The 288,358-nt window shown below is 41.7% G+C and overlaps 1 pseudogene; it reads right to left on the bottom strand.

Annotated features, from left to right (window-relative positions):
- Positions 1–143,239: 143,239 nt before the first annotated feature.
- Positions 143,240–145,060, bottom strand: LOC129402290 (uncharacterized; annotated as a pseudogene).
- Between the last annotated feature and the right edge of the window lie 143,298 nt (positions 145,061–288,358).

Here is a 288,358-nt window from a genome sequence, read left to right as displayed (position 1 = left end):
TGAGTTCCTGGGAGCCCCAAAAGTAAAAACCGAATACCTGTGAGTTTGGAGTCGCAGAAGATGGCGCCTGCCACATGGGTGCCGCCAGCCCGCCGCTTTCCGTGCAGGAAGACAGGGTGGGGAGGAAAAAAAAATCCACCCCCGGTAGCACAGAGTTGTAGCCCAGTTCGGTGTCCCAGTGCATCGCTATCGGATGCTGCGCTGGATGCCCGAATGTGTTACATCTCTGGAGTCAAAGTCTTTAGGCGCAGAGGGTCCCATGACAGTACTTGTTATAATTAGTATTGCAAAGCAGAATTGCTCTTATATGTTCATCAAATTTTTCATTTTTGAGTCAACTATTGACATAAATCATATTAGAAACTGTTTCTCCTGAAAATTTCAATATTACTTCAGCTTTTTATTATGAGGACTTCAACACAGAGTAATGTTGAATTTTTGCAATGGGTATCTACCACAAAGATCCTATGATTTGCATTTTACTCTGTTATTACATTTCATTCTTCTATCAATTCATTTTCATTTTTTGATGTATTTCAAAATATAAATTGCAAATATCAGGACACTTCTCCCTGAATACTTTAGCAGGGGCTTAAAGATAGCTCAGCTGAGCACATGTTTGCAAGAGGCAGTTCTAGGTTTGATTCCTGGGACTGCATAGTCCCTTGAGTACCACTGGGAGTGACTCCCCCCAACAGAGCTGGGATTAATCTCGAAAACACAGGTGGGTATGGCCCCAAATCCAAAAAAATTAAAGAAAAACTTTCTTATAAATATCTATATTTTTGGAAGTGTTCTCCCAATTGGTCCAGGGTCCGCTCTGGTGATTCTCAGCCAACCACTGAGATAACAATGTTGCTTAGATCTGTGGCACTGGAGATTTTCTGGCAGTACTGGGGCCTTCCAGGAATGCATCTAATGATGCTCCAACTGCTGAAGACTGTGTGTTTCCAGAAATTAAACCCGAGTGGGGCATATGATGGTCATGCACCCTAACAGCTGTATATTCTCCAGCCTTCGCACTTAGATTTTTTAGCTAGTTTCAACATTTCTTTTTACCTCTAGTTTACAGTGGCACATTGTTTTTTTCAGCAATCAAGGCATTTCTTGACTGACAAAGAAAAATGAATGTCAAGAGAATCTGACACTAACGTCATGAAAAGAATATGTTTTTAAAGATGTTCCACCAAAAAGGGAGCAGAGCATTTCAGGAGCACCGTACACAGGGAGCAGCAAGCTCCATCATCAGAGGCAAACACCTGCCTTTTACTGATGCTCCAGAGAACCACCGTTCAGATGCAGAAGGGCTGACTGTCAAAAGGCAAACACAAAGCTGCCTGCTCTGAGCAGCCCCATGCAGTTTACACGGACTCTGCCTACACTGGGCACCCGGCCAGCCTTTCTGCAGCTCTGCTCTTCAGCTTTGGTTCTGAATGGTTCAGTGAAATCCTCCAGGGAGAAACCCAAACACAAGACTCTTGCAAACCAACATGACAGATTTTGTTAAGGCTTTTATTTTTTAGGGGGGGAAGGGGGAGGAGTGGAGAATCCTATCTAATGTTGTTCAGGACACTTGGGGGTCCCTCTTGGTGATTTTCAGCAACCAGTGTCCAAGAATTCTGGACTGCTTAGGTCTGTGGTGCCAGAAATTGGCCTGCAGGGCCACACGTGATGGTGCTTGGGGGACCATGTGGTACTGGGGATCAATCTGAGGGCATCTACTTGCAACTTAATTGCTGGACTATCTCTATGGCCCCAGGAAGTCATATTTACCCTAATACAGCATTTTGATATCTGACAAAAGAACAGGGTTACTTTCTATACTCTTGAAGACTAGTACCCTTTTAGACTAAATATATATTTATACATAAATATATATGTATATAAGTCCTTTCCACTGCACTCTTTCTAAATATATATACATATATACATATATATATATATATATATATATAGTGAGAGAGAGAAGCAGAGAGAGAGAGATGGAAATGAAGCATGCCTGAATAGAGGCAGGGAGGTGGGAAGAAAACTGGGGACAGTGGTGTTGGGAAATGTACCTGGTGAAGGGATGAGTGATGGATTGTTATATTACTGAAACCCAATCATGAACAACTTTGTAACTATCTCACTGTGATTCAATTTAAAAAGTAGTATGCATTCCTGGGGCCAAAGAAATGAAATAATATATAGGGCATTTGCCTTGCTTGTGATAAACCCCATTCCCACCCCCCTCCACGCCCCCCAACACTCTGAACCATAAATGATACCCTGAGAATTACCAGGAGTGATCCCTGAGAACAGATCAAGGATAATCCCCGAGTACTGCTGGGTGAGGTACTGGGATGGAATTTAGGCCTCATACAAGCCAAGCATGGATTCTGTCACTGTGCTACATCCCAGACCCTAGAATAAATTTTTGTTTTATTTATTTATTTATTTATTGGCCAGAGAGACAAACCTGGCACGTGTTTAGGATCTATTCCTGCTCTGTGCTCAGGGATCACTCCTGGCAGTGCTCAGGGGATCATAGGTGCTGGAGATGGAACTGGTGTCAGCTGTGTGCAAGGCACATGCTTACCCTCTGTGCTATCTCTCTGAATCTCAGACTGAAATTTTATGTGTGAAGTTGTTCCCTTCTCCCATGTGGCCTTCATCCTCCTGAGCATGGCTAACTGTACCCCTATCTTAAGAGCATTTTCAGAAGTCCTTTCCATTGCACTCTTTCTTCATGCTGTTCCAGGCTGATAGAAGTGGCTGCTTCTCCCATGCTTCCTTGACACTTAGCTGATAGAGTAAGGTTGTGAGTTCTAGTCTCTCTTCCCACAGTAGTAAGTTCTTTGTCCTCTTTGCATGCTGGATGCCCACAGTGGAGGAGACATAGAATAAGGTCTTAGAAAGTAAAGCTACCTCTCATCAAATACCAGGGTCTTAAAATGATGGTGAAATTTTCTCTTGCACAAGAACAAGTAAATTATGAAGTAGAAGATTCCTTCAACTATAAGTATTGATTAAGCACAATGTACTTATATGTACATCATAGTCTGTTCTGGTGGCACAAAGCTGAATGCAATATCATATCTGGCCTCCAGTGCATTGCAGTTTGGTGTGGAGATTTGAACTTTTAATTGGAGGTAAGTTGAGCTACTTTAAAGAAGGAGCAAAGCAACATGGTTATGAAGAAGACTTTTCCTCCCCTGACTACTCCAAGAAAGATGTCTGGCGAGAACGCAGGTGTAAAGATTTATGCCAAGTCCTAGCAGTGAGTTTGTTCTTGTGTGTGTGAGTGTAGCGTGTAGAGAGAAAGTGGTGAGGGCAAGTAGGAGGAGAGGTTGTAATTTTATAGTGCTTCAATCTACAATCCTGGGAGAAAAAGAAGACAAAAATTCTCACTCGGTTGGTTACTATGAGGGGCTCCCACTCTTTGTAGTTGGTTATAATGAGGGGCGCCCATGCCTGGACCATGGCCATTTTGAAGATGACCACTCCTAAGAGAACCAAGAGAAATGTGACACTTCTTCAGCCCACTAGCTTGACCTCGAGCTGGCCACCCTGATTTTTGGGGAACCATAAGCTAGAAAAAGCTTTTTCCTGCAAAATTAGTTAGATTTTGCCGCAGACAATAACAAGGCTCCCACATCATTTTGTCAGAGAGACCAGTAATTTGCGGGTGGGAACACAAAGAGAGAATTTCCCTCATGCGCAAAGTGTTCCATAGCAATTTGTGGCCTCCCAGGATGCCATTTATAGTTCCTGCAGTGGCAGGAAAATTAGGGGGGCGAATGATTATTCCTCTAATTGCAAAGCTGAAGGCTGCATTGGCCATGCTGGTTTACTTTACCTTATACCCCAGCAAAGAATAGCTCTACTTGGCTTTCAGCATCAAACAAGCAAAATGATAAAGCGTCTGTTGGTTCTTCATTTAGATATTATCTTTGAGCTCAAAAGTCCCCTAAGGGGTTGCTAACTCTAGCCTGGAGCCTAAAATCATTACCCTGAATAATAGTCCGTGTGGACTGGAGCAATAGCACAGCAGGTAGAGCGTTTGCTGTTCACTCAGCCAACTGGGTTTGATTCCTCCATCCCTCTTGGAGAGCCCGGCAAGCTACCGAGGGTATCCCACCTGCATGGCAGAGCCTGGCAAGCTCCCCATGGTGTATTTGATATGCCAAAAACAGTAACAACAAGTCTCACAATGGAGACGTTACTGGTGCCTGCTCGAGCAAATTGATAAACAATGGGATGACAGTGCATGACAGTGCTATTTCGATATATCAACTAATCAGCAACCACCTTAGTCCTCGTTCTTCCTTCTCCTGCCCATCGCCAACAGCCATCCAGATCCCGTCTATACACGGCAGCTTAAGAGCACAGAACTCTGGCGGCAAAAGAGACCCCCGGCAGCCGGCTCCATAACCCAACCGCTGCCACGCTCTAGGCTGCTTTCCATATGCTCAGGCCAAGACTCATGCATGAGTGAAGTCTCACCAAACCCAGGTAATGCAGAACTTTGTGACCTAGACTCTGGGCTCAACAGGACCCAGGAGCAGAGATCCTCTGTCTGCTTCCCCAGTCTCCAGTGACCCAGGGATCACACCCATAAGCCACCTCCTGCCGGTGACAGATAATCTCCTCATTGGCCACACTCCAGAACTCACAGATGCTTCTCCCGGGAGGGAGCATAAAATGAGGCCCCCATAACCATGCCACCAGACTCTGTGCCAGGCTGTTTTCACTCGGAGCGCCCCAGAGGGATGTGGGTGAGACCCCTGCCTGCCCTAAGGGACCGAGCTCCAGCAGCTGACCTCTATAACCTCAGCTGCCACTTGTTTCAGACTGCTTTTCCCATGCTTGGGCCAAGCCTCACATATGAGTGAACATATTCCTGGATTGTGCTGCCTCTTTTGCAGCTGTGAGACACATGATAGGACACTCCCTACTCATTTTCCATAATTACCACACCATATTTGATGGAGTTCAGGCAGTAGGCAACAAATCATAGAGGGAAATATATATATGTATGCCTGACTGGCAACACCTGTAAAGGCGATTAGAGGCCACCCCAAAAGCCTCCAACCCTCTCAGAGAGCCCGGCAAGCTACCGAGAGTATCCTACCTGCATGGGAGAGCCTGGCAAGCTACCCGTGGTGTACTTGATAAGCCAAAAGCAGTAACAATGACGGTCCTCATTCCCCTGACCCTGAAAGAGCCCCCAATACGCCATCGGGCTACACTAGCATGCGACAGGGACGTATGGAGATGTTACTGGCACCTGATCAAGCAAATAGATGAACAACGGGATGACAGTGATAAAATGAATATCTCCACTCCTTCTTAGGGGAAACCACTGAGGTTCAGGAACCTGGATCTAAAGGAAAATGAGATTCCCCAAAGAAGACCAGACAGTGTTCATAAAGCCTCCCCATCGTTATTGCTAAACAGCTCATTTAAATGGAGTACTTTATCCTTCAGCAGTGAAGCTGAAGTCCAGGAACAATAGCACAGCAGGCAGGGAGTTTGCCTTGCACGTGGCCCACCCATCCCTCTATCCCTCTTGGAGAGCCTGGCAAGCTACCGAGAGTATCCCGCCCGCACGGCAGAGCCTGGCAAGCTACTGTGGCATATTTGCTATGCCAAAAACAGTAACAAGAAGCATCACAATAGAGACATTACTGGTGCCCGTTAGAACAATTGATGAACAATGGGACGACAGTGCTACAGTGTAGTGCTCCACTGATTGCTAATTATGGAGTGATGTATGTAAATTGCACTGTTGGCATTTGAAGCTCACAGGCTCACTATTCATTTCTTCTACTTGAAGGAGAAATTCTGAACTACTGAGATTACTTACAAAATCTTGAAATTCATGTCTAAATGGATAATCATTATTTGTAAAAGAGCAAGAGAGGATCTGGGGATAAGAACAGATCTGGAGCCCACCCACGATCCATATTTGGTCTTCATTTTACAACAGAGGGTTAGGAAGAAAGTTTTGTGGGAATTGAATAGGGAAGGGAGAATGTATGTTCATGCTTACAAGAGAACCAATACCTCTAGTCTCCAGATGTCTCATTCAGATCTGAACTGGATGACAGTAATATAAAAAATTACAAAAGCGAGCGCGCGTGGAAGGGGGATGTGATGTGTGTGTTGTTCTCGGACTCTCGGGGCAGTGCTCTCTCTCTCTCTCTCTCTCTCTCTCTTTCTCTCTCTCTCTCTTAGCTCGCATTCGGTGCTCTGGAGCCACTGTGTATGGATTGGATTGGGAGATTGGGATGGCTCCTCCTTGTGCTCTGCTTCTGTGTGTGCTACTGTGCTCTCTTCTGTCTGACTCTCTATCTCTGACTCTGTCTCTATAGACTCTCCCTCTGGTCTCTTCCAATCTCTCTTCTTCTGATCTTTCTCTCTCTGGAGCCCTTCTGCTTCAGTCTCTGGAGCCCACTTGTTCTTATTTCTGACTCTGACTCTGACTCTGATTCTCACTTGCTTTGTGCTCTTTTTTTCCCCTGCTTCTGGCACCGATGACTCGGCTTCTCTTTCACTCTGTGCTCTGCTTCTGTGTCTTCTCCCTGCTTCTGTGTCTTCTCCTTTGTCTTCTTTGTCTTCTCTGTTGTTTCTGTGTCTTCTCTCTGCTTCTGTGTCTTCTCTCTCTGCTTCTGTGTCTCTCTACTTCTGTGTCTCTCTCTACTTCTGTGTCTTCTCTCGCTGATGTGTCTTCTCTCTTGCTTCTATATCTTCTCCCTTCTTTCTCCTACAGTCTTAGTTTATATAGCAATCACATAGGGTGGTGACAGAAAGGTGGGTTGAACATTAACAAATCAACAAAGAGGGGTAAGACCATTCCTCCAAGAGATTAAAAAAATCTCATATAAGGAGTCTACTCCAGATTACTAGGAAATCTGCTCTAGGGTGGGATCCCATCCAGGGTGTGTCACTTTCTTCTTTCCTCAGCTAGTAATACACTTAAATAGTTATAGTAAATTTACTTCTAATATTACTAGTAATGTCATTCTGTATGAGCACAGTAAAAGATATATCAGACTTAGAGTTTGGTTCTTTCGAGGACATTCACTATATAATCCAGACCACAGTCCTCAGGCCAGATTAGTCTTCCTAACCCCAGCAGGGTCCCAGTCTCGTCATTACTTTTGGATCATGACAGCATTTGCCTATGACCATGCTCTCAACTTATAGTTGAGTATTGTGGCACTTTGGCCTGGCCCATTTGATGCCAGGGTATCTCATAGCTTGGCCTGGGTCCATTCTGTCCCTTGTCGGCACCCTGCTTTTGGGGTGCTAGGAACTAAGGGCAACTGAGTTGAGAAAGCAGATGCCCAAGAGTAAATATCATTGGAGTCAATCAGTTCCCAAGTTACAAAGCATAATATTAACTGTCTTCCTGTGTCCATACAGAAAGAACATTGCTTTAAGGTAAACTAAGTTCCCTGCAGCAAAGCTAAAAGGACAAACCCAATGTTATCCTACACAGTAATATTAATATCGGGCCTCTGGAAGCCATATAAAACATTATTTCTTTTTCAGATATTACCTCCCTGAATATTGTCTAGTTAGATTGCCAAGTAGGTCATATTGCTAACTCTACTTAGTGCATGGTGAAATAAAGACCCAAGGAAATCTAATGATGAGCTAAACCACCCAGATAGTTAATATCCAAATAGACAGGGACTAATCAATATCCTGCAGCCATATCAGTCTCATGTCAATAAAGTCACAGTCAGTGACCTTCTTTCTCTGCATTATATTTTGTGATTTGAAATTTTGGTTTGTAGGCTCATTTTCAGAGGCATATACACATATACCTGCATGGCAGAGCCTGGCAAGCTCCCCGTGGCGTATTCTACATGCCAAAAAGAGTAACAAGTCTCACAATGAAGATGTTATTGGTGCCCACTCGAGAAAATTGATGAACAACGGGACGACAGTGCTACAGTGTTACATACACACACACACACACACACACACACACACACACTGCTTTTTTGGGTCACACAGGGCAATGCATAGGGGTTATTCCTGAGTCATGCACTCAGGAATTATTCCTGGCAGTGTTTGGGGGACCATATGTGATACTGTGAATTGAACCCGGGTTGGCCACATGCAAGGCAAATGCCCTACCCACTGTGCTATTGTTCCAGTCTTGGCAGTTGTATGTTTTATTATGACTTTATTTCTGTTGGATCCTTGAGGTTGAGAAAGGAAAAACTAGCTCAGAGGAAGAAAGAGAAATACATATATCTGCCCTGCTGTTTATCACTCTGAGATAATATCAGACATAGCCACGAGCAAAGTAAATATAAAATGGTGCAGCTACTGCAGGAAATACTTTAGTGGTTCCTCAAAATCCTAAGCATAGAATTTCAATATAGTCTAGCACTCTTACTTTCGAAGATAAACCCAAAAGCATTGAAATAAAGGTTCAAACATACATGTGTACAGTGATGTTAATAGAAGCTGTTGACTGTATAACCTATGGCTGAAAGTAGAAACAATGCAACTATCTTTTTGTCTATGAATGGATGAACAAAACGAGGTATAGAGACACAAAGGAATATTGCTCAGCCTTAAAAAGGATGGAAGTTCAGAAGCATGCTACAACTTAGTGGCTCTGGGTACATTATGTCAAGAGAAGCCAGGCAGGCATAAAAGAAGAGATACTGTAATACTGCACTGACATCTGGAGCATTCAAACTCAGACAAAAATAAGCTAGTGCCTGCAGGGACTGTGGGAGAGAACAATGCAGACTTCATGCTTAATGAATATCAAGTTTCAGGTGTGCAAAGGAAAAGCTCTGTGAATGGTAACAACAATGCCACTGAATTGTACACCTATAGATGATTAAGATGGTTTTAAGAGCCCCTGCCATTTAAACTTTACCCAAACCCTGCTCTTCTTCCAATCATATACATTTTCCTCCTTGATACACCCATTGTTGTGTAGAATGCTGTTTCTCTTATAACAACAAATCCATAAACCTGAGCTTGTTGGATTGTAGGTTTGCCCCTGGTGAACTTTGGTTCATTGAACTAAGAGATCATTCATTCATTCTCTGTTTAACAAACAAGATCTTATTAAAATGGAATTTTTAAAATAAAGGCTGAAGAGAAAATCTAGGTCAGACCTCAAAGGAGGATTAATTTATTCTATCTCCAAGATCTCTAGATTTCTATAAAGCCATAGTTCACAGGAGAGGGTGGGCAGCAATAACATTCAGCATCCTTTCAAGAATTAATGAGCTCATTCTGGCACCTGTCTCTGTTCTGGTTCTAGATCTGGGGACATGGTGGGGGGGTGGAGGTGGTGGAATATTATGCTAATCTTTGTCATTCCTAAGTGGTACCAAGTGGTAAATTCTTATTTTGGCCAGTGATTTCTGTTTATTTTACTATTCTGGGGTCTTGTTTGGTTTATGGAGACATTTTTCTTGTCTTTGGATAATGACCCAACTTATTTGGCCATTTGTTTGTCTACCATTACCATTGCTTTTGATGAGGGGTTGAGGGTAGGGAATAGAGCACGTGATTAAATATGAGGACAGAATCTTATTGTGGCTACAGTCTGGTTTAAAAACCATTAGTGACACAGAGTCCTATAAAGAGTATGGGGTTCTCTGATGAAATAAATTAAAAAAAATTATACTGTTGTAAAATAGGTGTAAAGCCATCTAATAACACTCTGATTTTCTTAAATAAAGACTATGGCTACCTTTGTTTCCCCTTCCTCTTGTTGCTGCTGTTACTATTGTTGCAATGGGAGTTGCACACTTGGTGCATGCAGTGTGCTGGGGTTGAACTCTCAGCCTTATGCGTGAAAGACAGGTGCTTACAACTAACTCACATCTCTGCATCCCTACTTGAATCTTATAAAACAAATTTCCAATTTCCCTTTACATTGTTGCTCCGTTTTGCTAGTTTCCCAAACATAAACCAGTTTAACTTTGGTGATTGCTCAAAATCATTAACTAGCATGATGATGTATCCACTAGTTAACTCAACACTTTGTCACCATAAGTGGAGAAATATAACTCTTTATATGTGAACCTTGTTTTATAATCTAATCTTGCAGACATAAGATGATCAAAATGAGTAAAGTTTAGATGAGGCAAACAAATAGTTATTATTTTTTGTTTACCCCACTAAGAACTTTAAGCTAAGGTCACCAACAACCAACATGATAAAAAGTTGCATAAGGTGACTTACATAAGTCAGGACCAAGCTTCCGTTCAGCCTACTTTTATCAACTCTGGAATTGATGGTGGGGAATCCAGCCAAACCTTAGTTCTCAGCAGAACCTTATGTAAGCAGAATTGTAATGGTAATAAAGTGACCTTGTGGTGTTTTCAATTTCTCATTCTGCACACAATTCCTCTTTCTTGCCCCAATTGCCTCTCCCATATCTCATTTTTGTAGAGTCTTAGTGAGAAACAAAGTGCATTAAACTGAGAGCAGGAACATTGGATTTCAGTCTCAATTTGGCCAACAGAAACCTAGGGTAACATTTTTTGGTATGATTGTACTCATAAATTTGGAGGAAAAAGACTGATTGTACTACTACTAACATACCTTTTGTCTGTAAATTCCAATAGCTTGATGATATATTAGTCTCACAAGTATATTAGCTGATAAGAAATCCTTTTTCCTCTAAGATTAACAGAGAAATATTGGAAGACAATTTTTATTATAACACTGTGATTTACCAAGTTGTTAATAACATAGTTGTTTTAGGCATTAAATATTCCACACCAATCCCACCCACTAATCTCACCACCAGTGTGACCATCCCTCCACCGATATCCACAGGTTCCACTCCACCACCTCTGACTGCCCCCTTGCAGACACAAGTAAATTTATTTCATATTGTTTGTTATAACACAAGGACAAATGAAACTACCAAAGCTAAGATCAATAGGAGTAAGTTCATGATAATTGCTATCTCTCACAATGATGTTACTAGAGTCATTGTGGATCCACTGGTCTGGTTGGTGCTTTTTGAGCCATTTGTGTTATAATTTTGGCTCATTGAGCTTGGGGGTCTTCTATGCAATTTTCCAATCTGATTTGCTGTGATCCTACTGGGCTGACAATACTATGAAACTTGGAGGTGTCACTCAGCAGGTATGCAGCCACATAGGAGCTATAGATCTGGAACAATCTGGTGGTTTGGCAGTGTGGTGCAGTACAGTACAGGAGCTGAACTGTTTCTATATTGAAGAGTGTTGAGTGTGACTGCTGGCTGCTGTGCCTTTGGGCAGAAAAGAAATCTTCCCATCCCCATCTGAGAAGGCCCCAGAGTTCTCAGCCTGGACCAGCCTATCTGGGAAGATTTGGTGGTATCATGTTCTTTTGGAGATGTGATGCTGGGTCTTTTTTCTGCCTGCAAGATGCCAAAAATCTTTTGAATTTTTAAAAATTGAATAACCATGAGATTTTTGGATCTTTAAAATTATAATGGTGGGTATATTTTGGCACTTACATATACTGATAGAGAAATTATTTTTCCAAGAATACTTAAACCTATGAATCTAGAGTGGGGCAAGAGGGAAAACCTGGCTTTTCATTTTCTGTTTAATTACTTTTACCAGCTTGAAATTGTTACTGCATATTAAATTCTATCACTATTTTTAAGACTTCTTTTTTGTGGGATTACACTTGGTTGTGCTCAGGGTCTACTCCTGTCTCTGTACTTAGGGCTCACTCCTGGCAATGCCTGGGGACCAAGTGGTGATGGGGATGGAAACCAGGTTGGCCACATACAAGGTGAGCACCCTACTTGCTGTACTATCTCTCTGGTCCTGTATCCAGTTCTAATATGATATCCGCCACTCTCTTTTCTTTGAACAAGCATATTCTATATAGGTCTCTATTTTCCATCATTTTCCTTCGGTGTTTATTTATAACTTCCACAACACAACATTGCTTACGGTGAAATTTATGTTACTAAATAATACTGTTGTAAATTAGGTATCACGATTCCCTGGTCCTGTTTAGATCTCATCAGAGGAGCTCTATTAACTCCTAGATATTTTCAGTCACAGATAAATTACTCTGTGCAATTTTCATTTCAGTAATTTTCTGATTTAGGCATGGAGTTGGTAATGGGCATAATAATTCAGACTGGGTGAATTGAGGCGAGGGAAAATCTTGAGAAGTCTGCATCTGCAGCAACATCTCCAGACAGTCACTGTCTTTCCATGATGCAGTATCGTCTTATATCTGAATAAATAAAAGTTAATTATCTTTATGAAGCAGGGTGGAAATGGTGTCAGATACTTCCCTCTTTTTCTGCTGCCTATTTGAATTCAAATTGGTTCAGTAAGGAGTTGAGCCCCAGGGGTCCATTATCTCAGCAGCATTTCTGATTTGTCATAATTTACTGGAGTACATGGTCTATTAAAATTGTGATTTCAAAGCCCTGCTTGTAAGAAAGGCATGGATCACTGGTGATATGGCTTGGTTTCCAATTGTAACCTTTTAAGTTTCCATTCCTCCAGGAAGTCTTTCATTCTTTCTCTTTCATTCCCGGAATCTTTGCAGAGTGTGAGATTCTTGAGGGATTGGATTGGTTTGTGTACATAGAAAACCCAATCCAGTGGTAGACAATTCAGTACAGCTTAAATAGACTCACCTGTTTAAATCCTGTAACCTGGTGCTCAAAAACAGACACACACATACACACACACACACACACACACACACACACGAATGACAAGTAGTTGATTGATTGGTTGCTTTGCCTTCAAAATGCCAAACTAATGGTCTGAATAATTACCCTCCCACCCCCATTATTGAATTTATGTTTGTGTAGGTGAGGGTGGGGAGCACTTAATCAACTATCCTGACAGTTTTTGCCTTGTGAAAACAGATATTTTAAATAACAACAACAATGACAACAACAAACTGAATTCATTAACTGATACAAAATTGTCCTAGCCTCATGCACTGTGTGCAGTGTGATGTATGTGAATCTGATCTCAGAGGATGCAGAAATTAAAAAAGGAAAAAATCAGTTGACCATGTTTTCCAAGGTGCTTTTATATCTTTTGAAAAAATGTAGTCAGACATGTCAAGAAAGCATATGTGTAGAAAATAATAAAACACACAAAAAATTCCCTTTTGCCAGGTCCCAGAAATACTCCCTATGAATAATAATTTATGTAGTCTTCGATGTTTAGCACATGTATCTACTTACCTCCACATCCACCTATAGACCATTTGTCAATTGCTAAAGTGTTGGCTATAAAGAATCTTTTAATATCAGCAAAAGTAAATCTAATCCTTATCTTAATAACCAAAAAGGAATTCCCTTTTGAGGCTGGAGAGAGAGTTCAACAGAGAAGCTGCATGTGGATTCTGTCCCCAGGACCACATTGATCCTCTGAGACATGCTGGAAGTGATTCCTGACAGAGGACCAGGAGCAAGCTCTGAGCACTCCAAGTGTGGCCCAAAAGCAGTGTATATGTATGTATGTGTGTGTGTATCCCTTATGTGAATATGTAATATTTATTTAAATAATCTAATAGGTTGGATTTAGCCACAGAAATTCAAGAAGACTAATATTTGCTTTTATAAATAAAGTTGCAAATGAACATTCTGGTAAAGATAAACCTTGGCACACTTATATCTTTTAAGTGTTAGTCAACAATTTTATAACAGGTAGTTCATAGTTCACTAATAGTATTAATATGTTAATAGCTTTCACACTCTTTTTTTTTTGCAATTGCAACCAGATATATTTATTGTGCAAAGTCACAAAGAAACAGCACTCAACTCATTTACAAGGTATAAGCATGGAACACAGATGTTTACAAAATTTGAGAACAAAGAATGACTAACACAATAACATATTAGTTTGGTTTTCTGGATTTTATTCAACTTTCTAAATCCATGAGAAGCTATGCTTTCCTTCTAGAACCAGTATCCTAAATGACTGTTTCTCTCTCTCTCTCTGTTTTTTTTTAAATCAAATTAGAAAATTTAGAGAGATACAAGAGGAGAGAGAAGGAGAGATGAGTTCACAAGAAAACCTGGGCTTCTGCAGAGGCCTTTCACACAGTCTAATACTAATTTTTATCAAGGTTAACATTTTTCAACAGTTTGATAGATGGAATTTTGTATCTATGATTTTAAGCTGTCCATTGTCTTTATTTTTTTATTATGAACACTGTTAAATATACCTTTATTTATTGGCTATGCATACTTCTTTGTATCTGGGTTTTCTGTTCATATTCCTTGTTATTTCAATGTTTGTTTCCTCTTTTTTGGCATGTGAACATTTTGTGAATTTTGACTTTTAAGAAATTTGGTTCACTGTAACATTTATTTCTTTATTATTTTTACAGAGAGTCTCTTGCCCCCGTGCCTGGCTGTCTTCACCAGGGCCCCTCGGAGTGGGTGGACTTCAGTTCCCCTTCACACTCCAAGCAGAGCCCCAGCAGCCAAAGACCTCTGGATCCCAGCCACAGCCATGCTCAAGGCCCCTCTCCACACATTCAGACAAGCCTCACGCATGAAGGAACTGGCAGAGGAACCCAGGTGTTTGGGACCGGGGCTGAAGTCTCCAAGGCTGCTTGGATCGGGACTGGGCCTCTTCCGCCCAGATCCCCCATTTTCAGTTGCTAGGAGGTCTCACCCAGGGACTGCCCCCCGCGCCATATAATCCTAATCCCACCGTGGCCAACATCCAGAGACTATAAAACCAAGCTCCTGGAAGTGCTTAGAGCCTAGTTCTCCCTCTGGGAGAACCTGGCAAGCTACTGAGAGGTATCCTGCGGACATGGGAGAGCCTCACAAGCTCCCTGCGGTGTATTCATATGCCAAAACCAGTAACAATGAGGGGTCTCATTCCCCTGACCCTGAAAGAGCCTCCAAAGAGGTACCATTGGAAAGGACGAGTAAAGAGAGGCTTCTAAAATCTCAGGGCTAGGACAAATGGAGAAATTACTTAGACTGCTTGAGAAATTCAACGATCAACGGGATGACAATGATGATGATGATGATGATGATGATGATGATGATGATTTTTACAAGTTTTGTTGAGTGGCTAGATATTGCAAGACTTGGAAGCAACAAGATAAAATAAAAAATAAAATAGATAAAATTCTGGCTTTCATGAAACTTAAATTTATTGGGAAGAGACAAAATAAACAAGACACATAAGCAAAATCGATTATATGTACCAGTTGGGGTGATGTTTAATATTAAGAAAATCTCTTCTGATTGCTTCTATTGTGCCGGCAAGACAGGAAATAACAACACACAGCAGGTGTGTCAGGGTGAGAAAACGGGAAGTTTGAGGAGGAAGGAAAAAGTCTGGTACAGTCTATATGTTTGAGTTAGGGAAATATAGAATAATTGGTCCCCCAAACACAAAGGACCCAGTTGGCATTATTACTTTTGATTTGATATGAGTTTAATATTAGACCAGTCATCGTGCTTGTATGTTTGTTATTGCAGCAAATTGAACTACATAGCTATACAAGGGGAACCAACAGAGAGGTTTAATGAAGGCTGAGTTTGGCCAGATTTAATTTTCTAGCACGGCCATAATACATTGGTGGCTTAACAACAGATATAAATTTTCTCATACTTCTGGAGGCTAGATCAAAGAACCAGCAGGGATGGCCTTTCTTGTTAGCTTGCACATGGTCATCTCTTTATATCTCCAAATGGTCTTTGCTCTGTGAAAGTACATCCCTGGGGTATCTTCCTTCTCTTATAATAGCACCAATCCTATTAGATTATGGACCCATTCTTATGCTTCACTTGGCCTTAGGTGCCTTCTAAAAGTCTTCATTTTTCAAATCTAGTTTGAAGCTAACTAGGCATGATGAGTTTAACTTGTGAATTTCACCAAGGTCACCATTTAGTTCATTAAATCAGATGAGTTTGAAGAAACAAACAAGGAGAGTGGAAGAGAGATGCTAGTCAGTGATTATAATGATGAATCATGAGATTCAAGGTAAGAAGAAAGTGAAACACTCAAGATGAGCCTAAGATGATTTAAATATCAACCATAATGAAGTATCAGCTCATCTCTGTTACAATGGTTGTCAGCAAAAAAGATAAGAGGTAACAAGTATTGGCAATTGAAGAAAAGGTAAGTCTTGTGTAATGTTGATATTGTTGATAGAAATGTGAACTTGTACAGTTACTATGCAAAACAATATGGAAGCTCCTCAAAAATAAAAAAAAAATTAAAAGTGCAGCTACTTGGGCCCAGAGGTGTGGCTTAGAGGCAGAACACATGCTTTGTAGGAGTAAGGCGATGAGTTTTGGATTCCAGTATTAGTCCACAGACTAAGTGCATACCCAAGGGCACTGCCACTGGAATCCACAGCACCACCACCACTATTACCATCACCACCACCACCACCAAACGGATGGCAAAGAGAAAACTTAAATGCTTAACAACATGAAAGGATACTTATTCAATTATTACAGTTTAGGAAACGTCTATAATAATGCTAACATCTGGGATTTTATGTACATGGTTATAACAGCTAATTACCACTTGTCAAAAACTCTCCACCACTCTCCTTATGTTACTGTCAGTGCTTTTCTTCATTCTCCCCTATCCGCTCCCCACTTGCTGGGCATTCTCAGTTTCTCAATCTTGGGACAAGGATTTGTTATCATTTGGTACTGTCTATTCCCTTGTTTAGTGTCTGTATATGCCACAGATAAATAGGATTATCTGCTACTTGTCCATCTTCCTCTGATTTACTTCTCTTAATCCTCCAGTTCCTTTCACCTTACAAAAACCTGCATGGTTTTATTTTTTATTATGACTGTTTAGAATTTCATTTTGTATGTGCATCAAAATTTCTTTATCCATTCCTCTCTTATTAGATATTTGGGTGGATTTTATATCATGGTTATTGAACTGAACACTTTCATGAACATGAACATTGGTGTGCATATTTCTTTTTAATTTAAAGTGGAATGGTTTTATAAGTGTAAGGCATAGGTAAGGAATAGATTATAAAATAACATGTATAGACCCGATGGGGGTGGTGGTCAGCTAATGAGGGCAACCTGGATTTCTTGATAAAATGGGATTAAAGTTCCAATGAATAGTAGTTTCAATAATCTCAAGAGGCTAATGGAAACAAGATGAAAAGAGTGGGTTAGGGCTGAGGAACTGAAGTTGGGAAAAGAGGGAGATTGGTCATTTTTTGTAGTTTTCAAATATCTTTGAACTCCTGCCCAGAAAGTGTGGCCAGATAGTCTGTGTTTCAAATACTACCCTGAGTACTGTTTCTCACTTTTTCTATATATGTTTATAGAACTTGAAATTTCTATGTTCTATAATGGATTAATATTTTTATCTTTATAGTTGTATGCTTAGGGATATGCTTCCTATTCCAAAATTTTAGCAACTTTTAACCAAAACATATGTAAAAATGTTTATTTTGGTATTTTTATTTTTCATCTGGAGCGTAGTTTGGACTAATGAGTAGGTGGGAATTTGGATTTTTTTCCTGCATAACCAGCTGAGGTTCTAACACCATTCTCAGGTGCCCCATCATTTCCCCATGTTTTGAAATAAACAAAGTTGCCCTTTGAATGTTTATGTGTTATAGCTGACTCTGTCATTAGAGCTAACACATGCTTTTTAAAATTTATTTCAATACCAGGCATTGATCCAAGTCCTCGCATGTACTAGGTTTGTGCTTTACCACTGATCCACATTGTGGGTGCTGAAGGTTTATTATGTATTAATAGCTTTCCCTTTCTGCCAGGCTTAGACTAATGTTTTCAATTCACCATCTTTTTAAAGTTTCTGTGCTATAAGCCTTCTGTCTTTCAGCATATAGTAAAAACAGAAAAACAGGCATCTGCAATCTTTGCAGAAGAACGTTATGGGTCTGTATGAATATGATATTCACAGTCTTTATTTACAGAATGCAATTAGAACAATTTTTATTTCAATACCTTAGTGGAGAGACCACATGAAGGTACCGGCAGAGGAACCCAGGAGTGTGTAATCCCATCAACGGCCAACATCCAGAGATTTAAAAGCAAGCGCCTGGAAGAGAGTGATGCAGAGAGTCTCTTGCCTGCTCACCTAGCTGTCTTCCCCGGGACCCCTCAGAGGGGATAGGCACCAGCTTCCCTCCCCACTCCCAGCAGAGCTCCCGGCGGCTGAAGACCTCCGGAACCTAGCCACAGCCATGCTCAAGGCCCCTCTCCACACGTTCGGACAAGTTTCATGCATGAAGGTACTGGCAGAGGAACCCAGGTATGTATAATCCTATCAATGGCCAACATCCAGAGACTTAAAAGCAAGCTCCCAGAAGCGTGAGGCAGCTTTGCATCCTACTTACAACCTACTTCTCTCTCTGGGAGAAACTGGCAAGCTACTGAGAGTTTCCTGCCCACATGGGAGAGCCTCGCAAGCTTCCCATGGTGTATTCATATGCCAAAGCCAGTAACAAGCTGGATCCCATTCCCCTGACTCTGAAAGAGCCTCCAATGAGGCATAGTTGGGAAGGCCGAGTAGACAGAGGCTTCTAAAATCTCAGGGATAGGACGAACGGAGAAGTTGCTGAGCCCACTCAAGAAATTCGATGATCCGGGCTGGAGAGATAGCACAGCGGGTAGGGCGTTTGCCTTGCATGCGGCCGACCCGGGTTCAAATCCCAGCATCCCATATGGTCCCCTGAGCATGGCCAGGGGTAATTCCTGAGTGCAGAGCCAGGAGTAACCCCTGTGCATCGCCAGGTGTGACCCAAAAAGCAAAAAAAAAAAAAAAAGAAATTCAATGATCAACGGGATGATGATGATGATGATGATGATGATCTTAGTGGAGACCTTTTTTTAACAAATTATTTAATGAGGATTAAATATGCAGCCAATATGACAGGGTACAGCAAATGAGTATCAGAAAGAAACTAAGTCGGAGGGAAAGTAGAGTAGCACAGTAGGCAAAAGAGGTAGGACCATGCCATGGCACCATAAACCAAGAGTCACAGGTTCTAGCTAATGGGCCAGCACATCATGTAACACAATGATCTGTAACATATGCAGAAAAGTTGGACTGGGAGCTTAGAGAAGTGCTTCATTTCAGAAGGATATGAGTTGGAACATTTGCCATTTTGTTTATGCATATTTGATCCAGCTATAGAAAATAAGAATATTAATGGAATGAATAAAACTCCTAAGATATTTTCTGCATAAAATAAGATATAGTATGATGTTATTCCTGGTACCATATATGGTTATCCCAGAACCACCAGGAGTGATCCCTGAGCATAAAGCCAGGAGTAATGACTGAGCACCACGGGGTAGGCCCCCGGGCCCCACCCCCTCAAACAAACAAAAAGAGAAAGTAGCACTCTATTATACTCATACAGCAGACTCTCAAAAGGCACCAAATATACAGGAGACATAGGAGGTCCTCAATAATCAAGCGGTATAATTAGCTATTCATTGGTGATGCTCATCACAACCCCAAGAAACACAAGTTAAACACAGATCTGCTCCTAGTCAGACTACATGGCACTCTGTGTTTACATGGGTTAATATGATTATAATCCCTAGTTTTGTCTCTTGCCTTTCTCTTTTTAGTTAGTACTATATCTCATTTTTTTCTTTTTCTTCTTTAACTTTCTTTCACTGTGATTTCAAAGTTCTTGATAACAGGGTTCCCTGGATTCAGTGTTCCCATTCCCAAGCTACTACTAGTGTCAGCATTCCTTGGATACTTTTGAGAGTAGACCAGAAAGCCAAGCCAGCCATGAAATGATTTCAGCCATGACATAGTCTTCCCTCACACCCCAACACACAAACATCTACCCCCTCTACACTACCCTTGTTTTTTTCAGTCTTATATTTAGAGTCTCCTAAAATTCTGAAGTTCTGCCTTAAAAGTGTCAGACTTTTGTTCTGTTCTGATTTTTGTTTGTGGGCCAAACCAAGCTGTGATCAGAATTACTCCGGGCAGTCTTGGGGATCACATGGGGGCACTAGGTATCTAACGTAGGTTGTTCGTATGCAAGGTAAGTGCCCTACCTGATGTACTGTCTCTCTGGCCCTGGTTTCAGACTTTTGATGCTGAAAAAGAATATAACACCAAGCAGCACTGCTACACAGGAGGAACAAACCTGTCTCACTGACACCTGTGATCCATCCTACTGACTGGCCGTGCCCCATTTGCTGTGCCCTTCCCACAGTGTTGTTCATCCCTTATGTTCTAGAAAGTCACTCAGATATTCCTGCTTCCAGCTCTCTCCCACATAATATGAGGTCCAGATGGTGATCTCACTTCTCTTTCCAATGGGCAAATGAGAACATGTGGCTCCCTGCTTCGGAAAGCCTCGTGGCTCTTCAGGCCTCCGGACTGAAGCCCAAACTCTAGATCCTGGCATGCCACATCCTTCCTACTCTGGCTCTATATCACAGGTCCAGCCACATCTCCTGCCACCCTCTCCACACATCTCCCAAGTATGAAGTGGCAGTTACCCATGCCTGCCATGCAATCCCTCACACACTCTTCTCCCTGGAATCAGTAGGGTTGTCAGGTCCTGTCAGCTTCACTCAAAAGTTTCCATTTAGGGGGAACTGTCTCTCCTCCTGTGGCCAAGTGCCTCCCTTCCTCATTAGTATTCCTTTAGGGCTGAGCTCGTATAATGATTCAGACCACGCTCCCTGTCTTCCTAGAGGGTTGATTACTACGCCATCTCGCCCGCTGATGGGGACTGCTTTGTCAATAGTAATGGATTTAAACCCGCTGTACGAATGAGTGTAGTTGCACTGCGTTAAGTACATACATTATTATCTCATTTCATCTGGCAAACAGTCCTATGAGACAGGCATTTTTATCAGCTTTGTGTCGCGATAAGAAACATGGAGTCTTCGAGAGATTTAGTAACTGGTGCAGTAGCGATGGCGTGCTTTCTGTGGATATTACAGGCATATTCCAGCCATTCCTGGGTCTGGGTCTCGAGCTCTGTGTGTGCTGCCCCAGCCTTGTAAATTAAGGAAAGAACTGGCCAGCCTGCTGAGAGGAATGCCATGACTTCTGAAGAGAAATTTCCTGAGTGAGAGGTCCAGATGGCACCGAGAACGTCTTAAAGGTTCAAAACACCTCTCAGTGAAACAATGTATGCAGGATACGTAAAGACTGACAGTGAAGCTAGGAATGGATCCTTTTGATATCTTTTACCTTGCTGCCTGTTTGAGGAAGACAACAGACTTTTCTGAGAGGCTGATTTGGTTGTCCTGACAAGGGAAGAAGCCAAGAGGGAGTAGAAGCAATGAGTAACCAATGGATGACAAGTTTAGCAGAATTAGCTATAGCTCATGTCCCCTCCATGAGAATCTGAAGTGAATAATGATATTAAATCTCTTATATAGTGCCTTTTACCGCTCGTGTTTATTTAAAGAAAGGAATGGTTGTCAAGAGTGCAACTGAAAGGGGAAAGCAACTGGGAATGATCTTTTGCTTTTCCTAAAGGAACTATCATTTCTTACCACAAGAGCTCAGTGTTTGGACATTGGCTTTAACATTCAATAGAAAAATAACGTCCTAGGAGATTCTTTTGCTTTGCTCTTTTGGCAGCTCTAACACCAGGATCAAATGACTTCAAAATGCTGTGCTTCAGTGATTAGATTGCAGATTTCAGGACAGGAAAGAAGGCAGGGAAAAGTGGCTCAACGTTTTGAGAATGTGTAGTTTTATTGAAAAGTGTGTGTTTTTATTTCAATCCACTTTGAGTTATCACTGTGCTTAACACCTAGGATGAGAGGGGGCAAGAGTATAGATCCCAGAGTCCTTTCAGACTCTCCTCTGAGGGCAGAGAAAAATAGTAAAAGACAACAAATAATGTGGATGTTTAAGGACTTGAGATAGGTAAACTCAAAGTGTGCGGAGTGTACAGAAAGGGACGTCTAACTTTTCTTTGACTCAGAGGGTGATTTCGATGTGGTGGAAACTGTTCAGAGAAGGTCTTCTAGGACCAACAGGAAGGAATTTGACAGAATATTGTAAGGGAAGAAATAGTCTCTCTTATTCTAAATTCAAACTTGCTACTAGAAATAGTAAAACATTTTTACAAAAAACTTAATCCACTCACAGGTTTTAGAAATAGCATTTAATTTAATGTGCACTTTGATAATGTAGAAAGGAGGAAATAAAGAGATTCTGAACAACTTTTCTAAGTTTCTACTGCTAGACAATGAAGATGCTAGGGTTTGAATTCAGGTTAGATTTCAGAATATTCAGTCTACTGCATTGATGTAGTTGTACACAGCTCCCAGGTTGACATTTCCTGCAATTGTACTCATCACCATGATTGTTACAGATTATAGGACTGGTTTGAAATATATGTTTATATGTTTGAAGACTTATTTTATTTACTTGGGCTACTCTGGACTGGAGCAATAGCATAGCATGTAGGGGGTTTGCCTTGCACGTGGCCAGCCCAGGTTAGATTCCTCTGTCCCTTTCGGAGAGCCCGGCAAGCTACTGAGAGTATCCCGCCACATGGAAGAGCCTGGCAAGCTACCTGTGGCGTATTCGATATGCCAAAAACAGTAACAACAAGTCTCAGAATGCAAACATTACTGGTGACCGCTCGAGCAAATCAATGAACAACTGAATGACAGTGCTACAGTGCTACAGTGGGCTACTCTAGCTCTTTTCTTGGAAGTTGCTTCTGATGGTGCTCAGGGAATCTGGGAGCACAGGAAATCAAACCCACATGGATTACATGCAAGGCAAGTGGCTTAACCCCTCCACTATCTCTTTGGTCATGGGAACTTGTAGGATAACATTGGTTTGTCCTTTCTGCCTTGCCACAGGGAGCTTAGGTTTATTGAGTTATTCCCATCACAGTGCTCCCATTCCTTGTGTTTATTTGTAAGCTCTTTCTTTGTGTTCTGCTTCCCAAACTAGTCAAATACCTTTACCTCCTAATCACTTTAATTGTGAATTTTGCTTTTCTCTTCTCCTTAAGTCCTTTGCACAGTTAATTCAGAGTAATGTTCTTTTTTGTATAGACATAGGAAGACAATTAATACTACGCTTTTGTAACTTGGGAGTTAATTAACTCCAAATAATATTCACTCCTGGGCATCTGTTCTCTCAATTTAAGCCTCAGTTGCCTTTACTTCCTACTACCCCGAAATCAGGGTCTGGATGGACCCAGGAAAGCTGTGAGCTACTCTGGCTTCGAAATGGGCCAGGCCAAAGTGACATAATAGTTAACTATAAGTTAAGAACATGGTCATGGATAAATTCTGTCATAATACAAAAGTAACAACTAGATTAGGACCCTGCTAGGGTTAGGAAAGATTAATCTGGCCTGAGCATTGTAGTCTGAGATTTATAGATATATGTCCCCAGGAGAGCCATCCTACAAGCTTAATGTATCTCTTACTGTGTCCATACAAAATAACTAATATCAAGAAGTATAATTAAGATGTTAATTAAGTTACTGAACTAAGGGAAGGATAAAAACCTTTAAATGGCATTTTGCTCTTGAGCCTGATCGGTGAACAGAGGGCTTTGATATTTGATTGTGCTACCAAACTTGGGTGTGTGGTTGTAACTGCCAAGGCTGGGAATTGGAGAGAGACTAGGGAGAGACCAGGGTGGGGAGTCAGAGCACTGAGTGATGAGCAAGGAGAGATGAACGAGGGAGACTGTAGGAGCCAGGAATGAGAGGCTTAGTGAGATTGGAATAGGCGCATGGGGAGAATAGAATAAACAGCAACTGATCAGTAACAAGCCTGGCCCTTGTTTCCTCCTTTGTCCACCCATGGCATTGGCCATCCTTGGTGGTGAAGTAGCCTGAGACCACCGAATACAGGTGGTGAGAGAGAGCTGTGGGATTTCCTACTCACCTGGTGATTACCCAGAGACTTATTTTTAAAAGAACAAGAAAGTAACATATGCCTCATCAGAGGTTGTAGTAATAGAAATGAGTTAATGAGAATATGTTTATTTTGACAAAAAGCATTCAGGATTTTTAAAAATTGAATACCATGAGATACAGTTAAAAGCTTTCATGTTTGAGTCTCAGTCATACACATCAAAAAAAAAAAAAAAAGAACAATCAGTACTGGCACAGATGAGGGGAGAAAGGAACTCTCTTTTATTGTTGGTTGGAATGCTGACTGGTCCAGTCTTTCTGGAAAATAATATGGGCATTCCTAAAAAAGCTAGAAATTGAGCTTCTGTAAGACTCAGCAATACCACTTTTGGGAATATATCCCAAGGGTGCAAAAAAGCTCAGTAGAAATAACATCTGCACCTGTATGTTCATTGAAGCACTGTTCACAATAGCCAGAATCAACCTGCGTGCCCAAAAACAGGTGACTGGTTAAAGAAACTTTGGTACATCTACATAATGGAATACTATGCAGCTGTTAGGAAAGATGAAGTCATGAATTTTTTTTAAATTAATGCAAAGCAGGGACAGAAAGTTCATTTATTTGTTTATTTATTTTGCTTTTTGGGTCACATCCAGCGATGCTCAGGGGTTACTTCTGGCTCTGCACTCAGGAATTACTCCTGGTGGTGCTTAAGGGATCATATAAGATGCCAGGGATTGAACTCCAGTCAGCCATATGCAAGACAAGTGTCCTACCCACTGTGCTATTGCTCCAGTCCAGGGCAGAAAGTTCAGAGGACTAAAGCACATGCTTCATCTGGCGCATTGAGCCATTGAGGTCCAGGTTTGATTCACAGCACCACATAATCCCCTAAGCATTGTGAGGCATGATCCTGAGCACCATGCATGGAAGTAGCTGTTGGTTTGGGGTCCATGTCTGTCAATGCATAGGGATTACTCATGGCTCTGCACTCAGAATCACTTCTGGTGATAAGGGTCCCATACAGGATGCAGGGTAATGAACCTGGGTTGGCCATGTGTAAGGAAGTGCCCTAGCTTCTCTGTCTAAAGGAAGACATTCTTAATGTATAAGATGGGAAAAGAAATCTATTGTCCTGAGTGAAGGTATTCAGTCTCAGTACTCAATTTTTAGGTTGCAGCACTGCTTGTATGACTATATGATTTGGGTTATTGGGGTTTCTACTTTGGATATCTGTAAATCAAAGAAACTCTTGGATCACAGTCTCTGGCCTAGCTGTATTCTTGTGTGGGAGTATGTGAAGTCGTGAAAATGAATGAGGAGAGCTACTAGCATTTAGTGCTCAGAGAATAGAGCTGATAAATGCCCTATAATGTTTGGTTCATCCTCCACCACAAGAAGGCCTTGTAAGTGCTCCTTTATTGAGAAATCCTGATTGAAAATCTCCCCAGATTTAGTATTATACCTGAGATAGTGACTGAGAACTAAACAACAGTTTAGTCATTTAAAGCTAAATGATACTGACAAAGTCAACAAATAATGACATTAAGTATAGATGAGCTACTGGCAAAATGCTTACTCAGAAGTAGAAACAAACAAATGAAACATGGAATTATTAAATACTGGTGATCTTAGCCACCAACACTGGCAAAGAAATCAGCAAGTAACATTCATTATTAGAGAACATTTTCTATTAGTTGTCTTAGATAATTTGTAAAGCAATATCTTGAATGCCACATGGATGATTGATTCTGCTAATGAATTCAGTGACTGTATTTTTCCTAGCTTCTCACCATAATCTTAGTGTCACCCTATTTTGGTGCCACCCTATTTTGGTTCGTAAAAAAGAGCCCTAAACTGAGTAAACTTGCTTTTCTAGCTCTAAATTTCTCTTGTAACAAAGAGCTATATGCTCCAGTCTGTTGCCTAATTATTTTATTTTGCCATTAAAACTAATTGTCAACAAGGATAATGAAAATGACTCTTTCTTTTCAGTTTGAATCATTGTGAGCCTGGTGATAGAGTGTTGCTGGCTGGTGGGGTCATTCCAGGCCAGCTCAATTGCTGTTCTGAATGCATCCCCTCCAGAACAGGCCTATTTGTAGCCTCACGCTTTGTGAGATTACAGGGTATCAAAGCATCTTTTGCAGACAATACAATTTATTTTTTAAAATATGGGCACACACAAATATGTTGTGAACAAATAAAACTTTCAAAATCTTTTTGCCATTACATTCAACTCAAGAATAAAACAACCCATTCAGCCTCATTTGGGAGTAGGACAAGATGTTCAAGTGCATTTTACCCTACTTACATTTTAAAAGCTTTCTGACTGTTGGATTACAGTTCTGAGCAAATGTAACATTGGTTTTTCCTTGGTCTTCTTGCAGGAAGCTTAGGTTTATTGAGTTACACACATCACAGTGCTCCTAAGGCACACCCAACTCCATCATGCACTCTCAAACCTCTGTGATTATCTTTAATCTCTCCTTTGTGCCCCCATTTGTTAATCACAAATATCCCAAACAGACCCTGTAAACTATAGGTCAAATCTTCTGAGGGCTCTGGATTTTGTATATGTAAGTGAAATATTGCTTTTCTCTATCCTTTATGTCCTTTGCATAGATATTTTAGAGCAATGTTCTTTTTGTATAGACAGAAGAAAACATTTAATGCTATGCTTTTGTAGCTTGGGAGTTAACTGACTTGGAATAATCTTAATTAGTCCTTGGCATCTGTCATATTAACTTAAGCCTCAGTTGTCCTTAGTTCCTGACACCCCAAAAAGGGGTTCCTGGTGAGAGACTTGGGTATACCCAGGCAAGCCATAAGCTACCCTGGCATCAAAAAAAAAAAAAGACAGGCTAAGCATCATAAAAAGTATAACAAGTTAAGAGCACTGTCATGAAACAAACTCTATCATGATCTAAAAAGAAGTAACTGAATAAAGGACTCTGTTGAGGTAAGAAAAGACTAACCTGGTCTGAGGACTGTAGTCTGGATATAAAGTGAAATAGCCCCCTAAAGAGCCACCCATTATGCTTAACATATATCTTACCACGTTCATACAAAGTGACAAGTAATATTAGTAAGAAGTAAATTTAATATTGTTGTTTAAATGGATTACAAGCTAAGGAAAGGAGAAGGCAATATGCCCTTAGATGGAATCCTCCCCTTGGGTGGATCTGCTAGTAATCTAGAGTGATGAGCCCTTAGATGAGATTTTGTCCTTGATTTATTCACTAGAAGAACTTCCCCTGAAGGAAGGCCTTTACATCTGTTTATTGTTATGATAATGTTCTATCATATAATGTGTAATTGTTACCCCTAATCCTTAATAAGTTCTATATAATAATGACTATATAACTAACTGTGAAATGAATAAACAGCAAAGATTACCAGCTGGCCTGGTGGCCCTCTTTCCTTCATTCATCCTTTGTCAACTGGCTGGGGGAATGATGATTTGACCCTGAAAGCATTAAGGGGACCCTTCAAACCTACCAAGGGGACCCACCGGTCACCATTGAATGGTGAACCTTCAAGATAGTGACATCTGAGCTCATTTATTTTCTCAGGATTTGGGAATTTCTATCAGCTTCATTCCGTAATGTCTGCTCGAAGCATGGCTGGCTCTTTTGCCACAAGTTAAGATTTTAAAAAATAATATTAATTTATTTGTGTCTTTAGATTACAGTTAGCAATATGCAGGGTACTGAGTGTGGTGCTGCTGATTCAAATCAGGGACACAGTAGATGCAACTACATGAAAAACAAGTAAGTGAATTACCTTCTGCACCATGTCTTTGGCCCAAACCAAGATTTTATTTGGAATAGTCATGGATCTGGCCTCAGGGAATGGATTGTTACTGGTTCTTCTCAGTCAAGACCAGCTTATTTCCCCTTCTCTCCAATATCTCTCCAATATCTGCCTCTCTTGCAGAGAGGAGTGGCCTGTTGGCTAAATTGATGACAAAATCTTGAAATGAAAGAATTGGCCTCCCCAGAATAGGTTTTCCCGAGATACATCACTATGGTATGTGGACTAGTTGAAGCAGCAGTCAACCAAAGCTCTGAAGTCCTAGGAGAAACTTTGGTCACTTTCTGTACTACTTAGAAAAGTGAAAAATTTAGGGTATTATTCTGAATTAGAATGTTTATCAGGCATCATTGTTGTCTCAGATAAAGTTATCTATAGGGTAGGCAAATGTAGATACAGACAGAGTATCTGTTATTCGTCTTACAAGTCTCTCCTTGAAACTCCCACTTCTATCCCATTCTTAGCTCAATACATACACCCTCCTTTTTAGCTACTAGTTTTAGGATCAACATTCCATGTATATTCTGTATGTGTCTAGGGCTTGGGAATATGCCTTTAAGAAAGAGGGTATAGAATGGATCAGCGCTTTAGGAACTCTGCTCTCCCTCTAGGGTTGGAGGGATCCAACCCTTAAATGAAAAATATTTGATAACAACCAAAAAAGAAGACCAAGAGAGAAAACAGGAAATTTCAAACCAGTGATAAGATGTAATTGCAAAGCCATGACAATTGAAACAGATTGACATGAGATGATGAATATGGCCTCTCCAGATCCAACAGCAATATGAGAGTGTATGGAAGCTGCCCCACCCCACAACCAATGCTTGGACAGCAGCAGCGTGTATGAGAATTCAATTCAACTCTGTCACTACCCAGAGACAACTTTAGATTCTGCAGGCTAAGGGCATCATCCTCTATGATTGTTCTCTCTCTCTTTCTCTTTCTCTTTCTCTTTCTGCCTCCCCCCGCCCGTGTGTGTTACCATAAATAGAATCCAGTGCTTCACACATGCAAGTCAAGAGTTCTCTACTTGAACTAAATCCCTCCATGCATGGTTGCCATCCTTCTCCCCTTTTATACTTACCTGTAGTCAAGTTATTATTGCTCTAACACTGGCTAAGATCAGCATTCCTATGATCTCCTCGTAACTTCAGGTGTCATCACAAGCATAATTGAACTTCTGTTTACTGACTGAAAATAAGAGGTTCTTAGATTCCCTCTTCAGGTTCCTTAGATTTGTACAGGAGTTCATAGAGCTCAGGAAAACTATGTTCTTACAAGACCACAGGGTTATCACAAAGGCTGTCACTCAGGAATAGCCAGATTACAAAGGATAAGAGAACATGAGCTTCCAGGCCTTCTCCAGGTATACTATTCTGTCCAAATCTCCCCAAATTCACCAGGCTATGACTTTTCCATAGCCCAACTATGATGGTTTCATTACTTACTCATCATTACTTACTCATCATTGATGAAGTTGTTGGCCATTGGCAATTGAATTCAATGCTCAACTACTTTCCATTCCTCAAATGTATTCATGTTCAACTAGAGGTTCCAAACTTCCAGTTGATGTAAGCAGGTAGATAGAATGTGTATTCTTTCTTTTTGGGGTGTATAGCCCTGTATAGGTCTATTAGCCCTGTCTCCTCCATTTATTCCTTCAGGGCCATCGTTTCCTTGCTGAGTGTTGTTCTTGTCGATCTATCCAGAGGTGATAAGGCCGTGTTGAAATCTCCAATTACTATCGTGGTGCTAGTTATGTCTTCCTTAAATTCTGTTAGGAGTTCTTTTAAGTATTTAGCTGGTCGTTCATTAGGTGCGTATACATTTAGGAGTGTGATTTCTTCCTGTTGTACATATCCCTTGATGAATATAAAATGACCTTTGCTGTCCCTTCTGATCTTTTTCAGCCTGAAATCAATGCTATCGGATACTAGTATGGCCACCCCCGCTTTTTTTTTTTTTTGAGGGAGCTGTTTGGGTGCATTTAGCCCGTTAACATTAAGAGAAATTATTGTCATTGGATTTTGTCCCATTTTTCTGTAGGGTTTGTTGTTTTTATAGTAGCCCTTTGAGTCCTTCTTTTAAATTTGGTCTTGAGTCTATGAAGTTCCTGAGCTGTTGCTTGTCCATGAAATAATGTATGGTTCCTTCAAGTTTAACTGAGAGTTTAGCCGGGTAGAGTATTCTTGGTGAGGCATTCATTTCATGAAGTTTTTTCACTATATCCCACCATTGTCTTTGGGCTTGGAGGGTTTCTTCTGATAGGTCTGCTGTGAATCTAAGGGGTGTGCCTTTGTATATGATCTCCTTCTTTGATCTTGCTACTTGTAGTATTGTGTCTCTATCCACGGCATCCATCATTCTGACTATGATATGCCTTGGGGATTTTCTATTTGGGTCCCTTTTAGCTGGTACCCTTAGGACTCCTTGGATCTGGATGTCCGCATTCTCTAGCTCTGGGAATTTTTTAGCAATGATGTCTTTAATGGTGTTTTTTTCATTGGGATTGGTTCCGTGTGGTTCCGGCACTCCCATGATTCTTATGTTGTTTCTCCTGAGGTCGTCCCCTAGGACTCTAACTCGCTGTAGAGCCATTTTGAGGTCTTTTGCCATTATTTGTTTTTGTCTATATGCTTTGTGCAGCTCATCTTCAAGCTCACTGATTCTGTCTTCGGCTGTAGTCATTCTACTATTGAGGGCTCCTACGGAGTTTTTAATTTCATCTACTGATTCTTTTAGTTGTGTGACTTCTGTTCATAGCTTTGACATTTCTGCTCTCATTTCTTCCTGGATTATCTTGGTGGAGCGTTCCAATGCTGCATCCATATCCTCCCTTAATTTATTGGATGTTCGTTTCATAGTTTCTTTGAGTTTGTGAACCATCCTCACAATTTCCTCTCTGAATTCTTTATCTGAGAGGAGGGTGTATTTCTGGGAGGTCGCTGCTGAGGTTAGTGAGACATTTTCTTGGCTCTCTCCTGGTGGTGGGGATTTTCTCAGTTTCTTCATGTTGTTATGGGCTTTAGTATCTGGAGCTCTCGTTAGCTTGGGAGGAACCTCAACTGAAGATTTTGGGCTATGCTCTTTAGACAAAGGACTTTTCTGTGCAAGTTGATGTGTTCATTGACAGTTTTCGTGAAGTTAGGATAGGCTAGGTTAGTTGAGTATTAACATACAGTAACTAAAATGATCAGGGAGTTCTTAGGAGGAATGGGTTCAATCGTGACCAAAGGACAATGCGTGGAATGGTAAGAAAAATATCTGTGGCCCCGTTAGCGGCCGCCGCTCTGGAATGAGGCCACGCCCACTTTGAGGCCACGCCCCCTAACGAGAGGACACGCCCCTAACCTGTTCGGACACGGGAGGGCGGGGTCAGGCACGGTGGGCGAATGACTGAGACCTGCCTGGCGGGGCTGGGGTGCTCTGAGCTGTCCTGCTGCCACGGGCGGGCACGGAACGTGGGGGGCCGTAAGCAGGTAGATAGGAAAGCTCCCAGGGCAATGAAATTCACATGAAAGCCATTATCCCGAGGCTGCAAAAAGCCTGTATTGCAGACACAGAAACTAACACCTGAAGACTTCACCTGGTGCCAACAGACTCAGAGAAGGCCAAACCCACTTTCAGAGAATCTCCAGCAGGAAGAGAGGCCAAGGAAAGGAATTTCAAAGAGGACCATGAACCAATTCCAACTCTACCTCCTTGGCAGCCACCCTAACAACAGACTCTTACCTAGATAGAAGCCCCACATGGTACAAGTTGGAAAAAATCCTATAAAAGCCACCTTGAACAAAAGTTAAGCATGCACATATACTGTCTGAACCCATGAGCTGCTTGTGTCCATATGGCCCAATATATGTGGTGCCCTAGCATATGTTTTCCCCTATTCTCCCCTTTGAGGTGTGAGAATTCCCATGCTCAGAAAACCAAGTGGCTTGAGGTCAGTTGTGGCTTGACAGCCACCTAGTGAGGCTGGTGGGGCTCTGGCCCATGCAAGGCCAGAGGCATATTTCAGAATATATCAATCCTAGCCTTACCAGCCAGTCCCAGGGTGGCAGAGGTGGATAGGGAGAAACTACCATATTTCTCTTCTCCACCTCACATAAGCCACCTAGGGGTCCACAAACTTTACAATCACATGGTTGGTTCTATCTATAGGCAACCAATGCTGACCCCAGATGCCAAGGAGTTTCTCCCATAGTCGTCTCAAAGCATGACCAGAGACACCTTTATTACTCTAAACACTTAAGAAATTCCAAAACTGGGGCTGGAGTGATAGCACAGCGGGTAGGGTGTTTGCCTTGCATGCGGCCAACCCGGGTTCAATTCCCAGCATTCCATATGGTTCCCTGAGCACCACCAGGAGTAATTCCTGAGTGAAAAGCCAGGAGTAACCCCTGAGCATCACGGAGTGTGACTCAAAAAGAAAAAAAAAGAAAAAAATTCCAAGGCTTTAAGAACCATACAGGCAGAAACGATGGAAGAAGACTTTGCAACCTTTGATACAAAAATGTTCAGATGGGGTGTTTCCAAGAAGTCTAGAGTAGTCTTTTTCCAATACATTTAATCTTGGTAGGTTAAGTTAAGGCCATTCCAGACCTGGTGGGTCTTGGAAAAAACTTGTCTCACCTAGCATGGTTCTGTCATACGAAGTCCTTCTCTTCTTAGCACTTCCAGACCTCTCCTCTGAACCTCCCAGGGCTTTCAGCACAAAATAGAAACTCCTGGCTTGTCTCATACTTGAGAGTTCATAATAATGTAAATTATCAATATATGTTATTAATTTGATTGTTTTTCATACTTGCTGATCCATTAAATTCCACAATTAAAAGGGGGAAATTTTTACTTGTGCCCTAAAGCCCGGCAAGCTACCAAGAGTTTCCCTCCCGCAGGGCAGAGCCTGAAAAGCTACCCATGGCATATTTGATATGCCAAAACTAGTAACAACAAGTCTCACAATGGAGATGTTACTGGTGCCCACTCGAGCAAATAAATGAACAATGGGACAGCAGTGTTACAGTGCTACAGTGCCCTGAAAAGACCAAGTTTATGATAGATACACGTTTTTTACCAATTAAAAATCACAGATGGAAAGATCAAATAAATTCAAAGAAGAGAAAAAAGAGTTTGCAAACACATCTATGTATACTAGAAAGTCAATTTATGGTAGAGGCAGTTTTATAAATCAGTGGAGGAAAGGATTCATGGTTTATACTACAGAACAAAACCCACAACTGCAGAGTTCTAATTGGTTTTACTAAATGATTCATGAATCCATAGCAGCCTGTCTAGCAAGCAGAAAGGCCAACAGAGGCTTGCTAAATTGGAGAGCTTTGTAGTTAAAAGAGTTTGGGACAAGGTTATTAGTAAAGGAATAGAAGAGAGTCTTAAGTGCAGCTCCAGAAACTGCAGATTGTTCAGTTTCAGAGTACATTTTAGGAAGAGATGACACTAGATAGTTTACATATTGAATCTTGGTGGGTAAGTGTGAATGACTCCATTTGAGGTCTGTTTTTAACATTTTGAGAGTAGCACAAAGATTATTGACTAATAAAATAAACAAAATTTTATCCAACTCAGAGAATTTCAGCTAGAATAAAATAAGAAGTAAGAAAAGTATAAACTTGACATTATTTTGAATTATTAAATTATTATTTTGAATTTGGTAACATCAACATTTATGGTGTGCTTTTTTTTTTTGCATCAGAGACATCTGAACAAAATGCAAGGTGAAACTAAAGTGAAAAAAAAATATGCTGAGGCACACGAACAGCTCCTCTGTTCCTGAACGCTCGTGATCCCAGAGGCCAACTAACTACTTTTGGCACCCAGAGGCTTCTTGCAGAAATGCCTCTAGACTGTGAACTAAGCTACAACCCCATGCCACCCCAGGAGGGGAAAGGTTTTTCTCTCTCGGCCTCTCCTTTCCCTGGTGGCGTGGTGACCATCATCTTATAAGGCCTACTAAACAGAGGTATGAGCTTGCAATGATGGGACTTCTGGCAGAAATTTCTCTAGACTTCATTACTAAAATACCAAAAATCCAAAACCGCGTAGCCATAATAGCGGCCGCATGACCTCACATGCTCTTCATTCTCAGCAATGGAAAACAAATTATCAAATGATGCCTTTGTGGCAGGTCTGATTGTTGGGGGGAAATTTCAAATAATAATAGTGAGTTTTCTGTTGAAATATTGAATGTAATCAAAGTAAAGAGAAAGAAAAGTGAAAATCATTAGCCACACAGGCGGGGGGTAGGGGTGGGATGGGAGGTATGCTGGGGTTCGTTCTTGGTGGTGGAATATGTGCACTGGTGAAGGGATGGGTGCTTGATCATTGCATGACTGAGACTTAAGCCTGAAAGCTTTGTAACTTTTCACATGGTGATTCAATAAAAAATTTAAAAAATTTTAAAAAAAGAAAAAACAGTTAGAAATTTCTAAAATAAAATGTAATAACTAAAAAAATGTGCTGAGTCAAAATATAGGTTTTAGCAGAGCACTATGAACACATAATTACAAACATTGTATGTATTTGGGGAGAAGAGTAGCCCTCCTATGTGGTGCTCATGAGGTCCAGAGACCCAACCAGCAATTCCTAGTCTCCTGGACCATGAGTTCAAAGCAAGAGCCTGAGGATGTAATGCTGCTTAAACACTGTAGTGCCGGAAGGTGCCCAGGCCACCCCAACAGCACTAGTGGCTTCCAGAGCCACATCCAGTGGTGCCTCAGGTCTTCAGGGTTTCAACCTGGGATGCTGAAGGATCCTGAGGTGCCAGAAAACAAATCCAGGTTGGGCGCATGCTGGGAATGTGCCCTAACTGTTCTGTTCCAGCCCCTGGTATGGTGTGTGTGTGCGTGCACGTGCGTGCGAGTGCACGCGCTCGCGTGTGTGTGTGTGTGATAAAAGAAAACAAGGAATGTAAGATATATTACCTTAATGTTTTGTTTTGAGGGGGTGCCCTTGGGCTAAGGGCTACTTGTAGCACTAGCACTGTGCTCAGTGTCTTTCTTGATGGTGTTTAGGGGAGGGAGGAGAGAATGTGCCATACCAGGGACAGAAAATGAACTTCTTGCATGCAAAGCTTTGGATGTACTTAGCCCATGCCCACTGAGCTCTCTAGCCACCTGCCTAACAAATCTTTAAGTGTGTAGTATTGGATAAAGGCACAGTGCTGCACAGTACCGAAGAGCTTTTCTGGATCTCTGGCTGAAATTCTGTCCAAGAACTCCAATAAGCACAACTTCGAGAACAGGCTGCCTGCAACATGCGGTTTGAAGGATGTGACTAAGCTTGTCACATAAGGACTCCCGACAAGGGTAGGATGGGGCTGGTTGGTCAGTGGAGTCTGCAGTGTTGCCCTAATTGACCACATCTCCTCTTTGCCACATTAAAACCACATCATCATAAAAACCACTCAACATAAAACCAAACTCCCAATATCTCTTTGAGAAACTGTCCTACAGCCTGTGCTGTGTAGACTTGCTTTTGAACTCACAACTTGTCTCTTTGTCAAAAAAGCCCCTTTAAAAATGCAGCAACACCTGTGATTTGGGGACAAAACATTCAGCAATTTCAGATTTTCCCTTACCCTCTTATAACCCTCTAGCAATCACCATTTTGCTTTTAGCTTCTGTAAGTTTAAGTGCTTCAGAGAGGAATGAAGCAGGACTTCTTTTTGTCCTCTGGAATTGATACCTGGTTTTGCTCATGGCTTCCTCCTTATTCTGTGCTCAGAAATAACCCCCAAGTGTTCAGGGGGCCCTATGCAGTACTGTAACAGGGATCAAACAGGGATCAATCTCATGAAAGGTAACTGCTTTAACCCTTGGCTCCAAGAGATTTTTAATTTTTTTATAATTCAGAAAGCTTGACATTAGATTTTTCTTCAAATTAATTTCTCTTCTGCAATCAATTTATTACTTCAATTAGCATGTATAACATGTAAGCAATTGTCCACAGGAATTAATCTTAGGAGGATTCTTCCTATAAGAAAGCCTTTAAACAAATGCCCTGGCAATCTGTTGACAGCTTTTATTTCTACAAAGAAAGTAGTTTTATACAGGAACTTACCTACAATAGGTAAAAACGTTTCAAGCTACCATTTAAGATCTGTCTATATACTGGTGTATGGTTAGTTTTAGCCCAGCAGAGCCAATTATGAGAACAAGAACTCTTTCCACAGTTCAATAAAAGAATCAGGGATTGCCCTTAAAATCAAGACAGAAAAAGAAAAAAAGAAAGATTTTATCCTGTGGGAACTGTTATTTGAGAAGAGCCCAGCACATAATAGCCACACTGAAGAATGGATGTCACTGAAACAAAAAATCTGGGCCAGACCAGCCAGGGGACCAAGGAATGATGTGACTGCTATGCTTCCAGCATTGCTTGAAAGGGCTTTGCCTGGTGCACACCTTAAAATGATGTTCATTATCATTGTTCTACCTTTCTCTCTCTTTGTCCATAAATCACAAAGGAAAGGGAGGAAACAGCCCAGCAGGAAGGCCTGTGGCTGGACTTGTTAGGGGAAGAAAGAGTGTGGATATGATTTTCATTTCATTCATTAGCTCTGCACATTTCACTCAGCCACCTACACATGGCTGGATGGCCAGCGGGTGAATGCATTGCCCTAAGAAACCAAGGAACAGCAAAATGGTATGATCATATCATCTAAATATCTCGATGAATAAGGGGTAGGAAAAGAAAGGAGGTTTTCACCTGTATACATTTAGTTCCCAGTACATGGACAGGGGAAGTGAAGTCAAAATGTGAATGGTGATGGCTACTGGGCTTTGGACTGAATCAATATCATAACAAAAGAGGTCCCTGGATATGTTATGGTATTTCTCGGTCTCTTATCCCTGAACACGAGAACACACACACACACACACACACACTGTTTTTAGCACCATAAACACCAGGAGAACTACAACACATAGTTTAAAATACAGTGACCCTGACCTTATGAAATTCGAATGTGGACAAGCTCAGGCAGAGCCACAGAGGAACATTTACCATATAAAGCAAATAGGATTCTTTCTCTGAGATCTCCCGGGGAAGAAAGAATGGGTGGTTTATCAGTACCACTTCCAAGAGATCCTAGAGAGAGGACTGCTCAGGCTAGTTGGGACTTGGAGGAAAAGTTCTGTCTTTTATAATTATAATACAAATTATAATTAATTGGTCAACATTTGTTTGTTTCAGTCAGTTAACACACGTCACCATCACTTTTTGGATCAGACTGCATCTTCTCTACTAGGGTTGCAAATCATGGTATGAAATTACTTACTGCAGTACTCCCGAGTGCTCTGGGCTTGCAAATATTTTTCACCAAGAATATTTGGTAGCCTGCAATAAAGATGTTCTTAGCCACTGCGTAAGCACTCCATCTGAGATCATGTGCCATCCATTCTGTCACACACTAATCTTGATAGAGCTACAGGAGGCCATTTTCAAAGATGCCAGATCATCTGGAAGGACCCAGAATTAGAATAGCTGCCTTAATTCCACTTATGTCCAGAATTCCTCAGATGAATCATGAGGACTGGGTAGTAGATGTCCTGATGCTAAAATATTTCTTCTCATTGCCCTAGAATCATTTTCACTTTTATTTAGAATGTGGTCTCTGGAACCTCAGCCTAAATTAATGACATAAACATGAGCCTAGATATTACTTTATTAGTGGGGTTTGGGAGAATAGACCACACCCAGTGGTGCTCAGGGGCTATTCCTGGCTCTGTGCTCATAATTAGAAGTGATCTCTCATTGGTGTTCAGGGACCTCATGTAGTGCTGGGACTAGGCCCAAGATTAGTGCCATGCAAGGTAAGCACCTTAACTCTTGTACTATCTCTGCGGCTCTGAAAATATCTCTTTTAACTGAAAACGAATAGCCTCTGAGAAATAATCTTTAAGAAGTGAGAAAGAAGCTACTCTGGTCGTTACGTATACCTTGCATTAATACTTGTGCAGCACTGAAGGCAATTACTTAACTTTCCTCTCTCATCTGTCCTGTGGTGGGGCCGTTACCTTATACCAACATCACAGAGGGAATTGTCACTGGGATCCGCCCACCTAACCATCACAGAGGGAATTGTCACTGGGATTCGCCCACCTAACCATCTGAGTTCTTCTTGGGCTATACAATACTCAAAACAACATTAGGAGTGGTAAGATTCATTTAAGTAAGTGCCTTGGGAATGACATGATTCTGCATGTTTTTCCCTCAGTAGGGAAGAAGGGGCTATAATAGCAAGTAAAGAGTATGGTACCAAGCAGAGATTCCACACAAGAAGGAGGAGATGAGAGTAAAGATGAGATTCTCATGGGGGTTTGGGGCAGAGGGAGAGAAAAGGCAGAAGGAGAGTGGGAGAGGAAGAGAGAGAGGAAGAAAGGATATCTTTCCCTCTTATTAATTTTATTATTAAAATTGAGCCACCCCAGAGATTTGGGGTGGCAGTTCCCCTCCCTGTGATTCTTGGTCTGGCTGTGGAAGTCTGAGAGATGGCTGCTCTGAACCCACAGTTCTGGGTCACCAAGGTTATTCCTAGCTGTACTTGGGTGACCATGAGGTTCTGGGGCTCAATCAGGGCAATATTTGGTATGTACACTACCAAAATATATCTTCCCCTTGATTCTAAAGAGTTTATGTTTACTGATCAATATGTACTTAGCTTATACCTCTTAAATTATATTCTTATAGGTTATAAAAAGGGAAAGAGAACCAAGAGCACCCCCTTTTCTACATTGCTCTCAATTCAAAATCATCTGCATTTCTTTGAGGGGGGCGGTGGATGCAAGGTGTTTGCCACACCCATTGGTGCTCAGGGCCTCTTCTTGGTCTGTGCTCATGGTGGTTAATAAACATTATGTAGTGCTTGAGATGGATCCAGGACCAACTGAAGAGGCCACAAGCAAGGTAAGTGCCTTATATCCTGTGCAATGGCTCCAGCTCCAGCAAGCTCTGCATTCTTTAACTAATGAAAATGGCGTCTTCCCAAGACCCAACCTTACTGGAAAAAAATCTACTTTGGACCAATTAAGGAGAGTCTATCTGACCTTTTTTTTTTTTTTTTTTGGAGAGACTGATCCCCAGGAATAATGAGTAAGTTCCAGGTTCTTAATGAGGCTTAGCATACTTGCTCTCAATTAGTATTATCATATGACAGGCACCCTTGGTGAGATGAGATCTCAAACAAAATTTGAGATCTATAGGTAGTTTGCCAGGTTCTCCAGAGGGAGAAGTAGGCTTCGCGGCCACTTGCTTCCGGGAGTTTGCTTTTAAGTCTCTGGATGCTGGTCATTGATGTGATTCAATGGTACTAGGGGAAGTCCCTGGGTGTGACCACCTAGCTACTGGGAAATGGGAAATCTGGGCGGAGGAGGCCCAGTTCTGATCTGAGCAGGCTTGGAGGTGTCAGCCCTCCAAGAGAGAAAAGCAAAAAGAATAAATTTTCTATGATGGATACCCTGTTATAGACTTGAAGTCCTTAAACATTTAATATATTAAAGTGGTAAAAATCATTCAATATTAACAAAAGGTACTAGGCTACTTTAGTTGTAGGATATTAGAAAAGATCCTCTTCCTTTCTTTAAAAACTTGATAATGGGTTGACCTGTTGCCCAAGTTTTCCCATGACTGCCCTGATTCGAGCACTGAAAGTCCTTATTTCCAAGATGCCTTAGTCTCAAACCAGAGAGCCTGGTTCCCTCTGGTTATTGGATTATTGTAGTTATTGGATTGATCTCCCAGTATATTGGGCTGAAATACCTCAGTGGTCTTCTTCGGGAGACAGAGTCTTAATTGGAGCCTAGGAACAGTCATGCTACTTTCAGAGGACTGAGGCACAGATCAAGAGCACTCCCTGATTATGTTAGCTTAGTCACTCAAATCTGAAAAACATGCTAGTATTTTCTGTTTCTAAAACTGACGCAGAGCCAAATGATCCCAAATGCTTCATATTTCCTCTAACTTAAGAGAGATCAGAGGAATTTCACAATCCACTTATTTTTTTTGTAAAGCACTTAGAATTGTACCCTCTTGTCTGTCACATTTTCTGACATGAATAAAAGCAGCAATGAAAAATATCCATTTCCCCCCAAGAATGTGGTGGTTTATATGCTGATTACATTTTACTTGAAAAATGACAGAAGGACTTGCTTTCTGATTTCCCCAAAAGAAGAGATTTAGCAGGGTGGGAAAAAAAAACAAGGAATTAGGTTTGATGTTGAAATGAAAACTTTTGCAGGGATACTCAATCAATTGTCCTAGACAACATAAAATATCATCTTGTGCCTGCACGTGAATGAATCTCCTCCAGAATAGGAGTGAGGAGTTATACTGAAATGGAGGAAATTACCTGCAGGAAATTGCCTTAATGGGAGGGTTAGATGAGGAGGGAAGGGCTTATTTAATAAAAGCACCATTTAATTATCTCTAGAACTTAAGGAATTGGAGTATCATAAAATCATTTGGGTGTAGGAGAGGTCTAGGCCTTGTTGGGTAAAATTTCAAATAATTTTAGGAGGTGGGGAGGCATGATTAAATACAGGAGCAGACTGATAAAGGAATTGTTAGGGGGGTGAATTTTTAGTGAAATGAGCATGAGTCTAAGGAGAATAGGGAAAAAAGTCATTGTAATTATAGTTGTGTGGAGTCTTTAGGAAGAAGGAGGAGATGGTCTCTCCGGGTTCAAATAAATACTGAAAGCCTGAACTATGGAGTCTGCCTCTTTAATGAGACCCCTGGTGTTCCTGGGTACAGTTCAGGAAGTATAAGTCCTCACAGCAGCAAGGCTGCCCACGAAGACCTGTAAGCCTCTTCTATCTCTAGGCCTCACATCCTTTCCCAAGCCACCACTTACAACCCTGCAGTCTCCAAGAAGCCATAAAATCCTGGCACAAATTTCTCCTCCTCCCTCCTTCCACTGCTGCTCAATTTATGGCAAAGAAGTTCTCTTCCTAGCAATTCTAGTTTTTTTCTCTTTCTTATTTTCATTTGTCAAGTAGGAAGAAAAATTCTCTATTCTTGCCCACCTCAGAATAAAATGGATGGATAAAATATAAAGTATCAGTGAGGGGAGAGATTTATCTAGTCAAAGATGAAGATGAGAATAGGAACATAAAATAATGTCCATCATTGAAGAGAATTGTGAAAAATGAAATAAAATGAAAAAGAGTGGAGAGAGATTTCTTGATCTATTCAGAAATAGACCTGCAGGCAAACAAAACAGAAATATCTCTATATGGATTTAATTTAACTTGCTATGCTAAATAATTCCAGATGTACTGAAAATTTCAACAATAGCTAAGAGTCCCATCTGTTCTTTACCTCAGTATATCCACTGTTATTGCAGGATTGTTTTTATTTTATAATAAACTGCCAAGTTCTTTCCCTGCTATACAATGGAAGTGATAAGGTCTGGGCAGGTAAGGCACCATTTTAATCCTAGGGATCCTGAAGCTCATATCAAATTGCTGGCAGGCTGCATATGTGTAGCAGCTCTATCTTTCCAGAATCCTTATATTCCTGGTGTCACAAGTAAGAATCTCTCCAGCAATAGAAACATTGGGCATTTTCATAGCTGTTTCTTATCTATCAGTATCACTGTTATACTGTTGTTTGTCGATTTACTTGAGCAGGCACCAGTAACGTCTCTATTCCTCCCAGCCCTGAGATCTTAACAGCCTCTCCTTACTCATATTTCCCAACAATTGGAGGCTCTTTCAGGGTCAGGGGAATCAACACTGTTTTTGGCAAATCGAGTACACCATGGGTAGCTTGCCAGGCTCTGCCTGTGCGGGCAGGATACTCTCAGTAGCTTGCTGGGCTCTCTGAGAGGTATGTATATGTATATGTATATATATGTATATATACATATATATATATACTCTCTATGATTTGTTGCCTACTGTCTGAACTCCATCAAATATGGTGTGGTAATTATGGAAAATGGGTAGGAACTGTCTTGTAATGTGTCACCACGTCCGCACGGTCCAGAATGCAGCCTGGAGCGTGGCAGTGGTTGGGTAGTGGAGGTCAACTGCCGGGGCTGGGTCCCTTGGGGCGGGGAGGGTTCTCACCTGCCCCCCTCTGGGGTCCCCAGGTGAAAACAGCTTGGAGCCTTGAAATAACATACTGAATGTAAAAGTATACATAAAAATACAGTTGTCTTTTTTTTCTTTTTGATCATTTCCAGCCATGTTGGGAGATCATGAAGTGCCACATTGAACCACATTTCCCCAGGCCCAGATGATTTCTTTTAAAACAGAAATTAAACATTTAGAAAGTACAAAATTAGAGCCAGAGAGACAATACACGGGTTAAGTAAAGGGCTGTGCCTTCCAGGACTTATTCCTGAGTGCAAAGTTAAAGAGTAACCCCTGAGTACCACTGGGCTTAGTCCAAAAACAAACCAAAACACCCAAAACCTTTTAATGAGAAAATAAGATTCTCACTAAAAGCTTTTATAAAGAATACCACTATAGAGAGACCTAAATAATCTCAAAAGAGATAAACTTGTTGGATCCACCCAGTCCCAGATGAGACCTCCTGGCCATCTCAGGAAAGGGTCAGGTCATGTTCTAAGTGCCCGCCCTACCAAAGCTGTGTCCCCTCCTTTTCTTTTATTACTATTAAAAAAAACATAATTTACAACATCATTGACAATTGAGCCTGGAGAGATGGTACAGCAGGTAAGGTGGCTGCCCCATATGTGGCTAATGTGGGTTTGATTCTCAGCATGCCATAGATCCCTGTGCACTGCCAGGAGTGATCCCTGAGTGAAGAACCAGAAGTAAGCCCTGAGCACAGCCAAGTGTGGCCCCAAAACAAAAACAAACAAACAAGCAAAAAAATAAAGAGGGCTGGAAAGATGGTTTGCCACTATGCAGTTGACACTGGTTAGATAGGTTAGCTGACACAGCACGTGGATCCAAAGCACCACAAGGAGTGATCCCTGAGCACAGTCAGGAGTAAGCCCTGAGAAACAATGGGTGGGGTACAGAAAACAAAAAGAAAAAAACAACAAAAAGAACCAAAATGCTTTAACAAACCACAAGAAGCAGTCAGGACTAGGGATGGAATGATAAAAAAGTTAATTTGTATAAGAATCATTGGAGTACCAGAAGCACAGGGAAGTAATCCCAATGAAAAAAACACAGTCAAAGACATCATTGCTAAGAAATTCCCAGAGCTGGAGGAGGCAGGCATCCAGATCCAAGGAGTCCGAAGAGTACCAGCAAAAAGAGACCCAAATAAAAAGACTCCAAGGTATATCATAGACAGAATGACGGATACTATGGATAGAGACACAATTCTGCAAGCAGCAAGGTCAAAGAAGGAAATCACATACAAAGGAGCACCCCTCAGATTTACAACAGACCTGTCAGAGGAAACCCTCCGAGCCCGAAAACAATAGTGGGACATAGTGAAAAAACTCAACAAAATGAATGCCTCACCAAGAATACTTTATCCGGCTAAACTCTCACTCAAACTCGAAGGAACCATACACTATTTCTCGGAAAAACAACAGCTCAGGAACTTCACAGACTCAAAACCAAACTTAAAAGAAGGTCTAAAGGGTCTACTGTAATACAAGGAGGAGCCCCAGAAGAACAACAAACCCCACAGAAAGATGACACAAAACCCCATCACAATAATGTCTCTCAATGTCAAGGGCCTAAATGCACCTATCAAGAGACACAGTGGCAAAATGGATCCGGAAATTAAACTCAACATTCTGCTGCCTGCAAGAAACACACCTGAACAAACAGAGTAAACATAGACTCAAAGTCAAAGGATGGAAAACAATCCTGCAAGCAAACAACTCCCTTAAAAAAGCTAGAGTGGCCATCCTAGTATCTGACAACATAGATTTCAGGTTGAAAAAGATTAAAAGGGACAGAGAAGGTCATTTTCTATTTATCAAGGGATATGTACAACAGGAAGAAATCACACTCTTAAACGTATACATTACTAATGAACGACCGGCTAAATATTTAAAACAACTCCTATCAGACTTCAAAGAGAACATCACTAACAGCACAATAGTAGTCAGAGACTTGAATACTGCCTTATCACCTCTGAATAGATCGAAAAGAACAAAACTCAACAAGGAAACACTGACTCTGAAAGAAGAAATTGAAGAGAGAGGCCTAGTAGACCTATACAGGGCTTTACACCCCAAAAAGAAAGAATACACATTCTTTTCCAGTGCACATGGAACATTTTCTAAAATAGACCATGTACTGGGCCCCAGAACATACCTCAATAGAATCAGAAAAATAGAAATTGTATCAACCATCTTTTCAGACCACGATGCGCTGAAGATAGAAGCTAACCACTCACCGACAGGGAGAACCAAATCAAACACCTGGAAATTAAACAACTCAATGTTGAACAATGAGTGGGTCAGGAAGGAAATCAAGGAAGAAATCAAAAGATACTTAGAAACAAATGAGAATGAAGACACGAGCTACCAAAACCTATGGGACACAGCTAAAGCCGTGTTAAGGGGAAAATTTATAGCTCTCCAAGCATTCCTCAGGAAGGAAGAAAGGGCCCACATAGATAGCTTGACTTCATAGCTCAAAACCTTAGAAAACGACCAGAAAAAGGAACCCAAACCAGACCGAAGGAAAGAAATAATAAAAATTAGAGCAGAAATTAATGACATTGAAACCAAAAAAAAAAATCTGAAAGATCAATGAAACAAAGAGCTGGTTCTTCGAGAAAATAAAAAAAGATTGATAAACCACTAGCAAGACTCACAAAGAAAGAGAGAGAACCCTAATAAATCGAATCAGAAATGAAAAGGGGGACATCTTAACAGAAACCAGTGAGATTGAAAAGATCATTAGAGGCTACTTTGAAGGTCTATACGCCACAAAGCAAGAGAACCTAAAAGAAATTGATTAATTCCTTGATTCCTACAATCTCCCAAGACTGAACAAAGAAGACTTGGAATACCTGAATAGACCCATTAATGTTAAGGAAATTGAAACTGTAATCAAAAATCTCCCCAAAAACAAAAGCCCAGGCCCAGATGGTTTCACTGGTGAATTCTTCCAAACATTTAAAGAAGGCTTGTTGCCAGTTCTCCTCATGCTTTTCCAGGAAATTGAAAAAATAGTAACTCTCCCAAACAGTTTCTATGAAGCACACATCTCCCTAATACCAAAAGCAAACAAAGACACCACTAAGAAAGAAAATTATAGACCAATATCCCTGATGAACACCGATGCAAAGATCCTCAACAAAATATTAGCAAATAGGATCCAACAACTCATCAAAAAGATCATATATCATGACCAAGTGGCATTCATCCCGGGGATGCAAGGATGGTTTAACATTCGGAAATCAATCAACATAATCCACCATATCAACAAAAGTAAAGATAAAAACCATATGATCATATCAATAGATGCAGAGAAAGCAGTTGACAAGATCCAACATTCATTCATGATAAAAATCCTCAAAAGTTCCTTGGAGGAACTTTCCTCAAGATAGTCAAAGCCATCTACCACAAGTCTATGGCAAGCATTATCCTCAACGGGAAAAAACTAAGGGCCTTTCCTCTAAGATCAGGCACAAGACAAGGATGCCCACTCTCACCACTTCTCTTCAATATAGTACTGGAAGTACTTGTGATAGCTATTAGACAAGAAAAAGAGATTAAGGGCATCCATATAGGAAAGGAAGAAATCAAACTCTCACTATTTGCAGACGATATGATACTATATCTAGAGAAGCCTAAAGCCTCTACTAAGAAACTCTTAGAAACAATAGACTTATACAGTAAAGTTGCAGGTTACAAAATCAATACCGAAAAATCCATGGCCTTCCTATACACAAAAAATGAGGCAAAGGAAAGGGACATGAAAAAAGCAATCCCATTCACAATCGTGCCCCAGAAAATCAAGTACCTTGGAATCAGCTTAACCAAGGAAGTAAAAGACCTCTACAAAGAAAACTATAAAACACTGCTTCATGAAATAAAAGAGGACATGAGGAAATGGAAACATATCCCCTGCTCATGGATAGGGAGAATCAATATTGTCAAAATGGCAATACTCCCCAAAGCATTATACAGATTCAACGCGATCCCTATAAGGATACCTATGACATTCTTCAAAGAAATGGATCAAGCAATCCTAAAATTCATATGGAGGGGCTGGAGAGATAGCACAGCAGGTAGGGCGTTTGTCTTGCACGCGGCTGACCCGGGTTCAAATCCCAGCATCCCATATGGTCCCCTGAGCACAGCCAGGGGTAATTCCTGAGTGCAGAGCTAGGAGTGACCCCTGTGCATCGCCAGGTGTGACCCAAAAAGCAAAAAAAAATTCATATGGAACAACAAATGCCCACGGATAGCTAAAACAATTTTTGGGAAAAAGATGATGGGAGGCATCACCCTCCCCAGCCTCAAACTTTATTACAAAGCAGTAATAATTAAAACAGCATGGTACTGGAACAAAGGCAGAGTCATAGACCAATGGAACAGGGTGGAATATCCCTATGCACAACCCCAAATGTATGATCATCTAATCTTTGATAAGGGAGCGAGAGATGTGAAGTGGAGGAAGGAAAGCCTCTTTAACAAATGGTGCTGGCACAACTGGACAACCACATGCAAAAGAATGGGCTTAGACCTCGACCTGACACCATGCACAAAAGTCAGATCAAAATGGATTAAAGACCTCAACATCAGACCACAAACCATAAGATACATTGAAGACAAGGTCGGCAAAACCCTTCACGATATTGAAGATAAAGATATCTTCAAAGATGACATGCAACTGTCCAACCCAGTGGAAACAGAGATCAACAAATGGGACTACATGAAACTAAAAAGCTTCTGCACCGCAAAAGATACAGTGACCAGAATACAAAGACTATCTACAGAATGGGAAAGGATTTACACAATACCCATCAGATAAGGGGTTGATATCAGTGATATATAAAACAATGGTTGAACTCTACAAGAAGAAAACATCCAACCCCATCAGAAAATGGGGCGAAGAAATGAACAGAAACTTTCCCAAGGAAGAGATACGAATGGCCAAAAGGCACATGAAAAAGTGCTCTACATCACTAATCATCAGGGAGATGCAGATCAAAACAGGAAGATGCAGGTCAAAACAGCCATGAGATACCACCTCACACCACAGAGACTAGCACACATCCAAAAGAACAAAAGCAACCGCTGTTGGAGATGATGTGGGAGGAAAGGGACCCTTCTACACTGCTGGTGGGAATGCCGACTGGTTCAGCCCTTTTGGAAAACAATATGGATGATTCTCAAAAAATTAGAAATTTAGCTCCTATTTGACCCAGCAATACCACTGCTGTAAATATATCCCAGAGAAGCGAAAAACTATAGTCGAAATGACATCTGCACTTATATGTTCATCGCAGCACTGTTTACAATAGCCAGAATCTGGAAAAAACCCGAGTGCCATAGAACAGATGACTGGTTGAAGAAACTTTGGTACATCTATACAATGGAATACTATGCAGCTGTTAGAAAAAAGGAGGTCATGAATTTTGCATATTAGTGGATCAGCATGGAAAGTAACATGCTAAGTGAAATGAGTCAGAAAGAGAGAGACAGACATAGAAAGATTGCACTCATGTGTGGAATATAGAATGACAGAGTAGGAAACTAACACCCAAGAATAGTAGAAATAAGTACCAGGAGGTTGACTCCATGGCTTGGAGGCTGGCCTCACATTCTGGGCAACTCAGAGAAGGGAACACCAAGGTCGGAGGCCATTCGGGGGAAGGGTGATGCGTGCTGAATGTAGACTAGAGACTGAACACAATGGCCACTCAACACCTTTATTGCAAACCACAACACCTAATTAGAGAGAGAGAACAAAAGGGAATACCCTGCCACAGTGGTGGGGGGGTGGGGGGGTGGGGGAGATGGGATTGGGGGGGTGGGAGGGATGCTGGGTTTATTTGTGGTGGAGAATGGGCACTGGTGAAGGGATGAGTTCTCGAACTTTGTATCAGGGAAACATAAGCACGAAAATGTATAAATCTGTAACTGTACCCTCACTGTGACTCACTAATAAATAAATTAAAAAAAAACAATTTGCCTCCCACACAGCCAGAACTGATTCCTAAGTGCAGCCAAAACTGATTCCTGTCCCTTGCACAGTCACCAAACTGGATTTGATCCTAGGTACTCCATATGGTCCCCCAAGCCTTCCAGGAATGATCCCTCAGCACAGACCCAGGATTAAGCCCTGAGCATCTCTGGGTGTGGCCTCTCAACAAAAGTAAATAAAAAAAGAAATTATCCCCTACATTTCCTTTCAAGAATACATTCTAATCATAGGCATAACTCATCTGAAATTTTCTAAGGATGTAATTTTTGATACGTTTGATTATTTTGCAGAAAAAATAAAGCAGGCTGCTGTGGCACATAGTTCTTGAGCAGGTGGCTTATACCCGTAGTGTGTTAGTTTGTCCAAATAAAGAAATGGAGCAGCACACACTGAATAGGATGTAAGATAGAAGGCAACCAATCTCAATTAAAAGAATATAAGCACACAAGGCTCAACCTATAACAACATGTTAGTAATCTTTCATACAAGGGCTTAGTGGCTCAGACTGAGATACAACAATCTTCACACACTATCTTTTAAGGAAATCTTTTTTGATCATTTTTAGCGAATTACTTATAACAAGCAATACAAAATAAATCATTTTGGGCCTGCTATTGGGGCAGGTTTGGGTAGTGGTTGGGAAAATTAGAAATAATGGTGATCAGAAGGTGTAACGATTGTGGGATTGGTGTTGGAATATTGAATGTAATCAAGTATTAGAAACAATATTTTTTTTTAAAAATGAGAACAGTGCCTAACTGGATGATCTTGGGAGACAGTAAAATTGCAGAAATTTATTTCCCTACTTTTAGACTTGACTGTGATAGATTGTCTCCTTTTTTGGAGTTCTTGCTTGCTCAAATTATTCATTTTTAAGATCCTTCTTCTTCAGGGACATGATTACTGATAAGCAGTCACCTTTGTCTTCCAGAACACCCTTAACCTTCCATTGCTCCTTGAGAACACTTACTAAGGAAGTCAGTTTTACGTTTGTTGTCAGATTTTCCTTTTCATAAAGCTTCGTAGGCTGTTACCAAATTTGGGAGAGAGAAGACGCTGACCTGGATTTGTGAATGACCTCAGTAGAAGTGTCAGTTTTCTAATAGGAAAATTGCTGCCAGTGATCCACCTACTTGCAGGTAAACCAAGTCTGGATCTTGTCAGAACAGCCAGGCAGACACTTAGGGAAAGGTCCCTGCCTCATCTCCACAGTCAGTCTGGCCACAGTTCAGCCTACTGAAAAAATCTACTGTGAATAGTGAACTTCTGTTATATGGTGAATTACTAATAGAAACAACTTGATTATAAATCACGTTGTAAGTTTTGCATCAGGGTAATAATAAGATCAATTACTACACAAACTAAGCATGCATTTAATTGCATCCTGCAGGATTATGTTTGGATATGTATGTTTTCTTTATTTTTAAATTTGACATAAAGGATGATCCACAAGTCAGAAGATTGTAAACTGTTTACATCTGAGGTAATGTTACATGTGTTGTAGTGGTGCCAAGCATGTGTGTTTGCGAACTAAAATGTACATGTACACATAAAGTTAAATTGCATGATATGAAGTACAAAGTAGAATTCAAATCTGGTCCCATATTATATTTCCATTAAAAGGTTTGGGTATTTTGGTTTGTGTTTGGACCCACCTGGTGGTGCTCAGGGGATACTCCTGACATCTATCAGTAGGGATATGAATACTTAAAACTTATATGAATACTTAAATCCTGAAAAGAGATCACAGTTGTGACAGTTGAGAGGTGACGCTGTGATATAAAATTGTCTTGTCTGGCTTGAAAAGGAAAAATGCATATTTTCTATTGATTGGATTGGCTTCCAAAAGTCCCCTTCAATCCTTTAGTTTAGTGTTAAAAAAAGTAAGAGAAGCTGGCTCCAAACAGAGCTGTTGTATTGGGTTGTGAACCCATTTTCCAGCCTGGTGCCAGTACCTCACTATGGAGACAGTCACAAGTTCAACATAAGAGCTACTTGAAATGAGTCTCCAGAGCAAGTCCTGGAAAGTTTTGTGTTACTCATGTTACCAAAAGTGCCACTTCTGATTTTGCAAATGTATCCATAATGACAAAGACTCATCTAAGGTGGATCTTTCCCTGTTTGTTAGGTGAGATTATTCCCCGTGGTCTCTGAGATGGCACTGCTCTCTTGAAAGGTGGCAGCTCCTTCTAATACTTGACAAAATGGTCATCTGCCAAGGAGTTAGCGTCACTCAGTTTTTGAAATACTCATGATACATCTGATGGAATTCATTGCGAGGTCTGGAGCTACATAGGACTCTAAGTTTTTGCATTTGGATGTCCAGAGTTTTTTTTCCCTTTTGGTCACACCTCATGATGCTCAGGAATTACTCCTGGCATTGCTTGGGGGACCATATGGGATTCCTGGAATTGAACCCTGGACAGCCACGTGCAAGGCAAATGCCTTCCCCTAGCACTCTGACCCCTTGGATGTACAGTTTTAACAGCACAATTAAAAAAAATTTAAATTTTATTGAATCACCGTGAGATAGTTACAAGCTTTCATGTTTGGTTACAATATCACAATGATCAAACACCCATCACTCTACCAGTGCACATTCCCCACCACCAATATCCTGGGTATACCCCCCCTTTCCCACACTCCCCCTGCCTCCATGGCAGACAATATTCCCCATACTCTCTCTCTACTTTTGGGCATTATAGCTTAGCTTGCAACACAGACACTGAGAGGTCATCATGTTTGGTCCATTATCTACTTTTGGCATGCATCTCCCATCCCAACTAGTTCCTCCAGCCATCATTTTCTTAGTGATCCCTTCTCTATTCCATCTGCCTTTTCCCCTACATTCATGAGGCAGTCTTCCAGCTATGGGGCAATCCCCCTGGCCCTTGTATCTATTGTCCTTGGGTGTCAGCCTCATGCGATGTTATTTTATAATCCACAAATGAGTGCAGTCCTTCTATGTCTGTCCCTCTCTTTCTAACTCATTTCACTTAGCATGATACTCTCCATGTTTATCCATTTATAAGCAAATTTCATGACTTCATCTCTCCTAACAGCTGCATAGTATACCATTGTGTAGATGTACCAAAGTTTCTTTAACCAGTCATCTGTTTTAGGGCACTCGGGTTGTTTCCAGATTTTGGCTATTGTGAACAGGGCTGCAATAAATATATAGGTACAGATGTTATTTCTACTCTGCTCTTTTGAATCCTCAGGATATATTCCCAGAAGTTGTATTGCAGGGTCATATGGAAGCTCAATTTTTAGTTTTTGAAGGACTGTCCATGTTGTTTTCCAGAAAGAACAGCACAATTTATTAAAGAGACTTTTCTGACTCTGTTGTACACATTTGGCATCTTTATTGTTAATAGGTTGTCTGTGCTTGAATTTGTTTCAGGGATCTCAGTTCTCTTCTCATTATCAATGTAACTGCTTTTATTCTATCAGTGTCAGTGACTATTAAATACCATAGGCTTGCTTTCTCTGCAACTCATTTTCCAGCATTAAGCATCCCGCAAGCTAATGTAGACTGAGATTCTTTCGCAGTACAAGTGATAGCTGGAGAAGATCAGAATCTAGTCCTGGTCACTTTTGGAGAAGCTAGGAAGCTAGATCTTCTGCCAGTCTTGACCAATATAATACATTTCCTATTGATAAACTGATCATCATGTCCTTTGCAAAAACTACTTTATTTCTGACTTGTCAGTGGACTTCTTATATTACTAATGTTCTCAAAATTTCTTCAGCTAGATGATGCCTAGAACACGAATATTGCAATATTCTCCTTTACATTCCTTCTCCTGTTTTTGATGTTCGTTCTCTAAGTCCGTAAACTAAAGAGAGACCCTGTCACAAGATTAGCTGCCTCCTTCCTCTGCCCCACCAGAGGACCCAGTCATCAAGGCTATCAGGATTACCCCGACCCCCACAGTGAGTTGTGAATTTGTTACCTGTTTCCTGGGCAAGTGCTTTTAGTCATGATAGTTATATCCATCTCCTGAGTCCCGATATAACACTGGATGGGGGCTCCCAAGCAATGTTCAGGAGCTCCAGGGGCCATTCTCATAAATACTTGACAGAGCTGCTCAAGCTGGGCAGTGTTATGGTGCCTAGGGGCTACCATGGCTATACCCATTGCTAGCCAGGGGCCCTGGGGTTTCCACATGCAAAGGATAAGCTCCAATATTTTAAGCTATCTCCACAACTTGTGTCCACCCCTCCACCCAATTTCTATACTCTTAATAGGTTGTTGTTGGGATACAGAGATGATTTTAGGAAATTTTATGCTGTGTGAAATTTGGGGGTGCCAAAGAGCAGCCTTGGAGATGCCTAGAGATGGGTTCCTTAATTGCTGCAATCCCAAAGTACGGTAGCTGGCAAATGCCAGGCTCTCCTGAAAAGGACTGTTGCGCAGCCCTCTTTTAACAGCCGGCCAAGCCAAGAATACAAAAACTTTATCTGTCAGGATATGTGCAAATCTCTATGCATTGTTGCATTATTTAATATCCTTGCTATGATAAAACCCATGTCCAACAACAGATGAGTCGGTGAGGAAGTTGTGGTATCTGTACATCATGGATTGCAATTTAGCTGTGATAAAAAATGACATTCTGCAGCTTGGATAATATTATAGAGTATCATACTAAGTGAAGTGAGTTCAAAAATAGGGGCACATAACATTAACTCACTCATGTATAAAATATGAACAAAGATTGGACAATAACCAATGGAAAGAGAGATTTTGTCAATAAAACTGCAATCTCAGGGTGCTGAAGGGTGTGGGGTAGAAGGAGAAGCGTTCTTAGTATGAAGGTGAAGATCACATGGAACTCTGGGGTTGGACTGACAACATGTATATTGGTGTTATTATAAAAAATACATATATAACTAAATAATCCAAAATAATGACATAAGAGCAGATCAGCTTGTTGGGGGAAATAACACAAAGGGCAGGTGAGTTATTTGCATGTGAAAGCCCATTCTTGATCACTAGTACTGCGTGATTTTCCCAAACACTGAGCTGGGAATCACCCCCAAATCCTTCTGGGTATGGTCAGAAAAACAAAACAAAATGAGGCCAGAGATGAGAAAGTGAGTGAGGAGGGTGGCATTTATCAGCGCAAAGGAGACACACACAGGGAGATTGTTAATGGTGCACATCTGAAGTTTGTATGGTGTTTAAATACAGAGATACTGCAATTAGAGAAAGGTAGAAAAGTGGCTAGAAGAGAGGACCCATGAGTGAGTGTGAACCCCAGATGGTAGGAGGTGTGGTGCAGGTTCAAGACTTACCTCTCTGCAGATGGGCTACCCAGCTAGTGCTATTGCTTTTTTTTCCATCTGTGCTGTGAACCACATCCTTGGTCCCCAGAGTTCTACTTCGTTAAAAAAAATGTTCTGGCTTGGAGTTAAACACTGGCTTCATGCATGCAAGGCGGGTACTTTATGGCAAACTACATCCCTGGCTCTCATCACACTGATGATAACAGAACCAAATCTATATGTTCAGGAAATCATAAGTGAATAACCATTTGAAAAGATGATATGCAAAATGTTAGAGAGCACTTGCTCACTAGAATGATGTTTGGTAAGTACACTTGAAGGTATGTCCAAGTTTGGATGGGTGGCCATATAGAAGCAACCCACTTTCCACTTGCCACTGTGATACCAGTCATGAAACCTGGGTATAAAACCCAGAACATTCACTTTCTAAAACTCTTGGTGGGTAAAAGGGGGCTTGCAAAGTGCAGAGGGGAGTCTGGTTGGTGCCATAGACTTCAAAGTGGAGTGTACCTGGGTTGTTTGGTCACAGCCCAGGGGCTGGTCCTGAATTTCTCAGATTGCTGCAGTGAGGAAAATGGTTAGTACACTGAGGAAATTTTGTCAGTACATTAAGGTAAGTAAGATTAGCTTATTGGGCCTTGATCATCCTTAGCAATTTCACAGGAGGAAGCTGTGTACATCAAAATGCCATCTTATTAATTCACAGTGACAAGTAATAGCAGCCGGGAGATCAGATGCAGGTTCTGTGTGGAGTGTGTGCTAGCCCTGTGGGAAAATCGACAGGTAACTCAAATTATCAGCAGCAGACAGCTGGCCATCCTGGAGTCCGTAGGATGCTGGATGGAATGAGAAATAAAACCCAGACTTCCCTCCTGTACATGGCAGCAAGTGGAGGTAGGAGGGAAGCAGGTGCCCATCACCTGCTCCAACCCACACTTTGGAGTTCCTGGCTCGCTCTTCCTTCTGGACACAGAAGGGACCTGGGCTCATCAGGTGTCCACGAGCTCTTTCTCTAGTATATTCACTTAGGATCTGGCTTCTGGACCCCCTTCCCAACTTCTTTGATCTGGCTTTCCAATGTGTTTATACAGTGTGTCATGAAACAGACTGGGTTCCAGAGTGATGATCAATGATGCCTGCTATGCTCATACGTGTTGTTTGTGTGCGTGTGTGTTGTGTGTCCCCATCACAGCTTCAGGCATTGCCTGGAGGGTGTCCTGCTAGGCAGCTAAAAGTGATGAATTGAAAATGCTGGGAAAAACAATGCCTTTATCTCGGAGCTGGGGCTGTCTCTTCTCTGCAAACCAGGGCTGCCTTTCTTTTCTTATTTTTTTTTATTTTTGGGTCACACCCAGTGATGCACAAGGGTTACTTCTGGCTCATGCATTCAGGAATTACTCCTGGCAGTGCTCGGGGGCCATATAGGATGCTGAGAATTGGACCTGGGTTGGCTGCGTGCAAGGCAAACGCCCTACCAGCTGTACTATTGCTCCAGTCCCCAGGGGTGCCTTTCAAGGAGATGAGGCTAGGTTCAGGAAGGAATGATGTGGAAGTCGATGTGGAGGTCTCGTTCTGTTCAGCAGGGAGAACCCTTCGTAGGGCAGCCGAATGAACAGACGCAGAGCCTGGAGGAGGGAGAAAAGGTATTTATTCTATGGCAGTTACAGTATTTATACCTCCCTGCTGGGAGGAGGTGGTGCCGGGACCCCCAATAGAAATGCAGGGTGTGGCACGGGATTTAGCTAGTAATAAACAAATGCTGATAGGATAAGATCAGTAAGATTAGGAGTGGCAACCTTTGCTAGGTGTGGCATGGGGTTAGCTAGTGATTAAACAAATAGTGACAGGATAAGATCAGTAAGGTAAAATGGCTCCCTACAGAATGAGAAGACAACAATGATATTTGATGACCTCATAAGGGCATTGGTTGAAAGTATTAGACATTTTGGTGGTGAAGCAGTTAGGTAACTAAGTACATCCAAGCCATGAGTACTTGACTTCAGTTCCATCCCTGTCACATCACAACATACGGTTCCTTAAGCATTGCCGGGAGAGATTCTTAACCACAGAGCCAGGAGTAAGCCCTGAGCTCTACCTAATGTGCCCCCCAAAGCAAATGAACAAAAACCCTTAAGAGCCAACAATAGTAAAAGAGTGTAATCCAGTATTTTATCCATAAATTAAAAAAAAAAGATGTTGCGAAGGCAGTTTGGTAGGGAGAGGATGAACCATGGTGGTGGGATGCTGGCACTGGTGGTGGGTTTGGAGGTGAAAAATTTAATGCTTCAAACTGTTGAAAGCTTTGAAAGTTATCATGCCAAAACAAAGCCAAGAAACCAACATCTTCCTCTTCAAAATACCTCGGTCTGCCTTCATTGATCCTACTGTCAGCTATAGTTGCAAGCCTAGTGCTAAGAGAGTATGTCTGTGGGCCTAGAATGACATTGGTATTGATCCTTACATAGGATATCTCAGAGACTAAGCTAGTCAGCTGATACTTTCATAAAAGATGAGATATTGCGTATCTGAAAGTGATGCTTCTGGTTTGGTTTCTTCACTGTCACTGCTTGGAGCACTGCTATCTGGTTGAATATGTGGCTTCCTCTTCATCCTGTCTTCAGGAACCTCCTGTGCAGACAGTGACCAGGGACACCATCCATGTCCCTGGATCACAGTCACTGATCACAGCTGTTGAGATTACCCCATGACCAGCCCTGTGCTAAGCCTTCTCCAAATCTCCATATGAATACTTTATCTGCAACACAATGCTGAGGAGCACTGTTTTTATCTCCATAATACAAATAAGAAAAGGGGAGTCAGGTTTAGTGACCTTTCAGGGATATCTAAGCAGCGAAAGAACAAGTATACCAATCCATAGGTCTGGTCCTGTGTCTATATGCCATGCTAACTGGAGCCAGTTTTCTCTATGTGCCTTCATCTGGCCCCATAGAATTATTTAAATATTAGCCCAACAAATGATCTCTTAGTACCTGGGTTTCCAAGAATCTTGCTTAAAATGGGAAACTAGTCACAGGGAATAGTTGATTCTACAAGGATTCTAAAATCCTTGAACAAGTCTCTCTTGAACACAATTGGTTTAGTATGAAAGAACAAAACCACAGAATTTTTGAGCTCCCTTCCAATTTTTGACCTTTGAATTTTCTACCATGCTACTACTACCACCATTTACACTATTACCACCACTGCTACTATTAATACTATCACAACTACCACTATTACTATTACCATGCTACTACTACCACTGCTTAAACCACTACCACCACTGTTACTATTAATACCACCACCACCACTATTATTACTATTTGCACGCTGCTATTATTACTCCTTAAACCATCATCATCCATGTTACTGTTACTACTACTACCATTATTATTACAACTACAACCATGACTATTACTGCTACTACTACTGCCACCATAACCACCATCACTGCTGCTGCCCCCACCACTATGACTATAACTACCATCGCCATAATTATCACTAGAACACTTTGTATAGATTTTCACAATTGGCACAAGATATTTTTTAATACTATTAAATTACTTTTGAGTCAAGAAACAGTTCTCAGAGTCTTGAAGTTGGCTCAGTGGCTGAGGCACTGTTGTTGCAAGTGTGAGGCTGCAAGTTGCACCTTTGTCCCACTTCATGCACTTAACAACATTTGAACAACTCCACTGTCTGAGGTCCCCAATAGTGCAAGTGATTTCTTGCTGCAACACAGTCTGGTGTGTGTGGGGATCACACATGAAAAGGTTTGAGCTCCAGAGATCATGGTAACTTAAAAAATAAGTGTGAGGAGTTGGGTCAACAGTGTGAGCCCTGGGAGCTGGAGCAATAGCACAGCAGGTAGGGCGTTTGCCTTGCACGCGGCCAACCTGGGTTCAATTCCCAGCATCCCATATGGTCCCCTGAGCACAGCCAAGGGTAATTCCTGAGTGCAGAGCCAGAAATAACCCCTATGCATCGCCGGGTGTGACCCAAAAAGAAAAAAAAAAGAGTGTGAGCCCTACTGTGCAAGCACCACAACTCAAAGAGTTTGACTCCTCCTGAGCACCATGGACAAATGTCCAAGCACTATACCCTGATGTGTGACCCCCAGTGGACTGCCATGGCTAATGTTCTTAGATTCTGCTCATTGAAAGTGCAAGAGAAAAATAGAGAGAAACAGGAGAAGAACAGTAATAAAATCAAGAAAGTTGGAGTGATTGTACAGCAGACAGGGCACTTGTCTTGCACATAGGTGGTCCCCTGAGCACCATCAAGAGTAATTTCTGAGCACAGAGCCAGGAATAATATGCATTGTTATGAGTTACCTAAACACCAAAATTTTTTTAATTAAAAAAATTAGAAGAAAGCAATAATTCTAATTTTCATTATATTTTCAGGATTAGCTATTTGAATGTTGGACAAAGAAGCTATTGATTACATTTTATTAACCTGTACTGTCCCCATAATAATCACACAATATGAACAGGCAACTCTCATCTCCATTTTTTTTTTTTTGTTGCTGTTGTTTTTGCGCCACTCCTATTTCTGCTCTCAGTGATTACTCTTGCCGGCTGATAGAACTGCATGGGGTGCTGGGGATCAAACTCAGGTCAATTTATGCAAGGCACGCACCCTACCTACTATACTATCTCTCTAGAGGGAATCTCATATTTATTACAGAGATGAAGAAACTTGTTCTTAGAAGAATCTTAAGAGATGAACTAAAATCCATCCAAAAATTCACTTCTTTGCCCTCTTGTCTCCAACTATCCCTCAGAGGTGCTGTAAAGTGCATCTGTCCTCCCAAAGCTGCAAGTTATTGTTATGAGCAATGGATACAGAGTGCATTTCCCACGAAGCTGTCTTCCAGAGAAACAGTAAGATTGTGCCTGGCCTAATGTACTTTGCTAGCAGCTCATTTAAGAGAACAGATTGTTCTAAGGTGGGGTTTGTTGAGCCATGTATCAACTGAATGCTGTGCTTAGATGTCATTTCCAAATTGAATAGTTGGTAGTGAAAAACAAACATTCTGAGACTTTTGCTAATGGAATTAGAAATTCTCAGCATTGGACAATGACTCATGCATGAGGAGCTTGACTTAATCAGAAAGTAGCTCAAGGGACTTAGCCTTTCATCTGGTACAGACTGACTCCGTTTTATTAGAGAGGAAAGGAGTCTGAGAGGTGTGACAAGGATGAAAGCAGCTAATCACAAATTGGGTGCCTGCTTTGAGTAATTAGGGATTTATAGTGTTCGAGACTGATATCTGCCACCAAAGATTTTCCAAAGAGATATGCTGTATACAGAGGGGAAAGAGTGCTGCCCATCTCAAGGTGCTTCTGCAGTTTTGTTCCTCGAGGCTCTGTTCTTTGCACTGATCTGCTCCTCCAGGCTGAAGAATTCTCCAGCCTTCAAAAGGAATCTTGGTCTCAGATGAGAAAATACATACATATATATATATACATACATACATACATATATATCATCTCTAATTATCATTGTGAAAAATCTCCCTGAAGGTGCTTGGATTGATCAGGCCAGAGAAACCACTGATAAGAGGAAAGGCGTGAGTGAAATGAGCAAGTCAGGATGCTGTTAGGTGGAAAACACCCCTAGAAAGAGCTCCTGTGATCCCTTCTTCAACGCCTCATCAATATGGGTTTGACTCCCTATGGATGTGCTTGCTTTCTTTGATTTTCAAGCTAAGAGGTAGATTATACAAGAAAAACTTTCCATGTCTCTCCCAGTCATTGCAGCAACATTTACTATCGCAAAGGGAATATTAGATAAATGAATCGAAATAAATACATTTTATAATAAAGAAAATTGCTCTTTTCTGGAGAAATTTGATTGTTAGATTGTCAGATTTACTGTCTGAGGAAAAGATGAAATACAAATATGCAGCTTCTCATGAAGAATTGGAATACAAATAATCTTAACAAATCTTATTGCTTGTTAATGTCCTTGCTTTAATCAACCAAGAGTAAAATAAACCACCTTACTCAATACTATCTCTCTGGCCTGATATGCATTTTTTCCTGCATTTGCTTCATGGATATTGTGTGGGGATTGAAAATAGTGAACTATTATTTCCAATATACACCAACATGGTTTCAAGAGCTACCCTTTCAGAAGTGAGATTACTTGAACTGATATCTCTTTTCATTACAAAATGTTTTCACTTAAAGATTAAATAAGAGATCTTAAAGTTTAAATAAGAGAACATACCATTTTCAGACATAAAAGATGTGTGTGTTTGTGTGTGTGCATGTATGTGTATTTCTGTGTGTGCATTTGCATGTGTGTGCGCACATGTGTGGCATATGTGTGTGTGTGTGTGTAGTTTGAATCATACCTGTCAGTTCTCAGGCCTTACTGCTATTTCTGTGCTCAGTGATCATTCTGGTGAAGCTCAGGGTATCAGATGTGATGCCAGGGATCAATCCAGGGCCATCCATGTTCAAGGCAAGTGCCTAAACTCCCATGCTATCTTGAGTGCCCTGGAATTGGAAGTTTTTTTTTAAATTCTTTTATTAATTCACCATATGCAAAGTTACAAAGAGTTCAGGTTAAAGTCTCAGTTATACAATGCTCAAACACCCATCCCTTCACCAGTGCACATATTCCACCACCAAGAATCACGATATACCTCCCCCCTTCCCCCCACCTCCCCAGCCCCCCACCCCGCATGTGTAACTGGTAAATTTCACTTTACTTTCACTTTACTTTGATTACATTCAATATTTCAACAAAAAAATTCACTATTATTGATTTGGAGTTTCTCCCCCCTAAAGTCAATCTGCTGAAAAGAAAGCATTTGGTAATTTGTTTTCCATTGCTGAGAATGAAGAGATATGAGGTCAGGAGGCCGCACTAGCAGCACAATAGTTTTGGATTTCTGTATTTTAGTAACTAAGTCCAGAGAAATGTCTGCCAGGAATTGCAACATTGTAAGCTTGTACCTCTCAGGTACTTTATATTCCACATATGAGTGCGATCTTTCTATGTCTGTCTCTTTCTTTCTGACTCATTTCACTCAGCATGATACTTTCCATGTTGATCCACTTATATGCAAATTTCATGACTTCATGTTTTCTGACAGCTACATAGTATTCCATTGTGTAAATATACCAGAGTTTCTTTAGCCAATCATCTGTTTTCGGGCACTCTGGTTTTTTCCATATTGTGGCTATTGTAAACAGAGCGGCAATGAACATGGAAATGCAGATGTCATCTCTACTATACCTTTTTGTCTCTCCAGGATATATTCCCAGGAGTGGTATTGCTGGGTCAAATAGGAGCTCAATTTCTAACTTTTTGAGAATAGTCCATATTGTTTTCCAAAAGGGATGAACCAGTCGGCATTCCCACCAGCAGTGAAGGAGAGTCCCTTTCTCCCCACATCCACGCCAACACCGGTTGCTTTTGTTTTTTGAGATGTGGGCCAGTCTCTGTGGTGTGAGATGATATCTCATGGTTGTTTTGATCTGCATCTCCCTGATGATTAGTGATATTGAACATTATCTCATGTGCCTCTCAGCGATTCGGATTTCTTCTTTGGGAAAGTTCTTTTCATTTCATCACCCCATTTTTTGATCGGGTTGGCAGTTTTCTTCTTGTGGAGTTCAACCAGTGCATTGTATACCCTTGTTATCAACCCTTTATCAGATGGGTACTGCATAAATATCCTTTCTCATTCTGTAGATTGTCTTTGTATTTTGGTCACTGTTTCTTTTGAGTTGCAGAAGCTTCTTAGTTTGAGATAGTCCCATTTATTTATCTTTGTTTTCACTAGCTTGGCCAGTGGCGTGTCAGCTTTGAAGATACCTTTGGCTTCAATGTCGTGGAGGGTTTTGCCGACCTTATCTTCAATGTACCTTAGGGATTCTGGTCTGATGTTGAGGTCTTTAATCCAGTTTGATCTGATTTTTGTACATGGTGATAGATGGAGGTCTAAGCCCATTTTTTTGCATGTAGCTGTCCAGTTTTGCCAGCACAATTTGTTAAACATGCTATCCTTGCTCCACTTCACATTTCTCGCTCCCTTATCAAAGATTAGATGATCATATATTTGGGGGTGTGTGTCAGAGTATTCAAACCTGTTCCATTGGTCTGCAGCTCTGCCTTTGTTCCAGTACCATGCTGTTTTAATGACTACCGCTTTGTAGTAGAGTTGGAAGTTGGGGAGGTTGATTCCTCCCATTTTCTTTTTCCCAAGGATTGCTTTAGCTATTCGTGGGGGCTTATTGTTCCAGATGAATTTCAGGAGCGCTTGCTCCATTTCTTTGAAGAATGTCAAGGGTATCCCTATAGGGATCGCATTGAATTTGTACAATGCTTTGGGGAGAATTGCCATTTTGACAATATTAATTCTTCCAATCCATGAGCAGGGGATGTCTTTCCATTTTCTTGTGTCCTCTTTTATTTCCTGAAGTAGTGTTTTATAGTTTTCATTATGCAAGTCCTTTACATCCTTTGTTAAGCTGATACCGAGGTACTTGATTTTTTGAGGTGCAAATGTGAACGGGATTGCTTTTCTCAGGTCACTTTCTTCTCTCTCATTATTTGCATATAGGAAAGCCATGGACTTTGGGGTATTGATTCTGTAGCCTGCAACTTTACTATACGACTCTATTGTTTCTAGGAGTTTCTTGGTAGAGGTTTTAGGGTTCTCTAGGTATAGTATCATATCATCTGCGAATAGTGAGAGCTTGATTTCTTCCTTTCCTACCTGAATGCCCTTAATATCTTTTTCTTGCCTAATCGCTATTGCAAGTACTTCCAGTACTATATTGAACAGAAGTGGAGAGAGTGGGCATCCTTGTCCCGTCCTGTTCTTAGAGGGAAGGCTCTTAGTTTTTCCCCATTGATGATGATGCTTGCTGTAGGCTTGTGATAAATGGCTTTGACTATATTGAGGAAAGTCCCTTCTATACCCATTTTGGCGAGAGTTTTCATCATAAACGGTTGCTGGATCTTGTCATATGCTTTCTCTGCATCTATTGATATGATTATATGATTTTATCTTTTCTTTTGATGTTGATGTGATGGATTATGTTGATTGATTTCTGAATGTTAAACCATCCTTGCATCCCCGGGATGAATCCCACTTGGTCGTGATGTATGATCTTTTTGATGAGTTGTTGGATCTATTTGCTAATATTTTGTTGAGGATCTTCGCATCGGTGTTCATCAAGGATATTGGTCTATAGTTTTCTTTGTTAGTGGTGTCATTGTTTGCTTTTGGTATTAGGAAGGTATGTGCCTCATAGAAACTGTTTGGGAGAGTTCCTGCTTCTTCAATTTCCTGGAAAAGCTTGAGAAAAACTGGTAACAGGTCCTCTTCAAATGTTTGGAAGAATTCACTGATGAATCCATCTGGACCTGGGCTTTTGTTTTTGGGAAGACTTTTGATTACAGTTTTAATTTCCTTGATATTAATGGGTCTATTCAGGTATTCCAGGTCTTCTTGGTTCAGTGTTGGGAGATTGTAGGAATCAAGGAATTTATCTTTTTCTTTTAGGTTCTCTTGTTTTGTGGCATACAGACTTTCAAAGTAGTCTCTGATGATATTTTGAATTTCATTGGCTTCTGTTGTGATGTCCCCCTTTTTCATTTCTGACTCGGTTTATTGGGGTTCTTCTCTGTCTTTGTGAGTCTTGCTAGTGGTTTATCAATCTTGCTTATTTTCTCAAAGAACAAACTCTTTGTTTCATTGATATTTTGGATTGAGCAAAACATGTCTTAAGAAAATAAAACAAAAATATATATGTAAAGTACATACGTTTTGCCACATGCTGGGTTTTTCTTCATGTAATCATGTCACTGTAAAGGATTAGCCTGCTCATTTGCATATTCATTCATTCAGTCTCACCTCTCCAGGAAATTTCTTCCCTCCAAGTGCAAACATACTTTCAATTTCGGGAACATGAGTACAAGATGAAGAAAATTAGATCACACCTTCATCACCTCTGAAGTTCTCCAGACACTTTATCTCTCTCTTCATGTCACCTCATGTCCACCTTTTCCTCCTGTTCTGTGACAACACCCTTAAACTTCTTACATTTGATGCTAAGTCTTATTCTGTTGAGATGCTACCTGAGTTCATCAATGACTTAGACATTTCTGAAGTTTAAGCTTCTCTTTGTCTAAGCCTAGCCTTTGCTTCATCTCTATGCTATGATTAATTGACAGTGCCCTGGATTTGATATCTCCCTGAAAGCAACATTGGAATTTTGCCATTGTTTGTCATTTGGAGATGCTGACAATTTTCAAATAATTATGTCCCATATATTTTTAAAAAATAGCCTGAACTCTTTATTCTCACATTTAATTGTAGGTCTCATATGTGTCACCTTCAGTATTTTTTAAGTCCCTAAGTGAGATTACATTACCTCTTTCTTTCTTTTTTTATTTTTCTTTTTGGGTCGCACCTGGCGATGCACAGGGATTACTCCTGGCTATGCACTCAGGAACCACCCCTGGCGGTGCTCAGGGGACCATATGGGATGCTGGGATTCAAACCCGGGTCGGCCGCATGCAAGGCAAATGCCCTACCCGCTGTGCTATTACTCCAGCCTGAGATTACATGACCTATTTCATTAGGTATAATTTCCACTTTCCATATTGCCATGGGTCACAGCATTGTTAATACCACTTCTGTAACCGGGTTCACCTTTTCTCCGTGTCAATAATATTTGTCTCACCCTTATTCATGATTTCTTCAGCAGCTTAAAGGACCATCAGCTTTTTTTCTAAGAAAATCTTTAAGATCCTTTCAGCTTTCCCTAACACTCTCTTCAAGCACCTTCTAGCTACTCACCACAAATCCACACCCACACTTTTAAATTCTGTATAACTGTACCCAGTTCTAGGTACTAAAATCTTCACTGTCTGTATTTATTCCAAAACATAGAATTTTAAGCCTGCAATGAGCTTTGAATTATCTTGCATGGTTTCAGGGAGGCAGGAATTCAGTATCTCAGTAAGTGGCTGTAGCTCAGAATTTCATTGGAAACCAGCTGTTGAAATGTTGAGTGAAGATGGTAGGCATGTGAAGAAGATGTGTGTGGCCTGGAGGATAGCTTCCAAGATGATTCCCTCATCTTTGAAATCATCTTAGGTTGGCAGCTTTGGCCAGCTCTGAAAAGTTCTTGGATATGCAGTTACCTGAGTGTTATCTGCCAGGAAATTGGCTTCCACTAAAGCAATTGATTAAAGAGCACAAATTTAAACAGCTTCAATTTTGATATCGTGGGTAAAGCCTACAATGGAGCCAGTCCTGTTTGATCTTAGGCACACATATAGTCACCTGAGCTCATGGAGCCAGAAAACTGCCAGTGTGCCCCCCACTCCACACACAAGAATAAAAGCAAGCCAAAATGTCTCTACAACTTAATTTTAAAACTCACATGCATTATTCTCACAAAACTCTCATTATTCCATGATCAGACTTATTAAATGTGACAGGGGATTATGTAAGCACAGGGAATGCCAGAAATAGGTACCCCCAGAAAGCAGGATATTACCGTTTCCTCATTATTTTTTCCTGAAATTGATATCTCCTATAACTACCCAGCGGGTAGGGCGTTTGCCTTGCATGCATCCAACCTGGGTTCGATTCCTCCGTCCTTCTCAGAGAGCCTGGCAATCTACCAAGAGTATCTCGCCTACATGGCAGGGCCTGGCAAGCTACTCGTGGGTATTCGATATGCCAAAAATAGCAACAACAACTTTCACTTAGAGACATTACTGGTGCCCACTTGAGCAAATCGATGAGCAACGGGATGACAGTGATACAGTGACAGTGATAACTACCCAATTTGTTTGTTTAGTTTTATGTATATCAACCCCTATTGCTCTCCTAAAGCTTAAAGCTACTTCACACAGCAAGGTAATATTTTTCCAGACATTGAAATATATCAGACTTTTTTCCATTGTTTTGTTTGGGACCAGACTTGTGGTGGTGCTCAGGGTTTAATCCTGGCTCTGTGCTCACAGATCACTCCTGCCAGGGCTCTTGGGAACATATGGAGTAATGGAAATCAAACCTGGGTTGATAACATGCAAGGCAAATGTCTGACCCACTGTCCTATCACTCAGGCACAGTATATTAGACTATATTAGTTTTTCTCCTATTAAGATTTTCCTTCCATAATCCTTCATTTTTTGTTCCATCCTTATTTTGGTACAAGTTTCTTTACTTTGGGAAAAATTTTGATGGATTTACTCTTATCTCTGTATTTATTGTAACCCTTGTTTTTTTTTGGGCCCTACATCTTTCTCTTTATGGGCTTCTTTCTTCTTTTTACGAGGCTGCAGACTTCAGGAGTTTGAGAAACCCTAAATGGAAGACTAATATTTTGAACTGTGTTGGAAAATGTATTGATTCTACCCTTCCTCTAATCCTTGGCGATCATTCATGTTCAAACAATGACTCTAAACTTGATGCTTGTGGGTGGAGCGGGTCAAGAAAGATGGTGTTTTGAAGAGTGCCCAAGAGCAGACACATTGCTAGACTTAATTTTTATTCCTTAGCTGCCATGTATCTGGAGCTGTACAGGCTTTCCAGAGAAGAATCCATTCTCCACAATGCTTTACCCAAACCAAAAAGCAACGTAGCCCTCATGGCTCCACTCTGGGAGATGGCCCAGGCAGAGGGTTAAGGGTCACACAATTCACTATGCAGACTTGCAATCACCTGCTTGCAGCACCCAGCATCCACTACCCTGAAACTACTTCAACTAGCTTAGAAAACCAAAGTCCTCCTTTCTCTTTATATTGGAGGGGCAGACAGGAAGAGGGTCTTCCTATGTGGTTCTCAGGAGGCCTGGGAAGAGAGGGGTCTTCTCAGATATTTTTGGCCAAGAAAACCTGTTCAGTGTAAGAGTCTGAGAATGTGGTTTTGCTCAGGATTGGTGATCCCAGTGCTGAGCATAACCTGTATCATGCTGGCAGTGCTGGGGATTTTTGAGACCCTTTTATGTTTCAGGATGCTGGGGGGAGAGGTGAACCATGTTTAGGATGCTTCGGGGGAGGTGAGCCATGTGGCATGGGGGATTAACTAGATGGGTATCACTGTCATCCGTTGTTCATCAATTTGCTCGGGTGGGTGCCAGTAACATCTTTATTTGACCCTGTCATGTGCTAGTGTAGCCCAATGGCATCTTCTTGCTCCAGGAACACAAAGAGCTCGTTGTTGTTACTGTTTTTGCTATATAAAATACATCACGGGTAGCTTGCCAGGCTCTGCTGTGAACTAGATGGGTAGTATGTATAAATGCCCATTTAGATTTCAATATTTGAATTTGGTTTGGAAAGGGAATAGAAGTAAATAAATATGTTTGATCAATTCTCTCTATATAAGTCTGATTTCAGGTAGAGGTTCCCAATATGGAAAACAAAATCCATAACCCCCCAAACTCAAAACCTTGCCGCAGTGATATCTTTAGTGAATCTTTACAACTTTAAGAGCAGGAGAACACAGTCACTCCACCAGCAGCTAGCTCACGCTAAAAAATCTGTAGGCAGTCCTGCTGGCTGGTAGTCCTCAGCCAGGCAAAGCAGATGGCTCTCCAGCACTGATTAATCACTGTGTTTCCTTCACTTTGGTTTCCAGCTGTGATTCATGTTCTTCTTTATGGAGTCCTGCAAGCAGCATTCCTGTCTTTGACAATGTCCCTAGTTTCACATTGCTGGTGGCGGGCATTGCTTTTTGGTCTGATAGAGGTTCATGTTTGTGATGCACATCTGTTAGGGCATGAAAAACATTCATCACATTTTGCTCTTCTTTGAAGGATGCAGAAAAACAGGTGAAAGGAAGTCTTTATAAGTCATAAAAGTCATTCTGTGTTGGTGAGAGAGTACAGGGGATAATGTGGTTGTCTCATATGTGGCCAACTCCTGCTCCATCCCTGGCACTACATATTGTCCTTTGAATCATACCAAGAATGATCCTTGAGCACAGCAACAAGAATAAGCCCTAAGCAGATCTGGGTGTACCCCTCTCCAAGAAATAACCTCCATCTCTCAAAAGAAATAGAATAGTTGCCTGATATTTCAGTTTTCTGGTAGCATTTTTTTAAAAGCTCATGGTACATCAAAAGCCAAAATAGGTCTGATGGTGTAGCTCAGAGGCAGGGAATCTGCCTGGAAAGTATGAGGTCCTGGGTCCGATCCCTGGAACCACAGAAACAAGAGAAAATATTGTCAACGAGGAAGTGCTGGAGACAAGCAAGTGGTTCACTTGATTTTTGACTGAGTTGGTACATTGTAGGAGTTGGGAACTGTATATTTAGCTCTTTTAGGCACTTCTCTCTCTAAGCAGTGTTTCCAAATTAAAAATGTTCATTAAGATTGTCTTGGGATCTTTATTGAGACAAATCCAGACTTCGTATGCAATTTGTTAGAACCACGCCTTTGTTTATGGAAATGATTCTCCTTGGATTTGGATGAGGAAGCTTTAGCCTAGAGAGATATCTCTAAAGTGAAAGGGAAGGTGAGTATCATAATTATTAAAAAGTTCCGGGGCTGGAGCAATAGCACAGTGGGTAGGGCGTTTGCCTTGCACGCGGCCTACCCGGGTTCGATTCCCAGCATCCCATATGGTCCCCTGAGCACCGCCAGGGGTAATTCCTGAGTGCAGAGCCAGGAGTAACCCCTGTGCATTGCCAGGTGTGACCCAAAAAGCAAAAAAAAAAAAAAATTAAAAAATTAATAAATAAATAAATAAATAAAAAGTTCTAAGCTCTGACTCTCTGGGTATAGGTTCTGGACCATTATTCAGTCCCACATTGAGGGACTTCTTATTAGCAGGAAGACCTTAAAATTTTTCCTCCACATGAGGGGACATTGGAGATTAAAAGAGAGAGTGACTAAATAATAACATCAGGACAAGGTGCATAAATATAAACTGTCAGACAAAGCAATCACCCCACTCATTAGCCAAATGAGAGATCGGAGGGCAATGTGGCAGTTACCTCGAAATTTATGGTTCTATAATTCATGACCACTGTGGTAAGTGCAAAAGACATTTTCATTCCCAGCACATTCAGTATAGAGGCATCCTTGGAACTCAGGAAAATGAAAATGGCAAACCAAGCAGCAATAGCCAAGCAACGGAGAGATCTGAAGGCATGAAGGTTGAGAGGGATGGAATATAGGCAAAAGGGTTGAATGCCCTACCCAGAGAAAAGTCTTCCAAATCAGGAGCAGGAGGATCAGTGTTGCAGTCGGGCTCTCACTGGCAGCTACTATTGCCATCAGAGCCCCAAGGAATGATATGAATATTATTGGAGGCTTCTGACATTTACCCACACTCTGGATCAGATTCCAATATGATACTTGCAGGCATTTACACACGTTCTGTATTATCTTCCAATATGATGTGTGGAGACATTTAGGAGTGAGTCTCCATTATATACCAATATGGTTAACAAGGAATTTGTACAGTTATTTCCTTGGGGCTTTAATGTCATGAGAGACAAATAGGGAGAAATATTTAGGTCAATCAAATATTCCGTATAATTAGAATTTAGTGTTGACATTATACCACACAAGATGGCTTTCTAAAAAAATCAACATGCAATAAAATATCAAGAGACCTCCTTGACTCTGATGATTTTCTCTTTCATATTTTAGAAAGTACGTGCAGGGCTCAGTGTTGTGACAAAAAACATTAGGTCCACTGCAGCTGTAAATGGTCTGCCAAAAAGAATTTAGAACATTAATATGTTTTATTAATCTTTAAAGAGGTCTTTATTGGCTGTGTTCTACTCTAGTTATTATTTCACTACCCCCCAAGCATATATTTAAATAATTTTTCAAAGGATCAGGGAAATAGGACAGGGGTTAAGTCACTTTCCTTGTGATAGCCAAACCTTCTTTGATCCCTTGGAATGTCAAATGGTCTCCTGAGCATCACCCATAGCTTCATCGAGGTGAAATGGCCTAGGTTGGGCCTGAGAATTGAACTGCTGAATTTCACGTGAAATATTGGTGGAAAGGGACTTACAGTCCTCATGAGCACTGCTTGGGAGAGTACCCCCTCAAATAAAGACATCTAAACCAAGATATTGGGCCATAGTGAAAAAAAGAGGTAAGTACATCATCTCAAATTCAATAGCTTTTAATTCTGAGAAATGGGATTGTCTTGTTTGTTTGCTTGACTTTAAGCATCAGGAAAAAACAACAGACAGGGGAACATAAAGATTAAGAGAAAAGACAGAGAAGGAAGTAGGGGACAAAGGAAGAGAGAGGGAGAAGGGAGTTAAGGAAATATGATGGATAGATAGGAAAGAGATTGGGGAGAGAGAGTGACAGAGAGAGTTAGAAAGGTGGAAGAAAGGAAGGAGACTCATTTATGAATAGGAAAGCAAATACAAACATGGAAAGAACTCTTCCTCAGAGATTTGGGGGAGAGTAGGAGGCATATGTGAGTGAAGTTAGACAAATGTGTGTTCACAGACTCGGACCACACACATGAGTGTATCTTGGAGGAGAAAATAAGTAAATTCTTGGTTAGAGTATAGTCAAAATTGAGTATGGAGAATCTTGCATTGGAACCTAAGAGATGGAAAGTCTCATGGCTGCTGAAGCTGTTGTGATGAAATCTGTTCAGTTCATTTCACATAGATTTAGGTTCCTGCTATTTGGAAGAAAATTGCACTCAACTGTGCTTCGGGGCCTGGCAGTGATGAAAAGCTGCTTGCTGTGCTGGAGGATGCAGTCTGTGGCTGTGGTGTTCGTCTGTCAGACTCTGTGCCCTGCATACTAGGGAATACCAACTTGCTTAGCCAGATCAGTGCTTTTAGCTTTTGATTCTTGAAGCAGCTCCAGAAGCAAAAAATATTGGTGTCTGGCTGAGTCCCTTTCTGAGAACCAGGGATCTATCCTCAGTGAAATTTTTTGGGGGCTTTTTGGGTCACACCCAGTGATGCACAGGGGTTACTCCTGGCTTATACACTCAGAAATTACTTCTGGCAGTGCTTGGGGGACCATATGGGATGCTGAGAATTGAACCCGGGTCAGCCGCGTGCAAGGCAAACGTTCCACCCGCTGTGCTATCGCTCCAGCCCCCTGTCCTCAGTGAATTAAAGAGCAGAGATAATCGTTTGCCTGTCTGGTGACATGGGATCATGTGGCTGAAATTGGCTGCATGCAGTTGTTGCATCCAGGTAGGTTCCAGAAGATTAGACAGAGGTACCTGTTTCCACTCAACAGTGCTCTATATATTACCTAACAAACTGGAGAGAAGCAAAAGATGGGCCTTGAGGAAAGGGAGATGGAAAAGTTTAGATATCAGTTCATTAAAAAGAGATGGCTCAAAACAAGATAAAAAGGATTTGGGTGGATGTTAAAACAAGAATCTGGGATAGCCAACCCTTGAAGGTTTAGAAAGGTCATTTTAGAGAAAAGCAAGCACATATTTAATTTTTGTAGTGAGCAGAAAGCTTAGGAAACTAGTGAGTAGTTTATAAAGCCCTGTAAATTCCACCTAAGACTCTTGTTAGATTTCAGCCTGAATGCTTCTGATTAAAACCAAATAGGTGGTTTATCATTTGTCAGTGTTGAGTTTGTATCCTTGGATCTACTGTAGGATCAAGGGAAAAATGCACAATAAAACTTGGATACATAGTGAAAGTGTCACACCACCTAGCAGGAGAGACAGAAAAAGGAAAGAGTAGGATTGTATTATGGCAATGAGATCAATAGATGCATGTACAGCAAGAGCTTCCTAGACTGGATTCAGGGGTGGGAGGGGAAGGGCCCATAGGGGACTTATTGGGTGCCATAGAGGATAGCATGACTTTCACCTCTGAACTAGGAGGAGGGTGTGCATATCAACACAATTAAAGGTCATTGAAAAATTCCTAAGAGTGGAAGATCATATAGCTCCTAATGCTCTTAGGTGCTGAAATTATTCAGGAAATAGATTGAAAAAAGCACTGTCAAAAACACAGTGCAGGGATGTGGGAAAAGACTCCTGCATACATGGAGTGTGCTTATCCCTTGTTCATTGCATAGTTCAACACCTATCCTTCATGAAAAGGTATGTTTCTTGCTCCGACTTTGCCATTAAAGCAAGTTTCCTACGGGCATGAAGCCAGACACCTCCGTGTCTTCGAAGGAAGAGACAGCTCAACCGGTTCTAGACTGGGTATGATTGTCAGTTTCTCCTCCATATGGTTTAGTGAGAATTTCTCCTCCATATGGTTTAGTGGGAATTATGGAGGGAGAAACATTCATAAAGGCCTTCCCACTAAGGTAAATGAAAATCCTTCTACTTCCTGGAAGACCATAAAGAAAGTAGGCTAGAGCACAGGTCAATATGATCTGTTGAGTCATCCAATCTTTAGTAGAAATGCCAAGTTTTTATTAATATTGGCTTGCCACTGATAAAGAGATTTAAAATATCACACAGATAATTCAAAAATCCAAATCTATTGTTGATGTACTTACAGATAGAACAATGCCAGAGGATGAACTTCATGATTGATTGCATTTGGAAAATCATGACCATACAAACAATAAAGAGCCTGGATCAATTTTTGATTTTATTATTGTCAAGTCCACTGATGTAGCTTTTATCTTGTTCACTAGCTCACTCAACAATGATGTTTTCTGTTCTTTTGTATATGTTTATGGGTGTTTGGGGCATTGGGGTGGACCATGCCCTGCAGTTCCTAAGGCTTACTCCTACTTCTGTACTCAGCCATCATTTTTGGTGTTTTTTAAGAAAGAACTTCCTACCAGGGATTAAATTAGAGTCAGCAATATCCAAGGTAAGTGCCTAACCCTTTGTACTATATTTCTATTCCCTTATATCCCTGCATTTATTTTTTTGTACCAAGCACATCTCAAAAATTTGAGACTAAATTTTAGGGGATGCTTTCCTTGTGAATTAACAACTCCTGTTTTACTTAGATTACTCCTCTAGGTAGGTAGAAAAGTGGCTGTTTCATAAAAGAGGAAACACAGTTTCAGAGAAACTTGATGAATCTCTCTGTTGCATCTCAAATGTTTCCACAGAACTATTAAAAGTTGATGTGTGAAGATTCTTCTCTCCTTGCAAGTCTTGAGAACAATCCCAAAGATCTACACTTTGTTAAATGGTCATTCTTTTTCATTTTTTGTCATTTAAAGATAACATATATATATTTTTACTTTTTCATTGAATCACTGTAAGATAGACCTTTACAAAGCTGTTTATGATTAGATTTCATAATGTAGCATTCTAACACCCAACCCTCCACCAGTGTACATTCCCAACACCAATCTCCCCAGGTTCCCTCCATCAAGAATCAAGAATATCCCTTTACTTACTTTTAACACTCAGATCTTGTCTAGTCCAACTTATATTGTCCTACTGGTCTCTTCTCTATCTTTCTTATTTACCATCAGCCCCCCACACACTTGTGGTTAGTTCCAATCATTGACCAGTCCCCCTAGCCCTTGTTTGCCCATGCCATAGATATTAGTCTTCTACTAAATATTATTTTTATATATCACTCGGGGAGCCCCAGAAGGGGGGTGAGTGAGAGCCCTCCCCTCCTTAAGGGATCCAGCCCTAGCAGCTGACCTCCACTACCCAACTGCCGCCATGCTCCAGGCTGCTTTCCACATGCTTAGGCTGAGCCTTACACATGTGTGAATATATTCCCTGACTGTGCGGCCACCTTGTGCTTTTCAGCTGTGCGACACATCATAAGACACTCTGTAGGATAACATTGGGTTTGTCCTTTCAGCCTTGCCACAGAGAACTTACCTTAAAGCAATGTCTTTTTTGTATTAAAATATTAAGACAGTTAATATTATGCTCTTATAACTTGGGAGTTCATTGACTTCAATAATATTTACTCCTGGGCATCTGCTTTCTTGACTCAGTTGCCCTTAGTTCCTAGCACCCCACAGGCAGGGTCCCAACGAGGGACTGAATGGATCCAGGGCAAGCTGTGAGCTACCCTGGCATCAAAATGGGCCAGGTGAAAGTGCCAAAATACTCAACTATTAAGTTGAGAGCATGGTCATAGACAAATGCTGTCATGATCCAAAAGTAACAATGAGACTAGAACCCTGCTGGGATTAGAAAGACTACCTGACCTGAGGATTGTGGTCTGGAATATATAGTGAATGTCCTCGGGAAGAACCAAACTTTAAGTTTGATATACTGTGCTCATACAGAATGACATTTCTAGAAATATTAGAAGTAGATTTACTACAACAATTTAAGTGTATTACTAGCTGAGGCAAGAAGAAAGCAACACACCCTGGATGGGATCCTGCCCTAGAGCAGATCTCCTAGTAATCTGGAGTAATCTCCTTAGATGAGATTTTGTCCTTGAGTTAATCTCCTGGAGGAGTGGTTTTACACCTCTTTGTTGATTTGTTAATGTTCAACCCACCTTTGTATCACCACTCTATGTGATTGCTATATAAAGGAAGACTCTAAGAGCAGAGGAGATCAGAGTCAGAAATAAGGAACAGAGTCAGAAGTGAGAACGAGTGAGAATCAGGGTCAGAGTCATAGTCAGAAGTGAAAGCAAGTGGGGATCCAGAGACTGCAGCAGAAAGGCTCTGGAGAGAGAATCAGAAGAAGAGAGATAGGATGACACTAGAGGAGAGATGACAGAGACAGAGAGAGATTGGAAGAGAACAGAGGAGAGACTACAGAGACAGAGACAGAGAGACAGACAGAAGAGAGCACAGCAGCACACACAGAAGCAGAGCACAAAGGAGGAGCCATCCTGATCCAGTCCATACACAGTGTCTTGAGAGCACTGAATGTGAGCGATGAGAGAGCCACCCCAAGAGCCACAAATACACATCACCTTTCCGCGTGCACGCATTTGTATTTTTTCAACACTCCGTACCCATTTTCCATAAGATCATAGAGGGATATACACACATACATATATATGTATATGCATATACATATACATATATATGTATATATGCCTCTCGGAGAGCCTGGAAAGCTACTGAGAGTATCCTGCCTGCACGGCAGAGCCTGTCAAGCTCCCCCAAAACAGTATCAATAACAGATCTTGTTCCCCTGACCCTGAAAAAGCCTCCAATAGTTGGGCAAAAGAGGCTGCTAAAATCTCAGTTCCCTGGATTCAATTACCAGCACTACCTGTCCCCCAGGACCACTGGGTGAGCTCTTACAGCCCTCAGAACTGTTGGGCCTGAGATACACCACACCAGATATGACCAGGAGTGGCCCTGCACACTCTGGGCATTTTTTAGATTAGGTGATCTAGAATAAAGAAAGAAATTGAGGGTTTTAATTCAGGTCTGCACATCTTCTGAATTCAGATGATATGAACAAATGTGTTGCTTTTTTATTTGGCTCTGGAAAGCAAGATTTTCAACCTTGGAAAGTAGCGTCCCAGATCAGTGAAAACAAGACACATTCTAAAAGGAAAAGGACACTTTCCTGCCTTTAGCAGAGCTAATCTTAAAGTCAGGACAGGTCCTGAAGAACTGGCACAGTTACCAGTCAGGAGTATTGGGTGCTCATTTTTTAGGTTCCATGGTACTATGCTTTCTGTCCTCAAGCTTAATTGACATTTTCTCTGAAGCCCCCAGATGGAAAGAAGCCCCTGTTACTGACCTAGAGGAACAAAGTGCCCTGACTTCCAATGTGATATCACAAGTTCTGTGCTGTGAAAGACACAGGAGAAGTGACCCTTGAAAAGAGAAAAAAAATCTGTCCTGCACAGAGGGGGCTGCCATGTTTTTCTTCCACATTATCATAGAGATTTTCACACAGAAACATATCCTGGTTGAGAATTATTTTTTTCCCACCCAGGAAGAGTCACCGCCCTTGTGGCAGCAGGAACATGCTGACCTGAGGTTGTTCTCCACCTTGGTTTCCTCCCAGTGAATTGAAGGACTAGATGCAGGGAGTCCACTGAACTTCCACCTCGGTAGGTGAAAGGCACACAAAGGAAAGGAAGCAACTGCGTGTACAGATGAGGCACAGATCTGGATTTGATAGCTCCAAATGCTGTGTGCCTGGTGGATTTGCTCTTTTCTTGTCTTTAAGAACTCATATATAAATGTTTTGGTACATCGATATTGTCACATCCATGAATCTCTTCCAACTCTCTTCTTTAGGGGGAATAAATAGCTATAGACGTCTCTTGCCTTAGTATTGCTCATCTTTTTTATGACATTTTGTGGAATAAATGGGCCATGTGTTTTTTCCACCTTTATTACTGAGATTTTCACACAGAAATACATTCTGGTTGAGGAATATTTTTCCCTCTGGCCTACTCTTAGAGGAATTTCTTCCCCAAAGGATGGATGCTTAGTTTCTTGTTTTTGCTTTTTCCCCCAGCAGGTGTGTATGTTTGTGGGTGGGGGGAACATGCAGCTATGGTTAGGACCTACTCCTGGCTTTGGGCTTATGAATCACTACATATATGGGGGCCATATATGGGTTACCAGGGATAGAACTAGCCAATGTCAACCATATGCAAGACAAGTTGCCTTAACCCCTGAACTATCTCTTCCGACATTGCACTCTTAACTTTGAAAAGCCTCATCTTTCCATTAACTGTACTCAAAGATATTCTTTTTTGTAAGTAACAAGGCTGGACATATAAAGAATTTTTTAATTTTGCTTAATTCTGGGCATATAATAGGCTATCAAGTTTTTAATGAATAGAGACACCCACTGTGGGAAAAACGTTTTTTTAGCCAGGGGCGGGGAGATATCTAATTCCCCAAGAGAGGAACCTTCACAATAATGTGTATTGGAGGTGAGAGAGAAGCAATCAGATGAGAGACCTTCAAGAGTGTACAATCACGCCATTGTTCCGAAGCAGAAATTCCTGAGTGCAAAGCCAGAGGTAACCTGTGACTACATTTGAATGTGACCCCAAAGCAACTAGACATGCCCTGTCAAAGACTCTGAGAATCCATGGAGCACAACATCCACTGCCTGGATGTAGAAAATGATAGCTGAGCACTTGTTATTGAGCTACTTCACATAGGATATCAACAGTGGCCTTACTCTCAGGACCATCTGGTGCTATCTTAGCTTAAAGCTGGGGAAACTGCATTTTTGTTGTTGTTACTATTTTTTTTGTACACACTGGCCACAGGTTGACCATGTGTGAGGACATCATCTTACCCTGGAAACGGAATTAGTGTTTCTGGGGAAGTAGCTGCACCTATCCCTAATTCCACTAATGGCTCATCCTTCTCCATGCTTCTTCTACAGCAATAGCATATCCCCCCCACTCTCTCAGAAGTAAACAGTCAAAGTTTGATGGGCTGTGTTGCTGTTTGATTCATGGAGGAAGACTCTTTTTATAGGAATTCTTAAAAAGCTTGAGGATGAGATGGAGAAAAGCTAATAGGAACATTTTCTGAGGAAAGCTGTCCAGCCAGCTTCGCTCGAGGAGAATGGACCATCTTTCTCTTTTGAAAAGCTTTCCATGAGGAGCCACAGATGAGCTGCGAAATAGCAGATTCATCACTTTGGCAGGATGGTTATCCAAGGACTTTCTAGCACTAACTGTAACCTTAAGTGGCAATTTTTACTTTTCAGGGACTATTTCACGGAGGAAAAAGGGCAACGAAACCACTGTTCATAGAGTTTCAGTTTCTGATTAAATGGGTATTGAGCTCTCTCGCCACATTTGAGGAATAAGATGAATAGAACATTTCAACTGTTTCAATGATGATTTCCTTCCATTGCCTTCCAATATAACCGTCATTTCAACTTAGGATAGATCCGCTCAGCACAATGATTTCCAGCTTCTCCCTTCTACCTCTAACATGTTTGTTTTTTATAGATTGACAGTTTGTGTACAGATTACTTATGATTTCCAACTTTGGTTTTTTGTTGTTATTGTCTTTATGATATAAAACTTGCATTACAGAATGGTGTTGTAGAACCTTTTCTCAAATAAGAGAACATTTTAATCAAACCCTTACTATGAGTCAGGCACTATGTGATAAGTGCTTTATACATATGTTTGATCAGTCCTCTGGAGTAGGACTGATCAAACATCTCTCCATTTTACAGATCAGGAAATTGATGGTAATGAGTTTAATGAAGTATTAATAAAGTCATGCTTTATTCAGAGTCACACAGCCAGTTGGGTGTTAATTCAAGAACATATTTCATTATCTGTACACTCATGTCACTTCAGTGCAGTGATTGAGGTTTCACCTGGATCTTGATTTTTGGATGAGTGATGATAATGTGTGTGTGCCTTTGCTCAGACTCATGTGGTCAGTGGTCAGTGGTAATAAGGAATGAATCCCAGTTTTCTGCTCTCCCTGGTCTCTGCACCTTCAACTACCTGCTTCACTGCTCCTACATCCACCTAGAATGGTCCTGTAAGCCTGTGTTTGGAAAATTCATACTGGGTACCGAAATGGAAACTGAAGTTTTCAGTGTGGGCCTTCAAGTCAGTACTCAGGGGGCTCGGGGCCCCACTAACAATTCTCAGGCACTGTGCTGGCAGTTTAGTGTAGGGGTCAGAGGATGTGGTGCTGCTCAAGCACTGTGGTGCCAGGGATTAAACTGGTCACCCCAGCAGTGTTCAGCAACTTCCAAGTCTGCAAATGGTAGTGCTTAGGGTAAAATCTAGGTTTGGTTAATATGAGATTTGTACCCTATTTGCTCTACTGTCTCCCATGCCCTTTATTTACTCAGGTTGGCAAGGTAAATACCCTTCCTGCTGTACTATCACTCTGGCCCTCCTATGCCCCTTAAATGAAAATTTTAAGTAACCGACTTTTAAACGTGACATCACTTATTTTTCCATTCCTCTTGCATTCTTGGCACAATCTCAATTTTCAGAATTTTTAAGATGGAGAAAGTTCACCTAGCTTGCAGCAGTTCTCCCTAAAATAATTCCCTGAGAACACTTCTGGAATCATCTCTGAACACAAGGTGCCTTAGCACTGGAAAGAGACCATTTCAATTCCTCAGGGGTTAGGTCTTTTTTCTTCTGAAAGTAGAGTCACTGGCTGAAATGTAACTTTGGGCTAGAAGGAGTATTCACACAATTGAGGTGCCGGGCTGTACCTGCCCCAATCTTCTCACCCCACAAACAAGAATATTTGAAAAACTAACTTTACTGTTACTTTTAAGCACATTTTATTACACAATGGAATGTAAATGAAGAAATATCAGATAAGAAATTGTAAGCTAGGAAAATAAAATTAACTTTTATTTCACTTCCTTTCTGCCTGTTCCTTCTGTTCTAGATATATTCCTGATAGAGCTTTCAACAAAAACTCTGAATATTTAATACGCACCCTTGTCAAATTCTTCCTAATGTCTTATCAGATTGGGATGGCTCTCTTTAGGTCCTAGAAAAGAAAAGATGAACTCATTGAGTACCTCAACAGTACACTGTGCTGGCAGTGTACACTGTGTTTATTTAATTTTTTGATGAATTTTTCTGACAGGGAGATTTGAGAAGGGTTGTTAGTTATCCTTGTTGTCTAATTCATCGCTTCAGGCACCTGTACTGTCATGTACTTTAGATAATGCTAATTTCATTCTTTTGTGAGCTGAGCCTGCTATTCAGAAAAGGCTATAAGCAGTAAATTATTTCTCTCCACAAGCCTTCTAAATATTTACTGTTTAAGTAACTGTACCTCACAGTGATACATTAAAAAATAAATATATAAACATTTAATATTTAAATGACTAAATATATTATTAAAATCAAGGTCATTGATGCATTTTAAAGGTTAATCCAGTCATCATGAAGGCAAAAGTTAATTTGAATTTATTCTCGAGAACTAATGCTCAGAAAGCATTAGTATAAGGGGTTACTCTTTTCTTGCTGTCACACTGTGTCTGGTTGTAATAAAATTTAGAAGGATAAGAATCTCCAAGCTTTTTCAGAATGCAAGTTCCTTAAAGCCACTGAAAGGTCATTGTACCATAGGATTAGTAATACGCTTTCTCCATAATGTTAGCTGAGAGGCTTGATCTCCTACTTTCTTAAGTGTCATTTTCTTTGCTGGGGAGTGAGGTCTAGTATGGCTTCAAGATTTCTATATTCTCCACGTTCTGAAATCTGCAGACCATATTGGAGGTTTTTATAGCTTCATTTTCCAGTTACCATATAGTTGAGACCAAACATCAGACACTGAAGAATGCTTCTGGTTTTCCCCATGGAGTGTCAGCCAATAGCCACGTTCATTTCCTTCTGAACTAAACAAGGACTTCAGATCACAGACAGACCCTTGTAAATCTCCTTCTGCAAATACCCCTTCTTAAATGTCTTCTTAGACTAAAAGCAGACAGGATGGGGTGGGGGAGTATAGACAGATAGAGCTAGAAGCTTCTCAATTTGAAGAAAATGAAAAGTTTCTTTATGAAAAGGAAGATAAAAGTATGAACTTGAAATCTGATAAATTTGTGTAGCATTGTAGCACTGTTGTTACATTGTTCATTGATTTGCTCGAGTGGACACCAGTAATGTCTCCATTGTGAGACTTGTTTTTACTGTTTTTGGCATATCGAATACTCCACGGATCGCTTGCCAAGCTTTGCCCTGTGGGCAGATACTTTCGGTAGCTTGCTGGGCTCTCCAAGAGGGATGGAGGAATCAAACCCGGGTTGGCTGCATGCTAGGCAGATGCCCTAGCCGCTGTGCTATCGCTCCATTCCATATAAATATATTCTTTTGGGTAACATAAGTGCCATGCCATTTGTAATAGATATAAAGGTGCGCGCACGGACGTGGAAGGCGTGATGTGTATGTGATGTGTATTCATGGGCTCTCGGAGCGGCTGTCTCTCTCTCGCCACTCACGTTCGGTGCTCTCGAGCCACTGTGATGGATTAGATAGGGATGGCTTCTCCTTTGTGTTCTGCTTCTGTGTGTGCCCCTGTGATCTCTTCTATCAGTCTCTATCTCTGACTCTGTTTCTGTAGTCTCTCTTCTGGTGTCTTCTGATCTCTGTCTCTGTCATCTTTCCTCTGGTCTCTTCCGATCTCCCTACCATGTCTCCTGCTTCTCTCTCTGAAAGGACATACCCAATGTTATCCTGCACACGTTATTATGCATTTTGTCAGTTCATGACTAGTTCTCCATTGGGGCTTTGGCGCTAGGGTATCGTTAGGGCAGGGGTTGAACTCAGGGCATCCTGCATGCTCTCTCATTTGATCCATATGCCTAGTCAGAAGTTGCCATTCATTTTATGAATATTTAGTATTTGAAAAAACATGTGAAATTTTATTTTATTTTAGAAATATCACCTGTGACTGGAGCAATAGCACAGCTGGTTGGCATTTGCCTTGCAAGCAGCCAACCCTTGCACGCAGTCATTCCTCTGTCCCTCTTGGAGAACCTGGCAAGCTACCCAGAGTATCCTGTCTGCATGGCAGAGCCTGGCAAGCTACCCGTGGTGTACTCAACATGCCAAATACTGTAACAACAAGTCTAACAATGGAGACATTACTGGTGCTTACTCGAGCAAATCAATGAACATGGGGATGACAGTGCTACAGTGCTATTATTTTAGAAATATATTTTAGAAGAAGGCCTTTGATTCTGTTGAGAATATATCAAAGAAGGCCTTTAAATCTGCTGAGACTAAAGCAGTCATGGAAGCCCTAGCCAAACAGGGCATTCAAACTCAGTACATCAGGATCCTCTGTGAGCTGTATTACGGATTCACCACCAGGATCTCACCATTCTACAAAGAAGTTATCATCGACGTAAAGATAGAGGTTCAAAAGGGTGACACCATTTCACCAAAACTCTTCAGTGCCACCCTCAAGAACATCATGCGATGACTGGAATGGGAAGGAATGGGAGTGAAGATAGATGGTAGGCAACTTCACCACCTCCGCTTCACTGATAACATCGTTCTAATAACACCAAATATCAACCAAGCAGCATGAATGCTGGCCGACTTCAACCATGCATGTGGAATGGTCGGACTACAGCTGAATCTCACGAAGAAAATGTTCATGAGAAACAGACCAGTTCCTGATGTTCCATTTGCCCTCAATGGAATGAACATCTCCAAATGCAGCAGCTATGTGTACTAGGTCGAAAACTCAACATGACAAATGACCTGGCACCTGAATTGCGCAGGAGGAAGAGATCAGTGTGGAACGCCTTCAAGAGCGTTGAAGAAGTGGTTAGAGGACAAAGAACCTCCAGCTCCGGGCACATCTTTTCAACTCCACTATTCTTCCTGGACTAACATATGGCTGAGAGACCTGGATCCTACAAAAACAGGATGAGAACGCTATTCGGGTCTCCCAAAGAGGATTCGAAAGAGCTATGCTTGGAGTATCATGTTTCACTCAAGTGAGAGAAGGAAATTGAAGTTCTGACCTCCATCAATGATCAATAATCAGGGACCCTGTCTCGTTTGCCAAGGCATCGAAAATCAGATGGGCTGGACACATAATATGATTTAGAGATGACCGCTAGACTAGAGCTGTTACCGACTGGATTCCACAGGACATCAAAATACCGCATGGCCACCCACCTACGAGATGGTCAGACTTCTTCATCAAGACCCTGAATGAATGGTTTGAGGCTGTTCATGTTCCTGGAGTGAGCAAATGCCATTGGGCTATACTAGCACACGACAGGGACTAATGGAGATGTTAATGGCGCCTGATCGAACAAATCGATGAACAATGGGATGACAAGTGATACAAGTGATATAGGTAGGTATGGGCACTATGTACATACATTTTCATAGAACTCCAAATATATGACATTTCTAAAGTTTGCTGCGGGTTGGTGAGATGGTTTAAAGCATCAGTACACATGTCTTGTGTGTGCTGGCTCCCACGTTCCACATTCAGAATCAGAAAGACACCGTGCCCCCTCACAGCTGGGGATGAACTTGGTAGCCCTTAAGTATCTCTGGGGCCCAGCACTGAACCTTCAGGTTGTCACTGCCAGCCACGTATTGTTAGAATCATTGTCAGGAACTTTAGTTCATCCTTTTTTTAGCTTAGGACCAGGTATGATCTTTTAAGTACTGCCAGGGCACACCCCTAAGCAGCGTTAGAAGTCCCTGAGCACAGATGGATGCAAGCTAACTCGTAAATGCTTTATAATTATTTCCCCAGCTTTGGGGAGCAAATTATTAGTTTCTTTTTCATTGCTTAATTATTTGGGGAAGGTATGTGTCCTGCCTTCTGATCTATAGTCCAGCCCCTGTCTATCTATTTATTAATAACTTCTTGATATGATAGCAATTTTACATTTTCTAGAGAAAAAGAGCAAATCCGTCTTTCATCTGACAAGGTTCATAAGAACTTATTGATTACTGTTGATGTTGAGTTGACTCTGGGTCACCTAAACATTAAAACCTCTTAGCTAAAAACTACCTATAAGGCATGTTTTAAAGCTATTCATATTGGTGAACCTCATAAAGTTCGAATCTGAGAAAATACATTACCTTCCTAGAAAGGGTTTGAGACCTTGCTAGCAGAACCAAGAGGCCTGAGATAATGGAGCCGATACTGTCTGAGCTTCAACGGAAAAACAGGCTTACCAACAGAGATTCTTTATTCGGCCAACTTATCTCAAAACCTTACTTCAAATCCTCGAACGCAAAACCTAGGCAAGATGTCGGCTCTCTGAGGCACGGGGTGGGGTCAGGTGGGGGTGGTGGGAGAGATACTGGAAATGTTGGTGGTGGAAAATGTGCACTGGTGAAGTGATGGGTATTCTATCATTTTTTGACTGAAACTCAATCATGAAAACTTTGCAACTTATCTTATGGTGACTCAATTTTAAAAAAACAAGTATTAGAGAAGCTTTGAGGTACCTTTAGCAATGACAGGAAGTGATTGTATATAATATTAGAAAGACATAAATTTTAGTTCTATGTGCATGTTAATTAAGTCAAATATTTAATTTGAAAAAGAAAGAGGACTTTTCCTGGTCTTTTGTTCAGAAAGTCAGTCAATAGGACACACAATCCCATGCTGCTTCCCTTGTGCACAAATTTGCAAACAGTAAACACAGACCAAATCACTCTTTCACTATTTATAGTAAAAGCCAAAGAACCTGGAGATATATAACATAGTAGACATATGGGAAATTGCATCAGCTGTATGTTCAGGTCTCACTGAATTTTCCCAGCATAGGCATAACTATCAAGTAAGAAATAGAATTTTATTTATTTTTATTTTTTTCTTTTTGCTTTTTGGGTCATACCTGGCGATGCACAGGGGTTACTCCTGGCTCTGCACTCAGGAATTACTCCTGACGGTGCTCAGGGGACCATATGGGATGCTGGGAATCAAACCCGGGTCGGCCGCGTGCAAGGCAAACGCCCTACCCGCTGTGCTATTGCTCCAGCCCCAAGAAATAGAATTTTAGAACATTAGTAGAATTTTAGAGCCCCCTCCTTGATAGTCTTGCTAGTCATATTCTCTTCTCCCAAGAACAATCACTATCTTGAACCCCTAGAGAATAAGAATGTCCAATACTGACAACACTAGACTAATCCAATCTGTACATTTTGCTGTCTTCATTCTTTTCAATAGAGATTTATTCACATTCTGCATGATAGCACTGCTGTGTGTGCTTCTGTTGTAAGAATATTGGTTTAACCAAGTAAAATGTGATTGGAGGTCATGTGGGGGAAAGATGATGCGGGCCCAATATAGACTAGAGACTGAACACACTGGCCACTCAACACCTTTATTGCAAACCGCAACACCTAATCAGAAAGAGAAAACAAAAGGGAATACCCTGCCATAGTGGCAGTGTGGGGTGGGGGGAGACAGGACTGGGGAGGGAGAGGAGGGATGTTGGGATTGCTGGTGGTGGAGAATGGGCACTGGTGAAGGGATGGGTTATCAAACTTTATAAGGGAGAAACATGAGCACAAAAATGTATAAATCTGTAACTGTACCCTCACGTTGACTCACTAATTAAAAATAAACTATTAAATTAAAAAAAAAGAATATGCAGGGAACTGGAGCCATAGGACAGTGGGCAGGGTGTTTGCTTTGCACGTGCCCAACATGGGCTGGATCACCAGTACACCCCATAGGGTCCCCTGAGTCTACCCAGAGTGACCCCTGAGCGAACAGTGTCTGTGGCCCAAAAATCAATATTAAAAATAAAAAATATGGGGACTCACTCACCTAGATTCTTTGAGCATGTTTAACATCATAAACTATGTACGTCTTCATGTGATGCTGTCAGATAAACATCTCATAGCAGGAGCTACTGCTAACATTTTAGTCAGTTTGATAATCGGGTTAATGTCTGTTTCTCCCACTAAATTGTGTGTCCCGTTAAGAAGAAAACCCTCGACGTTATCAATGATTACTTGTGTTCCCCCATGCAGTGTTCACTGTCTGGTGTAACAGTTTTGTTACAGAAACTTTGTAGGTGAATAAATGAATAGAATAAGTAAAAAAAAAAAAAGAATATTGGTTTACCATCTGCTGTAAATGTATGTTTGGAACTTACTGTAAATGCAAGTTTGGGACAGTTTTGTTTGGTTCGGGGGCCTCATCCGGCTGTGCTCAGGGCTTATGCAGGCTCAGAGATTACTTTTGGAGGGCTTGAAGAAACATAGAATGCCAGAGATCAAATACAGGTCTTTGGCATGTAATGCAAACACACTACCTGTAGTCCTTTTGTCTGGCCCCTCAGCATTCCTTCTTATGGCCTTTGATGAATACATGGACTCATTTCTGATGAATATATGCTGATAAGTAGTGGTGTTGTATGAGATAAAATATCTGGCTTTTCATAAGGATGTCTTGATAATCAGGAGATTTCTTAAATATAAATTTTAAAAATTTTAATTGAGATACACAGTTACAAAGTTATTAATGATTTGGTTTTCAATTGTATGATGTTCCAATACTCATCCCTTTACTAGTGCACATTTCCTACCATCAGTATCCCCAGATTCACTCTTGCCCACTCCGCTGCTCTGTATGCCTCTATGGCAGGCACTTTACTTCTCTCTCTTCCTGTCTCTCTGTCTCTCTGTCTCTGTCTCTCTCTCTTCTCTCTCTCTGAGAGATACTGTATTCAGTATCTGCAATACAGATACTGAAGATTATGAAGATTAACATCAGTTCTTGTCCAGAGTGATCATTTCTATTATCGTCATAATGGATTATTGTCATAATGGTCCCTTCTCTATCCTAACTGCCTTTTGCCCCATACACACTTGTGGCAAGATTATAACCATGAGTATTTTGAGGGAATCTGAAAAACCTAGGAAACTGGGTCAGTTGTGTGATGGCAATTTTACAACTTTCGGGACTAAAAACTCATATGTATCATTCAGAATACATTCATTGAAGTTCTGAGCCCAATGTGACTGTATTTGAAGATAGAGCTTTCTTAGGGGAAAACAAAATCATCTTTTTGTGGTCCTAACCTGACTATAGCCACAAAGATCCAGTTCTACAAACACTGGTGGTTAATTGAGCCCGTCCAGATCACCGATTGGATTTCCATGTGTGAGACGGAGAAGTCTGAATCATGTCTATGACTCAATGCCTATTCCTAGATATTTGTTCAGTAGTGACCCCTGGTGGTGCTTGGGCACCATATGTGGTTGGTAGGGTTGAGGCTCAGCCAACTTGCAAGGCAAAGCAAGCATCTTACCTTCTGTACTATTAACTCTCCAGCCCTGGTTGCTCTGGTTCTCTAGTTTCTCCTCCCTCTCTCTCTCTCTCTCTCTCTCTCTCTCTCTCTCTCTCTCTCTCTCTCTCTCTCTTTCTCTCTCACTCTCTCTCTGTCTCTCTGTCTCTCTCTGTCTCTCTGTCTCTGTTTCTGTCTCTCTCTCCCACTCTCCCCCCTCCCACCCATGTATCTCTTTCTGATAGTTGCTGAACTTTTTCACTGAATATGAAAAGATCTTGACTGTAATAACCTCAATAATTACTAATGTCACTGTCACTGTCATCCCGTTGCTCATCGATTTGTTCTAGCGGGCACCAGTAACGTCTCTCATTGTGAGACTTATTGTTACTGTCTTTGGCATATCCAATACACCATGGGTAGCTTGCCAGGCTCTGCCATGCGGGCAATTACTAATGTATATTGATAAAAGGGAGTAAGTTGTTTTTCTGTTAAAATTTTCAGGAAGAGAGTACTGATCTTTCACCTATTCTAGGAGCAAAAGCCCTCCTAAAGTTCATCCTTCTAGATCCCTATTGTGACAATTAAACTAGGTTTCCTTTGTCCTTTCCCCAAGGAATGTGCTCAATAGCCGGCATCTTCTTGAAGTAATACTTAAGTACATTTAGACTAAGAATGGGTTATCCGGAGACCAGTGTCATTCAGGCTAACAAGTCTATTTCAAATATTTTATTTCAACATAGTTTCCTGTGAATGCAGAATTTTGAGGCTGAGGGATATTGCAGAAACTTTATTGCAGGGGAAAAAATCACTCCAAGCATAAACTCTTTATTTTATTTTATGTTTTTATTTTTAATTTTTTTATTTTTTAAATTTTATTGATCACCGTGAGATAGTTACAATCTCATAATGATCAAAAAAACCCATCCCTCCACCAATGCACATTCCCCACCACCAATATCCCGGGTAAACCCCCTTTCCCACCCTCCCCCTGCCTCCATGGCAGACAATATTCCCTATACTCTCTCTCTACTTTTGGGCATTATAGCTTGCAACACAGACACTGAGAGGTCATCGTGTTTGGTCCATTATCTACTTCGGCATGCATCTCCCATCCAAAATGATTCCTCCAGCCATCATTTTCTTAGTGATCCCTTCTCTATTCCATCTGCCTTCTCCCCTCTGCTCATGAAGCAGTCTTCCAGATATGGGACAATCCCCCTAGCCCTTGTATCTACTGACCTTGGGTGTCAGCTTCATGTGATGTTATTTTATACTCCACAAATGAGTGCAGTCCTTCTATGTCTGTCCCTCTCTTTCTGACTCATTTCACTTAACAAGATACTCTCTATGTCTATCCATTGATAAACAAATTTCATGACTTCATCTTTCCTAACAGCTGCATAATATTCCATTGTGTAGATGTACCAAAGTTTCTTTAACCAGTCATCTGTTCTAGGGAACTTGGTTGTTTCCAGATTTTGGCTATTGTGAACAGTGCTGCAGTGAATCTATAGGTACAGATGTCATTTCTACTGTGCTTTTTTGCATCCTCAGGATATATTCCCAGAAGTGGTATTGTGAGGTCAAATGGAAGCTCAATTTCTAGTTATTGAAGGACTGTCCATATTGTTTTCCAGAAAGGCTGGACCAGTCGGCATTCCCACCAACAGTGAAAGAGTGTCCCTTTTTCCCCACATCCACACCAGCACTGGTTGCTTTTGTTCTTTTGAATGTGTACCAATCTCTGTGGTGTGAGATGATATCTCATTGTTGTTTTGATTTGTACCACACTGATGACTAGCGATGTGGAGCACTTTTTTATGTGCCTTTTGGCCATTTGTATTTCTTTTTTGAGGAAACTTCTGTTCATTTATTTTCCCCATCTTTTGATGGGGTTGGAGGTTTTTTTCCTTATACAATTCTACTAGTGCCTTGTATATCTTGGATATTAATCCCTTATCAGATGGGTATTGGGTTAATGTTCTTTCCCATTCTGTGGCCTCTTTCTGTATTTTGGTCACTGTTTCTTTTGAAGTGCAGAAGCTTCTTAGTTTGATGTAGTCCCATTTGTTTATGTTTGCTACCACTTGCATGTTCAGTGCTGTTCCGTCCTTAAAGATGCTTTTAGCTTCAACGTCATGGAGAGTTCTGCCTACATTTTCTTCTATGAACCTTATAGATTCATGTCTTATATTGAGGTCTTTAATCCCCTTTGATCTGAGTTTTGTGCCTGGCATTAGACAGAAGTCAGAGTTCATATTTTTGCAGGTAGCTATCCAGTTTTCCCAGCACCACTTGTTGAAGAGGCTTTCCCTGTTCCACTTTGCATTTCTTGTTCCTTTGTCAAAGATTAAGTGGCCACATATTTGGGAGTCTGTGACAGGATATCCAACTCTATTCCATTGGTCTGCAGGTATGCTTTTATTTCCAATACCATGCTGTTTGAATTACTACTGTTTTGTAGTAGAGTTTTAAGTTGGGGAAGGTGACGCCACCCATCTTCTTTTTTCCAAGCATTTCTATAGCTATTGGTGAGGGTCTATTGTTCCATATAAATTTCAGGAGTGTTTTGTCTATTAATTTTAAAAATGTCATGGGTATCCTGATAGGGACTGCATTAAATTTGTATAGTGCTTTGGGCAGTATTGCCATTTTGATAATGTTAATTCTCCCTATACATGAGCAGGGGATGTGTCTCCTTTTCCTAGTGTCTTCCTTTTTTTCTTGAAGTAGTGTTTTGTAATTTTCCTTGTATAGGGCCTTCACTTCTTTGGTTATGCTGATTCCAAGGTACTTGATTTTCTGAGGTACTATTGTAAACAGGATTTTTTTAAATGTCTCTTTCTTCTCTTTCATTATTTGTATATAAGAAAGCCATGGACTTTTGGGTGTTGATTTTGTAGCCTGCCACTTTACTATATTGACTTATTGTTTTAGGAGCTTTTCTGTAGTGTCTTTAGGGTTTTCCAAGTATAGTATCATATCATCTGCAAATAGTGATAACTTGAGCTCTGCCTTTCCTATCTGTATGCCCTTGATATATTTTTCTTGTCTAACTGCTATGGCCAGGACTTCCAGTACTATATTGAACAGAAGTGGCAAAAGCGGGCAAATTTGCCTTGTGCCCGATCTTAGAGGGAAGGCTTTCAGTTTTTTCCCGTTGAGCATGATACTTGCCATGGGCTTGTGGTAGATTGTTTTGACTATATTGAGGAAAGTTCCTTCGATACCCATTCTTCTGAGAGTTTCCATCATAAACGGGTACTGAATCTTATCAAATGCTTTCTCTTCATCTATTGATATGATCATATGGTTTTTATTATTTCTTTTATTGATATGAATTATGTTTATTGAGTTGTGGATGTTAAACCATCGTTGCATCCCTGGGATGAGTCTTACTTGGTCAAGGTGTATGATCTTCTTGATGAGTCGTTGGATTCTATTTGCTAATATTTTGTTGGGGATCTTTGCATTTGTGTTCATCAGGGATATCGGTCTGTAATTCTCTTTCTTTGTGGTATCTTTGTCTGATTTTGGTATCTGGGTGATATTTGCTTCATAGAAACTGTTTGGAAGTGTTTTTGATATTTCAATTTCCTGGAAAAGCTTGAAGGGGATTGGGAGTAAGTCCTCTTTAAAGGTTTGAAAGAATTCACTACTAAATCCACCGGGGCCAGGACTTTTGTGCTTGAGGAGACCTTTTATTACCATTTCAATTTCCTTGATGGTGATAGGTCTGTTCAGGTATTTAACCCATTGACGTTGAGAGAGATTATTGTTATGGGGTTTTGTCCCATTTTTCTGCTGAAGTTTGGTGTATTTGAGGGTCCTGTCTTGTCTTAAAGTAGCCAATTCTATTGTTCTTGTAACCATGGGTTTGAGTCTATGAAGTTCCTGAGCTGTTGTTTATCTGTGAAGCTGTGTGCTGTTCCTTCTGTTATGAATGAGAGTCTAGCCAGGTAAAGTATTTTTGATGAGGCATTTATTTCATTGAGTTTTTTCACTATATCCCACCACTGTTTTCGGGCCGTGAGGGTTTCATCAGACAAGTCGGCTGTGAATCTTAAGGATTCACCTTTATAGATAATTTCTTTCATTGATTGCTGCTTTCAGGATTTTGTCTCTATCTAAGGTTTTGGTCATTTTGATCAGGATGTGTCTTGGGGCATTTTTATTTGGATTTCTTCTAGCTTGTACCCTTCGGGCCTCCTGGATGTGGTTGCATGTTTTCTTCAGCTCTGGGAACATCGTAGCAATGATGTCTTTGACAGTTTCTTCTTCATCCGGGTTTTCTTCCTGTCCCTCTGAGGCTCCAATAATTCTTATATTACTCCTCTTGGCTTCATCACAATCTTCTCTTGCCAACTCTTGCCCGGATTGTCAGTCTCTTTTCCATTTTCTGTCCTTTTCTAGAGGGTCTCTGGACTTCATCTTCGAGCTCACTAATTCTGTCCTCAGCAGCTGTTACTCTGCTGCTGAGGCTGTCCAGTTTTTTAATTCTCCTACCAGGTTTTTCATGTTTGACATTTCCGTTTGTATTTTCCGCATCTCTTCCTTCAAGTCCTCTTTTATTTTGTTGGTATTGCTTTCCACTGTTTCTTTTAGCTCCTTATACATCCTCAGTAGCTCCTTTCTAAATTCCTTGTCAGAGAGGTTGTATAGCACTTCATTGCTGTTGGGGTCTTCTGGGCTAGCCTCTTCAACAAGTAAGCTTGATGGGGATCTGCACTGCTTTACCATTGTGACCTATGTGGCTCAGCCCTTCACACTCACTGTTACTATTCTGTTTATGATGCAATATTAATTTAGGTGGGCTTAATGAGATATTGGCTAATGTGTATTTGTTGGTTAAGCTAACCTGGTGAAAGTTCCAGCTAAGAGTATAACTTCTGGTTCTTGTGGGATATGGAACGGGGAGAATAACTCCTGGTCCGGCCAGGAGCCCCTACCCAGGCTGGTACCTGAAGAAGACCTAAAGGCTTTCATGAGATCATTGTCTTCTATATTTAATCCAAAAACTGGGCAAACAATTCTCTAAATAGAAAGAGAACGCGTTACATTTAAAATTAATGTCCTCTTGGTAAAATAATGTTGAGACTTTCATCTCACATTAATTACATGCATACATTTTCCACCACCAATAGGCAGGGAATCTTTGGGCTGCAAGGGAGTGTTTGTACTTTCTTCAAACACAATTTTGCATGCGTGTCCATGACCTGGCAATCCTCAGACCCAATCTGCTGTTCTTCTTCTTCCCCCATTTCTTCTCTTTATTAAATTCAGATATAATTCTTTCAGAGGTTTGAGTCATTTAACTAACTTCCTTAAAAAATGTGTCTATTCCTGATGAACCAAAGTATTTTAAAGACAATTGAACATTTCAAGAAGCAGTTTGTGCACTGTGTTCAAATTGGCATTACCTGGGAAGTTCTTTTTAGAAACACAAACCTCCTGCTTCTGTTGAATAGCAGCATGAAGGGAGGACAGTCACTCTTTTGGTTTTCTTTTCTCTTCAAAGATCCTTATGATTTAACTTGCAGACAAAGTCAGAATGCACTGACTTAGAGACTAAAAGAAAATGTAAAGGACTCAAAAGCAATTCACCAGAATGGCCTGGCTTCATGGCTTCGCAGGATTCAGAGTTGAGTCGTTGATTCTGCTTCAATTCTGCATTCATCATAGGGGCGGGCTTCTGTGTTTGGCCTGTCTGCTAATAGTGCCTAGTTTGCAGACTTACTTTGTAAAAACAAAGTAAAATCAGATAGTGCAGACACATATACTACAGACATATATATTAAAGGCTGTTTTATATCACACATGAACTCACCAAAAAATAGTTTCTCCTTTGTTCCTTGTTTCATTTTTTTTTGCCCCTCCTTCCTCCTCCTGTACCAACAAGAATCTATGGCCATGCCTTTCCTGGAGACCTTTAATTCCCTGAAGTGCACAGAAGGTCTGAAAAAGCAACACTGATACTTTGAGAATCTGTTAGATCTCTGCCTTGCAGAGAAGAGAGCCTGTGGAAGGAATCAGAAGCTCCATTCAGCTTTTATACCAAGTGCTATTGTGAGTTAGTCACTAAGTGTCTCTGGGGTCCTCTGATTCTGCATCTCTTACTTACTTCTTCCTCTCTCGCTTTCTCCCTCCCCTTAATTAATTTTATTGATAAATAATTGACATCTATCATTGTAAGTTTAAGGAGTACAACATGACATTTGATTTACACATATTATAAACTGACCTCTGCTCCTAAATAGTAAAGTGGGACTAGACTTGATTAGTAGGTTCCAAACGTATTCTTAAAAAAATATTTAGTGCCTCCTAGAAATCTACCTTTTTAAAGTGAATGAACAGAAAGTGCCCCCCTTAATTACACTTAAGGCTTCTACTGAATCTTGAACTGGTCCAGTACTCCCCAGTAGAAACACTGGGCTGGAGGTCTCTATTCTCTTCCAATAACATGAATCTATAAACCAAATACCTGCAAGACACAGAACACAAAAGTCTGCAAACATTTTTACCGTCTGAAGAAAAACCAATTCCAAAGTAGTATGTGCAATGAAGAGCTTCCACAAAGAAGTGGGTTTTCTTCTGAAGGCTGGTTTCTTTCACAGTAAATAGCAGAAAGGGTTTCTGCCAGAAATTCTGGCCTGGGGACAGAATGTGTAGGCCTTCCAGTCAGTCTCAATGTAGAACTAAGGTCTCAGGTTTGCCTTGGGATTTAATTTTTCTATGCCTGTAATGTGAAGAGTCTCCTAGATATTCATTCACTGAAAAAAATCTTGTTCCTAGAACCCTGTTGCTGAATCTGATTTGGTTGTTCTTATCACAGAACATGTGAAAACTATAGTGAACTGCATACATTGTGCCAGAATCCCTTAGGAGAACCTCTAAGATATGTTGGTCCTAGGGATACACCCAAATTCTACAGACTTGGAATTTGAAGAAGGAGCCTGAAAGAGGCTGCACCTATAAATGTTTTTAGGTGACCCAGATGTGCATCTGATGTGACCTTACAAGTAGACACGACAGTGTAGCTCTAGCATTGTGGCATTGGTCATGTTAGAACCTGTATGACTGAACTCTCTATACTTGGTCTATGCTGTCACATTCCTTCTTGGTTTATCATATCCCAGAGAATGGTTACTTTCTCTGCCACTGAATTTTGAAGGGAGATGCCAAATTATTAGATATTATGCCCTAATACCAAAATGAATATATTCAGACACTACCTGGTGTGAATGTCAGACATCACGAGTTGAACGTCAGGATAGACAATGCTGCCTCAGACTATAGCAACAGCTACTTCTCCAGGCACCCACATAGCTACCTGATTTGACTGGGAACTTGGACTTTCCCCCAAATCCCTTTGGGCTCATCAATTAATTGGAACAATTCACAGAACCTAAGAAAGTGCCATGCTCTCAAATACCATTTTTTTCTAAAGATTACCAGTGACTGGCAAGGTGAAGAATGTAGGGTCTACTTGGGCTTCAAGACCAAGAAATTCTATACCTGTGGAATCATATTTATCAGTTCTAAAATTGATATTCATCATCATCGTACTGATCATCATTCATCACTTTGTCTGATAATTATGAATCTCCTTTACCTTTGGTGCTCAAAGTTTTTATCATGGTTTCATTTTGTAGGGATGATTGATTAAATGATTGGCCAAATGTCTCAACTAATCTCCAGTCCCTCTCCCCTCTCTGGACATTGTGGGATAGGCAAATAGGACTTGACCTGATTAGCTCCTTCTTGAAACTATTAAGGCCCAACTACAAGTCATTTTACAAAGTTATTTTATGAATGCCAAATTATACTCCTATCAAGTTAAAAGAAAAAAATATTCAAGGACTTTTGAAGGTCTGTGTGAGAAAGTGAGGACAAAGCTCAAATATGTTCTTTATCACTGGGAGCAGGTCTTGCAAAACTCAGCCTCCCTTATAAACACAGTATTTTAGATTCTTATCTTGGGTGACAAACCATCTACAGGAGTACAGCAATTTGGTTCATTCAAATGCAGGTTACACCACCGTTCAGCTCATGAAAAGAAGTTTCTCCTTGGCTTTAGAAACAGCCTCCAGATTCCAATACTCCCTAGCCCCCAAGCAACATTTTCCTCTCTCTGCTTGTATATGGGAGAGTTGTCTTCTGGTCAATCAATTCTCAATTGAAACTTGCTCATTTCAGAGAGACATGCTTAAGGCTCACTTTAATGCCTCACTCTTATTTGCTGAATTGCAATCTTCAAAATAATTTTACCTCTTTTAGTCTCTTTGTAATAAATAAAATAACCTTATAAGATAGTCAAAGAAAGGTAATTGAAACTCATGTTATTCCTGCCACAGATATCGGGGCTGACTATGGCTGTAATCATATTCTAGGCACCAAGGGACTGAAAGACTAAATTTGGTCCCTGCTCTTGTCAGATTGGTGAAAGATTGTCCAGATAAATATAGTGACTTCTCTGATCACGGATGCAGATCAGTTGTAGATCATAGCCTTACATGTATGAGGCTCTGGCCTCCATTCCTAGCTCCTAGTGTTCCCTGATTAATGCTGGTGACTGAACTTTAGGCAGCAAGTGAACTCTTCTGGGATTGACCCAAGTTAAAAAATATATGAATGATGTTGATCCTCTGATTTTTCTCACTGCTTTTGCTATGTCAGGGAACTGGGTGAAGGAGGAATCTTTTGGCAGAAGAGTCTAAGACTACGCTGATAAAAAGCAGGGGCAAGATGATAAATACTCCAGAGTCTGTAACCTTGTATGCTTGTCCTGTGCTTTCTGTTATGAGTAGACACAAGCTTAGCAATTTCAAACAATAGAAATGTGGACTGGAGTGATCGTACAGCCCATAAGGTGTTTGATTTGCACACGGCCGACCCGGGTTCAACCCCTAGCATCCCATTGGTCCCATGTACACTGCCAGCAGTGATTCTGAGTCCAGAGTCAAGAGTAACTCCTGAGCATCATTGGGTGTAGGATAACATTGGTTTGCCCTTCCTCCCTTGCTGCTTGGAGCTTGTGTTTGTTGGCTGCTTCCTCAACCTGTCAATTACCTTTATCTCCTGATCAGATCTGACTTGTAAATATTGTCTTTCTCTTCTCCTTACTGTTCTTTGCATGGTTAGTTATTTCAGAGCAATTAATTTTTGTATGGATACAGGAAGAGAGTTAAAAAGACAAGCTTGTGGCTTGGGAGTTGACTGATTCCAGATAGTATTACCTCCTGGACATCTGCTCTCTCCACTTAAGCTCAATTGCCCTTACTTCCTAAATCCCCAAAAGCAAGATCCCAACGAGGGACTGGATGGACCCAGAGCAAGCGGTGAGCTACCCTGACATCGAAATAGGTCTGGCCAAAGTGCTATAATGCTTAACTATAAGTTAAGAGCTTGGTCATGGACAAATTTTATCATGATCCAAAAAGTAGTAACTGGATTTGGACCCTACTAGGGTTAGGAATGATTGATCAGGCCTGAGCACTGTAGTCTGAGTCTATGGTATGATGTCTCCAGGAGTCATTCTACAAGCCTAAAAGTGTTTGTTACTGTGTCCATACAGAATGGTAAATATTATGAAGTAGAATTAAAGATGTTAATTAAGTTGCTGGTCTAAGGAGAGGAGAAACACACCTTAAGGCTGTTTTGCCCTTGTGGGCTACAGATGGTCGGGAAGACTGGAAGTCAAGGCTGGATAAGGAAGCCCAGCAAGGCAAGCCAAGTGGACCTGTTGATCCATCCATACTCACGGCAGAGATTTATGGAAATCTCCTAAATAGATAAAACCAGTCAAGCATTAAATGCCTGGCCAGTGAAAGAGTTACAAAGTAGTCTTTTTTTAGCCTTAACACTATTTTTTTATTTATAAGAGTAATCATTTATTGTCACTGTCATTTCTACTGTTTAAGTCATAAACTGAAGCTAATACAATGTAGAGATACAAAAATAAACAAGAGAACCTTGATTATAGTCATATCAAAGGCAATTCTTTTAAAAAAATTTTTTTAAATTCTTTAATTAGTGAGTCATCGTGAGGGAACAGATACAGATTTACACATTTTTGAACTTGTTTTTCCCTCATACAATGTTCGCGAACCCATCCCTCCACCAGTGCCCATTCTCCACCACCAATAAAGCCAGTATCCCTCCCACCCCCTAATCCCACCTTCCCCTCACCCCACCCTGCCTCTGTGGAAGGGTATTCCCTTTTGATCTCTCTCTCCAATTGGGTGTTGTGGTTTGCAATAGGGGTATTAAGTGGCCATTGAGTTCAAATTCTAGTCTACTTTCAGCATGTATCTCCCTTCCTGCACGGGATCTCCAATCACATTTTACGTGGTGTTCACTTCTCTATCTGAGCTGCCTTTTCCCCCAGTATGTGGGACTGGCTTCCAAGCCATGGAGCCAACCTACTGGTACTTATTTCTACTATTCTTGGATATTAGTCTCCTACTCTGTTATTTTATATTCCAGAGATGAGTGCAATCTTTCTATGTCTGTCTCTCTCTTTCTGACTCATTTCACTTAGCATGATACTTTCCATGTTGATCCACTTATGTGTAAAGTTCATGACTTCATTTTTCCTAACACCTGCATAGAATTCCATTGTATAGATATACCAGAGTTTCTTCAACCAGTCATCTGTTCTCTGGCACTTGGATTTTTTCCAGATTCTGGCTATTGTAAACAGTGCTGCGATGAACATATAAGTGCAGATGTCATTTCGACTTTACTTTTTTGCTTCTCCGGGGTATATTCCCAGAAGTGGTATTGCTGGGTCAAATGGGAGCACAATTTTTAATTTTTTTGAGAGGTGTCCATATTATTTTCCAAAGGGACTGAACCAGTCTGCATTCCCACCAGTAGTGTAGAAGGGTCCCTTTCTCCCCACATCCTCTCCAACAGCGGTTGCTTTTGTTCTTTTGGATGTGTGCCATTCTCTGTGGTGTGAGGTGGTATCTCATGGTTGTTTTGATCTGCATCTCCCTGATGATTAGTGATGTAGAGCACTTTTTCATGTGCCTTTTGGCCATTCATATCTCTTCCTTAGGAAAGTTTCTGTTCATTTCTTCGGCCCATTTTGTGATGGGGTTGGATGTTTTCTTCTCGCAGAGTTCAACCAGTGCCTTTTATACCCTTGATATCAACCTCTTATCTGATGGGTATTGGGTGAATATCCTTTCCCATTCTGTAGATTGTCTTTTTATTCTGATCACTGTATCTTTTGCGGCGCAGAGCTTCTTAGTTTAATATAGTCCCATTTGTTTATCCCTGTTTCCTCTTGGTTGGTCAGTTGCTTGTCATCTTTGAAGATACCTTTAGCTTCAATATCATGGAGGGTTTTTTCCAACCTTGTTTTCAATGTACCTTATGGTTTGAGGTCTGATGATTAACACTATTTTTTAAAGCTTGTGTCCATTATTATTAACCCCTAAGAGTCAGAGAAGGCAGCCCTACTTCATTATCTGATTATCTGCTTTACGGCATCATTAATATTAATTGAGCACATGTCTCAGAACATAGGAAACAGCCAGGCAGAGAAGGTGGTATTATCAGGAGATTTGTTGAGTGTATGAATATTTCCTCTTGCCTAACAGGGCCCAGGCCAGCCAGGGGACCTTATTCAGGACACATGTCCTGTCTGTGTGCTCATTGCCTCTCTCAGCACTGATGACCCTTGGTGGAAGGCACTGCATTGCCAATTTTATGCTTGGAGTCAGAGGAAAGGTAAGACGGGATTTTATTTTTTACTTTGCAGTTAAAGCACATGGAAGCATTTCTGTTTGGCATGATGACAATGTTTTGGAGCTTGGTGTCTGGCACGCTTGCCCAATATCAGAAATATAATCAGTGCCAGTTAATTATACACTTAAAAGCACATAAAAGTTTGTGGGTAAATTTTGTGGTATTTTTCCTCAATTTGTTTAATATTTTAAGGGTTGGCTTGTCCATAGACAAGTGGAATTCAAAGAAGGGAGAGAATGAACCAATCTTAGCCACATTGGTCCCTATTGATTTCAAATGAGAAACCAAACAACTGTCCCTTTGGTGGGGTTGACTTAGCTTAGGAATGGTGAGACAAGCTAACTCCTGTTGCAGAAAGTACACCGTTGCCTTTGAACGTTCGATGTCTGTAGTACTTGACAAAAAATAGAGCTTCACTTACATTTTTTGGCAGGGAGGATGGTGAAGGGGCTTTGGGCACACTCAACAGTGGTCAGGGATCATCCATGATGGTGCTCTGGGACCACATGTAGTGTCAGGTGTCTAACTGGAATCAGCCACATGCAAAAGAAGTGCCTTAACCCTTAACCTTAACTATCTCTCCATTCCTCTCTTACTCTTAACCCTCTGGTAAGTTTTAGGAAATAATGATGCTTTCAGTCCTCAAAACACTATCCAAAGAGGGGCTGGAGCAATAGCACAGCGGGTGGGGCGTTTGCCTTGCATGCAGCCGACCCGGGTTCAATTCCCAGCATCCCATATGGTCCCCCGAGCACCACCAGGAGTAACTTTTGTGTGCAAAGCCAGGAGGTAACCCCTGTGCATTGCTGGGTGTGACCCAAAAAGAAAAAAATAACATGATCCAAAGAGTTTGTCTTCTATTTGAAAAAACCGTTATAATTTTCTCAAGGAAAACATAAGCAGCTCATCTCATTTAATATAAGCCAATTGTTGAAAAAGAAATGTCCTCTATACCTGTCTTTTTCATTCCCGTGAGAACAAGATGTTTAAGTGGAGAGCTGGAATGAGCAAAGTCTTTGGCCATGGGCCAGGGTCTTTTCGCTTCCATATTTGAGTCAATTTATATCCATATCTTCTTTCCCAGAGTTGACTAATCATTAGAATCATAAAGTGGGGAGAAGCTTGACAAGTTCCTCTCACCGATGTCTTCAAGAGAGTGATTATTTTTGCTCAGACACATCTTTTCTGGCTCTTTTCTTAGGGAAATGGTTGAGCTTCTGACTGTGTCTCATTCCATTCTTCAAAGTTTCAGATAGAAGTACATTTCTCTGGGACTGGAGCAATAGCACAGTAGATAGGGCATTTGCCTTGCACGTGGCCAACCCGGATTGATTCCCAGCATCCCATATGGTACCCTGAGACCACCAGGTGTAATTCCTAAGTGCAGAGCCAGGAGTGACCCCTGTGCATCGCCAGATGTGACCCTGAAAGAAAAAAAGAAGAAATACATTAATACATTTCCCCCCTAAGGATCTTCCTCCAAGAGGGGAGGAGTGCTTTTATCTATGTATTGGGTCAGACTGGGATTTTTAAAATTTTATCTTGGTTTGGAGGCTCACCCAGTAGCTCTGGAGAAAATATAAACTTTTCCCTCTGTATAGCATGAGGTGGTGAGGGTTCGGATCCAGGCCTTCCACAAGCAAAGCATTGTTTTATATGATCAGCCTGTAGATTTCATCTCTGGTCCATGGTTTGAATTATTTTAATATTTTACATGCCAGAAGGCTTTCTCGGGTTGAGAAATTTGAGCTAAACTCATGTTTTCTACTTAGAAATATAAAAATCAATTCCAATAGGAAATTCCAAATGAAATTAGAGTCAACTTCTCTTCCTGGGATCTCCTGTCAGCACCCATGGCCTTCCTTATCATGCAGTCCCTCCTCATTCCAGGGAGTGCCAACAGCTGTGCTTTATGGCTATGGCACAGGTGCAACCTCCTGGTCATGAAACACTGTGGAACGTTATTTTTGTGGTGGTTTTTTTTTTTTTGCTTATTGCAAGTGCTAAGGATTTATGGCCAGTAATTGTCCTATTTCTAGCCACTAAATTCTGAGGCAAAGCCTGCTTCCTGAGGTAAGGACATCATCTTTATTCACATTAAACATGATAGCATAGAAAGGGCAAGCATAAGAAAAATATCCACTTCAGATATCTTCTGAGTAAAAGTCTTACTAAAATAAGACCTTTAAATTTCTTTTCACTGTTCATTTGGGAAGATATTTCAAAGATGCTACAGATATCCTGAAATGTTGCTGGGCTAAATCTTTTATCTGTAGCTTTGAAAGAGCAAGGGCTACAACATACAGCTAGAAAAAGCAGTTGTGGGAAGACAAAGGTAAAGACAAGGACAATAATATAAATTATACAGTGGATTGCTGCTTTTAAATACTTCTGATTGATATCTACCACAGAGCACAGGCCTGGAAACAATTTGGAGATGGCATGCAGAAAAGTTAAAACAAGATGGGATTCCTTGACAGTATGGCAGAATTGTAAGCTTTGCATGGCCCAGCTTTTGACCAAAGCCATACCTTTTTAAATGGAGGGAATGTATTTTAAAATTTATTTTTATAGTTATACCTGGTATGTCTTGAACTGTGTTCCGATCCCCCTTCTTCACTCCCCCCAATATGTTGTAATTCTAGTTCCCAGAATGTAATTTTTCTCAGAAGTAGAGTCTTTTAAAATGTAATTAGCTAAGATAAAGTCACACTGGAATAGAGTGGATCCCTGATCAATGTTACTGATGTCCTAATAGGAAGGGAATATCTGGATTCATATACATAGAGAGATGGAGTAGAGACAGATGGGGGTGGACAGAGAGAGAGAGAGGGTGATGACTTTATAGGGAGAAGATTGACAACTATAAAGGACACCTAAGATTGCCAACAAACCATCAGATCTAGGAGAGAATCATAAAAAAGATATGACCCTCTGTAAAACCAGGACAACAAGGCCCCAAATTGAGTCACTTGTGCTAAATCCTATACTATCATATGGAGACTTAACTTAATTTCAAAAATAGATTTTTAAGTCACTGAATTAAGAGTCAGGAATTGGTATGGATCGTGTAATTTGCCTGAAATATTCCTGCCAATCTCTAAAGAAAACTTGTTTTTGCTTGGTGGGTCTTCCTTGTTTCTGCTCCCCTTTGCCTAGAAATCTGTCCTCTTGTACAACTCCTTGAAGCTCCTTTCTGTGTGCTAGACGATGCTCTGGCTCTGTACTCAGGAATCACTTCTGTTTCTTCTCAAGATGTTGTGCTATGGATCAAACCAGGGTCAGTTGCATGCAAGGCAAGCCTACCCCTGTACTATCTCCTGGTCCTTAATCATGGGGTTTTAGCCACCAGAAACTGAGAGAAAATGCATTTATATTATTGTAAACTCCCAGTTTCTTGGCTTGGGTGTTGCAATCTGACCTGAGTAATACAATGGTCAGACTGAATTTGCAACAGAAAGTGGCACCTAATGGTGCAATTTTATTTTCAATTAGAAAGTTTTTGTCCTAATTTGCCTACATTTGCCCTCAGGTCCTTCTCATACACAGACTTTTATATAACTCATAGTTTTTCTCTACATCTGGTTCCTTATGTTTGGAATTCTTATGCTCAGCCATAGAAAGCTTATCTTGGTACCTCAACTCTCCAACCTTAATATATTATATCTGAGATTTCTTATAACCACAACCACTCTTTGTTTTTTAAAAATTTTTATTGAATCACTTGCAATATACAGCTACAAAGTTGTTATTGATTAGGTTTCAAACATTCAATGTTTCAACACCCGTTCCTTCACCAATGTGCATTTCCGACTACCAATGTCTCTTCAGTTTCCCTCTCACCCACCATCCCCAACCCCAGCCTGCCTCTATGTCAGGTACTTATTTTTTTGCTTTTGGGTCACACCTGGCGATGCACAACGGTCACTCCTGGTTCTGCACTCAGGAACTACCGCTGGTGGTGCTCAGGGAACCATACAGGATGCTGGGAATCGAACCCAGGTTGGCTGTGTACAAGGCAAATGCCCTACCCGCTGTGCTATCGCTCCAGCCCCATGTCAGGTACTTTTTTCTCTCTGTCTCTGTCTCTGTCTCTCTCTCTCTTTTTTGGCATTATGGCTTGTACTACAGGTAAAAGGTTATCCTGTTTGTCCCTTTGCCTACTTTCAGTACTCAGTTCTTGTCTAGTGTGATCATTTCCAAATATCATGGTCATAGTGGTCCTTTTCTGTCCTAACCGCCCTCCTCATCCACAATTTGTGGCCTGGCCAAGGATCCATTCTCCTGGCCCTTGTTTCTACTGTCTATGTTATTAGACTCATACTAACACCACTCTTTTTATACTGAATTGTTTCAATATTAAGTCATAATGGTGCCAAGTAAAAATCCATTATGATATGGTGAGATTGTAGAAAAAGTATATTTGAAACTAAAATAATGGAAAGATTAGGGACGGGAGAGATAGTACAGGAGGTAGGGCACTTGCTTTACATGCAGTTGATTATGGTTCAATCCACGACACCGCTCAAAGTCTGCTTTTGTGCAAATCCTGAAGGACTCCTTGTACATATCTGTCATTTCTTTTTCTTTTGGGGGGTGCTGGGGGAGGGACACCTGACTGTGCTCAGGACTTACTCCTGGCTTTGCACTTAGGGATCATTCCTGGAGATCTCAGGATGGAGTGCTGAGGATGGAACTGGGTCCTGCTCGCTTAACTATCTCTCTGGCTTCAACTTCTGTCATTTCTGAAAGATTGTATGCTTCAAGTTTAAAACAGAATGACTTGTGGCTTTTTCTACGAGCAACTGGATGTGACCTCTTCACTTTGCATGTTACTGGAAGGGCCCTGGTACAATACTGGGGACTCCAAAGAAGTGCAGGGCCAAGATCTGCCCTGCACTGCAGCCTATTTACAGATATCACTTGTTCTCTTGTTCCCTTCTGCAGGCTTATTCCCAAGACTGTGGCTGCAGGTGCATTCTAAGTTTGGATGTTTTTGCATTTTCTTCCTCAAGTCTGGACCCATGCACCTTTCTGTGACCTTCTTTCCCAGGTTATTTTATCTTTGAAGAACTGAAAAGCTTTGTATTTATAAATTTCCATTTCTCTATTTATATATATTTATCTAATGGACCAGTTTTCACCTAACAGACCTGTCTGAGGAGCCAGCTCCTTGGAAATATGAGGATTTTAATTTATTTATTTTATTGAATCACCATGTGGAAAGTTACAAAGCTTTCAGGTATAAGTCTCAGTTATACAATGCTCGAACACCCATCCCTACACCACTGCACATATTGCACCACCAAGAATCACAGTATACCTCCCCCACACAATCACACCTCCCCAGCACCCCACCCCACCTGTGTAACTGATAAATTTCACTTTACTTTCACTTTACTTTGATTACATTCAATAGTTCAACAAAAAACTCACTATTATTATTTGGACTTTCGCCCCCTAAAGTCGGACCTGCTGAAAAGGAAGCATTTGACAATTTGTTTTCCATTGCTGAGAATGAGGAGATATGAGGTCGAGCGGCCATAATAGCGGCCACATGGTTTGGTATTACTGTATTTTAGTAACTAAGTCCAGAGAAATTTCTGCCAGAAATTGCATCATTGCAAGCTCATACCTCTCTGCTACTTTATATTCCACATATGAGTGCAATCTTTCTATGTCTCTCTCTTTCTTTCTGACTCATTTCACTCAACATGATACTTTCCATGTTGATCCACTTATATGCAAATTTCATGACTTCATCTTTTCTGACAGCTGCATAATATTCCCTTGCGTAGGTGTACCAAAGTTTCTTTAATCAGTCATCTGTTTTTGGGCACTCTGTTTTTTTCCAGATTGTGGCTATTGTAAACAGTGCTGCAATTAACATAGAAATGCATATGTCATTTATACTATACCTTTTTGCCTCTCTGGGATATATTCCCAGGAGTGGTATTGCTGGGTCAAATGGAAGCTCAATTTCTAATTTTTTAAGAATCGTCCATATTGTTTCCCAAAAGGGCTGAACCAGTCGGCATTCCAACCATCAGAGAGAGTCCCTTTCTCCCCACATCCACGCCAACACCAGTTGCTTTTGTTTTTTGGGATGTGTGTCAGTCTCTGTGGTGTGAGATGATATTTCATTGTTTTGATCTGCATCTCACTGATGATTAGTGATCTTGAGTATTTTATCATGTGCCTCTCAGCCATTCGGATTTCTTCTTTGGGAAAATTTCTGTTCATTTCATCACCCCATTTTTTGATCGGGTCGGCAGTTTTCTTCTTGTGGAGTTCAACCAGTGCATTTGTAGTAGAGTTTGAAGTTGGGGAGGTTGATTCCTCCAATTTCCTTTTCCCAAGAATTGCTTTAGCTATTCGTGGGGGCTTATTGTTCCATATGAATTTCAGGAGTGCTTGCTCCATTTCTTTGAAGAATGTCAAGGGTATCCTTATAGTAATCGCATTAAATTTGTACAATGCTTTGGGGAGTATTACCATTTTGATAATATTAATTCTTCCAAACCATGAGCAGGGGATATCTTTCCATTTCCTCATGTCCTCTTTTATTTCCAGAAGTAGCGTTTTGTATTTTTCATTATACAAGTCCTTTATCTTTTTAGTTAAGCTGATTCTGAGGTATTTGATTTTTTGAAGCACAATTGTGAACGGGATTGCTTTTATCATGTCACTTTCTTCTCTCTCATTATTTGCATATAGGAAAGCCGTGGACTTTTGGGTATTGATTTTATAGCCTGCAACTTTACTATGCAAGTCTATTGTTTCTAGGAGTTTCTTGGTAGAGATTCTAGGGTTCTCTAAGTATAGTATCATATCATCTGCGAATAGTGAGAGCTTGATTTCTTCCTTTCCTACCTGAAAGCCCTTAATACCGTTTTTTGCCAAATCGCTATTGCAAGTACTTCCAGTACTATATTGAACAGAAGTGGAGAGAGTGGGCATCCTTGTCCCGTCCTGTTCTTAGAGGGAAGGCTCTTAGTTTTTCCCCATTGATGATGATGCTTGCTGTAGGCTTGTGATAAATGGCTTTGACTATATTGAGGAAAGTCCCTTCTATACCCATTTTGGCGAGAGTTTTCATCATAAACGGTTGCTGGATCTTGTCAAATGCTTTCTCTGCATCTATTGATATGATTATATGATTTTATCTTTTTTTTGATGTTGATGTGATGGATTATGTTGATTGATTTCTGGATGTTAAACCATCCTTGCATACCCGGGATGAATCCCACTTGGTCGTGGTGTATAATCTTTTTGATGAGCTGTTGAATTCTATTTGCTAATATTTTGTTAAGAATCTTCACATCTGTGTTCATCAGGGATATTGGCCTGTAGTTTTCTTTTTTTTATGGTGTCTTTGTTTGCTTTTGGTATTAGGGAGATATGAGCCTCATAGAAACTGTTTGGGAGGGTTTCTGTTTCTTCAATTTCCTGGAAAAGCTTGGGAAGATCTGGCAACAGATCCTCTTTAAATGTTCAAAAGAATTCGCTAATGAATCCGTCTGGACCTGGGCTTTTGTTTTGGGGAAGACTTTTGATTGCAGTTTCAATTTCCTTGATATTAATAAGACTATTCAGGTACTTCAGGTCATCTTGGTTCAGCCTTGGAAGATTATAGGAATCCAGGAATTTATCCATTTCTTCTAGGTTCTCTTGTTTCATGGCATACAGATTTTCAAAATAGTCTCTGATGACCTTTTGAATTTCTTTGGTTTTTGTTGTGATGTCCCCCTTTTTATTTCTGATTCAGCTTATAAGGGTTCTCTCTCTCTCTTTTTTTGTAAGTCTTGCTAGTGGTTTATCAATCTTGTTTATTTTCTCGAAGAACCAGCTCTTGGTTTCATTGATCTTTTCGATTGTCTTTTGGGTTTCCATGTCGTTGATTTCTGCTCTAAGTTTTATTATCTCTTTCCTTCTGCCTGATTTGGGCTCCTTTTTTTGGTCCTTTTCTAAGATCTTGAGCTGTGAAGTCACGTTATTTATGTGAGCCCTTTTTTCCTTCCTGAGAAATGCTTGCAGAGCTATAAATTTTCTCCTTAATATGGCTTTAGCTGCGTCCCACAGGTTCTGATAGCTCGTATCTTCATTCTCATTTGTTTCCAGGTACCTTTTGATTTCTTCCTTGATTTCCTTCCTGACCTACTCATTGTTCAACTTTGAGTTGTTTAATTTCCAGGTGTTTGATTTGGTTTTCTGCATCTGTACATGATTAACTTCTATCTTCAGTGCATCATGGTCTGAAAAGATAGCTGGTACAATGTCTATCTTGCTGATTCTGTTGAGGTATGTTGTGTGGCCCAGGGCATGGTATATTCTGGAAAATATTCCATGTGCACTGGAAAATAATGTGCATCCCTTTTTTGGGGGGGATATAAAGCCCTGTATAGATCTATTAGTCCTCTCTCTTCTATTTTCTCCTTCAAATCCAGTATTTCCTTGGTGAGTTTTAATCTTCTTGATCTGTCCAGAGGTGATAGGGCGGTATTGAAGTCTCCAACTACTATTGTGTTGCTCGAAATGTCCTTCTTAAGGTCTCTTAGCAGCTGTTGTAGGTATTTAGCTGATCCCTCATTGGGTGCATACACGTTTAGGAGTGTGATTTCTTCCTGCGGTACATATCCCTTGATTAATAAAAAATGGCTTTCACTAGCCCTTCTAATCTTTTTCAACCTGAAGTCTATGTTGTCCGATACTAGTACGGCCACCCCAGCTTTTTTGAGGGAGTTGTTTGCTTACAGGATTGTTTTCCATCCTTGACTTTGAGTCTGTGTTTGTTCTGGCTGTTCAGATGTGTTTCTTACAGGCAGCAGAATGTTGGGTTCAGTCTCTGAATTCATTTTGCCACTCTGTGTCTCTTAATTGTGAATTAAGACCATTGACATTGAGAGAGATTATTGTCATTTTGTGCCATCTTTCTGTAAGGGTTTGTTGCGCTTGTAGGGCTTTTTCTTGTCTTACAATAGCCCATTTAGTCCTTCTTTTAGGTTTTGTTTTGAGTTTATAAAGTTCCTGAGTTGTTGTTTGTCTGAAAAATAGTGTATCATTCCTTTGAGTTTGAATGAGGATTTGGCCGGATAAAGTACTCTTGGTGAAATGTTCATTTCATTGAGTTTTTTTTTTACTATATTCCACCATTGCCTTCGGGCTTGGAGGGTTTCCTCCAATAGGTCTGCTGTGAACGTAAGGGGTGCTCCTTTGAATGTGATTTCCTTCTTCGAACTTGCTGCTTGCAGTATTCTGTCTCTATCCATGACGTCCATCATTGTAACTGTGATATGTCTCAGAGTTTTTCTGTTAGGGTCTCTTTTAGCTGGCACCCTTCTGGCTCCTTGAATCTGGATATCTGCATTCTACAGCTCTGGGAACTTTTCAGCAATGATTTTTTTGACTGTGTCTTTTTCACTGGGGTTGGTTCCCTGTCCTTCTGGTACTCCAATGATTCTAGTGTTGTTCCTCTTGAAATCATTCCCTAGTACTCCGATTCTCCCTAGAGCTATTTTGAGGTCTCTACCCATTGTTTGTTGCTGCCTGTAGGCTTCCTGCAGCTCATCTTCGAGCTCACTGATTCTGTCTTTGGCTGTACCCATTCTATTGTTGAGGGCACCCGCTGAGTTTTTTAATTCATCCACCGAATCTTTTATTTGGTTATATCATTTCTGTCAGGTCCTCCTTTAACTTGTCCATCTATCCATTGAGTTCATTGAACATCTTCAGGATTACAACTCTGAATTCTTTATCGGAGAGCTCAAGTTTTTAGGAAACATCTATTGAGGCTTCTGGACTGCTTTCATTGTCCTCTCCTTGTGGCAGGGATTTGCGCTGTTTCTTCATATTATTGTGGTATGAAAGAGGGACCTTCAAGTTCACCTCTGAGTTGCGAAAAAGGATTTTGAATGGGCTTAGTCAGTGGTGGTCAATTTCTTCTGTACCCCCTCTAGAACGTGTCCCTCTCTGATGTTCCTCTATTCTTTATGTGAGGCTTCAAGCGATGCTTTTTGAGAATGGCTCCTTTACCTTTGGCTTTGAAGAGCTGCTTATATTCATTGGTACTTTTAAGAAATTGGAATTAGCTAGCAACCTATTGGCAAACTATTTTTGGGATAGCTAAGATGATATGCAGGGACATAGGTGATGAACACTGAGATATAACAACAAATTGCTTGGCATTTGGAAAATATGTGGGGCCTCGTGAGTGTTGGCCAGCTCAAAGGGAGGCCACGCCCACTTTGTTGAGGCCATGCCCATGTTGTCAAGGCCACGCCCACTTTGTTTAGGTCGCGCCCACTTTATTGAGGCCACGCCCACTTTTGGTGAGTCCATGCCCACCACCGTAATGTGGCTGGGTGCCCGCAGGGAGGGAGCAAACTGGCTTGGCGGCACTGGAGGGTGGCGAATGGCTAGATGGGCAGTGCTCAGGCAGGGTGGGAATCAGGGTCTGATAGGAGATGGCGTGGGGGGGAGGTGCAAATGTGGAGGAGATGGCGTCCGTTTAGGTTCACTAACCTGCAAGAGGGAGCCACAATGAAGCTTTTCATGGTAAAGACAAGCACTTATGTTATCCATGTGTCTTTAGCATGATAGTCTTGGCTCAGTGTAACTTCATACTGAATCACAAATCAGCTATCCTAAAACATAGATGTTTAAGGACCGAAGTCACTTGAAGATATATCATGGTGGAAAAGGTGATACTCTTGTTTTGGGGCCTGTAATCCGTCTGTCCTCAAGGATTGCTCATGGTTCTGTGCTCAGACATTAGTCTTGGTGATGCTTGGGGATTTGGTGCTGAGGGTGAAAGGTGGGTCAGCCTCATGCAAGTCAAGTGACAACCCCTGTCCTATCTCTCTGGCCCCAAGAAAGGGCAACGTTCTGAGGATCATAGAGTCTGTCATTGTCCCCAGAGCTCTCCTCATTTCTCTGACTGAAAACAACCAATGGACAAGATGACAAGGAACAAGTCAAATTTGCAGTCTTCCAGGAACTCCCAGCATGTGGTCTAGTCTCGTTCAGGCTGACAACATAGTCATAGATTACAGCTTTGAATTTTCCCGGATGTTCTGTTAACTCTGTTTAGATCAGTGATCTGAGAGCTTCAATATTTTTCTTTCTTTAACTGTTTCACGAACCCATAAAAACTGCTAATGTGTGTATGTGTTTGTGTGTGTGTGTGTGTGTGTGTGTGAGAGAGAGAGAGAGAGAGAGAGAGAGAGAGAGAGAAGGAGAGAAATGGAGTGAGGGAAAGAGAAACAGAAACAGATTTTAAAGTGCTACAGTGCTACTTTACTATTAATGTGTATATATATTTTTCACTATAAAATGTCAAAGAGGAGATGCAGAGGAGTGCAGTTCATCCCTTGCATTTGAGAGTTCCAGGAATGAGCCAGGAAGTCCCAGGAATGAACCACTGTGTGGTTCCCCAAGTATCACAAAGCACCATGCACGAAGTAACCCTGATGATTGCCAGATGTGACACCCTGTATTATTATACAAAAATAAATAAATTAAATAGGCATAAGAGACTGTAGTCTGTATTCTCTGATTTGTGGGTTTTTTTGTTTGTTTGCTTTTGTGGGGGGGTAACCTCCCAGAAATGCTTGGGGCCTCCCAGAAGATTATGCAGGGTCTGGGATAGAAACTGGGACTTTTACCCTCCAGGACTTTGAACTATTTCCCTGTTCGCTGATTCCATAAAAGAGTCTTTAAAGTTTGAGATAAGGTATGTTTCAAACGATATAAACATGTTTAAAATAATATGCTATTTATTTATTTATTGCTTTTTGGGTTACACCTAGCGACACTCAGGGGTTACTCCTGGCTTTGCCCTCAGGAATTACTCCCAGTGGTGCTTGGGGGACTGTGGAGAGCCTCCACAGGATCGTGCTTTGTAAATAACACCTGTTTCTTGTTAATTGCACCGTGCTTGGAAAATAACTTGTAATAAGGAAACAGGATGTCCTGTCACGCCCACAAGGTGTAACTAGCCTATCAGCTGCAGACACTTGGGCGCAAACAAGCAGCCAGAGGTATATAAAGAGGGAAGCTGCCTAGCTAGTGGGTTCCCCCCTGGCTCCTCCTCGTTCATCCCTCGGTCCTGCTCCTCGTTTTTGCTCCTCGTTTTTGCTCCTCGTTTTTGCTCCTCGTTTCTCCTCTTGTCCGTTTGCATGAGAAGGTCTCTGAATAAATCGCTGCAAGAAGAATCTCCGGGTTGCATGTTATTTTTACAGGGGACCATATGGGATACTGGGGATCGAACCTGGGTTGGCCGTGTGCAAAGCAAACACCCTACCCGCTGTACTATCGCTCCAGCCCAAGTAATATGTTACTGACAAGTAAACAGAATGTTGTTCTTACTGTAAAACATGTAAAATCCTTTTTAGTGGGAGAGGTGTAATTCAATGTACTTCCTTGGTTTAATATTTGTGATACAGAAATTCTCATGTAAGTTGTATATTCAGTTCTGTCTCACCCTCTGCCCCTTTCTTCCCCTCCAAACTGTTTCTTCCTTGCCCCTTTACTGATTATTAAAACTGAAAAAGATCCCTCATGAAGAGACAACAGACCAAATATGTGTCCCTTCTTTTCTTAAGTGCTTTATTTCATTCCTCTCCACCGTCATAACACAATGGTTTTTCCTTAAATTCTGCTAGTAAATTTTGTTTTTTCCAATTGTAATCAGTAGCTGTCTTTCCTAAATAGTCATAAAGTACTTCATTTATGAAATAGGCTCAAATATCACTATATCCTATTTGAAAGACTATTCAACATAAGTTTGACAATTTATTTAAGACTACTGATAGTTTTAATAGGTAACATCATTTTCCCTCAGAAAAACCCTGAGCCACAGAAACATGGAAATATTTCCAAATATTCAGTTTCATATTGTTCTTTTCATAACATACAGAGCTTCAAATAGGACTTCTCACATATTGACTAACTTTTTTTCAAATACAACAAGTTATCATAAGCTTTTCGAATACTCCATGATGTGGGCAGAAGAAGAGCTCATTCAGGGAGGAGGAAAAATGTCAGCTCTCCCATCTCCTTAACATTCTCTTGATTTGCATGATTCTTATGGTCAACAGAAGTCCCTGTGGTAAAGATAGAAATAATTCCTCCAGTGTTAGCAATCTTTAAGCCACATTTTACGAGGATTTTTCTAGTCAAATCCACAGAACATGATTCATAAGTACCCCAACTAGAAATATAACTGAAAGGATATTGCCATAACATTCAGCAAGTGGCAGCTGCAATCAATTTCTGGATCTGAGTTTCTCCTCTTAAGAAGTGCAAAGGACAGAAGAGATACTACAGGGATTAATCTACATGTTTCCCAATCACCACAGCCCTATTTGATCGCAGGCACCACTATATGGACCCTTGAGCACTGAGCCAGGACTAATTCCTGAGCTCTACCAGATGTGGCCCCAAAACAAAAGCAAACAAAAAGGATAATGCAAAGACTGGGAGTACCGTGACATACTTGGGAATACAGAGCCTGAGTGAAGTTGCTTGTATATATACATATACACATACATATACATAAGCAACTTTTATACTGTGAGTTATGTTGAACTTAATTTTTTGCATAAGACTAAAATGGAGGCTCAAACATTATTTTTTGCTACTCAGAGAGAAAATCTTGGGAACTCCATTTGAAGATTGATGAGCTAAATCAACACCATAAAAATAGAAAAACAAACAAACAAAAAATAGAAACATTTAGCTCACAGAAGTTAGTTGGATGGACAATGGAATCTTTTCATGCTTTTGGCTTCTGCAATATTGATAGCTCTGGGAAATTCATGAATGATATGGATCCCAATTGTTCAGTCAAAGAAAACTCACCATGAGGCATCCAGGTCACAGGCAGTATTGTGCATTTCTGGAACTATCTCTGTCTACCGTATTTTAAACTCTCCTCCCCATCACTATGGGAAACTCTGTACCAGTTTCAGAAGGCCATACTGTTCTCTGATTACTTTTGTGGGTCTTATAAATACATAACAGCAAACAAGTTATTAACTCTCTAGACTCATGTTTTGATTTCTCTTATGCCAATTAAAAACAAAAACAGCTTTCACGAGTACCCATAAAGACTTTTCAGGGCTCATAATGGTGATGTCCATACAGTCCCTAATGGTTGTAATCCAGGATTAAGTAAAACAAATGAAATGAAACAATTGTCTCTCATTTCCAGAGATGAAGTTTCAAAATAAGTTGGAAAGAGAACAATATTCCTCTTTATTTTCAAAACTTACTTTTTTTTTCTTTTTGGGTCACACCCAGCGATGCACAGGGGTTACTCCTGGCTCTTCACTCAGGAATTACTACTGGTGGTGTTCAGGGGACCATATGGGATGCTGGGATTCGAGCCTGGGTTGGCAGCGTGCAAGGTAAACGCCCTACCCACTGTGCTATCACTCCAGCCCCTCAAAACTTACTTTTTTGGTTTGTTTTTAAGTGATGTGCAATGGATTAAAAACCATTTGGTAAATATATATGCTAGTGGAAATGGCCAGAGGTTATTAATATTAAGTTCTTTAGACAATGTGAATTAGAAATGACAAGGGATGTAGGATAACATAGGGTTTGTCCTTTTAGCCTTGCCACAGGGAACTTAGTTTACCTTAAAGCAATGTCCTTTCTGTATGGACACAGGAAGACAGTTAATGTTATGCTTTGTAACTTGGGAGCTGATTGACTCCAATAATATTTACTCATGGGCATTTGCTTTTTCAACTCAATTGCCCTTAATTCTTAGTTCCCAAAAAGAAGGTTCCCGACGAGGGATGGAATGGACCCAGGCCAAGCTGTGAGCCACCCTGGCATCGAAATGGGCCAGGCCAAAGTGCCACAATACTCAACTATAAGTTGAGAGCATGATCGTAGACAAATGCTGTCATGATCCAAAAGTAACGAAAAAACTAGGACCCTGCTGGGGTTAGGAAGACTAACCTGGCCTGAGGACTGTGGTCTGGAATATATAGTGAATGTCCTCAGGAAGAACGAAACTTTAAGTCTGATATATCTCTTACTGTGCTCATACAGAATGACATTGCTAGAAATATTAGAAGTAAATTTACTATAACTATTTAAGCGGATTACTAACTAAGGAAGGAAGAAAGGGACAAACCCTGACACACCCTTGCTTGGACCCCACCCTTGAATGGATCTCCTAGTAATCTCTTTAGATGAGATTTTGTTAATCTCCTTGAGAAATGGTCTTACTCTTATGTTACCGCCCTTTGTAGTTGCTATATAAACTAAGACTGTAACAGACAGGGCGGGGAGACAGAAGAAGAAGACAGAAGAGACAAAGAAGGAGATACATGAGAGGATACGGGAGAAGAACAAAGAAGACACAGAAGCAGAGAGAGAGAGAGGTCAGAAGAGACCAGAGGAGAGACTACAGAGACAGAGAAAGAGAGACAGACAGAAGAGAGCACAGCGGCACACACAAAAGCAGAGCACAAGGAGGAGCCATCCCAATCTGGTCCATACACAACAGCTCGAAAACACTGAACAGAGCTGCACGTGCGAGAGAGAACTGTCCCGAGTGCCCTCGAACAACAGAACAACAGGATACATCATTGCGTCTCCCCCTCCTGCGTGCTTCCTTTGTAATGTTTTTCAAAGGTTTTCATCTAAAATAATTTTGTTTTGTTTGTGTGGTTTCCAGCTTCTCAGAGCTTACCCCTGACTCTTCTGCTCTCAGGAATTATTCTTGGCTGTGCTTGGGGGCACCATATGTGATGCCAGAGATTGAATCCAGGTTTATTGCATGCAAGGTAAATGCCTACCTGCTGTACTATCACTCTGGTCCCTCACATAATTTTTTAGCAAATGATACCATGGAATCTCTTACATTAATATTATTTGGTGAGTTCCTTCCCCAGGATTATGCTATAGCAGGCATCATAGGTGATTCCAATGACGCCTGAGGCTTAAGAACATCAATATAAACTGGGTGTCATTAGTGATAAAGACATCCATCCACAGATACACACATGGCAGACTTGTGATGCCAGAAACAATTACTTGTTTCTTCCACATCCATTCATGCTTTCTGTCCTTGTCATAAATACCTTCAGAGCTCAGTTCCTGCAGTAATGAATCTGTTTCCTACATAGTCTTGGCTGTCACCACCCTGACCTGTCACCTACCCTTGTCACAACCCATAAGGTTCTCTGTATGAGGCACTTGTCACATACTGATACACCTGGGTGCAGAAGCTTAATAGGAAGATTGAGACCAATCAAAACACTGGAATGAATAGAAGACATTTTCTAGAAAATCTTCTCCAAAAGAAAAAAAAAGGAGCTCCTTGAGATAGGACTTAGTGGAAAGTTTGGTCACTCATGAAGGCAACGCCAGGCAAGTTAGGGACACCCCGAAAAGAATACTTTTTCTTGGCATTCTAAAATTTTTTAATGTTGTATTTTGAAATAATTATAGACTCACCCAATGCCATAAACAATTTCAATGATCATTCCCCCTACATCTTTTGTGGGGAACTATATCTAGCTGTGGTGCCATATCAAACAGTCCTTTGAAAATGGTGCACTGCTATGAACTGGACTAAATGCCTTTTTTTAAAGTTTTCCTAATCACCCTTTGGAACATGTAGACGTTTCTGTATAGATTTATCTAACCATAGTCACAATCGAGCAGAGAATTATGATTATGCAGCCACAAAGGGACTCCTTTGTGTTACCCTTTCCATTCACACTTCCTTCTCTCTGTCTCTGAGAAGCCACCACCTGCTCTTCACCTTTATAATATCATTTCATTTTTCCCTGTCTTATATTTATTTATTTATTTATATTTTTAACATTTTTTTAAAAATGTATTTATTTTTTAATTAGTGAGTCACAGTGAGGGTACAGTTACAGATTCACACAATTTCATGCTTGTTTCTCCCTCATGCAAAGTTTGAGAGCCATTCCCTCCACCAGTGTCCATTCTCCACCACCAATGAACCCAATATCCCTCCCACCCCCTCACCCATCCCCCCAACCCCATCCCGCCTCTGTGGTGGGGCATTCCAATTTGATATCTCTCTTTCCTTTTGGGTGTTGTGGTTTGCAATAGGGGTATTGAGTGGTCATCCTGTTCAGTCTCTAGTCTACTTTCAGCACGCATATCCTTTCCCGGGCAGGATATCCAATCACATATTGCTTGGTGTTCCCCTCTCTATCTGGGATGACTATCCCCAAGCGTGTGAGGCCAGCTTCCAAGCTATGGAGCCAACCTCCTGGTATTATATACTACTATTCTTAGGTATTAGTCTCCTACATGTTGTTCAATATTCCAAATATGAGTGCAATCTTTCTATGTCTGTCCCTCTCTTTCTGGCTCATTTCACTTAGCATGATACTTTCCATGTTGATCCACTTATATGCAAAGTTCATGACTTCATCCTTTCTAACAGCTGCATAGTATTCCATTGTATAGATGTACCAAAGTTTCTTTAACGAGTCATCTGTTCTCGAGCACTCGGGTTTTTTCCAGATTCTGGCTATTATAAACAGTGCTGCGATGAATATATAAGTGCAGATGTCAGTTCGACTATACTTTTTTGTTTCTCCAGGATATATTCACAGAAGTGGTATTGCTGGATCAAATGGAAGATCAATTTCTAATTTTTTGAGAAGCGTCCATATTGTTTTCCAAAGGGGCTGGACCAGTAGGCATTCCCACCAGCAGTGTAAAAGGGTCCCTTTCTCCCCACATCCTCTCCAACAGGGGTTGCTTTTGTTCTTTTGGATGTGTGCCATTCTCTCTGGTGTGAGGTGGTATCTCATGGTTGTTTTGATTTGCATCTCCCTGATGATTAGTGATGCAGAGCATTTTTTCATGTGCCTTTTGGCCATTCATATCTCTTCCTTGGAAAAGTTTCTGTTCAATTCTTCAGCCAATTTTCTGATGGGGTTGGATGTTTTCTTCTTGTATAGTTCAACCAGTGCTTTATATACCCTTGATATCAACCCTTTATCGGATGGGTATTGAGTAAATATCCTTTCCCATTCTGTGGATTGCCTTTGTATTCTGGTCATTGTGTCTTTTGTGGTGCAGAAGCTTTTTAGTTTAATATAGTCCCATTTGTATATCTCTGTTTCTACTTGATTGCTTAGTTTCGTGTCATCTTTGAAGATACCTTTAGCTTCAATATCATGCAGGGTTTTGCCCACCTTGTCTTCAATGTACTTTATGGATTGTGGTCTGTTGTTGAGGTCTTTAATCCATTTTTATCTGATTTTTGTGCATGGTGTCAGGTCAAGGTCTAAGTCAATTCTTTTGCATGTGGTTGTCCAGTTATGCCAGCACCATTTGTTGAAGAGACTATACTTGCTCCACTTCACATTTCTTGCCCCCTTATCAAAGATTAAATGATCATACATTTGGGGTTGTGTGTAGGTATATTCCGCTCTGTTCCATTGGTCTGCGGCTCTGCCTTTGTTCCAGTACCATGCTGTTTTAATTGTTACTGCTTCTTGTAAAGTTTAAGGTTGGGGAGGGTGATGCCTCCCATCATCTTTTACCAAGAATTGTTTTAGCTATCCGTGGGCGTTTATTGTTCCATATGAATTTCAGGATTGCTTGATCCATTTCTTTGAAGAATGTCATAGGTATCTTTATAGGGATCGCGTTAAATCTGTATAATACTTTGGGGAGTATTGCAATTTTGACAATGTTGATTCTCCTTATCCATGAGGAGTTGATATGTTTCCATTTCCAAATGTCCTCTTTTATTTCATGGAGTAGCGTTTTATAGTTTTCTTTGTAGAGGTCCTTTACTTCTTTAGTTAAGCTGATTCCAAGGTATTTGATTTTCTGGGGCACGGTTTTGAAAGGTATTGCTTTTTTCATGTCCCTTTCCTCTTTCTCATTGTTTGCATATAGGAAAGCTATGAATTTTTGGGTATTGATTTTATAACCTGCGACTTTACTCTACATGTCAATTGTTTCTAAGAGTTTCTTACTAGAGCTTTTAGGCTTCTCTAGATATAGTATCATATTGTCTGCGAATAGTGAGAGCTTGATTTCTTCCTTTCCTATCTGAATCCCCTTAATATCTTTCTCTTGCCTAATGGCTATTGCTAGTACTTCCAGTACTATATTAAAGTGAAGTGTTGAGAGTGGGCATCCTTGTCTTGTCCCCGATCTTAGAGGAAAGGCCCTTAGTTTTTCCCCATTGATTATAATGCTTGCCGTAGATTTGTGGTAGATGGTTTTTGCTATCTTGAGGAAAGTTCCTCCAAAACCCATTTTGGCGAGAGTTTTTATCATGAACGGATGTTGGATCTTGTCAAATGCTTTCTCTGCATCTATTGATATGATCATATGGTTTTTATCTTTACTTTTGTGGATATGATGGATTATGTTGATTGATTTCTGAATGTTAAACCACCCTTGCATCCCCAGGATAAATCCCACTTGGTCATGGTGTATGAACTTTTTGATGAGTTGTTGGATTCTATTTCCTAGTATTTTGTTGAGGATCTTCGCATCGGTGTACATCAGGGATATTGGTCTATAGTTTTCTTTGTTAGTGGTGTCTTTGTTTGCTTTTGGTATTAGGGAGATATGTGCCTCATAGAAACTGTTTGGGAGGGTTCCTGTCTTTTCAATTTCCTGGAGAAGCTTGAGGAGAACTGGCAACAAGTCTTCTTTAAATGTTTGGAAGAATTCGCCAGTGAATCCGTCTGGACCTGGGCTTTTGTTTTCGGGGAGACTTTTTATTACAGTTTTGATTTCCTTGATATTTATGGGCCTATTCAGATATTTCAAGTCTTCTTGGTTCAGTCTTGGCAGATTGTAGGAATCAAGGAATTCGTCCATTTCTTTTAGGTTCTCTTGTTTTGTGGCATACAGACTTTCAAAGCAGTCTCTGATGATCTTTTGAATCTGCTTGGTTTCTGTTGTGATGTCCCCATTTTCATTTCTGATTCGGTTTATTAGGGTTCTCTCTCTCTTTCTTTGTGAGTCTTGCTAGCGGTTTATCAATCTTATTTATTTTCTCGAAGAACCAGCTCTTTTTTCATTGATCTTTTCGATTGTTTTTTTGGTTTATATATCATTAATTTCTGCTCTAAGTTTTATTATTTCTTTCCTTAGATCTGGTTTGGGTTCCTTTTGCTGGTCCTCTTCTAAGACCTTGAGCTGCGAAGCCAAGCTATCTATATAGGCCATTTCTTCCTTCCTGAGGAAAGCTTGCAGAGCTATAAATTTTCCCCTTAACACAGCTTTAGCTGAATACCATAATTTCTGGTAGCTTGTGTCTTCATTCTCATTTGTTTCAATGAATTTTTTGATTTCTTCCTTGATTTCCTTCGTGACCCACTCATTGTTCAATAGTGAGTTGTTTTATTTCCAAGTGTTTGATTTGGTTCTCCGCGTCTGTGTGGGATTAACTTCCATCTTCCGTGCATCATGGTCTGAAAAGATAACTGATACAATTTCTATCTTCCTGATTCTATTAAGGTATAATTTGTGACCCCAAGCATGGCCTATTTTGGAAAACGTTCCTTGTGCGCTGGTAAAGAATGTGTATTCTTTCTTTTGGGGATGTATAGCCCAGTATAGGTCTATTAGCCCTGTCTCCTCCATTTCTTCCTTCAGAGCCATTGTTTCCTTGCTGAGTGTTGTTCTTGTCGATCTATCCAGAGGTGATAAGGCAGTGTTGAAATCTCCAACTACTATTGTGGTACTAGTTATGTCCTCCTTAAATTCTGCTAGTTCTTTTAAGTATTTATCTGGTTGTTCATTAGGTGTGTATACGTTAAAGAGTGTGATTTCTTCCTATTGTACATATCCCTTGATGAATAGAAAATGACCTTCGCTGTCGCTTCTGATCATTTTCAGCCTGAAATCTATGTTGTCGGATACTAGTATGGCCACTCCTGCTTTTTTGAGGGAGTTGTTTGCTTGCAGGACTGTTTTCCATCCTTTGATTTTGAGTCTGTGTTTGTTCTGACTATTCAGATGTGTTTCTTGTACGCAGTAGATATTTGGGTTTAGTTTCCGAATCCATTTTGCCACTCTATGCCTCTTGATTGGTGCATTTAGACCGTTAACATTAAGAGAAATTATTGTCATGGGATTTTGTGCCATTTTTCTGTAGGGTTTGTTGTTCTTGTAGGCTTTTTCCTTGTCTTATAGTAGCCCTTTGAGTCCTTCTTTTAAATTTGGTCTTGAGTCTATGAAGTTCTTGAGCTGTTGCTTCTCCGTGAAATCGTGTATGGTTCCTTCAAGTTTAACTGAGAGTTTAGCCGGGGAAAGTATTCTTGGTGAGGCATTCATTTCATTAAGTTTTTTCACTATATCCCACCATTGTCTTCGGGCTTGGAATATTTCTTCTGATAGGTTTGCTGTGAATCTAAAGGGTGCACCTTTGTATATGATTTCCTTCTTTGATCTTGTTGCTTGCATTATTGTGTCTCTATCCACTGCATCCATCATTCTGACTATGCTATGCCTTGGGGATTTTTATTTGTGTCTCTTTTAGCTGGCACCCTTCGGACTCCTTGGATCTGGATGCCTGCATTCTCTAGCTCTGGGAATTTTTAGCAATGATGTCTTTAATTGTGTTTTTTTCATTTGGATTGGTTCCCTGTGCTTCTGGTTCTCCAATGATTCTTATGTCGTTTCTCTTGAGGTCATCCCCTAGGATTCTAATTCGCTTTAGAACCATTTTTGGTCTTTTGCCATTATTTCTTGTTGCCTATATGCTTTCTGCAGCTCATCTTCAAGCTCACTGATTCTGTCTTTGGCTGTACTTAGTCAACTATTGAGGACTCCTTTTGAGTTCATTATTTCTTCTACTGATTCTTTTAATTGTGTTACTTCTGTTCATAGCTTTGAAATTTCTGCTCTCATTTCTTCTAGGATTATCTGGTTGGACCATTGCAATGCTGCATCCATATCCTCCCTTAATTTATTGGATGTTCGTTCCATAGTTGCTTTGAGTCTGTCAACCATCTTCATGATTTCCTCTCTGAATTCTTTATCTGAGAGGATTTGTATTTATGGGAAGTCCCTGCTGAGGTTTATGAGATCCTCTCTTCCATCTTTTCTGGTGGTGGGGATTTTCGTTTTTTCTTCATTTTGTTATGGGCTTTACTGTTAGGTGTTCTCCTTAGCTTGAGAGGGGCCTCAGTTTAGACATGGGGCTATGATCTTTTTACAAAGGACTTTATGTTCAACTTGATGTGTTCACTGACAGTTTTTGTGAAATTAGGATAGGATAGGCTAGTTGACTATTAACATATAGTGACTAAGATGACCAGGGTATTCTTCAGAGGAATAGATTGTATCTATTGTGGCCAAAGCACAATGCATGGGATGGGAGAAATAACTGTGGCCAAGGAAGCAGCCACTGCTCCAGAAGGTGGCCACGCCCCCTTTGAGGCCACGCCCCATGACGTGAGGAGATGCCCCTAAAAACCTAAGCAAGAGGAGGAGGGGGTCAGAGCAGGTGGGGAGGTGACTGAGAGGCGCAAGGCAGGTCTGGGGCTTCAGAGCCCCAGACCGGGGTGGGGGGCGATCGGAGAGCTCTTCGACACGGTGTGGGGCCTCAGAGGGAAAGTACCTGTTACCTGGCGAAGAGAGAGGGGTCAGGGCTAAGAAGAGGTGACTGAGAGGCTTGAGGCAGTTCTTGGGGCTTCAGAGCCCCAGATCCAGGCGGGGGGGGGCTATCAGAGAGGTCCTTGACATGGGCTATTTTTTTAATTTTTAAAATTTTTTATTAGTGAATCACCGTGAGGTACAGTTACAAACTTATGAACGTTCATGTTTGCATTTCAGTCATACAGTGGTTGTTTACCCATCACTCCACCAGTGCCCATTCTCCTTCACCAATGGTCCCAGTATCCCTCCCAGTACACCCACACCATCCCCCACCACCCCACCCTGCCTCTGCAGCAAGGTATTCTCTTTTATTCTCTCTCCTTTAGGGTGTTGTAGTTTGTAGTAGAGGTATTGAGTGGCCTTCATGTTCGGTCTATGTTCTGCTTTTGGCACACATCTTTGAACCTGAATGGGTCCTCCCAATATCTTCTAGTTGGTATTCCGTTCTCTGTCTGAGCTGGCTTTTCTCCCAGCATGTGAGGCCAGTTTCCAAGACTTGGGGCAGATCTCCTAGTTCTTATCTCTACTGCTCTTGGATGTTAGTTTCCCAATCCATTACTTTATATTCCAGAGATGAGTACGAACTTTCTATGTCTCTCTCTCTGTGTCTCATTTCACTTAAATGATACTTTCCATTTTGATCCACTTATACGCAAATTTCATGACTTCATCATTTCTAACAGCTGCATATTATTCCATGGTGTAGATGTACCAAAGTTTCTTTAACCAGTCTTCTGTTTGGGGGCACTCTGGTTTTTTTCCAGATTATGGCTATTGTAAAAGTGCTGCAATGAACACACAAAGGCAGATGTCATTTCTTTTTTAAAAAAATTATTTTTATTGAATCACTGTGAGATAGTTACAAGCTTTCATGTTTGGGTTACAATAACACAATGATCAAACAGGCATCCCTCAATCAGTGCACATTCCCCACCACCAATATCACCCGTATACACCCCCTTTCCAACCCACCCCCTGCCTCCATGGCAGACAATATTCCCAATACTCTCTCTCTCTCTACTTTTGGGCATTATAGCTTGCAACACAGACACTGAGAGGTCATCATGTTTGGTCCATTATCTACTTTTGGTATGCATCTCCCATCCCAACTGGTTCCTCCAGCCATCATTTTCTTAGTGATCCCTTCTCTATTCCATCTGCCTTTTCCCCTACACTCATGAGGCAGTCTTTCAGCTATGGGGCAATCCCCCTGGCCCTTGTATCTACTGTCCTTGGGTGTCAGCCTCATGTGATGTTATTCTATACTCCACAAGTGAGTGCAGTCCTTCTCTGTCTGTCCCTCTCTTTCTGACTCATTTCACTTAGCATGATACCCTCCATGTCTATCCATTTATAAAAAAATTTCATGACTTCATCTCTCCTAACAACTGCATAGTATTCCGTTGTGTAGATGTACTAAAGTTTCTTTAACCAGTCATCTGTCTAGTGAACTTGATTCTTTCTAGATTTTAGCTATTGTGAACAGTGCTACAATGAATATATAGGTACAGATGTCAATTTTACTGTGCTTTTTTGCATCCTTGGGATATATTCCCAGAAGTGGTATTGCGGGGTCAAATGCGAGCTCAATTTCTAGTTATTGAAGGACTGTCCATATTGTTTTCCAGAAAGGCTGGACCAGTCGGCATTCCCACCAACAGTGAAAGAGTGTCCCTTTTTCCCCACATCCACACCAGCACTGGTTGCTTTTGTTCTTCTGAATGTGTGCCAGCCTCTGTGGTGTGAGATGATATCTCATTGTTGTTTTGATTTGCATCTCCCTGATGACTAGCCATGTGGAGCATTTTTTTCATGTGCCTTTTGGCCATTTGTATTAAAAAAAATTTTTTTTTGCTTGTTTGGGTCACGCACGGCGATGATGCACAGGGGTTACTCCTGGCTCTGCACTCAGGAATTACTCCTGCCGGTGCTCAGGGGACCATATGGGATGCTGGAAATCGAACCCGGGTCGACCGCGTGTAAGGCAAACGCCCTACCCGCTGTGCTATTGCTCCAGCCCCAATTTTTAAAAATTTTTACTGAATCACTGTGAGATAGTTGCAAGCTTTCCTGTTTGGGTTACAATTTCACAATGATCAAACACCCATCCCTCCACCAGTGCACATTCCCCACCACCAATATCCTGGGTATACCCCCCCTTTCCAACCCTCCCCCTGCCTCTATAGCAGACAATATTCCCCATACTCTCTCTACTTTGGGGCATTATAACTTGCAACACAGACACTGAGGTAACTTCTGTTCATTTATTCTTCCCATTTTTTAACGAAGTTGGAGGTTTTTTCTTGTACAATTCTACTAGTGTCTTGTATATACTTGATATTAATCACTTATCAAATGGGTATTGGATAAGTACTCTTTCCCATTCTGTGGGCTCTTTCTGTATTTTGGTCACTGTTTCTTTTGAAGTACAGAAGCTTTTTTAGTTTGATGTATTCCCGTTTGTTTATATTTGCTTCCACTTTTCTGGTCAGTGCTGTTTAATCCTTTAAGATGCTTTTAGCTTCAATGTCATAGAGAATTCTGCCTACATTTTCTTCTATGTACCTTATAGATTCATGACTGACATTGAGATCTTTAATTCACTTTGATCTGACTTTTGTGCCTGGCATTAGACAGAGGTTAGAGTTAATTTTTTTGCAAGAAGCTATTCAGTTTTCCCAGCACCACTTGTTGAAGAGGCTTTTCTTGTTCCATTTGCATTTCTTGCTCCTTTGTCAAAGATTAAGTAGCTATATATTTGGGGGTCTGTGACAGGATATTCAACTCTCTTTCATTGGTCTGCTTTTATCCCAATACCATGCTGTTTTAATTACTACTGCTTTGTAGTAGAGTTTGAAGTTGGGGAAGGTGACTCCATCTTTTTCCCAAGGATTGCTTTAGCTATTCGTGGGGGTTTATTGTTCCATATGAATTTCAGGAGTGTTTTGTTTATTTATTTGAAAAGTGTCATGGGTATCCTGAGAGGGCCAGCATTCAATTTGTATAGTACTTTGGGCAGTATTCCCATTTTAATAATGTTAATTATCCCTATCCATGAGCAGGGAATGTGTCTCCATTTCCTAGTTCCTCCTTTATTTCTTGAAGTAGTGTTTTGTAATTTTCCTTGTATTGGTCCTTTACCTCTTTGGTTAAGCTGATTCCAAGGTACTTGATTTTCTGAGGTACTATTGTGAACAGGATCTTTTTAAGTGTCTCTTTCTTCTCTTTCATTATTTGTATATAAGAAAGCCATGGACTTTTGGGTATTGATTTTGTAGCCTGCCACTTTACTATAGTTATTTCTAGGAGCTTTTCTGTAGTGTCTTTAGGGTTTTCTAAGTATAGTATCATATCATCTGCAAATAATGATAACTTGAGCTCTGCCTTTCCTATCTGTATGCCCTTGATATCTTTTTCTTGTCTAACTGCGATGGCTAGGACTTCCAGTACTATATTGAATAGGAGTGGCGAAAGCGGGCAATCTTGTCTTGTGCCAGATCTTAGAGGGAAGGCGTTTATTTTTTCCCCATTGAGAATGATACTTGCCATGGGCTTGTGGTAGATGGCTTTGACTATATTGAGGAAAGTTCCTTCGACGCCCATATTGTTGAGAGTTTTCATCATAAATGGGTGCTGGATCTTGCCAAATGCTTTCTCTGAATCTATTGATATGATCATATGGTTTTTATTACTTCTTTTATTGATATGATGAATTATGTTGATTGAGTTGTGAATGTTAAACCATCCTTGCATCCCTGGGATGAATCCTACTTGGTCATGGTATATGATCTTCTTGATGAGTCGTTGGATTCTATTTGCTAATATTTTGTTGGGGATCTTTGCATCTGTGTTCATCAGGGATATCGGTCTGTAATTCTCTTTCTTTGTGGTATCTCTGTCTGCTGTTGGTATCAGGGTAATATTTGCTTCATAGAACCTATTTGGAAGAGTTTTTTATACTTCAATTTCCTGGAAAATCTTGAAAAGGATTGGGAGTAAGTTCTCTTTAAAGGTTTGGAAGAATTCATTAGTGAATCTATCTTGGCCAAGACTTTTGTGCTTGCGGAGACTTTTTATTACCGTTTCTATTTCCTTGATGGTGATATGTCTGTTCAGGTATTTCAGGTCTTCTTGGTTCAGCCTTATGAGGCTATAGGAGTCTAGGAATATATCCATTTCCATGAGGTTTTCGAGTTTCGTGGCATATGATTCTCAAAGTAATCTCTAAGGATCCTTTGAATTTCTGTAGTTACTGTTGTAATGTCTCCCTTTTCATTTCCAATTCGGTTTATTAGGGTTTTCTCTCTCTCCTTTTTTTTTTGTGAGTCTTGCTAGAAGTTTATCAATCCTGTTTATTTTCTCAAAGAACCAGCTCTTGGTTTCATTGATCTTTCAGATTGTTTTGTTTGGGTTTCCATCTCATTAATTTCTGCTCTGAGTTTTATTATTTCCTTCCTCCTGCTTGAATTGGGCTCCTTTTGTTGATCATTCTCCAAGCTTTTAGGCTGTGAGGTTAGGTTACTTATGTGGGCTCGCTCCTCCTTGCTGAAGAATGCTTGTAAAGCTCTAAAAGCTCTAAACTTTACTCTTAACACAGCTTTTGTTGTGTACCATAAGTTTTGGTAACTTGTGTCCTGATTTTCATTCGTTTCCATGAATCATTTGATTTCTTCTTTGATTTCCTTTCTAAGCCACTCATTGTCCAATGGTGAGATGTTTAATTTCCAGGGTTTTTATTTCATTTTCTATTTGTGTATTTAATTTATTTCTAATTTCAGCGCATTGTGGTCTGAGAAGATCGTTGATGTGATCTCTATCTTCTTAATTTTATGGAGGTATGTTTTGTGGCTCAGAATGAGGTCTGTCTTGGAGAATGTTGCATGCACACTTGAGAAGAATGTTTATTAATCTTTTTGAGAATGAAGTGTCCTATATATATCTACTAAGTCCCTTTCTTCCATTTCTTCCCTCAGATGAAGTATGTCCTTGTTAAGCTTGAGTCTTGTTGATCTATCAAGAACTGATAAAGCTGTGTTTAAGTTTCCCACTAGTATTGTGTTGCTATCGATGTCTTTTTTCGAGTCTGAGTAGTTGTTTTAAGTACTTTGCTGGTCCCTCCAACATCATCATCATCATCATCATCATCATCATCATCATCATCATCACCATCATCAACCCATTGATCATCAAATTTCTCGAGTGGTCTCAGTAATGTCTCCATTTGTCCTAGCCCTGAGATTTTTAAAAGCCTCTTTTTACTCATCCTTTCTAATGGTGCTGCATTGGAGGCTCTTTCAGGGTCAGGGGAATAAGACCCAGCATTGTTACTGGTTTTGGCATATGAATACACCATGGGGAGCTTTCAAGGCTCTCCCATGTGGGCAGGAAACTCTCTGTAGCTTGCCAGGTTCTCCCAGAGGGAGAACTAGGCTCTAAGCACTTCCAGGTGCTTGAGTTTATAGTCTCTGGATGTTGGCTGTTGGTGGGATTACACGGCGATGGGGTCAGCCCCTGGGTGTGACCGCCTAGTTACTGGAGGAAAATGGGGAATCTGGGCAGAAGAGGCCCAGTCTTGATCAGAGCAGGCTTGGAGGTCTCAGCCCCAGGTCCCACACACCTGGGTTCCTCTGCTGGTTCCTTCATGCGTGAGGCTCATCTGAACATGTGGAGAGGGTCCTTGTGCATGGCTGTGGCTAGGCTCCGGAGGTCCTTGACCACAGGAGCTCTGTTTGGGGCGGGGAGGGAAACAGAAGCCCACCCGCTCTGAGGGGCTCCAGGGAAGACAGCCGGGTGCGGGGGCAAGAGACTCTCTGTGTCCCTCATTATGTGCATATAAATTTAGTATTGTTAGTTCTTCCTGTTGTACAGATCCTTTTATCAATAAGAAATGAACTTCACTGTCTCTTGTGACGTTTTTAAGTCTGAAATCAATGTGGTCTGATACTAGGCTGGCTACTCCAGCTTTGCTATGGGTGTTGTTTGCCTGTAGGATTGTTTTCCAGCCTTTGATTTTGAGCCTGTTTGCTCTGACTGTTGAGATGTGTTTTTTTGCAGGTAGCAGAATGTTTGGTTTAATTTTCTAGTCCATTCTGCCACTCTGTGTCTTTAAATTGGTGCATTTAGCCCATTGACATTGAGAGATATTATTTTTGTGGGTTTTTATCCCATTTTTCTGCTGAAATTTGGTGTATTTGAGGGACCTGTCTTGTCTTAAAGTAGCCAATTCTGTTGTTCTTGTAACCATGGTTTTGAGTCTATGAATTTCCTGAGCTGTTGTTTATCTGTGAAACTGTGTGTTGTTCCTTCTGTTATGAATGAGAGTCTAGCACGTTAAAGTATTCTTAGTGAGGCATTTATTTCACTGAGTTTTTTCACTATCTCCCACCACTGTTTTCGGGCCATGAGGGTTTCATCAGACAAGTTGGCTGTGAATCTTAAGGATGCACCTTTATAGATAATTTCTTTCATTGATCTTGCTGCTTTCAGGATTTTGTCTCTAAGGTTTTGGTCATTTTGATCAGAATGTGTCTTGGGGTATTTTTATTTGGATTTCTTCTAGCTGGTACCCTTCAGGTCTCCTGGATGTGGTTGCATGTTTTCTTCAGCTCTGGGAACATCGTAGCAATGATGTCTTTGACAGTTTCTTCTTTATCAGGGTTTTCTTCCTGTCCCTCTGGGACTCCAATAATTCTTATATTACTCCTCTTGGCTTCATCACAATCTTCTCTTGCTAACTCTTGCCCGGATTGTCAGTCTCTTTTCCATTTTCTGTCCTTTTCTAGAGAGTCTCTAGACTTCATCTTTGAGCTCACTATTTCTGTCCTCAGCAGCTGTTACTCTGCTGCTGAGGTCTTCCACTGAGTTTTTTAATTTGCTTACCAGGTTTTTCAGGTCTGACATTTCCGTTTGTAATTTTGTTTGCATTTTTCACATCTCTACCTTCAAATCCTCTTGTATTTTATTGGCATTGCTTTTGTTGTTTCTTTTAGCTCCCTAGGCATCCTCAGTAGCTCCCTTCTAAATTCTTTGTCAGAGAGGTTACCTAGCACTTCATTTCTGTTGGGATCTTCTGGGCTAGCCTCTTTAATAAATAAGCTTTGTGGGGATCTGCATTGCTTTACCATTGTGACCTATGTGGCTTAGCCCTTCACACTCACTGTTACTATTCTGTTTATAATGCAGTATTAATTGAGGTGGGCTTAGGGATTTATTGGCTAATGTGTGGTTAAGCTAACCTGGTGAAAGTTCCAACTAAGAGGGTAACTTATGATTCTTATAGGATATGGAGGGGAGAGAATAACACAGCCGCGTTAGCTGCTCCAGCTGCGGGAAGGAGCCCTGACATGGGCACCCAGAACTTTGCAGCTTGGAGTGCGTGTGGTGTGCCTCAATTCCCATCCCCCACAGACCAAGGATGAAAACAGGCTTTCCTGGGGACTGGTTAGAATCGCGCTCCAGAAGGAGCCCTGGCATGGGCAGATACCAGAATGGGATGAGAGCAGATGTCATTTTTACTATACTTTTTTGCTTCTCTGGGATATATTCCCAGCAGTGGTATTGCTGGGCCAAATGGGAGCTCAATTTCTAAGTTTTTGAGAATCGGCCATCTTGTTTTCCAAAAGGGCTGAAGCAGTTGGCATTCCCACCAGTAGTAAAGGAGAGTCCCTTTCTCCCCACATCTGTGCCAACACCGGTTGCTTTTATTTTTTTGGATGTGGGCCAATCTCTGTGGTGTGAAATGATATCTCATTGTTTTAATCTGCATCTCCCTGATGATTAGTGATGTAGAGCATTTTCTCATATGTCTTTTAGCCATTCGAATTTCTTCTTTGAGAAAATTTCTGTTCATTTCCACCTTCCCCCCCATCCCATTTTCTGATGGGGTTGGATATTTTCTTCTTGTAGAGTTCAACCAGTGCCTTGCATATCCTTGATATCAACCCCTTATCAGATGGGTATTGGGTGAATATCCTTTCCCATTTTGTAGACTGTTGTCATATTTTGGTCACTGTATGTTTTGAGGTGCACAAGCTTCTTAGTTTAAGATAGTCCCATTTGTTTATCTCTGTTTTCACTTGCTTGGCCAGTGGCGTGTCATCTTTGAAAATACCTTTAGTATCAGTGTCGTAGAGGGTTTTGCCAACATTGTCTTCAATGTACTTTATGGATTCTGGTCTGATGTTGAGATCTTTAATCCACTTTGATCTGACTTTTATACATGGTATTAGGTAGAGATCTAAGCCCATTTTTTTGCATGTAGCTGTCCAGTTTTGCCAGCACCATTTGTTGAAGAGGCTTTCCTTGCTCCACTTCACATTTATTGCTTCATTATCAAAGATTAGATGATTATATATTTGAGGATGTATGTCAGGATATTCGACCCTGTTCCATTGGTCTGCAGCTCTGCCTTTGTTCTGGCACCATGCTGTTTTAATTATTACCACTTTGTAATAGAGGTTGAGTTTGGGGAGGGTGATTCTCCCATATTCGTTTCCCCAAGAGTTGCTTTAGCTATTAGTGGGGGCTTATTGTTCCATATGAATTGCAGGAGTGTTTGATCCATTTCAGAATTATATCAATGAAACTGTACAACATGTAACCTTTTGAGATAAACTTTTCCCACCTAACTTATTATCTTTAGTTTTGGTCAAGATTGTTTCAGGAATTAATAACTTATTTTTTTATGTTTCTGAATCATTATATTTCAAGATATGGATGTACCAGAGTTAACTTAACTATTCATTTTTTGAATAGCATTTGAGTTGTTTCCAGTTTGGGGCATAGGTAAAGATGGTATAAACTCGTGGGTATGTTTGTATGCACCAAAATGGTTGTTTCTTTAAAAATAATGCCCCCAAATTCAATTGCTTGGTTGAATGGTAGTTGCCTTTTTTGTCACATAAGAAACTCAATGTACCATTGCATATTCCTATCAGGGAAGTGGAAAAGAGCCAGTTTCTCTGTATCTCCTTCAACATTATCATTATTTTTATTTTAGCCGTTCTAATGGGTATGGAGTGATATCTCATTGTAATTTTAATGTGCAATTCCCTAATGGCTCATGATCTGGAATATATTTTCAGGTACTTATTATTCATCTATTGTTCCTCTTTGGTGAGATGTTTCTTCATGTCTTTTGCTCATTCTATAATTGGATTTTTTTGTTTTTATTATCATTGTATATTCTAGATTCTAGCTTTTGTCAGATGTGTGCTTGCACATATTTTCTCTCAGCCTGCTGTTTGTTTTTTCTTTCTCCTAACTGAATTGTTCATCACACAAAGCTTTTAATTTTGGTGAAATCCAATTTTACTTTTCAAAAAATTATTATAACAGATTGTGCTAGATGAAAGATTATTAGACATAACACCCAAAACATAATCCCGGTTCTGCACTCAAGAATCACTTCTAGCGGTTCTTCAGGGATGTATGGGGTGCAGGGGATAGAAACAGGGTCAGTCGTGTGCAAAACAAGAGCCCTGTGCACTGCACTGTACTCTCTCTTCAAACCAAAGCTCTGCATTTTAAATCCACAGACCCTTATATAGATGAGCTTATATAGATGAGCTTAAGGGTCTGTGGATTTAAAATATATAAGGCATACTAGAAAAGGTTCATTCCCAATGCTTAGTAACATATTAATGATATTCTAGAATCAGAGACATCTCTTAGCATGCTTAACCAGAGTCTTTCAAAATTGGACATTCATTCAAGCAGCAAGGATTTGAAAGGCTTCTGTGTACAGAGACAGGGCTGGGCACTTGAGTTTAGGCAGAGTCTTTGTTCTTTATGAACTGGTTGTCAACACCTAATGTAAACATTCCTCCTAGAGCTATATTACATAGTAATTCATTGGGAAACACAGATTGAGACAGAGAACTGACACCACAGGCCTAAGGTGTTTGCTAACCAGATTTCACTCCACATATAGTCCCTCTAGTATTACCAGGTGTGACCCCTGAATGCAGAGCCAGGAGTAAGCCCTGAGCACCTCTGGGTGTGGCCCCCAAATTTAAAACAAATTAATAAGGCAGAGACTGGATCGGATACCAGAGGAAGCTGTGATGTTTCAATTTCTTGCTGACCTTCCACTTAGAAATACCATTGCTTATCTGACCATAGTTTGAGTTTTGGCCTTTCATTCCATAGCTACCAAGTTATACCTAATAGTAAAGTTCCAGGCCAACCCCCAAAATCTTCCTAATCCAAATTGTTTGCAGAATTGAGGAAATAAATCCACATGCAGCCAATCATGTTAATCCTAGCCAGTGATTCCACAGAAACACGAATGTATACCAGCTGGGAAGTCATGAAATCTGAGGGAAATAAATATTGGCCTGAAATTTATCTTGTCATTGGGACTTTGTAGTCAGGTACCAGGAAAACAAGTCCCATATGGTAGAGAAATCTGAGCTATAAACGGTCATGGAGTCATTTACTAAAACCTTGGAGCTTGTTTGGGAAAGTGTAAAATTATCATTTAGTTTTATAGAAGCAGAGCCTCACTGTAATTCTAACTAGGAAAACACTGAATTTTCTGTCAACTTGGAATGAGAGGGAAGACTCTCAGTTGAGAGAGAATGAGAGTGTCAGCCTCATGTGATGTTATTCTATACTTCACAAATGAGTGCAGTCCTTCTATGTCTGTCCCTCTCTTTCTGACTCATTTCACTTAGCATGATACTCTCCATGCCTATCCATTTATAAGCAAATTTCATGCCTTCATCTCTCCTAACAGCTGCATTGTATTCTATTGTGTTGATGTACCAAAGTTTCTTTAACCAGTCATCTGTTCTAAGGCACTTGGGTTGTTTCCAAGGACAGTAGATACAAGGGCCAGGAGGATTTCCCCAGAGCTGGAAGCCTTCTTCATGAGCAGAGGGGAGAAGGCAGATGGAATAGGAAAAGGAATCACTAAGAAAATGATGGCTGGAGGAATCAGTCGGAATAGGAGATGTGTGCCGAAAATAGATAATGAAAAAAACATAATTACCTCTCAGTGTCTGTATTGCAAGCCATAATGCGCAAAAGTAGAGAGAGAGTATGGGGAATATTGTCTGCCATGGAGGCAGGGGGAGGCTGGGAAAGGGGTTGTATACCTGGTATGTTGGTGGTGGGTAATGTGCACTGATGGAGGGATGGGTGTTTGATCATTGTTTGATTGTAACCCAAACATGAAAGCTTGTGACTATCTCATGGTGATTTAATAAAATTTTAAAAAATAAATAAAGAAAAAAAAAGATAATGAGAGGGACCGGAGTGATAACACAGTGGTAGGGCATTTAATGTCCCCTATGGTCTCCCAAGCACCGCCAGGAGTAATTCCTGAGTGCAAAGCCAGGAGTAACCCTTGATCATCGCTGGATATAAGCCAGAAAGCAGAGGGAGAGAAAGAGAAAGAGAGAGAGAGAATCTCCTCCCTCCATTGGGACTGCATGGGGCCCCATGGTACCTCTTTTTTTTTTTTTTTTTTTTTTTTGCTTTTTGGGTCACACCCGGCGATGCACAGGGGTTGCTCCTGGCTCTGCACTCAGGAATTACCCCTGGCGGTGCTCAGGGGACCATGTGGGATGCTGGGAATCGAACCCGGGTCGGCCGCGTGCAAGGCAAACGCCCTACCCGCTGTGCTATTGCTCCAGCCCCACCCCCCATGGTACCTCTTATACGAACAACCTCCACCACCTTGAGCAGTAAGAAGGTAGAAGGCTCACCCAATCTTCAGCTGGGCCAGTAAACTTTTGGTTACATGGTTTGGGAAGCAATGTAAATCACTCTGATTGTAACTACATCTGATCTGCTCCCTAAAAATAAAATTTTAAAAAATAGCTTTTTCTTTTCTATTTGAATGCCCTGAATTTGTTTAGGCAAGAGTGCCTTATCTCATGCTATTAAATGGACTGGGACATTAAAAAATAGAATGGTATGTTGGTGCAGAGGGAGAGGAGCACTTAGAGAGACAGTCAACTGATTAGGGGTCTGAGAGATACCGAGGAAAGTAAGGATGATCACTTTGCACCAGGCAGAGTAGGGTTTGATCTTTGGCACTGCATGTCATCTGCTGAGTCCCATCAAGAGTAACCCCGGAACCCAGAGCCAGAAATAACCCTGAAGAACATCCAGGTGTGACCCAACAACACAAAAATAAAACAAAACTGACTTTTTTTTTTTTTTGCAAAATGTGTTCTTGAACTGAGCTCCCCTGAGGGTCAGACCAGGTGTCTCCTGGACTTTCTACCCTTTCTGTAAATTTGTCCACAGAAAAATAAAAATTCTTCCTATGTAGTTTGCAAAAACTGAAGTTCTGGGGTTAGGTTATACAGAGAACCTTGGAGCAATGGAAAGGGGTATAACAGGGTCACAGGGCAACTTCTGGCGACAGAGGGAGAGTCTTCCTAGTCCTTAGTGCCTCTTTTCTTGGGAACAGAGCTGTTGTGCCTAGAAATAAAATCATTTCACTCATTGTTTTCAACCCATTTTTGAAAGGAAAAAAACAGTTGTTCAAAAAACAGAGATGACTCAGATTCTTCTTATCTCTATATTAAATGTAGGGAAGATGATCAACACACACAGAGGATGGGGCATTAAAGAAATCTAAAGGTACATGGCTGATCTGACTTCATGGTCTCTGTCTCTCTGTCTCTCTGTCTCTCTCTTCCCTCCCCTCCCCTCCCTGTTATCAGAGCACCTCTACAGACTCTGGGTACTCGTGAAATTCACTCTGAGCTAGACAGTGAGCAGAGAACCAGTTACTCATTTGTATTGCACCCGTCTCAGCATCATGAAGGAGATAAGATTGTATGTATTAGTTTATAACAGAGGGGCAGGGAGAGAAACCTAGTTCAACAGGGAAAATGTTCACACGCTTTAAATTACAAAAATAAGAAAATATAAGAAAAATAGAGAGCTCTACCATCCACTCTGACAGCACCAAAATTAGATCTAAGCACCTTGTACAGAGAAGTTGTGTTTCCAGATCACTGTATCACTGTCATCCTGTTACTCATCGATTTGCTCGAGCAGGCACCAGTAACGTTTCTATTGTGAGACTTGTTGTTACTATTTTTGGCATATCGAATACACACGAGTAGCTCGCCAGGCTCTGCTGTGTGGACGAGATCTCGGTAGCTTGCCGGGCTCTCTGAGAGGGGAGGAGGAATCAAACCCAGGTCGGCTGCGTACAAGGCAAACACCCTACCTGTTGTGCTATCGCTCCTGTGTTTCCAGATAGAGAATATAAGCACCATGTACAGAGAAGTGTGTTTCCAGTTAGAAAATGAGAACACAAAAATTCAATGTCTTTCTAGTTCAGTCTCCTCAGTGACAACCTGTGGGATGCCTGAGCTGGGTTAGAATCTCCCCCTAGTGGTGAACTTTATGATCTGCTTTGAACAATAACCTCCATCTTTACATTTTAAAATGCTGCTTTCAGCTGGAAGTGAGCAAGAACTGATGCTAAAACCAACACATTTTTGTGATATGCAGGCAATATCACCCACCTGCCCAGCCCCAGGTGTACTCTCAGGAAATCCTCATAGAACACTCTGAAAAATACAGGTATAGCTTAACAATACTGTTTATTGCCTGGCAATAAACAGCCCTGTCTTTCAAGTCGTCACCTACAATGGGACCCAACAAGAAAATGCATCCACGGTGAGATAAACGCAATAGTGCAGACAATCCGATTATAAAGGTCAGACTGGTGCCTGACTTGGCTGGGTTGGGTTCCAGTTTAGCTTCTGCACTTAGAACCTGCCTGAAGGTGACTTTGCTTTACACTTGCTGTATGTTTGAAGACTAATCTTCAAAGATCTATCAGCAGACAGCTCCTTGTGGCTTATTCTTATTTTATTGATGGGGAAGCCACCAAACTGAAGAGGATAGCATACTAAATTGGCTCTAACAGCAGCACGTGGGACACCTGTCTGCTGTGGAGAGGGTCTTCTCATCTGGTCAGTTAGGCCACCAGAACAGCCACGGAGCAAGCCTCAATGACAACTAGCTAATTGTCCTTTCCTGTTTTGGAAGAAGGGGTACAGGTCACTCTGTTGGCCAAGCTCCAGTTCCCTTCTAGAGCTCTCCAAAGTGCTGCTAACTTGGATCCCTTCCAGGGCACCAGACCCTAAAGAGTTTGCTTTCCAGATTGTGTTATATCATATCCCAGGGTAAATAGGCCTTTTGGACAAAAGCAGTGGAACTTATGACATAGAAAACAGGAAGGTTAGTTGAGGAAAAAGGGGGAATCTGCATAAAAATCACAATTTCTGGGTAGCACTTCTGGTAACATATTGATACCAGGGCACAAGAATGACAGGGTATTAGTTGCAAAGAAATTTAACACACAGTGATCAAACAATATCTAGCTGCATGGCATGACCAATGTCTAGTTTGCATCTATTTGTGAACTATTAATATTGCAACAAAGGAGCAGAGAGAGTAAAGGGATAAAGCCCTTGCCTTGCATGTTGCCAACCTTGATTTGATTTCAAACACTGCAAATGGTCCTGCTAGCATCATCAGGAATGACCCCAGAACACCAAGTCCCCCCTATATGTATTTTTAAATATAGTTTTTAATTTAGGATTTTAGGCTCTGAGTTTTGAGAATTTGCCAAGATAGAGGCTGAATGTTCTGAAATTAGCACAGCAGTCTGGATGTTGAAGAGAAAATTAACTCAGGAAGACTGAAGTCTTGAGGGCCTGAGAGAAAAAGGGATGCTGCCATCATGGGGACCAACTCTGACACCCACACTTGGCCTTCCAGTGTGTTGTGACCAGAACTCTAGACAGGATAAGCCCTGGAGTTTGCTAAAGCAAGTGACTCTCCCTACCCCCATGGGCTGATATATAACCCTTGGGGCTGGAGATAGTATAGAAGTTTGGGCACAGGCCTAGGCAAAATTTGATTCCTGGTATCACACGACCTTCTTAGCATCACAGCCCTGGAGGCCACCAGCACAATTCCTGGGTGGTGTGAGTGATACCCAGCACCCTGGGGCCTAAGCAGCATGGCATCCTTGAGTTACCCAGAAGCATTGATGAGACCCTCAGGTCTTGCACACTGCTTGGAAACCTTCGTTCCCAACAAAAAAGTTACATTCCTAAGTTATAGATGTGACAGCTGAGCGATAGCGCAGCAGGTAGGGCGCTTGCCTTTCATGCGGCCGAGCCGGGTTCAATTCCTCCGTCCCTTTCAGAAAGCCCGGCAAGCTACTGAGACTGAGAGTATCTCGTCCACATGGCAGAGCCTGGCAAGCTACCTGTGGTGTATTCGATATGCCAAAAATGGTGACAAGTCTCACAATGGAGATGTTACTGGTGCCCGCTCGAGAAAATCAATGAGCAACAGGAGGACAGTTCTACAGTGCTACATGGTAGCATGGTAGCATGTGGCTGATCTCAATTTAATCCCAGGCACCACATATGGTCCTTGAGCACTGTCAGGAATGCTCCCTGAACATAGAGCCAGGAGTAAGTCCTGAGCACCCCTGAATGTGAATCCTCAAAAAGAAATTAAAACATAATAAAAGAGCAAATATTAAAGTGCCTTATATGCTCAAGGCCCTGCCCAGGTCACTGCAAAGTGAGGCTGGTTCAAGGGTATACGGTATTATCCTGTAGGAATGAGGGTCCCTTCTTTTGATAGCACTAAGTGGGGGGAAAAGACTCCAAAAAAGAAAGATCTTCACCTACTCTCTCAATTTTGTGGTTTGTTTGTTTCTGACCCAAACTGAACTAGGACAACCCAGTTGACTGTGGTTACTGAGTGAAGACAGGATGTAGCACAACTTGACTGATTCTGGCTCTGTCCTCCTTTGGGCTGTTTCCCTCTCCAATCCCACAGGTGAGGCCTCAGAATCTTACTCCCTCGTGGTCCTTGGGGCCTGACAGCTGAAGGAGTCAAGGGAAGGTAACAGGGCTGCCTGCTCCTCATTCTTGCCTCCAAGGAGGTCATACTGCATCCCTGTCTTGACAACACTGTTCCGACATCATTTTGTGTTCGGCTGCCCGTGTGTGGAAGGTGAACCATCAGCAGACTGACCTTCCAAACATCACCAGCTGACACAGGCACTGAGTTCCAGTCCTTATGGAACAATCTGTCTCTTCCAAAGCCAGTCAGCATTGCCATCTAGAATCGGCATGAGCCCGTCCAAGGCTTGGTGAGAAGGCCTGATTGCTCTCCTAAGCGGATTAAGCAGAGGTGGGCAAGCCACGCTTCCACGGAGACTGTAATGGCTTCAGCCCTGATCTCAAACTGATGTCAGCCTTGTCAGCAAGCACCCAGCATGACTTGGCATCTTTATGACTCATGTTATTAATTGGTGCAGCCTCCCAGAGCTCAGACAGAGTCTGTCCCTTCAGGCTCTTGAGACGGCTCAAAGGTTCAGAGCGCATGCTTTGTCTGGAGGGGGGGACACTGGGTTTGGTCCCACAGGCACCAATTGCCTGGGTGTCTCTCCTCAGCCTCCCTGAAAAAACAAAAAGAAAAAAAAGAAATTCCCTGCATAGTTTATCTCTTTGCTGATGTCCTTACTCACCCTCCACAGACTTCATTTAGATTCTCTGAAACTCCCAGTCATCTCTCTTCATCTCTCCTTCATCACATCTGCTTCTCTCAGCCTGTCCTAAATGGATCCCTTCCAGGCTGACTGGAATTTTGGACAGAAAATGGAACTGTATTCACAGGCTATTATCACACTTTGGAAGAGTCAGTCCAAGCTGGACATTCATTTTTTAAAAATCAAATAAACTTTCAATTGACAGGACAAAGAGTGGTCAAAGTTTGGGTTTTGACCCTAGGCAAAAATCTTTGTCCCTAGTTCTCCTATCCCTGAAGTCAACCTCTTGATTATGGTTTAATATTCCTCTCTTTTTCTTTTTCTTTTTTTTGTGTGTGTGGGGGGTGCACATACCTGATGATGCTCAAGGGTACTCTGGCTTTGCACTCAGGAATTACTCCTGGTGATGTTGGGGTACTATATGGGATGCCAGAGATCAAGCCCTGGTATTTCACATGCAAGTCAAGCACCCTACACATTGTACTTATCATTCCAGCTTTCCAGGTTTAATATTTTTTCAGGTGCTTCTAACACTGACCTTGACCCTAAGACCATGAGCCAAAGTGTCTCTCTGGTGCTTCTTTACCAGTGCATGGGACAAACTGAAGACAAGAGATTCTTTACCAGTGTGGTTAAAGAAGCTTTGGTACATCTACACAATGTAATAGTATGCAGATGTCAGGAGGGATGAAGTCATGAAATTTGCTTATAAACGGATAGACATGGAGAGTATCACACTAAGTGAAATGAGTCAGAAAGAGGGACAGACATAGAAGGACTGAACTCATTTGTGGAGTATAGAATAACATCATGTGTGGCTGACATCCAAGGAAAGTAGATAGATATAAGAGCCAGGAGGACTGCTCTATAGCTGGAAGCCTGCTTCATGAGCAGAGGGGAGAAGGCAGATGGAATAGAGAAGGGATCACTAAGAAAATGATGGCTGGAGGAATTAGTCCGGATGGGAGATGTGTGCTGAAAGTAGATAATGGACCAAACATGATGACCTCTCAGTGTCTGTGTTGCAAGCCATAATGCCCAAAAGGAGAGAGAGAGAGAGAGAGAGAGAGAGAGAGAGAGAGAGAGAGAGAGAGAGAGAGAGAGAGAGAGAGAGAGAGAGAGAGAGGAATATCGTCTGCCATGGAGGCAGGGGGAGGCTGGGAAAGGGGTTGTATACTGGGGATATTGGTGGTGGGGAATGTGCACTGATGGAGGGATGGGTGTTTGATCATTGTTTGATTGTAACCCAAATATGAAAGCTTGTAACTATCTCATGGTGATGATATAAAATTTAAAAAATAAAATAAAAAACAAAAACAACCAAAAAAGAGAGATTCTTTACCAGTGTGTGGGACAAACTGAAGATTAGAAAATTGGAGGTAGATGTGACCTTTCTGAGGCTTAGAAAAATAATTATAATGATTTTTTTACTTAAATTAGTCATTTGTCATAAGATGTCTTTCTATCATGTTGAAATATTTTCATTATTTACTTCTTTTATTGGGGCCAGAGTGATAGCACAGCAGGTAAAGCGTTTGCCTTGCACTCGGCTGACCCGGGTTCGATCCCCGGCATCCCATATGGTCCCCCAAGCACCACCAGGAGTAATTCCTGAGTGCAGAGCCAGGAGTGACCCCTGAGCATCGCTGGGTGTGACCCAAAAAGCAAAAAAAAAAAAAAAAATTTACTTCTTTTATTTCTCTCTTGACAAGAAACCGTGAGATTTCAAAAAATAAAATAAATTTAAAATATCTAGTGCTCAGACATTTTATTTTTGAGTTTTGCATTACATTTGTTAGGAAAATGGATCAGCTGTTTTGTGAGGTCAAGCTATTAACAAGAAATTTTATTTTCTTCTTTTTCTTTTTTTCTATTGAGTCACCATGAGATACACAGTCACAAGGTTGTTGATGATTGGCTTTCAGTCAAATAATATTCCAACACCCTTTCATTCACTGGTATACATTTCCTACCACCAATGTCCCCAGTTTTTTTCCCAGCACCCCCACAGTCTCCTAGCATGCTTCTAAGTTAGGAGGCACTTTTCTGTTAGTGCTCTGCCCCCCATCTCTCTCTCTCTCTCTCTCTCTCTCTCTCTCTCTCTCTCTCTGTTTTGTCTTTACCATCAAATTTTAGCATCAATGTTATGCTACCTTTACTACAAGTCATTGGAAACATTTGTTTCCCTTCCTCTAGAAAATGTTTAAAAGAAGTAGCATGATTTATTTATGTGAGGGTTTAAAAACAATTTGTTAAATTATCTGGGCCCAACATCTAGACAAGCTCTCACCTTCATCTATGATTATTCTGTAAGTTTTCACATGCGCTTGTTTAAAATAAAATATAAAGGTCTTATTTTGTTTGTTTTATTATCGTGTTATTTCATCCATTTCCTTTCTAATTTGACTTTCTTTTGTGTTTCACCTCTTCCCATGGGAGTTGGAGGGTGGTATGTAATGGTTTGTGCATTTTATTTAAAAAATTACCTTTGGGGCTGGAGATGTGGCTCTGTGGTGCTCAGGCTTTGTGTGTGTGAGGCCTTGGGGCTGAGAGTTCACAATGCCTATCCCCACCAGTATAGAGAAAAATGAGTTTTACGAGCAACAACAAAAATCAAGAAAAGAAAAGAAGGGCCAGGTTGTTTCATTCAGGGCAATCCAGGGCCACCCAGCAGCCGAAAACCTCCAGAACTCAACAGCCACCACGCTATGGCTGCTCTCCACATGCTCGGAAGAGCCTCACGCATGAATGAATCTATTCCCAGACACCTTATACTTTACACCACTGATATACCGAGAGTAGTGCACCACATTCGATGGGGTTTAAAATAGAAGGCAAAAAGTCCTGGGGGAAATATATTTATACAGATATATTTTTTAATTGATTAATTTTTAAATTAGTGAGTCAGTGAGGGTACAGTTACAAATTTACCCATCTTCGTGCTTGTGTTTCCCTTATACAGTGTTCGAAAATCCATCTTTGCACCAGTGTCCATTCTCCACCACCAATGAACCCAGTATCCCCCCACCCTCCAATCCCGTCCCACACCCCACCCCACCCCATCTCTGTGGCAGGGCATTCCATTTTGTTCTCTCTCTCCTTTTGGGTGTTGTGGTTTGAAATAGGGGTATTGAGTGGCCATCGTGTTCAGTCACTACTCTACTTTCAGCTGGCATCTCCCTTCCCGCGCAGGATCTCCAACCACATTTTAGTTGGTGTTCCCTTCTCTATCTGGGCTGCCTTTCCCCCAGCATGTGAGACCAGCTTCCAAGCCATGGAGTCAACCTCCTTGTATTATATACTACTAATCTTGGGTGATAGTCTCCTACTCTGTTATTTTATATTCCAGAGATGAGTGCAATCTTTCTATGTCTGTCCCTCTCTTTCTGACTTATTTCACTTAGTATGATACTTTCCATGTTGATCCACTTATATGCAAAGTTTATGACTTCATCTTTTCTAACAGCTGCATAGTATTCCATTGTATAGATGTACCAAGGTTTCTTTAACCAGTCATCTATTCTCAAGCACTTGGGTTTTTTTCCAGATTCTGGCTATTGTAAACAGTGCCGCAATGAGCATATAAGTGCAGATGTCATTTCGACTATGCTTTTTTGTTTCTCCGGAACATATTCCCAGAAGTGGTATTGCTGGGTCAAATGGGAGCTTAATTTCTAATTTTTTGAGAAGCGTCCATATTGTTTTCTATAAGGGCTGAACCAGTCGGCATTCCCACCAGTAGTGTAGAAGGGTCCCTTTCTCCCCACATCCTCTCCAATAGCAGTTGCTTTTGTTCTTTTGGATGTGTGCCATTCTCTGTGGTGTGAGGTGGTATCTCATAGTTGTTTTGATCTGCATCTCCCTGATGATTAGTGTTGAAGAGCATTTTTTCATGTGCCTTTTGGCCATTCATATCTCTTTCTTAGAAAAGTTTCTGTCCATTTCTTTGCCCCATTTTCAAGCACACAAGGCTCAACCTTTAACAACATGTTATTAATCTATTATAGAAGAGCTTAATGGCTCCTGGGTGAAATACAACAATCTTCACACACTTTCCTCTAAGAATCTTTTTTTGAATCATTTTTAGTGGATTGTTTATAACAGGCAATACAAAATAAATTATTTCAGTTCTGCTTAGGGGGCAGGGTTGGGGTTTGGGATGTAAACATCCAAAATATGGTGGTGGGAAGGTGCAATGGTGGTAGGATTTGTGTTCGAATATTAAATGTAATAAAATATTGTGAACATAAAAATAAAATAAAATTTAAAAAAGGAAGGGCCAAGAGATAGTATGGCAATTGGGGCAGATTCCATTTCTAGCATCATATAGTCTCCCAGACATTGCTGGGTACAGCCCCGGAGGCCCCCAATATCACAAGAGTAGTGTGAATAATCCTGGGTGCTACAAGGCCCACATCAACTGGTCTGGCTCCTAGCTCTCAACAGAATCTCCACTGACCTAGAATTGCTGGTGGGGCCCCTCGGCCTCCTGAACATCATTTGGAAGGGTTCTTGCTCCAAAAAAGAGAATTTTCTGCCAAGTATCTGTTCCTTTAATGTGCTCATTTCAATTCTCAACTATTGCTTTTTCTTTCTTTTTACTTTCTACAATAACTTTGTGTTCCCTCTCAAATTTCTTGAATTGCATAATTAGTGCATTATTTTGATTATTATAGAAGTTATTAATGCTAAACACATTGTCCCTAATAATTCCCCTCTAAGCACTGCTTTAATCAGATGCTTAGGTTATGAAACATCGCTTTCAAGTTCGTATTAGTTTTTTCCCCCAGAAATTTCTACACAGATGTGCTATGCTCTTGCTCTGAATATTTCTCAAATGTATGTTTCTTTTTTTCTCCTCTGAAGTGAGAAGGGCTGGAGGTGGGAATTGGGTCTAGAACATACAGGCTTACCCGGTTTTATCCTATGGCATCTACACCATATCTGCCAAACTAAAATGACAATCTTCAGAATAATGCTATAGAAATGGTCCTTCATCCTCCTGTATCCACTACAGGAATTGAGACTAAATTGTTCCTAGAATAGCCTTATGCTTAGGTTTTATAGAATTCCCTCACTGCCTTCCAGAGATGTTGGATCCTGGTTTTGATCTGTATTTCATCAGCGCATTTAGTCGACATTTATCAACTGCTTGATGCTCCATTAAGACATAGAGTTAACTGGGATCCTAGAGTCAAGCACTGGTTAGATTATGGTCATTCTTTGTCCTTGTTATTCTAATTCAATCAGCTTCAGCTTCAGAATGATTTGGGAGGGGATGCAGAAATTATTCTCTACGTGCAAAACAGCAAAGAGATAGCTAGCCTTTTATCCCATCTTCTGTTATCAGACAATAATTAATTTGTTGGAGAAGAGTACTTGCAAAGCATTTCTGACCTGTGGGACACCTAGTAAACTTAATTTAATTTCACAGTAACCCCTTTAACAAACAGAGAAGAAATTTCTCAGTTTACTAATTTCTTAAACAGCAACTGATCTTTTCACTCCAAAATAATATTGACCCGTTATGCCTCTTACCTTCTAACTTGAGTTTATGGGCTTGGTTTTATCCAATTGAAAGCCTGCAAAACTTAGTGTTGATAACCAAGAGAGGGTGGCCTTCAGCCCTCCCAAGGAGAGCCCCTACTTGGTTGACTTGACTTTGAATGTGAAAAGATGTTTACTTCTCTTGTTACTGCCTGAGGCTCTCTAAGGGAGCTGGGAAGCAACAGCTAAGGTTGATAAGTAAGTCAATAAATCCATTGGCTGGACTTTGCACATTTTTTTGACTCCACAGTTCTTTCTGCACTAACATATGCCTCAGAGCCCTGGGCCCTATGAAAGCAGGATAAGAACACTATTCGGATCTGCCAAAGAGAAATCGAAAGAGCTGTGCTTGGAATATCACATTTCATTCAAATGAGAGAAGGAATCTGGAGTTCCGACCTCCATAGACGATTGAGAATCAGGGAAGCTGATTGCCAAGGCATCGAAATTCAGATGGGCCGGACACGTAATGCAATTTGAAGATGACTGCTGGACTGACTGCTGTTACTGACTGGATTCCATGGGACATCAAAAGAATGCCTGGCCATCCACCTATGAGATGGTCATACTTCTTTGTCAAGACCCTGAACAAATGGTTTGAGGCTCTTCGTGTTCCTGAAGCAAGCAGACACCATTGGGCTACACTAGCACACAACAGGTACAAATGGGGACATTACTGGTGCCCGCTCGAGCAAATCAATGAGCAACTGGATGACAAGTGATACAAATGAATTTTTTAAAAAATATTTAAAATTTATTTATTTTTTCATCGTCTTGTTGAGATTCAGCTGCAATCCAACCTTTCCACACTCGTGGTCGAAGTCAGTCAGCATTTGTGCTTTTGGCTAATGTTTGCTGTTATGAGAATGATGTCATCAGCGAAGCAGAGGTGGTGTAATTGCCGACCGTCTATCTTCACTCCCATTCCTTCCTATTCCAGTCATCGCATGATGTTCACAAGGGTGGCACTGAAGAGTTTTGGTGAAATGGTATCACCCTGCCGCACCCCTCTCTTTACATCAATGATCACTTCCTTGTAGAATGGTGAAATCCTGCTGGTGAATCCACAATACAGCTCGCGGAGGATTTCAATATAACTGAGTTGGAATGCCCTGTTTGGCCAGGGCTTCGATGACCACCTCAGTCTCAACAGAATCGAAGGCCTTCTTTAAGTCGATTAATGTTAGACATAGCAGCATCCTGAACTCTCGCAAAACTTCAATGAGTTTCGTGACTGTGTGGATATGGTCTATCGTGCTGAATCCCCTTCGGAACCCGGCTTGCTCGCATGATTGTCCTTCGTCTAGTGTTCTGCCTATTCTATTCAGGATGACACAAGTGAACAACTTGTAGATGACAGACAGCAGGCAGATTGGGCGATAGTTGCTGATGTCGTGGAAGTCTCCCTTCTTGTACAACAGAACGGTCTTACTGGTTTTCCACTGGGACAGAACCTTGCATTCAGACAGGTAGTGTGTGAAGAGTCAGGCCAGTGTATTGATGAGTACTGGCGGCAGATTCTTCAGGTGTTCGGGTCTGACCTTGTCCGGACCAGGTGCTGTTCGCGTCTTTACCAGCGAAATGGAGTGTCGGATTTCAGAAGGGAGTACATTGGGAATGACATATCCATCCTGCGGAATTTGGTATGTGGGCAGGTGGACATGGCTGTCAAAGAGATCCGAGTAGAAGTCGAGAATAATTTTCTCCATTGCCTTTCTGGAAGATGTGATAAATCCATCAGGACATCGGAGGGCAGTCATCTTGGTTTTGTAGTTGGCAAAGGAAAGGCAAGCATTGTGAATACTTTTCCCTGCTTCTGCTGCACTGGCCAACACTACTGCTCTTCTCTCTTTGAGGTCTTCCTTTAGCGCATCTCTGCACAACTTTGTGAGCTCGGACGTTAGCTTGTGGTTGCCTGAGGCTCACGCCAAACCACGTTGACGAATGAGCTCGAGAGTTTCTGAAGACAGGTGTCTGTTTGTGGCTTTCTCACTCTCGGCATTCTTCACACAGACATGGAGGTGCTGAACCAGTTGATCGTATTCCTCGTCGATGTTGTCAAGGACGGCATCTTCCCACATTGCTGCAATAGTGCCAAAGAGCTCCCAGTTGGTGGTCATTCTGGGAGTTGTCCTCTTAGACTTAAATTTTGCAGACTTTTCTCTTTGCTCTGTGAAGTGGAATGTCGCACGAAGGAGACGGTGGTCCGATCCAGTTTGGAATTTTGGGACAACAGCGACATCGGTCAGGCAAAACCTTTGATTGAATATGATGTGGTCAATTTCATTGTGAAACTGTCCACCAGAAGACTCCCATGTCCAGCGTTTAGATTCGGCCTTCTGGAACTGTGAGTTACCATGGATGGTCTTGGTTGACATGATGAATTCAGACAGTCTCTCACTCTGATCATTCCATTCTAGGCCATGTGTCCCAATGTGGAGTTCTTCGGGAGACCTTCTCGGACCTATCTTGGCATTAAAATCACCAACAATGATCTTGTAGAATGTGTGGTCTTCTTTATAGAACTTCTCCAGTTCTATGTAGAACCTCTCAATTTCTTCTTCATCATAGTTGGAAGTTGGTGCGTAGACGATGAAGATAGAAACTGCAGGCAGTGAGCCACATCTATTCAAGCATAATCGTCCAATTCGAGTTGTTAGGCATTCAAATGAATTGATGCTCATGGCCAAGTTTGTGTTGACAAGGACACCAATGCCATCAATGCCTCTGTTGTGGCATGTTCCAAGGAACAATTCTTCTCCAGTGTTGAAAATGGTGTGATGTGATTAATGTCTCCTCGTTTCGGTCAGACCAATGATGTCATACTTGATCTTCTGCACTTGCACCATCAGGTCTTCGATGGATGCTTCTGATGCCAGTGTCCGTGCGTTGAAAGTACAGACAATCATTTTAGTCTTTCTTTGACTTCGACCACGAGTGTGGAAAGGTCAGATTGCAGCTGAATCTCAACAAGACAATGTTCATGAAAAACGAACTGGTCCCTGAAGCTCCATTTGCTCTCAATGGAACGGACATCTCTGAATGCAGCAGCTATGTGTACCTGGGTTGAGAAATCAACATGAGGAACGACTTGGTGCCAGAACTGCACAGGAGGAAGAGAGCAGCGTGGAATGCATTCAATAGCATCAAAGAGGTGGTTAAGAGAATGAAGAACCTCCGACTCCAGGCACATCTCTTCCATTCCACGGTTCTTCCTGCAATAACATATGCCTCAGAAACCTGGGCCCTACGCAAACAGGATGAGAATGCTATTAGGGTATCCCAGAGAGGAATTGAAAGAGCTATGCTGGGAATATCATGTCTCACTCAAGTGAGAGAAGGAATCCGGAGTTCTGACTTCCATCGGCAGTCAAAAATCAGGGATGCTGTCTCGTTTGCCAAGGCATCAAAAATCAGATGGGCCAGTTATGTAATGCGATTCAGAGATGACCGCTGGACAAGAGCTGTTACCGACTGGATTCCACGGGATGTCAGAAGACCTCGAGGCTGCCCACCAACTAGATGGTCAGATTTCTTCGTCAAATCTCTGAATGAATGATTTGAGGTTCTTCCTGTTCCTGGTGTGAGCAGGTATCATTGGGCTGAACTAGCTCGAGACAGGGACAAATGGAGACATTACTGGCGCCTGCTCGAGCAAATCGAAGATCAACAAGGCTACAAGTGGTACAAGTGATACAAGTGATTTATTTTTTCATTGCATCACCATGAGATAGTTACAAAGCTTTCAGAATCAGGTTTTAGTCATACAATGTCCCAACACCCATCCCTCCATCAGTGTGCATTTCCCACCACCAATATCTCATGTATCCCCCTTGCATTCCCCACCTCAAAAACATACTTTTCTACTGTTCTCTCTCTCTCTCTCTCTCTCTCTCTCTCTCTCTCTCTCTCTCTTTCTATTTCTCTTTCTCCCTGCCTCCCTCCCCTTCTGGGTATTATGGTTAGAAATACTGAGAGGCCATCATGTTTGGTCCTTTACCAACACTTTCAGAACATCCATCTCCCATCCAGAGTGGTTCCTTCCAACCATCATTGTCATAGTGGTCCCTTCTCTATTCCAGCTGTCCTCTGCCCCAGCCATAAGGCAGGTCTCCAACCCTGGACCAATCCTCCTAGTCCTTGTTTCTACTGTTCTTGTGTGTTAGTCTCACACAATGTTTTTTTATATTCCACAAATGAGTGCACTGACTTCTTTTTTTTAAAAACCTGAACAAATTTGCTTTGGTCAGAAGTGAGCCTCTGTAAATGGGGGTTCCTCAATCTTGGGAACAGGTGATTCCCATAGTTTCCCTGGGCAAGGCCATAGCAAAGAAATAGAATCCAAAGCTCATGTTGGAGGTTTTACAGAATTTCAGAAAATACTCGGATGGAGTTGAGTCTGTCACCTTTGGAGTTTTGCTTGGGGTTCATGAATTCAACAGTTTTTATGGCCTAAAGCTTCCCATGCTGGATGCTATGTATTGGGCTTCCAGAGAGCTTAGTTAGAGCTTGAAGCCAGGTCTGCATTCAGGAAGTGAAGATTATGCCAGGTGAGTGCATTTCAGCCACCTACTTTATGTTAAGATGCTTCAAAGTTCTCCAAGCCTGAGGTGCAGTTTACATCCTGGCTCAGGTTCTAAAAGATTAAAAAAAAGACTTCCTGAAACCCCAGTTGGCAGGTGCCCCTCTAGGAATGTGGCAGATGCAAAAACCTACCTCGTCTATACAGAGCTTTAAAAAATGCAGTGTTTTTGCATTTAGCAAAACAAAACAAAACTTTCTGAAAGAAAGTGCGACCAGGGCATCTTCCTTAATTTTTTTTAAATTATAGCACTGCAATTTTCCAATGATGCTAGTTGAGTCTTCTGTATTATTGTTTAGGTTCACTGAGCTTGGTGGTCTTCTATGTAACTTTCCTGTTAGATTTACTGTGACCCTACAGGGCTGACAGTACTGTGAAATTTAGAGGTGTCATGTGGTGTGATCCAGGAGGTACAGATCTGAAACAGCTTGGTGGTTTTGCAGTTTGATGAGGTTCAGTTGTGGAGCTGGGCTGTTCCTCTGTTGAATGGTGTTGGATTTGGCTGTTGGCTGCTGTGCCTTTAAGCAGAAAGGGGAATTTTCCCACTTACATTCAGAGAAGACCCCAGAATTCTTGGTGCAGACAAGTCTACCTGAGAAGGTTCAGTGGTATCATGTTCCTTTGGAGATGTACTGCTGGACTGTTTCTCTGCTGGGAAGATGGTAGTTGTGGTAAGGAGCTGCTGCTAGGTGTACTTCTACAGACAGAGGGCTCATCTATTTCCTTTTCTTCTTAAAGGAACAGTGTAGGAAAATGAAGAAATGATAATAAAGGATCTCTCTCTAAGGCACCTTCTGAATCAGTTATGGAACAGACTTTGCACACATTGATGGAAAGTCTAGAATTAGTTTCTACAAAACAATTGGTTTCTATTCTGGACCTAGGTGTGTTAGGGGCAGATCCATGTATCTGGTGAGGAATTTGAACAGGTGTATCAGGTTAGCAATGCTAAAAGTTTTCCAATTCTAGCTTAAAGTCTCCATTTTGGGGATGGGTGGGCACACCCGATAATGATCAGAGCTTACTCCTAGTTCTATACTTGGGATCACTCCTAGCAAACTCAAGGGACCATATGGGGGTGCAGAGAATATTACCTGGGTTGACCCTTGCAAGGCAAGTGTTCTATCCACAATATTATTACAAGATGTATTATCATCACAATGCCTTAGGCTCCAGCCCAGCCTAAGGCATCTTGACTTTCAGAATTGACAGAGGCCCTGGGCTGAAAATTACCTTTCATTCTAGCATTTCATTTGAAACACTAACCTGACTTTGATCCCTAACGCATTTCATTCCTAAATCAGACTGTAATGGTCAGGTTCCAGGAGAAAAAGTCTAGGAACTTCACTGAGTATAGTATCTGGTAGAAAACCATTACACAAGTACCTGATACCCCAATGATGATAGCTGTGGTATGAGCATGAGTTTTGTTGTTTCCCCTCCCCTGTCTTTGCCCCACCATCCTAGATAACTTTTCTCCAACAAAATACTTGAGTAAGAGGGTTTGAGTGGGAATCTCTTCTTGATTATTCCTGAACACATCTTTGAATAACTGTCCAACTTCAGTGTGCAGGGTCTGGGTAGTGCTCCTCACCCCATAACACCAGCTGTACCACTCAGTTAGCAATTCTGGACTTCCTGTAGCACGTGGCTGCCTTCATAGTAGTGCAACATCTTCAAACTCTACAACACTGGAATTCAGTAGTAGCACTTCAGATGGGATGGGACGTAACATAGAAGGCAACCAATCTCAACTAACCAGAGTAAAACAGAAGGCTTAACCTCTAACAACATCTTAGTAATCTCTCATACAAGGACTTAATGTCTCCATTGTGAGATAAAACAATTTACACTAATTTTCTTCTAAGGCAATATTTTTGATCTTCTATTAGCAATTTATTGATAACAAGAAATATAAATTATTGTAGGCCTGCTATGGGATTAGGCTTGAGGGATGGTTGGGAAAATTGGAAACAATGATGGAGGAAAAATGATAATGGTAGTGAGTTTGGTGTTGGGATATTGAATGACTATAGCAAACCATCATGAACATGTGTGCAAACCACAGTGTTTATGTAAAGTATAGGGAAAAAGTTCACATAAGTAGGCCTTACCTATTTCATATAAACCCCACAATATATTAATACAGAATATTTTAAAAGTTTTATTAATGATAGGTAAGTCATGATTATTACCATAATGAGATCCAAATCTAAAATAAAATTTAATGCAATATACTTTAGATTCCATAGTTGAAAAATTACTTATGTAAATTAAAATAAGTATTTTATTATATTGTACTAAGTCATTTAATTCCTTATTTATATAGATTAAAATAATATAGCAATCACAAATTGGGTCTTACTGAATTATTTTCTTATTGCTCTATTTGTTATTGAAACAAGTAATATCAAGTGAGAATGCTAAGACCTTTATCAAGAAACTCCTAGAAACAATAGACTTGTATAGTAAATTTGCAGGCTATAAAATCAATACCCCAAAGTCCATTCCTTTCCTATAAGCAAATAATCAGAGAGAAGAAAGTGACATGGAAAAAGCAATCCCCTTCACAATTATGCCTCAGAAAATCAAATACCTCGGAATCAGCTTAACTAAAGAGGTAAAGGACCGGTACAAAGAAAACTACAAAACTACAAAACTACAAAAGCTACTTCAAGAAGTTGGGGCTGGGGTGATAGTCCATTGGGTAGGGTGTTTGCCTTGCACGCAGCCTACCCAGGTTCAATTCCCAGCATCCCATATGGTCCCCTGAGCATTGCCAGAGGTAATTCCTGAGTGCAGAGCCAGGAGGAACCCCTGAGCTTTACCAGGTGTACCCAAAATAAAAGCAAAAAAAAAAAAAGGAAAAAAAAGAAGACACAAGGAAATGGAAAGATATCACCTGTTCATAGATTGGGAGAATTAACATCGTCAAAATGGCAATACTCCCCAGAGCATTGTACAAATTCAATGCGATTCCTATAGGGATACCCATGACATTCTCCAAAGAAAGGGAGCAAATACTCCTGAAAATCATACAGAACAATAAGCCCCCATGAATAGCTAAAGCAATTCTTGGGGAAAAAATATGGAAGGCATCACCTTCCCCAACCTCAAACTCTACTGTCATCCCGTTGCACATCGATTTGTTCGAGCGGGCACCAGTAACGTCTCTCATTGAGAGATTTTAATGTTATTGTTTTTGGCATATCCAATATGCCATGGGTAGCTTGCCAGGCTCTGCAGTTCAGGTGTGATACTCTCGGTAGCATGCTGGGCTCTCCGAGAGGGGCGGAGGAATCGAACAAGGGTTGGCCGCGTGAAAGGCAAACACCCTACCTCTGTGCTATCACTCCAGCCCTCAAACTCTACTACAAAGTGGTAATAATTAAAACAGCATGGTACTAGAACAAAGGCAGAGCCAAGACCAATGGAACAGGTTCGAATATCCTGACACACACACTCAAATATACGATCATCTAATCTTTGATAAGGGAGCAAGAAATGTGAAGTGGAGCGAGGAAGGCCTCTACAATAAATGGTGCTGGCAAAAGTGGACAGCTACATGCAAAAAAATGGGTCAGACCTCTACCTAACACCATGCACAAAAGTCGGATGAAAATGGATTAAAGATCTCAACATCAGACCAGAACCCATCAGGTACATTGAAGACAAGGCTGTCAAAACCCTCCACGACACTGAAGCTAAAGGTATCCTTAAAGGCGACACACCACTGGCCAAGCAAGTGGAAACAGAGGTAAACAAATGCGACTACCTTAAACTGTGAAGTTTCTGTACCTCAAAAGATACAGTGACCAGAATACAAAAACAGTTTACAGAATGAGAAAGGATATTCACCCAATACCCATCTGATAAGGGATTGATATCAAGATTTACAAGGAAGTGGTTGAACTCCACAAGAAGAAAACATCCAACCCCATCAGAAAATGGGGTGATGAAATGAACAGAAACTTTATCAAGGAAGAAATATGAATAGCCAAAAGGGACATAAAAAATGCTCTTCATCACTAATCATCAGGGAGCTGCAGATCAAAACAACTATGAGATATCATCTTATACCACAAAGACTGGCCCCCATCCAAAAGAACAAAAGCAACCAGTGTTGGCGCGGATGTGGGAGAAAAGGACTCTCCTTCACTGCTGGTGGGAATGTTGACTGGTTCAGTCCTTTTGGAAAACAGTATGAAGGCTTCTCAAAAACTTAGAAATTGAGCTCCCATTTGACCCAGCAATACCACTTCTGGGAATATATCTCATAGATGCAAAGAAGTAGAGTAGGAATGACACCTGCAATTATATTTTTTTCATTGCAGCACTGTTTATAATAGCCAGAATCTAGAAAAAACCTGAGTGCCTGAGAACAGATGACTGGTTAAAGAAACTTTGGTACATCTACACAATGGAATACTATGCAGCTGTTAGAATAGATGAAGTCATGAAATTTGCCTATAGGTGGATCAACATGGAAAGTATCATATTAAGTGAAATGAGTCAAAAAGAGAGGAGTAGACATAGAAAGATTGCTCTCATTTGTGGAATATAAAGTAACAGAATGGGAGACTAACACCCTAGAACAGCAGAGATAAGTACCGGGAGAATTACTCCACAGTTTAGAAGTTGGCCTCGCATGCTGGGGGAAAAGGCAGCTCAGATAGAGAAGGAACTACCATTAAAAGGTGCTAGGAGGGCCTGTTTGTGGTGGGAGATGTAGGCTGAAAGTAGACTATAGGCTGAACAAAATGTCCACTTAATACTTCTACTGCAAACCACAACACCCTGCCACAGAGGTGGGGTGGGTAGGAGGAGGATGGGGTGAGTGTGATGGGAGGAGTGCTGGGACCATTGGTGGTGGAAAATGGGCACTGGTGGAGGGATGGACACTCAACCATTGTATGACTGAAATGCAAGCATGAGAGTTTGTAAGTCTGTAACTGTACCTCACAGTGCTTCACTAATAAAAAAAAATTAAAAAACAAAAACAAAAAACCAAGTAATATCAAGTAAATTTTTTATGTGCCTAAGAAGGCAGATTGGAGATGGGAGGGAAAACAGGAACACTGGGAGAGGAAAGGTCACACTACTGGTGTTGAAACACTAAATGCCTGAAACAACTGTATAATGAATAACTTTGTATATCACAATGTCTTCAATAAAAATAGAATTTTAGGGGCTGCTTGTAAGTCCATTGGGTAGCACGCTTGCTTTGCATGCTGCTGATCCAGTTTAATCTGCAGTGTTCCATATGGTCCCTCTAAGCCTGCCAGAAGTGATCCCTGAGTACAGAGCCAGGAGTCAGTATTGACCCTGAGCATTACCTGGTGTGAACCCAAAACCAAAAATAAACTTTAAAAAATTAAATTAAAAAAAATCCTACAAGAAGAAAACATCCAACCCCATCAGAAAATGGGGCGAAGAAATGAACAGAAACTTTCCCAAGGAAGAGATACGAATGGCCAAAAGGCACATGAAAAAGTGCTCTACATCACTAATCATCAGGGAGATGCAGATCAAAACAACCATGAGATACCACCTCACACCACAGAGACTGGAAAACATCCAAAAGAATGAAAGCAACCGCTGTTGGAGAGGATGTGGGGAGAAAGGAATCCTTCTACACCGCTGGTGGGAATGCCAACTGGTTCATCCCTTCTGGAAAACAATATGGACGCTTCTCAGAAAATTAGAAATTGAGCTCCCATTTGACCCAGCAATACCACTTCTGGGAATATACCCCAGAGAAGCAAAAAAGTATAGTCGAAATGACATCTGCCCTTATATGTTCATCGCAGCACTGTTTACAATAGTCAGAATCTGGAAAAAAAAACATAGTCCCAGGTGAGGCAATACTTGTGACTGGGTGTGACTATACATGTGTGTGTGTGTGTGTGTATATATATATATATATATATATATATATATATACACACACGTGTGTGTGTGTTTGTAGCACTGTAGCACTGTCATCCTGTTGTTCATCGATTTGCTTGAGCGGGCACCAGCAACGTCTCCATTGTGAGACTTGAGACTTGTTGTTACTGTTTTTGGCATACCGAATACGCCACGGGTAGCTTGCCAGGCTCTCCAAGAGGGACGGAGGAATCAAACCCAGGTCGGCCGCATGCAAGGCAAATGCCCTACTCGCTGTGCTATCGCTCCAATCCCATATATATATATATATATATACACACACACATTTTCATTCATATATGTATAAATTATATAATTATATATTTTATATAAATTATATATTTATACATATAATTTCATTATATAGATCAGGACTGGGCCTTGTCCACCCAGATTTCCTATTTGCCAGTAGCTAGGCGGTCACACCCAGGGACTGCCCCTGGTGCCATGTAATCCCATCAACGGCCAGCATCCAGAGACTTAAAACTAAGCTCCCAGAAGCGCTTTGCGGCCGCACAATATCTTATAGCCTACTTCTCCCTCTGGGAGAACCTGGCAAGCTACTGAGAGTTTCCTGACCACATGGAAGAGCCTCGCAAACTCCCTATGGTGTATTCTTATGCCCAAATCAGTAACAATGCTGGGTGTCATTCCCCTGACCCTGAAAGAGCCTCCCTCATTGGGAAGGATGAGTAAATAGAGGCTTCTAAAATCTCAGAGTTAGGACGTATGGAGACATTACTGAGACCACTCGAGAAATCCAACGATCAACGGATGATGATGATGATGATGATGATGATGATGATGATGATGATGATGATGATGATGATGATGATATAATTTCATTACCCAAATGCTAATCCCTTAACCCTCATCTTTCCCACTTTATGACTTCATCAGAGTAAAGGGAAAATATTGGGACATTTTCAGAGTGACTCATTGATAAATCCTGGGATGGAGTCCTAGGAGCAGCATCAGTGAATCTTGTTATCCTCCTGAACTACCAGGGTTATAAAAGCCATGCTGCTTCATCAGAACAGAAACACAGTATAAAATTTACCATAAGAGAGTTTTCACTCATACAACAAATACTAACTGAACATTTGACATGAGATGGACATTCAGTTAGGTTAGGAAACTAGAAGTCAATAGGGCAGACAAGATTAGTATCACATGCTCTAATGGTGGGCTGATAAAACTAAAACAGAAGCAGGGGCTGGAGAGATTGGGAGGGATCAATGCAGATGGCTTACATGTGACTGACCCTGTTTCCATCCCTAGCATCACATGGTCTATTGAGTATAACTGGGTGCAGCCCTGAAGATCCCTGAGTTCCTCTGGGGCCTTAGAGGCCCTCCACTATCTTGAAGGGGATCGTGGAAATCCCCAGCACCAAGAGCCTAAACAGTACTGCATCCTTAGGCCCTGGCATTGAATTCCCCAGTCCAATAGACCAAGACTTGCCCAGAGGGCCCCTAGACCTGAGAATTCCTTGAGAGATGCCAAAATAATCAAATGAATAAATGAATGTATAAATAAATCTTATAAGTACACTATTTGGTGACTGGAAGGAAAACTAATGGTGTATAGCATAGAAAACAACCAGGATTTAGATCTGCTTTAAACTATAATCTGGAGAGATAGTAGAAGGTGTAAGGCACTTGCCTTGCATGTGACTGACCTTGGGTCAAATCCCTGGAATTGTGTATGGTGCCTCTAGCATCCCAAGGGTAATTTCTGAGCACAGAGCCAGGAATAGTCCCTGAAGCATGACCCCTCCCTTCAAAAAAATTAAACAAATAAATTGTGATCATGTGTATAGGGAAGTACACCAGAAGGCAAAGGACAGTGAAGGGATGGGGCAAGTAAGATTTACACAGGTAAAAGAGAGAGAAGCCTGGACATTAGAGAGGGAGATAAACATCTACAAACTGTACAGTAAACTATAACTCATAAACATCTAGAGTTTATATGCAATTATTCTATGCATTGCTAAAGAGCCCATATATTCAACTGTTAGTCCAATGTTGTGGTGACAGTGGATGGATAGATAAGGTGAAAGGAATATCTTTGTTCTGTTTTTCAGAGGAGTTCTTTTAAGTGCAATGTATATGCACTGTTAAGAGACAGGACTAATAAATATTTTGATGGTGCAGAAGGGTGAAGAAATCTCATTGCTCTTTAAAAGAAAAGTCAACCTGTGTCACCTGGAGAATCCTTCCTGACCACTACTTGTGTCTGAGTTGTGCCTGAGTGCTACCTTGGATGACACTCTTGAGATTTCATGTCTGAGAACAAAGGCCTACACAGGACTGGACAATGGGAATGTGGTCCCTAGCAGTTTGACAGCATGCCTTTCACACTCCTGTTGGCTGGAAAAATCCTCAGTTGGCATAGATAACCATTGAAGTGAGATGAGCTAGAGTTTCTGGAGGAATGGGAGGCACTGAGTGACTCACCACACATGTGGTCCCTTAAGGGGGCATCAAACACAGCCCAGTCTCCTAGGCATCCCCTCCTATCTCAAATGAGTGTTAATTCTGTGTCCCTAACCCAAAGAAAGCACAAACTGGGTGGGACTCTGGAGCCACTAGCCTATTCAAGTGTGGTTAGTTTCCTTTTGCCTTCATATTCAGTGGTCCTTCTCACCCTTAGCGATTCTACCCTTTAAGACTGTCTTTCCCTTGGACTCAGGGCTCAATGGGACCAGGACTGGAGATCCTCTGCCCGTTTCCCCCCAGTCTCCAGTGACCCAGAGATCACACCCATAAGCCACCTCCTGCCATCTCCAGATACCCTCATGGTCAGCCACCATCCAGATCACACGGCTTTTTCTCCCAGAAGGGAGCAACATGACAGCCACCATAGCCATGCCACCAGACTCCCCGCCAGGCTGTTTTATTTGGGGCATCCCAGGGGGTGGCAGGTGAGAGCCCTCCCCACCCCAAGGGACCCAGCCCCAGCAGCTGAAAACCTCCAGAACCCGACTGCTGTCACACTCAAGGCTGCTCCCCACACACTCCAGCTGAACCTCTTGTATGGGTGAACGTGTTCCTGGACTGTGTGGATACATCATAAGACACTCTCTACCTATTCTCCATAAGTACCACACCACATTTGATGGGGCTCAAATAGTAGGCAACAAATCATAGAGGAAAATATATATACATATTTTTAAAATATATACATATATTTTCATATTTTCAGATATATATGTGAAAGTTCACATCACTCAACCTTTTACAACATGTTAGTGATATCCTAAAGAATGTCCTAATGACCCCTGCCAAAATAGAACAATCCTCACATTGTTTCCTCTGTAGATACTTTTTTGTAGCATTTTCAGCAGTTTTTCATAACAGACAATGCAAAATACATTTATTTTGGTTGGGCTTTGGGACAGGGCTTGGGGCTTGGAATGGAAACATCCCAAATTTGGTGGTGGGAAGGTAAAACAATGGTGGGATTGATGTTTGAATATTAAATGTAACCAAATATTGTGTACTACCTTATAAAATAAAAATAATTTTTTAAAAGACTGTCTTTCTTTATAGAGTTGCCTGACTGTGACAGATTGAGAGGTGACATAGGGGTGGACACTGGGCTGGCCACTTTACAAATTGAACTGGATATATTACAGAGTCAGGCCTATGAGGGAATTTTCCTGAAAGGAGTAGACTGTTTCTGCTCACCGTCAGACCCCAAGGCACACGAGTTTTCATCAAGGGCTATGAGAGACTTGTAATTTTAGCCCACGATAATTCAAATTGTGATCCTTCAGATGGAGGCAAAAGACAGTAGGCAAGAATTGCCTGTGTAAATGTAGAGTTCAGTTTGTCAGGAAGTCACTATGCGGCCAGAGCGCCAAGAGCTGCTTTCTAAATGCTTTCAGGGGTTGTGTTTCCTAGAATCAACCACCTCAGCCTCATCAACAAAACCTCCAGTAATCCATGCTGGTGAGTATACATTCCCATAGTCTGATGCCCAGACGGAGAAAGTAGTGCCCCTCCACCCTTCTAGAACAACTTGTAGGGCCAGGGCACTCAAAGCCACTGGAGGTTAAAATAGATTTTGCTTGCCTGAAATAGCAGCGCTTTAGAGATTACTGTTTCCCTGGGAAGCCATTTGGGCAAATACTAAAAAGCTCAGCTGTGTGGCACCCTGCAGTGTAACTGCGGACTCTCTGAGCTTGTGTTTGCATGAGAGAGCTCCAGTGGTCTTTGGGGGACCATGGAATGAAAGATCACACATGGCCATGTAAGCAGTAAATAATAACAACTCTAAAAAATGCCATTGAGGCAAAAAGTCAAAGAAATGGCCCTATGCTGACAGATTCTGGACAGAATTCTCACTGAGCTTTTGTGTCTTTATAGTTTTGAGTCCCTGGGGAAAGAAAAGTATTATGCAGAACTGCAGAGCTGTTAGTGTAATAATTTATAATCAATATCAGTGGAAATGATGGTTTGCCCATGGTTGGCGACTAATAATGGAATAATAACATTGCAACTAGAACACTGATAGTTATGAGCAGGAAAGAAACCAATGAGGGCAGAGCATTGAAGTTTCAGTGAGCAAAAGGAGAGAAGCAGGTGGTGGTAGAAGAATGAAGGTTTCCTGTGTTTTTTCCAACCCAAATCACATCAACCTTTACGTTTAGAATTTAACTCCTGGAATGCAAGACTGCATAAACTCAGCTGACTGAGTGTAGCAAGAAAAGGCTCAGAAGAGTTAGAGTTCAATAGGTAGACATGGAATGAATTTGAAGTTGCATTCAGGGTAGGAAATAGGGGTCCCAGGTGCCTGGGAGCTCACTTACCTAATGCATTTAGCTTTCATGAGATTTCTACGGGACGCTGCTTGCAACAGCTCTAGCATATCCCAGGGTGGTACTAGGTGGTACTAGAGGTGAAAGAAATTATGAAGCTTGTCTTTAGCACCTCTCACCTGTGCCTTCCCTTTTCCATCCTGTCATTCAGGTGCCCACAAAGGTACCTAATTTCAGTGAGTCATAGGGACCCTTTGAAAAGACCTGGATCTTGGGCTTCCAGCTGGGCTCTGAATGAAGCATCATGAAGCATGAGACTCCACCCAACAGTTGTGTGCCCCTGAATGACTTTTCCCCCTTCTTTCTGCCTAGTTCTTCTTATTTTTGAGCTAAGGACTTAGTAGATACAATTTTTTAGGGTTGCCTGAAGTGAAAGAACCAAAGGCATACAAAATTCTGAGTTCTTAGGGTGGGACCTTTCAAACTATGGTAATTTGTACAAGTTGTATTGCATCAATCCAGAGCCACTAGAAAGTCAGTGCATTTTAGGGGTCTGGTGTTTCAAGAGTGAAATAGATTAATGGGCCAGAGCATTTGCATGGCACATGGAGGCTCCAGGCTTGATTCCTGAGCACTGTAGCAATGCTCTAGCACTGCTGAGCCCTGGTAACACCATATTGGGTATCTCCAGGAATGGCTCTGGACCTCCTCCTGAGAACTGCTTGGAAGGCCCCAGCCCCCACCAAAATTAGCCGATCTCTCAAAGGTACTTGTGTATTAGAACCAGGAGAATTTGGAAAGTCAGTGTTTATCTCTCCACAATTATTACCTAGTCCTGAACTTCCTGTGAGAAAACCTCTTAGCCAGAAACTCTCACACCAGAGACAAAATCTGTTGTACTTTGACTTGGGTCTCGCTTGGCCCAGCATCCTGGGTGTGTTTCCAGTGGCTTCTAGGGAAAAACCATTTTGTCCAATGCCCCTTGAGGAGTCACTAGGAATCCAAAAATTGGAGATTCTCTGAATCATTCAGGGTCACAGAAAGTGAAACCAGTTCCTCTTCAAGTCTTTGTCACTGACTCTGAGGGTCCCTCCAGCAAGTAGGGGCCATGTTCAAATATTTGCCCTTAGCAGAGGTGTTGTCTGGGCAGGCTCTGATCTCCACTGTCCTGCTTGCTGCTTCCCACCCAAAAGGTGCAAATCTTTCCCAGGATACCCCTCAGTGGAAACATGACTAATTAATATAATTCGACTTTGCATGGTCCTTCATGCTTCCTATTTTTCTAAGCGCTTCAGTTAACAACAAAGTGGGGAGGGAACTGAGATTAATGATTTGCGAAAGCCATATTTTCACAAATGCTTATGAGCAAGTTTGAGGGGATAGAAAGGTAAGTCATAAATTATCCTCAGATGTTTGAGTTCCCCAGGGCTGCCATACGAAATGACTACAAACTGGGTGACTTCAAATAACAGAAATGTACTCTTGTGGTTGTGGCTGCCTGAAGTCTGATATCAGGGGATCAGCAGGGACCTGCAAAGGTGGGATGGGAGACTCTCCTTGTTCCTTCTTATTTCAGCTAAGGGGGGACCCAGCCTTCCTGAGCTAAGGAAAATCCAATTTTTATTTCTGTCTCCACTTTCACTTGGCCACAATTCTTTCTTTGGGTCTATATATCCCTTTATTTCTCTTTTGAAGCTGTTAGTAATAGATTTAGGACCCAACCTAACTCCAAGATGAGCTCATCTCTCAATCTTAAATTAATTACATCTACAAAGAATCTACTTCCAATAAGGTCACAGTCTGAGGTGCCAGGTAGAAATGAATTTTTGGTGGGCACTATGCCATCTACCATGTCAGTGAGAGGCATAAAGTAAATTACTATTATAAGAAAATATGCAATCATGCAGTCTGCTGTAACCTGGATAGAACTGGAGGATATTATATTAAATGACATAAGTCAGAAGGAGAAGGAAATATACCAAATGTTCTCATTTATCTGTGGTCTACAGCACTACAAAACATGGTAATGGAAAGTATCAAATTGACGGCAATCCATTGGCCCTGGATTATTGAAATGAGAATGCCATGGAAGGATAAGAGTGATAGGGATAAGGAGGTGGACAGGAGATAATATAAGGATGTTGATCAAGGATTTTTATCATTTTGGCGATGCAGAGGTGAAGTAAGTATGGCTATCAAAACTGCAAGAGTTCGTGTAAGTAAGTATGGACCCAAAATATAATAAGTAAATTTTTATGAGTTTGCTGAAGAGGTGAAATGGGGAGAGAATGGCAACCCTGGACTTTGGTGGAGGGACACTGACTCAGGTAATGGGTTTGGAAATCAAACACTGAATGACAAGTCTCTGTTATTAAAATATTTGCAAATCATGGTGTCACCCCTACTCCAAGTTAAATGGCTATTAGATGTCTCAGTGGCTAAAGGTATCCACCTTGCAAGCAGGAGATCATGAGTTTGATCCCCCAAGATGCCTGCATGTGCCAGGTGTGGTCTTGGCAGTTTTGCTGTTGAGTACTCCTGTACCAAAATATAGTGCATTCTCTCTAGCACAAGCCAGGTGCAGTGTGTGGGCACTGCAGCTAAGGTGCAATAAATCTAGCCAGGAATGTGATAGCCAGAGAGCACATGCGTGAGTACCAGAGGCACCCCCTGGTGAGCACTACAATTGTATCACTGTATCACTGTATTAGCTACCGAGAGTATCCCGCTGGCACGGCAGAGCCTGGAAGCTACCCGTGGCGTATTCAATATGCCAAAAACAGTAACAACAAGTTTCACAGTGAAGGCATTGCTGGTGCCCGCTCAAGCAAATTGATGAGCAATGGGATGACAGTGACAGTAACATAGCACCACAATTAACTTTGGCAAACACTGAGGCTGAATGAGTATGTGAGAATCGTAACCAGATGTGTGACTACAGCAAGCAACCCAATCAAGTGTTTGTGACCCATCCATCATAGCCACAACAGAGACAAAGGGAAGTGGAAATATTTTTTTAGTTATTAAAAAAGAAGAAAGAAGAAAGATAGCATTTAGCTGGATTACATTCTGTGAAGAAATTGTGTCAAGTTCCAGGTTATATGCAGAGGAAGGTCTAATCCCATTCATTAGACCTGGTAGACTAAGTAATTTAGGACATGGACCTTATAGGATAAAAGTTATTTTGTAAGGTTGGCTGTACCTAGAAGACAAAAAGGCTGAGAACAGAAGCAGAGAGGAAATTGTGGTGGTTCCAGGAAATGAGTTTCCATTACTGTACTATTTTGAAGCTCCTTCAGTGTGATGTGCACCTCCTGATAAGCATCTAGTGCAGAGTTTGCGTGGATCAGAAAGTGGTTAATGTCTGTGGACTGTTAACACAGGAAGAAAGGCTTAACTCTGTCTCTTCAAGGCCTACAATTACCAAGTTACTGTCAGGTTACCTTTCACCAAGAGACAGGAAATAATACAACCAATGTAATAATGACCCCAAAACGAATTCAAATACACAGCTACTTAAAGTAAAATCTAAAAGGGAAAGATGGTCCTAATTGTGAAATTGGCTAATTGTTTTCCCTAATCCTGAAACAAATTGTTTCATCACTCATCTTTTACAGTCAAGACTAGGATGATCCACTGTTTCAGCAGTGAGTGAGGATGTAATGGCGAGTGGTGCAGACTGTGCCATGTCTATCCAGGCGGCATATGAACATGCAGTCCTCAAGCATCTGCAGGAGACCCCAACATGGTGCCTCTTTCTTTTCGTACCCAAATACTGCCTCTAGGCTTCTACCTGCCAAGAATCTCCTCCAACAACTGGGAAACGACTCACCTTGGCTTGAAAGTGGTTTTCTGTGCCTTCTCTAGCTGCAGACTCTGGAGCACAGACACTCAGGCCAGTCATTTTATTGGACTTCAAATTGTTTCTTCCAATTATGGCTTCTTGCTTATAGTATCTGCAGGAGGAAGGGGAAGTGGAAGAGGAAGAGGAAGAACCTGAGGCCACTGTCAACCAGGCCTTGGATTTCCCACTGCTTTTCACTATATAACAGTGTAGATTTTATGTGAAATTCTGAGCAAGAAAAACTAGAATACAACCATTACCTATTGTTATTCAAAACCAGGGTGCTGAAGAAATAGTACAAGGCTTAATGTGTTTACCTGGCATTCTGCTGACCAGGTTTGACCCCCGGCTTTACCGATGGTTCCCCTGAGGATGGTCTGAGGGCAATGGCAGGAGTAAGCCCTGAGCACCATTTCTGGATGTGGCTCACCAACCCTCCCACCTCCCGCCACCACCTACTCCTCCCCTACACAATAAAGAACAAAACAGCAGGGTGTTGTTGTGTCATCTGTAGCTTTTTGTAATAAATGCTCTCGGCCACCAAGCTCCCTCACAGACTCTGTCCAGTCTCTGCTTAACATCTGAGAGCCACACAGGGTTAAATTTCTTTGTTTTGGGACCATACCCAGCTATGCTCAGGGCTTAGCTCTGGCTGTGCTCAGGGATCAATTCTGGTGGGGCTCTAGAGAACATATGTGATGCTAGGAATTGAATCCAGCATGAGAGGGGGTTGAGCCTGGCTAGACCACATGCAAGGAAAGTGCCAGACCTGTTACACTATTTCTGCAGCCCCAGTGTCTAGATTTTGCCTGGTTTCTTAGTTATTGAAACTCGAACTCATCTTCTAGAGGACTTCTGGGCTCATTTCCCCTCGGAAGTGTCCTGCCACCAGGCCTCACCTGGTGTAGCTGCTGTATCTCAGCTCTTCCACGCATGGCATTAGGTTGAACAATCAACATTCTAGAATCTCAGAAGGTTCAATCCGTAATGGAATTCAGTAGCTACTTCTCCAACATTCTCGGTTTGTGGCAGTTCACCAATGTTTCTCCGCAGGCCTGACACAGATATTTTGCTTTTATGGGCAACTCATTTTATGATCATTCTGTGGGAGTGGTATCCTCTGACTGCTCTAACAGAACCCCACAAATGTAGAGTAACACATTGATGTTGGCTCAGACCACTGGGGGCTCATACTTAAATGTTATTTGATAAACATGAATTTGTAGGGTTTGTGCCAACAAGTTAAACAATAGGATTGTGTCATCTCAGAAATCTGAAACTAGAAGTCTGGATGAGGGTGTCAGCAGGCAGTTTGGGGACTTCCAATGTCTGTTGTCTGTCTCTTTGTGAGGGCTGACAAGCTGACTTTGCTCTTCCTTGGTTGATAGGTAGCACTCACATAAATGCCTGCCTTCATCTTCACATAGCGTCTCTCCCTGTGTGTGTGCCCAGAGCTGTTCTCTGAGCTGGACACTGGCCACCTGAGAGGAGGGGCACACCCTTCTCTAGCAGGGTTCCTCTGAAGAGATACATCTGCAGTGATCCTACTTCCGAAGAAGGTCACCTTCTGATGTGCTGGACTTTCGTACATCATATAGGGAGGGGTGTGTCTGTGTGGGGAGGCTCAATTGAACCTGTAACAACAGTTCTCACTCAGATCAAAGGTTGGAGTGGGTGGGGATTCATCTCAACACATGAGTGGGGTCTGTGAATGCAAAAAGATGGTTTCACAGAAACCAACACACTGGGAGTGGAGGTGATCTGCCTTTGTCTTTCAAAATGCATCAGTGTGGCCATCTCACTGGCAGAGAAACTGTCCAGGTCCACAGCTAATCTTAAAAAAGAGCATGATGCTGACGAATCTTCCAGGGTAGACTTGTCTGGGCTTAAAACTCAGAGATTCTTCTTAAAATGGGGGCGGGCAGTTGCCCCTTCCTGCCTGAAGGCACAGCCGACCACAGTCACACTTGACAACAGCCCCAACACAGAAATGACCCAACTCTACAACTGAACGTCATCAAGCTGTCAGCCACTAAATCATTCCAGCTCCATAGGTTCTGGACTGCACAGCTGCACGACACCTCCAAAGTTTATAGTAATGTCAGCCCAGTAGGACCACAACAAATCTGATGGAAAAGTTGCATAGGTGACCACCAAGCTCAATATGCAAAAATAGTAATACAGAAGGCTCAACTGGCACCAACCAGCCCAGTAAATCCTAAGACAATGACTTCAGTATCACCACTATGAGATATAACAATGACCACAAATTGATTTTATTGATCAAGCTTTGAAAATTCCATTTGCCTTTGTATTGTAATGAACAATATGAAGTAAATTTGTTTGTGCCTCTGAAGGGGGAAGACTGGGGTATGGGTGAGAAACTGGGAACATTGGTGGAGAGGAGGGGACACTGGTGGTGTGATTGGTGTTGGAACACTGAATGTCTGAAACAACTGTATTATAAACAACTTGGTAAATCATGTTGTTAATCATTAAAAATATTTTTTAATGCATCAATGTTTGGGGCCAGGGAGACAGTACAGTGGTTAGGGTGAATGCCTCCCATGCACAAGACCCAGGTTCCAGCCCGACACCACTTAGTCTTCCCAAAACAGCTAGTTGTTGTCCTGGTGGTACCAAATCCCTCAGAGCCTGAGTGAGTAGGACAAGATTCATTGGGAGGGGTCCCTCTGAGCACTGCCTGGAAGCTCCTCTCCCTCAAATAAATAGCATAAAGCATCACATTTTTTTAAATTTTTTATTGAGTCACCATGTGGAAAGTTACAAAGTTTTCAGGTTTAAATCTCAGTTATACAATGCTCGAATACCCATCCCTTCACCAGTGCTCATATTCCACCACCAAGAATCCCAGTATAGCTCCACCCCGCCCCCTCACACCCCAAACCCCCCCACACCCCTAGCCCCCCCCTAAGCCACCCCCGCCTGTGTAACTAATAAATTTCACTTTACTTTCACTTTGATTGCATACAATATTTCAACAAAACTCACTATTATTGTTTGGAGAGTCTCTCCCCTAAAGTCAGACCTGCTGAAAAGGAAGCATCAGATAATTTGTTTTCCATTGCTGAGGATGAAGAGGTATGAGGTCGAGTGACCACACTTAGCGGCCTCTCAGTTTTGGGTTTATGTAATTTAGTATTTTAGTAACTAAGTCCAGAGAGATATCTGCCAGAAGTTGCATCGTTGCAAACTTGTACTTCTCAGTTACATTATATTCCACATATGAGTGCAATCTTTCTATGTCTGTCTCTTTCTTTCTGACTCATTTCACTCAACATGATACTTTCCATGTTGATCCACTTGTATGCAAATTTCATCACTTCATGTTTCCTGACAGCTACATAGTATTCCATTGTGTAAATATACCAGAGTTTCTTTAGCCAATCATCTGTTTTGGGGCACTCTGGTTTTTTCCATATTGTGGCTATTGTGAACAGAGCGGCAATGAACATGGAAATGCAGATGTCATCTCTACTATACCTTTTTGCCTCTCCGGGATATATTCCCAGGAGTGGTATTGCTGGGTCGAATGGGAGCTCAATTTCTAACTTTTTGAGAATCGTCCATATTGTTTTCCAAAAGGGCTGAACCAGTCGGCATTCCCACCAGCAGTGAAGGAGAGTCCCTTTCTCCCCACATCCACGCCAACACCGGTTGCTTTTGTTTTTGGGGATGTGGGCCAGTCTCTGTGGTGTGAGATGATATCTCATTGTTGTTTTGATCTGAATCTCCCTGATGATTAGTGATGTTGAACATTTTCTCATGTGCCTCTTAGCCATTCGGATTTCTTCTTTGGAAAAGTTTCTGTTCGTTTCATCAGCCCATTTTTTGATCGGGTTGGCAGTTTTCTTCTTGTGGAGTTCAACCAGTGCATTGTATATCCTTGTTATCAACCCTTCATCGGATGGGTACTGCATAAATATCCTTTCCCATTCTGTAGACTGTCTTTGTATTTTGGTCACTGTTTCTTTTGAGTTGCAGAAGCTTCTTAGTTTGAGATAGTCCCATTTATTTATCTTTGTTTTCACTAGCTTAGCCAGTGGCATGTCAGCTTTGAAGATACCTTTGGCTTCAATGTCGTGGAGGGTTTTGCCGACCTTATCTTCAATGTACCTTAGGGATTCTGGTCTGATGTTGAGGTCTTTAATCCATTTTGATCTGATTTTTGTACATGGTGATAGATGGAGGTCTAAGCCCATTTTTTTGCATGTAGCCGTCGAGTTTTGCCAGCACAATTTGTTAAACATGCTTTCCTTGCTCCACTTCACATTTCTTGCTCCCTTATCAAAGATTAGATGATCATATATTTGGGGGTGTATGTCAGAGTATTCAACCCTGTTCCATTGGTCTGCCGCTCTGCCTTTGTTCCAGTACCATGCTGTTTTAATGACTACCGCTTTGTAGTAGAGTTGGAAGTTGGGGAGGTTGATTCCTCCCATTTTCTTTTTCCCAAGGATTGCTTTAGCTATTCGTGGGGGCTTATTGTTCCATATGAATTTCAGGAGCGCTTGCTCAATTTCTTTGAAGAATGTCAAGGGTATCCCTATAGGGATCGCATTGAATTTGTACAATGCTTTGGGGAGAATTGCCATTTTGACAATATTAATTCTTCCAATCCATGAGCAGGGGATGTCTTTCCATTTCCTCGTGTCCTCTTTTATTTCCTGAAGTAGTGTTTTATAGTTTTCATTATACAAGTCCTTTACCTCCTTTGTTAAGCTGATTCCGAGGTATTTGATTTTTTGAGGCGCAATTGTGAATGGGATTGCTTTTCTCAGGTCACTTTCTTCTCTCTCATTATTTGCATATAGGAAAGCCATGGACTTTTGGGTATTGATTCTATAGCCTGCAACTTTACTGTACGAGTCTATTGTTTCTAGGAGTTTCTTGGTAGAGGTTTTAGGGTTCTCTAAGTATAGTATCATATCATCTGCGAATAGTGAGAGCTTGATTTCTTCTTTTCCTACCTGAATGCCCTTAATGTCTTTTTCTTGCCTAATCGCTATTGCAAGTACTTCCAGTACTATATTGAACAGAAGTGGAGAGAGTGGGCATCCTTGTCTCGTCCCTGTTCTCAAAGGGAAGGCTCTTAGTTTTTCCCCATTGAGGACAATGCTTGCCATAGGCTTGTGATAAATGGCTTTGACTATATTGAGGAAGGTCCCTTCTATACCCATTTTGGCTAGCTTTCATCATAAACGGAAAAGCATCACTTTTTTAAACCAGTGCCATTTTCTTCCTGTCTCTTGAACAACTTTACATCAAAAATATTTGAGGAGGGCTCAATGGCATGGCTGCTTTTCAGGGACTAATGGTGTGTCCGGGTTCCATGAATACAATTTTCTTTTTTTTGGGGGGGGGGTCACAGCCAGCTATGCACAAGAGTTACTCCTGGATCTGCACTCAGGAATTACTCCTGGCAGCACTCAGGGGACCATATGGGATGCTAGGAATCGAACCCGGGTCGGCCGTGTGCAAGGCAAACACCTTACCTGCTGTGCTATCACTCTATCCCCCAAAGCCAGAACTTTTTTTTTTATTCTTTTATTTTTTTATTTTTTTATATAATTTATTTATTTTTAATTAGAGAATCACCGTGAGGGTACAGTTACAGATTTATACACTTTTGTGCTTATACTTCCCTCATACAAAGTTTGGGAACCCATCCCTTCACCAGTGCCCATTCTCCACCACCCGTAAACCCGGCGTCCCTCCCACCCTCCCCACTCCCATCTCCCCCCCACCCCACCCTGCCACTGTGGCAGGGCATTCCCTTCTGTTCTCTCTCTCTAATTAGCTGTTGTGGTTTGCAATAAAGGTGTTGAGTGGCCGCTGTGCTCAGTCTCTAGCCCTCATTCAGCCCGCAACTCCCTTCCCCCACATGGCCTTCAACTACAATGTAGTTGGTGATCGCTTCTCTGAGTTGCCCTTTCCCCGGAACGTGAGGCCAGCCTCGAAGCCATGGGGTCAACCTCCTGGTACTTATTTCTACGGTTCTTGGGTATTAGTCTCCCACTCTGATATTCTATATACCATAGATGAGTGCAGTCTTTCTATGTCTGTCTCTCTCTTTCTGACTCATTTCACTCAGCATGAAACTTTTCATGCCCATCCACTTAACTACAAAATTCTTGACTTCCTTTTTTCTAACAGCTGCATAGTATTCCATTGTAGAGATGTACCAAAGTTTCCTCAACCAGTCATCCGTTTTGGGGCATTCGGGTTTTTTCCAGATTCTGGCTATTGTAAACAGTTAAAGCCAGAACTTTTTGAGAGGGTTTTTATCTTTATAACAGTCATGGCACTTGGACAGCACCAGTCTCTCACTCTCTGTCCTACTGCCTGAAAACTCCTCCTTCCAGCCTTCCTTTCCCCAGAGTTAATTCCTGATACCCAAGAGTCACCTATTTAGACCCTTTTCTACTAAGAAAATTATGCTTCTTCTGTTCATTCTGGAAGGCTCCCCCAATCCCTCAAACTCCAAAATCTGGTGGCTTCTTTAACTATGTGCAAAACATTTCAGGACCCTTCTTTTTCCTGTGGAAATCATACCTAGGAGCATTCTAGAAATGCAGATGTTGGACTTTGTGCAGACCTCCTGAATCTGATTCTGCTTTGTAAGACCCTATGGGTGAGGCATGCACTGGCTGAATTCTACAATTTCTCAAGGATAGGGCAGGAGGCAGGTGCTATGGAATAAAGGTCAAACCACTGAGTGATTCTGGTATCTCTAGTCCAGTTTCTGTCTTTTCACAGACCACGAGTGGTCATAAAATGCAAAATACTATTAGCATCAATTATTAATCTTCTAAACCCGCTTAGTTCTCAGCAAAGCAAATCAATATGTTTGATGAAAAACCTAGGATGTTTTTGTCAAACATAAATGCTTTCTTGATTTCCTGCAATTTGGGATTTACTGTCATTTCTTTAAGACTCTCACATAATTGGGCCTGGAGAGATAGTACAGCAGGTAGGGTGCTTGTCTTGCATACTACCAACCTGGTTCAATCTTCACATCCCATATGGTCCCCCAAGTACCACCAGGAGTAATTCCTGAGTAACCTCTGAGCATGTTGGATGTGGTGGCTCCCAAAAGAAACAAGACAAAACAAAAAGACTAGCAGGATTATTGTTATCATCAGCTTACTCAAATCTTTGGTTGTTTTTAAATAGAGGCTTGGAGACTGTTAGCCTTGAAAGGGATGTTAAGCATTATTGAGATCAAGGTCTTTACTTACAATGAGGAAACCATGCCATAGACAGTTGGGGCTTTGACCAACTTTACCTGTGCCCTGGTCTGTCCCCAGGTTATCTGTTATGTACCCCAGCATTCCTGCTATCATCCTGGTTAGCTGATTGCACAAAGTGTTGGCCTGAGAGGAGTGGATTCTGAATGAAGTTTCTTTCCCTCGAACACACACCCTGAACTCTCTTCTGAGCCCACAGGTGAAATGGGAGAGGTGGGTGAGTGGTAGGAGATGCTGAGTCATCTGTTCTAGATACTGACACAGAATATGGCATAGGGTATTCCTGTGAGCTGGTGCAAGGGTCTGAATTGAGTGAGGGGAAGATTCTGTTTAGACCTTCAGAAGCATTGAGACCCCTGTGTACTCATTTCATTCAACATTTTGTTTGAAGTAGCAGTACTTCAAACAGGATTTTGCCTCTCCAGCTTCTGTTTTTTTTTGGGGGGGGTGGCGGGGGGGTTACAGTATACGTTTGGCATGATTGGGTTTGGTTTAGGTTTGGGGCCATACCTAGGTACTACTCCAAATTCTGTGCTCAAAATAACTCTTGGCAGTGCTTGAGAGGTAATGCAGTGTTGAGAGTCAAACCCAGGACTCCTTCATGCCAGTGTACACTCAGACTTTGAGCTATATTTTAAGCCCTTAAGACTTTAAGACTTTTTTTTAATTGAATCACCATGCAATACAGTTACAAAACTTTCATGTTTGAGTTTCAGTCATACAAAGATCCAACATCCATCCCTCCTCCAGTGCCACATTCTCTACCACCAATGTCCCCAGTATTACCGCCCCCCCTTCCAACCCTCCCCCTGCCTCTATAGCAGACAATTTCTTCCATACTCTCTCTCTACTTTTGGAGCCCTTAAGACTTCTTTTTAATTGCTTCCCTTCCGATTGTTGCTGATGAATACATGCCTGGCTGTGACGTGCCCACATTTTATTTTAGCTGTGATGGTTGTTGGGGGACCTATTTCAGGTCTCAGAACTCACATATTCAGCCATTCACTGTGATGCTTGCACACATGCCTGCAAAGACTCACATTCTTAGTGGATGCACATAAGTTATGGCTCACACACATGCTCACTGAAGGTTGTGCTTCCTGGCCACGATGCTCACACACCTTTCTCAGCTGCAGTGCACTCCTTTGTGTGTGCCTGGGGTGTTCCCACACAACAGTTTTTGGTGCAGCTGGAAATCATGTGCAGCACCAGGGATTGTAGATTATGCTAAAAGCTAGACTGTGCTCAGAGCATGTAAGACACCAGGGATTTGACCTGGTGACCTCTGCATGTAAGGCAAGCTCTCTCAGACCTCTTCTGAGTGTTTTTACAAAGACATCAGCAGTAGACATACCTTGGGATCTAGTTTCAAGGTTCTGATTAACCTATTTTTTCAACTAATAGCTGCACAAGAGGTCAGAGATATTAACCAAGTGGCTCCTGGGCAGCAGGATATTCCTGAATACCATTAATCTTGGAGATATCAAGTGTTCTACAAGTGTCTCTCAAGAGCAATTGCAGCTTCCTGAGTCACCAGCCTCAGAACCACCACCTATGCCATGGACTGAAAGGCTGAATGTTTCAAATTCTATGTCATCAATGCCCACCACCCACCTTTCTTTTTTCTGATAACATACTGAGGCCCAGTGACACTGAGGCCTATGACAGTGACAGTGCTACATACTGAGGCCCAGAGGCCAAATCATTTCCCCCTTTCCTTTCCCTGTTGTTATTATTGCATTTGCTGGAGGTCCCACACACTTGGTTTCTTGTCTGGAGTTGCATATTTCAGTTGTGGAGCTGGGGATCCCAAGAGCCTCCAGGATCGAGCACGCTCAGCATGTGAGGCCATTCCAGGGAATCAAACTCTCATCCTCACATCTGCAAGTCCAGTGCTCTATCTCTAGCTGTCTCCTGTCCAAGGTTAAATAATTGCCATACAAATCAAGTTGAACCCATCAGGGTGTAACTGGAGAAGTATGAGAAGGACAGGAAAGTGCATCTTAAAAGTGTTATCTAGATGTGGCTCTAGGAATAAATATATTACCTGTATACATTCAAGCAAATTTTTAAAAGTATTTGTTTAAAAATTTTATTCATTTGAAATAAATGAAGATAAATGTACTGTGTGAAGGTGAGCTGGAGCCACACACATATCTTACATGCATGTATAGAACTACAACTCAATTATATCACAAATCACATATATCAAATATATGAGCAACCAATGAAGACTTATACATACTGAGAACTGCTGGCAACAAGTATCCAAGCTGGACACAATTCCTGTGGATTATTGACTTTGGGATATTGTTCTTTCTTTGCATCCACATAGCTTAGAAGGTTGAAGGAGAGTTAATTTTTTCTGGAAAAGAGTATAACTTATTGAGAGAATATATCCATGTAGTCATGTATATATAAATATAGTTAATAGTGTTTTCTGTAGTGAGTAACTCTGTCCATGAGGTGGTGATATTAGTACAACTGAACCAGGAGGGAGCAAGGTCAGGGCATAGAGTGGTGCCAATCAAATTTGTGGTAGAAGAGCAAATCCATGGCACCTCCACAAAGTCTGATCAATGTCTAGCATTGATCTCCAGAATAGAAGGAATTTGCAAACAGATCTCCTTAGCAGCTTCTGGACCAGTCTAAAGGGAGGCTCAGAAACTGCCCAGCAAAGGGACACGAGGAGAGGCCCCAAGGGCTCTGACAAGGCATGCTGGCTAGAACAGAGAGCTTATGCAAAGAAAGAACCATATCCCAAAGTCAATAATCCACCTGGACCCCATTCTATTGCCTGGCTGCAGGGGCTGTTTCTCTGGTCGTGGATCCCAATGGAAAGCATTGCAGCCTACCTCCAAAGCCTGACAGTAAGGACACTGAGCCTGTGCTCCTAGGTGTGCAGCTGCTCCCCTTCCACCTATACCTGGAGGTCCCTGCTGGGTGGAGAGCATAGACTCACACAGGTCAAGAGAGGAGCACAGCCTGTTGAAAACTCAACCAGACCTCACTGTTTGCAAGTCATGGCAGCTGAACCACACTGAAATAGACATTCCCTGTCTTTCTGCTCTCTGCAGAGAGAAAAGATGCAATGAAAAAAAATTCACTGCTGCTTTCCCTGGGGGCACAGTCTTGTTTCATGAAGTTCCACTTCCCATCTTAAAAAGAAAATGAAAGGACTCTATGTCTTCACCAGAGAGAAGGAAAGGAAATTTTGGAGGACTTTGGGTTTTCACCTGGGTTCTCCTTTCCAATATTGTTACTGATGGTCACTTCCAAATCCTGTGCTCCTGGAACTTCCTGGAGGAAGTGCTCTCCGAAGCATGGAAGTTGCCCTGGTGCCGGCCACAGAGGTGGTGCCAACACAGACCTCTGGCTACTTTGCTCTGTTGCCTGCTCTGTAGATACTTACTGGCTGTTGAATGAAAGTATTACCAAAGAAATCACGAATCCCTTAACCTTTGGGGGATGTTTTATAGAATACAATGTTTTTTCAATGCTCTGGACTTGCTCAGACCAGCTCTAGCACTGGGGGTCCACTCCCTTCCACCCTAATTTTCTTCTTGGCTTTTGTACCTCCAGCCCAGCCCTGGGCTTCCCCAGCTGATGGGTCCTGGCTGCCCCTTGTCTGCAAGCATGTTGACTGACTAATGGAGGAAAACTGCTTCTCTGGCCTTGCCCTGGGGGTTTCTGGAGTCAGAGATCCTGGGTGGGCCTGGGATGTGGGTGCAGCTTGTGTAAGCAAATTAGGTTTGTGTTTGGGTGTTGCGTCAGCCTGGGCCGAGGAGAGTCAACGTGGGCAGTGAGGACTTTTCTCAACACAGCCTTACAGCTTCTACAGCCACCAACAAAGGTAATTTTCTTTAGCCAAAGCCCTTTAAATTAAAATATTTTGTCTGGTGTCATGTTCAAGTTCAATCGGACTCAAGAGTCAATTGTGTTCTCATGGATTAAGAATCAAAATCTGATAAGGTTGGGGGGACTCTGGGTTTGCTACATAGCGTAATATCCCTGACTGGCATTTATTGAGTTCTCTGGATGAAGCTCTGTTCTGAGTCCTTCATCCTATAACATCTCATTTCACAAACCTGCCAGGTACATGCTCTTTGTGTCCAGAAAAATGAAGCAACAAGAAATGAGGTAGCAAAAACACAAGAAAGGAAGAAAGGAAGGAAGGAAGGAAGGAAGGAAGGAAGGAAGGAAGGAAGGAAGGAAGGAAGGAAGGAAGGAAGGAAGGAAGGAAGGAAGGAAGGAAGGAAGGAAGGAAGGAAGGAAGGAGGGAGGGAGGGAGAGAAAGAGAGAGAGAGAAAGAAAGAGAGAGAGAAAGAAAGAAAGAAAGAAAGAAAGAAAGAAAGAAAGAAAGAAAGAAAGAAAGAAAGAAAGAAAGAAAGAAAGAAAGAAAGAAAGAAAGAAAGAATCTTGTCAGTAGTTCTCATCCACAGACTATATGACCCCCTTGTGGGCTCCCAGGATATACCAGGGTGGCCCCAGATGAAAATAGTATGAATGGAGTGTCCTGGCATGTGACTTGGGGTAAGAATGGTAGAACAGGGAGGACACAGGAAGGAAACAAGATCAGAAGGGGACCACAGTGGGAAAAGGCCTGAGATAAAACACTGTCTTAAGTCATGACTCCATGTTGTACAGGAGCCATGTTTGTTTTCAGCTCAGTTGTGAGAGTGGAGCAGTGTCCGCCATATCGAGGGATGCTCTTCGTCTTGCACTGTTAGAGGTTCTGTGACAAAATACCATAGAACAGCAGAAATGTATTGCTCCCGGTTCTGGGTGTAGGCAGTCTTAAGACTAGCCAAACGGGCAGAGGAGAATCCTCTTTCAGGTTATACATTCTTCCTTGTATTCTTCATGGTAGAAGGAGCCAGGGACCACTGTTGAGATCTTTCTAGGATCACTAACCAATTCCTGGGGGTTCCAACCTCATCTCTTAACCACTTAACCACATGTTTGGGGGTGAGGAATTTAATATATATGTATTCTTCTTCTCTCTCTCTCTCTCTCTCTCTCTCTTTCTCTCTGTGTGGTCAAACATTCAGACCATTGTTTTGGCTGGTGTTTGGGGCTGTACTGGGTGTTGCTTGGGTGGCTAAGGGTCTCAGGGAACCATATGCAGAACTGGAGATTGAACTGGGATCAGACACATGCAAGGCAAGCACTTTGCCCTCTGTCCTACCTCTGACTCAAACCATAGCACTCCTTCATCATAACACTCTGGCCCTGACTCAGAAGCCAGCGCACAGCCTATGCAAGTGGACTGTGTTATATCCACCCTTATCTTGGCAATATGGCCATGTGTTCACTTTAAAAACTGGGCTGTTGGGCATCAGCCCACAGGAAGTGGATTTAATTGAAGTTATCAAGTGAATTTGTGGGGAACACAGAAAGCACTCTAGTGCATATGCTCACTCTGACAGATGCTGTCAATCTAATTAGAGAGCTTGAATTGCCACAGCTTCCAGCTGCTTAGAGACCCAGGCAGCCAAGTCTTCTGTGCCTTAGGCGATCTCAGATTAGGTAGCAGAGAGCTAACCTCCCACAGTCCTGGTGGATCCCACCAAACGAATCATGATTTGTGCCTGTGGTTCTTTCCTGGGTCCTGAATTCTCATCCTGCCTCTGCAGTTGATACTTGGGGTCTTTGATTCACTCTTCTTCTCCGTGCTGCCATCTTCCCACCTGTACTGTGTGGCTACAAATATTTGCTTAGGATCATTTTAGCAGCTGTAAAGTGTCCTGGGATCTTTGAATGAAAGACACTCTATTAAAGCTTCTGAACCAAATATCGACTCTGGCCCCATCTGCACTGCAGAGCTCTGTGGGAGACAGACTAAAGCCATTCATCCTTCATAGAGTCCTAATTTTATTCCAGAGCTTCACTGCTGGCCCAGGCAGTGGAGCTTGTCAGAGAATGGAGCAGTCTTAGCACTTAAAGAAGTACCTTCTGTTTAGGAGAATTGCTCTCCCCTCCCGCCTTTTTTTTTTTTTACCTCAACCATTGCTTATTAGCAAAGTCTAAATTACCATGTAAGAAAATAGAACAATCATGAAAGGAGAAGGTCCTTCTCAAGGGAAATCTGCTTATTAGGCCATTTAAAAGGTCAAGGAAGCCATTTTGCCTGGAGTACACATTTACATGTTCACAGATTGGGCACTTCTGGGGCTTAACCTGCATAATTATCAGCCATTTTTGCAAGTATTTTTAAAGACTTCTGTGCAATGTTCCTCTGTGTGTGTGTGTGTGTGTGTGTGTGTGTGTGTGTGTGTGTGTTCGTTTTCACTGTGTAGGAGATCAGAGTTGAGAAGGAGGAGGTACATCCAAGGACTGCTAGCATTTGGTGTGAGTATTTTTACATCTCTAACACGGCTGCATTGTTGTAACCCACAACCTCTTGTTGCTTTGTCCTGAGGCTTCAGTCAGTGTCAGAACTCACACCTGCAGCTCCTGGAACCCTGGCATCTTATCGCACTTCCCTCAAGACTCTCCCTTCTAGAACCCCTTTCTTATAGATCATTGGGTATCTACTGGCCCACTTGGATCCACTTAGTCACCTTCTTTCTCACTAACTCAAGAAGCCATGAGTCACTCCTAGTTTGTGTGTATTTGAGAAACTCTACAATCGCTCATGCCCACCACGCTCATCTCCACGTGACCAGGAAATGCCTAAATAAATACTTTGTCACCTGGTCTTTAAAAGAAATTTATTAATTGAGTCATCCTGGTCTCCTTTTAAAAAAATACCCCCTTTATTTAAACACTATGATTTACAAAATTGTTCATGATGCATTTGTTATAGGCATTCAATATTTCAACACCAACCCCACCACCACTCTGACTCTCCCTCCACCATTTTCCCAACCACTCCCCAACCCCCAAGCCTGTCCCTTTAACAGGCAGAAAGTAATTTGTTTTATATTGCTTGTTACAACTAGCAATGAGATGGAATTATCGAAATGGCTAATGAAATTATTAAAAAAAATTCAGTAAAAGATAATCTGTGAAAATTGTTATATCTCACTATGGTCTCATTAAGTCCTTGTCTGAAGGTTTACTAAGCTATTGCTGCTAGCTGAAACTTCTGTGTTAATGCTTTTGTTTACTGAGCTCAGTTGGCTTCTACATTACTTTCCCATTTAATTTAGTGTACTCCTACTGTCACCTTGGTCTCTATCCTAGTGTGTACAATGCAGCTGCCCATGGATATCCAGGGGGAGTGACATTTTACACAAACTTTTCAAGGGTTACAGCACTCACTCCACCTCTTCATGTTTAAACTCATCTTATCTCATCTCTGTTCATCAAGATCATGTCATCCTCCTTTCTGTGTTCAGACTCATCCGAGTTATTTCCACTTGAGTGCTTTGTACTTTGCTTCCTCAATGTAGTCCACTCTGCCTGTCACAATTGGCACGTGCCTTCTTATGAATTAGATATTTGCTTTGGTGTTGAGAATGACCTTTCCCAGAGCAGTTGGACCCATTCGCTCACATACATATTTTACAGCTTAATTTTCTTCAGACCTGAAATACCTACAACCAATATTTGTGCCATGTTTAAATTGACATGCAACTCTGGAATAGAAAAGTGATAGAAAAGACTCAGTGATTGAAAAAAAGAGAAACTGACTCAAAGCAGAAGAATTAGAGACTTAAAAGACAATGACAGTGATTAGATCAGATTTGATGACTGGAATGGGGAAGAAAGAAGACACTTTAAAGCCCAGGAGGTCTGAACCTGTTCAACTATGAAGAAGCATCTTCACAAGATGTGAGGACAGGATAACTGGTGGTGGTGGTGGTGAGGGGAGGTATGCACTTGATCTCATTACAAGACCAATTGGTTAAGATCAAGAGTCCCCAGAAAGGTTTTCCATCAAGAGTGGAAGTACAGTCTTAGAGCACAAGCAAATAGAATAAATAGCACTATTTTCAGTAAAATGAGCCTCCCATCAACTGTTTGATACTTTTTTTCTCCTATTTTTATTGAGATGCCTTGACTTATAGTGCTATTATGATACAATATGAAAGCACCCACATCAGTCCAACAGTCCACCTCTACCATAGTGCTGCTTTCCTAGTCCAAGGTCCCAAAGACCCCATCCCATCCTTCACCTTCACTCCAGGAAAACTCGGTTCTGTAGACCAACATTCCAGTTCTGTTCCTTTTGGTCATTTGTTGCCCCCTTTACTATGTTTCTTCCACTACTTATTTTACTTTTCCAATATTCTGTTTCAAGAATTAATTTTACTCAGAAAATTCTTATTCATTTATTATTTAATTGTTAGATGCTAGAGATTCCCCCCATTTTTGTTTATGATTACTCTCCCTCTTCATAGCATCAAAGCATCATGATACAATTTCTATCATCTTGATTTTCTGGAGATATGTCTTATATCCCAGAATGTGGTCTATCTTGGAGAATGTCCCATGTGCACTGGAAAACAATGTGTACTCACCTTTTGGGCACATGAGGGCACATAAGTCTGTTAGGAAAATGAACCTCCTTAAAATAATCAAGAATTTTAGTGGAAAAAGAGGGACCAGGGCAAGGGGGAGGTGACTCAGTGATAAAGCACATACTTTGTGAGATAAGGCCTGAGCTCAGTCCCCAGCACAACAACAACAACAAATTTCCACCAAATAGAAAGGAGACCAGACCATAAAGAGCTCTTGAAGTAAAATACTAATGGAATAAAACTTGGAGCAGAAGGACAGTTAATTATTCAAATGGAGGACTTAGAATTTTTTCCCCTAATTATGTGATTTCAACCTCAGCTGTCTTTGTTTTACTACAAGAACTCAGTAATATCTATAGAGGGTCAGAGGTCTAGCCTATAAAGCCCAAAGGTTCCACAGGAGTGCTTTATTCAAGAAGTGCCCCCTCCCCATCTCCACTACCTGGGACAAACTGTCAATGATGAAATTCTGAAATGGTCCTTCTCCTTATTAATGCTAAAGGTCATTCATGCTAAAGGTCCAGTCACCTTCTTAATACTAAACATGGAAGCAAAACTGAGTTTAAAGACTCTTGTTTCCAAGCACAGAAAACCGAAGTCCTAGAGATAAAAACAAGCAAGACAATACACAAAGGTGGGGAAACAGATCAATTCTAGGGCCCAGAAGATAGCAAAGGGTTAGATATGCACAGGATTGGCTGGAAAGTCCGAGCATGGCGGGAGTGGGGTCATGAACATGCTAATAATCTATGCACTTGTAGTTCATCCTGGGTATCATAAAGCACTTGCACAGAAATCCTATTATTTCCCTCTCCTGTGATAGAGGAATGTAGAAGATTAGTTCTTATTAGGAGTTTAGCAGCACAAATTTGGGTTCCTGGAGGACTAAAGTCAGCTGTTTCTATTAAGCTGATGGTTTGGGATGATTTGAACCCACATTCAATAGCCGCTTTCACTGGACTAGAGTACGTGCACTGTCTGCTTTGAGGTCAGTTCTCTCATTGATTCCGTCTCAAATTTAACCTCTAAATTACGCTTAGAGGTTAAAAGTAATTTTAACCTAGGATGCTGCTGAAGAGGTGGTTTTAGATGGGAAGACCTAAGGGGTGTATCATTTTTCAGTTCCATGCTGAGCTATTTGATAATTATACTAATGTCCATAGGATCAGGACCAGAGGCTTTCCATCTGACAGTGACCTGATTGTCCTACACTATCCCCTTCACTTGCTAGCCCTGTGGATTGTGCTCCAGCTCCCGAGACCTGCCATTTCCTGTAGAGATCACACCCCTGGCCTCAACAGGCACTATCAGCCTTTGTCCTTCCCTGCCCCTGCCTCCAAACCCTTGTCCAGGTCACCTAGGTAGAACCAGTCACTTTCAGGGTTTTTCAGTACCCTTTTCCTGATTTCTTTTTCTGTTGTTTATGATAGGTTAGAGACCTCCCCTAGTGTAGACAGAGGGACAGAGGTCAATAAAATGAGGAAATAGAACTCTTTTGCACTCCCAGCTATGCCCTGGGAAAGACTAAGCCGGCTTTTAAGTTGTGTTGGATAGGAAAAGGGAACAGAGACCAGTGGGATCTGTGTTTGGCCTGGCCTTCTGTCATCTGTAAGGGTCAATGTGAGGAACATGGAATACAGTCTAGCACCTTCCTGGTGCCAGGTGGGCCATAAGCCCGTGCTGGGAGCAGGGTGATCTCTGCTTAATCATCTGACCGCCATTCAGTCCTGAGTGGTGCCATTTGGTCTGAGCAAACCTTACAATTTTTAGGACAAACCTAGTGGTGCTGAGAGGCTATTCCTGACTCTCTGCTTAGGAGTGACCCTTGGCTGTGTTCAAAATAATCATGTGGTGCAGGTAGTACCCCTTGTACTATCTCTCTAATCTCTGTACCTAGTTGTTTATTTGTTTGATTTTTTCCTGCTTAGATGTGTGTTTTGTTTCGGGGGTTATACCTAGTGATGCTCAGAGGGCTAATCCTGATTCTGTGCTCAGAGATCATTTCTGGAGGTGCTCAGGGGACCAAAATGCAGTGTCAAGGATTGACCCAGGGTGAAATGCATGCTCAGAAAACTCTATACACAGTCTCTATATCATCTATACTATCTCTCCAGAATTCTGTACCTAATTTTAAATGCACTGGCCATTCTGGAATTATCTATCTTTCCTGAAGCTTCCTGAAGAGGAGTCCTTTGTTCCATTAGTCCTTGAATCCCTGGGGTCTTAAAGTGCCTAATGGCTCATGGTTTATGTTTATGAAATATTTATTGCATGATTGACTCATTAGTTTTTTCTATTTTTGTGTATCTCTATTTGATTCTGAAACAGGGAGGCATACCAATATCCAATCACCAGCCGCTAGTGGAGGATGGTGAGTGAAAGCAGCTGGACTGGCACTGTCCACACCAAGCAGGCAAGACAGTTCTGGGCCCAATGGTTTCCTATCCCAGTCTCCAGGAGGAAGAGATATATGGGAAATTGAAGTATAGACTTCTCCTTTAACATAGGTTTCCCAAGTTGTATTATTTTGCCATATGGATAATTTCAAGCAGAGGCCATACAGGCTCATGAGATTTTACCATTACCTCAACTACCTAGAAAAATTAAAAGTAGGAGTATTGCCCAAAATTTAAGTTGTTTCCCCTTTTAAGCAGAAACTACTATCAGAGGAACCAATTTACATGGTGAGGCAAATAAGTTATTACTAGGAAGGAGTCCCCCATTCTTCATCATGTGAGCCCTGCTTTCTCTCCTCAAAATCTCAAACCTCTTTTGTGTTCTGTAGCTTAAGCCATTTAACACCCTCATTTTGTTCCCATGTACTTTATAATTACATCCATGACTTTTCTTCATATATAACAATGAAATTTCTACTTTTTTCTCACAAATGTGACATCAGCTGACCAGCAGGAAAGGAACCCAGGGGGTAGGAAGAAGTTTCCTCTCTACTCCTAGAAAAATAATTTTGCATTTCCAAAGAAGAATTAATTAAGAGAAGATAATAAACAAAGTTCCAAGAGGAAGGATGGATACAAGATGCACCAACTGGATGAGGCATGGGAGAAGAGACAGGCAAGGAGTGAACACAGTTGAGTCTTTTTGGCTCAGGAACTGCTGTGCTGAAGACAGGCTGAGAGGCACAGCAGGCCATCAGCTTCCTGGCAGCCACAGGGCTCCTGATCAGCTTTTCCCAAATGGAAGGGAAAGTCAACAAATTATTACTGTGATTTCACCTGCTTTTATGGTATTTCCTCTTAATATTTAACCTTCTCATTATTTGATTGCAATCTCTAAGAAGAGCACAGTTCATTTTACACTTGATCCACTTTTGTTATCTTTAAATTCCTGAACTCAAAGGAACCGGAGCCAAGTGACCCAAGATTTTAGCTCAGCCATACAAAGGGCTTTGAGTGACTCGAGAAGGCAGTGAGAACAAGGAGCAAATGGGTGAAGCAGAAGCTAGCTTCTCATCCTGAGACTGTCAGCAGTGGGGATTCAGATCTAGTCATTCAACTGTTTGTTACAAAAGTTAGTTTACCTTTGTATTTGTGGGGGGTGGGGGTGGGGGTTAACAATCCAACCACCCACAAAAGGAGATTAAAGATCATAACAACGAAGAGTCTTGCTTATTTAGCTCCTCCCATCTTGTTTCAAAAGGAAGAGTCAGAGGGAAACACTCAATGCAAACATTTATAACAGAGTCCAGAGAATTAGGCATCTATTTTCCTCTAGAGAACTCAGACTCAGTGTAAGGAACTCTTAATAACCACCATTTCCATTTCCAATGTTTTCCTTCAGAAAGAGGAGATCAAACCAGATGAAGAAAAGAGAAAGAAAAGTGCCCAGAGTAATAGGTACTAAGGAAGAGTCCAGTCCACAAGCCCTGGTGTGAGGGCTCTTGTCTTGCTTGCAGTCATTCTGGGTTCTATCCCTGACACTACACATAGTTCCCTGCAGCCTGCCAGGAGTGATCCCTGAGCACAAAGCTGGGAGTAGGCCCTGAGCACTGGTGGAGGTGGACCCCGAACCTAAAACAAAACAAAGAAAAAAGAAGAGGGATTGAGAAGAGTCTGTCTAGCTTGCTTAAATAATTACTCGCCAAACAGATCCTCTACAAACAAATACAATATTGATGTCTGATTGGCTATATTGAGTTGCCACTCCTTAAAACATACTAAGCATAGCTAGTGAGAAGGTCACATCTAGCTGTTAATTCAATAAATATCACAGAACATCTGCTCTACTCTAAATCCATGAGGTTAGGACCAAAGTAAGGACATATGAATAATGAGGCTGGCGTTTATTGAGGGCGCTGAGGGTTCAGGTGCGGGACCAAGCTCATTTAACCTTTACAGCAAGTATGATTGTTTGCTCATTTTATAGACAAGGGAAGTGAGACTTAGAGCTATGGAATATGTAACCCCAGGTCCCTGAGCTGCCAACTCAGATCAGCCGGATTTTCTAAGCACTATGCTTGGGTGACTCCCAAAAGACTAGATTCCGGGAATTCCTGGGCAACTGGGTTGGGCCCAACTGAACAGAGTTCACATGATGACTCCATGTAGGAAAGGGGATGGCTAAGAAAGAGCTCACAGTCAAGTAACACTAGAGCAGGAGCTGAAAGATGTAGGGAAATGTCCAATGGGAGAGAGGTGTGCGCATGATGCTGGCAGGAAAGAGGGGTATCAACATGATGCTGAAGAAGCAAATGGTCCCAGGGCCCGGTACACATACTCTTTCTATTTATGAATGGGGCAGAAACCCAGTTAAAGAAAAAAGAACCAGGCCAGAGAGATGGTACACAGCTCCTCCCAGCTTTGCCAGGAGTGATCCCTGAGAACCAGACATAAGCCCTGAGCACAGTTGGTATGGCTCCAACCTTCCCTTCTGAGCCCTCTCATGCCCCACTACTTGTATCACTTGTCATCCAGTCCTTCATCGATTTGCTTGAGCGGGTGCCAGTAATGTCTCCATTCGTCCCTGTAGTGTGTCAAGAATCAGGGATGCTGTCTCATTTACCAAGGCATCAAAAATCAGATGCCCCACTATCATTGTCTCTGTCACTGTCATCCTGTTGCTCATTGATTTGCTCGAGTGGGCACCAGTAATGTCTCCCATTGTGAGGCTTATTGTTACTATTTTTGGCATATCGAATATGCCACGGGTAGCTTGCCAGGCTCTGCCGTATAGGCGAGATACTCTCAGTAGCTTGCCAGGCTGTTCGAGAGGGGCGGAGGAATCGAACACGGGTTGGTCGCATGCAAGGCGAATGCCCTACCCCTGTGCTATCACTCCAGCCCATGCCCCACTATATCAAAATAAAATAAAATAAATAAAATAAAATAATAAAAACTCTTGAGGCACTCAAGATGAGGAATACTATCTGTGGACCTTGGTGGAAATTTTTTTTTCCAGATCAATATTATATTATATGAATATACAGAAAATAATTTTTGCTCTCAACCAAAATTATTTGTTGCTGATAACACTAGAAAATATTTTTAAAATATCTATAGTTGATAAAGACCATATATCAGAAATTTAAACTATTTTGTGATTGTTTTTTTTTAATTTTTTTTATTAGTTTATTTTTAATTAGAGAGTCATCGTGAGGGTACAGTTACAGATCCATACATCTTTGTGCTCATGCTTCCCCCATACAAAGTTCAATAACCCATCCCTTCACCAGTGCCCATTCTCCACCACCCGTAAACCCAACATCCCTCCCCCCCTCCCCAGTCCCATCTCCCCCCACCCCACCCTGCCACTATGGCAGGGAATTCCCTTTTGTTCTCTCTCTCTGATTAGGTGTTGTGGTTTGCAATAAAGGTGTTGAGTGGCCATTGTGTTCAGTCTCTAGTCTGTATTCGGCCCGCCTCACCCTTCCCCCACATGACCTCCAACCACATTTTACTTGGTGGTCCCTTCCCTTGGTGGAAATTTTTAAAGCCTCAGAGCTCTGCCTTCATGTGCAAACTTTGGGTTACATAGTTTTCTCCTATATCAGCTGACTGCTGTTCTGGAGAATTGTGCAGGATAGGGGGTGCAGCTACGCAGAGCAGCTAAGAACCAGCTAAGTTAAGCACAGAAAGCTTTGAGATAAAGAATCTTCTCTAGAACACCCCCCTTTCCTTAACTCCTGGCTTTAATTATCTTCACCTGAAGATAAGCAGGGTGTTATCTAGAAGACAGATGGAGGCATAACAAAGAAGACACAGGGTGCTATGGACGCCCAGGGCTCTTTCCTATCAGCTCCCTGTGCTGTGCTTGCTTTGGCAGCTCATCAAATTTATGCTAAACACCAGACCTCACCGCTAACACATGGACACCAGCCAGCTGAGCTCCACAGCCCCAGGGTCTCTGGCAATATTTGCTCACTTATTAGAAAGACAGTCCTCTACTCTCACTCCCACCTTAGTTGGGTTCCCCCATCCTTATTTTTCTCCCTTAATCATCTCTGGTATACCTTCCTCCTTTCTTGCCATCCTTCCGTCCAGTCCATCCCAGGTGGACCAGCGGCCTGGAGGCTTTCCTAGGTCCAGGCTTTTGCATTGGCAGGACAGCACCCCCTTGTGGTTATGTACCACCTAAAAGAATTAACTCATAGCCACAGGATGAAGGCAGCACCCTGAGCACACCTCTCCCAGTCCAGAGCTATTGAAACAGCAGAATTGCTGAATGGCAAACTATATTTTACACAACTCTTCCAAGACCCTTTATTGCGCACTCGAGTTTGGGAACCACTACTCTGGAAAGAAAGATTCTTCATTCTCATTTCTGTTCTCTTTTTTTCCCCAATTCTCCCGTGAAACTTTCCCTGGGAAATGGAGAGGTGCAGCAAAGGTGTGATAACAGGATTGGGGCTTCTTTTGCATTCCCTCGGCTGTTTTCTGTCTCTGCCTCTAGTCTGGCAATCTCTGGGCATGGAATGAAGGATCACTGGGTCTTGGAAGCTGAGCTGGTGGCCCTGGGTACTTCATACGCGCCTGCAGAGGGAATAGAGTCTTCACGTGGGAAACCCTCTCCTCCTCCTCTACTCTCCTCATTCCTCCTCCCCTTTGGCCTTGGGCACAAAACCCAAATGTTTTAAGAGTTGGTTAATGTTTAAAGGGAGGGAGTCAGGCATAGGCAGGGCAATGAGAGGTTGCTCAATCTGCAAACAAATCCACCTTCTGTTCTTTCCTAAACCAACAGGAAGCAGCCAGAAGTCGGTCACTCACCCAGTAGTAGCTCCCTGGCGTCCGCCCCGCCCCGCCCCGCGCTGCAGCTGCACAGCCTTGCTGAAACAATCAAGGGCTAAAAATAGTCTTTATGAAGAGGCCCCTGCTGCCATTGGACAAGACTGATGACTATTATTTGTTGTCTCATCAAGCAAATGGGGAAAAAAAAAAGTGTGCTCACTTATGGAACCTAAGAAAAAGGAAATAAAGAATCACAGTTACCTTTGAGTCTCAGCTGCTCTCCAGATGGTGGCTTATATCTGAGGCTCTCTGCAGGACTCTGGAGCTTTCTTCTTACTATTAACCAATATCAACCAGTACTACTGACATCTCATGATAATATGGTAACAAAGATAATTATAGTAAATCTTCAGTTTGGATTTCCTTACCTCCAACTTTCTCCCCTGTACTTCATCTACTCTTGTTTCTTGTGCAGGAGCTCTTACAGACCTACACTTTTCTTACCTAACTTCTTTCCCCTCCAGTTTGTAAGATTAATACGCTCCACCACCACCACCAACACACACACACACACACACACACACACACACACACACACACACACATGAAGTTTTTTTCCATGTTTTGTCCCTCATCAGAATTTTTCAAAAGCTTCTCTTTGGTCTTTTACAATAAATTTTTACATGCATACTGCCCTCTTAATATATATTCACTTTATAATGGTGCTGCTATTAATGTACCAATGTGTTGCTCTCCGTTGGTAAATTTATTAGAAGACCTTTTAATTGCTAAGTTTTGAGAAATGTAAATAGAGGCATTCTAATATTTTCACTCTGTATCCTAATGAATCATTCTGAATTCACCATGAAGATGTCACTAAAGATGGTTGAATTGGGCTGTTAAGGCCAGCTAAGGTATAGCTCTTGGTTATTCATTTGATCATCAACTCAACATTTCTTAGAGACTACAATGATAAGGTACTCCAAGATGCTCAGAAAATAATAATAAGTAGTTTTAGCCTCAACTGATTAGGAGCTCATTAGGTGGAAGGTGCAAGCAAATAAGAATCATCTGTAGCATCATAAGAGTATTCACAAGACCTAATAGAATAACAGAAAAAGGAAATAACTTTGCTTGTGTGAGTCAGGAAAGGCTACCCAGAGGGCTATTTTAATTGAATTTTGAAAGATGAATAAAAGATCACAGTCACAGAAAAATGTAAGGGCCAGAAAATAGAGTCAAAGACAAAATGGTTAAGAAGAATATGGCGCATTGGGGAACTAGTAGTTCACAGATGCTGGTAGAATGTGTTGTGAATGATAGGAGATGAGAACTAGAAAGGAAAGTTGAGTCCCAACCATGGGGAATCTTAACTGCAATTCAACTACATTTGAACTGAACCCAAAAAGACTGGGAGCCCTGGGCTGTTCTGACAAATGATATATATCCAGGTGTGTGGTCATCTTTCTTCTCTGTAGGATCAGGGAACCAGGAAGCAGAGAGTTTCGATAACTAACAACCTGGTCTCTCTGACCATGCGGCGCCTGGCTATTGCATTGCTCCTCCTCAAGGCACCAGAAGCAGAGGCCTCTCCAGCTCAGAACAACCTCCTCTAAGGATCAAGCTGAACAGACTTCAGGAAGTGACCTTCCCCCATTTTGTTTTATTTTATTTTATTTTTCTTCACCCTTCCCTCCAATTTATTTATTTATTATATATTAAATTATTTTTTAAAAATTTTAATGAATTACCATGAGGTACAGTTACAGACTCACAAACTTTTGTGATTACATTTCAGTCATACAATAATCGAGTACCCACCAGTGCCCATTCTCCACCACCAATGTTCCCAGTATCCCTCCCACCCTGCCCCCCCAGCCCTACCTCTGTGGCAGGCGCATTCCCTTTTACTCTCTGGCTCTCTCCTTATACGTGTTGTGGTTTGCAATGCAGGTATTAAGTGGCCATCGTGTTCGGTCTATAGTCTACTTTTAGCACACATATCCCATCCCAAGCAGGCCCTCCAACCACCCTTTACTTGGTGATACCTTCTCTATCTGAGCTGCCTTTTCCCCCAGCATGTGAAGCCGGCTTCCAAGCCATGGAGCAATCCTCCTGTTTCTTACTCTACTATCCTTTACTTCCCCCCATTTTAAAGACAGGTTTAAGAAAGTTCAATATCAGAACAATACTGAGGAAACACATCACCTCATATCTAGGTTCAATACTCACTGGATACACTACTCCAGGGCTACGGACTGGTGACTTTATGGTCAGATTAGGATGTATCTCTCAAAAACTATCACAAGTTTGTCAACCTAAACTTTAGTATGAAGCCAAAGTTTTGAATTACAACACAGTGACAGATGATGCAGTTCAATGAAACCAAAATTGGGGAATAAGAAATTCTCATTTCTTTATCTCTATAATCCTCAGGTAGGAGACACTGCCATCTATCTTCTCTCTTTATTACTCTTTTATTAAGAAGTTGATGTTTATATGGTGCTCCCAAATAAGTCATTCATCTTTTAGGCTTATTAGCCTGCCTGATTCTTCTCCTCAGATTTGTCCCTTAAAAACCTCCTAAGAGCAGTTATTCATTGAATCAACCCTTATGGCAAGTCTAATGATTTCTACGCTAGACTTTCCTTTCTAAAGAATTTTGCTCCAGACATGAAAATGATGCTAGCCTCTTCATTTGGCCAATAGGTAATTGGGGAGTTTTGTCCAAAATAGTGTGTAAGACTCATTGCTAAGTTGGTTCGTGTTTGAAGCATCACCTGCATTCAAAGACCAGAGCTTTTCTCTGCAGAAATGAGTTCTACCAGCTCATGCTGACCCAACCATCTTGAGCTTTGGAGTCCTACAGACTGAAAAGATGAAATTGTCACTTGGAGAGAAGACATTGCATTACATCAGAAGTGATAGAGACCCTAACCCAGCACCCCGTTCCCCTGCAGGAGTTGTACCCAGGTGGCCCTGGTGTGGCAGACAGGATTAACGATCCTAGTTCCACTTATGCAAGGTCCAGTGGACCTCTTAGACTGAGTTGTGACTCCAGTTTCAAGACTGCTAAGCAATTCAGAGCAGATGTTCTGGTTTTGACACTGATGAGCCCAATGATGGGATATAATGTAGGAGTACTTGAATAGGGTGGTCCAGGGCTGGAGTTCACCTAATTTTTCTGTATTGGCAGCTGTAAGTCAGAACATAACATGGGTGTGCATATTTTTTTACCTTTATAGTCTACCCACACATTGCTTACTTATTAAAATGTCTTTAGATTTTTAAATGCTGTTTATTTATTTTTAGTTTGGGGGCCCATGCCCAGTGGTGCTTAGGGCTTACTTTTGTCTCTGCATTTATGGATTACTTCTGATACTAATCGGGGGATCACAAGGGGAACTAGGGATCAAACCTGGGTCAACCGAGTGCAAACACTATACCTGCTCTGCTATCACTGTGGCCCTGGAAAAAAAGTCTCTAGATTTTTAAAGACTCACCATCACCACCACCCCCACTCCAGCTTATCTGTGGTTTCTCTCTAGTAGACAAACTGCCACCCAGGGGCGAATTCCAATCTAGAGCCTGACTCAGGGCTGCCCTTGAGCTGAGAATGACTCACATCTTTAAAGAGTTGCAAAAACACACAACAAACAAAGGGCAATAGAGACACACCAAACCTCCATACTTTTCTCCCTGACTCTTTCCTGATTTTTGTGGGAAATGAGATTTAGGTCTGTGTTCTCAACTCATCCCTACACTCACCAGGGGAAGCAGGAAGGACAGTGCCTAGGTCCATTGTAAGGATGAGGACACCCAATGCTGGAACAGTTATGCAACTGCTCCGAGGTCACGGCGCTGGCATCATTTTCATGTCTGGAGCCGGCATAGACCCCAGGTCTCCTGATTGATTCCCCACCTGACTCTTATCAGGGCATCACAGAAAATGACTAGCCCAGCTCATCTTCGGAGGGCGGGGGAATGAGTGGAACTGCGTCCAAATTCATTGGAGTGCATTGGATCTGCCCACCCTTACTTAGCCGACAGCTCATTGGGGGACACATCCCAGGGACGATGTGGAAATGCCAGCAATGTTTAACTAGCTTCCAGAAAGACTCGAGCAGGAGAGGCAACAAAAGTTCACACAGAAAGGCAGCCTCAGACCCCAGGGCTTGCTCATTCTGCCCTCAGCATCCCCATTTCATGCTCCCTTTGCATCAGCGTGCAGGCCCCGAGGTGCAGCCTGAGGAAATGAATGCCCACATTATCCACCCGGGGCCTTGGCAGCAGCGTCCCAGAGCCGCAGACCCTGGGCAGCTGGTGTGAGCGGCTCTGTCTCCGCGTAAACAGCCGCCTGGCTGAGTGCTGACTTGTTCTCCAGGCTTCTCTCTGCAAGGGCTCCCTGACATGGAACCCCCCTGCTCCCCCAGGGCTGAAGAGGGACTTTGTGCCTTTTCTTCAGACCTTAATCCTCTTGCAGACTCCCCAGGAGAGAACTGAAATAGAGATGTGCATAGCTGGATAGGTTTTTCTCTATCCATCAGGTTTGAATTAAGACCTTTTGGGTAGGTGGGGGTGGGTGAACTCCCAAGCAGTGCTCAAGGGACCTGGGGGATCATTCTTCACAGCATTTGATCTGGCTGTGTGGATCTTATGGTTCTTAGAACCCACAGGGTGGTGCTCAGGACAGGAGGTGACAGGGTCATAGGGACATACCTGGTGGTATTGGGGGGACATTGCAACACTGGGGGCCAAACTTTGGGTCAAGCATGTATTTCAGCCCTTTGGACCCTCTCTCTAGTTGCAGAGCAACAACCTTTGAAACAAATACTGGGGGTGGTGGAGTGGTGGTGGTGGTGTGTGTGGGGGGTGAGAGAGAGAGTGAGGGAGATATATATATATATATATACATATATATATATATATATATATATAGAGAGAGAGAGAGAGAGAGAGAGAGAGAGAGAAGGTTCTTCTAAGACTTATAATTCCAAATGATCAGACTTCCTCTGACAACCCCGCGCCCCCGCACCGCCCGACCTTAGGTAGGCATGGAGCACCCCTCTTAGAGGTGGGCTTTTGAGGAGTGAATGGGTTCAGGCATTTCATGATCTTCCTCAGACTAGCTGCTAGAAGGGAGCAGGGAGAAGACAAAGGAGGCAAGGAGGCAGGAGTGGGCCCTAGTGGCATAAAAATGATGGAGGGTGAGGACACCATGGATGTGGATGGAGATGCCAAGGTCAGGCTCAGAAGCAGGGGGTAGCACTGAAGCACTTACAGGATCTGGGGCTTCCTCTCCTTGTTCGGTTCCCCCAGGATTGCTTTGGTTTGGCTCCATTCTCAAGCCCATCATCTCTTCCCATCTCTGCTGTGAACAAGATAGATAATAGGAGAGGAGACAGGATGGCAGGGGATGTGTGCGACCCTTCAATACAGAATGCTGGCCCTGGAGTGGAATGTAGTGGGAGTCCTGTGTAAACTCTCTGTCCTCTGCCAGGAAGAACTTCCTCTGCTGGAAGCACTTTGCAAGGACAATGACTACCACAGAGAGGTAGACGTCTAAGATAGTCAGGCACTTGGCCAAAGAACGTTATTTTTTGTTTTGGTTTTACTGGATCTAAGCAATAAATAGTGTAAGTGGAGGACAGTGGAGGTTCTTAGTCCCCAAGAGGGCAAGCCCCCTGGTCTCACGTTTTTTTCTTTCTTATTTCTGTCTGTTTTCTCAATCCTCTAGACATCCCTACTTAGACTTATTCACCTGGGGCCAGTCCCTGGCACACTCCATCTGGGCACCTCCTCCTCCTCTTCTTCCTCCTTCTCCTCTCCCCCTCTTCCTCCTCCTCTCCTTCCTCCCTACCTCCTCCTTCCTCTCCTCCTCCTTTTAGGGTCTGGGTTCAGATCTGCAATTCTTTTCTGGATTTATTTAAGTCTTTGGACTGTACTTGGCCCTGCCTTGTACCTTGCACCTTAGAGTCCCTTGGCCCATGCAGTGCTCAGCACTGTCCTTTGTGCTGGACAGAGGAACCTTTCTATGTTTCTCCCAACCAATAGCTGAAAAGGACTTTTTTTAAAAAAAAAAAAACATCAAGATAAGGTTCAGCTCAAGGATTTAGCTTGAAAATTAAGAGAGATCACTTGTAGTCCAGAACATTGAAAAAAGAAATCCTGTTATCTGGGAGATCAGGTTGCATCAGACACTAACAGACATTTCCAAACTTTGGAGCATCCACCTGGTACTCCTGCCAGTACAAACATGTCTTGTGTGGTGGGTATGTGTCGGGTGGGGGGGGGGGGAGGGGAAGGGGGATGGTGGGGAGAAGCAAACACTTTCTTTTTTCTCTCTTTTTTTCTTAAAGGCCTTCACATGGAAGGGTCAGTGAAGAGTTATGCAAGACAAGTTTTGCAAAGGGGTTCATGATGCCTTAGACTACAAATCCATTTTCCTTTCTCAGTCATAGACTTTTTAGGTCTCTATTCCATCTGCCAGGAGAGGCAACCTGCTGTGTCTGTTTGCTGACTCATTGCTGATTTAAACTCAGTAAATAGTCCCAGAAAGCTATTTTAATGAGATTTTAAAGTTCAGCTGTGAAAATTGAAAGTCACCCAATACCAAACCACCCGGCCACCTGAGACAGATGCTCTGAAATGTTCTTGTCACTTACAGGGAGTCTATTTCTGACGAGGTGGCTTCAAGCAGGGCAGAAGAACTTAGGGAGGAAAGATGAGGAGCTATAGGCTGCTCTTACCTTGCCAGGGACACTTTCAGAAGGAGACAGATAATGTGTCAAAGAGGCCCAGCAGAGTACCTGGCAAGGAGCAGAGACTAAATAAATGTTGGTTGTCCTGTCTGCCCTCTCTTCTCTGCACCCTCCCTACAGGGAGGGCTCATTGGCAGGCTTGGTGAAACTGGGAGGAAAGCTCTGAATAACTCATGGCACTCATTCATCCAGACACTAAAAACAGACCATGCACAGGACAATGGTAAGTGCTGTAAATCAAGTGTTATAATTGATTCAATTTTATATACTTGAGATTTATTCAGAACATTGTAAATTAATCTATTTTTAATGAGAGCTTTCAATCACTTAAGCCCCAACTTGTCCTATTAATAACAAGTTAAGCATCTTCCTCTTGAATTCCTCTTTCTCATAAAAAAAAAAATCTGCCTGTCTCAAGGATGGTGTAGTCCAAAAGGGCTGCTGCTATTTTCACGACCAGGCCCAGGGAGCATTGAGAGCTGTCTGTAGTCACCTCTACGCCCTTCAGGACCATTGCCCCACAATGCATTTCTGTTGATTTTCCTTTTTAATTTTGGGTCATACTCAGGTGCTACTTGCTCTGTGCTTAAGAATGATCCACGATTGTGCTTGGGGGACCAAATACAGTGCAAATGATGGAACTGGAATCAGCTGTGTATAAGGCAAGTGTCTTATCTCTATGCCATCTCCCTGGCCCCGTGTCACACAATGCTGCAGATAAAGCTGTATGTGGCACAGTTCACAGATGGTTGGCCATGCTATGGTTGTGTCCAGAGTATTGTCCCAGAAGAAGCAGTGCTCTGGAGCTTGGGTATTTGACCACTTGCATCAGATCCACGCTGTGAAGGAACCAGCTCAAGGACTCCTTTCATCCCACTGAGAACTAAAAGACACAGCACTGTCAGACAACAGAAAAAAGTGAAGGGGCCTGGCTGGAAGTTATGCAACACAAAAGCTTTGATTCTGTTGAACAGATTAAAAAAAAAGTCATAAGCTGGTTTTATATCTAAATATATAGAATGCTGATTTCACTTTAGATTTATAAAAATTCAAACAGATCAAGAAATACTAAATTAATCAATATTTTCTTTTGATCACTAAAATTTTCTCTAGAATGAGCCTGGAAATATGTACCCATTCTTTAGCACAAAAATGTCAATATCTAGTCAGCTGTTTTTCATTCTGAACAAGAGTAGAAAAGCCTGATCTTTTCAGTGCTATAACTTCAGCATGATCAGCTAGGTTTTCTATAGTTGTTTCCTTATTCTATCAAGAGTAATTTAAAAGAGCAACTTTGACAGCGCTACTTCATTTTCATTAAGTTTGAAATACACTTCTTGGAGTCCAGTCTTAAAGTTTTTTATTTTCTTTAGGCTCTCACTTCTCATTTCTGGAACTCATTCAATTATTAAGTGAGTAAGATTATCCACCTGCCACACACTCACACACACACACACACACACACACACACACACAAGCTTCTTACAGGTAATTTATTTAGAAATGTGCTTTTAAAATTTTACATTAAAAATATAGTGTAGAGGTCAGGGAGATAGCTAAAAAATATTGCGTGTGGGAACCCAGAGTTCTATCCCTGGCACCACGTGAACCCCCATCACTGCCTATAGTGACATCTGTGCATTGCTGAGATGGCCCTAAACCAAGAAAAAAATAGTAAATATGTAAAATACCCAGTTTATGGAATGGAGTGATAGCACAGTGGCTAGGGCTTTTGCCTTGCATGCGGCTGACCTGGGTTCAATTCCTCCATCCCTCTCGAAGAGCTCAGCAAGCTACTGAGAGTATCTCGCCCGCACGGCAGAGCCTGGCAAGCTCCCATGGCGTATTCAATATGCCAAAAACAGTAACAAGTCTCACAATGGAGATGCTACTGGTGCCTGCTCGAGCAAATTGATGAGCAGCGGGATGACTGTATATATGACCTCAAGGACACCTTAGAGAAGAAAGATCCCAAATATTCATATGATCTACCTTTCAGGTAGCTGGTATGATCTACCTTAGATATATGATTCAGTGAATTTACTTCAAAATCTCTTTCTTCTCTAAGGGACCTAGAACAATGTCCTCCAGCTCTATGAAATGCACATTCTGATGCTTGTACTTGCAGAGGATTTTCCAAGTCAATGTACCACCACAGGACTTCACCCCCACTCCAGCTAATTACTGCTTTCCTGACATTTTCTAACCTTACCCAGCCTTTTGCTATTAAGCAGTTGTTGGTGAATAATGTGATTAAACTGATAAGACTCCTACATCTTTGTAAATATTGCCTTCTAAAGTTTCTTTCTGCTTTTTATTGTTATGAGGGCCACTTCCTGGTGGTGTGTGGGGGGCCATTTGGAGCTGGGGAATGAATCCAGTGCCTCATATATTCAGACATAGGCTTTTCATCTAAGCCACATCCCTGGTCCTAAACATTTTTTTTCCATAAACACATCATCTTTCTAGCAGTGGTCTTGATAGCCAGACAAAATTTTCCCTTAATGCATAGCGGCATTCAACATAAGTACCATTTAAAACATTTATGTTATAATATAAACCCTTTTGGGGAGGAGATAGATCAAAAATCTAGAGTCCATATTTGTCACACACAGGGCTCCAGGTTCTGTGCACAGCCTGGCACAGCCTCCCAAGAGTCACCAATTGTGGCCTGAGTAGACCCGAACATATCTGGGAAGGTCCCAAAACAATCAACTTTCTCAAACTTTAAAAACTGCCTGCCCTCCTCTTCATAAGGACAAATATCAAATGATCTCTCTCATCTGTGGTATCTAGAGAAAACAAGGGAAGAGACAATATCAAATGATAACAGACCTTTGGTCCTGGTGTACAGAACTGAGAATGCCAAGTCAAGGGTGGTGTGTGTGTGTGTTTGGGGAGGGACAGGGGGTGCGCAAGATAATGAGGTTGCCTGGAGGCAACTTCAGTATATTAGTGGAGAGTCTTGGGCAGTTTGGTGAGGTGAGGTCAGGTAACTGTAAGTCAAAAAGCATAAACATTAACACTGTTTTAAACCCGTGAAAAACTGTAATACTTAAATTGCAAAAAAAAGAAAGAAAGAAAGAAAGAAAGAAAGAAAGAAAGAAAGAAAGAAAGAAAGAAAGAAAGAAAGAAAGAAAGAAAGAAAGAAAGAAAGAAAGAAAGAAAGAAAGAAAAGAAAAACCTGCTTTTTAAAAAATATACTGAGTTATTTTGTTGTTGTTGTTTTGGGGAGCCATACCAGTGGTACTCAGGTTTATTCCAGCTCTGTGCTCAGGGATCACTCTTTGGTGGTACTCAACCAGATGGGATGCTGGGGATTGAACCTGGGTTTCTGTGTGCAAGACAATTAATTACCTTACTCACTGTTTGATCACTTCAGTCCCACTAATATAGTGCTTTTATAGAGCATTTTTTTCATACTACCATAGTCATGGCCATGATGTATTGCAAAACTTAAATTATTCTTGATACAGAATCATAGTAATGTTTTTTTATTCCTGGCTCATATGCAATGATACTCAGGGACCATATCTGACTGTGATCTGGGGTGACAGAATTCGAATCAGAATCGTGTCCGAAGCTGCATCCTAGGCTTAATCTCTGTACTTCCTCTAGTCCCTCACAATAATCTTCTTGAAGCATTTTTCATTTAATAGGAGAAGTAAATAGGAATTATGCAGGTCTGGTGTCTACATCAAACTAAGCAACAGCTTCTTTGGATCTTAATTTTCGTATGTCATTAATGACTGGGGAGTAAAAAAATTCTCACATAACTTTCTTGTATTGCTGTGTGTTTATGAGTGTGTGTATGTATGTTTGGGGATGAATGTCTTAGGGGCAAATGAGCCCATTTAATATCTACTCTCCTAGCAACTTTCAATTCTATAACACAACATTGTTATTTGTAGTTACCGTGCTTTCTCTTGGAGTCCCTGAACTTAACATTTATTTTAGACTGGAAGTGCGTACCCTTCAACCAATATTTTTTGCTCCCCCTAATTTCCGGTCTTGGATATCCACTATTTTACTTCGTCTTCTTATGTTTGGCTTTTTATCCTTCTTTAAAGGATTTCATATTAAATAAAAATCATGGTACTCTGATACTTTATTTAGCATATTGGCTTAAGCTTCTACTGTGTTGCTAAAAATGAAGGTAGCTCTTCTCTTTTTAATATTTCATTATATAGAATACATTATTTTTGTTTTTGTTTTGCCACATCCAGCAATGTTCAGGGGTTACTCCTGGCTTCGCACTCAGGGATCACTCTGGTGATGCTCAGTTGACCATATGGGGTGGTGGGGACTGAACCTAGGTCGGTTGTGTGCAAGGCAAATATCCTACACATTTCTCTTCAGACCCTAGAACACATTTTCCTTAGTTACTTTTCTGAAGATGCCTCAGTTGTTTCCTTGATGATTGTGAATAAGACTGCAGTGAACACAGGGGTTCAGAAATCTTTGCAAGATAATAAATCCATTTTCTCCTGATGGTTCCCAGGAACGGAATTGCTGGGCCATGTGACAGTTATCCTTTTAATTTTTTGAGAAACCTCCACAGGGCTGTACTGATGTACATAGAAAAGGTCTTTAGAGTCTTAACTAAATAGATGAAGCTATAAATGCTCCACCCTTCCCTCCGCATACTATTCTCATTGTTTAAGAGCAGAAATTTGTCTTTATACTTTCAAATTTAATCATCATTTTTCCAAGCCCATATATGTCTGTGTTTCATTAGATGGACCCTCAAGACTGAAAGCCATTGAATGTAATGTTAATATAATCTGAACTGGTGACTATACTATTTAATTCTTTCTGTCAACATGGGGGCTGCTACTCTGCTTGGGTTGTCCCATGAGCCCAATGTTCCAAACCACTGGCTGAATCGTGGGTTCCTCCATCCTGTCCTACGGCATAGTTGGCAGGTATGCCTCCTTGACAGGCTTCAGTTGGCTGCAAGTTGAAAGAGAAGCTGATTAGATTTCCATGTAAAAAGCAGGTGTGTGGAAACACAGGGGTCTAGAAACCCTGTTTCTCAATCGTGTTCAGCCTCTGTAGAGAAGACTGATATTTGTCCCCTTGGGGTAGGAGAAATGGGGAAGGGGGGTCGGCGTGGTCAAAGACTGGCTACTAAGAAGAGTTTGGGGTGCCACCAACTGGCCAGTCTATCTGATGACACTGGAACTATCTTCTGGGCCCTTCCTCTGGATTACCTTGGTCTGAACCTGCTAAGGGCATCTCTTTACTTCTGATAACATGTCAGTATGTCTTTTCTACTGTTTCCCTCCAATTGCCTTGACTTTGGAATTTACAATGTTTTAATTCTACTGATGGTTCAGGAAGGAGGAATAAGCTGGGTTTATGTCTATTTTATTTTTTATTTTTTCCTGCTGCACAGCGGGCAGGGCATTTGCCTTGCATGTGGTTGACCCAGGTTTGATTCCTCCATCCCTCTCGGAGAGCTTGGCAAGCTATCGAGAGTATCCTGCCCACGTGGCAGAGCCTGGCTAGCTCTCTGTGGCATATTCGATATGCCAAAAACAGTAACAACAGGTCTCACAATGGAGACGTTACTGGTGCCTGCTTGAACAAATTGATGAACAACGGGATGACAGTGCTACAGACAGTGCTATAATATAGTTAAGGTTTCTAAATTGTTTTCATAGCAGATTACATACAGATTATAACTGATTATAACTGGTTATATTTTACTACAAATTATAACAACTCATTTTTATGGACAAAAATTTGAAATCATCCAGAAAAAAATGCCCAAAGGAGAAGAAAATAGAAAATCCTTAACTTGGGGTGCTAAGACATAGGACAGCAGGTAAGGTGCTTGTTTTGCATGTGGCCAAACTAGGTTTATCCCAGTCTCCGCATATGGTCCCTGGAACACTGCCAGGAGTGATCCATCTGTAATTCCAGGAGAAAGCTCTGAGCACTGCTGGATGTGGCCCAAGTAACAGAACCTGCACCCCCCCCACCTCCCAAAATTCTGCAACATGAAGCTAACTACTGTTAACAAGTTGATGAAAATCCTTCCCTAATCTATCAGCCTTTCTGGCTCTGAGTGGAATTTCCAGAGGAACTTTACCTTTATCTTTATCTCTGACTCTTCATCTCTGGCTCCTCAAAGAAACACTAGCCCAAAGGTGGTAACAAAAAATTTAAGGGGAATAGTCCCCACTCATGCTCCACTCTGAGGAAAAAGGAAGTCCTCTTTGATACACCATACTTTTAAAAACCAGCATTGTTCCCTCCTTCTCTTGTTACACACTTAGGAGCATGTAATGAAGAAATTGCATCCTCTTAGCAGTACTCCGAGACTCTGCAAAGATTAACTTTCTATATCAGTCTTTAGGATACCTCTTCCTCTAAGCAAATAAAAAGATCAGATTGATTGGCTCATAAAATTCACATTTTATATTTAGGTCAGACTCCAGAGTATTTTATCAATATAAAACAAAACAATTGCTATCACTATTCATCTAGCATGCTTGGAATTCTGTTTTATAGTTAGTACAAGGATTTTTTGATGTTAGATACTTCCCAAGCTTGGCTTCTTTATATACCAGACATTAGTGAGGTCACCTAGTATTTGTCCTCTCTGACGCATTTGGCTTAACATGACACTCTCTAGTACTAAGCAAGTTGTAGCAAAAGGCAAGCATTCTTCTGCTATTATAGCAGAGTAGTATTCCTCTGTGTTTATAGATTACAACTTCTTTATTCATTTATCAGTCATTGACCATTTGGGTTGTTTCCAGATCTTGGCTATTGTAAACATCTATATGAATTTCTTTTTATTTATTTATTTATTTATTTATTTTTAAAATTTTATCACCATGTGGAAAGTTACAGAGTTCTCAGGTTTATGTCTCAGTTATACCGTATTCAAACACCATCCCTTCACCAGTGCCCACATTCCACCACCAAAATCCCCGGTATGCCCCCCGCCCCCACCCCAACTGTATAACTGATGAACCTCACTTCATTTTCTCTTCACCTTGATTACGTTCCATATTTCAACACAAAACTCACTATTGTTGTGGGAGTTATATCCCCAAACAAGATAGCCCTAATAAGGAGGCATTTGATAATTAGTTTTCCATTCAAAGATTGTATGTTTTCAGGTTTTAGAAAAGGTCGCGCGGCCGCACTAGCGGCCCCGCGGCTCAGATCTGTCCCAGTCCCGAATCCTGGAGCCGTGTTAGTTGCTGCTCAGTGGCGCCGGGGTTCCATCCGGAGAAGGTGTGCTGGCGGCACCTCCTCCCTCCGGCCCCCCGGTGTTGCTGGCTCCGAATCGGGTCCGGAGCATTGTCCGGGCCGCGTTGCTCACCAGAATGCCTGCCGCTTCTCTGTGGATTATGGCATCAAGATGGCGCCGAGGGTGGGTCGAGGGCGTGACTTCCGGCAGCCGGGACCACTCAGAGTTTAGGCTGGCGCCGCCCCACTCCAGTGGCCCCCGGGGCTCGGATCTGTCCCAGTCCCGAATCCTGGAGCCGTGTTAGTTGCTGCTCAGTGGCGCCGGGGTTCCATCCGGAGAAGGTGAATATGAATTTCTTTTTTTGAGTTAATGTTTTTGTGTTGAAACAGATGTCAAAGATTAGAGTCACTGGATCATGTGAGGGTTCTAATTTTGACTTTTTGATATGTAACTATACTCTTTTCCATAGACACTGAACCAGATAATATTATCCCCAAAAGTGAATGAAGGTTATTTTCCACCACATTCTTGCCAACCCTGGCTGTTTTTGGTCTTTCTAAAGTGGGCCATTCTCACAGGTATAAGTTGATACCTCATTGTCATTTTGATTTGCACTTCTCTTATAATAAGTGACAATGAACACTTTTTTGTCCATATGCCTACTGGCCATCTTTATGTCCATTTTAAGAGTTGTCTGTTCAACTCCTCCTAATTTGTTGATGGGTTTGGCAAACACCATTTTTTCTATTTGGACAGAGTTGCAATTTTTTCTTGTTTGCTCTGGATATGAGTTGGAAAAGAGATTAGTATGGCTCTTTTCCAATTGATTGCTTCACCAGCTGAGTTTCAAGGGACTAATTTTGCCTTCTGCTGTGTGGGGTGATCCACAAGGTTAGACACTAGAAAACCCTTAGAGACCTGAGTCTGGCCAGTCCAGTTATTTTGTTCTTCATGTGAGGGAACCAAATGCCTCTGTGCTTCTCTGGGCTGTCACTCAAATGATCCAGTCTGGGCTTTCCCTCTGATTTGGCCCAAGTTCCTGCAGAGAAGAAGCTGCAGAGAAGGAGGAAAGATCAGGATAAGAGAAGTGGGAACACTCAGTTTCAGTAAGAGGAAGCTTCTTCTTCTTCTTTTGAATCACTATGAGATATACAGTTACAAGATTGTTCATGAAGGGGTTTCGGTCATACAATGTTTTAATGCCCACTTTATTCTTTTTATTTATCCCTTTGCCTCATAACTTACTTCTCCCTCTGGGAGAAACTGGCAAACTACTGAGCATTTCCTGCCCACATGGGAGAGCCTCAAAAGCTTCCCATGGTGCATTCATATGCCAAAGTCAGTAACAAGCTGGGTCTCATTCCCCTGACCCTGAAAGAGCCTATAATGCAGCATCGTTGGGGAGGCCGAGTAGAGAGAGGCTTCTAAAATCTCAGGGATAGGATGAAATTCAACGATCAATGGGATGATGATGATGATGATGATGATGATGATGACGATTTATCCCTTCATCCTCATGGGAGGCACTTTGGACAAACTCCCACTACTGATATATTGAAGTTCTGTACTGGGAAGAGGACACAGAGGATAAGTTTGGGTGCTTAGATGACAGCTGGAAGATGGCGCATTATGAGGCCAGGCTTCCTTCTTTGATGGAAAGGTCAGGCATATCTCAGAAATTAGGAGCACAATAGTTCACTTTCTTGGATATACAGATCATTGAACTATTTTCTTTTAACTTTTATAGAGCCACCATGTTTTTTTGGAATCATGATCTTTGATTAGACCATTCCAGAGTGATTTTAGAAGTAATTTCTTCTATAAGAGATCCACCTGAATGCAGCGCCTTAGACCCCTCAGCTATTCTGATGCCCTCAACCCGCCCCTGGCACCATCTTGCCGCACTCAGCAGTGAAGAATACTGGCCGGCGGTCACCATGTGCCAGAGAATGCTCCGGACTCCAGACCGAGCCTATAACACCGGGGTTTCCCAGATGGAGAAGGTGCAGTCTCCCCGCCTCCTCCAGATGGAATTCTGGCGACACTGAACTTCTACTAACGTGGCTCTGGTATGTGGGGACCAGGACTCCAAACTGGCCATGTGATCTTTCCTGATATACAAAACAAAATGTTCAGGAACGGCTCCTTTGCCCCTGAATGGCCATGATCCCAGAGGCACACAAACCAATTTCAGAACGCAGTGGTTGCTGGCAGAAATGCTCCTGGACTGTGAACTAAGCTATGGCCCCATGTAGCCCCGGGAGGGGAAGGGTTTTTGTCCCTTGGCCTTTTCCCCTTTGTGGCAGCATGGCGACAGCCACCTTTCAGAGCCAACTGGACAGAGAGGTAGGAGATTGCAGTGATAGGGCACATGGGAAATCTCGGGATGGCACGGGGTGGGGGGTGTGCAGAACTGGCCCTGCTTCCCGCCCAAACTGGACCCCGTGGCCACTCATGAACAGCTCCTCTGCCCCTGAACAGCCATGATCCCTGAGGCACACAGACCAATCTTGGAACGCAGTGGCTACTGGCAGAAATACCTCTGGACTTAATTACTAAAATACCAGAATTCCAAAACCACGTGGCTGCTGTCGCAGCCGTGCGACATCATATGCTCTTCAATATCAGCAATAGAAAACAAATGATATAATGATGCCTTTTTGGCAGGTCTGACTGTTGGGGGAAAATTCCAAATAATAATAGTGGGTTTTCTTTTGAAAATTGAATATAATCAAAGTAAAGAGAGAGTAAGGTGAAAATCATCTGCCACACAGGCAGGGTGGGGAGTGGGATGGGGAGATATACTGGGGTTCTTGATGGTGGAACTTGATCATGGTATGACTGAGACTTAAACCTGAAAGCTTTGTGATTGTTCTCATGGTGATTCAATTTTTTAAAAAGTCCCTTAATTATGTGTGTGTGTGTGTGTGTGTGTGTGAGAGAGAGAGAGAGAGAGAGAGAGAGAGAGAGAGAGAGAGAGAGAGAGAGAGAGAAGGAGACAGACAGACAGACAGAGACAGAGATCACATATGGGAAGAGCTCAGCTATTTGTAAACCTATGAGTTTTTAATTTCTCATGCTTTTTTAAATTTTCTATTTTAAATTTTTATTATTATATTTTTTTGATGAATCACCGTGGAGTAGTGGAGTACAGTTACAGACTTACAAACTTTCGTGCTTTCGTGCTTGCCTTTCAGTCATACAATGATTGAGTACCTATCCCTCCACAAGTGCCCATCCTCCACCACCAATTGTCCCAGTATCCCTCCCATCACCACCACCCATCCCCTCCACCCCACCCCGCCTCTGTGGCAGGGCATTCCCTTTTGCTCTCTTTCTCCTTATGGGTGTTGTGGTTTGCAACATTCATTAGAGGTATTGAATGACCATCATTCTGTCTGTAGTCTACTTTCAGCAATCATCTCCCATCCCAAGCTGGCCCTCCAAGCACCCCATACTTTAAACCTATCAGTTTTTTACTGTTTTGGCAGAATACATCATGCAAGGCAATTTTTTTATAGGTGAAGAGAAAAGCAAATAATTTAAAGTGCCCTTTTCCTTTTCACTCATTTAAAAGAGTTGCTTCTGACCTACAGGTTTCTAGTTCATCTGATGTATTTTATAAAGGACTTCTTTGTGGCAGAATATTTCAGATATAAATGAGGATAACAGTTTCCATTCTCCCTCACTACCATATTTTAATCTCCTGCCATCCCATCAGCCACTGTCTCCTGTGCACTTGTCTTGCAATGAATCAGCTCTGGTGATAGGCTGTTTATGAAGATTTTAAACTAAACATCTAAGGGAAGTTTCAGTGGCTTGGGCATCAGCTCCTGAGTCACAGTGAGCCCCTGAGGAGGAGACTCAACTCTGTTGCCTTCCTGAATCCACCAAGGATGACAACAGAAGCACTCTGAGGAACAAACTCAGAGGAACTGAAATATCCTGAGGATGTCTTCAGATATGTTTATTTTTCATATTTAAAAAATATCTTGTACCTTCCTTTCACTTAAATTTTTATTTTGGTAATCCTTTTAGACTCAATAATTTATTCATCATTGAATATATTTTTAGTAAATGAAAAAAAATTCACCTCTTTGAATTTGTTCTAGTGACTAAACTTTTGTATTTATAGCTTGGCAATGAACTCTTTCCAACACTTTTGTTTTACAATGCATTGGGTGATTGAATTGCAAGATAAAATATGGAAAGTGGAACACAAAAATATCACCTTCTCAAGCTCTCTACCCCAAGAGGAGTCAGGTAACTAAAGTGACTAAACAAACAAGGTGACTAAACAAGGTTCTGTAAAACAACTTATTCTCCCTGACTCATCTTATTTCCTGAAAGGCAGAATTGAGCTTGTTGGTTGTTGTGCTACATGGTCTATCACATCTTATGCCACATTTCAATGATCTGACATGTCCTTCTCTGTTAACATGTGAGCTCTTTTTGTAGGTACTCATTCATTTTTTTTTATCTCTATCACTTAGTACTCTACCTGACATGCATAAGTTAGAAAAAGTATGTTAGCATAATGAAGTGAACTGCAAGCGGGTCGTAGACTTTCTAGTTCACAAGTTCTAAACGTTGTTGTCTCCTTGAAGCATCCTTTCTGACAATCACTAATAACCAAACTAGTAGCTCCCACTTACTGGACATGTGCTATGTGCCCAAAACTATGCTAAACACTTTAGGAACACAATATCTTGGTCCTTTCCCTAAATTTGCACATATTGGTCTTTACTCACACAATTTCTAGTACTTCCTCACTGTGCTGCCTGCCACAATAATAAATATTTGTCTTCTTTCTCTGTCTTTCCTGGGATTAAACATTTTACTTGGGTATAGTTGTTATCTTCTCTTAGATGAGGTAAAATGCTTAAGAATATAGTTTATAGAATAGATGTGATGTAATACTGAACTTTTTTAGTTTAATCCTTTCAGTTTCCTATTAATACAACCTTTAACAGTCATATATTAATACAACTATTAATACACAGATGTGTCAGCTTAATTATTGAGCCTTGAGTGTTTCTGTTCCTTTCTGTTCTTAACTAATGATAGAAGAAACTTTCAAGTTCTCCTTGTTGTAGCTGAAAACATGGGTCATCTTTACAGTCACCCTTATATTATTGGGTCCTTGGAAGAGACTCCTTTCTTTCCAACCCCTGGACCCTCAATGTTTATCCTTTTGGTCACCATCAACACACCTGTGTTGCAGTCTTTGCAGAGGTGACATTGCTCAGGCATTGCTTTGAGGTCTCGGGTACCCCCCAAAATCTAGAGGAATTGACAGGAGACGGTAGAGATGGGAGCAGAAAATGCAAGAACCCTGATGTTGGATCATCAGTTTCACATGGGGTATCAGCTTCAACAGCTCATGGCACCTGCTCCTCCCTAGAAGAGCTAAGGTGGAGGCCAACTTCCACTGGCCCATTTCCCATCTGATCACTAATCCAATGCTACCTCTAGCATGATTTTCTGCATTATGTCTAAGGTTTTCTCTGCTTCTCAGGGATTCATGCTCTCATAAGAGATTTCCATTTCTGCTCATGAACCTATTTCCCTGTCATACCATTGTGGTCTGTTTCTAAGGCCAGGAAATAGCTGAGCCTCCAGAAGGTAGGCCAGAGACATTCTCCTGAAATTTTGACATTGTCATAGGACTTATTCTCCCTTTCTCCTTCATCAGATCAGAAACACATATGCACAGATCCCTATCTCACACACTGCCCACTCCTAGGATCATTGGCACGTCAATTGTGGGCATAACGGATCTAACCATTTCTGAAATAAATGGACTGCGTGCGGTAGGAGTGTGGATACAGGTGCCTCCTGCTCTATCAGGTACCTTAAAATTGATGCTAGAATCTTGAAAAAGAACAAAAATGACTCAATTAAGATAATAATAAGCTTCAGGTACTTATGTGAATGCCCATGTAAAGCAGCAATCACTTCAACTCAAGGGAGACAGCACTGGGTGGTGGAAGCTAACTGTCCCAAGTGCTGAGAGTCTTGGTTTATCAATGTGTAATCATTCTTTGTGTGTGAAAATCCTCCTTCACAACGTGCAGGGACTGGAGACCATTGAGGTAGTATGTGACCCAAGAGCCTTGACATAACTGTTCAGGCCTGTGATGAGATGCCATTCTGGCTAGGGGTGCCAGGAGCTGCAGGGTTATATCCAGCAGTGTTGAAGGAATTTTTGTTTCTGAAAGACTTTTTAGTGCTGGGGATTGAACTTGGAATCTTGTGCATGTGAGAGCATGTAAGACATATACTCCACACAGTACACAGTGCTCTCCCGCTGGCCCTCACTGTGTGATCTTATCAGTGCATCTCTGTGTTCTCAGTTTCCTCTTCTGTAAGTGAAGGGATGGACTGGACATGGTGCTCTCTGGTACCAGAGCAGAAATTATTCTGAAATAAATAGATGAAGCCCATCAGCATTCTGCTCACCTTCAACTCACACCACATGATGTGTCGACTACATCAGAGCTGCTGAGATGGAGAGGAACTTCGCTACCTAGATGGACTTCACTAACCCGATCTCTGAGGTTTTACTCAGATAGCTGAAGGTCTTTTATTTCTCCAGTGAGACTCACCCAGTGTTAAAGTAAAATCCAGTCTGTGGCCTACTCCCTTCCCTGTCTGGCCTATCCCCGGGTAAAGTTTCCTTGGTCTTCATTCTTCAAAGTATACTATAAGATGATATCAACAGTTTTTCTCTGTAAGAAAGTCAAATTTATTTTAGTAAATAAAAATCTTCAGGCTTTCTGATATTTTTATTGAACCAACACTTACTTCTAAGGAAACTGCAGAAATGAAATATTTGTAAGCAACTGTCTACCAGCTTCAAAAACATCTGTCTAAAGCTGAAGAGATAGTCCAGTAGATGAGGCACTTGCTTTGCAAGCAGCTAACCCCAGTTCAATCTCTGGCACTGCATATAGCCCCCAAGAGATGCCATAAGTGATCTCTCAGCACAGAACTTGGAGTAAGCCCTGAGCACATGATAGCGTGCACTCACACACACATACACACACACACACACAAACACACACTCACACACATACAACCTGTATGACTCCAGGCCTCCAGGCTTCTACAGACCACTGAGGTTTTCAACATCATTATGAAATGTGACTTTCTAGAGGATGTCCAAAGAATTACTCTTGACTGTAAAGAAATAGATAACTAGTGAGTATAGATAATCCAAAACTGTGTTTATGAAACCCATTCACTGTGCTGTAAGTTAAACGCAGAAAAACAAAAGAGAACCTCTATTCCTAGGACAACCTGGATGAGTTAGTAAATTCCACACACATATTGGGCTTCAGTCTCTTCTGAAAATATAGAGTAAGACAAGTGATTTATAAGGCTTCTTTGGCCCTGCATCAGATACTACTGTATTATACCCCATGCACAGTGCAGATTATAAGGGGATATCCTATAGGTGTTTTAAAGCAATTTTGAGTTTGAGGTTTCCTTGAAATGGGTGTTGTTAGAAATGACTATTTGGAGGTGGTGGGTGTTGAAGTCTTGGTAGAGATAAAGAGTTTGGAATCAGAAGGTTAAGGTTTGACTGAAAGCTTTCAATGGATGATAATAAATAGCCTTGCATGTCCTTAGGCAGTTACTTAACAACTGGAGTCTCATTTCTTTAACTGTGGGAGGGCTGATAAGAGCCTATCTCAAGGAACTTTGGAGAACCAAAGACTGTTAAAGCCTCACTGGAAGTCAAAACTGTGAGAATCACTAAGTTTTGTATATAAAAATGAGCATTACTCCTAGTACACTGTGGGAGATTGAGTCTCAGAGTAGTTGCCTAAGTAAAAATTACACACTGGATTTTGCATGAAACCCCACATCTCCATGGTTTACTTGTACCAGCTGACTCCATCATCATCTAACTCAGGAGAGAGTGGATTGAAGCTTTCTAAAAGATGCTGGGTCCAAGGCATCACTGTTTTCCTAATCATAGTTCTTCTAAGCCATGATTCGATACCACTGCCTAGTTAGGATAAGGGCTGAGCTCCTTTATCTATTAGTCAACATCTCTAGTAGCTTGGCCTCAGTCTACCTTACCAAGCTTGGCTCTGGCACAGTCCCTTGTGGGTTTCAACCAAAATTTGCAGATCACTGTTTTCCCACCACAAGAATTGTACCAGACTCTGCTGGAACCGCTATCTCACTTTGAAGTCCTTAACCCTAGGCTTCTTGACCTACAAGGACCAGCCCAACCACCAGTCTTTTATGGGTAAAGACTTTTCCTCTTTGCTAGATACCTTTGATGCCCCTGGCACTAGATGAGTTACCAGAGCACCCATGTTTATCACCGCATTACATAATGTGACTGAAGTGATTTAGCTCTAGTACACATGGGAACAGGAGGTCCTTTGGCAACTCCAGTATAATCCAGAGAGGACAGACCTCCCCAGAGCAAGTGTCACTTCTATGAGGGCTTGGAAATCTCAACAGTCTGCAATTTGACACAAATTGTTTTGCTAAGAAGAACATTAGCACTAACACCCCTCTTTTTTTTTTTGCATGTGTTCAATTCATCAGCAAAAGCAAATTTAAAAAATTAATATTTTAGAGGGTCATGCCATAAACGTTATTTGAATTTTTCTCCTACTTTTAGCATAGAATCCACTTTTCTTCGTGTTGGAACCCACTTTCCTATAGAAGACATTTGCCTGGTGACTGCTCTGTGGGTCATTAAATTCTCCTATGGTGTCAGCTTACTGAATGGCATTTACGGTGTCTGGGAGCTGCTGGATGTGCTACAGACTGTGTGAGGCACACCTGCCTTCACAGCTTTACCCATGTTCAGCCACAACATTTAGCCTTTTCAAGCCCAGAGATTTCACAGGATGAAACTGCAGTGGAGTCTTTTGCACCTGCATTGTATCTTCTTTCCCCATTTATTTCCAGGTGAGCCCCTCCCTGTACCTTTCGCCTCTCTAAGCTCCATCCTTCACTGTGTTTAGCAGTGCCTTTCTTTTAGAAGTCTTCCTGCCACACATAACTCTAACACACAACCTACCAAATTTTCCTCTACCGGTTTAATGTTTGCATATTTTATCTTCTCTAGAAGACTAAAAGCTCTTGGAAAAATGGGTTCTCTTCATCTTTAAAACTCTGAGGGCCTGGAAGATAGCTAGGTACACAAGAGACACTTATTGGAGAATTCATGCATTGGTATGAACATTCTTCACATTCCAAGAAATGAAATTGGAATCCCCAAGTCTAGTTATTCAAAGTTTGGTCTGGGCTAGAGATATTAGCATTTTTTGGTAAAAATGCAAGAGCCCAAAACTACTCATCTTAAACCTTCATTTCACAAACTCCCTGTGAATTTTTTTTATTAAAACACTGTAAAATAGTTACAAGCTTTCATCTTGGGTTACAATCACACAGTGATCAAACACCCATCCCTCCACCAGTGCATATTTTCCACCACCAATATCCCCGGTATACCCACCTTTGCAAGCCATGGTACCCAAAAGTAGAGAGAGAGTTTGGGAATATTGTCTCCCTGTGAATTTTAATGTGAAAGAAGTACTGCATTAAGTGGCACCAATTGCCAAAATTTCCATAATTCTTTTTATCTATTAGGTCCATTGATTTGCTTCCCCCAGCTTTGGCTCTTTCACATTCCCTCCCTAGTGCATCACTTTAACCATTTTCTTTCTAATATTCTCAATTCTCTCACCCAATGTTTCTCTACTGGAGTCCATATGACTCCCCATGGGCTCCCAGAATAGTCCATGTAGGTCACAGGTTAAAATCAGGTCAATGGGTGGAGGGGAGTGGACTGTGGGAGAGGACAGCATGAGATTAGGATGCCAACCAGTAAGATAGGGGACCACAGGAAGAAAATAAGCCACAGCAAAAGAAACGGTTGAGAAACACTTCTCTGGATGCTCTATTTCTGTCTACAATATTCCAAGACTCCCTTTCTCCACTATTTCCTCCTTATGCTTTGAAATCCTAGCATCTGCCATGTTTTTGCCTCCAATTCTGTTGAATCAACACATGCCTTTCCTAACAATCAGCTATATGAAAAGCTATTCAGCAAGAAATCTGAACTGAATTTCCTTTTGAATGGAGTGTAACTCTTTGTGCTTTTTCTTTTAATCAGCTCAGTCCTAACTGAACAAAAGTTAATTCATGGGCCAAGCAAAATTGTGGGGTGGCATTTCAATTTGGTCTCTTCATTTTATAAATTCAGTTCTTAAAAAGAATATGAGATTGACTGGAGAGAGTACAGTGGACATTTGCCTTGCCAAAATGTGACCTGGGTTTGAACCCTGCATGCTACATGAACCCCCAAACACCACCAGGAGTGTTTCCTGAGTGCAGAGCCAGGAGTAACCCCTGAGCATTGCTGGGTGCACCCCCTCCTGAAAAAGAATCTGAGAACTGAACTGTCTTCCAACCTTTAATTGAAGGAAAGTTATCCCTCGGTTTAGGATAATCCCACAGAGAAAACCATACTTGGAAGAAGGAATGCCAGGGTATGCCTTAATATTTCCTTCCAACAAAAAAAAAAAAAAAAAGGAAAGGTCTTTAACCTTCTTTAAAGCAAGTTTAAAATTTTCACTGATACACATCTTGGTAAGAAAACATGCAGCTTGACATCCAGGATAAAGGGAAACTTATCCTCAGTTTGAGTTGGTGCATTTTATGCAGAATCCAGGCTTGAGGCTCGAATCACAGAAAAAAACACTCCAATTCCACATATTCTGTAGCTGGAGTGAAATAGTCAAGTCCTGCTACTGAAGATCATATAACCTTCCTACAGTGATAATTTTCTTTAGACATTTAAAAAAATAGTGTGTTCATAAAGAGATATCTTGGGCAGTCTTTTGTATGACCACAGGTTGACAATAATTCATTTGCTGATTTTTATTCATTTCTATTCATCTTTCTTAAATCTCTGATTACTTGAAAAATAACTTTTGTTCCCAATCAATTAGTCTCACAATACATATCATTACTTTACTTTTAATGGTTGACTACTCAGTTCATTAAAAATATAAGTTCTATGCAAAAGGATTCCATTCAGATCAGCTTATTTAAATATTCATGACATAAAATTAATAAATCTGAGCTCAGTGCTTGCATTTTAAAAAGTCAGGCTCTAGTCACTTGTATTTGGTTTTAGATGAGATTCACTTAATTAAAAGCCTTAAACATCATCTTTTTTATTGATTCTTCTTTACAATGAAACAATGCAACAGAAAAGCTATGCAAACACCATTACAACCATAATAACTCATTGCTTCTCTCAGCTTCATCTATTTATAATGAAATCTTCTGTATTTCTGTTTTTCACACTACCCTTCATTGCTGTTGCCTGGATTCTGGCCACAGTCCACCTTCTAAAATGAGGGAAATTAAATGCTGCACATGTGTAATATTTATTTCACTGTTATTTAATATTCCCCTTGCTTTCCCCACATCCACCAAATAAGGCCAATATATTATAATAGTATACAAAAAGGCATTAGAAAAACTGCTTCACCTAGGATTCCTCCCAGTTGGAAGGAAGCCTTTTACATTTCACAGAGGCTGTTTGTTGTCTTTCAGTTCATGGTTGAGACTATATAGTTTTTGAATAGGCAAATCTGACAGATCTATACTCTGAAATAGGAGGTGCAATAATGCAACTAATGCAGGACATCTCCATAAACTACCAAAGACTTGAAAATTGACGAAGTGACCATTTTGGTCATTCACAAAATTTAACTTGAAATGGGTTAAAGACTTATATGTAAAAACTTAAATTGGAGAATATAAAGAAGAATGTCCTTAAAATTAGTTTTGGTAGTTTTTGCTTTTGTTTGCTGTTTTTTGTATTGTTTTGTTTTGGGGGGCTTGTTGTGGGCGACAGGCAGAGATGTTCAGGAGCTATTTCTGCCTCTGTGCTCAGGAGTGTCCCCTAGTGGTGCTTGGGAGATCATATGTGATGCTGGGGATCCCAAAAAGGTTTGGTGGAATGTAAAGCAAGCACCTTACTCTCTGTACTATCTCTCTAAGCCCATCTTTTGTCTATTTTTCAAAAGAAATATGACACCTAAAACATAAGCAGCAAAAGAAAAACAAATGAAATTATATTAAATTATAAATCTTCTGCACAGAAAAAGACAAAATCAGCATAGAAAAATAACCTATAGAATTAGAGAAAACATTTATAATACAAATATACGATAAGGAATACATATAATTTACTGCAAAAGAATTTATTTTAGGGGCTGGAGTGATAGCACAGAGGGTAATTTGTTTGCCTTGCCTGTGGCCGACCCGGGTTTGATTCCCAACATCCCATATGGTCCCCTGAGCACACCAGGGGTAATTCCTGAGTGTAGAGCCAGGAGTGACCCCTGTGCACTGCCAGGTGTGACTTAAGAAGGAAAAAAAAAGTTTCTTTTAAAATAAGCAACAATGATGACAGTGATACTTGAGTAGTCATTTTCTTTCAAAGAAAATATATAAATGGCCAACAGGCACATGAAAAGGTGTCTGAATGTCATTTATTATCAGGAACCTGTGAGTCAAAATCAGAAGAAAATATCAGGATAACTGTTACCGGTAACCTCTTCTGATTTGTTTTTTAACCCACACCAGGAAGTGCTCAGGTGCTACTCCTGGGCTAAATGCTTGGACTGCTCTCAGCAGAGGCCGGGCATCCTGTGGGCTGAGACTTAAACCCAGGCCTGCTACATGCAAAGAATGTGCTCCAGCCTGAGCTATCTCTCCAGCTCTGTAGGACTATTACCAAAACTTCGAGAACTAAAACATAATGGTTAGATATAGAGAAAAGGAAACTCCTGGGCAATGTTGGTGTGAACACAAATTGGTATCATCATTATGAAAAACAGCGTGAAGATTTCTCAAAAAATTAAAAGTAAAACTTTTAAATGGTTCAACTGTTCTACTTTACTTCCACATTTGGGCATTTATCCAAAGAAAATGAAGCTACTGTCTTCATAAGGTACTTTTCATGGTTTTATCCATAGTAACCAAGATATAACAGCAAGCTTAGTATCCTTCTTTGGATCAATAGATAAAGAAAATGGGGTATTTTCTGGAATACTGTTTAATTAATAAAGTGAGGGAAATTCTACCACTTGGAACAGTATGGATGTACCTTGAAGGTATTTTCTTAAGTAACATGTTTGACAAAGAAAGGCAAATGCTTATTGTAGATGTTTCTAAAAGTTGAATTCATAGAAGCACAAGAAGAGTAATGGTTTTCAGGGATCAGTGCATGGGAAGTTGTTGATCAAAGGGCACCAGATTCTAGTTATAAGATTAATAGCTTCTAAGAATCTAATGTATAGACTCTAATAACTATAAGTAATACTATATGAATATATATTGGAAGTTTCCTAATGAGAGTTGACCTTATTTTATCTCTAACTTTTATTTAGGTACTTTGATTTATCCACTGTTAAGCAATATATAAGTTTCATATACAAAATGTTCCAACGACATATGCACCATAAATATCAGCTTCCCAAGTTTCCCTGCCATTAATACAATTCATTTTCTCTCTTTCTTTCTTTCTTTCTTTCTTTCTTTCTTTCTTTCTTTCTTTCTTTCTTTCTTTCTTTCTTTCTTTCTTTCTTTCTTTCTTTCTTTCTATCTTTCTTTCTTTCTTTTTCTTTCTCTCTCTTTCTCTCTTTCCTTCTTCCTTTCTTTCTTTCTTTCTTTCTTTCTTTCTTGCTTTCTTTCTCTCTCTCTCTCTTTCTTTCTTTCTTTCTTTCTTTCTTTCTTTCTTTCTTTCTTTCTTCCTTCCTTCCTTCCTTCCTTCTTCCTTCCTTCCTTCCTTCCTTCCTTCCTTCCTTCCTTCCTTCCTTCCTTCCTTCCTTCCTTTCTTTCTTTCTTTCTTTCTTTCTTTCTTTCTTTCTTTCTTTCTTTCTTTCTTTCTTTCTTTCTTTCTTTCTTTTCACTGTGACATACACAGATATGCATAAACGAAGTTGTTTATGATCAGGTTTCACTCATACAACATTCCAACACTCATCTTTCCACCAGTGTTCATTTCTTACCACCAATGACGCCAGTTTCTTTCCCTCTTTCCCCTCCCCTAGCTTACCTCTACAGCAGGCACTTTTCTTCAATATAGTTATTCTTAAGTGGCTTCATCATACAGCAAAAGAGATACATATGGGAAGGGACAAACATACACACAAATACGCACATTTGGTTTCTTTTTTAATTTTTTATTAGTGAATCACTGTGGGGTACAATTACATAGTTACAAACTTTTGTCCTTGCGTTTCAGTCATACAATGATGGAGTACCCATCCCTCTACCAGTGCTCATTCTCTACCACCAACGATCCCAATATCCCTCCCACCACCCCCAACCCCTCCACCCCCACCTCACCCCAACTCTGTGGCAGGGCATTCCCTTTTGTTCTCTCTCTCTTTCCTTTTGGGTGTGGTAATTTGCACTAGAGGCATTGAGTGGCCATTGTGTTTGATCTATAGTCTACTTTCGCTCGCATCTCTCAACGGAGTTGGTCTTTACTTGGTGTTCGTTCCTTCTCTGTCTGAGCTGTCTTTTCCCCCATCATTTGAGGCCGGCTTCCAAGCCATGGAGTAGACCTCCTGGTTCTTATCTCTACTATTTTTGGGTGTTAGTCTCCCATTCTGTTACTTTATATTCCACAGATGAGTGCAGTCTTTCTACGTCTCTCCCTCTCTTTCTGACTCATTTCACTTAGCATGATACTTTCCATGTTGATTCATTTATACGAAAATTTCATGACTTCACCTTTTCTAACAGATGCATAGTATTCCATTGTGTAGATGTACCAAAGTTTCTCTAACTAATCATCTATTCTTGGGCCCTCGGTTTTTTTCCAGATTTTGGGTATTGTAAACAGTGCAGCAATGAACATGCAAGTGCAGATGTCATTTATACTATACCCTTTTGCGTCTCCAGGATATATTACTCAATATAGTCAAAGCCATCTACCATAAGCTTATGGCAAGCATCATCCTCAGTGGGGGGAAAAACTAAGAGCCATCCCTCTAAGATCAGGCATGAGACAGGGATGCCCACTCTCACCACTTCTGTTCAACATAGTACTGGAAGTACTTGCAATAGTGATTAGGCAAGAAAAATATATTAAGGGCATTCAAGTAGGAAAGGAAGAAATCAAGCTCTCACTATTCGCAGATGATATGATACTATATTTAGATAACCCTAAAGCCTCTACCAAGAAACTCCTAGAAACAACAGACTTTTATAATAAAGTTGCAGGCTATAAAATCAATACCGAAAAGTCCATGGCTTTCCTATGCACAAATAATGAGAGAGAAGAAAGTGACGTGAAAGAAACAATCCTGTTCACCATCATGCCTCAGAAAATCAAGTACTTAGGAATCATCTTAATTAAAGAGGTAAAGGACCTTTATAAAGAAAACTACAAAACACTATTTCAAGAAATAAAGGAGGACACAAGGAAATTGAAATATATCCCTTGCTCATGGGTTGGGAGAATTAACATTGTCAAAATGGCAATACTCCCCAAAGCATTATACAGATTCAATGTGATCCCTATAAGGATACCCATGAGAGTTTTCAAAAAAGTGGATCAAACACTCCTGAGATTCATATGGAACAAAAAAACCCCCACAAATAGCTAAAGCAATTCTGGGAAAAAAAGATGAGAGCCATTACCTTCACCAACCTCAAACTCTACTACAAAGTGGTAATAATTAAAACAGCATGGTACTGAAATACACACATTTATTAGACACATATCAACCAATTCAAAGCATCCTTGACTTACTACCAAAAACTGAAAAATGCCACTCAGAATCTTGCCAAGGTCTAACCATTTCCAAGAGGCCCCAAGAACGAAGCTTAGAATGACTATATTCACATTTTCAGCCCCAGATCTTCCTGCTAGCAAAGTATGTGGATCATACATAAAAGGTCACTTCTAAACACAAATAGGCCTCCAGGACTGGGATGTGGTGACATTCTGTAGCCTCTAATACCATCTCATTCTCTGCCTGCAATGGCATGGATGCTATTTGTGAACTGGCCTAAAGAGAAGAACATGGAATTTATAGCCAGGAAACTGAAATTCTAACCTTTAACTATCAGATCTCTAATTCTCTCCCTGATCTAAAATTAGCTATCAAAAGAGTAGGTCTTTGAACCAGAGAGATGACTTAAAGGGTTAGCACACACTCTTGGCATAAAGAGGCCATGTTCTATCCCCAGCACCACACCGCCTGCTGAGCACCGCCAGATATGATTTCCATCCCATCCCCCCACAAAAAGTTAGGCCTTTAAAAGAGAAAACCCAGAGCTAATATGAGTCATAAAAGTTATTCCTGAGTCCCTGCTCATACCTCCATCTTGCCAGCAGAGAAAAGACCCAGCACCACATCTCCAAAAGAGCACGCTATTACCGCATCTTCCCAGGTAGACTAGACTAGGTTGAGAACTCTAGGGCCTTCTTGAAATAGAGGTGCAGATTCTCCTTTCTGCCTGAAGGCATAGCAGCCAGCAGCCACACCCAAAACCGTCTGACACAGAAATAAACCAGCTCTGCAACTGTCCCTCACCCAACGGCCAAGTCACCAAATTGTTCGAGAGCTGTAACTCCTGGACCTGGACCGCACCGCCCCGTACCTCCACATTTCATGGTACTGCTATCCCAGTAAGGTCATGTCAAATCTGGTTGAAAAATGCACAGAAGCCCACCCAGCTCAATGAGCCTAAACACAGATAACACAGAGGGCCCAACTGTCACTAACCAGCACGTGGACCCTCTGACAATGACTTCAGTCAAATCACTGTGAGATAGAACGATTAGTACAAATCGACTCTATTGATCTGTTTTGATATTTTCATTTACCTTTTATTGTAACAAACAATATGATGTAAATTTATCTGTGTCTGCAAGGGGGCTGACTGGAGTAGTGGATGGGAAACCGGGGACATTGGCGAAGGGAAGGATACATTGGTGCTGGGATAGGAAATTTTTCAACATTTAAAGCCTGAAACAACAGTATTATGAACAGCTTGGTAAATCCCAGTGTTATAATAAAAAAGGTAATTTTAAAAATCTGCCTCCTCCTGCCTGTCAGGGACCCAGTTCCACTCCTGCATTTGACCACTTGCAGTGTTTCAATTCTCTTCCTATAGTCCTTGGGTCAGCTTCTACAGAATTCACACCAGTGATCCATGAGTTTAACCATTTTTTCTGTCCTCCAAGTAAATGTCAAGAACTATCACCAGGCATTTGACTTCAGGGGTTATACCCAGGGCTTGTAGCCGAGAAGCCAAAGAATGACAAAGTCAAGATCCTCGAGTTTATTTTAAAGGGCCTGGAAGTCAAGCATACAGATACCCCATGTTTGTTTTACAGAGATCTAAAGTTTGTGCTTCTGGTTATTCTTTATAAATTTAATTTTTCTTCTGGGTCAAGTAGGAAAAATAAATACTGAAACTTACATACTGCATTTATTTTATTTTACCAAAAACCTATAAAATTTCCTTGTTCTTTTATAAATGAGACCCATGTAGAATCCATAAATATGGTAGAGAGACAGCTGGTGTAAAGTCTCTCTCTGGGAATGTACACAGAGAGGATGAGTATCTAGGATATACAAAGGCTGCAACACCTGGATAGTGTGTATATATTATCTACAGTGAAAAAATCCTGGAGTCACCTGCTTCTGTGTTTCAAAGTGTGGTCTACAAGCTAACTGTATTAGACCTTCCCAGGGTCAACATTCAGAATGGGGGACCTGCCACAGGCCTCCTGAATCAGTCCACACCTCCACCAAGACTGGCTCTGGATCCATGATGAGCCTTTGGGTCCACAGGGAGTCTCCTGGAGCAACAAGTGGCTCTGTGACTCTGGGAATCTAGGCACAAGTCTGTCCGGGTTGTATTTCATAGGCAAGTGTAGGAAATACACTTTAGAAAAAAAACATTTCAGAGTTTTCAGTGGCCTTCAGTTTTTTTTTTTTTTTTGCGTGGGGGGGGGGATCTTTCCCAGCGATGCTCAGGGGTCACTCCTGGCTCTGCACTCAGGAATTACTTCTGGTGGTGCTCAGGGGACCATATGGGATGCCGGGGATCAAACCTGGGTTGGTTGTGTGCAAGGCAAACACCCTACCCACTGTACTAACTCTCTGGCACAGCTTTCAGGTTTTTTTTCCTTTCCTTTCTACATGGGCATTTGCAGATAGAGCCCATCTCTCAATCACAGACACCTCAAACTTATTTGTCTACTGCTCCCTCTTTAGAAAAAAAAATCAGTCAGACCCTGAAATCAACTTTATATAAGGGGAAAATTTTTAAAAATGCCACCCTCCTTTCACCCCCACCCTGCATTTTTACCCAAGGCTACTGCTACTCTAGCATCCCGAGCTGGTGCTATTCTCCCCTTCAGGAATCACTAATTGCAGTTTTTCTGGCTTTATGGTGCTGTTGTCCGCTAGTCTTTTAGTCCTTCCTTCCGGGTTTGTAGGACTTTGTGTGCAGAGATGTATAGAAGAGTTGCAGAAGCATCCCTTATGACATCTGGCTTTTCTCCCCGCCCCCCATCAATCAAGAGAGTCTCTTTGGAACTTTATGTCTGTTCCCTTCACACAATTAAACATTCCTGTTTTTCTGAAGTACAACATTTCAGTGGGTGAGAACGTATCCTAGGAAAAGGTAACAATAGTCATTCTGCATATTATGTCATTCTCCTTCACCCAGAAGCAGTCTGCAAATTTTAGCTAATATGATTAAGAGGAAATTTGGAGGATCTCTTCATCATGGGGAAAACTAGGCCCCAGAAAAAGGGTAGACTATGAAAGCTGTTTGCTTGCATTAAAATCATGGCTTAAAAGATATAGATAGTAATTGAATCTTATACCATAAGAGATAGAAAATGAAGGAAGAATTCCCCATGATAATGTGCTAAAGGTTTCAAGCTGGCCAGGGCTCCATGCATAGTGCTGCCTGTAGGTGACAAAGGACTTAGAGGCCAGGGAACCTTCCAGCATCTGCTTACCACAGGTGGAAGGCTGCCTTGATCTGAACCTTCCTGCACCCATGAGGTGGGCTGAGAGCCTGCGTGAAGACAGCAGCCAGAAAATTGGAAGTGCTCAGCCCCGCTTCTGACACTGCTGCTCATCCATGCCTTGTTGTCACAAATAGGGGTTCCTCGCGGGGAGCTCCTTCTCCCAGAACATTGGCATCCATGGTGCTGTCCTTGGGCAAAGAGCAGGCATCAACGTTTCTGCTACGGGAAAAATCTTGCAGATTTTATTACCCTACAAATTGCTACATGCTGCCCTGGAGTCAGAATTTACTGCAGCTCTTTTATTTGATTAAAAAGCTAGAGTAACAGAATGAACTGGACTGTGGGCGCCGGGAGGAAGCTGTGTTGCTAGATGTGCCTCCACCTTTCAGAGTCTGGGGGGCTTTATTCAAAGATAGGATATGACTGCTAGCACCACTCTTAGTAAGGTTGATGGCACAGATGGAAAAGAAGCCTAGCCTGAGACCTGGGGGAATCACAGGGGATAGAAGCACTGCACAGAGGAAGGCAGCCACTCCTAAGCCTTTGCACATGTCAATCACAATGATTTTTCTGCTAGTCTGCTATGATTACAAACATTACTGCTTCTCCTCTTGCTGACAACAGTGCTTAAGAACCTGTAACAATAGGCCTAATCTCCATGATTACCCTCTGAGAGTCACAAGATATTTTCTACCATATGACCAAGGACAATGCCATTTAGGAAATTTGATCATTGTCTTCTGGTCTGATTTCCAAGGATCCTCTCAACCCCTCAGCAGACACTACCTTATGTTTGCAACAGAAGCTAGCATGGGAGACTCACATCAATTATGCATTGTGGGTGGTATGGACAGCCACTCCCTACCCCACCTTCATAAGAAAGGCAAAGGGGGGACTGGCTGAGTTAGGCCATGGGAAATCCTCCTAAGAGACAGTTCCAGGCCCCCCACTCTGGTCTGCCGGAGATCAAGACTACTTCATGGATAGTAGTGGGCCACATGGAGAGGTGACCTTCAGGGTACAGACTGGAGCTGTGTGGGTCAGACACTGACCATTGATGCAGCATGTAGCTCCAGGGTCGGGTTAGCATCACCCAGACCCTGAGTACAGAAGAATATGCAGGACTCACATTTAATCCAAGTGAGAAATCCTGGCTCAGGGGTTTGGGAAGATAGAGGAGGTAAGGAGCTTGCCATATCTGCAGCCGTGTAGTCTGACTCTGGTTCAATCCCCAGCACTGTGAATGGTCCCTTGAGCACCACCTACTTCTGAGGACAGAGTCAGGGATAGCCTTATTCACTGTCCTTCCTCTACCCCAACCCCCAAATTCCTGGCTCAGACAGACCAGAGGTGGCCAGGACGGACATACGAAAACCATGTGCACTTGGGTGGTTAAGCAAGGTCTCCTTGAGGTAGAGGATTTGAAGTACCTAGAAAATGTGGTATATGTAAAGAGATAATTCTTTAATAGGCTCCAAATTCTCCAGCAGTGTAAATGTTTTAGGTGTGCTGGACATACTGGGGCAGACTCATGACATAGAAACTGTGCTTTCTATGGCTGCAGTGATAGTACAGCATAGTACAGCAGGTAGGGCATTTGCTCTGGATGCAGCTTACCTGGGTTCAATCCCTGACATTCCACATGTTCCCCCAAGCAGCACCAGCAGTAATTCCTGAGTGCAGAGCCAGGAATAATCCCTGAGCATTGCCAGTGTGACCGCCCCCTTCCTCTCCCCGCCCCCCAAAGAAAAAAACAATGCTTTCTAGCTTGAGTGGCTTAGAGACTAGTTGGTAGAAAAGAATATACAGGAAAGACACTGATCAATACTACTCAATGTCCAATTAGGACTAAATGATGTTCCATTATCTCCAAGTATTGCAGTTTAGAGAATAAGAGCTCATGCATCGGAAGGAGACTCAGAAAAAACTTCCTGCAGGAGGTCGGACTTGGGCTTTGGTTGGAGGTCTGAGGGCCTGGGATGGAAGGTGCAGACGCAGGAAGTGTGCAAGCACGGCACCAGATGGACTCTGGAATGCTCTTTCACTGATGAATAGCAAAGCAGTAATAGGTGTTGGGAAGTCTCAGTGAGCATCTTCCACTTACAGCAACTGGAATAAACTAGATCCCTGAAGCCACTCAAATAATTTGGAACTTAGGTTGCCAGCCAATGAGCTAAACCATAAAAATCCATGATGATCACAGCAAGACAGGCCAAACGAAGAAAAAATGCTGCAAATAGTATAGGATGTGGTAATAATGAGGACAATAAAATAGATGTTTGTTTCTCTGCCTTTTAATGGGTCACACTTGATTGTGCTCAGGGATCACTCTTGATGATGTTTGGGGAACCATACGTGGTGTTGGGGAGAAAAAACAGGGTCAGCTATGTGCAAAGCAAGTGCCTTAACCCTATACTATCTCTGGCCCCATCTCCATCCTTAAAGAAGGAATATTACCATTAGAAAAAATGAATAGCTGACCATAGAGCTAGGAACATTCTATAATGAGTGTCCACTATGCCTGTCCAGTTTGTTCCTTCTGAGTAGGTGGTCTCTGTAAGCATGGCCAAGGTAAACTCTTCTCTCAGAGAGGCCTCTATTTTCCAGAACTTTGAACCCAAAGGTCAAATCCTAACCTTTGGGTGGCAAAAATTATCCTCTAAGACCTTTCAGTGGGGATATGCTTTACAGTCTCTTGGCTTTTGGACATGACCCCAGCCCATTGCATGTGGCTCTCTAGCTATGCATTATACAAGTCCAGGAGGATATTATCTGCTTCCCTGACAAGTACATCTGACATGACCTGATTTTCATTGATTTTCTTAGAAACTTCAGTAAGTGGAACCCCAAAGGTTCTTAGTAATTTTTAGAGCTGAGAAGCAAAGAGAAGGTAGTTCAAGTCAACTTCCTGGCCCCCCTGAGGCCCTGTCTGCTGAATGAATGAAGTCACTGGCATCAAGAAACACGTATCCGTGGGGTGCATTTGCCTTCACCATTCCCCCAGAGGAGATAGTGGGCATTCATGTCCTATCTGCAACAGAGACCCAGATTCTGGCAGCTGTCAGAAAGCCATCAGTCTCCCCAGCCTTGCACAGGACAGAAACAAGATTGTGGGACCAGCCGCTGTAGACACTTGAACATTCCTGGCTCTGCTTATCTGACCCCATGTTGACCTGATTTTAGAAACAACCTTGTTTCCTTGTTTAGTTTCATCCAGAAAATGTTTCTGTGTTTTATAAATAATGGGCTATCCCTCTTAGATTCTGGAGTCAAGGTTGAGTGATATGGCCCTAGGAACTGTGAATGAAAATGAGGACAGGAAGAAGGTCATCTCTAAGAGTTCTAGATTCTTGCACAGAAGCTGGGCTTATGCTGACTTTCTGTCTATGTGGTGAGAGGGATAAGCCCATGTGATTATGGTCTGAGTCAAAGTGTGGTGTGTGGTGCCTCATCATGGCTATGTGTGCCTCCTGTCAGTGGAAGAAGCCAAGAGCCCCCAAAACCAGCCCGATGCATTAGATTCCCAGAATGAGGAAGGCAGTCAAGGTTGGAAATTTTCAAACAGGGAGCAGATACCTGTGTGAGCAACATGTATTGGATGGGTAAATGTGGGAAGCAGCTTGGGAATTTAGAGACTTATACATCACACTCTCCCTCTTTTTATTCACTCAAATTAAAAATCCAGTCCCGAAGACATGGGATTTGCCATCACCTTGAACTCGTACCTGGAGCTTCTCTCTGGCTTCTAGAAAATAACGCCCACTGGAGCTCTTAGAGGACACGCGGAGTGATAACACCTGCCCAGGTCTGGAGCTGCCCAGCGGAGAAGGCCTTTTGCAAAGTCCAAGGCCATCTCTGCTGCAAGTTGCTTGGGTGGGAGATTCATCTCTGTGTCTCTGGAACATGGCCACGTGAGAGCTTAAGCAGATGTTGGGCAGATGTGACTTCATCTCCGTGTCCCATCCTTCCCCCCCATGAGATGCCGAGATGATGTCACCCTATACTTAAGCTCTCACGTGGCCACGATCCAGAGACACAGAGATGAATCTCCCACCCAAGTAACTTGCTGCAGCAAATTCTTCAGACCCTGATTATTAAAAACTTAGAATTCCTTGAGCCTGCGGCTGCTCTCGCAACATGTGACATTTTATTATATCCATAACAAACAATACAAAAATACACTGTCTAACATTGCATTTTCAGCAGGTATGAGGGGTTGTAGGACTGGTCTTGAAATATCGAAGGTAACTAAAGTAGAGAAAGAATATTTTGCAAATTGTCTGCCATACAGGCAGGGGGAGGTGTGGAATGGGAGTGGGGGGAATCTGGGGATTTTGGTGGTGGAAGAGATGGGTGTTTGATCATATGATCAAAGTTCAAACATGAGATTTTTGTTACTGTACCTCACGGTGAATTAATAAAAAATTAAAAAAAATTAAAAACCCATCAAGAAAAATATCTAGACATGAGATGTGTGTGTCAGCTTTTGTTACAAGAAATCTGGCTGGAGGAGGGCTACTGTGTGCAGCCCAGGACACACACAATGAGTCCCTAAAGTGCTGGGACAACTTTGATCCTGGCGTGCAGGGCCCTCTATAAGGACAGGAGCACCAGGTTGGATCTGCAGGTCTGTCTGGACCAAGAAAGAACGAAGAGGAACAGAGACACAGAGAACCAGACTCTTCCCCTAAAGATTGAGTCAGACTCTTTCCTGGCATCAATAGGGTGGCTAGAGGCTTGGGGCTACCTTAACAGAGATAGTATATTGAATTTCATTTTGGTTTAACTGGTACCTTGCTCCTTAGAAAAAAACAAAACAAACAAACAAAAACCTCAGAAAAATCTCATGTCTTAATAAATCCTTCTGAAATATGTTGTTCTATTGTTTGTGCATTTGAAGGAGCATAGACTCTCTTGTTTAAATTTAGTCTGGAATAGGACTAGGTTAAATGAACTAGATACAGATGTTGGTGGAACTGTAGCAGGAGATCAAGTGAAAATGTAGCCTTCCACCAGGTTGCTAAGCTAACATCAAGAGGTAAAGAGGTCAGAGTTGGGGAGACTTTCCCGTGAGGCTGAACAGGAACAGCGTTCTGGGGCAGAGAGGGATCAGAGATTCTGAAGAAACCAAGCAATCCTCTCACGAACCTGAACTGAAAGTTGTTTACAAAAAATTATTTTTTTAAAAAACTTCTTTTTTTAGCCTGCTTCATAAACACAGAAAACCAGGACACTAGATTTCCAAGAAAGGGCCTAGTGACAATGCAACACCTCATACCTCACATCACCCATACTCCAAGAGTACCACACCACATTTAATGGGGTTTAAAGTAGAAGACAATCAATCTTAGAGGGAAATATTTTTTTACAGATATACATCCACACATATGTAAAAGCAAATAAGACTCTACCTTTAACAACATGTTAGTGATCTCTTATAGAAGGGCTTAATGGCCCCTGGGCGAAATACAACAATCCCAACATTCTTTCCTCTAATAAAACTCTTTTGGAGCATTTTCAGTGTTTTTTCATAACAAACCATACAAAATAAATTATTTAAGTTCTGCTTTGGGGCAGGGTTGGGGTTTTTGATGGAAACATCCAAAATATGGTGGTGGGAAGGTGTAATGGTGGTGGAATTGGTGTTCAAATATTAAAAGCAATCAAATATTGTGATCTACTTTATTAAATAAAAAATGTTTAATGTAAAAATGAAAGGGCCTAGCAATGGCCAACAAAGCAGCTCTGGACCAAAAGTCCTCTATGAGAAGATCTTACACACACTGAAGATTCCACTACTACTTCTGGGGTCAGAAAATAGTATGGTAGTCGGGGCTTATGCCACGCATGTGCTTGAATCTTAGCACCATGTGTTCTCCCAAACATCACCAGCTACAGCCCTGAGGGTCCCCAAATACTGCTCAGTGTGTTCCTCGGGGCCCCAGAATCTGCAGAGTGGCCTGGATATTTTCAGCATCACAGTGTCTGAGCAGTACAGCATCCCCAGGCCCTTGCATTAATCCTCCTGAACACCACTTGGGAGTCTTCTCCACCCAGACAACAAATAAATTTAAAAAATAGCCCATCTGTGAAGCTTTCATGTACAAAAAAAGTAGTAAATTATAAAATGTGTAGGACACCAAGAATATAGGTGGGCTATAAATTAGCCTTTACGACATTCAAGTTAGTGAATTCCATTTCTTTTTGTTCTTTACATACTTGAAATATTCCAGTTTGAGCTAGAAAAAGCATCTGTGTTTGTTGATGAAATCTGATTTCAAGAACATTGTGACGTCCAGAAATCATAATAATTTTTGTGCTCTGGAGTTTTCCAGAATTGAAATAAAATGAAATTAAATCATACTCCCCTCTAGTTCTCTACTTCCATATCTGTACTTTCTCCCATCATACAGAGGCCATATGTGAAATTTTTGTGGGAAACTTATCACACTCTAAGGTAGGTACTTGGGGCTTAACTAATCAAGCTATCTTGACACTTGTGTAATTGTGTTCAATTCCCACTGGTTGACCAAATTATTAGACTATTTAGTGAGCTGTCAGAAAAGGGAGTTTCTTTACAAAGATGTGTACTCATTTTCAATCAGTGCTCCCCAAAGTTAGAGGAGTTTGCCTCATCATTTTACACAATTCGTCCCTATTCCCTACATAACAGACACTTGAGAAATAAATGAATGGGTGAAGAAATGAATGAATGATTAAATGAACAAACAAACCAAACATGGTTACATTTGCATCCATTAGGATGCCATGTATATATAAAACATATAGAAATTTTCCAAACACAGGCCGTGTTTCCAAAAGAGCTACCATCTGATCTCACACTTCCATGTATAAATGATACTCCAAAGAACTGGGTTATTCACAATAGTCAAATGGTGAAAATGACCCAAAGGTGGAAATAATAATCGACAAAGAAAACAGAAGCAAAATGAAACAGAGTCGCACAATGGAACCGTATTCAGTCTTAGTAAGGAAGGAAAGGCGGACACAGGCAGCAGTGTGGGGGAAACATGAAAACATTATGCTACGTTAAAAAACACATACATACACACACACAAACACATTGTGTAATTCTATTATTATGAGTTGTCTTCGAGGCAAGTTTGCAGAAATAGAAAGTAAGTAAGACAGAGATTATCTCAGGCTGAGGGAAGAGAGGAAAAGATGGGGATTATCAAGTTTCTATTATCAATTATTGAGTTGATAGGCTCTGGGGTGTCAAAAAACTCTGGAAATCCATAGTGGTTATAGGTGGAAATGGATAGCTGTACAACATTGTAAACAGATTTCGTGGACCTGAAGTATAGAAGTCCAAATGGTGTTAATATTGAAATTTATGTATGTACATATATATATATATATATATATATACAGTAATGCAAGAAAAAAAAGGCAAACTAGGCTAAATAAAAGAGGTATCTGGAGACCCAAGGTAGAAAAAAGATATTAAGAGAATAAATGATGCCTGAAAGGCTCACTCCCTATAGCAGCCAACATGGCTTGAAGTTTGCAGCTGTGCCCTCAGGCACCCTCAGACCTCAATGTGGAGCAGCATGGAGCATTGTTATTTCATTTCACTCACAACTAAACTGAGGGTGAGAAAAGCAGACTCTTCCCCCATGCACCCCAACAGCAAGTAGCAGAGCTGTGCCTTTGAATTCCTTTCTACATTCGGGAAATGCTGCTTTTCCAACTGCCTTCCTACAGTGGGTAACAAGTCACCTGCACAGGTGCAGCCTGGCCCTAGGCCACCTGCCAGTAAGCAAAAGATGAGGGGGCAGGAGTAGTGCTGGCCAGAAGACAATTTGGCTTGCACACCCAAGTGATCTCACCCTCCCCTGGAGCATGGAATGGTCACATTAAGCTTTCAAGTTGGGTTAAAGGCATTTCCTGTATGATGCCTTGCATGCATCTGCTTTGAAGAACAACCTATCTTGGGTCAAGATATCATTAGAAAAAAAAGCAAACCACCCATGCACCCAGTGCCTGCCTCAAAGCTTACAAATTCAAGAATATTTTCAAGGCATTGGCAGCAAACTCAAATCTTCTGAATGTTGGAACCTATCACTTTTCCCTCTTCCCCACACACAGTCTTTCAAGAAAACTCCTCAGTTTTACATTTCAATTCAGCATCCTTGGTATGAAATTTCTATTTGCAAGTGTCAGAAGTTTCTCCTGCCTGGTGCAGTTCAATGCATATCATTTTCACTTTATGTGTGAGGTTAATCTCTTGAGGGCCCCATTTAGCACAGAAATGGCCATCCATCTCCTGACTTTATGGTTGCAGTAGTCACTACATCAAACCATCCATTTTTTTTTCCTGAACAAAGTGATCCATCTGTGTCATTAATCTTGACCACTCTCCTGCCAAAACTTGGAGAGATTAACTTTGCCTGTTGCTCTCTCCTAACAGCAGCTTGAGAAATGACCATGAAGACCACTCAGTTCTGATTTCAACCCCAAGTCACTCACCCATGGCGTTCCCATTGTTCTTGGTGTTCCCGTAAGTGGGCTGATAATTAAACTCTCCAAATCAGTATTTCCAGACAGTGGCCACATCAGTGATCCAAGGGCAGGTTAGGCACGTGATGCCTGTGATGGGCCTGTCCTTGATCTCTGAAACATTGAGCTCTGAGTGCCCCAGGCTAGCATTGTGTGGCCCCAAATGCCCATCCACTATAAACGGGGAGAAGCAACAGTGACTCATGGTGGGAAGTCTGGGATTCCATGAGGTTTCTGGGGTTTCTCCCTGCCCCCTCCAGGAGCAGGCTCAGTCACATTGGAATAGCCTCTTCATGTACCTCCTTGTCCTCAGCTCTAAAATGGGGGTAGTGATCATAAAGTCACACTGTAAATCATTGTGTAAATAGAATCTCATGTTTAAAACACTTAAAATAGCGAAATAGGGTAAAGCAATTAAATGGCAAAGCAAGTCCTCAAATAGGTGATGCCTTACCCTATTGTTCTGGAAGTGTCCAGAGCAAGTTATCCAAATGCTAAACTTCAAAAAAATTTGGGTAGCACCTGGTGTCCATTCACAATGTAATTACTCAAAGGGGTGGTTTTAGAGCTGCAGGCAGCGGTTGTAGCCAAGGACAAAGGTATGTGGGAGCTGCAAGTCCCAGGCAGGATAGTTTGAGCTGCAAGTACCTAATACCTCCAAATACTGGTCAGATGCTGGTAGGAGGGTCTAATTCAGGGTACTAATCTCCCCCTCCATATCCCATAATATCCACAACTTACACTCTTATACAGAACTTTCACTGTGCTGGAGTGATCGCACAGCAGGTAGGGCATTTGCCTTGCACGCGTCGACCCTGGTTCAATTTCTTCATCCCTTTTGGAGAGCTCAGCAAGCTACCAAGAGTATCCCACCCACATGGCAGCGCCTGGCAAGCTACCTATGGCGTATTCGGTATGCCAAAATCAGTAACAACAAGTCTCACAATGGAGATGTTACTGGTGCCCACTAGAGCAAATAGATGAACAAGCAAATGGGACGACAGTGCTACAGTACAGTGCAGTTATATATACAGAACTTTCACTAGTGCAGCCTGATCAACAAAGCCGCATTAGGTCAATAATTCATTAGCCCCTACCTAAATTATCATTCGGGTTCAGGATGAAAACACCCAAAATATGGTTGTGGGAAGGTGTAATGGTGTTGGGATTGGTATTTGAATATTAAATGTAATGAAATAGGAGCTCCCACCCTGCTCCCACCCTGCCTGAGCGCCGCCCATCCACCCCTTCACCACCTTCCAGCGCCGACACGCCCTATTTGCTCCCTCAGGCAGGTCAGTGAACCTGACCTGGCTGCCATCCCCCACCACCACCCTGCAAGGCATCCCACCCACATCACGGTAGTGGGCTTGACCTATTTTGGCCACAGTTATTTTCCTCACACCAAGCAATCTGTTTTTACATCCCATCTTCATAACCTATGTCCCTGAATAACATCCTAGCTAGTCCCAAACAGTTTACCAGTAGGCTGCTAGTCTATTCCAATTTCTCCAAAGTACCAATGAATATAAGCAGCTGTACAAGCCCTATGTAAAAGAGCACATTCTCCAAAAGCATCACTTGAGGCCTCATGTAAAGAATAAAGGAACATCTGAGAAGGACATGTTCTGTAGGGGGAACATAATGTGACCACCATTGACCGAGTCCATCCAGAGTCCATTTTCACAAGAGGGAATAGGGATAGTGATCTTGAAGGTCACTCCTCCATACCACCACAACAACATGAAGAAACAGCATAAATCCCCACCGCAAGACGATGAAGAATGGAGTCCAGAAGCCTCAATAGGCATTTCCCACAAACCTGAGCTTTCTGATAAAGAATTTAGAGTTAAAATGCTGAAGATGTTCAATCAACTCAATGTAAAGATTGACCAGGTATTCATTAAATTAAAAAAGGACCTTACAGAAGCAATGGAATGGACAGCCCAGAAAATACAGGAAGAAAAGAGAGCAGAAATTTAAAAAGCTACAACAAGAAATGTCACAAATAAAGGATTCGGTAGCTGAATTAAAAATCTCAGTGGGTGCCCTCAACAATAGAATGGATACAGTGGGAGACAGAATCAGTGAGCTTGAAGATGAGCTGCAGGAAGCCTACAGGCAACAACAAACAATGGGGAGAGACTTCAAAAGAGCTATAGGGAGAATCAGAGTCCTAGGGATTGATTTCAAGAGGAACAACATTAGAATCATCGGAGTACCAGAAAAACAGGTAAGCAACCCCAATGAAAAAGCCACAGTCAAAGAAATTATTGCTGAAAAGTTCCCAGAGCTGGAGAATGCAGGCATCCAGATTCAAAGAGCCCTAAGAGTGCCAGATAAAAGAGATCCTAACAGGAAAACTACAAGACATATCATAGCTAGGGCTGGAGCAAGGCCACAACGGGTAGGACGTTTGCCTTGCACACGGTCGAGTTGGGTTCGATTCCCAGCATCCCAGATGGTCCCCTGAGAACCGCCAGGAGTGATTCCTGAGTGCAGAGCCAGGAGTAACCCCTGTGCATCGCCGGATGTGACCCCTGAAAGCAAAATAAATAAATAAATAAATAAATAAATAAATAAAAAGACATATCATAGTTGGAATGATGGACAGATAGAGACACAATACTGCAAGCAGCAAGGTCAAAGAAGGAAATCACATACAAAGGAGCACCCCTTAGACTCACAGCAGACCTATTAAAGGAAACCCTTCAAGCCCAAAGGCAATGTGGGATATAGTGAAAAAACAATGAAATGAACATTTCATCAAGAATACTTTATCCAGCTAAACTCCCACTCAAACTCGAAGGAACCATACACTATTTTGTGGATAAACGACAGCTTAGGAACTTCATAGACTCAAAACCAAACCTAAAAGGAGGACTAAAGGGGCTATTATAAGACAAGAAAAACCCCTACAAGCACAACAAACTGTTACAGAAAGATGGCACAAACCCCATAACAATAATCTCTCTCAATGTCAATGGTCTAAATTCACCAATTAAGAGACAGAGTGTCAAAATGGATTCAGAAACTGAACCCAACATTCTGCTGCCTACAAAATACACATCTGAACAGCCAGAACAAACACAGACTAAAAGTTAAAGGATGGAAAACAATCCTGCAAGCAAACAACTCTCTCAAAAATGCTGAGGTGGCCTTACTACTATTGGACAACATAGATTTCAGGTTGAAAAATGTTAGAAGGAACAGTGAAGGCCATTTTTTATTAATCAGGAGATATGTACAGCAGGAAGAAATCATACTCCTAAACGTGTATGCACCCAATGAGGGACCAGCTAAATACCTACAACAACTGCTAACAGACCTTAAGAAGGACATTGTAGCAACACAATAGTAGTTGGAGACTTCAACACTGCCCTATTACCTCTGGATAGATCAAGAAGTTTAAAACTTAGCAAGGAAATATTGGCTTTTAAGGAAGAACTAGAAGAAAGAGGGCTAATAGATCTATACAGGACTTTATATCCCTCCCCCAAAAGAATACACATTCTTTTCCAGTGCACATGGAACATTTTCAGAATAGACTATGTGCTGGGCCACACAACACACCTCAACAGAATCAGTAAGATAGACATTGTAGGGGCTGGAGCAATAGCACAGCAGGTAAGGCGTTTGCCTTGCACGCGGCCGAGCCGGGTTCAATTCCCAGCATCACATATGGTCCCCTGAGAACCTCCAGGAGTAATTCCTGAGTGTATGAGCCAGGAGTAACCCCTGTGCAATGCCGGGTGTGACCCAAAAAGAAAAAAATAAGACAGACATTGTACCAGCTATCTTTTCAGAGCACGATGCACTGAAGATAGAAGTTAATCATTTACAGAAGCAGAAAACCAAATAAAAAACCTGGACATTAAACAACTCAGTGTTTAACAATGAGTGTTATCAGGAAGGAAATCAAGGAAGAAGTCAAAAGGTACCTGAAAACAAATGAGAATGAGGACACGAGCTACCAGAAATGTGGGATGCAGCTAAAGCCATGGTAAGGGGAAAATTTATAGCCCTTCAAGCATTTCTCAGGAAGGAAGAAAGGGCCCACATAAATAACTTGACATCACAGCTCAAGATTTTAGAAAAGGACTGACAAAAGGAGCCCAAACCAGGCAGAAGGAAAGATAATAAAACTTAGAGCAGAAATTAACGACATGAAAACCCAAAAGACAATCCGAAAGATCAGTGAAACCAAGAGCTGGTTCTTTGAGAAAATAAACAAGATTGATGAACCACTGGCAAGACTCACAAAGAAAGAGAAAGAGAGAACCCTTATAACCTGAATCAGAAATGAAAAGGGGGATATCACAACAGAAACCAAAGACATTCTAAAGATCATCAGAGACTACTTTGAAAATCTGTACGCCACAAAACAAGAGAACCTAGAAGAAATGGATAAATTCCTGGATTCCTATAATCTTCCAAGGCTGAACCAAGAAGGCCTGGAGTACCTGAATAGTCTTATTAATATCAAGCAAATTGAAACTGTAATCAAAAGTCTTCCCCAAAACAAAAGCCCAGGTCCAGACGGATTCACTAGCGGATTCTTCCAAACATTTATAGAGGATCTGTTGCCAGTTCTTCTCAAGCTTTTCCAGGAAATTGAAGAAACAAAAACCCTCCCAAACAGTTTCTATGAGGCTCATATCTCCCTAATACCAAAAGCAAACAAATACACCACAAAAAAAGAAAACTACAGGCCAATATCCCTGATGAACACAAATGCGAAAATTCTCAACAAAATATTAGAAAATAGAATTCAACAACTCATCAAAAAGACCATACAGCAGGACCAAGTGGGATTCATCCTGGGGATGCAAGGATGGTTTAACATCCAAAAATCAATCAACATAATCCATCATATTGACAAAAGAAAAGATAAAAATGATATAATCATTGTAAAAATCTAAACACACCGTGAGGGGCCTTTTTTCACAGGCTCTCTGGGCGGCTCTGTCTCACCGCCCATGTTCGGTACTCTGGAGCCACTGTGTGTGGCTGTTGGTCAAGGGCAGACAGAGGAAAGAAGGCCAAACTGGTTGCTCGATCAGCCGGAGCAGCCCAGCCATGGGGCAGATGGAGGAGGAAATGAGGGCAAAGACTGTGAATTGATCAGTTGCCGTTTATTCCATTCTCTCCATGCGCCTCTTCCTTCCTAGCTCCTCACTCCTCCATCCTGCTCCCTGGATCCTCCTTCACTCTGGAATCTCCTTCTTCACTAGTCTCTCCCACTACTTGTCTCTCTTAACATAGCTCTCTAGGCTACACATTTAGATAGCAAAATCAACATAAAAAGCTCTTTCTGAGGGCTGCCAGGTTCAAAGGCAACACTACCTAAGGGCATCCCAAAGCCCTTCCAGACTGTCAGTAGGCAAAATACCTCTTAAGGTGTTTTTCTCCTTTCCTTAGTCCAAACACTCATTAACATCTTAATACTAGTTATTTTTTTCTCCCCGTTTCAAGAATCTCATGACTTTTTATTTTTCATAAAGTTGTTCACAATAATTGAGTACATTCAATATTTCAACACCAATTCCACCACCATTATACCTTCCTACGACCATTATTTCGAATTTTCCCACCACCACTCAAGTCTGCCCCACAGGCAAATACTAGATAATTTATTTTGTATTGCTTTTTATGAATAGTATGAGGTGTTTCTAAGGGTCTATCTCACAGTGATTTAATAGAAAGAAAAAAAATAGTGTGAAATGTCCTGGAATTCTAAAAATTTAAATAATTGGGGTCCAGAGACATCTCTGCAGCAAGCTTCTCGGTTCTGAGATTCATTTGTGAGTCTCTGGATCATGTCTCATGACTTTTGAAGTTAGTACCAACCTTCCTGCTTCCCTCGCTGAATTTTTTTTTAATTTTTAAAAATTATATTGAATCACCTGGAGATAGTTACAAGCTTTCATATTTGTGTTACAATCTCACAATGATCAAACACCCATCCTTCCACCAGTGCACATTCCCACCACCAATATACCGGGTATACCCCCATTTCCCACCCTCCCCCTCCTCTAAGGCAGACAGAAAGTGGCACACATTCAAAAGAACAAAAGCAACCAGTTCTGGTGTGGATGTGGGGGAAACGGGATGCTATTTCACTATTGGTGGGAATGCCAACTGGTCCAGCCTTTCTGGAAAACAATATGCACATTCCTTCAAAAACTAGAAATTGAGCTTCCATATGACCCTGCAATACCACTTCTGGGAATATTTCCCGACGATGCAAAAGAGCACAGTAGAAATGACACCTGTACCTATATATTCATTGCAGCACTGTTCACAATAGCCAAAATATGGAAACAACCTGAATGCCCAAAAACAGATGACTGGTTAAAGAAACTTTGGTACCTCTATACAGTGGAATACTATGCAGCTGTTAGGAGAGATGAATTCATTAAATTTGTTTATAAATAGATAAACATGAAGAGTATCATGCTAAGTGAAATGAGTCAGAAAGAAAGGGACAGACATAGAGGGACTGCACTAATTTGTGGAGTGTAGGGTAGCATCACATGAGGCTGACACCCAAGAACGGTAGATACAAGGGCCAGGAGGATTGTCCCATAGCTGGAAGACTGCTTCATGAGTGGAGGGGAGAAGGCAGATGGAATAGAAGAGAAGAGATCACTAAGAAAATGATGTCTGGAGGAACCAGTTGAGATGGGAGATGCATGCCGAAAGTAGATAATGAACCAAACATGATGACCTCTCAGTGTTCGTGTTGAAAGCTATAATGCCCAAAAGTAGAGAGAGAGTATGGGGGAATACTAGTTATTTTTGTATGGACATAGCAAGAGATACATTGAGGCTTGCAAGGCAGCTCTCCTGGCAACATCTTGCCACAGACTCAGACTACAGCATTCAGGCTAGATTAATCATTCCTAACCTTAGCAGGGTCCGAATCTAGTTATTACTTTTTGGATCATGACAGCATTTGTCCATGACCAAGCTCTTAACTTATAGTTAAGCATTAGGTGCTTTGGTCAAGCCCATCTTGATGCCAGGGTAGCACACAACTTACTGCTTGCCCCCAGTCTGTATCATCCCTCATCGGGACCCTGCTTTTAGGGGTGCTTGGAAGTAAGGGCAACTGAGGTCGAGAGAACAGATACCCAGGAGGAAAATATAATGTAGAGTCAAATGACTCCCAGGTTACAAAAGCATAGCATTTGCTATAGTCTTCCTGTGTCCATACATAAGGACATGGCTGAATAAACTATGCAAAGGACTCAAGGAGAAGAGAAAAACAATATTTACAAGTCAACAGAACACAAAGAAAAAAGTTATAAATAAACACAGAGGGATGGGAGCACTGTGATGGGAACAACCCAATAAACCTAAACTACCTGAAGCTATACTATCCTACAAATCATATCAATAGATACAGAGAAAGCATTTGACAAGATTCAGCACCCGTTTATGATGAAAACTCTCGCCAAAATGGGTATAGAATGGACTTTCCTCAACATAGTCAAAGCCATTTATCACAAGCCTACGGCAAGCATCATCCTCAATGGGGAAAAACTAAGAGCCTTCCCTCTAAGATCAAGGACGAGTCAAGGATGCCCACTCTTTCCACTTCTGTTCAATATAGTACTGGAAGTACTTGCAATTGCGATTAGGCAAGAAAAAGATATTTAGGGCATTGAGATAGGAAAGGAAGAAATCAAGCTCTCACTATTCACAGATGATATGATACTATACTTAGAGAACCCTAAAACCTTTACCAAGAAACTCCTTGAAACAATAGACTCGTATAGTAAAGTTGCAGGCTATAAAATCAATACCCAAAAGTCCATGGCTTTCCTACACGCAAATAATGAGAGAGAAGAAAGCGACATGACAAAAGCAATCCCGTTCACAATTGTGCCTCAAAATATCAAGTACCTCGGAATCAGCTTAACTCGAGGTAAAGGACTTCTATAAAGAAAACTACAAAACGCTACTTCAGGAAATAAAAGAGGACACGAGGAAATGGAAAGATATCCCCTGCTCATGGATTGGAAGAATTAATATTGTCAAAATGGCAATACTCCCCAAAGCACTGTACAAATTCAATGGGATCCTTACAAGGATACCCATGACATTCTTCAAAGAAATGGAGCAAACACTTCTGAAATTCATATAGAACAATAAGGCCCCATGAATAGCTAAAGCAATTCTTGGGAAAAATAAGATGGGAAGAAGCAACCTCCCTAACTTCAAACTCTACTATAAAGCGGTAATAATTAAAACAGCATAGTACTGGAACAAAGGCAGAGCCGCAGACCAATGGAACAGGGTGGAATATTCTGACACCACCCCCCAAATATATGATCATTTAATCTTTGGTAAGGGACCAAGAAATTTGAAGTGGAGGAAGGAAAGTATTTTTAACAAATTGTGCTGGCAAAACTGGACAGCTACATGCAAAAAATGGGCTCAAATCTCCACCTATCACCATGTACGAAAGTCAGATCAAAATGAATTAAAGACCTCAACATCAGGCCAGAATCCATAAGGTACATTGAAGACAAGGTCAGTAAAACCCTCCACGACATTGATGCCAACAGTATCTTCAAAGATGACACGCCACTGGCTAAGCAAGTGAAAACAAAGATAAACAAATGGGACTATCTTAAACTAAGAAGCGTCTGCACCTCAAAAGAAACAGTGACCAAAGTTCAGAGACAGTCTACAGAATGGGAAAGGATATTTACCCAATACCCATCTGATAAGGGGTTGATATCAAGGATATACAAGGCACTGGTTGAACTCCACAAGAAGAAAACTGCCAACCCGATCAAAAAAATGGGGTGATGAAATTAACAGAATCTTTCCCAAAGAAGAAATCTGGATGGATCAGAGGCACATGAGAAAATGCTATAGATCACTAATCATCTGGGAGATGAAGATCAAAACAATAATGAGATATCATCTCACACCACAGAGACTGGCCCACATCCTAAAAAACAAAAGCAACCAATGTTGGCGCAGATGTGGGGAGAAAGAGACTTTCCTTCACTGTTGGTGGGAATGCTGACTGGTTCAGCCCTTTGGGAAAACAATATGGACGATTCTCAAAAAATTAGAAATTGAGCTCCCATTTGATCCAGCAAAACCACTCTTGGGAATATACCCCAGAGAGGCAAAAAGGAATAGTAGAAATGAATCTGCATTTGTATGTTTATTGTAGCACTGTTTACAATAGCCAAAATCTGGAAAAAACAGAGTGCCCAAAAACAGATGAATGGTTAAAGAAACTTTGGCACATCTACACAATGGAATACTATGCAGCTGTTAGAAAAGATGAAGTCATGAAATTTGCATAGAAGTGGACCAACATGGAAAGCATCATGTTGAGTGAAATGAGTCAGAAAGAAAGAGACAGACATAGAAAGATCGCACTCATCTGTGGAATATAAAGTAGCAGAATGGGAGACTAACACCCAAGAGTAGTAGAGACAAGAACCAGGAGGTCTCCCCCACAGCTTGAAAACTGGCCTCACATGCTGATGGAAAAGGCAGCTGAGATAGAGAAGGGAATACCAAGTAGAGGATGTTGGGAGGACCCACTCGGGTTGAAAGCTGCATGATAAAAGTAGACTATAGACTGAACATGATGGCCACTTAATACCTCTATTGCAAACTACAACATCCAATGGGAGAGAAAACAAAAGGGAATGCCCTGCCGTAGAGGCAGGGTGGGGTGGTGGGGGTGAGGGTCGTGGGTAGGATACATTGGTGGAGGAGAATAGGAACTGGTGGAGGAATGTAAACAAAATGCAAATATGAAAGTCCATAAGTTTGTAACTATACCTCATGGTGATTCATTAATAAAATTTTTTTTAAAGTAAAGAAAAAAAGAAAATCCCAAGCTGGGAGTTAATTACTTCTGGATCAAATAAAAATTTGTATGACTTCTCCAAAAAATAAAAAAAATGTAATGAAATATTGTGAACTACTTTAAGATCATCATCATCATCATCCCATTGACCATCGATTTTCTCGAGCAGTCTCAGTAATGTCTCCATTTGTCCTAGCCCTGAGATTTTAGAAGCCTCTCTTTTTTTTTTCTTTTTGGGTCACACACCCAGCGATGCTCAGGGGTTACTCCTGGCTTTGCACTCAAAAATTACTCCTGGCGATGCTTGGGGGACCATATGGGATGCCGGGGATCGAACCCGGGTTGGCCGCGTGCAAGGCAAACGCCCTACCCGCTGTGCTATTGCTCCGGCCCCTAGAATCCTCTCTTTACTCGTCCTTCTGAACAGTGCCGCATTGGAGGTTCTTTCGGGGTCAGGGGAATGAGACCCATCATTGTTACTGGTTTTGGTATATGAATATGCCACGGGGAGCTTGCCAGGATCTCCCAGGTGGGCAGGAAACTCTCGGTAGCTTCCCAGGTTTTCTGAGAAGGAGAACTAGGCTATAAGATGTCACTTCCAGGAGCTTGGTTTTATAGTCTCTGGATGTTGGCTGTTGATGGGATTACCTGACACAAGGGGCAGTTTCTGGGTGTGACTGCCTAGCTACTGCAAAATGGGGGATCTGGGCGGAAGAGGCCCAGTCCCGATCTGAGAAGGCTTGGGATCTCAGCCCCAGGTCCTACAGATCTGGATTCCTCTGCCAGTTCCTTCATGCGTGAGGCTCGTTGGAATGTGTAAAGAGGGGCCTTGAGCATGGCTGTGGCTGGGTTCCGGAGGTCTTTGGCTGTGGGGGCTCTACTCAGGGCGGGGAGGGAAACTCAACCCACCCCCTCTGAGGGGCCCCTGTGAAGACAACCAGGTGTGGGGGTAAGAGACTCTGTCTAACTACTTTATAAAATAAAAAAATATTATTAAAAAATCACACCCAAAACAAAAAAGTAATAGTGAGTGAGAAAAAGAACACGAACAACCAGAGCTGCACCCATTTGTGGAATATAAAATAACATAGTATGAGATTAACACCCAAGTACAGTAGAGACAAGGGCCAGGAGAATTTGTCCATGTTTGGAAGTCTGCCTCAAATGCTGGGGGAGAAGGCAGTTGGAATAGAAAAGGGACCACTAAGTCAATGACGGTTGGAGGGATTGGTCTGGATGGAGACGTGTGTTGAAAGTAGACAAAGGATGAAACTTGATGGCCTCTCAGTATCCCATAACACCATAATGCCCCAAAGTAGAGAGGAAGAAGTCTGCCATAGAGGCAGGGGGTGCGGTGACTGGTTGAGGGATGGATGTTTGATCAATGTATGACTGAAACTCAATCATGAAAGCTTTGTAACTGTATTTTACAAAGACTCAATTAAAAAAATTTTTAATTATTTAAGGGTAAACATGTTGAATGATCATCTTTGGCCTTTCCCCAATCCTCTAATTCTTCAGAGACACTTACTTATGGAAGTCAAAGAGGAGGAATCTCTAGTTGCCAGCACTATTGAGTCACATGCTATCCACATCTATCTGAATAGCTGTAGATAATTCTGCCTCACGTTCCCTGGTTCTGCACTCACAGCTCTCACCTACCACTAGCCATATTGGTGAAGTTCTTCAAATGACCTTTACGTCTAACAGTTCTATGCCCTCTGGATTTTTGCCTGTTTCTATGTGGCGTGGTTCCTGAGTATAATTTGGACCCTTCCCTATGCTTTATAACTCCTTCCAGGCTTCCTATTCTAGACTTTTAGGATTAGCCTAGGTTCCCCTCCATAAAGAGCATCCTCAATTGGCCTCATCCTGTCTGCACAAAGAACACTTGTGTAAACACAGCACCTTGTATATATTACTCACTGCTATGATAGCCAGTGACTTTGTCTGCAAGGCTCCTAAGTGTCCTGAGAACTAAGATTATGTTGTGTCTGTGGTCTCTCTAGTCCTTAGCACGCAGGTGACATGTGCAGCAGGGAGTGGTGTCAGAAAATGAATGAATCACCTTTTGAAGGATGCATGAATTTGCAAAAGAAAGTCCTTAAGCAGGAGAAATAGTCAACATGACTTAGAAATTTGGGCAAGACTTTGTAGTGGAAGGGGCATGTGGAGTAGAGAAAGATTTTCATAATCAGAAGAGGAAAATTTGTGGATCCAGACTGGAACTAACAGGTGTCAGAGTTACTGGCCTGGAGATTTGCTGAGGTGGAACTCTGAGGCAATGTGGTGGGAGGAGAGGGGATGTCTTGGGAGGAGAAAGCTAGGAATAGGCTAAAGAGATAGAGGACTTGGAGCGTGTGAATAGAAGGAGAGATTGGTGGTTGTTTGGAAAGGAGATGGAGAGACTGAGGAGCTAGTCTGAGACTTAGGTTAAGAAGGATGTTATTGACCAAGACAAGGCTGGGATTATTCTGCTTCAAACTCTGACTTATAAAAGATAGAGTGGTGTTTTAGAAAGTATAAGCCTGAGTGCTTATGCAGGAAGTGTGGTTGTGCTTGATCTGTGAGCACAGAGATATATTTGCATGTGCATATAATACCACTGCAAAGATATGCTTGCAAAATTGACCGCAGTAGTTGGTTCTGAAGAAGGGAAGTTGTGGGGAGAGGGGTAGAAGGAATAATTTTCTTTTCAGTCTCTTTTCACTTTTTTTCCTCAGATTTTTTTCTCAGGGGGTTCATCTCAAAGAATACATGAATCAGACAGATTTTAAAACTGTGGGTGGGAAGGAAGGAAGGAAGGAAAGAAGGAAGGAAGGAAGGAAGGAAGGAAGGAAGGAAGGAAGGAAGGAAGGAAGGAAGGAAGGAAGGAAGGAAGGAAGGAAGGAAGGAAGGAAGGAAGGAAAGAAGGAAGGAAGGAAGGAGAGTGAGAGAGAGAGAGAGAGTGAGAGGAAGGGAGAAAATCTTGTTCTCAGGATTTCCTGAGCTGTTTTTCAGCTATTGTGTTTGGAATTCAAAGACAGAAAATGAAGGGCAACTCAGAGAAGCGATCACCAACTACATTGTAGTTGAAGGCCATGTGGGGGAAGGGAGTTGCGGGCTGAATGAGGGCTAGAGACTGAGCACAGCGGCCACTCAACACCTTTATTGCAAACCACAACAGCTAATTAGAGAGAGAGAACAGAAGGGAATGCCCTGCCACAGTGGCAGGGTGGGGTGGGGGGGAGATGGGATTGGGGAGGGTGGGAGGGACGCCGGGTTTACGGGTGGTGGAGAATGGGCACTGGTGAAGGGATGGGTTCCCGAACTTTGTATGAGGGAAGTATAAGCACAAAAGTGTATAAATCTGTAACTGTACCCTCATGGTGATTCTCTAATTAAAAATAAATAAATTATTAAAAAAAAAAAACAAAGACAGAAAATGATAGGACAAAATTGCAAATCGGCAGGGAGATTAACCTTGGCTCCCAAAACAATGACCTTAAGACTGTGGGTACAATTTTAAACTCTTAGTGAGAAAAATACCTAGGGAAACCACAACATTTTTTTTTTAAGGAAGCATTTTTTTTTGTTTGTTTTTTGGGTCACACCCGGTGATGCACAGGGGTCACTCCTGGCTCTTCACTCAGGAATCACCGCTAGCGGTGCTCAGGGGACCATATGGGATGCTGGGATTCGAACTCGGGTCGACCGCATGCAAGGCAAACGCCCTACCCGCTGTGCTATCACTCCAGCCCCCCACAACATTTTTAATACAGGAAATTATCATTTAAGGTAGGAGAGTGACTCAAGTTTAGGTATTCCTTAGTTTAACAAAATTCAACTAACAGTCAAGTGAGGGCAGATTTTAAAAACTGGCTGTTAAAATCATCCTGACTGAGGGAGGGGTCGGGGATGTGGCTCAATGGTGAAGTACATGCCTTGCATGCGTGATACCTGGGTTCAGGCCCCGTAAACCATTTATAGTTTTGGAGCAAGAAATGTTGATCAACAGTAGAATGCTTGTCCTACATTTGTAAGACCCTAGCTTTGATCCCTTACATCTTAAAAAATCAATAGTAATAATAATATCCTGGCTGGTCCAAGCATGTGGACAGTGGCCTTGGGCATGGTTGCAGCTGGGTTCTAGAGGTTTTCAGCTTCCAGGGGGCTCTTCTTGGGGTGGAGAGGGAAATTCAACCCGCCAACCTCAAGGCCACTCTACATGCTCGGATGAGCCTCACGCATGAAGGAACCGACAGAGGAACCCAGGTATGTGGGACCCGTGGCTGAGATCTCCAAGCCTGCTCTGATCGGGACTGGGCCTTGTCCACACAGATCCCCCGTTTTCCAATAGCTTGGCAGTCACACCCACAAACTGCCCCCTACGCCATGTAATCTCATCAACAGCCAACATCCAGAGACTATAAAACAAAGCTCATTGAAGAGAGTGACACAGAATCTCCTGCCCCTGCACCAGGCTGTCTGCACCAAGGCCTCTCGGAGGGGAGCAGGTTGAGTTTTCCTTCCCACCCCAAGCAGAGCTCCAGCAGCCAAAAACCTCCAGAACCCAGCCGTAGCCTTGCTCTAGGCCACTCCCCACACGTTTGGATGAACTTCAGGCATGAAGGAACCAACAGAGGAACCCAGGTATGTGGGACCCGTGGCTGAGATCTCCAACCTGCTTAAATCAGGACTGGGCCTTCTCCACCCAGATCTTCCATTTTCCAGTAGCTTGGCAGTCACACCCACCAACTGCCCCCTACACCATGTAATCTCATCAATGGCCAAGATCCAGAGACTATAAAACAAAGCTCCTGGAAGAGAGTGATGCAGTTTTTCCTAGACCTCTTATTCTCTAGCCCACTGATGTACCTAAAGCAGCACACATGTTTGGTTTTAACATTCTTGCTTGTATTCTCTTACATACTGGCTTAAAGGGCCCCAGAATGAAATCAAGCTTTACACACTTTCCTCTTATTGTGGTGGGAAGATGCTTGCTGGCTGGGTGGATCTTTATCTGTATTATCTGTAATGATATTATCTGTAATGAACCATTGTGAAGTACTTTATGAAAATAAAATGTATAAAAATCGCAAAAGAAAAATAATATCCTGGCTGAAAATATAATGTCTCCAGTTCAGGACTCAGAAACACTTCTCTAGTACTGCCTAGCTCAAATTGATCAAATTTCTTCTACCATCTGGGAATCCTATTTCCCTTTTGATTCTTAAGGGATACTTCTCTTCTCTCCATAATTCCAACAATGCATGTATTTGTATCCTGAAATGTTTCTTGATATATTCAGTGGTGGTCTGTTTGTCTCATTATCCTAGAGTCTGCTTCATGCTCAATTACCCAGAACTTTAGACCTTCATAATACTGGGGAGGTGGAGGCAGCTTGATTTTGCTCTGATAATCTTCCTGGTATCGGTGATGATGATAACAAAAGCTGAGAAGTGCACTGATGGAGGTCCTGTAGGAGACAGCGAGCACTTCTTCTGGCACATGAATTTATTGATATGAATATCATGCTTCTAATATTGCAAGCACATCTGCACTTGTGACAGTTTTTCACAAACCTCTGTGGACGGGCTCTTGCTTGTTAATGAGGCTCCAAAAGTGGTTAGAAGAACTTGAATGCATTTCTCAAGATGTTCCACATTTTAAGAATATGAGCAAATAGTAAACATTGCAAAAATTAGTTTTTCCAAACATACTTCCAGCATTTAACGGAAATTGTCAGAGCTGTATAATAAAAGATTAAAATTATGAGTGGCAAAGAAAACAAATTCAAGATTAAAAGTAGCACACACCTCCCCACCTGGGGAGGCCTCATAAGAAGTGCTCAGGAGGTCTTGGGGACTCCAATGGAAATTCTCAGCCAACTGGACTGATGGTTGAGAATTTATAACATATAAGAGCTAGAGGGCAAGAGAGTCTCTTGCCTGCGTGACTGGCTGTCTTCCCAGGGGCACCTCAGAGGGGATGGGCTCCAGCTTCCCTCCCCGCCCTGAGCAGAGCTCCTGGCAGCCTAAGACCTCTGGACCTAGCCATAGCCATGCTCAAGGCCTCTCTCCACACATTTGGACAAGCCTCATGCATGAAGGTATCGGCAGAGGAACCCATGTGTGTAATCCCATCAACAACCAACATCCAGAGACTTAAAAGCAAGCTCCCAGAATATATCTTATAACCTACTTCTCCCTCTGGGAGAAATTGGCAAGCTACTGAGAGTTTCCTGCCCACATGGGAGAGCCGAGCAAGCTTTCCATGGTGTATTCATATGCCAAAGCCAGTAACAAGTTGGGTCTCATTCCCCTCACCCTGAGAGAGCCTCCAATGCTGCATCTTTGGAAAGGCTGAGTAGAGAGAGGCTTCTGAAATCTCAGGGATAGGACAAATGGAGAGGTTACTGAGACCGCTCGAGAAATTCGACGATCAATGGAATGATGATGATGGTGGTGATGATGATGATGATGATGATGATGAGGAGGAGGAGGAGGAGGAGGAGGAGGAGGAGGAGGAGGAGCCAGAGGAGGTGAGGCTGTTCAGGTTCTGCAATGCCAGAGATATTCAGGCACCCCTGTTGGTGATGGCAGTCTCTAGACTGTATCTGATAATGTTCAGGGACCCTGTAGAGGTGGAAATCAACCCTGGGTGAGGCACATGTTATGTATGTGCCCTAATCGCAGTGTTGTCTCCCGGCCGGCGGGACACAGTTATTTTTAAGTTGCTTTCCTCTGTTATCTGATTTCTCTCCAAGTCATCTCCATCTCAGTCAGGTTTTGCACTTCTTGGGTTCTTTACACTAGTGTTTCTCAACCTGTTTCTAACCATGGCCCCTTCCAACTCTGTTTATTCCCTGTATTTCCCTGTCCTACCAGTTGATCCCTTAGTCTCATGCTATAATCCCGATTAATGGGATTTTCACCCACAGCCCCCTTGGAATATCCTGGATGTCCATGGGGCAGTGGTGGGCTGTTATAGGGCCTTCAGATGGGAAATTATTCTTTCCATCACCTAAGCACACACCATTTCTCCATGTAGCTTTGTTTCTGGAGATAATAGCTGATGAAGTCCAGAATTGCTAACACCTGCTCAGTCTTTTGCCAACATTCCTTCTCGGTGCTCAGCTTTTTGCTGTAGATGGCAAGAGGTGTTAACTCTGGTCCTGGAACATCTTTTATTCATATTGATGGATGAGCCAAGCTGATGGATGAAACTATAAGGAGAGATTAAAAGGCCATCACTCTTGGGGCAGTCTCCTAACGTATGAAAACTTCTTAATGTAAAAGTCATGCTTCCAACCCTCTCACCAAATGCTGCTTATTGTCCACAGACTGTCCAGACAGAGGAATTGGAGACCCCATTTTTATTTCTACATCACCATCTCATTTAAAAAACTGCCTCTACAAGGGTGCACACAGAAATCAACTATAAATTTTTTTCTGTGCTAAGCTGAGTGCTTCTGCTTTGCTTCCAGATGAAATCTCAGGCAGGTCCTCTGGAATGAATAAATAGCCTCATTTTTCAGGTAATAAAAATGTCCAGTTCAATCCAGAATTCAAATTTGTCTTACAACTTAAATGCCTTTCTCCCTGCCGGATTGGATCAGGATCGGGAGCCAGTGGTGAGATGCAGGGTTATGGCTGACTTCTTCCCTGCTTCCGCTCTTCCTTCCTGTCAGGCTCCTCCAGAAGAGGAGAGGGGTGGGAGGAAGACAGAGAAAGGGTACACAAGGCAGCTACTCTTCTTTTTTTTTTTTCTTTTATTGGTTTTGGAGCCACACCCGGCAATGCTCAGGGGCTACTCCTGACTCTGCATTGAGGAATTACTCAGGGGACCACAGGCTAAAGATTGATCCCTGGTCAGCAGTGTGCAAGACAAAAAGCTCTACCTGCTGTACTATCACTTCGGTGAGGCGGTCACTCTTATAACCTGGCCTCAAGTGCATTATATTGCATTTTTTGTGAATGTTTTGGGGGTCTTCCTTTAACACCTCATCCTGAAATCTCCAATCTGGTCGAAGACGGAACCTTGGACTTCACACATGGAAGGCAAGCGCTTTACTACTGAGCTATATACCCGACCAATCTGCAGCTTTTTTTGGGGGGGGAATGGTTTAAATTTCATCCAGCTGGCCCTCAAACCTTGTCCTTCCTGCTGTAGTTCTATATTGAGGCATCTTTATCTGTCAATCCTCACCTCTGTATTTGTCCCCTGGAGGGGCAGTTACAAACATTATCTTTTCTTTTGAGTCTTAGAAAGGAAGGGAATGAACACTTCCCTTACTTCTCCAGTCCTGACAATTAGGGTGAAGTTTGCTGAGTAGTTTCTGAAATTTCAAGTCCTTAGGGATAAGGGGGTAAGAGTCATTCTTCAAAGGATTCCTTATCACCGGCAATTTTAGTCTTCTGAACAAATTCCCAGCCTTCTCTTTTAAATAGCTGAGGTGAATGACAACAAAGTTTGGACCACTCCTGATCATCCTACAGAGAGAAAGAATGGAATACTCTATTTGGAATATTTCTAGGCTTTGGGGCCTCACCCAAAGTTTATATATATATATATATATATATATATAATGCATTTATATAAATTTTATTTATATATTCATATATCAAATGCTATATATTATATAAAAATATATATAAAGACTGTGCCAGAGATGGAACCCAAAGTATGGAATTCCCAGGAATAGAAAAGATATGTGCTACATTTTTAGCTCTCACCCAAATTTAAATGCAGGAGTAGTAATGTGTTAATATCCCATTAGAGTTACCACTTAGGAATCTGTCGTGATGGTAAGATATGATTGAAAAATAAATTTTTATTGAAAAGTTTCTAAAATTATTATTGCGTTGAGTTTTGACTCATCTTTGCTCAAACTTATTTCTCAGTAGGAGGAGAGGGGAAGCAACAAGAAAACTACTGCTCTAAACTTAATATGAGTGTTCATGGGCCAATTTTCTGGGACCAAAGTGACAATACAGTGGGTAGGGTACTTGCCTTGCATGCAGTCAACCCAGGCTTTATCCACAGGGCCCTATATGATAGCCTGAATCTCACCAGGAATGAGTGAATGAGCATGTGAACAGAGGTAAGAGTAAGCCCTGAGTACAGCCAGGTGTGGCTCAAAACCCAAACAGAGAGATAGAGAGTGAATGAGGGAAGGAAAGGAGGGAGGGAGGGAAGGAGGAGGAGGAGGAGAAGGAGGAGGAGAAGTAGGAGGAGGAGGAGGAGGAGGAGGAGGAGGAGGAGAAAGAGAGAGAGAGAGAGAGAGAGAGAGAGAGAGAGATTTCCAAGGAGGGAGGAAGTGTGTGCATTCCAGAGGAGACACAGAGAGGGAAACATGAGCTCGAGATCCTCAGAATTAGGAAACTAGAACTCACACTCTGATGAAAGGAGCAGGACAGCTCTCCAAGAAACTCTGTCTTCTGGCTTTAGCAAGCATTCTTTTGGGTTGGGTGTTAGAAAGAAAGAAAGGGACTTAAGTTAAAAGCAGGGGACCACAGCCAGAGCCCATGCAAAATTGTCACCAGAACCTTCAAGGAAACTTGAAGGAAGTCAAAGGCAGGAGTAAGCTGGAGTTTGGGCATAAATACAGTTAATGCAGTGTTTTCTGTGGAGTTCAAATAACTGCTCTGTGTGGTGGGCTCGTTCTTGGCACTTCATGTTTAAGTGTGTTTGATTATCACAATCACTAGGTTGCTATTACCATCCTGCCTTTGCAGGAGAAGAGATGAAGATGCACAAAGTTCAAGCAACATGCCCCAAATCTAACAGTAACAAAGTTGGAATTAGAGCCCAAGTGACCAAGTATATGAGACTCTGCCATAACTATCAACCACCCCCTCTCTGATTTTCCCTCTCTCATCCTTTTGGAGCTTTCCAAGAGCTGTGCCTCTGAAGTGGGTAGAGGCTCTTGCGCTTACTTTGTTAATAAGCATTTATCAGTGCCTTGCACTAGGTACACTCCAGGCTTTTTGAATGTAACTGGGTGAGTCTAAGAGGTGAAACTCCTCCCATGCCCTACTTTTGTCAAAGCCCCCAAACTGAAGGCTGTGCCCACACTGAAAAAAAGGGGAACCTTCACATCTACCTGTGTGTAACACCTCTCCTGTGTGTAACACCTCTCCTTGTAACACCTCTTCATGTGGTGTAAAATTCCTAGGTAGGTTCATTTGTTACATCTCCTACAGAGGAGATCAAATGGGGCTGGCAACCATCTATGACTATAAGGAGTCTCTAAGGAGAGAACAAAGACTTCTTTGATGAGAACATGTAGAATGAGAGAGATCAGGAGGCCCCCTCTTCCCCTCTCACTGCTCTCTCCCCCTAGAATAAATTTATAAGGGCCCTGGAAGGCATCTGATGAGAGACAATTTTTAAGAAGGAAGAACTGACACTTCACCCCTGGTTAGGTCCTGGCTGATCTACCCAAAGTCTTCAGCATTGATACTGTTTTTTACATTCTTTATAGTGTGACTGGACAGACACAATCAGGCCCTGTGAGAGCTTGAAAAGCAGCCCTTGTGTTTCCTAACTGTGAGACCTGGGCCTGCCTCTCTGCTACAGGCTGGCTGTAGACCCCAAGGAAGAGAAGAGAGGAGGAGAAACCTCCTATAATGACCCACTTAGAAATGGCCCATAACAAGAGGTCCTGACGCTGGAGTGAAAGGAAGCCCAGTGACAAGCAGCAGAGAGGAAGGTCCCTGGGCATCCTAGAGGCCATTTCTACTGCAGGTGTTCCATCCCTGTGGGCCTAGGGTGCTGCCACACACAGCCTGAGTGGGTGGTAGAGATAGTGCTTAGAGATGTAATGAATGAACCTACACAGGGACCCATAGGAGTTTTACACCACATAGATATCAACAAGGAGAGGGTTGCACACAGCTTGCATAGGCTCCTGGTCGTTCTGCTTGGAAGTGGAACCTACTAAGTAGGTGGAAGGGGCAGGTCTGGCCCAAGGCGGGAGGACTTCTCATCTGTGGGATGCGGGTGAAGTGCTCTTTGGGGTTGTACTGACCTTCTAATACTTGAGTTTTACCTGAGTGCGTCATATCTGCCAATGCTGCCCTGGGGCTGGAGGGAGAACTGACAGAAAGGATTTAAGAGACGCCGTGGGATAGAAGCACATGCAGTTCTTCCCAGAACTCAGCCTGTCCAGCATCCAATAGGAAGTGGCAGGAGGGAGAAATGTTAAGAGCCAATGGTGCATACAAACGTGTTTAAAAAACATTTTAGTGTCTGAAAGCCAATGCCTCACAAATCCAAGTGCACAATTATTATTTTTTTTTTACTGAAATCATTCATGTAAAATGTATGCTGTTAAAATATTTGGCATTTTAGGACCAAAAAAGTTTCATAATGATTGAGCCTTTGAAAGATTTTAGAGGATTTAGAGCTTTCTCTTGTGTGACTGCAATGACACCCTTTGGTGTTCCTGCTCTAGAATGTTTATTGTTGAGCTCAGCAAGACACATGTGAACAATAATTGGCCCGAGACCATAGTCAAAAAGGAACTCCAACCCATGTTTCTGGCAAAAAAAAAACAAAAAAAAACCCACCTCGTCCTGGTTCCTTATATTTATGCAACAAGGTTTATGGTCTAAAGGGAAAAGTGGGAGTTCGAATATGATAATCAAGTAAAAGGTTGGCGCTGCATGTTCTGCAAGAAAGCAAATGAGGAGAGTTCTAAAGGGAAGGACCTGAAAGAGAGGAAAGAGTATCCATTCATCTGTCACCACACATCTTGGCTTTTGTAAGTAACAGTATTGATGGGTGTGTGTGGATATCTTTTCAAGATGGTGGTTTTGTTTTCTTTTAGTGCAATTATTGGATCATGTGGTTATTTTTTTTAGACTCCATCTTACTGTTTGTCATATAATTTACAATCCCATCAATAATGCACAAGAGTTCCCTTTACTCCAAAGACCCGACAACACTTTTGATCTCTGTGAGATCATTAGTAGTAATTGAAAATTGTGATAAACATTTCACAATATATGCAAATATTAAATGGTTCTGTGGTATGGTTTGGACTCAGTAAAAAATGGAACAAATAAACTATGATGATTATTTTTTGCTGTCGTTGCTTTTGAGCCATACCCGGTGATGCTCAGAGGTTACTCCTGGCTTTGCTCTCAGGAATTACTCCTGGAAGTGCTCAGCGGACTATATGGGGCCCTGGGGATTGAAACCAGGGCAGCTGCATGCAAGTCAAGTGCCTTACTGCTGCATTACCTCTCTACCACCACTGTTTAATTTTTTTTTAAGAGAAAGAACCTTGGTTGATCTATTCATGAGAAGAAAACAATTAAGGGAACGAAGATGGTATAGCTAGTCACAAATTTGGTCTCAAAATAAATTTACACTCAAGAAAACTAAATGCTATAATAAATAACTTATCCAAAATTATGCAACTAATGAACAACAGAACAAATTACCACAAAGTTCTTTTCAATTTTATTTTAGTTTTTCCTAACTTTTTAATTTTTTGTGTTTTTTGTTCCAGGGCCACACCTGGCTGTTCTCTCTCCTGACTCTTCACATAGGAATTACTACTGGTGGGGCTCAGGAAACCATATAGAATGCCAGAAATCAGTGCCAGGCAAGTACCCTATCAGCTGTACTGTTTCTTCAGCCTATAGTTTTCTTCAATTTTAGTAGTTAATGTAAAACCCCAAGATCTTCAAAATGAAAGGTGTAAAAGTGAAATGACAGAAAAAAAATTGAAATTTCAAATGGCATAGCAATACTTAAAAACATTTATATCTAAATCAGAAATACTAGTTCACATCCACCTACTTTCCTGGTTGGACTCAGACATATGGCTTTCTGCTCAGCCTGGACATGGCTGACAATCCTGTTGGCCTGGTGCCTGGAGCCTCACCACTAACTTAGCCTGTTTTTCCCACCATCAGTTTTCTTTCCTTTCCTGTTTCAGTGTGATTTTAGAGTCTGGAAAGAACCAAGCGGGGCACCCTAAAACCTTTGTCAAAATTTTTTTTTTGGTCCTTTCCTTTCTTCTGTTGAATTTACTGTGATAACCAAGGGACACACACACACACACACACACACACATACACACATGTTGTGTTGTGCTCACACATTACTTAGCTGTGGTTGTTGCTGAAAATTGCACAACAGGTTGCAGTTTTTGTGGCATTTTCACTCCTTTAGTTGACAATGTTGAAAAATGTACCACAGGGGCACCCTTTTTTTAGTCATGTCTTTCACCCACTTCCTGGTGGTCACACATTCATGAGTTGGGGTTGCAGCAGTGCACACAGGCATACTTGCTAGTGGTTATACTTTTGGCTGAGAGGCTTGCACATGTTTTTAGTTGGGGAGCTCATTAGGGGTCAGATCCCTTTTGTTATGATGTTCACAGAGACTATGGTATGGTTGCAGGAACTCTTGCAGTAACCATGATCCCAAACATTAGAGCAGCCAGGCTCAAAGAATGGCACTGCCAGATTGTGTTTGGTGCCAGGGCATGCAACAGAACCACAGTTTGAAGTCAGGTCCTCATACTTGAAGACCACTGTGTTGACCACTGAGTCATTTCTCAGTCCAGGATCTCCCAAGTTTCATAAAAATTAAATTTTACAAGTGGAATTAGAATGTTTGGCAATACTCTAGAACTACACATTAAATAGGAGGATTGGGATTTCTAAGGAAGAAAAACGGATTTGTGAATCAATGAAAGTAAATCATGCAATATAAATCTCATTATTTTTTCATATTGTTGGTATCCTAGCATGCAAGGGGAATTCAAAGAGCCAAGTATTTTATAAATTTCCTCAAAATCAGGAAGAAATATATTAATTGAATGAAGTATGGTTTGGTAAATTCATAAGTTATTAAAAACCTGTACCCAAACAATAAGCTTCTCTGTGATTACCTATTAATAAATCATTGTCAAAGAGAAGTAATTATTTATTCTAATGCAGTTAAAAACCTTATTAATAATTTGAGGCAATAGAGAAAGTATCTCTTGGAATATCTTACACTTCTGACAAAACCAGACTTATTTGGGTAAGTAATGTCTGATCTTTATTTGTGGATAGCAATAATTTAAACATCTTGTTTACAAAGAGTAATGGATGCAGTGACTTTATCATAAGTGTGTTACTTTAGCATTGATTATCTGCATTTATTCAACAAAAATTTTAGTGCCGACACAACATAGGGCACGCCATAAGCAGCAAATTATTAAGTTATGCATTCTGAATATTTATAATCTACTATAGAACTAAAATTCTCTCCAAAAAATTTTGAAGGAGTTTGATATAGCTGTCACACATTTCATACTTTCAGTCAATTTCTCATCTAGCACAGAACAGAAAAGAGCTCCCTTGGCTCTGCTCACCAGGTCCCACTAGATTGACATTTTCTCAAAAGTCTAAAAGCCTTTTAGTTCTCTAAACATGCAGAAATTATAAATTTCTATGACTCAAGTTATATCCAGTTTCATGGATGTTTGTGTCACTTCTTATCCCTTTGATTGAAGACTTAGGCATTTCATCCTTCATCACCTATCACTTCACCAGTGGAACAACTGAACATTATCTGAGGGGCTTAAATGCAAGCGTAGGTTCCTCAGGTGAGAACTACTGCTCCCCCCCCCCCCACTAAAAGTAGTTGTGTGCTTTAGTTCTCTGTGATTTTACATATTTCACTCCAAGAGGACAGCCTGAGTATTGTGACCACAAGATGAGCAAAATCGCTGTGACTCTTGTGAACTTAGGATATGAATGTGCCCTTGTTTGTAATTCTTAGGAATAAGGGGTATAACACGTTGGGTGTGCATATAAAGAGAAGAAAGAGAAAGCCTGGTAGAAGCCAATTTGGCTAACGTGACATTAGCAGGGATGATCGATGTTTTAGGTAATAATTCATATTGAAAACTGTGGCCACTTTCAAAAAAGTTTCTTTTGAATGCTATCAGAGGAAAGATAAAGAGACAGATGCTGTATGCATAATATCAATAGAGAAAAAATCAGTTATGGTTAAACAAATTTGTCAGAAGAAAGTGTTCAGAGAATGACTGGGGGTTTCCTTTTAAGTGACGAAAATGCTCAGACCAAAATGTTCAACAAGCAAGAGAACTCTTTGATCCCAAGAGGTTAGTTTATACTAAATTGTTTTTGTCTGTTTTGTTTTTTTGTGGCACTGGGAATGAGTCTCAGGACTTCACACATACAAGGCAAGTATTCTACTACTGAGCCATACCCCAACCTGATGTCAAGTAATGATAGTTGAGGCTCCAGGGCCTCCATTCAGCTGATTTCTCTCCCAGGACTAGAAAGAATTATGGCCTCCTACTTACCATGTAATCCTGCTTCTCCCTGGTCTCAGGAGCACAGGATGAAGAACCCCCAAAGGATCAGGAGAACCATGAGCTCACTGAGATCATTATAGAATTCGGTCAGGAGCCTTGTCATCTAACTAACTGGAAAGACCAGTCTTGGGAAATCATAGGAAACAGTGTACTTGTATCTGGGGCTCTCCAAGATGTGCTTAGCATTCACTCCAGGACTCTATCAGCCACCTAGCCATCTTCTTCACTTACACCAGCAAGTGAGCAGTAACTGAGAGATTGCTGATAAGGGTTTAAAAGTAACTGCTGAGAGCACCATGCCAGGTCTAAGGAAAGACAACTCTGAAATTGCAGTGACAGGAAAAAAAGAGTGAAATTATTATCTTTCACCCAGGAATGACCAAAAGGTCACTTCAGTAACCAGAACTTGCCTGTCATGGCTTGCCTGTAGTGGTCCACTTCCTCTCTCCGCCCTCCACATCAGGTTCATCTCAGTGGCTCCTGAACTTTATTCAGTGGAGGAAATTCATCCAACAAGAAAGTCTTATGACGCAGCAACCAGTCCTCGATGGCACCACAGCACCGGAGATCCCTTTGGGTCCCATACTGAGCTAATTTCACTGAGGCACCCGGGGTGGAGCAGGTGCTGCCTCCCTACCTATCCAGATGGAACCCTGGTATCCAAGAGCTTCCACAAGCAAGGCCCAGGTACGCATATAACAGTACTAAAACTCCAGGCTGCATGGCATCAGAGACACTGGGTGGTCCCACACCGGTCGTTCGCCTGCTCTGTGGCCTATCCATCATGCCCACAAGCTTCCACTGGGCGCCATCTCGGAGCACCAACATCCTGGGTCCAGAAACTCCCAAATGAATCCCAAATTAGATTAGTGCCCTACAGAGATATCTCTGGAACCCAATCATCTACAACCTAGAATCCCAGAAGTGCACAGTGCAATGCAGCTGAGCAAACTCTCATGATATTCAAAATGAGCAATGGAAAATAATTTATCCAGCATCTGTTCCTGGCAGACAGGCTTGAATGATGGTGGGGAAATTCAGGCAAAACATAATGCCCAAAAGTAGAGAGTATTGGGAAAATTGTCTGCCATAGAGGCTGGGTAAGGACTGGGTTAGGGGTGAAGGGGAATACTAGGGATATTGGTGGTGGAAAATGCATACTGGTGGGGGATGGGTGTTCGATCATAGTATAGCTGAATCTCAAACCTGAGAGCTTTGTAACTGTATCTCACAGCGATTCAATAAAAGAAAGAAAGAAAGAAAGAAAGAAAGAAAGAAAGAAAGAAAGAAAGAAAGAAAGAAAAAAAGAAAGAAAGAAAGAAAGAAAGAAAGAAAGAAAGAAAGAAAGAAAGAAAGAAAGAAAGAAAGAAAGAAAGAAAGAAAGAAAGAAAGAAAGAAAGAAAGAAATGATTTAGATTTAGAAAAATCCTTCAGGCAAGCCTCTTAATGCTGTCATTGCCCTTGACATAATCTTGTTAGATTTGTGTTCTATTATACTTTTTGATTGACACTATGTTTGACTTGGGCTTGCCAAGTCTTCATGAAAACCCTTCATCTAGAATTTGTTAAATCAGAGACATCTTACTGATCCCTCTCCTGTGGGTCTGGATCAATTACTACCAGGAGATTTGACCTCCCCCTAGAAAGAGCCATAGGAAGAGCTGCTGGATCAGCATGGGACTGGATGCAGCCAGAGCAATGAAATTGTCGTCACAGTAGCAATGAGTGCAACAATAGTTTAAAGGGACTTGTATTTCCACAATAAAACGTAGATGGGATGTGGAATCTGTTTTGAGTGAAATCAACCACATCTTGCCTCTAAGCTGCCATGTTGATTTCTGGGTGAAAATTAAGCAGCATGATTTAGCCAGGTGAGTAAGAAAAAGAGAATACCCTCTGTTGATACTGACAACAGACCTCACACTTCAGAGTTCTATCTGACCATAGTCTGCACCTCCTCGCCAGCTGTGTTTAACTTTATCTATGCCTCAGTTATTTGAGAAAAAAGAAATTAAGAGAAAATAGAAGAGCATTCTGTGTGTTCACAAAAGTGTGGGCATGCTCTGTGTGCATTTGCCGACCATAAGCTGCTTCCCCATGCTGGCCTGCCACCATTGATAGACTCATGAAGGAGGGAACAAGGCCACCAGACTGGTTGGTGATTAGTTGCCAATTATTCCAATCTCCATATCCATTCCAGACTCATACTCCTTTCATCCCAGTCTCACACTCTCCATCCAGTTTCACTCTGCCCATCCATTTACACTCATTTTTGGTCCCATTCCAGTCATAATCTGAGCACCCCCCCTTCCAGTTAAGAGCCCCAGCTCCAAGGTTGGGGATAGCAATCACACATAGGTGAGATAGTACAATCAACATCTGAAAAGTCCTTCCTTCTAGCAAAGTTTCTTGTAGGAAAAAGATCTCATTTTGCTAGGAGATTCGCTCAAGGGAAGAATTTCATCTAAGGGCGTATTTCTCCTTTCCTTAGTCCAGATCCATTTAAATGGTCATCTTAAATTTACTTCTTAATAATCTTTCTACTGGGTTCCCACTGAGACGGAACCTTGCATTCAGACAGGTAGCGTGTGAAAAGTCAAGTCAGTGTATTGATGAGTACTGGCGGCAGATTCTTCAGGTGTTCAGGTCTGACCTTGTCTGGACCAGGTGCTGTATGCGTCTTTACTAGCGAAATGGTGTGTCCTTTCAGAAGGAAGGACGTTGGGACGACATATCCATCCTGCGGAATTTGGTATGCGGGCAGGTGGACGTGGCTGTCAAAGAGATTCGAGTAGAAGTCAAGAATAATTTTCTCCACTGCCTTTCTGGAAGATATGATAGATCCATTGGGATGTCGGAGGGCAGTCATCCTGGTCTTGTAGTTGGTGAAGGATAAGCGAGCATTGTGAATACTTTTCCCAGCTTCTGCTGCACTGGCCAACACTGCTGCTTTCTCTCTTTGAGGTCTTCCTTTATCTTATCTATGCACAACTTTGTGAGCTCCAACGTTAGCTCGCGCCAAACCACGTTGATGAATAAGCTCGAGAGTTTTCGAAGACAGGCGTCTGGTTGTGGCTTTCTCACTCTCGGCATTCTTCGAACAGTCATGGAGGTGCTGAACCAGTTGATCATATTCCTTGTCTATGTTGTCAAGGACGGCATCTTTCCACGTTGCTGCAATAGTGCCAAAGAGGTCCCAGTTGGTGGTCATTCTGGGAGTTGTCTTCTTGGACTTAAATTTTGCAGATATTCTCCCCACTCTGTGAAGTAGAATTTTGCATGAAGGAGATGGTGGTCTCATCCCATTTGGAATTTTAGGACAACAGTGACATCAGTCAGGCAAAACCTTCATTATACAAGAACGGTTACATAACCGTTCTGTTATACAAGAAGGGAGACATCCACGACATCGGCAACTATTGCCCAATCTGCCTCCTGTCTGTCGTCTACCAGTTGTTCACTCATGTCATCCTGAATAGAATAGGCAGAACACTAGATGAAGGACAAACATGTGAGCAAGCCAGGTTCCGAAGGGGATTCAGCATGATAGACCATATCCACACAGTGACCAAACTCATTGAAGTTTCGCAAGAGTTCAAGATGCCGCTCTGTCTAACATTTATCGACTTAAAGAAGGCCTTCGATTCTGTTGAGACTGAAGTGGTCATCGAAGCCCTAGCCAAACAGGGTGCTCAAACTCAGTATATCAAAATCCTTCGCGAGCTGTATTGTGGATTCACCACCAGGATCTCACCATTCTACAAGGAAGTGATCATTGTAGAATGGTGAGAAGGAAGTAAAGAGAGGGGTGCAGCAGGGTGATACCATTTCACCAAAACTCTTCAGTGTCACCCTTGAGAAAACATCATGTGACGACTGGAATGGAAGGAATGGGAGTGAAGATAGAAGGTCGGCAATTACACCACCTTCACTTCTCTGATGACATCATTCTCATAACACCAAACATTAGCCAAGCAGCACAAATGCTGGCCGACTTCGACCACGAGTGTGGAAAGGTCAGATTGCAGCTGAATCTCAACAAGACGATGCTCATGAAAAACGAACTAGTCCCTGAAGCTCCATTTGCTCTCAATGGAACAAACATCTCTGAATGCAGCAGCTATGTGTACCTGGGTCAAGAAATCAACATGAGGAATGACTTGGTGCCAGAACTGTACAGGAGGAAGAGAGCAGCGTGGAATGCCTTCAAGAGTGTTGAAGAAGTGGTTAAGAGAACGAAGAACCTCCAACTCCGGGCACATCTTTCGATTCCACCATTCTTCCCAAACTTAACATATGCCTCAGAGACCCGGGCCCTATGCAAACAGGATGAGAATGCTATTAGGGTATCCCAAAGAGGAATCGAAAGAGCTATGCTAGGAGTATTACATCTCACTCAAGTGATAGAAGGAATCCAGAGTTCTGACTTTTGTCGATGGTCAAGAATCAGGGAAGCTGTCTCATTTGCCAAGGCATCAAAAATCAGATGGGCCAGTCATGTAATGTGATTCAGAGATGACCGCTGGACTAGAGCTCTTACTGACTGGATTCCATGGGATGTCAGAAGACCGCATGGCTGCCCACCAACTAGATGGTCAGATTTCTTCATCAAATCCCTGAATGAATGATGTGAGGCTCTTCCTGTTCCTGGAGAAAGCAAATATCATTTGGCTGCACTAGCACACAACAGGGGTAAATGGAGACGTTACTGGCACCCGCTCGAGCAAATCAAAGATCAACGGAATGACAAGTGATACAATAATCTTTCTAGTCATTTTGTATGGACACAGTAAGATATATATTAATCTTATAGAATGTCTCTCCTGGGACATCTTGTTGTAGATCCCAGACTATAGTCCTCAGGCCAGATAAATCCTTGCTAATCCCAGCAGGGTTAATTCAGTTACTTCTTTTTGGGTCATGACAGAATTTGTCCATGACAATGTTCTTAACTTATTATAAGTTTTATGGCACTTGGCCTGGCCCTTTTCAATGCCAGGGTAGCTCACAGTTTGTCCTGGGTCCATCCAATTCCCTTCATTGGGATCCTGCTTTTGGGGTGCTAGGAACTAAGGGCAATTGAGGTTTAAGTCAAGTAAATAAGACAGAGCCCAGAAGTAAATATTATTCAGAGTCAATTAACTGCCAAGTTATAAAAGCATAACACTAACTGTCTTCCTTTGTCTATACAAAAGAACATTGCTCAAAAGTAAACTATGCAAAGGACATAAGGGAAAGAGAAAAGCAGAATTTCACTCCCAAACACAAAATCCAGAGTACTTAGAAGAATCTGACCTTACAAGTCATTGGGTCTGATTTGGGGATATAAGTGATTAACAGATAGGAGAAGCAGAGCTCAAAGGAGAAGTTAAAGATAAACAAAAAGGAATAGGAATGCCTCGGGAGCACTGTGATGGGTGTAACTCAATAAACCTAAGCTCCAGCAAGGGAGAAAAAACATGCCAAAAAGCATGCCTGTTTTGCCTCACAGGTTCTAGATCATGTTTCTTATGATGGCTTTTTTTTATGACATGCTCACTTACTTCATGTCTCTATTCAAATACCTCCTCACAAATGAGGCCTACATATAGCAATGTCGGCGCACTCCACCGAGATTCGACCCTGGTGGCCATGTCTTTGCACAGCTGCTTTGCTGCTGAACGACCAGGATCCAGAGCCAGCTATATTACTTGGGGTCCCAGCAAGTGCTTGCAGCCATGTCTCCAGACTGTGAACTAAGCTTTTGCCCCATGCTGGCTAAGGGGAGAAATATCCTTCTTCCTTGTTTTTTTTCCCTCTGGGAGGAAGTGTTGTGGCATCCGCCATATTATGGAACTTTTAAACAGGTATGAACTTGGTGGCGCGGGAAAAAAAAATGTGTTTTAAACTTGAAACAGCGGGAAACTTGGGCAGTCTCGGGCCGGGGCCGGGGCCGGTGCTGGCTCGCACTCCGCCGAGATTCGACCAGGGTGGCCATGCCTTTGCACAGCCGCTTTGCTGCTGAATGACCAGGATCCAGAGCCTGCTATATTACTTGGGGTCCCAGCAAGTGCTTGCAGCCATGTCTCCAGACTGTGAACTAAGCTTTTGCCCCATGCTGGCTAAGGGGAGAAATATCCTTCTTCCTTGTTTTTTTTCCCTCTGGGAGGAAGTGGTGTGGCATCCGCCATATTATGGAACTTTTAAACAGGTATGAACTTGGTGGCGCGGGAAAAAAAAATGTGTTTTAAACTTGAAACAGCGGGAAACTTGGGCAGTCTCGGGCCGGGGCCGGGGCCGGTGCTGGCTCGCACTCCGCCGAGATTCGACCAGGGTGGCCATGCCTTTGCACAGCCGCTTTGCTGCTGAATGACCAGGATCCAGAGCCTGCTATATTACTTGGGGTCCCAGCAAGTTCTTGCAGCCATGTCTCCAGACTGTGAACTAAGCTTTTGCTCCATGCTGCCCCAGGAAGGGAAATGATGCAATTTCCAACTTAAATCTCCCGGGACTTAATTACTAAAATACAGAAATACAGAAATCCTAAACTGCGAGGCCACAGTAGCCGACTTTATATCTCTTCATTCTCATCAGTGGAAAACTAACTATCAAATGTTTCCTTGTCAATAGGGCCGTATTTTGGGGGGATAAACTCCAACAAGAATAGTGAGTTCTGTGTTGAAACTCCTACAACAATAGTGAGTTTTGTTTTGAAATATGGAATGTAATCAAGGTAAAGAGAAAAGGAAGTGAAATTTATCAGTTATGTGGGGGGTGGGGGGGTGGGGGTGGGAGGTATACTGGGTTTTTTGTTTTGTTTTGTTTTGTTTTTGGTGGTGGAATATGGGCACTGGTGAAAGGATGGGTGTTTGAGCATTGCATAACTGAGACATAAGCCTGAGAACTTTGTAACTTTCCACATGGTGATTCAATAAAATAAAATAAATTTTAAAAAATAAAAAAAATATAGCAATGTCTAGCACCAGCCTCATCTGCCACTCAAATACCTTATTTTCTCCATACAATTCAGTACCATTTGATACACTTGATATTTTCTTGTTTATTTGTGCCTCACCTTGAACCCCCCAGTAGAGTCCCATCTCCATAAAGTCAGAGGCTCTGTCTGGCTTATGGCTACAGGGCTAGGTCAGTGTCTGGCACATAGGAGGCCTTCAGATGTGGGGAAAGAATTTACAACTGTACTTGATAAGTGGTCAAGATAAGTGGTCAAATAGTAGATGAACAAATGTTTAACGATTAAAAGTGATTGGCATATGAATATTTGTTGAACAAACAAATTAAAGCATATAGAAGAGTTAACAACACTAGTGAGTCTTTATTGATTCTAACATTAATTATTTAAATGTTGAAACTCAAGCATCCAGGGGTGCACTGTTCCTCCGCATGCCCAAAGAATTTAGAGAATCCCAAGTTGGCTTTCAGAGGAGAGAAGAGGGGAGAATGCAGAGTGAGTAGAGGCAGGAGGCCATCCCTGAGAATTCTTTTCTCAGGGCCTCAGGCTGGGATGTACAAGAACCTTGAAAGTGGTTCACAGTCCCTTTCTTGCATACCAACCAGAGACTTTAATGAGGCTCAGTTTTTCTGAGTCTAGTTCTCTGAATACTTTGGGATTTACCATATCATCTGCTATTCACAGAAGTAACATTTTCTTACTATCAAATTAAGGAGCACCGAGATGGGGGGTAACTCCTACAAATATAAATCTTGTTTTATCCTTAATCTTAGCAAATGAAATGCAGCTAACAAGAGATTAATTTTTAAATTCTGAACTTACATAAGAGGGATACTTGAATTTTAAAAATGGTTAAGACAGTTCCAAAGAATTGCCAGCTATTTGCTTCTTAGTGTGAATTAGTTCACTCAGCTTTTTCCTTTTAAACTCCTGATTGACAACAGTGTGAATTCAAGAACTGTAGGTTTGCTTGGGATGGAAAAAAGGGTTGAAAGGGAGAAATTTTATAGCCAAGCCACAAGGGGAAAGAACAGTGAAGGCATTTTTGCAAATACATGGGTCTCAGAGTGATAGAGACAAGAAGATAGGAGGTAGGTGTTGGGGGGATAAGGGCAAGATCAAATGTAAGTTTCTTCCAAATAAAAACCAGGCAACCTCCATCTTGACTGCGCTCATTGTGTGCAGTCAGTAAAGCAGCTCTCACCACCCTATTCCAGGACATTGGCTTGATGCTAATTTAGTAGGGCAGCTGGAACCCAGGGGAAACCTCTATGTAAACGTTTCTCTAAACTTATTTTTTCTTTTCATTCCTTTGAAGGGTCTCAGTTTTCAAGTCTGTGTCAATACTCAAGCAATCAAGCCGAAGCCTCCAAGTATATAGTGCTGTGTGCACTGGGATTGGTGTTGGTTCAGTAAACGCACAGGCTTGGCAGTCGTTTGTTTTCCTCCTTCCTACTTGTTTGAAAATTCCATTAATTTTGTAGGCTTCACTGTTAGTTCTCCAAATTCTGACCCTTATCTAGAATAGCACCTCTGCCTTCTTGCCTTGACTTTGCTGCCACAGTGTCAAATTTAGGTCTTTCTGAAGGGAGCTGCATGAATACAACTATACATGGGAACAGGGTTTTAAGAAAACTCACCAAAGGAAAGCCCAATGCTGATCAATTAGGGTCCTTGTTTCTAGCATTTGTTTATAGATTCTCAGTTACATGACGGGTAGTCTATAAGGCCAAAGAAACTTGAAGCAAAACAGATCAATTTTAAAGGCAGCTTAGAGAGCTCTGATGCACCTTTGGAGCCTCAGAAAACTGAAAGCCATCGATGCAAACCATTATATCCTTCAGCGTCTTCTGCAGCCTTCTGGCCAAGTTGTTCTCTGCCTGCTCTTAGGCTACTCTGTCAAGGTGTTGGGCAGCAGAGCACTGAGACAGGCTGCCTGTCCTTGGCACGACAGAGCATTCTTGACATTGACAGAAACAATAATGGATGATGTACTCCTAATACATTTACATTCACAAAATTAAGTATTTTCTAATGATAGCAGGGATTATTCTAGAACAACTCCCAGTTTGGTTCTGGAAAATAAACCTACAAAATTGAAGCCCCATTGCTCATGACAGAAATATGTGCTGTGAGTCTTACGACATTCCGGGAAAGTGCCATTTCTCAGGTTTGGCATTTGAATGATCATGATAACAGTTACCAATGATGAAAGGCAAATCATTAGGTGGGTATGATACTAGCAACGGACAGATCTGTGGGTCATTTCACAGTCTTAGCAAAAAACAAACAAACAAATCCCCAGTGGCTTTGCCCACGTTTTACAGACAAGAGGTCAGGGCTGCCTTGTGATTCAAGTAGAGCTGGGAGCTGAACGATGGCACATCTGATTTGCAAGCTCATGCTATACTGATGATTGGTCGATCCCCTACTGCTCTTCACAGATCCTTTGGAGTTAGGTGGGCTGGCAGCACTTGAAGGAGTACTCAGCTAGCCAATGGCCCAATGAGAGGAGTCACGTTCATTTTCTCCAATTTTAAGTATAGTGGAAATACAACCTTAACAATGGAAACTGCAGACACACAAATGAGTCTCAGACACGAGAAACTTGATGCAGAGATGGCTCTGGACTTTGTGATAGGCCATTTTTGCTGGGCCACTCCAGTTAGGGGCAGGCGCCATCCCTCTGCCTGCCCTCTAGGAATCCCAGCGGCCACCATCTTCTAGAACTCAGTAAGAAGCTCCAGGTATGGGTGGCGGTGGCAGGAATCGCCAGGCCTCACAGGACAGGGGACGAGTTGGTCCATCTCCTCCCCCTCCCTGCCCCATGGGACTCTAAGATGACACCCACACATGGCCCCATCTACTTAAGCTCCCACACAGCCATAATCCAGAAACAAATGAATCTTTTTTTTTTTGCTTTTTGGGTCACACCTGGTGATGCTCAGGGGTCACTCCTGGCTCTGCACTCAGGAATAACTCCTGGCGGTGCTCGGGGACCATATGGGATGCTGGGAATTGAACCCAGGTCGGCCGCGTGCAAGGCAAACACCCTACCCACTGTGCTATCGCTCCAGCCCCAACAAATGAATCTTGAACCCAAGCAACTTGCTGCAGTGATCTCTCCAGACCCTAATTATTAAAATTTTAGAATTCCTAGAGTGCACAGCTGCTCTTGAGGCTGTTCTCAGGGCCGTACGACATTATATTGTATGCAGAACAAGCAATACAAAACACATTGTCTAGCATTGCATTTTCAGCAGGTATGAGTGGTGATGGGACTGGGCTCAAATACTGAAGGTAACCAAAGTAGAGAAAGAGAGTATTGTGAAAATTGTCTGCCACACAGGCAGGGGTAGGTGTGGAATGGAGGGTGTGGGATACTGGGGACTTTGGGGGTGGAAAATGTGCACTAGTGAAGGGATGCATGTTTAATGGTTGTATGATCAAAGCTCAAACAGGAAAGCTTTGTTACTGTACTTCACGGTGAATCAATAAAAAAAGGGGGAAAATAAATAAATAAATAGATAAATAAATGTGGTGTGGGGGAAAAAAACAACAAAATAATGGCAAGTGCCTGGAAGGGAATCTAAGAAAACACTAATATTCAGTAACTTTTCTGGATTCCCTTAAACCACTAATGCACACTTTTATCTTTTATCCAAGTTATATAACAACAGTCATAAATTTTCAGAGTTGATTGGGATTTTGCTAGTGTTATTGTCCAAGCTTCTTTCTGAGGTTGCTGATCTAAAGGAGAAGGAATGGAATACTTATGAGGGAAAATCACCATCCTGTTGATCATCAAATTTCTCGAGTGGTCTCAGTAACATCTCCATTCATCCTAGCCCTGAGATTTTAGAAGCCTCTCTTTACTCGTCCTTTCCAATGGTGCTGCATTGGAGGCTCCTTCAGGGTCAGGGGAATGAGACCCATCATTGTTACTGGTTTTGGCATATGAATATGCCATGAGGAGCTTGCAAGGCTCTCCCATGTGGGCAAGAAACTCTCTGTAGCTTCCAGATTCTCCTAAAGGGAGAAGTAGGCTACAAGATGTCACGCGGCCTCAAAGCTGCACACTTCCGGGAGCTTGATTTTATAGTCTCTGGGTGTTGGCCGTTTGTGGGATTACACGGAGACAGGGTCAGTCCCTGGGTGTGACCATCTAGCTACTGGAAAATGGGGAATATGGGTGTAAGAGGCCCAGTCCCGATCCGAGCAGGTTTGGAGGTCTCAGCCCCGGGTCCTACACACCTGAGTTCCTCTGCCAGTTTCTTCATGAGTGAGGCTTATCCTAACATGTGGAGAGGGGCCTCGAGCATGGCTGTAGCTAGGCTCTGGAGGTCTTTGGCCATGGGAGCTCCACTTAGGGCGGGGAGGGAAACTGAAGCCCACCCCCTCCAAGGGGCCCCAGGGAAGACGGCCAGGTTCGGGGGCAAGAGATTCTCTGGAAAATAAATGGGGAGATGTGAGTAGCAAAGTTAGAACAGTTCCTTTGCTTTATAGCCTTTTCAGGGAAGACAAGTGATGTAGTTCTTGCCTCCAAAGAGTATGGATGGTTGGCACATGGATAGCGCCAACTTAAAGTGGGGAGGAGTTCTACAGATCCCTCAGAGTCTCAGTTTCAAAGTTCTCATGGACCAACTTCTGCCACAAAGCTCTATATACTGACACAAAAAGAAATATATTCTTGGATAGATAGAAAGTTCTCTGCTAGATACTTGGTATGAAGAAGTTAATACCTGGGGCCGGAGCGATAGCACAGCGGGTAGGGCGTTTGCCTTGCACGCGGCCGACCCGGGTTCGATCCCCGGCATCCCATATGGTCCCCCAAGTGCCGCCAGGAGTAATTCCTGAGTGCAAAGCCAGGAGTAACCCCTGAGCATCGCTGGGTGTGACCCAAAAGAAAAAAAAAAGAAGAAGTTAATACCCAAATTTTTCCTTAATGTCAAGTAAGAAAAAAAAATGTATGGTCAATGAATATTCTGTTTAAGGCCAATTGCAATGATTTCAAGAATCTGCATTTTGGGAAATCCATCAAAGCTTTGAGCAGGTGTCTCCCTCTCCGTAAGTTAATTATGTAAGACCCACTTTTCTCCTTCCCTTCCTTCCTCTCTCCCTCCCTTCCTCCCTCCCTCCCTCCCTCCCTCCCTCCCTCCTTCCTTCCCTCCCTTCCTTCCTTCCTCCCACCCTCCCTCCTTCACTTCTTCCTTTTTTTCTCTTCATTCTTCTTCAGTGTTGGGCTACACTGGTGGTGCTCAGGGTTTCCTACCAGTTCTGTATTCAGAGATTACACCTAGAAGTTCTTGAGGAAAATTGAACTGGGATTTGTTGCATGCATATAAGGTAAGTTTCTTACTCTTACTCTTGTACTTTTTCTCCAGGTCTTGGGCTTAATTTTATTATTTGCAAAAAATAACAGATAATGTGTTTATCTCTAACAAATGCTCTTATGAGGATTAAATGAGATCATCTCCATTAAAATGCTTGGATATGACACCATCATATAGTAAATTTTGGACTAAGATTACTTATTAATTATTTGTGGTATCTCCAGTCCCATGGGTGAAAGTCAAATTAGGGACCCATTTCTCAAATAAAAGAGGAAAGGGTAGCTTTATATTGTGCTTCATTATACTTTTTAAATTTCTTTAACTCTCTGGTATATTTGTTTTTTTAGAGTTGGGCCTCTGGGATATTTAGAATTGGTGTTTAGGAACTGAACTTCATTTGCTGATGTGTCCCTAGTTGATATGGGAGCAAGGAATAGATGGAGAAGAAGATAAACAAAGGCTTTTAGAGAATATCATTATATTTTTGCCTTGTTTCATAAATGTTTAGTGCAAAGAGACTATTTCTACATTACTTTATTTTCTAGGAAGGAGTCTTAGAGCATTGTTGGTTAACTTTATTAGTAATCTATCATTCATTAAGAATTTAATGTGCTTTGGGGCTGGAGCGATAGTACAGTGGGTAGGGCATTTGCCTTGCATGCGGCCGACCTGGGTTCGATTCCCAGCATCCCATATGGTCCCCTGAGCACCACCAGGGGTAATTCCTGAGTGCAGAGCCAGGAGTGACCTCTGTACATCATCGGATGTGACCCAAAAAGCAAAAAAAGAAAATTTAATGTGCTTAATCCCTACACACAAGATTTTATTTAACCCCCACAGCCCCCAGTTGAGATGAGTTTATTTGTTTCATGATCCACAAAGCCATCAAAGATAAAATCTGAAGCCATTTTAATAGGTTATCACTTAATAAGCTATGTCCTATTTGAAGGCTCAATCCAGTGAAGCTTGAAAATATGGATCAGTGTGTCATTGTGCTCTTAGGCAGAAAACTAGCAAGTCTGGGAATCTTTATTCTTCCTTTTGCTTTCTTGGGCAGAGTCAGGGAGGGGAGCCCAAACAAAACTTAGTGGACCTGAATCCCATTCATAGTGATACTTGGCCAACTGGGATGATGGCTTAGTGTTTATTCCTGCAATGTGATGCTCCTCAAGTCCATCAGTGCCAGGATCATTAGGACCATACTTCCAGGATTATCTTGCTTTTGTCTCCTCCGTTTTATTCGTGAGTCAATATTCCTTTACTTTGTTAAAGAAATTTGGTTTCCTAAAAAAATTGCAGGACACACAATATCCTTTTAAAATCCCCATTACTTCACTTTAGTAGGCTTTCAAGAGTAAAGAGTGATCTATAAAAATGTTCAATCTTCTATTTTTACCCCGAAGGGACAGAGGAAGAGAGAGAGGAGAGAAGAGAGGGAGAGAGAGGGAGGGGGAAGAGAGGAAGAGAGGAGGAAGAGGAGGAGAGAGAGAAGAAAAATGCTTGACAGGCTGGGGGAGAGGGATGATGGGAGGGAAACTGGGGTCATCGGTGGTAGGAAATAGACACTGGTTGAGGAATGGATGTTGGATCATCGTATGACTGAAGCCTGATCATGAATAGATTTGTAACTGTATCTCACAGTGACTCAATTAAAGAAAAATAATGATCAAAGTCAAAATATTGTAAAAAAAATATTTCCTAGATCACATTGTTGCATTTGGGGGTGTGTGGGAGATCTCGGTATGCGGGGGCGGTACTGGTGCCGCTTTCCACCCAGATGAGACCCCAAGTGGCCCTACATGAATTTGGTTCCTTCGTTCCTGAACAACTGTGATCCTGGAGGTCCACTAACTACTTTCAGAACCCAGCGGCTTCTTGCAGAAATGCCTCTAGACTGCGAACTAAGCTACGGCCCCATGCTGCCCTGGGAGGGGAAAGGTTTTTCTCTCTCCGCCTTTCTTTTTGGCGGCAGCGGCAGCAGCATGGCGACCACCATCTTTTAGAGCCCACTAAACAGAGGTATGAGTTTGCAGTGTTGCGACTTCTGGCAGAAATTTCTCTGGACTTAATTACTAAAATACCAGAAATCCAAAATTGTGCAGCCACAACCTCATATGCTCTTCATTCTTAGAAATGGAAAACAAATTACCAAATTATGCTTTTTTGGCAGATCTGATTGTTGGGGGGAAATTCCAAATAATAATAGTGAGTTTTCTGTTGAAATATTGAATGTAATAAAAGTAAAAAGAGAGTAAAGTGAAAATCATCAGCCACATAGGCGGAAGGGATGGGTGGGATGGGAGGTATACTGGGGTTCTTGGTGGTGGAACATGTGCACTGGTAAAGGGATGGGTGTTTGATCATTGTATGACTGAGACTTAAACCTGAAAGCTTTGTAAAAAAATTGTTGCTTTAAAAAATAAGAAAATATATCCTTAATAATGACTCCCCTAACACCTCCCCCCCCCCGCCACACACACACACACACACACACAGAAGAAAATATGGGGATTTTCTGGCTTCTGAGAACTGTAGAACTTAGAAAATGCTTCAAGAAATAATAAATCCTTGTATATGATTCACTTTGATATTTAATATAACATACTAAAGCTGTCAGATATTTTTACAATGCTTCAAATGAAGTGCTTAACATAATGAATTATAGAATTATAATGAAATGGGGATCTAATTAGTAATTATCATTCCAAGTAAGAATGTTCAGGTTTTCAAATTCTCCTTCTCTCAAATTGGAGACTGACAAGTAGCTACAAAAAAAAAAAAAGAAAAAGAAGAAAAAGCGTACAGACCTCAGTTAAAAGAATTCTTACGAACTCTGTTTGTAGGTGACAATATTGCTTAAGGACCTTCAGGGTCTTAGTGAATTGTTGATGATAATGCACACTGGTGCAGCCACTAAGGAAAGCAAGTGGCGATTCCTCAAAATTAGAGTTAGAATTATCATGAGACCCATAAATCCACATTTAATTATCTAGTAAATAAAAAACTTAAAGCAGGATTAGAAAGCAATCATTTAGTGTTCACTGTAATGTTATTTCCAATAATCTAGGCAGGTTAAGGAGAAAAGAGCATATATGTCTATCAGAGATGAGCAGGTCCAAATGATGTGAGGTACACAAATACATGGTGTATGCTTTAGCTTAAGAAAGAAGAACATTCTGCTATTTGCAACAACATGGCTGGACCTTGAGGTGATATGTTGTTGTTATTTTTGTTTTTTCTTTGTGTTGTTTTGTTTTTGGTCACATCCAGTGATACTACTCATGGGTTACTCCTGGCTCTGTAAATTGGAATTTCTCCTGGCAGTGTAAAGGGGATCATATGGGATGCAAGGGATAGAACCCAGGTTGGCCATGTGCAAGGCAAATGCCCTCCCCACTGTACTATCACTCCAGCCCTAACTGGATCTTGAGGGCACAGTAAGTGAAATAAGTCAGAGAAAGGAAGATAAATACCACATATTATCACATACGTATAAAGTATTACAAAGTCAGCCCCATAGAAACAGACCAGAATTGTGGTTATCAGAAACTGAAAGGTGGAAATAATAGAAATAAGTTGGTCAAGGGGAAATAGACCTCTAGTTATAAAATAATAAGTTCTAGAAATCTAATGTACATCATAGTGTGTTTATAATGAATAATTCTGTATTACATACCTGAAAGTTGCTAAGGGAACCAATATTAAATGTTTTACCTCAAAAAAGACTAATTATGTTACTTGTGAAGGTATGAGGCAAATCAAATAGGAGAATACAGAACATCTGTACTTCTATGTTCATTGTAGTACTATTCACAATAGCCAGAACCTGTTAAACAACTTGAGTTACTGAGAACAGACTTTTGGGTAGAAAAACCATGGTACATCTGCACAATGGAATACTATGCAGGTGATAGAAAAATGAAGTAAAGAAATTTGCTTATAAATGGGTGGGCATGGAGAGTGTCATGCTGAGTGAAATGAGTCGGAATGAAAGGAACAGACAGAATGACTGCACTCATTTGTGAGATGTAAAAAAAACAACAACATAATATGAGACTAATACTCCAGGACAGTATAAACATGAGCCAGAAGGATTGGTGTATGGTTGGAAGCCTGCCTCAGGTGCTGGGGAAGAAGGTAATTGGGATATAGAAGGAACCTCTATGACAATGATAGTTGGAAATGATCACTCTAGGTAAGAACTGTGTACTGAAGTAGGTAAAGGAACAAACATGATAACTCTCAGTATCCTATATTACAAACCATAATGGCCAAAGACGGGGGCGGGGAGTGAGAAATAGAGAAAGAGAGAGAGAGAGAAGAAAAGTGCCTGCCATAGAGGTAGACTTGTGGGGGTGAGGAAAACTGGGGACATTGGTGGTGGGAAATGTACACTGTTGGAAGAATAGTGTTGGAACATTGTATGACTGAAACTGGGTCATGAACAGCTTTGTAACTGTGTGTATCACAGTGGTTCAATTTTTCAAAATTACCATAAATTATTTTGTCTCCTCACAACAATTTGCTTTGCATATGAGAAAAACCAAAGATTTGAGATTCAAATAGAACCAGATCTGGGGCCCTGATTCCACACTCTAGTCTTCAAGGGAAGAATCACTAACTAGGCTGGAATCTTCCTGGCTGTTTTTCTGCTCTTTTCTATAACCTGGCTCAAGTCATTTGCTCACTTCTAATTTTCCAGGGACACTGATTATATTACAGCCCAAGATTATGTAATGCGAGGGCTCTACTTTGAACATTTGTTTCCTCATTGAGCTGTTAAGAAATTGTGGAAATTACCAGTGTTATTAGCGTGCTTCTACTGTAAGTAACAGGAACACCAAAGTGGCTAGCTTAGAAGAGAAAATGAGTCATAAAACATAAAAGGGACTCTGATATAGAACATCTCTGGGCTTGTTAAGCCAGTGACTGTCAAAGCCACCAGACACCTAGGTCTTTATCTCTCTCTATCTCTCTTTCTCCTCTCACTCTCTCTTCTCTCATGTCCTCATAGCACTGGCATTGTTATAGCTGTTACTCTGAGGTTACAAGGTGGTTACCACTATTCCAAACATTATATCATTGTCCAGAACTTGGGTCACCCAAAATCCATCACTGAAAAGGGGCACTGGGTTGTCATGACTATATTTGGGTTTGTTTTTCAGTTGGATTAGGAAAAAGTGAATGTCTGGAAAAAACTAGGGCTTGATTGAAAGATGTAGGGAATGAACTGGACAGTGGACAGAGAGCCAATAGCAACTTCCACACAAGGGAAGCATGCTAAACTTCTCTGAGGAAAGAAGGCATATGTGTCAGCGAGAGAACTCAGTAGACTAGAGCACATGTTTTGCATGCAGAAGACCTGGGTCTGTCCCTGGCACCACAGGGTCCACTGATTATTGCTGGCAGCAACCCCTGAGTACTGAGTCAAGAATAGCCACATCCAGCCATGTTTAGGGCTGACTCCTGACTCTGTGCTCAAGGATCACTCCTGGTGAGTTTGTTGGACCATATGGGATACCAGGGATCAAACCCAGGTTGGCTATATGCACTCTATCCACTTACTATTCTAGCTATTAGAAATTTTAAGCATCAAATTACATGCATCTATTTCTCCCTGATGACATGTAATTGAAAACAAAAAGTGGGGCCAGAGACATAGTAGAGGGGTTAAGGTTCTTGCCTTGCATGAGCTGGTTTCATTCCCAGGACAACATCTTATTCCTGTGTCCTACCAGCAGTGATCCCTGAGTGGAGAGCCACAAGTAAGCCCCCAGAGCCACAAGATACAACCCTGAAACAAACAGACAAAAAACAAAATATAAAACATAAAGGCAAATGTCACCATCTACTATTTACACAGAGATCAGAAGCCAAAACAACTCTCTTCCTTTTCTCAGTCCGTTGTTGCATTTGACATAGAACTTTAAAGAAAATTATTTTCATGCTAAGCAGAATTCCTCCTCTCCTATCCACCTGCATACAACTGCTTTTATAATCTTTCTCAAAACACAATCCACTTCAGAGTAAATACCCAGTAAATGATTTTATGTAGTTCAATACATCGATGATTTACCCTTTTGAAGAATAGTTATTTTTTCCTATCTTCTCTACCCTACCCCCTACCAAAAATAATGCACTGTCTCCTCTTTGCCACTCAGATCCTACAGCTTGAGGGCCACAGGCTTGCTGAGATACTCATGGTCACCAGGATCTGATCATGGTCATCAGTTTGTCTTTTAGATTTGCCAACGTCTCTGCTTGCCCCTCCCCCATTCTCAAAATGGCACTGCCAGCCCTGAGCCTATATGGACAATGAGAGACAGGGGAGCTTATTTTGGCATCCCAAGACATTTTTATACTCTTATAAACCTATTCAGATTTTCCTTTAAAGTTTTATTAATTCTCCTCTACTCACTGTTACTAAATTGTGTATTGGCAGGATTTATCTATTTCATGGTAATTAAAAATGTAACTGCTTCATCCACATTATAAATTTATAAGTGTATATACCTATATACAAAAAGAGAAAGATAGTTTTTTAGAAAAATTTTTATCAGCTTATCATTGGTTTACAATTTCATAGAATTTTAGAAGTTTAGCTGTAATCACCTCCACAATAATTGTTTAAAAATATTTCATATTTTTAAAGAAAAATTATCATATAATCAGAGTAAAGGAACAACAAATGGTCATAATCATCAGCACTGGAAATTTTATCCATTAAACTGAACTTAGATGGGAAGGCAGTGACTGGTAGCAGCCCTTGAGATACTGGTGGAGGAAAATAGACACTCTGTTAATGGATGCAATGTTGGATATATATATATATATATGTATATGTATATACGCATGACAGTGGGTAATTTATAGAATTGTAAATTGTAATACTTCAACAAAAATGAAAAAAATAAAATCCATTTCAAACATAAATCAAGTTGAATACTTCTGGGTTTTTTAATTTTTTTAAATTTATTTATTTTTTAGCTCAGTTGGTCTATACACATTCTGGAAAGGCAGCCCACTGAAGTAGAAAGAGCTCTGAATTGGAAATTCTAAGAACTTAACTTCATGTTCTGGTCTGTCCTTATGAATTATATGGTGTAGAAAAGTAGTTTCTAAGCTTTTACACCTGTGTACTGGTGAAAATAGAAGAAATATTTTGAAGATCTCTAAGGCAGAAATATTAACTACAATTCTTATATTAATTAAAATTATTGATAGTAAGAATTAATATGTAAATACATAAATTAATATGTAAATTACATAAATTAATATGTAAATATGTGTTAATATGTAAATACCAATATTTATATAGACTGCTATTTAATTCAGGTATAGCATGTGTTAAGTTTTTCCTAGGCCAGCAGAAATTTCACTGGTCCACCTACTGCAATTGAAACCCTCTAAGACATTCAAGGTTATAAACTCTTGGGCTGGACAAAAGATCATTGCTTTTCACCCTAAAAATCATGAATTTGTTTTTCATCCTAAAAGTATGTGGTCTATTGACAAGTCTATTTTATTACATCTTCTTGGGGAAACAAGTTTCCAATAAGGTAGGTGTCTAAGAGTTTTGCCTACTGAATTGTTCATCAATGAAAGCCAACCCAGCAGCTGTGGGCAGCCTGACAGTCTCTATGAAGATGACTAAAATGTCCACATATTTCTCAATGTATTTGCTTTTATCTTAGAGCTTTGTTTCTATAAATGCCTTTCTACCAAATAAAATATTTATATCAGTAATTTCCATTATTTTATTTAAGTCAAACAAACAATTTTGAATGAAAGCCACTTTGAACAGCTAAAATGGATTTGTCTATGTGATGATAATTAACCATATAATCCTCTTTTTCACAGGGGTTAGTGTTGAAATCCTATGTTCCTGGACTCTAACGTGTCTCTCTAATCTTTCAATGATTGTTCAGAAATTATCTCCACTTCCCTCTGGAGAGGAGTCTCTGAATAATATTTTTCCTCATGCTTCTTGAATATAAGGTAGCAGCACTTAAAAATCCTTTGTTAAACCATCATTGAGTTCTCAAGGTAAAGAAAGAATGAAATGAAGCCCTCAATCAATCACTCAAGGGTGAGCTTCTCATGGTCACTTTGGCTAACAGGATGTGATGGGGGAGGGGGGATCATCTTTGGTTCCTGTTTTCCAGGCAGAGACTAGCTGCTAAAACTTCTGAATCTAGAATTGGAAATGTTAATTGTCTGGGGGAAAAAAAGAAAAGAAAGGAAAAGAAGAGGGGAGGGGAGGTGGGCAGGGTGGGGTGGGGTGAAAAGAGAAAAGAAAGCAGAGAAAAAAAGAAAAGAAAAGCAGGGGAAAGAAAAAAGAAAAGCAGAGAAAAGAAAAGAAGAAAAGAAAAGAAAAGAAAAGCTAAAGTGGGGTAAGCAAGAATGCCGACATGCGAGCATCATAAAGCCTCTGTTTTCTCAGGCAAGTAGAACTAGTAAAAGATTTGTCCTGGGGATAGAATAAGCTGATCTTATAAAGTTCTTTTGTTCCTTGAGCAATAGTACAGAGAGGCTGCTTGTGATGCTGATCCAGGCCAGGGCAAAATCACTCCCTTCCCATCAATACCCACCAGGCAATAGAATCAGATATCAATTACTTGGCTGAGTGAGGACAAAATAATTGAACAGGCCTGTAGAGTGGGCGCAATTTCTAGGGCTTTAGGTTGACATTTATCTAACCCTGCAGCAGCAAGCTATTTTTCCATGAATAGCTGTTAATTAGAATAGATTTGTTTTCCTTAATGGACTAATAATTCCTCCTGTTGCGTTTAAAAATCATTTTTTTAGTTTGTTTCCTCAGGAAAGGAATGGCCTGAGTGGAAGGAGATTGTGATGAAGGTCAGGCATTGAATATTTCTGAGGCAGGATTTTTCCAAGAGCATTTTAGGAATGCTATTCACTCTACAAAGCTTCCAGATGTTTCACAGTGGTGTTCCAAAGGAGTGCTCACCATCTGCCTTGGTCTCCGGCATGGAGAAGTACTTAGCAATGCTTTTAGAAAGCACATTTGGACATTTGAGTTGCTGTTTTTATGTTTTCCACATGCTGTGTAAATGACTAAGGCAGTCACCCTCTTCCATTAATGGACATGAGAGGTGGTCCAGTGGGCCTCAGCTTTGCGGAGATTGCATTAACCAGATGCTAAGGTGAAGTGAAAGTAAGTCACCTGTTCCCTTTGACGTCAGTTCACAGGAAATCAGAGGACTGAGAAATAACCATGTGCTTTGTTCTTTTTCCTATAGGAAATGGAAGTCTTAAGGAGCTTCAAATGTGAAAAAAATTGCTTTCAGGCTTATTATGTGTTAATACCTTTAATATCCCCTCAAACCTGGGCTAGGGATTGTTGTCTCCATTTTACCAGTGAGACACAGAGACATGTCCACACACAGAGGGAGAAGATGGACATAGTTAAGGTTCCAAGCCAAGATCTCTGCCTCAAGTCCCCATGTTCTTACTGTTAAAAATAAATGGAAATAAGTCGGAGCTAAACATCAGCTGTGAAATAGATATGGGAATATCCACGATATAAATGTCCTATGGAGAAAAAAAAACACATTTGAAATCATTTGTTCATCTCAGTTACCTTGTAGAGACTGCCTTAGTTTGTGCCTACATAACAATACGAATGAACAAAACTAGCTCTTGTATAGTCTTTGACATCTACTGTTTATCCCAGTGTAGGTCTTCTACCTGCAAATGTGGGAGGCTCAAACCTCTTCATAAGTTATCACCTATACCCCACACCATCACAAGGTGAAATGAAGACTTCCTCAAGATTCCAGGTCCCAAGGGGAGGTGAGCTCATCTCCTCATCTGTTTAAAGTCCTCTTTTGGATCCCCAAGCCCCAGTCCTCTCTTCTGACAATCAATGGCTACTGGCTTTCTCCAAACTTAACATCACATCCTGCCTGAGTTCTTTTTTTTTTTTTTGATGATCTACTGTTTCCCCCAACATAAATATAAATCAGCCCAGATGCTTCTGACCCCATCTAGGATTCCTGAATACCACATATTATCTACCACTCTCTGGTGTGTCTGCTCGCTGAGTCTCCTTAGTCTGCCTAGCACAATTGCTTTTCACACCGGCCATGTGTATGGTTTTTATTAGGAAAGGTACACTGGGTACATCCAGAGACCAAGAGGGTGGGGGATGGAGGGTGGTTAAGATAGAGGAGGGTCCATTATGACAATACTAGTTGGAAATGATGACTCTGGACAAGAACTGAATATTGAAAGTAAGGAAAGGGATATACATGATAACCTTTCAGCATCTCTATTGTAAACCATAATGCCTAAAATGAGAGAGAGAGAAAGAGAGAAGAGAGGTGCTTGACACAGAGGAAGATGGAGGTGGGGGTGACATGAAGGGGTGGGAGGGAAACTGGGGATGCTGGTGTTGGGAAATTACACTGGTGGAGGGAACAGTGTTGTAACATTGTATGACTGAAATTCAATCATGAACAGCTTTGTAATCTCGCGGCGATTCAATAAAAATAAATAAATTAAAAATAAAAGAACTTGTTAAAGAATCTTAATCAGAACTTTCGTGGACTTTCTAGAGTATGAAAGGAAATGGAATTTAATTCAGAAAGAGTCAAACATTAGACATAGAGAAGTCTGAAAGAAAGATATGTCCCACAGGTGACCTAAATTTACTACATTTAAAACCAGAATTTTCTGGTTAAAACATCAAATTATCTCCCATTTTTTACTACAGCAGACTTTCTGAACTTTTCCTCACATCCTATCAGCAGATTCTGTTAGTGCCATTTATCTATTTCCACTTATTTCCAATCCTTCTATTTATTTCCATCTCTATTTCTGTTCCACTACTCCATGGCACCTTTACTTTTCTCTTTCATGCCGACCTTCTAACTGGTCACTCAATTCCACATTGCCCTGTCAATGTCCAGTCTTTACAGACCAGCCAGAGATATTGTTAAAAACCATTGGATTGTTTCAACCCTTTTCGTGTCAGCCGAAGTTTTCTGACTGCTTGCAAAGTTAAACCCAGACTTTATAGGACTCACAGGACCCTGTAGCTCTGGACTCCATCATTCTTTCTGAACCCTTCACATGTCCTTCACATGTCACCATCTTGATTTCAAACTCCAGTCACATCTGACTTTGTCTTCTCATTATTCTCACCTCTAGAGACTTGTTTGTTTTGGCTGTTTTCTCTGCCTTTAAGGCTCTTCCCCAGGGATCCACCTGACTGGCTCCTTATCACTCGGGCTCAACTCAGATGGTATCCACAAAAATAATGACATTCTGTGGACTAGAACATACATTCCCCACCAATAGTACTGGAGAATACTTCCTGAGTTCTGAGTGCTTCTCAGTGTCACCAGTGGACATCTGAAAACCATCAACATAGAAATTTGTTGGGGTTGAAGCTATAGCACAGTGAGCAGGGCATTTGCCTTGCATGTGGCTGACCCGGGCTTGATTTCCAGCATCCTATATGGTCCCCTGAGCACTGCCAGGAGTAATTCCTGAGTGAAGATCCAGGAGTAACCCCTGTGCAATGCTAGGTGTAACCCCACCCCCCCAAAAAAAAGAAAAAAAAGAAAGAAATTTGTTGACCTCAAGTTTAAAGTACTTATTCCTGCTCAATAATTTATAATTACATTATCATGGGCTACCGGCAAACTACCAAGAGTATCCCGCCTGCATTGCAGAGCCTGGAAAATTACCCGTGGTGTATTTGATATGCCAAAAACAGTAACAACAAGTCTCACAATGGAGACATTATTGGTGCCCGCTTGAGCAAATTGATGAACAATGGAGACAACAGTGCTACAGTGCTACTTCCTTCATAGCATCTGTGGCCACTGGGAATAATCTTGTTCAGTGATTTTCTGTCTTCCTCATGAAGATGGGGGCAAGACTCTAGATATTTGCCCACTTTTTTCCCCACCAGCACCCAAAATGGCACCAGAGCCACAGTAAAGCATTAGAAATATTTGTGTGTGAAATGTTTGAATGGCAGTAAGGCACAGAAGGGCCTGAGAATAGAGACTCTTTGGTTTTCTTTCTGGCTGCCCATTAACTAGCTGTGTCCACTTAGAAATTCTGCTTCATTATTTCTTCAACTGGCTTTGATGTTCACAAGGGCTCTTTCAAGGTCTAAGTTCTATGTAACTAGGAGAAACACACTTAACTTAGTAGAATATCTTGCAGCTGGGTCTTCTAGAAATAGATCAGAACAATTTTGGTATTCTGAAATACTTTATAAATTAAGGGAAAAAACTTGTCTACATTCTTACAGTTTATGTTAGGTCTCATGCACTGTATTTCATTATCTTTGTAAATTGTTCTCTGTTTAAGGTATAGGCATAGGTAGTGTCACTCAACCAATCACAGCATGCTCTAGAAATAGGCTAATTTCCCACCAGTGCTGGATGGTGGTGAGACTCCATCCAGGAGTAAGCAAAGCTTTTAGAAGCGAGCACAAAAGGTCTGGCTCACCAGCTGAGTACCACATTTCACAGGAAAGTTAAGGTCTAGAGGATGCTATGAGATTTGTGCTGGGTTGGATAGAGGCAGACCCAAATCCAGGTGTCTAGCTCAAAGGAGGTGTTCTTTCTTATGCACCACTCTCTTGCCAACTTTAATGCTGACAGTCATCAGGGCTCACCCCTTCACAGTGGGCATCTCTGGGACTCAAACAATGGTCCCCTTTCTTTAAGTTAATAGTGAATGTCTACTCCTCCATTTCTATCCTGTTTCTTAGTGTTTTCCTTGCAGCATTAACATTAAAGGACCCAACTTCAACTACCCAGACAGTAACTCTAAGTGACTGGCTCCCTTCCTAAGTAGTAGTATTAATAAGACCAGGAATTATAGGCCACAGTGTCAAGTCATTGTGAACATTCCAGTCAATAGATTATTTAAAAATCTGTGAATGCATGGGCAATAAAAAGAACTGATCCACATTCATCTTGGAAACACTTCAATCTACATAGGGAACTTGACATTTTGCATGAAGGAAAAACTTGAATGTTTGGGCTTTATTTTTGTCAAGTTTATCCCAAATCCAAGAATAGAACAAAAAATCCAGTTTATTATTTCTTCCCTAAATGAGAATAAATTAGATCAGATTTAATTATGTAATAAAAAATGAGAGGCTTTGGTCTAAATAACTACATGGCCATTTTGATCTAAAAGTGTGTGCACAGAGGCATTTCTTCCATCCTAAAAATTCACATGCACACATATTAAACTTGCCAGCAAGGCTTGTGGTTCCCTTCCAGGCTCCTAACCTGATGTTGCAGAGCCAACAGTGGGGATAGGGGATAGGCAGCAGTGCCCTCAACTCAGAAAATACAAATTTCCCAAGAATTGAAGGGCAGCTCTGTCCTGCCAATGCCTTTGGCAGTTTGGCTACCTCATCTGGTTCCCTAATTGTAATTCAGCCACAGTTCTGATGCTAGTTTGGCCATACCAAAAAGTGGCCTCTCCAGATCTCCAAGGATTTGGGGGATGAGAGACTTCTGGTTTCCTGAGTAAAGTTATGCAATAAGTCCTCCCCATCATCTCCAAAACATCTTTGCCCTGATTGACCTCAGACTTGCCGTCCCTACCAACCAGGGAATTCAGCATTTATGGAGAGGGTTTATCAGAGGTTCCACCTCGGCCCTCTGATCAGCCTGATACAGAAATGCAGCTTAGAATCAAGGTTTCTAATCTCAAGCCAGGATCTGTGGTCTGTAACATGAACTGCAAAAGTGTCAATCCTAGAGTATTAATTACACTAACTTCTTTGATCATTTAGGAAACGTTTATGTATACTACATGAAAATATTGGATAGCTTGATTCTCACACAAAGGTGTGTGTGTATGTTGTGTGTGTATGTGTGCTCTATCCTCTATTATCAAATCTCTAACAATTTAGTAGACTGAACATTATCCTCTGCCATCCTGCCACCAAAGATGGCTGCATATTTTTTTCTTTTTTTCCTTTTTTTTAACTTTTTTTTTCTTTTTGGGTCACACCTAGTGATGCACAGGGGTTACTCCTGGATCTGCACTCAGGAATTACTCCTGGCAGTGCTCAGGGGACCATATGGGATTCTGGGATTAGAACCTGGGTTGTCCGTGTGCAAGGCAGATGCCCTACCCACTGTGCTATTGTTCCAGCCCCGGCATATTTTTTTGAGGGGGAGAAGGACTCCAAATCCATGCTCTAGAGGAATGAGTGCCCTCTCTGGTGATTCTTAGTCAATCTGGAAAGCAGTCAAGCAAAAGTTTGAGGATGTGGTGTTGCTAGCTGATGCTAAGAATAGTGATCCACTGTGGTACAGGGGAGTGTTCAGACCATCCTTGCTGGGCTCAGAGTCCCCAGGAATGCATCTGGTGATGGTTGGAGGACCATGTAGTGCTGGAGATCAAACCAGGATACATACAAGGCATGTACCACAACTCCTGTACATCTCTCCACCTTTTGACATCCACATATTTTTTGAGGGAGGAGCACATCTCACAGTGCTCAGGGATTACTCCTAGCTTCTCACTCAGGAATCACTCCTGGTAGGGCTTGGGAGTCCATATGGAGTGTCAAGTTTAGCCCTATGGAATGCAAGCACCCTTTATGCTGTACTCTGTCTGGACCTAATGCCCCTACCTTAAGGGAATCTGAGACAATGCTATTTTGTATGAGAAAAGGGTAAATTAAGTGAAGAACTTCGAGATGAGATGATGATCCTGAATTATCCAGATAATTAATGTCTGTACAGAATGGGTGGGGATCCAGGAAGGAGAGGTGGTGGGATCCAGGACAATAGGTTTGAAGACACTCTTCTATTAGCTGTGAATTTGAAGGAGGTATTGAGAGTCAAGAAATGTAGGCAGTATCCAGAAGCTGGAAAGGCATGGAGGAGGGATGAGAAAAGAACATGAGAGGTACGCTTCCTTAATAATTGACTAATATGGTGAGACACACTCAGAATTTTAATGAATAAATGATTCAGTAGAGTTCTATGGTAGAGCATTTGCCTTGCAAGTTTAATCCCAGACACCACTCACACACACAAAAATTAAACTGAGACAAAGAGAGGTTGAGAATGAACTTAACATTCTGCATATTCCATGGGACCTCTGCCATTCTATTCAATGCATATGCCCTGAGAGAGAGGACTGAGGGAAGTATAAATCCATTTGTCTGTTATCCTACAAGCCTCTCCTAGTAAGAGAAACTCTCAGCTAAGAGTGATTCTGTGTTAAAATAGCACTATCCATACAATATGTCCTCTGACTGGAAGATGGCTTCATCTGGTGTTTCACTGGAGAACTGGAGAAAAAGGCTGCATGTGTTTGACAAAGTGGTAATGAATGGTTATCCTTGAATTATTCTTGATTCCTCCCCTTCACTCACATATCATATGCAATACACCAGCTCTCCCTTCCCAGCAAGCACTAAATCTATTGTTTCTTGTCACCTCCACTGCCATCCAAGTCCAAGTTCCAGTGTCACATGTCCAAACAGCTATAAATGTCCTGACTGGTCTCCCCCTGGCCTGTCCTTCCACCTTACAACCACCCTCCCTATAGCTGCCAGAGAGAGCTTGAAAAGGAGATTCTCTCACAATATTTCCCTGCCTAGACCCTCCCAAGATGCTTAGAAAACAAGCAAGCTCTTCATGATCCAGGTCCCCACTGGTACTCGTGACCTCATCTTGGACTGCTTCCCTGCTTAGTTTGCCTCGCTGAAGCTTATCTCTCCAGATGAGCATCATCCAAATGAGTTTCTCTGCTGGCTGCTCTTTCCTTTCATCTCCCAGGGAGGCTTTTTCTTCTCAGTTAGATCCTCACTATTCCCTTAGAATAGCCTTTTCTCACCATGCCCTATTACTGCATCTGCTTCTAATCAGAAGCAATTAAACCAATTCATTTACTGTGGAATACAAAGTAACAGAATGGAAGATTGGCACCCAAGAATAGTAGAGATAAGTACCAGGAGGTTCCCTCCACAGCTTGGAAGCTGGCCTCCATTGCTGGAGGAAAAGGCAGCTCAGATATAGAAGGGAACACCAGATGAAGTGTGGTTGGAAGATCTACTTGGGATGGGAGATGCACACTGAAAGTAGACTATAGATCAAACACTATGGCTACTCAATACCTCTATTGCAAACCACAACACCCAAAAGGAGATAGAGAACAAAAGGGAATGCCTTGCCACAGAGGCAGTGTGGGGTGTGGGGGTGTGGGAGGGATACTGGGATCATCGGGGGTGGAGAATGGGCACTGGTGGAGGGATGGATACTCGAGCATTGTATGACTGAAACACAAGCACAAAAGTTTGTAAGTCTGTCACTGTACCTTATGGTGATTCACTAATAAAAAATGTTTTAAATAGGTTTAATACTTGGAGATCTTTCATGCAAGCAATGCATTACTTACTTGCTATGCTGTTAGCCTTCACCAAATGGTTGAACCACGTAGATCAGTGGCCTTGCAATCTGGACCATTTGTACATCCCCAGGAGAGAAAGTGCCAGTGTATACTGGGCACTCCAGATGATTTCTCTAAGGGTTTATTAAGTGCACATCTAATAATATTGGTTTTTGCTTACTCACACCAGAAGCTAATGCCCCCACTGGGCATCAGGGATTTGGGGGGCAGTATCAGGGGTCAAATTTAGGGACTCACGCATGCAAGACAGGCAATTTACCAGTGAGCTTCATGCTTAAGGCCTCAAGTTCTTTCTCTGGAGGAAGCAGGGGAAGGGAAAACTCCCAAGCAGTGCTCTGGAAGCCAAGAGCCCCTCTCAGTGATTCTCAGTCAACTGGGATGGTGGTTCAATGTGAGAGTCCAAGGATGTGATGTTGCTTGGGCCCCGTGGTGCTGGAAATGACCAGGGTCACCCTTGCTGTGCCCTGGGGGCCTCTAGAGCCATACCCAGTGTGACTTAGGAGGCCTTCAGAGCTACAACTTGCTGTGTTTGGAGAATTGTGTGGTGCCAAGAGCAGAATTGGTGTTGGCCACATGCAAGTCTTCCTCAATTCTTTTTTGGGGCAAATGAGAGCACCCTCAACTATGCTCAGGGCTTACATTTGGCTCTGTTCTCAGGGATCTCTCCTGGCAGGCTCAGGGAACCATATGAAGGAGTTGGGGATCAAACACAGGTAAGCTGCATGCAAGGTAAAAGCCTACCCACCAATCTGTCATCCAGCCCTACCTCTATCTTTTTCGATACCCATGGGAATTGTCCACTCAAACATGTGTGTCCCAGAGCCAGTGAACACCCTGGGATAGGAGAGACACTGCTTGCTAATGGTGAGTTAATACAAAGTCTCGAGATTCTTGGGATTTTAAGGAATCCAGCTGTGTGATGGGGCCTACAGTTCGAGCCACTATGGGTCTCCATAGAAATTTTATAAAGTCCTGCAGATTGACCTTGGAAGTGGGAGATCAGAGGGAAAGTCCAAAACAAAGGAGAAGCTGGCATTTTTTCTCTGTCATTCTAGAAAAAGAACAGGAATAGAAAGAAGGATTTTGCTGGTAATGGTATGAGTTGGGAAAGACAACCACCAGCACAGGCTGTAGAGCAAGTTCAAATAGTCTGGTTTTATGCCCAGTAGAGAGAAAGAGAGAGAGAGAGAGAAAGAGAGAGACAGAGACAGAGAGACAGAGACAGAGACAGAGACAGAGATGGATAATGATGTATCACTTGTATCTCTTGTCATCCCGTTAATCTTCGATTTGCTCGAGCAGGTGCCAGTAACATCTCCACTTGTCCCTGTCGAGTGCTAGTGTAGCCCAGGGAAACATATGAAAGAGTTGGGGATCAAACACAGGTCAGCTGCATGCAAGGTATATATATGTATGTATGTATGTATGTATGTATATATATATATGTTGTTTTCAGGAAATCATGCATATTCATGAAAAACAGTGTGCAATCAATTGAGGAATTGAGGAACATACAAAGAACATATGTCATGTGTACAGAAATGGTGAAGAAATATCACTGGGGTGTGTAGTTTGGTATGGTAATGATGACCAGAGACTAAATGGACCCTGTGCAGTTTCCACTGGTTGGTACTATCCCATCAGGAGCCTAGGGTATTTATCAGCATGAAAGTGTTCATGTGTTCCTGCTTTGACCCAATCAGAGGTGCTCAGAGCCTGCTGAATGTAATGGAGTTGTTTTTCCCAGGAAGAAGTTGTTATACCCTCAAACTACAAATGTCAATGTCAGTCTAGTCTATTGTAGTTTTCCTTAATCACAGAGAGTCTGTCTAAGGTTGGGGAGGAGGAGGTGGGAGAAAGGACAAAGGATCAAAAACCTTTCACACAGCAGCACAAGTTAATTTCCTTTGTGGCACCCAACCTTGGCACCCAAACTTTGCCCAACCCAGGTTCTTACCACAAATTTCTGGCACATAGAGGAACAACATCCAGATGTCTGGAAGCAGTTCGGAGAGACTGAAACTCTGGGCTGAGAATTAAGAACACAGGGCTCTCGGTACCAGGGAGACAAACCACAGGCAGTGTAGCATCACAATGGGGGCCTGAGGCCAGAAGGAGAAGAATTCCAGCTGCACACGGTCTTCTCAGGAGAAGACTGAACCACGGTTACAAATGAACCACGGTCTTCTCAGGTGCAACCACTCTCCTTCCTTTGAATGACAGTGGGGCCGGAGCAATAGTACAGTGAGTAGGGAGGGCGTTTGCCTTGCATGGGGCTGACCCAGGTTTGATTCCCCGAATCCCACATGGTCCCCCAAGCACCCCCAGGAGTGATTCCTGAGTGCAGAGCCCAGATGTGATTGCCCCCACCCCAAGGAACATCAATTCCTTTGAATGACAGTGACATGGACCCTCCTCATGGCTTGTCAGGTAGTAGCATCAACCTCAATGCCGCCTGCACTCTCTGACCTCCCCAGAAAATGCGTTTTCCTCACTCTTTTTTTAAAAAAGTATTACTGTTGGATATTAACCCTAAGTGCTTTAGGCTCTATCAGTGAATCGTCTCCTTTCTTCCTCCTAGAGGAATTTAAATTACCCTTGCTAGCATCCCTAACTTAGTTAAAGTTTATCTGTAATCCTTCCCTTGTATTTTACCTCTCATTGTCACAGTCCCCCATGTCAATCTCGATTGCTTGTAAAACAAAACTTTCTGGTAATTCTAAACTTGTATTGATATTGCTTTGTATTTGAAGTGCTGTACATTTGTACTTGCTTTTCTGTTTCCCTTATAGCCTTTTTATACGTTACCATAGAGCAATGTTCTTTGGTTAAACACAGAAAGACCATTACTGCCATGCTCCTAATATTTGGGAGTTGACTGACTCTGAAATATATCTGCTCCTAGGCATAATTACTTGGTCATGACTACTTGACTCAGGCTTCAGTTTCTGTAGTTCCTGACACCCCAAAGGGAAGGTCCTGCTGTGGGACTGGGATGGGCCCGGGGTGAGTGGCAAAGCTATCCGGCAGCAAAATGGGACATCCTAAAAGCATAACTGCATGGTTTTCATGCAAACTGTTACAACTTTAGAGACAGGACCCCCTGGGGAAGGACTAGCTGAACTGGCCTGAGGACTAAGTCTGGGATTTATGGTAAAAGCCTTGCTTGCACTCAGAGCCCAGACAACCAAGTGTTTAAAGCCTTGTTTGCTCTCAGCCCAGAGAACTAAGTGTTGGAATCTTTGTCTCTAACTGTGTTTATCCAAACAACTGCTATTATTGATAACTTATACAACTAGAATGAAACATAAAAGCAATATAGTTGTCCCTGGGAGACAGTGTGTCTCCTTGAGTTGATCTCCCCAAGAGAATTTCCTCTGCCAAATGTTTATCTATGTAAGTGACCAATCACACCTGTCCTTACCTCAACCCTCACTTCAAGATGTTCTATAAGTATGCTAGCAACTCTGCATTAAACGGGCCATTTTCACCATCTGACTGTGGTCCCCAGCCTCCCCGTCTCCCGTCTCTCTGTCTCTGTTGGGGAACCCTGGGGAGGTGGGGACGTGGGGAGGCGGCTACCAAACGTACACGGGTGTCCAGCAGCAGCAGCAGCAGCCACCCGAGGATCACTCTCTTTTTTGTGTTTACACATATTACTATTTTAATTTTTATTGAATCACCATTATAAAATTGTCCATGATTGAGATTTAATCATAGTCTGCGATTTTCAGTTCACTTTTGTTTGTTACTACAGTTCAGTTGATTCCTTTAGGGCTGTAAAATGCAAACTATCACACTTCCCCTTGATAATTGTTTTCATGAAAAACAATGTATACCACAATGATCCCTAGGTCTCCAAGGAAAATTAAACACCCCTTTAATGAATCTGGTTGAATATTGTTCTTTTTGGCACAGTTTTTGCCACACAAGTGAATGAAAGTTTATGGAGTAATTTAGTATCTGTGTCTCTAAAGATAGGAACTAAGTCTTATGTATTGACTTATGCTCTAGAAAAAGTGTCTGTTTCCTAGTGGAATATTCATAAATATTGTTGCATACAGGCAGGTGGGCTTTGTGAAAAATTTGGGTGGGGGGTGTTAATAGAACTAGGAAGAAATTACCTGGCCATGAAGTAACCCAAAGGCATGAAGACCACATCCCTTTGAGATACAAATACTGAGCTCTTTGGAGATGAAGGAAATGAGACACCATCCAGACGCAGAAACTGAGACAGGAGGGTGAACCCCCTTAGAAAAGGAGAAGCTTCAAGAGAATCTAAAGATTGTGATAAGAATATGAAAAGGACCATTAAGAGTCCAGGGCTCTTCTTGACAATGCCCTAGCAACAGACTCTTACCCAGGTGGGGGCACATTGGAGGAAAACCCACCATAAAACCAAATTTGTAAAGGCATGTAGTACAGCTCATACTTCACCCTCGAGATTGGTCTTCATCTTTAACTGACATGCGTACTCAGCTCTTTTCCTCTGTGAGCAGTGCTGAGGAGTTACTCCTGGCTCTGTACTCAGGAATTACTCTAGGCAATGCTCAGGGACCATATGGGATGCTGGAGATTGACCCCAGGTTGGTTGTGTGCAAGGCAACTACCCTACTCACTGTATAATCCCTCCAGTACTCCAAATGTATGACTTACTTTTGCAAAACTCACAGCCCTTATAAAGAGATAAGTACTTTTACAATAGAACGGAGGAGACAAAATTGGAGTGCCTGTGACAAGAATGTAAAAATACACAAGTGTAAAGATCATGAGGTTCATTCAGAGGTCCAGGTGAGCAGTGTAACCTCAGACATGTCACTTTACTTTTATAAGCTACAGCTTCCAAGTTCATACAATGAAAGTACTAGTTCCTAAAGTTCTTCCAACTTTTCTGATTCTTGAATATTTTGAGTTTTAGAAGATAGTTATTACTTTTAAAGTATAGAAATATTCTCTTGAGAAAACCTATGTTTCATCACAATCAGAGTGTTGAGTTAATTTGTTCATACGCCAATCTGGATTTGCATTTATGTCTTCAACTAAATAAGCATTGGCCTGTTAGATTTTTACAGTACAGTGAGGCTGGTATATTGACATGGTTCACAAAACACTCAGAGACCAGGGAATTACTTATGATTCTAACAATATTGTGATAGGTTATTCATTCACTGGTATTTGGTTTGACATTTATTTTTCTTTTTCACTCCTATTGATTTAAATATCATTAGCCCCTAAAATGAACAGAAAGGTAATTGCATGGACTGTTTGGCTCTGTACAGCTATTACTTTGCAATTTATCTTTTTTTCTGCAAAATTTCATTTAGGATCAGACTAGAAGGGCTGACTTTGAATATTATAGTCAGATCTTTCAAGCAGGCATAAAGTCTGCTTAAGATGTAATGAGAATAAATCACAAGGTACCAGATAACATTTGCCAGGTGGCAAATGACTGAGTTGGAACTGTCTATTCCAGAGAATTTCTGACAAAAGAATTATTAATGAATTACTGAACAGTATTATTTTAAACAGAAAAGTATAAATCAACTTCCATATTGTGTAATTTCCAATAAATAGGGCCCAAATGATTCTGTTACTAAAATGGGTTAATTCAAAAAGTAAGTAAACCAATGCCTTGTAAGAGTCCACAAAAGAAAAGAGAACTTTTTGAGCAGAGGACTGTTTCTAAATAGAATATTTTTTCTCCCTTTTACTGCTGGCACTGCCAGGAGTGATCCCTGAATACAGTGGCAGGAGTAAATCCTGAGCACTACCAAGGATGATCCACCAACGCCCCAAATTGAAAAAATAATGATAATAGGGATATCTTTTCTCCCTTTGAATCAGAGCCCAAGAAAGCCATCATCACATGAGAATTACTTTTCTTTATTAAACTATTTTTGAAGTCTATTTTTTTTCTACCTTGTTGGGAAGGATGAGTAAAGAGTGGCTTCTAAAATCTCAGGGCTAGGATGAATGGAGACATTACTGAGACTGCCTGAGAAATTCGACGATCAACGGGATGATGATGATTTTTTTTCTAGTTGAGATTCTAAATCTTGGGAGAGACTGAGTGTGAGAGCTACTATTTCACCATCTTTTTATTTATTTATTCCAGCTGGTTTTTCCCCCCATTTTTAAAAATGAATTACTGTGATATACAGTTACAAACCTTTCACAATCAAACACCCATCCCTCCACCAGTGTACATTTTCAACCATCAATGGCCCCAGTATCCCTTCCGCGCACACACCCCCCACCCCGCCCCATTCCTCCCCCTGCCTGTACGGCAAACAATTTCCTTCTTACTCTCTCTCTCTCCTCTTCCACCATCTTTTAAAAATATCTCTCTTAATATGTATTTTTAAAGGTTTGGAGCCCACATCTGGTGACTATTTTTGGGTCCATGCTAGGAAGTAGTTCCTAGTGGTGCTGGGGGAAACATGTGGTACTGGGGATTAAACCTAGGATGCCTGAATGCAGAGCATATGTGCTCAGCCCTTGGAGCGCTCCTTCTGATCCCATCTGTTCAAATAGTAATATGTATTTATTGGGTGCATAAGTCCTAAACTGAAGTAGTTTCCCCACAACTCTACTTCTGGGTTTTGGTTTAAAATCTCACTTTTCCTGAATAACCAGCCAGTGTCCTATCTTTCAGACAAAGCATGAGAGGGTCACAATGTGACAAAAGCGTATGGCAGGGAATAAGAACTCCTATTGCAACAGAGATCCCATTTTGCAGGAAGCTTGTGCTTTTTCATTCCCCAACTTCTCTATGCCCCTTCCCTGCAAGCCAAGCCCTTCCCTTTCCACAGGTTATTCTTTCTCACTCAGATCTGAAATCTCTATCCTTAGATTTGCTAGGAAGATTTCAAGGAAGACTGGAAAATCCTCCTGGGAATTAAAATTCATTCTATTTAAAGTTTAACAAATATGCCCTTTCTCCTATAAAGTGGCAGCAGACTCTGGTTCCCCTTCTACATGTCAGGAGCGTGGATCTCTTTTCTATCGTGCTTTATTTGGATGCTAACTAATTACTTCAGTCGTAGTCACTGGGGTCACTGGAAGTGAAATTACAAAGTCTGTGAACAATGAAACTTTTGGTCAATACCCTTGTCATTGTTTTATCACTGAGATCTGTTGCAGTGGGGCTGTTCCACAACGTGAGCCATAGAAAGTCAGGGCTATGCCTGTCCTCCCCTTTGCACAGAAGCATAGGCATGTCTCAGGCCAAAGCCCATGTCTGGCGATACTTGTCATTAATTCCCCAGAAACATGTCACGTTTTTCTCTCTCTCAGGCCCAAATGCAAAGCGAGCTGGATACAGCAGGAAGAATGCCTGGTGTGATGCTCAGTAGTTCTCTGGAGCAGTAGATACTCATGGTCAACTGTGACTCAGTGGGCTCCTGCTCTCCCTTTCTTCAGCTTTGTTGCTACTGTTATTAGGGGGTATTGGCATGCGGGTTTCGGGGAGAGTTTGAAAGTTTGGGGCCATACCTAGCAGTGTTCAGGGCTTACTCCTGGCAATATTTTTGGAACTATATGTAATACCAAGAATTGAACTGCTTCATGTAAGGAATATCTCTTGTCTCCTTTGTGTAAAAACACAAAAAAGAAAAAAGAAACGGCAGGCACCACACCGGGGAGCTTGATGGCAATGAGGAGGCAGGTGAAGGAAGGAACGGAGCCAAGCTGGTTGGTCTCAGTTGCAGTTTATTCCATTCCCATCTCCATTCCCCTCTGATTCTTCTCCTGCTTCTTCCTCCCCCATCCTACTTCATTCTCCATTAACCCTTTTTGTTGACCCCTGACCAATGGGGTCAATGACCAACTACTTTCTCCAAACCAGTCTCCATATTGATACTTTACCCTGAAACTCCCTTTATCTGGAGGTAATGTTTATCAATGTCCTTTGATTCACTGATAGAATGTTCTCCACTGCTTTTTTTAAATGTTCTGAGCACTCAGCCATCTACCTCACCCCACTGTATGACAGCAGCTCATTTTTCCTAAGTGAATAATGACTCAAGGCATCTACTTACTTGTTGGATGAGTCACTTCTCTTTGTTGTTACTGAGGTCAGAATGGTGCTGAGAGGTCCACAAGGTTCCAACGATTGAACCCAGGGCTCCCATAGGTAAAATATACCCTCCAGTCCTTTGAGTCATCTTCCTCAGACTATACAATGGTCACTTCTTAACATTTTTGCATACTATGATAAAATAGCAAACTAGAGGAAATGCTCAAGGTCCAAATACCAAACACAATTGTTTATTCAGAATTATTTCTCAGGAGACACCTGCTTATGAAGATGGTATTGGTGCAGCAAAGTTCTATCTTACGTCTTTCTCCAATAGTAGATGAAAAACATATTAGTTCACACCCCAGGAATTGTCTATCTCAACATCTCACTCACATTGACCACACCTAAATCTCAGAGTGTAAAGAAACAGGTCTTTGGGTGTCTAACAAGAGAAGGAGGTGAGATTTTAGTGAAAACAGTGAACATCTATCCAGGCACTGGAGAGTACATATGTGGCTCAGAGATTCTCAGACCCTTGTTAGATATCCAGGCTTTTATTTTTCAATAATGAAAATATTTTACTTTATCTTTATTCACAGCTCACAGATAATAAGAAATAAAAACAGAATGGAAAATGGGCACTTGACACATTGAAAGTGATGAATCAGAATTTTCCTCAGCCTCT

The sequence above is a fragment of the Sorex araneus genome, chromosome 1 (genome assembly GCF_027595985.1).
Source record: "Sorex araneus isolate mSorAra2 chromosome 1, mSorAra2.pri, whole genome shotgun sequence".
Classification (NCBI taxonomy): Eukaryota; Metazoa; Chordata; class Mammalia; order Eulipotyphla; family Soricidae; genus Sorex; species Sorex araneus.
The sequence above is the reverse complement of the archived record's forward strand: the minus strand, read 5'-3'. Positions and strand labels throughout refer to the sequence as shown.